This window comes from Zootoca vivipara, chromosome 5 (genome assembly GCF_965207765.1).
Source record: "Zootoca vivipara chromosome 5, rZooViv2.hap1.1, whole genome shotgun sequence".
Lineage (NCBI taxonomy): Eukaryota > Metazoa > Chordata > Lepidosauria > Squamata > Lacertidae > Zootoca > Zootoca vivipara.
Window position 1 is genome coordinate 92,101,100 of NC_142588.1, and position 287,584 is coordinate 92,388,683.

Genomic DNA, 287,584 nt, shown 5'->3' on the forward strand with positions numbered 1-287,584 from the left:
CCCCAGCTCCGAGGGCCTTCTGGCGGTTCCCTTGTTGCGAGAAGCCAAGTTGCAGGGAACTAGGCAGAGGGCCTTCTCGGTGGTGGCGCCTGCCCTGTGGAACGTGCTCCCATCAGATGTCAAAAAGGAAAACAGCTACCAGATTTTTAGAAGACATTTGAAGGCAGCCCTGTTTAGGGAGGCTTTTAATGTTTAAGAAATTAGTGTATTTTAATGTTTCTGTTGGAAGCCGCCCAGAGTGGCTGGGGAAACCAGATGGGCGGGGTATAAATAATAAATTATTATTATTATTATTATTATTATTATTATTTTGTAACCCAAGTACGAATCTGACAGTAAACTAGTTTGTTTTATTATAACACAGATTCATGTGTATTGTTTTTAAGAGGGATAAAAGCGGTTCGCAGCTAAGAAAGACTCTAACGAAATCAGCAAGCCGTTTTGCTGCTGTGCAGACCTCAGTAAGGAAACGTTTGACTCTGCAACTAAACTAAAGTATATTATAAACGTTCCTACAAATCCAAACAAGTCCAAAGTGCAGGGCAGAATGTAGCTCGGTGAAATGCACATGGCTGGCATGCACAGGGTCTGATTCTTGCCATCTCCTGAGGAGCAGGAAAGAGTCTGGGACCCTGGGGGGGGGGGCTCTGCCTGCCAGAGTGCACCAGCCTCCCCCTATCTGGTGCCTGCCAGATGCTTCAGACTACGATTCCCACCAGCATCATCTAGCAGAGCTATGCTGGCCGGAGCTCATGGGAGTTGTAGTTGACAGCAGCTGGTGGGGGACAGCAGCCGCCTCGGAAAGTAGCTAGTCCAGGGCTTGAGAGGCTGACATTTGAAGGGCACCCAGGTTGGCAGATTTAGCCTGACAGAAATGTAGAGCAAAGCCTCCTCCACCATCTCAATCAGGCATCACCTACCTGCTGGCCTCCCATCCAGATGTTATGGACTACAACTCCCGTCAGCTGTTCCAGCCAAAACATCTGGAGGCAGCCAGTTTGGGGGAAGGTCTGGAAACCAAGAACAGATGAGGGAGTTAAAGGGGCAGTAAGATGCAGCACACCAAAGGCAGCCAAAGTGGAGCCCGGCAGTTGTTTTGGACTACAACTCCCATCCCTGACAATTGGCTTGGGTTGATGGGAGCTGTAGTTCACACGGTGCATAGTGAATCTGTGGAACTCTCTCCCACAGGAAGCCGCGTTGGACTGGCTTTAAGAGAGGAGGCTTCATGGAGGAGGAGGCTACCAATGACTTCTAGCCATGAGGGCTGAGCTTTGCCTCCATAGTTGAAGGCAACAATGCTTCTGAATCCCGGTTCCTGCAAACCGCAGGAGGGGAGAGGACTCTCGCAGACATCTGGTTGGCCACTGTGAGAACAGGATGCTGGACTGGGTGGGCTATTGGCCCAATCCAGCAGGCTCACAATTATCTGGATGGGACTTTCCTTGGGTTGTACTTTGAGGAAGGAAGCAAGAAGCAATGGCAGCTCCCCAGAGAAGGTCATCGTGGCAAGTTCCTGCACAAATTTGATGGCAGCTTATTTCAATCTTTCTGCTGTTGCAAACAATGCTCTCCTCGGTGCAGGGTGTGGTCCGAATGCACCTCATGTAGCCATCTTGCTGAAACAAAGCAAGTATGTGCCCGGGCAGTGCCAACTGCGAACATCACAGCATGTCAATAAAAACAAACAGCCTCTAGGTTGCATATTTCTTTGTGACAGCTAGGAAGCAGGAAAGCTTACAGTCTGCAAATCCTGCAATGCTACTAATGAGGCCTGACAGGGAGCTGTCTCAGGGCGCCTTATGTAGAGAGGACAGAGGAGAATAAAATGAGCAATATTCCCAGGTGTGTAGGGCTGGAGCTCCACCACTTCTTAATAACAGGAACAACATCATCATCTCCTGGGGTGCTATTTTCTAGCTGAACAAGTTTTTCTCAGAGAGAAGGTAATCAGGGGAAGAGGAAGATGCAGGGCAGTCTCGAGCAGGTCGGGCGCCCTGGTGCTGAGGGGTAGAGATTGCTCTGGTGCCCCTGCCCTCGCAGGGCGCAGCATGGCTTCCGCGCGGCCCGGCGCCCTAGCACTCCGCGCCACCGGGACTCTACCTAGAGCCGGCCCTGGGAAGATGGTATCAGCATGCAAGGTGGAGCGTTGAACTGCCACTTTTATCCTGAAAACCAGGAAAATGTTACAAAATAGGGAGCGAGCTTTTGAGTCCAGCACAATTCTTCATTTGGCTGAATGTTAAAGCCACTAAAGCGGAGGGAGGGGGAATTGAGAAGGGGACAAACTGGCTTGGTTTTGAAACCATGATGTCTCTCTTGGCCCAAAAGGCAAGTGGAGACGTGACTGTAGAAGGAGGGTTGAGCACCAGCTAATACACAGTTCAATCCAGTTTGCTGGACTAATGACCCTCGTGGTCCCTTCCAGCTCTACAGTTCTATGGTTCTGTGATCCCAGAGGGTTCTCCTCCTACAATGAGTTCTACTTTCATCCAAATGTAAGAACTGTTTTCTCCATTTGCTGACTTTCCTCTTCCTTCCCCAACCCCCTCCCCTCAATTTTTGTATACCTATTGTAGTGTTAAGACACCACAAATGGCTCAGGGTACATTGGCAGAAAGGGTCCAAGATAAGCAAGCAGGAGATATGGCCGGCAGATTCCAACTCTTCATAAAGGCTTCGCAGTCCTTTCTGAATAAAGGAGGACCATGTGTTAAGTGTGCTTCTCTCTATTTATTTATTTGTAGCATTTATATCCCACCTTCTCAAAGTATCAGACATAGTTCTCCCACTTCTCATTTAATCTGCACAAAAACAACCCAGCGAGGTAGGCCAGGCCGAGGGGCTGCGATTGGCCCTCATACCGGTAGTCGCTTCTCAACAAACTGGGGCTTTTGAGGCCATCTGCTCATGTAAATATCAAACAGCAGAAGCTGCCCAAAGGCACCTCTGTTTAACTCTGCTTATTATTTCATTGGACTTGTTGGATAAGCGCCCAGATGTTAAGTGGCGAGGATCCAAAGCAGGGCTCAGCGTTTCTGAAATGCAACCGGATCTCACGAGTGGAAAATGAAAACTAATCATAATGATTTTAAAAAAAGGAAATGGAGAAATTTGGAGAAGCAGAATTGGGAAGAGAGGAAAAGGAGAAGTCTTGCTTCTCTCCCCGCTCCAGCCAAAGTGGATAAAGTCTTTTCCTCCTTCTCTCCTAACTGGCCTAGAACTTGTGGACATTCAGTGAAGATAACAGAAAGTCCTTCTTCATGCAGAGCGTAGAGAAACTGGAACTCACTCCCACAGGAGGGAGTGATGCCCACCAACCTGATCCACCAAGCTCTTCTTATGTTTTGACAGGGGCCGCTTAACTCAGTGGCTCTCGTTCCCACCCACCCCTACAGAATTCCCAGCTCCTCCAATGCTTCCATTCAAGAGGCAGCTTCCCAGGGCAGCCCCATCAGCAAGCAGAGGGAGAGCAGGCAGGACGAACTGCCAGGAAGAATGGGTGCAAGTTGCCCAAGAAAGAAGCTGGCGGAGTTTTCACCCGGCCCCTTGGTCTGGAGCTGCTTAGAATCATAGAGTTGGAAGAGACCACAAGGGCCATCCAGTCCAACCCCCTGCCAAGCAGGAAACACCATCAAAGCATTCTTGACATATGCCTGTCAAGCCTCTGCTGAAAGACCTCCAAAGAAGGAGACTCCACCACACTCCTTGGCAGCAAATTCCACTGCTGAACAGCTCTTACTGTCAGGAAGTTCTTCCTAATGTTTAGGTGGAATCTTCTTTCTTGCAACTTGAATCCATTGCTCTGGGTCCGCTTCTCTGCAGCAGCAGCAGAAAACAACCTTTCTCCCTCCTCTATATGACATCCTTTTATATATTTGAACATGGCTATCATATCACCCCTTAACCTGCTTGCTTGGCTCCTGTATGGAACTACAACCAACAACCCCTTCTGCCGGTCTCAAAAGTGCCCTAGCAATTTATTCCCACCTCCTAGCAGGTTTTCTTCGCTGGGCAGCAGTGGTGGGAGAGGGAGTTCCGCCCCGCTTCCAAAATTCCCAGTCTTCTTTTAGTCCTTCCACACTCACCAGCCCTGATTCAACCGGCTAAAACACACAGAACCAGATTGATTGTTTGTCACCTTCGTTTCTCTCCCAAGCGACGGTGCTGGTTTTTTTGCAGAGGATGGAGATGGGTGTGTGGAAATTGAAAGAGGAAGATAACAACAACACTACTGCTGCTGCTTCACAACCGTTTCGGAACTTCCTCTCCTGTTGAAATGTCAAAGGAGAAGATGCCAGGAGGAGAACGGAAACCTACACACACACACACACACACTGTTGTTGGCCAAGGTTTTTTTTATTACGCCCGCACGGCCACAGCCACGAACACAGAAGCAAGGAATGCCTTAAGGCACAGGAATCCCACCACGGGCTGCTCTCAGCTCCTCTGTGTCCTTTGTAAAGGGCTCGTTTAAGAAAAAGGAGGGTCTAAAAAGCCAGGAGCCGAGGAGAAGTTCAGGTCCCTGTAGCAGCTGGGGATGCCTTGAGGGCTGCCGTCCCCGTTGCTGCTGGCTTGGGTTAAAATCCAGACATAAAACAAAACCCGTTCGCAAAAATGGATAATGAGAGGCCCACAGCCTGACTTTCGCCAGGAGAGAGAGAGAGAGTCACTGTAGGATGAGGCCCTTTGGGATGTTGCTTTGGCAGTGTCAGCTGGGCACAATCCATCTCCGGACGTGGGAGCCGGTCACTCCTCACCGCCAGGCCTCTTCAGCACCGCACTGTACTTCAAGGGGACGTTGTCGGACCTCAGGACGACCTCCACCAAGGTGAAAACAGTAATGACCTTGAGCGACAAGGAAGAAGAAGAAGAAGAAGAAGGGCAGCAGGTTAGCTGGCTGGCAAGTGATTGATTTGAAAAGGCTGAGATGTCCCTGAAAGCCAGTCTAGGAAAGCAGGAAATTCACAGAAGGTGATCTGAAGGTATTTGGTAGCTAAACAGAACCTCCCTGCACAGAGGCAGTCTATCTTAGAATACCTGATGCTGGGGACAAGCACTACCCAGGCAGGAATGTGCAAAAAGGCCAGTGCCAATGATTAGAGTGCTAAGCCCCATTTAGTTTGTGTGGATGGCAAAGTTCAATGAGGGGTGCAAGGGTATAACTTCGCCAGTATGTATAAGGCAGCTTCCTATGTCCCTGTGGATTCTTCAGGGAAGGACCACAGCTCAGTGCATGCAGAAGTTCTCGGGGGGGGGGGAGCAGGGTCTTCCTTTCTCTGTAGCTGATGGCACTGTGGGCCGTGTGAAATGCAACTGTGGGCCACAGGCAGCATGTGAGCTGAAGGTCCCGGGAATTTTCTCCTACAGCAAGAGGCAGTCCTATTGCTCCACACTTTGGTTCTGCTTTACTTTGCACTCAGGGCTCGCTGCATCTCCTCGGAAGGATTAGGGAGCTCTCTGCATGTGCATTATTAGTCCCTTTGCCAGACACCCAGCGCCCCTCGTTCCCAACCAGGTGGCGGCACCAGGGGGCCCTTGCCAAGGACTGCAAAACAATTAGCCAGGGCGCTGCAGGGAGGGCTGCCAACTTGCGCTTGGCACCAGAGCAGAGCTTAATCAAGCCCAACAAATGCCTCCCTGCGGCTGAGTTACTGATTTAATGGATGTGAGGGACAAGCACAAGAGAGAGGGAGAGAGATGGAGAGAGGTTATATTAAAGCATCTGACACCATGTTTGGGGAAAATCTGTTTTAGGAGCGGGGAGTGGCACACAAGGGTTCATGGATCTGAGCACTGCCGTGGGGATTGGAAGCCGAGAAGCATACATGCTAGGACAGCACAGTGGGAAGGGTGGGGGTCGTGGCCTCCCCAGGAGGAGAGATGAGGCAAGAACAAGAAGAGCGACAGCCTGGAAGGGGAAGGAGCAAACGGTGTGTCAATTACGTTTTTGGAAGAGGGCTTAACCAGGAAGGCATTGCAAAGAAGTCAGACAATACAGCTGCCAAGTGATGCGAATGAGCCTAAATTCCATCATTTTTATTCATTAATTTTACATTCTGTCCTCTTTCTGAAGATCACAGGGCGGTTTGCCACATAAACAGCCCTGATCACAGAAAGCTGCCTTCCGCAAAGTTGGACCATTGGCCCATCTAGTTCAGTACTGTCTACACTGACTGGCAGCAGCTCCACAGGTTTCAGAGAGGAGTCTTCTCCCAGACCTACCTGAGATGCCACCAGGGATTAAACCAGGTACCACCTGTAGGTGAAGCATGTTATTATAGGAAAGACATACAGTTAAACCTTGGTTGTCGAATGTAATCCATTCCGGAAGCCCATCTGGCTTCTGAAATGTTTGATAAGAAGCTTGTGATTGGCTGCAAGAGCTTCCTGCACTCAAGCAGAAGGTGCGTTGGAAGTTCGGCTTCCAAAAAACGTTCGTAAACTGGAACACTTATTTCCTGGTTTTCGGCATTTGGAAGCCAAAACGTTCCAAAACGGAGGTTTTTGGGAACCGAGGTTTGACTGCACTTGGACAGAAAAGTTCCTAGTTCTACCTGGTCTAAGCAGTCTGCAGCAGAACAAGGCAGCCACACTGGCTACTTGCTCTCTCAGAGGATAGCTGCAGCCTGAGCTCTGATCTTTAGGATGGAGAGAAGAAGAAGGAAGAAGCTGTAAGCGTGATGCAACCTGAGAGGCGCCAGTCTAAACACCAAAGAGGTGGAGAGGTCACCTCAGGAGGTTAAAGCGCAAGGATAGTTTGGGAATCTGGGGGCCGCTAAGTCCGTTTGTCTTAACTCATCCAAGAGCCCTCTTCTGTGCAAGCTCAGTTGCACCCTAACGTACAACAGAGAGAGTGAGCGAGGGTGCAAGCAAGCAAGGCAGCAGGAGGGGATGCAAGTGCAGTGGTAGGACACCTGCCTTGCATGTAGAAGGTCTCTGGTTCACTTCCCTGATGGCACCCCCAGTTAAAAGGATCAGGGAGGAAGCAATAGGAAAGGCACGAGGCAACTTCCTGCATTCACCCACAGCCATGCCCCACACTCTTGGGGAAGGGAAGGACTGGGGCAGGCAGGGGGCTTTACCTGTTGCACAGCATCCTGCTCCAAGCTCCCCGGCTCCCACATCAGAGTCAGCTGTGGCTTCTTGCCCAGCTTCTGGAACTGGAAGCCCACCAGTGGCAGGGCCTGCAAGAGGAAGAAGAGGCCAGGTGCTCTTACGGAAATTAGCAGAACGGTGCACGGGGTCGTGTCCTGGTGCTGCCACTGTTACGGCGGCCATTTATTGCGTTTATATTATTCACGTTTATTAGATTTCTATTCCGTCCTTCCTCCCCAAGGGCAGGAAGCACACAAAACATTGCCAGCCAATGAGGGGGATTTAAAGTGGGCGTTCTGGCTGTTGCATGATGGGACTTGTGCTCCTATACTTCTGGAAGGAACGTGATTGGTGAAGGCTGGGCTAGGCACATCCCTGGGATCTCAGGGAGCAGAGGGGCCCGGAATGGGCCAGGTGTATCTTCCTCAAGTGTTGTCCTGATTTCACCCACCACCAACCACCTTGGTTCTGAGACAGCTCCTGCCAAAGCTCAGCATAGGTGGAGAACAACCAGAGAAAGGCTGGCTGCTGGTTTCAAAGGGATGGAACCAGGAGTAATTTACCCCGGGATTCAGGGGATACCCCTCACCTTCACTCCATTTCTGATGACTGCTGGTGCTAACGTTGCCAAAAGTGCACCAAAAGTTTGTTGTGGGGAGAAAGGGAAAGGAGAATGTTAGCCGCTTTGAGACTCCTTAGGGTAGTGATAAAGCGGGATATCAAATCCAAACTCTTCTTCTTCTTCACCGCCCACACAGGGGAGGAAGGTGTCAGCAAGCTGGAAAAATGGGGGGGGGCATCTCAAAATAGCCCAAAGAGGACTGACAGTTTGCAGAAACTGCCCCGCACAAAAGCCCAGGAAACCGAACAAAACAGAGGAAATGTAATGGAGTACCCAGGAATAGGGAATGGTCGACTGACTGAGACACTGAAAGGGAGCCTTTTTTGCACTGCAACAATTTGCTGCAGGAACCCCTTGCTTAAAATGTAATTGAAAGGGGATGCCTGAAAGTCTGCCTTGATCGGACAGGCTGTCCCCAAAGTGGGCGACGGCTTATGAGGCCGGAGAGTCTGCCTGTGTGCTTACAGATTCCATTTGCAATTAAAAAATAAATAAATCTTTCCCTTAAGTCCAGAGAGCTCTCTGTGCAAAGCACAGGAAGCCCTCCCCCCTCCCCCGGCTCCCGCCCCCATGTCGCATAACCTTGTAGCTGGCAGAAGCTGCCACCTCTCACAATGGCCAGGGAACAGCGGACCGAGCGCCCAGTGCCCCTGAGCTCCTGTTTCCGAAGCTGAAATTAAAACCAATGTCTCCCCGTTCCCTCGTTTGAAGAGGCAAAAGCCCCCGCCGCGCTGCTGCTCCTCGGTTTTATGGCTGCTGCGAAGGGATAACGGCCCCCCTTGGAAGGGTCTGATCGAGGGGCAGATGGCGGGCGGAGGAGTCGGAGGCACCCCCTCAAGGCAGCTGCGCTAAGGATGGTTCATTATCGCCGAATGTCAAGGCACAAGAGCCCCCCAAACAGCAATTAGAGAAGGCAAACGAGCCGGGATGGCGGCAAAGAGGACTTACAGGGGATGGGGAAGGGAAGCTGCCTGGAGAAGACGGCTGCTGCGTCTCCAAGAATTGGAGAGCTCCAGGATTCCCCCAAAACCCCTCAGACCCAGCGCTTGCCAGGAATGGCAACCTAGCCCTGGCCGTGTTCGACTAAGAGGCATGCCTCTCTCCCGAGTGCGTTTTATCCACCAGCCCTGCCTCACTCCCATTTCACAGACGGAGGAGCAGAGGCTGAGAAAACAGGCCTTAAAGAGAGCTAAGGGGAGGAAAAAATGCAGCCCTTGAAGCACGGTGGTGCAAGACAGACTGCAGAAGCAGCTCCAGGAACCCCCCCCCACTCTTTTTCCCCTCGAAATCATTTTTATTTGATTTTTATTTGATTTTACAAATATAAATTTAAACAATACCAAATATATATCCATATAAAGAGATTTATCTGAATCTCGAGACCCCCCCCCCATCCCCTCCACGGGTCCTATTGCCAACATTTTCTACTGCGTATTATTTCGTAATCTCTATTTTCTATCTATCCATATTGTCCACAGTAATTGTAACATTACAAGTGAGCTTCCCCCACCCCTCGTAAGGCTATGGGACACCATCTGACAGGAACATCTTTTGCATGAGGTCCTTGGAAGAAGCTACGAGCCAAGAGGGCATCAAGATGGGGAGGGGGAGGTGGTTCTCAGTGCTAACAACTCAAAAAATGATTTTTCCTTGGCGTTCCAAATTCTGTAGCTGGGGGTGGGGGAAAACATCCTGAATTCCTCAACCTTTATGTGGGAAATGATACTTACTCAAATAATTACTTGTGTTATATTATTATTATTATTATTATTATTATTATTATTATTACAGAAATTAATGCACCACCTGATTGCGTCCTCCAGGGATAAAAAGGGGTTCCTGGGCTCTGCAAGGCACAGACCTGGCGGGGGAATTTGCTTATAAACTGTCTCTCTGCCCAAGGAGCCCAAAGATGTACGATGCTGGGAGATGATAAGCAATCAAGCAGCACAGCGCAGTTAAATAAAAAAAATCTATACAGAGTTAAAAACATCCAAGCCAATGTCATGATTGGAAATCTTGGGCGCCTGCACGGCTGGGAGGGGGGGGACACTTACGTTACAGTAGATTCGCTTCTGGACGCCAAACCTCAGAACCAGGACGTCGAAGGCTTCGTTGAGGACGCCCATCACCATGGCTTCCGACTCCAGGGGGCCACACTCCTGGGAGGGGCGACAGGGAGGGTGCGCTAAGCAGAGCAAGACCCACCTTCCTAGCGGACCCTGGGATATTATTGCCCAGCCACATCCCCAGGCAACAGAGGCGTGCTGTGCAAAAGACCCAAGAAAAAGCCCCCTGCCACACCCCCAAGGGCTGCCTCTCCTCACCTTGACAAAGATGGCAAAGAAGAGATCGGCGCTGAGCTCCTGCACCCGTTTGGAAGCCATTTTCCTGTCGTTGCAGTGCTCAGCCTGCTTCTGGATATCGGCCTCCTCCATCCTTGGGGCAGGGCCATCGCCTGGAAAAGGGGGTGGTGGGTCATCAGAAGAGGCAGAGGGAGCAGAGGCCTGCTATCCCCCTTTGGAGCCGCAGGGACTGGGCTGCATCTGAGGCCAAACCAGGAGGGGGGGGGGCGCTGCGGCTTGGATCCCAACTTGCTTTTCCATTAACCACAAGGGCTTGTGATTTCTGCCAAACACCTCCCCCGTAAGAACATAAGCAGAGCCCTGCAGGATCAGGCCAAAGACTCATTTAGTCCAGCATCCTGTTCTCACAGCGGCTGAACAGATGCCTATTACGGGAAACCCACAAGCAGGACTGGAGCACAGGAGTCCCTTACCCTCTTGCGGCTTCCAGAAACTGGAAGGGACCTAGGCCCCTCATACTTATGGAACTGCCTCTTCTGATATGTCCCGCAGAGGACCCTAAGGTCCATGAATAATGATAGCTTAAAGGTCCCAGGCCCTAAAGAAGGCAGATTATCCTCCACCAGGGCCAGGGCCTTTTCAGTGATGGCTCCGACCTGGTGGAATGCTCCGTCCCACGAGACTAGGGCCCTGCAGGACTTGATCTCCTTCCGCAGGAGCTATTCCACCTTGCCTTCAATGTATGTTTAAATATATAAAAGGATGTCATACAGAAGAGGGTGAAATGTTGTTTTCTGCTGCTCCAGAGAAGCGGACACGGAGCAATGGATTCAAGCTACAAGAAAGAAGACTCCACCTAAACATTAGGAAGAACTCCCTGACAGTAAGAGCCGTTCGACAGTGGAATTTGCTGCCAAGGAGTGTGGTGGAGTCTACTTCTTTGGAGGTCTTTAAGTGGAGGCTTGACAGCCATCTGCCAGGAATGCTTTGATGGTGTTTCCTGCTTGGCAGGGGGTTGGACTGGATGGCCCTTGTGGTCTCTTCCAATTCTATGATTCTATGATTCTATAGTTTGAATTAGCCTGATCCTCTATTCCCTTTTCCCCTTTCGTCTTCTATGAAGAAACCCTTTCTGGGACCCTACATTTAAATTCTTCCCTGGTCTCCTTGCTGGCCCTAGTAGGACCAACTTGGCCAGTTAGCCCTGGCAATCACTTGATGTCTACTGACTAGCCCCCCCCTTTCCCCCCCAAAATGACCCCATGATTTTTGAATTTTATTGATATTGACGCTGCATTTTATGTTGTATTTTATGCTGTTTTTAAGTCACATTTGAATCAATGTTTTATATTTGCTGTTAGCTGCCCTGAGCCCGGTTTTTAAACCAGGAAGGGCGGGGTATAAATAAAATTTTATTATTATTTATTATTCAGAAGCATTGCTGCCTCCAACTGCAGAGGCAAACAGAGCCATCCTGGCTAGTAGCTGGAACATGAGGGGATGCAAATGTTGGATTTTTTTTTGAATAGTCAAATTACTTTAGAGCCGGTCTAATGTAAATACTGTCTGTTTAAGAGAAACAGGTGTCGGTGTTTCTGTTAATTGCCCACAGGCCCAAAGCCTTCTGCATCTCTTAGTTAGATCTTTCAGTTTGATTCATCTCTAAGTAGATCACTCTCTCAGTTGTTCTCAGTTTAAGAGATTTCCAGTTGAATCTTAGCATGAGAGTTGCTTAGTTATAAAGCTAGTTTGCTGTTAATTCTCGGGTAGTTTAATGGGAGGTTTGGAAAGTGGGTAGATAACATTGCTAAGAGAGAAAGCATTTATCTTTAGTTTAAAGTCTCTTTAGAGTCAGTTTGTTTTTCAGTTAAAGAAACCCAACCGTTTGTATTTTCATCTGCATACTTTTACAAGTGTGCAGCTAGTAAGGGGTTTCATATAAGGGAGATAATTCCCTACGCTCTTGGTGGTGTTTTCTTAGCCAGGTCAACTTCTGACTGCGTATACTCTGCGTGAAGCGTACTTTAAAGGGCCGCTGTAAAACTGGGATATATGATTTAGGTTAAGCAAGTTTCAATACCCAGTTTTCTCCTATATTATTCTTATCATACATATATTATTTCTCAATAGCAAAGGGGTTGTCACCCTAATTCCCCCTCCGCAGCCCCCAAATCATCTTCCCGGCTGAGTTCAACAAGAGCAACCCTAAGATGCAGGAGGAGGAAACCAATAGGCAGCACCACCAATAGGCAGGATGCCACACTCATTCGTCTTGACACAGCATGGTGGGTCTTGCAGTTGCCAACCCCCTCTCCCTTCTCCTGAGCAGCCCAGCCTGACCCCAGGGAAACCCACCCAGGGCAGCAGAGAGCAGTCGGTGCACCATGATGTCCGGGTAGCGGCGGATGGGCGACGTGAAGTGGGTGTAGAGGGGCACATTGAGGGCGTAGTGGCGGAAGAGGGTCTCGTCCTCCAGGGTCCCGGCGCAGAAATACACAGCCATCTGCAAGGAGAGAAAGGAGGCGGGTCAGAGCTCTTGCAAGTGCAGGGGCCCCAAAGGCAGAACAAGGCCCAAAGGGGGGCACTGCTGACCCCCGTGGGGCAGAGGACACGGCCACACAAGTGGCTCCCTATGGCAGAGCTTTGGAATCCATGTGGTAGCAGTGGTGGAAATGTCTCCATTTCCTAAGGTCAAGGAGCGAGCCGGCAGTACATCACACCGTTCAAAGTTGGAGTTCACTCGTTATTAGCAAAAGCACGATATCCACAGACTTGGCTGGGTGGCAAGCCTAATGAGGACAGCAACTCATCCCCGTGAATCTGTTGAATGGTTCAAATATTAAGGTTCATTATTGTTCCACAAGATGTGTATTTCTTTAAAGGCCAGAGTAAATATCATGACCTAGTTTTACAGCTGTGAAGCAGGTGCTGTTAAGTTGTGTTAATTAAGCTGTGTCAGCAATTGGGTATAGTATATAAAGAGTAGTGTGTACCTCTTTCAGTACCCGGGTGAATGGGTCATACTTCTAGGGCTTTTTTCCAAGCAATTGGAGACTGCGCCTGCATGAAGCCTGCTGCTGCCCTGCCCTTTTCATGCCTCTTCTGGTTCTGGGAGACCAAGTGGGGAGGAGAGCTTGTTGCGGCAGGAGGGGAAGACACCTGTGACTCTTCACCAGCTGGACTCATCTCTGCCTCTTGGCCTCACCCGTTCCCCTTGCCTGCTTCAGTTTCTCCTTCCGAGTCTGGACTTCTCTTTGCCACAGACTCTCACTCAACCCTGTTGCCTCTTTAGCTTCCAACACCTCCTCTTCCAAGTCTTCTCCCTCTGACTACTCACTGCCACTCCCTGGGCTCTGAGCCTTCTTCACTTGGGGGTTCCCCAGCTGGTGCCTCTCACCAGGAGTGCCAGCTTGGCCCCGTGACCAAGGGTGCCTGGGGCCAGGGCCGGTGCACCCATTAAGGCAAACTAGGCCACTGCCTAGAGCGCCAGAATGGAGGGGGCGCTGAACAGCTCGACCCCCGCCTGCCAGCTCGCCCCCCCGCCGCCCGGTGCTGCCTGGGGCCGCCTCCCGGAGGTGCGCAGGGAGTGCGAGCCTGGGGCTACCTCGCCACGCCTCTCCTCTCAGCTATTCAGCGGAGGCGAGCGAGCGGCGGCGGTAGTGGCGGCAAGCGCCCGCAGCCGAAGCCTTCAGCTATGGGCGCTGCCGCCGCCGCCCGCTCACTCGCTCGCTGAGGAGCGCACAGCGTCCCCCCCCCTAGGCGGGAGGAGCACGAGCCAAAAGGAGAGCTCAGCGCCCTCCCGCCTATGGAGGGGACGCCGAGAGCCCCCCAGCGGTTGCTGCAGTGAGCGAGCAGTGGCGGTAGCGGCGGCAAGCGCCCGCAGCTGAAGCCTTCAGCTATGGGCGCTACCACCACCGCCCGCTCGCTTGCTGAGGAGCGCACAGTGTTTCCCCCCCCCCATAGGCAGGAGGAGTGCGAGCCAAAAGGAGAGCTCAGCGCCCTCCCGCCCATGGAGGGGATGCTGTGAGCTCCCGAGCGGCTGCAGCGAGCAAGCGGCGGCAGTGCCCACAGCTGAAGCCTTCAGCTATGGGCGCTGCTGCTGCCGCCGGTCATTCGCTGCAGCTGCCGCTGAGGAGCTCAAAGCATCCCCTCCACAGGCGGGAGGGCGCCGAGCTCCCCCCTTGGCCCACGCTCCTCCCGCCAATGGAGGGGACGCAGGGGCATCAGCGGTGTTACACATGCATCATGACGCATGCGCCCAGGGGGCACCAGAAGCTGTTTTTGCCTAGGGCGCAAAAAGCCATAGCACCGGCCCTGCCTGGGGCTGTGGGTGCCACGCCTCCCACCATTTCTCTGTGACCAACCAGTCTGTGACACCTAATAGATTGGGAGCTGTGGTCCAAAATCATTGGGCAGCACCACATTGGAGAAGGCTGGATTAGTGCCTGGAACAGGATTCTCCCCACCCCACTCTGCCCCCAGCAGAAAAGGCCTTGAACACCCCATCTCTTTTCTGACATCTTTTCCTCCTCCGCCGTCTTGCCCTGCTGACAACTGATTGACAACTGCCCATCAAGCATTTAATGAAGCAGAACAGCTACCACCTCTTGCTTCCTCCTTCTCTTAGACACGCCTGCTTTTGGAGAGCAGAAGCTCAAGGCAAGGAGGCGGCTGGATATTGTTAAGCACTTGCTAGCTGCAATTGCTGCATTAATGTTAGGAAAGGGAAGGGAAAAAAAGAAAGCAGCACTTTGGGTTCTCATCCGTGGGATTAGCAGTGGAAATGTTAACTGAGTGTAACCTCCTCTGGCCGAGAGGCTGAGTTGGGGACTCACTTCTTCATCAGCTTTGTCTTCCTTACAACCCTCCTGCAAGGTAGGCCCAGGTAGGTTCATAAGGCTGTTAATGGCTGCTAGCCGTGATGGCTCTGATCTGCTTCATGAATGCTGGAAGATTCAGGAGAGACAAAAGAGAATACAGTGGTACCTCGGGTTATGAACTTAATTTGTTTCGGAGGTCCGGTCTTAACCCCAAACCGTTCTTAACCTGAGGCGCGCTTTCGCTAATGGGGTGTCCCGCTGCCGCTGCGCCGCCAGCGCCCATTCTCATCCTGGGGCAAAGTTCGCAACCTGAGGTGTTAGCGGAGTTTGTAACCTGAAGGTGTTTGTAACCCGAAGCATTTGTAACCCGAGGTACCACTGCACTTCTTCACAAAGCACATCGTGAAACTGCGGAACTCGCTCCCACAAGAGGCAATGATCACCACCAACCTAGATGACTTTAAAAAGAGAACTGGATAGATTCGTGGAGCAGGAGACTATTGAGGGAGGTACCAGCTACAATGGCTCTGCTCTGCTGCCACAATTGGAGGCTGCAATGCGTCTGCATGCCAGTTGCTGGAAATCACAGGAGGGGAGAGGGCTCGGATCCTGCTTCTGAGTTACTTACGGAAACTCCCTCAGGAAGTTGTGGACTCTCCTTCCTTGGAGGTTTTTAAGCAGAGGTTGGGTGGCCACCCTCCATGGATAATTCAGCAGAGATTCCTGCATTGCAGGGGGTTGGGCTAGGGGACGCTTTGAGTCTCTTCCAACTATCTGATATGATGTTCTGGGTAGCCACTGTGAGAGCAGGATACTGGACTACATGGGTCACTGGCCTGTGGGGTTATTCTTATGTTCTTAGCCCTGCCTCCGTATCACAGAAGGAGCAGCTGAGAAAAGAAGCCCCTGTTCTCTTCACCCCTCCTTCTGAAATGGGGGTCGGCGAGTGGAGAGTAATAATGCAAGCGCGATCTACCTGACAGAAGAGCTGTTTGAGTGACAGGGCTAACATATAAATGGGGGGGGGGAAGCAGCAGCAGCAGCAAGTATTATTAGGATTAAGGAAACAGAGAACGTCAAATTGGGGTCGTCTTTCTCCAGAATTTTAGGCAGGCTCTGCTCCATCCCTCGCGTTGCCAAACTCAGGAGTGTGGCCTCCTTTTCTTCAGCCAGATTTGTCCGAGGCAAGAAGGCTGGAAAAAAGAAAAGCAGGAGGGATGGCTGGGCCTGCGAAGGGGCGGGGCAAGCCCAGGTGATGGATGGGGCAGGGGGAGCAGGGGAACGGTTGAACAGATGGGCTCGCACGTCACGGAAGGATTTCCGCTGGGGCTGCCACTGGCCTCGGAGCGAGGGAGTCAGAGCCAGGGGATTGGCTTTTTCCGGCACCCCAAATCCACCTCGGAGCGGTCCAAGGTTCCCTTGACCTTGTTTGCAGAGCACGGCTTCCCGTCGGCAGGGTTCCCACGCAGCCACACATGCACAGGCACACACCTGACTCTCTCGCCGTTGGCAACGGGAGTCATCCTTCATCTCCTGATGCAATCACTCATGGAGACCGAGGGAAGGACTGGGGACTTGGCACCGTGCGCTTCCCCCTCCCGACGGCTTTCAATCTAAAGATCGGCCCCGTAATAAATCAAGGCCCACTCAGCGCAGACCGCCTTCCTCTGTGGAAAGGCGCAATCTCCTCAAGACGGCTGCCTAAACCGCAGCAGGTCAGGCTGCTTTGCTCTGGGGCTTTGGATAAACACGGCAAAACACCGGCCATGGGGAGGCTTGAGCAGGAGGGGGCAGTTTCCAAATGCTGATATTCACATGAGGAAGTGGGATGCAGCCACATGCCAGGAGCCAGGATCTAGGCTGACGCCATTTGTGCTTCGGTTCCTGAGTTTCTCATGCTGGGCAGAGTCCCTTCTCAACTTCTATCAGCTCAGGCTCTTCCCCATGGTTTTCCCCCCTACTCCACACCCAGCTCCATTGGAGGGGAGGCTGGCACCCACAAGGAAGGTGCCCTAGACTGAGACCCCAGCGAGCTGCTGCCAGTCAGTGCTGGCAATGCTGAGCTAGATCGACCAAATGTCTATCTCAGTGTAAGGCGGCTTCCTAGGCTGTGGCTACCGCCACTCCTTGTAGCAGTGAGTGCCATAAGTTAATCAGCAGAAAAGCAGCCCAATTAGTCTCCACCAAGCTTATAGAGGTGTGCGATTTCATGGGTTGCTGAAAAATGAACCCACACACATTGTGGGCTTGATTAAAGGTAAAGGGACCCCTGACCATTAGGTCCAGTCGCAGATGACTCTGGGGTTGCGGTGCTCATCTCGCTTTATTGGCCAAGGGAGCCGGCATACAGCTTCCAGGTCATGTGGCCAGCATGACTAAGCCGCTTCTGGTGAAACAGAGCAGCACATGGAAATGCCGTTTACATTCCTGCCAGAGCAGTACCTATTTATCTACTTGCACTTTGACGTGCTTTCGAACTGCTAGGTTGGCAGGAGCTGGGACCGAGCAACGGGAGCTCACCCCGCCGCGGGGATCTGAACCGCCGACATTCTGATTGGCAAGCCCTAGGCTCAGTGGTTTAGACCACAGCACCACCCAAGAAATTGTGCATGGGGAGGCAGAAGGGAGAGGGAGAAGACTGGGAAGAGGAGGCATCGGAAGTTGAAGGGGCTACAAGGCAACTGATTTCAGGGAGCAAAACCCACCGGGGATGAGCTGCTGTGCTCATTGGGCCTAACACTCAGCCAAATCTGTGACGATCGTGTTTCTGCTTTAAAAAAGAGGCATTAACTCCAGCTCTGAACTGTGCGAGATTTACTTTTGCTCCATGACATGAGTGCAGGTGGCAGTGACTGCAGGGCTCCCACTTACTTGCATGGGGCGGGAGAACATGTTGGTGAGCACCTCCTTTCTGGCTTCGGCATATTTGTCAGCTCCAAAGGTTTCGTTCAGGCTTTCCTGGCAAGAAGAGAAAAGAAAAAGGTCTCTGGCAGCTGATGTAGCATAATGTCTAAGTCTAAGCCTAAACTCCAGAAGTTGCCCGGCTTCTCCTATCCTTCCTGACCCCTGGTGATGCCAGCTGCTGGAGCGCAACAACATCTGGAGGGCGTCAGGTTGGGGAAGGCTGGTCTAAGAGAATGAGCCTGGCCTCTATTATGAACTCAAAAGGCAGCCTCTTATTAGACTCTTAATGGGAATCACCTTCCCGCCACCTTGGGCATTAATAATACTAATATTAATTACACAGCGATCATCATTGCAAGCACAATGATAGGTGCACCGCTTGCTCTCGCCTCTCTTGCAAAATGCACTGCCGGCAGCTATTTCTCCAAGTGTCAGGACATTCTAAAAAGCAGCCCAGCACAGGGAGATTATTAGCCACTGAAAAACCCATACAAGATTCATTGCTACTATTATTATCAATTTATGTAGTGCTTCGAGCCAAATGTAGTTCGCAAGCACGAAAACCAACCACGCACACATTAAAATATAGGTATCCATGATTAAAACACACAAGAAAACAATCCATTTTTAAAAAAAGGAAAAAAAGTTTTCAAGTCTAGTGAGAGGCAGCCGCATTCACACACACACACACACACACACACACACACACACACACACACACACACCGAATCCGCAGAGGCCCTGGCTCTCAGCATGCCCCATGGGCAGACTCACATGCAAGGCCTTGGCAGAGCTGCAGTCTATCTCCAGGCCCATCTGGCTGCAAAAATCCATGAGGTCTTTGAGCATCTTGCTCTGGGGCGGAGGATGGCGGCGCAGCAAGGCCTTGGACGGGAAGGAGCGGTGCATCCGGTGGGCAACGGCCATGTTTGCCAGCAGCATAAACTCTTCCACCAGCCTGGAGTGGAGGAAGGAACCGTTAGGACAATGGCTCTCAAAGGGGGGGAGAGGGTGGCAGGAGGGGATGGCAAGGGCGGCAGGAAGATTCAAGGGCAATCAAAGAAACAGGTAAGCATTCCACTGTAGTAAAGCACAGCACAGCATACTATAGAAATAATCTTTATTTTTAGTTGTTTTCTATGTTATAAATCAAGCACTGCTGCTGCTTTTTTGTTACCCAATGTATTTCTTATCGGTAAAAAAAATTGGTGTGTCACAAGTACATATTTATTCTGAAAGTGTGGCCCAGGAGGGTGGTGGGGACTGAGAACCACTGCAGCGCTCCTCCTAATGCATATCTTGAGAACAATTTGAGAATTGCCAAAGATACTGGATGGGCACCTGTCAGCGATGCTCCACTTGAGATTCCTGCATTGCAGGGGGTTGGGCTAGATGACTCTCGGGGTCCCTTCCAGCTCTACGCCTCTCTTGATCCCAGAGCCCTCTCCTTCTCCTTGCTTTTCTACCTCCCTCGAACTGTCACAGTCAAAGGCGCTTGAGCACCCATAACCTTGGTACATCTCAAAACAGAGTTGCTTTTCGCGACGGCTGCCAAGAGGAGGCCCAGGGGCTGTCTCCACGTTGGAAGACGGGCCTTGGAGCAGAGGCTTTGGCTTGAGGAGTCGGATCCATTGCCACTCTTGCCGTTCTAGCAGCACCCCAAATCTACCCCACCCCCACCTCTTATAACCTGTTCATTTACTGGGGCTTTTCCTCCAGAGCAACACCAACATTGCCAGTGATGTGGTGCAGAGATATTTTGCCTGTGCAAACAAATCCTCGCCAGGTGGCAGTGTTGCTTCCTTTATGGACGCAAGAAAATCCCCAGCGGGATCTGAGCAGCCCCTCTTCCGAGGAGTACGAAGGAAAGAAAAGACATATAAAAAGCAGGCAGGAGGACCTGCTCAGAATTCCACCTGCGGCACAGGAGAGAAGCACACAAAGAGTGCCTGCAAGCTCCTTGGGGCAAGGACCTGTCCTTGTGGTTTAACGCTTCTCTGCAAAATCCTGTCCACATTCAGCTCTGCGTTTGCCCAGTCATAGCAGGGGAAAGGATGCAGCCCAGATGCAGTCTGAGGGGGAAAGTTTGGGGTCTGCCCTCCCCTGCAATGTTAATAACAATTAATTAAACGAACAGTTCACACACCAGGTTCCCAATTGCACTTGGAGTGACCAAATGTCCACACGACTGTGGAAGCCAAGCTGCTTGGGTGTAAAATTTAACACTCACCAAAGCCTAGCACTGCCCATTGATTCCTTTTGCCTAAGCCCATGTGTGGTTTATAGCAGAATGGCAGGCAGAAATGCAACAAAGACACCCCCGTTTATGGCACTCCTGGCCCAGCCCCCTCCTGCTGCCCCCTTTCCCACTCTAGCCTAGTTTATCCTTTTCAAGGTACTTGACAGTCACTTGAATTGAAGTTAGGGATGGAGGAAGATTATGCTTGCTCTGCTTTTTGCAGCCGGCTGACCCAACCTGGGGGTCCCAAAGTTGCTCCCTGCCCTGATCAGATTACGGACATTCCCAGAGTTTGCAGTGCAGTTTGGGTGCACAAAAAGTGTGCAAAGTAATCCATATATTTACATTTATACAGAATGCACGTTTGACAGAGATGCACATGGAAAGATACGTATTTGGGGAGGGGTGGGGCATGTGTACGAAAAAGTGCACAATTTGAACGGGAGCCTTTCCACGCATTCTTTCATAAAGCCCACAGAAAATGGATCGGAAGAGATCTGTGACTGAGCGTGAGTGGAAACAAGATGAGGCAGACTAAAGCTGATCTCTTCATCCCTACTTGAGGTCACCGTTGTCCCTGTTTCATAGAGGAAAAATCTGAGGTCAAAATGGCAGCAGCTTGTCCCTAGGTGAGGTGAGAGAGCCAAACACAGCTGCTGTGGAGTCTGCTACTTCTTCCTTCCCCTTCCAGGGGCCAGAGGTGAACAGGGTTCAAGGAAGAAAAGACGTGTGAGGCTGAGCTACGTCTTCCCAAGGTGACCCCTCCACCCTTTAAACAACACCAAGCAGCACGGATCCAGCAGACCTTTCCTGCCCTGGCCTGATCTCTGGTTATCCTCCTGTTCTTATCAGGGATTTGTGTCTGCCAGACCACCTCCCCAACAATCCCTTTGGTGCAAAAGCATGTCAGGATATGAGCAAAACTTTGCCGATTAGGAAGAAAGCGGCCCTATCCACTCGCTGGGCCTGGCGCCCTCATGGAAGTGCTAGCTGGGACCAACAGACATTCCTTCCCTGTTTGAACTCTGAGAAAGGGACACTGAAAAGCAGTATGCCCACCTCAGAAGAGCTCTCCCACTCACCCTTTGTTCCTGTGGGGACACTGTGAACATGGGAAAACAAGAAGAGCCTGCTAGATCAGGCCAATGGCCCTCCAATGGCCAGCATCCTGTTCTCCCACTGGGCACAGCTTAGGCTACCCAGTTTGTGCCCCTCTGCAGACTCGCCCTCCATGCTGGGCAAACAGCACTTCAAAGCTCACTTCTGCTAGGGGGCTTTTCCTTTCCAAGGGCTGAGCAAGCTTGGACCTTACTTGCTCCCTCAACCCTGCAGGGGTTTGCTGCCAGAAGAAAAGGTAAGCGCTCTGAAACGCCCTTCTTTGTAAAGAACCACCTGCCCTCTTCCACAAAGACCTGGCACAGCTTTTATTGCCATGTTGGGGGCTGCCACCGCAGTCTTCCTACTAGACAATCAAGGAGTGCATCTGGCAGGCTGATTCCTACCCATGAGGAGCTCGCAGTGGCACAGCCCTTCAAATGCAAAAGACTTAATATGGGGGCGAGTGTAGAGGGAGAATGTACCACTACACTGGTTGGGAGGGGGAGCTAATTTATTTATATTTACTATTGCAGTAATAGGGACCCAGGTGGCGCCGTGGGTTAAACCACAGAGTCTAGGGCTTGCTGATCAGAAGGTTGGCGGTTCGAATCCCTGCAACGGGGTGAGCTCCCGTTGCTCGGTCCCAGCTCCTGCCCACCTAGCAGTTCGAAAGCACATCAAAGTGTTGTTGTTTAATCGTTTAGTCGTGTCCGACTCTTCATGACCCCATGGACTTAGGCACTCCTGTCTTCTACTGCCTCCCGCAGTTTGGTCAAACTCATGTTCGTAGCTTCAAGAACACTGTCCAACCATCTCGTCCTCTGTCGTCCCCTTCTCCTAGTGCCCTCAATCTTTCCCAACATCAGGGTTTTTTCCAGGGAGTCTTCTCTTCTCATGAGGTGGCCAAAGTATTGGAGCCTCAGGTCCTTCCAGTGAGCACCCAGGGCTGATTTCCTTGAGAATGGATTGGTTTGATCTTCTTGCAGTCCATGGGACTCTCAAGAGTCTCCTCCAGCACCATAATTCAAAAGCATCAATTCTTCGGTGATCAGCCTTCTTTATGGTCCAGCTCTCACTTCCATACATCACTACTGGGAAAACCGTACCTTTAACTATACGGACCCTTGTAGGCAAGGTGATGTCTCTGCTTTTTAAGATGCTGTCTAGGTTTGTCATTGCTTTTCTCCCAAGAAGCAGGCGTCTTTTAATTTCGTGACTGCTGTCACCATCTGCAATGATCAAGGAGCCCAAGAAAGTAAAATCTCTCACTGCCTCCATTTCTTCCCCTTCTATTTGCCAGGAGGTGATGGGACCAGTGGCCATGATCTTGGTTTTTTTGACGTTCAGCTTCAGACCATATTTTGCGCTCTCCTCTTTCACCCTCATTAAAAGGTTATTGCACATCAAAGTGCAAGTAGACAAATAGGGACCGCTCCGGCAGGAAGGTAAACGGCGTTTCCGTCCGCTGCTCTGGTTCACCAGAAGCAGCTTTGTCATGCTGGCCACATGACCCGGAAGCTGTCTGCGGACAAATGCCGGCTCCCTCGGCCTATAGAGCGAGATGAGTGCCGCAACCCGACTGGACCTGACACGACTGGACCTGATGGTCAGGGGCCCCTTTACCTTTACCTTTATTGCAGTAATATGCCACCTTTTCCTCCAAGCAGCTCATGGTAGCATACGTGGTTCGCCTACCCCACCCCCCCCATCATATTTTCTCACCGCAACCCTATGAGGTAGGGTAGGCTGAGAGGCAGTGACCGGACCCCAAGGTCACTCAGCGAGCTTCATGGCCAAGTGGGGATTCAAACCCTGATCTCCCAGGTCTTAGTCCGACACTCTAACCGCTATGCCACACCGGCTTAAGTGTGCCGGCTTAAGAGAGACCAGGAAGAACATGCAGCAGTCAGAATCTAGAGCAGAGCTTCTACTGGGCAATGGGCATGCAGAGCTCTACAGATCTGGAAATACAGAGAAATAAGACACTGGTTTCCAGCTGCCCGGGGTTTCCGAGGAAGGACGGGGTGGGAGGGAGCTGGTGCTTCTGAGCTTCTCTCAGCGTTTGGTGGGCTCCAGAAGCAGCCCTGATAAGCAGGAACATTTGAGGCACATGGAGGGGCGCTGGGAATTTTGCAACTCCCTTAGCAGCAGCAGCAGCAGAAAGAGAGATTAAGTCAGGAAATGCTGCTTTGTGGTTCGGAAAAAGAAATGGATCATAAGGCAAAGCTGGAGCTGGAGCCCGGCTGGCAGCGAGGGGAGGCCGAGCCGGATCCTGGCTCAGCCGTTAACAGGAGCAGAGGGCCGGAGCACTCCTGCCTGCCTGCCTGCCTGCCTTCCACTCCAAAGGCAGGAGGGTTTTCTCTCTCTCCTCTTTTCTTTTCCTGAACACAGCTGGGCTTGGCCTGAGGACGCCTGGCAGGCCGAAGTGAGAAGAAAAATATTTCATGGCACAGGGAAGCAAGAAAACAAAACAAAACCCCAAAAGACAGAGACAGAGAGACTAGGACTCTTTGAAATCGCACTGAATGAATCCCATGTGAGAGGCACACTCCCAGGCCATCGCTCAGGTTTCCTCCGGGGCGTCTGAGCCAGCCTTGGCTCCCGGCTCTGTGGCAGATCCCACAAAGTGGTGAGACCTGAACTTTTGCCCTTTGGGGCATCCAGGCAAAGTTTCCATCGCAGCTACCCAGAGGTGCCCATCAAACAGGTGCTCCGTTTTGCCCCAAGGGGACAGAGAGAGCTGCCCTCCCACCCCCGCCCTCCACCCGACCGAAGGACAAAGGCGTCCAGGAGACTCTCACAATGTGGTGTCCCCCCCAGTGAAGATAGGTTGACATTTTACAGGTTATTTCTGGCTTTTCAGCTGGTTGACATAGGACTATATTTTCCTTGGTTCGGGGGGCTGCTTCATTGCCTTAGAGGAAGCTCGGAGCTCTGGTGGGCGAGAACACAACATTTCAAATAAATAAAATAAACAGGGCAGCAGCAGCAGCCTTCGGTCCCAGTTGTTTTCCACATTCACAAAAATGGGGGTTAATTAATTAATCCAGAAGAAGGACCGCGTCTCCAGGCTGAGCATGCTCAGTTATTAACACGAGGAAATGACTTCATCCGCGGGCATGCGCCAGGGGGGAAGGAAATACATTCATTCTTTTCTACCATGGAGGAAGGGAGGCTAAAGAGTGCTTTGGGTGGAACTTGCCCAAGATTGGCTCCCAGACCAGCATCCCCAAGTAACTTTGCCCAGACACGCTCAGGCACAGAGACGGCCAAATTCTGTACTCTTGGAAGCCGCTCTATGCTCCAGGCAGTGGCTCAGTAGCCAGAAAGTGCGTTTGGCCATACAAAGAGACCCCCTCGGGAGAGGTCAAGCCCCTTCATAAAGCCAAGGCCATGCGGCAGGGAGCACTTTTCACAAATATGGAGCGCAGGGGCTCAGTCAGAACACCACACACTCCTATGCCAGTGCCACATAACGTTCATTCCACACTTGCAAGGAATCCATCTTTGGATCCTTGGATGTTCCTGCCCATTAAGATGAGGCAAGCTGAACCTTCGCTGGTCTGCTTCTTACGCCTGCTATAAACCTTTTCTGTTTAGGCTAAGTCTACCCAGCCATGTAATTTTATTACGTGTATTTGTTTTTAAAACTGTTTGATTTTATACATATTTTGATAAGTTTCTTAAGTCTAATGTTATTTTAAAAAATCTGTTTTTAGCGCATTTTTTTAAAAAATAAACATTTTATACTATTTTACGTAAGTGGCATGTGTGTATGTATGTATGTATGTATGTGTGTGCACAGTATACAAAGCTTGGTTATTAAATAAAAAAGCACAGAGATATATTTCTTATCTTACATTCTGAAGTTATGGGAAATCAGACAACCAAAGAAAAAACCCCATACAGAATTTCAAACTTTTAAAACCGAAAGTGAGAAGCTCCTGAGCGTCACTTCTGCTGCTTCTCCATTCCAGACAGAAATGCCCAACCCCTGTCTTCCTTTTACTACCGTAAGTTCGGGGCTATGCAAGGCAAGAATATGTTCCACCTGCTGGGCATGGGAGGGGCTCCTATTAGGGCCTCACAACACACCCAGGTATGTGGCTGAGGCAGTTTGGCTCTCTGGCACATTTACCTCTACAATGCAGGCATTCGCCTCACTCATCTCATTTAAGTGTGATGTGTGGATCAGCTTGTAGATGCCAAGGTTTGAGGCCATGATACCTGAAGAAGCACTTCCTTCTTCCATAGAATCATAGAGTTGGAAGAGACCACAAGGGCCATCCAGTCCAACCCCCTGCCAAGCAGGAAACACTATCAAAGCATTCCTGACATATGGCTGTCAAGCCTCTGCTTAAAGACCTCCAAAGGAGACTCCACCACACTCTGACCAGAGCAGAATACAGTGGTACTATTACTTCCCTTGATCTAGACGCTATACTTCTATTGATGCAGCCCAGAATTGCATTGGCTTTTTAAGCTGCTGCATCACACTGTTGACTCATGTCAAGTTTGTGGTCTATGAGAACTCCTAGATCCTTTTCACATGTACTGCTCTCAAGCCAAGTGTCACCCATCCTGTATTTGTGCCTTTCATTATTATTATTTTTCCCAAGTGTAGTACTTTACATTTCTCCCTGTTAAAATTCATCTTGTTTGCTTTGGCCCAGTTGTCTAATCTGTTAAGGTCATTCTGAAGTGTGATCCTGTCCTCTGGGGTGTTAGCCACCCCTCCCAATTTGGTGTCATCTGCAAACTTGATCAGGATGCCCTCAAGCCCATCATCCAAGTCATTGATGAAGATGTTGAATTAGACTGGGCCCAAGACAGAACCCTGTGGCACCCCACTAGTCACTTCTCTCCAGGATGAAGAGGAGCCATTAATGAGCACCCTTTGGGTTCAGTCAGTCAGCCAGTTACGAATCCGCTGAATGGTAGCATTGTCTAGCCCGCATTTTACCAGCTTCTTTACAAGAATCTCATGGGGCACCTTGTCAAAGGCCTTGCTGAAATCAAGATAGGCTATATCCATGATATTCCAGGTGTTCCCACCTGCTCGCTGTGTTCAGAGTCTCAGAGGCACCTGCTTGGGTCCCACCACTTTCAGAAGCAAAGCCGGCTGGGATGCCAGGCAGGGCCTTTTCCATTGTAGCACCCAATAATGTGAGTCCTTTCTTTTAAGCTTCCAGGGCACTGCTAAGAGGCTTCTATTTCAATGGGTGGTTTTGGCACAGGAACTGCTTTGGTCGTCCTGTATGATGACGTCTGTCAGGAGAGAGACAGGGGAAATGTGCTCCTGTTCCCAGAGCGTGATGCTTGGGGAGTGGCTTTTGGCCCCAAGGAGCTTTCAATGTGGGGTTCCTCAGGGTTCAATTTTATCCCCTATGCCAGAGGTTTTCAAGAGTCCACGGCTCCTTTAACCAACTACATTCTTTCTGCGGCTCCTCCGTGGGGCTCAGAAGCCCAGTTATGTCAACCCCTTGCCTGCAGAGCCGGTAGCTCCTCAACCCTTTCTCAAACACCCTCCCTTGTGGAGTGTTCCCTCGGCCTCCTCTCTCCTTGGGAGTCCTCCGGGCAGCTCCTGCTTCCATCCCTGGTCTCCGAGCTGCCCCCCCCAAAAAGAGGCACCCCTGGGAGGCACCATTTGCTTGCAGAGCTTATAGCCAGAGCTGCTGCAATAAACAGAAGTGCAAGCCTTTGGGAGGCAGAGATGCAAGAGGGCATCAGAGGAGGGAGGGAAGGAAAGAGGGACAGAGGCCAGGGTTGCCGCCGGCACCCCTGATCATCCTTCAAGGCACCCCAGGGTGCCATGGCACACTGGTTGAAAACCACTGCCCTATGTTATTTAACATCTACATGAAACAGCTGAGTGGGGTCATCCAGAGTTTTTGGAGTGTGATGTCAGCAATATGCCAATGACACTCAGACCTGCAGGTGAGACAGTGGATGTGCTGGACCGCTGTCTTGCCTCGGTAATGGACTGGATGAGAGCCAACAAACTGAAGCTCAATCCGGATAAGACAGAAGCAATGTTAGTGGACGGTTCCCTAGAACCAGGCAGTAGCCTTCATTATGCACCTTTAGGCGCCAGGCGAGAATGTTCCTCTTTAACCAGGCCTTTGGCTGATTGACATTTGATGCCCTTCCAAATGTGTTGTGGAAGGGGGGGGTTATTGGGTTGTCTTTGTTCCTTTTTATAATGTATTTTGTGGGTTTTTTTATATTGTAATTTGATGTTGTGAACCGCCCTGAGATCTACAGGTATACAAATTTAATAAACAATATTTAGCTTTAGTATTTTTGTAAGCCGCTTTTAATTTATTGATAAAGTGGGGTAGGAATAAACAAAGCCTTGCTGCAGGCGTAGGATGCCTCTCACTGCCAGATCTGGGCGATGATGAAAATTTGTATACCGCTTTAAACCTGCAGGTCTCAGGGTGGTTATGGGCAGACCCAAAATGGGGGAGGAGTGCCAGGATTTGCTTAGCAACAAGCCTGCTTGTATCCTCGGCTCAACAATCTGGCTTTTGAAAAACAAAAGGACCTCAAAATCACACCCGGCTTTGCTGCGTCGCCAGCACCTTTCCATTAAAACGCCCCTGCAGCACGGTCCATGTCTGCCTGGTCCAGCCCTGCTGCCAAAAGGCCATTTGTCTCTTTGCACAGCCAGGGATGAACATAGTAGTGGAGCTGGAGAAGGGAGGACAGGAAGGGAGCCACTTTCCCAAGATTGCTCCATTAGCTCTCACCAGGCATTTTGGGATGAGCGCTGATGGTTTCCCTTGGTAATGAACTCCGACGCAGGAGCGTGATGCCCTCCTCAATGTCAGCGGGAGCCGCTTCCCAGCAAAGGATGCCTAGAGCAAGCAAGACTCGGGTGACAGAGCTGCTCCCTCCCACTCCGGGAAGAAAGCAAAGGCAGATGCAGAAAAATCCAGACAGGGCTATGCAAAAACCAGTGGGTGTCATTGGGAGCACCACAGACCTAATCCTAGACAGCTAAATATCCTGTCTGGGCCAAAATGTTCGCCGCTCGTTACCCTCAAAATGGCACGGAGCACACAAGAGTTACTTAGCGGAGCACAGCCTCTGCTTTTGCTGACATGGCACACTTTTCACGCAGAGGGTCCAACTCGGCCCCTCAGTGCAGGAATGAGGCACAAGAATCTCCCCGCCTCCTTCTGTTGCCACAGGAACGCAAACCCAACCAGCGTACTATTATGAATTATTCAAATCCTTTATTAGCCAGTGCCTTTCTGGTGCCCAAAGGGCCATCCAATGAAGAAAAAAAGCAGAAAACAAAACGGAATGGCTTGCAAAACCAGAAAAATAGTCCCCGTTTGCTTCTGTTTTGAAAAGACCAGATGGAAAGGGTGTGTTTTGCAATCTTTCCTGTGTCAACCAGGGAAGGGCCGTAAGGAGGGTGGGATCACAGATCCTCATAGGAAGCTACCTTATATCCTGTGCCAATCTAGCTCAGGGATGCTGGGGCTCTTGTCGGACTCCAGCTACCACCGCCCCTGACCATCGGCTATGCTGGTTGAGGCTGGTGGGAGTTGGAGCCCAACTGCCTTGGGGGGGGGGGGACAAGGTTGGGGAATGCTGCTTTACACTCACTGGTAGCAGTTCCCTTGGGCTTTGGGGAGGAGCTTATCCCAGCCTGACCTGGAGATGCCGGGGCTGGAGACCTTCTGTGCGCAAGGGGCATGTGCCCTTCCACTGAGCCATGATTCTGGTGCAGCCATAAGAAATGGATGGAAAAGGCTGGTTCTGTGCCACGACAGTCCTCACTTTGGGCAGACGGAGCTCTGAACCATGTTTGAGACAAAGATCAGGGCTGGGGTGGCAGGACAGTGTCAGAGAGAGGCGCTCTCCAGGGTATGCGGTACCCAGGTTGTGATAAGGGTTTTGTGTAGGTTGGTTGGCAACCGTCTGTCTTTGGAGTGTGCCTTTGGGAGTGAAGGCAAGCTGTTGGGAGGTTACAGCGCCTGCTGTGGCTGTAGAGGCTGATACAGGAGAGACATGTTTTGTTGCAGCTGGGGCAGATGAAGGCATCTGGTTGTGCTGCTGCAGATGCACCAGGGTGTTTCTTTTCTCTGTGCTCCTCGCAGCGAATTAGCATACCGTGCAGCTGGAATAAAACTGCCTGAATAGCACTGTGCTGCCCCATATCCACAAAAGGAGCCACAGCTCTTTCCTGGAACAGGGAAGGGTCACAAGAGCACTAGGAACAAAAGGCACCACAGACCTCTGGTTGGAGGGGTTAAAGATCAGAAGAGGGTTCCTGCGGCCCAGTTGCCAGCAACTGAGTGCAAATTCTCCTTTGAAGTTCGATAGCCACAGGAGATCTAATGCAAGGGACTTGGGGCCGTATCCAATGTAGCGCTATGGGAACATTTGGTCAACACAAGGTTTTCTGCTTACGCAATGGAACGTCCTCCTCCCCATTTGTTTTAGTGGTTCTTGAGACCCTCTAGAGCAGATCTGGGGATGGCACAAGGCGCGAGGGCAGTCCTGTTGCAAACTGACATCCTTGCACCGACAGGATGCATTAGCCAAATACAACCCATAACAATCAGCAGGTGGTGGTGGTGGTGAAGAAGAGGCAAAATATGGAAAGCGAAGGCTGCTGGCAGGCTGCAGTGCACAGCCCAGCGAAGCGCTGAGACCCATTAGGCGAAAGCACAGAGTCGGAAAGGTTAACAACACCATTTGATCTTTATGATAGCGGCTCCATTAAGGCACACTTCCTTAAACACATTTGGTGTTAAAGGCACCCGTGGGGAGGGTGTGGGAGGGGAGACACCTACTCGGAGAGCTACTTCTACATTTCAATTAACTTGACTGCTGCATGAGCTGTGGGCAAGCATCCTCATTACAATTTCAACAGAGCCTTTGGCCAGCCTCTTTTAACATCTTCCCGCACTTTCTTTTCCCTCTGAACACCCCTCTTTCGGCCACCAGCTTTCCTCCTTCCCTACTCGCAGGTCTCTCTGCATCTCCATCGGTTAGCCTTCCCTCTCTGTGCCCCCAAACAGGCATACTCTTCTCCTGCAACCATAATCCCTACTGCGTTCCCCTTCAGCTCCCCTTTTCTGTCTTCTCTTCTGCAGCCCGTTCCCCCCTTTCCCTCCTTCAGTCTCTGCCTCAACTCCTACTTGCTGAATTTGGAGGCAAAAAGCACACAAGGATTCCCCTCTCCCAGCAATTCAGGCACAGAGGGAATTTCAGGCACCGAAGGGACAGACAGCATGGCCGGATGGCTGGCTGGCAAAATTGGTGCCGAGTCTATCAAAAACATCTAAATCCAGGGAAAGGAGAAGCAATGCAGAGATGGTGCCCTAGACAACCTCTCACTGTCACGTTTGCTATATGCAGGTATTAGAATTCCACCAGGGGCTGCAAATTTTATGTTTCTATATGGTTGCAAGCAGATGTGATATATTTTTACGACACAGCAGTATATAAATATAAATAAATAGCCAGACACCAGGAGATGGGGCAAAATAGGCCTTAGGAGCTCCTTTATTTTGCACCAGAGCTTTCTCCACGGAAACTTACTCTTTAAAGCTTCCTTCGGGGAAACAGCAATCTGCTGGAAACTCGAATTGAAGTTTGCTGACTGAGCGCTAAAGAGTGAGTTTTTGCAGGGAAAGCTTGGGCGCAAGGAAACCCACCGACAACACCACTCAGCCAGAGAGCTTTTAAGAGTGGACCTGTGCCTGGAAGAAGCAGGGCAAAAGTAAGTGTGGAAAGGGCTCAAATGTACGTTAGAGGAGCAGGTGTAAAAATAGCCCTGGGTTTGCCTCGCAACCTTTGGCATTGCAGCTGCTTTCATGTGACAAGTTGTTGCTTGAGCCATTTGGGAGACTCTCGTTTCCCTTTGTACAATCGTCACTGGCCCATCTTTTTCCACCCAGTCTCTTCTCCCATACACACATGGGCTTTGTCAGTGCAACACTGAGCAGATAATGTTATCAGCAATGCAGGCAACACATTAATATCAACACAACACCCAGAAAATGCAAGCGGAGAATCCATTAGGGCCGGTGGCTGGAATATCTCGTCCCCAGCCCCATTTGGAACCTCTCTGCTGGAATGCCATGGCACTTGGGAGACGCCTGGAGCCGATTCCCAAAAGACTGAGAGCAGCTACTGAGCCAAGGTTTGCTTGAGATGCAAAATGGCTTGCTGGAAAGCTGTGCTGTGATCCCAAAAGATTAAAAGGGATTGTCAGGGGGAAGGAACTGTTGACAGAGGCACAAAATTAGGGAGAAGAAGAAGAAGAAGAAGAAGAAGAAGAAGAAGAAGAAGAAGAAGAAGAAGAAGAAGAAGAAGAAGAAGAAGAGGAGGAGCTTGAAACAGTGTCCAGGGCCCTTTGAGAACACAAACTCGGGATTAGGCCTTAATCTGATACGGATTAGTGCCCTCAGTGCCCTCGGAGAGAAAGACATGCAAAACAGCTGGTTCAAAATGGGCAGGCAAGAGGCAGGGGGAGGCGCTGGAAGCTAGCTGTGTACATACTGTGTCTGCACTAGCAGGGCCCAGCCAACTTCAGCAAGAGAAACTGTTTTGCATCTTGCTGTCAACTCTTGCATGTCGAAAGCCTGGCTCCGAGAAGTCCTTGCTTAGCCAGCGGGCTAAGCCGCTCCAAAACTGTGAACAAGCGGCGAAGGGGACGGTACCAAATCTCAAGTGCAACCTGCCAACAGAACCTGCGGTGTGAGTGTGAGAGAGCTCTGCATAAAAACCAGAGCGAGGGGTAGGGGCAATTGCACATGCACACCCCAGCCGCCATCGCCACATCTCCCAGGCCCTCCTGAAGGAGCCAGGAGGGTCACTGTGCATGTGGCCCCCACCCCAGCATAGCAGCCCCTCTCGTCACAAGCTTCAGCGGCTGCCATAGGATACTGTGGATATAGTGGCTGTGCCAAATTCTCACTTCACTGCCGAGGAAATGGGGCACGTGGATTATTTGTGCCGAAGCACCCTGGCTCCCTTGATACATTTCCCCTTTCCAAAGATGTTCAGAGTGCACTCTTTACAACCCTGCAAAAACCAGCTGCTTCATGTTTCAAGCTCATGCCGTTTTGATAGGGGAGGGGATGCTTTTTTGGTACAAGGCAGCAGATTTACTGAGGAAAGTGAATGAGTGCAATGGTGCCATGTGATCTAAGAAAAAATCATTTAAAATATGGGGTGGGTAGGTCGACGAAGGGCAAATGCAGGTGGAGAGGGACATCCTAGCATTATAGAGCACCTTGTGTGTGTTCAGGTTATTTCAGTCGGCCCTGCAACCCCTCTGCATGGGAGGCCAGGACTGTAACCATACCGCAGATGGGCCACTGAAGCTAAGAGCTTGTGCCTTAATGGGAGAGGCGAGATATGTTGGAGACTGATGGATGGCAGGAAACAAAAGGGTCCGAAAACAGCCTTAGGCATACAAGGAGCTGGAATCAGGCATCCTGGGGAAAGTGCGGGAAGTGTTGGTGGAACACCACTGGCTGGCAATAGGCAGGCTTTTCCTTCCATATCTTTAAGGAGGAATCAAAGTTGGAAGTGATCTTGGGAGCCTCATCTAGTTCACAGCCTTGCCAAGCACAGGATCTGCAATGCAGGTTGAAACAACAGCATCCGTGACAGGTGGCCTCACAGCCTCAGAAGAGCAGCCATCACCTGCCAAGGGAGTGTATTCCTCTGCTAGAGAGATGCTCCTAACATTTAGCTGAAATCTGCTTCCCCACAAATTCCACCTGTTGGGTGCTCTTCAAGCAATGGAATTCCCCCTCCCATGCACCCCCTAAATCTGTCCTGGGTTTTCCTCAACTTTCTGCTACAGATTTGAGGAGGGAGCAGGGTGCTGGGGGAGGGGGGAATTCCGACAGATTAGAGCCCATTTCTACACTCCTATTCGAAAATATTGTATTTCTACACTCCTATTCGAAACCATTTTGTGTTTACAATCTGAACTTCTCTTCTCCTTCTGCCTTCCACCATGCCAGACCTTTCCTCCATCTAGCTCAGTATTGTCTACCCTGACCACCAGCAGCTCTCCAGAGCTCCAGGTTTCTCAATCCAACCTTGAAACCAGGTTTCTCCTTGAAACCAACCTTTTCCATGAAAACTATGTGCTTTTCCACTGAGCTACAGGCCTTCCTGTCTGTATCACCCCTCCTTACGTTCAATATTTCCTCTGGGTTGCGTTCCCTCCAGAGTCGCAGTGTTTTGCATGCTTCAGACTGCAGTTGTCAACTGGAGTCTGAAGGGGGCAGTGTGAGCGGGCTGGTTAGGCGAACAAGTAGCATGCAGTTCCCCTGGCTCTTGGTTTGCTGATTCCGGGAGGGAGGAATGAAAAAAGGTTGATTATGAATTGCTGGTTTTTTTATTGTGAAATCACTTTGATGTATTTTATGGGAAGTGACTCATAAATGGAAATAAATGAATTCTGAAGCCCAACCTCTAGAATAGCAAGAATGTAGAATCACCTATGGGGGGACGGGACGGAGAAGATCACAGGAGACGAGAAGGGGTTAAGAGAGGAGGAGGGCCATTTGGCAAGGGTGAAGGGGGTGGAAGTGGATTTGGTTTATTTGTACAGTGACTGCGCAGGATTTCTGGACAAACTCGACTTTACGGGGCATGCAGAAAAGAGGCCAGGCTTTCATCAGGTCCGAAGATGCCAAAGGGCTGCATGCTCAGCCCGGCCAACCTTTTGAGTAAATGCTGAAGAAGGAACCTCCCCTTCTTCTTCTTCTTCAAGGATTCAAGTCCTCCCCTTAAGGCAAGCTGAGAGGCTGCCAATATGGTTTGTTTGTTGAGCGTGCAATCCATCAGAAATCTCTTGCTAACTCAACACACACGGCGTCAAATCAGCAAAGAAGCAATACTGCAGTTGAACTTGCAGAGAGTTCACACAAGGCTTGTAAGATGAGTGAAATCTTAAGAGGATTTTCGTATCTCAGCGACAGCTCTAGGGCTGAACAACTCGGCTTATTTACCTGACTAGGGTTTGCAGGCCACACAATAAGGTGAGGGTGGCACTTAGCTGCACAAGAACCTGAAGTTTAACCATTAGCTGTCCCCAGGGCCAAAACCCAAGGCCTCCTGAACCCAGTAGGCTGTGCAAGCAGCTGTCAGCTGCAGAATTCCAGGGCGGCCAGGCTAATTTGAAATATCTTCTAAGGAAAATAGAAACCAATCCTTTGTAGCCCCAAGTTTTCCAAATGGCAGCCTTTCACCTCCCCTCAAATGGGACAAAGGTTTTCTTGCACTTGTATGAAGCAGGGAAAAGGTATGTGTCATTGGGGAAACCACTGTTTACGTTGCCTATCATAAGTCACCTCGAGACCCTTGGTGTAAGGCAATGAAGAGATTGCAACGATTGCCGGAAGCCTGGCTGCAACTCAGCTTGCTGAGAGGGGTTTGCTTGGGATTAAAAGCAGACAGGCTCATCACCGCTCAGCCAGCTCAAGCCAGAGAGGCAGGGCTTGCTTGTGCTGTCTAAAACAAGGCCCTGCCACCCAAGCCCTGCTCTCCAATTTGTTCCCGGAACTTCAGGGCTGCGCATGGGCTGCTGTAGCCCCTACAGAGCGAGGTGCAGCTTCCAGGGAACGCTCCTTCCCTTGGCCTTATTAAGAAAAATAGCAGCTCCCCTCATCGGAAGCAGTGCAAAGTGTCAGCCTTTGCAGTAAAAATTTAATAACCGCCCAGCATAATCAGTTTTGCTGATCTTGCCTTTTCACAGTCAAAACTTGACACTCGGAGCTTGGAAGGCTTTGAGTGTCTTTGGTTTGGCTGCTTCTCTTCCAACGTCTGCAGCGTGGGGCGGGAGGTGGGGGGAGCCGCTACCCAAGGCTGGTTCCACTAAGGTCAGTGGGTCAGGTGCTATCAGTATGGGGCACCAGGGCTCCACAGAAGGATGCTTCTCTTGCCAGGTGGGTTGGGAGCCGGTCTTTTGCACAGCAGCTGCATATACTGGCTCAGTATTTAAACCAAAGTGCCCATCGCAGACCCAAAGATAGCTCCCTGGTGGTCAGTCGCTGCCGACTTGGATCCCATCAGTGTGCATGTGAAATTGGGGGGCACTGTACCCCTGAATCCAAGTCCTGGGGCCAAACAACAGTCAAGATCTACTGTCTCCACGCCTTGCTTGTGGGCTTCCTAGAAGCATCTGCCTGGAAATAAGACACTAGACCTTAATCTAACCCAACAGAGTGCTTCTCATTTTCTTAGAAAGCAGAGGCTCTCGCCAGCGTTTAATCACCAGCTTCTAATACTTTGAATCCTCAGGTAATGGGGTGGCCTGTCCTGTCTCTTGCAGGCTCTTTTGCTTCAGGCTGCATGCTGTTTCCATGTTGGGGGTCATTGGGGAAAGGGATCGAAAACAGAACTGCCAATATACAAATCGATTGCGTGGCTGCACTTGGAATACCATGCGCCATTGTGCTCACCACTCATTCTCATACACACACAGTATTTTTATGCACTTTTTGGTTCCTTTTTAATTTTTTCACTGTATTTAATACAGTGGAACCTCTGTTTATGAACATCTCGGTTTACGAATTTTCGGTTTACGAACGCCGCGGACCCATCTGGAACGGATTGATTCACTTTCCATTACTTTCAATGGGAAAGTTCGCTTCAGTTTATGAACGCTTCAGTTTATGAACAGACTTCTGGAACCAATTACACCCATGCTTCGGGTTAAGTACGCTTCAGGTTGAGTACTCCGCGGACCTGTCTGGAACAGATTCATCCACTTTCCATTACTTTCAATGGGAAAGTTCGCTTCAGTTTATGAACACTTCAGTTTATGAACAGACTTCCGGAATCAATTGTGTTCATAAACCGAGGTACCACTGTAATTTATTTTTAAAATGATACTGTAGTGCAGTAAAAAGGTTCAGAAAATGGTAACCAAATGACCAGGGGGATGTAGCAACTCCCCAATAAAGAAAGGTTGTAGCATTTAAAGTTTTTTAGCTTAGAAATGGGGTGGGTTGGGGCATGAGAGAGATGTGGGACAGACAGAGGTTTTTCTCTATCTCACTCACAAAATCTAGAGCCTGGGACCACACTCATCTTGCAGAAGAAGGGTTTGCATGGGGTTAAGACACATAGAATTAGGGACCTCCAGATTCCCAGACTATCCCTGTACCTTTAACCCAGGTGGGACCCAGGTGGCGCTGTGGTTAAACCACTGAGCCTAGGGCTTGCTGATCAGAAGGTCGGCGGTTCGAATCCCTGTGACGGGGTGAGCTCCCGTTGCTCGGTCCCAGCTCCTGCCAACCTAGCAGTTCGAAAGCACGTCAAAATGCAAGTAGATAAATAGGAACCGCTACAGCGGGAAGGTAAACGGCGTTTCCATGTGCTGCTCTGGTTTGCCAGAAGCGGCTTTGTCATGCTGGCCACATGACCTGGAAGCTATACGCCGGCTCCCTCGGCCAATAATGCGAGATGAGCGCGCAACCCCAGAGTCAGTCACGACTGGACCTAATGGTCAGGGGTCCCTTTACCTTTACCTTTACCTTTAAGACACATAGAATTAGGGACCTCCAGATTCCCAGACTATCCCTGTACCTTTAACCGCTCAGCTGACTTCCCTATCTGCAAATGCTATATTCTAGGCTCCACTCTCCAATCGTCTCTGCCCCAAATACCTCTTTTTTCTGAACTAAAAAGCCATATAGCTAGCATTCCAAATATACCTGCTGTCTCACTGCATCACTCAGACTTAGTGCTTTGGAAACACGTTGGGATTATTCCTACGAGAAACGACTTTGCTGTGTTCCGATGCAGCAGAGGCTTTCTCTAGGTTTGATGTCCTGCCCCACCTGCCTCTGAGCACTCGGGCAATCTTTGACGGGAGCGTAAGCCCCCCTGCCTCAAACCAACAGCAAAGCTTGAACTGGAGGGGATGAGCCCCCTCTCTTGCAAAGCAATCCAGGTCTACTCAATTAGCAGAATTCATAGGGGCTGTAGAATTATGAGCTTTCTGGAAATTGAAAGCAACAGAAGCACCACCTCCCACAGACAAAGCACAAAATTCAAGCACTAAGGAAACGGCTGGAAGTGCTGACATGAAACTCAGGTTGCACTGAAGCCTGGAGGGTTTGCATGGAGAGAAAGGAGGGAGGGAGGAACCTCCGCGCTTCCTAGACTTTCTCTGTGTCCACTCTGTGTCCACTGTGTGGACCTTTTCTCAGATGCTAGACTGACACCCTTGACCTCGCTTCCTACTTTCCCCTCCTTCTTTGCTCCACCTTGCAGAGGTATTTCCTTTGTGTCTCTCCTGCAAAAGTCAAAGAGCAAGCACGGCTGTTTGCACATCCACCTTAGCTAGCTAGAGGTAGCATCTTTCCTATCGAACGTGTATTTCCTATAATAAGTTTGGCTTTTTTATTTTCCAGACTCAAAAGCCTCAGTGTGATTACATCAAGGGTAGAGTGCTCTAATCCAAGCTATTCATTTAAACTCCAAGGTATTCATTTAAACTCCAAGGGCCATCAGAAACACCAACCCTAATAATGGATTTCTAAATCTCTGACAAGGCTGTACAGTACAATAAAAAGTTTTGGGCATCATTAGTAGTCTGGAAACCAAGCCTTAAGAGGAGGGAGTTGGGTTGAGGGAGTTGCGTATCTTTAGCCTGGATAAGAGGAGACTGAGAGGAGATATGATAGCTATCTTCAAATACCTGAATGGCTGTCACATGGAAGGTGGAGCAAACTTGTTTTCTGCTACTCCAGAGGGTAGGAACCGGACCAATGGATTCAAATGACAAGAAAAGGGAGTCCCAGAGGGTTGGACCCGAACATTAGGAAGAAGTTTCTGATGGCAAGAGCTGTTCAAATCTGGAACAGGCTCCCTTGGAAGGTGATGGACTCTCCATCACTGGAGGTTTTTGAACAGAGGATGGGTGGCCATCTGCCATGTCCAATCTAGTTGAGATTCCTGCATTGCAGGGGGTTGGACTAGATGACTCACTGGGTTCCTTCCAAGGCTACAATTCTACGATTCATCAAAGCATAAACCTGGGCCTGGAGCATCAGAGTTCAGAGAAGGCTGGAGGAAACAGGGCCATATGCGTCTTGCAACTCGCAAAACCCAGCACGTGCCGGAAACGCAGGCACAAACAAAGCCGCAACCTGCAAAGGCTGAGCCTGCTGTTCCTCCAGAGCACATTTTCAAAACGACACTCCATCATAATGCTGAACCCACTTTGCTCGTTGCACACCCAGATGCCAGATGCCTAATGAATACAGGCCGCAGCGTGTGGCTCTCAGCGTGCCACTTCCTTGACCCCCTTCTGCAGCACAAGGCCCCGTTCGGTTGCCTGCGAAGCTGCTCCTCCTCTGAGCGAGCGGCGGGAGCGGGAGATGAGTAATTACGATCTGCAGTTATTAAATGTTTCCTCGCTGGCCAATTTAGCAGCTAATCTTTGTGAAATGTGGGGCCGGTCCCTCAGCAGCGGCATTTGCATGGCACAGCCGAGCCCGGCTATTAAATCAGGATCTGCAACAATGGCGATACTGCCGTGCCCCATTTGCAGCCTCTCCCCTGGTGCTGCTATAATGAGGCCTACATCTACGCGCGCGCACACACACACAGAGATATTGGGGGGGGGCACAGCAGCACCCTACCCACAACAGCAAACTTGGGGCAGGGAAGCCTCACCCATATTGCATCTCTGGCCAGGTCCCTGTTCTGCCCGTGTGCAACAGAAAGACATCTCAGAAGGCGCTGAAGTTGTGTGGCCTTGAACCAGAAATTGTGGCAGCCAGTGCACCATCACTGCTCAGCCAGGCACGGCCTTTGGGTGCAACCACTAAGAAGGCACTGCAGCTCATCAGGTGGCACAAAGGCTCAGTAGGGTTTTGCCTGGTCCTTAAAGGTAGGGCTGGGAAACTGGGTCCCTCTCGCTGTTGGCTTGTGGCTTCCATCAGTCCCAATCAACATGGTGGCCCATGGCCAGGGATGATGGGACCTGTAGCTCAACCACCTTAGGATGGCCAAAGGTTCTCCATTCTCAGTCTATAGGGACCAACAGTGTCAGTCCTTAAGCTGTCCTGTGCTGGGAAACTCCTGGATTTTTCTGGGAGGGCCACTGATCCTCCCATTCCTGCTCTTGCTGACTCTGGCAAGGATCCTCGATGTCAGCAACTCAGTTTCTTGAGTGAATGGACAAGCTACAGACTCCTGGGAAGCGGCTAGTTTGCTCACCTTCCAGGCTTCCTTGTCCCCACCCCAAGCTCACCTCTTCTGTATTATATATGTATTTATTATTCCCATTTATAGACCGCTTGAGGTGGTTTATATACAGTACACAATAAGTACAATAAAATGGCATCAAATGATTCACATAATATAAAATTTCAAACAACGCAGCATACATACACCCAATTCATTCAATCTCACTCTCTATCCATTTGATATAAAGGTTCACTACTTCAAACATGACATCTATCAAATACTCATACATAAACCACTCACACTCAATAATATTACAACCCAAGCAGACAGAAATAAGATACCACTCCTAATATCCAAAGGAGTAATGGACTCATGGCCCCAGACTGGGGTGTCTAATGCTCCTCATCCATCTCTCATCTGAAAGGGGCCCAGACCATAGCAGAGCAGGATCTCACCCTGGAGGGTACAGAACCCCTTCCGCCCACTGCAGCATCATAACAAACCTGGTACTGCACAACCTCAACACCTGATAAAGGAAAAAGCAGACACAAATGCCAACCTCACACTCAAGGTGGCTGTAAAGAGCACGGTAAATTCCAGTCGTTGCAGCCAACCAGATGCGAGGCTCTCCTTTTCCACCCATGATTCGGCCTGCTCATGCTCCAATTGTTTTCATTAAAGATTTTCTTCTCAACTCTACCCCACCGGGGTCTCCAGATGACCCCCACCAAACAACCCTCTCCCTCTTTTTCTGCCTACTGTGGCCGAGTTTAGCCAGAGTCCGGGGGGGGGCACTCCAATGTGCCAGTTGCCACTAGGCTCCCCCTGCCCCAAGGCAGAAGCTGATCGGCAACACTTGGAGAAGCGCTGGAAGTGGCACACCATTGGCATGGCCAGAAGGTGGCAATTCCCATTTCACCCCAGGTGGCGGAATGGGACGGGCCGCCCCTGTCGGCACCCAATGCATACAGACTTACACAGCAGCACATAACATCGGAGGCTGCCTTATACAGAGTCAAACTATCTTGTTCAGTATTGCCTGCACTGACTGGCTGAGGCCCTCCAGGATGTCAGGCAGGCGTCTCTCCCAATGTTACCTGGAGATGCCACTGGGAATTGAACCTGGGACCTCCTGCTTGTAAGGCAGACACTCGGCCAGCCAGCTATGGCCCTTACAAAAGAGGAGAGTTGAGAAAAGGCCAGCTTTCTTCTCAGCCTTTAGAGGACTTGCACTTAGTTCCATCCGTGTTTTGGCAGCTCCCTCACCTGTTTGCACCATTCCGTAAGTTATTGATGCCTGCTCTCTCTTCCTTTTTCTTCCCCACCCTGCCACCCAAGATGATTAACTGGTGCATCTGAGCAGGCGAGGAACCATCTGGGCTGTTGGAGGGGAGGCAGGAGCAGAACAAACACCAGTATTTTTATTTATTTTTTGTAATAAACACTACAAACAGGTGAGGGAGTTGCCAGAACACTGACGGAGCTCGATCTAAGGAGAGGAGCTGCAAGAAGCAAATCCTGCAAAGAGCCCAAAGCTTTCTTTCTCTCCGCAGCTGGGCTTCTTGTGCCCCCAGGCAATCCTGGCGCAAAGGGATGGCTGAGTGGAGTTCATCTGTCATCTCAGCAACAAAGCCCCTTGTTCTCTCCGGCCAGGCAAAAAGGGCCACGGTCCAGAGGTGTGTGTTATGTCAAAGTCTAAGTTGTTCCTTTACAGTCATGGGGGGGAGCCAAAAGGAGCCTGGCTCCCAGCTGGCTCTCAGGGGAGGCTTCCCCCATTGTCTGAAAGGTGAAGTGGACCATTCTGCAGAGGGGGCTGCCAGCTCATTTCAAGCGGTGCAGAGCATACGCAAAGAGCCAAGTCACATCATGAGAACATCACAGGAGCCTGGCATACTGGATCAGGCCACCGGCTCACAGTGACCAACCAAATGCCTATGGAAGCCTGTAAGAACAGCCAATATTCCTTGAAGGGGACCTGCACAGGACTGCCCAAACCAAGTTCCTGTGTGGCCCGTTGGCAAATCCAGAGGCCAGTTGGAAACCTTCATTCACTATCAGTTTTAAAGAGTGAATTTCTAGTTCTCATGGCTTCGGAAGGAAGCTAGAGAAACACTGTGCTGTGTTTTCTCTGCAGAATCACAAACAGGTCCCCAGTACTTTGTGCCATCTGCTCCGATCTTGTGTTCCAAGGCAGGTTCCCACATATCAGACCTGGGAAGTGGGAACCCTGTAGGCTTCCAGATGTTGCTGGACTACAACTTCCATCATTTGGCTGGAGCTGATGGGAGCTGGAGTCCAGCAATACCTGGAGGGTCACATCAGGCTCACCATCTTTGCTCTTAGGAAAGTGACTTTCGCTTCAATACTGCTGCCCATTCCCACATCTTAAACACAAGCCCACCAGAAAGATCTGCTGGGAACTCGTTAAAAACACTGCCCTCGGTTTCAGAGCTAAAAACAGGCTGGTCTTTACTTATTTAAAAATATACATATGGTAGCTCTGGTATTATTGAATTATGGTGCTGGAGGAGACTCTTGAGAGTCCCATGGACTGCAAGAAGATCAAACCTATCCATTCTGAAGGAAATCAGCCCTGAGCGCTCACTGGAAGGACAGATCGTGAAGCTGAGGCTCCAGTACTTTGGCCACCTCATGAGAAGAAAAGACTCCCTGGAAAAGACCCTGATGTTGGGAAAGATTGAGGGCACTAGGAGAAGGGGAAAACAGAGGACGAGATGATTGGACAGTGTTCTCGAAGCTACAAACATGAGTTTGACCAAATAGCGGAAGGCAGTGGAAGACAGGAGTGCCTGGTGTGCTATGGTCCATGGGGTCACGAAGAGTCGGACACGACTAAACGACAAAACAACAAAGCTCTGGTACTGGGGGGGGGGGCAGAGGGAGCACAAACTAAGGAGAGTTGCAGTGCTCCAACTCTTCCTGACCTCCTACCAGGTTAGGTTGCTGGGTTGACCCCCTCCAGAAGCTCAGAGCAGGCACAGATTTGTTATAGGCAGCCAGACAACCTCCCCCTCCCTCTCTTTCTCTCTCTAATCCTTTTAACGCCCAGCATGTTCCCTGTGATGGCAGCTGTAATTTTTCCTGGATGTTGCCTGCATTTATGTCTTCAGGGAGCCTCATTCACCTCTCAGCCAGAACTTCAAGGAACAGGCCTGGCTTTGTCTTAAAGGAAGTTAATTAGCAAGATGCCAATGTCTGCTGGGCTGTTGTTAATGAGACACTTCTCTTTCCAAACATCCTGGGGCCAATACTCATCAGAAATGTCAACGTTTCAAATGCCTTTCCTCTCCTAGTCCGCAATGTGTTTTTGTGTGTATGTGCAAAGCACAGCATCAGCCTGGCCTGTTGGTACCCAAAACCTACGCAATATCTAAGTTCACAACAGGGGCAGAAGGGAAGAATGCGTGCCCTGCTTTGGGTCAGGGGCCAGAGCAGCACAGAATTGGAGAGAACTGGAGACATGCAGCTGCCCTGCCCCGGAAGATGCTCAGTACCAATTATCACACAGCTCAGGCACTCCATCAGCCAATGGAGGCTGCTCCATTCGGACAAATGGGAGGCTGTCTCACGAACCTCAGTCTGCTCCCAGCCGGGCCTCAGCTGCCCACCTGTCCAGGGGGTGGCACTGCCTGTGGCATCTTCCTCCTCCTCCTCTTTAGTCTCAGCATTGCCCTTGTTGAAACTCAGCAGAGTTGGCTGTGTCTGTCAATGGCTCTGTCTCTACCCGCTGTTTAGCCAGTGTGGTGTAGTGGTTAAGAGCGGTAGACTCGTAATCTAGGGAACTGGGTTCGCATCTCCGCTCCTCCACATGCAGCTGCTGAGTGACCTTGGGCTAGTCACACTTCTCTGAAGTCTCTCAGGAGGAAGGGAAAGGAGAATGTTAGCCGCTTTGAGTCTCCTTCGGGTAGTGATAAAGCGGGATATCAAATCCAAACTCTTCTTCTTCCTCTTAGGCTCCCCACCTTCTGTGCTGGCCTCTCCAGTGGGCACCAGCCCCTAACTCAGGCTGAATCTATGGAGCTGTTCGGTTTCTGATAATTGGTTCTCATGGGAAACTTACAGATTCTTGCTTCACACAATTAACTCAAGGCAGTGTCAATTTACTCTTGGCAGAAAGCCAAGGTCTGCCTGGCCTGGCAACAACCCTCTCATTGGTTAATGACCAGCACTGAACTCTGTTATCTAGGAATGCTAGCACAGTTGTTTCTTGTGGGTGTTAGGAGTAGGAGTGCTGCGTATGGTTGGAGAGAGAGAGAGTGAGTAAGGATTTATTTTGCTTTGCTTTGTATGCAGAAACTCTGCTGGTTTTATTTTCTTTTAATAAATCCTGTAAATAGTTATTCTGCGTCTAGCCAACTAGTCATTTCCACCTCAACTAGCTTCTGCACTGTGCAGGAAAACTCTGCTACGTTTGGGCTAAAACCACTAGAGCTATGCCTGACACTTCAAAAGACTGCAGCGAATCTTAGGGCCACATCTCAGGCAGGAAGAACCCCATTTCTGGACCATCCCACCGGCTGGGTATGCGTGCCTGTACAAAAACAATTCCTGGCACATAGAAAACCAGCTTTCAAGGAGAAGCTCCAAGCCAAACCTCCTGCCTGAGATGTTGGTTTCCTATGCATCAGTGTCTTGCTGTGAAAGCCAGGGCTTTGGGGGGAGTGGGTGGTTTACTCTAAAGCCAAGTTGAGATTTCTTTGTCCCCTGAGCTTTTGGCCTGTACTGGGTGGGGATTTGCAGCTCGAAATGTGTTTGAAATCACTCTCCTCGTTTTGACTTCCTTTGCCACTGCCACTTGTATTGCGTGATGGCGGCAAGGGCAGGTATGCTCCCCAAAGCAACTGCTATTCCTTCCCACCTCAGTCCCGTGACAAATGCCCCCTACCATGAGATGTTTGCCAACTTCTCTCCCATCCCAAAACTATCCCCCTCCCAAGCCAATCCTCAGAAAGTTGCAGCATGTCCCTCAATGGGCCTGGGCATTTTGACTCAGAACTAAATTCCTGTCGTGGAAGCAATGGAGCCTTGATTCAGATTTACCACTTGACTGCGGCTCTGGTCCTCACCACCTGTATTTTAAACATCTCCTTTGCAGCCTTAAGACGATGTCCACAGCACAAACGGAAGCCAAGTTTCAGATTGGTCCATGAGCCGCAGGGCAAGGGACCCTGGCACTGCACAGAGGTTTGTGTTCTCTTGCAAGGAATCACCGCTAGTCTCCAGAAACTACAATTCCCAAGGTGCTTAGGGGAGGGGGGAGAGCCCAGGAAATGAAACAGGTTTACATTTGTAGTATTTGAATCCCATTCTTTAAGCCAACAAAGTTACAGGTGGGGAACTGAGGGTTAGAGACCGCACCTTGACCCAAGTTCGCTGTCAGAGCAGTGATCAGGCCAACCTCCTCCAAAAAGGCCACAGTGGACGTTGCAGCCTCCTTGCTATGCCTGCCCCACTGGATTTCTAGTGGATTCAGTACAAACATCACTTGCCATGAATATGGGAAAGACCACAAAATGCATTGCCAGCAGCACCACCGTAAAACTCAGAGCCAGACCTACTTAGAACTCAGCCGGCATTCTGGCAAAGGAGCCCCCCTGTTTGCAAGGAAGGCCACTGAATTGGAGGCTGGGAAGGGAGCCCAGGGGCCATGCCCTGACCCCAAGGCAGGATGCTCCTCACTTTAACTCTGACACCCTTAACCAGCAAAATCGAGGGCTGGCTCACAACGAGCCAAAGCAAAGGGCAAGTAGCTCCGCACGACTCGAGCAATAGAGCCAAGCCACGTTCTAAAGGAGAAGGGGGGAAGAAAACACACAGCCTTACGGGAAAATGCCTTCCCAACCCCAAATCTGCTGGATCCTGAGTCTGAAGCAAGTCTGCAGTTTACCGAGTCAAAATCTTTGAAATAAGCATAGGGGACCTGTCTTCCTTTGCTTCCAAGGGAGAATGCAGGTGTTCACTGCACAGATTTGGTCCGGGAAAGTCTTCTGCAACTATAAAAAGTGGGCAGCAGCAATCCCTCACGAGACTGTGACTGTGCACGCACGCACACACACACACACACACACACACACACACACACACACACACATTTACTCTGCATGCAGCACTCCCCCAACTCTGCTTTGTGAAGCCATCTACACACAATGTTAGTCACCACCCACGTCCATCCCATAGTTTCTCAAGAAAGGCTGCAGGGTCGTTTCCCCCCCCCCCATGCATTTCACCCCAAACCAGCTTTGATGGAAAATGTGAACCATGGGAAGACACCCATGCCCTCTCTCTGACCACCGGTGAGCATGGATGGTACACAACTTGGAAAAGTATCCAGCTGTACTGATGTGTGCAGCATAGCTGCCAAGTTTTCCCTTTTCTCGCGAGGAAGCCTATTCAGCATAAAAGAAAATCCCTTTAAAAAGGGATAACTTGGCAGCTATGGTGTGCAGCGACATGCAAATGTGTTTTGGAACGCAGTCCTGTTGCCTTTTATGCCGGTGTTGAGCGCACAGCCTAAGCACATAAGTGGAGCTGGCTGGATCAGGCCAATGGCCCATTCAGTCCAGCATCCTGTTCTCCCATTGGCCAACCAGGTGCCTGTGGGAAACCAACAAGCAGGATCTGAGCACTAGAGCCCTCTCCCCTCCCTTATTTCCAGCAACTAGTACTCAGAAACTTTACGGCCTCCAACCATGAACATGGAGGACAGACGTCATGGCTAGTTCCTTCTTCTCCTTCTGTCTGTCTCTCCCCTCTGCCTGTCTCTGAGAGAAGGAAGGTCTGGATCTCACCCACTTTAAGGGTGCATTCACATTATTTAGAAAACACCTAAAGGCAGCCCTGTTAAGGGAAGTTTTTAACGTGTGATATTTGAATGTATTTTTATATTTGTTGGAAGCCACCCAGAGTGGCCGGGGAAACCCAGCCAGATGGGCGGGGTATAAATAATAAAAAAATATTATTATTATTATTATTGCCTGAGAGCCGGTGATGTTGTTCCCTGCTTGCCCTCTGGTGTGTTTCCACAGGGCTTCCCCGCCTAGCTGTTCACATCAGCACAGCTTCCTTAGTGTCTGATTCATTTCGGTTTGTGTTCACACCAGGGGTCATTGACAGTGTGTGGGGTCTTTACCCCATGCATGCTCAATGTTGTCACCAGTGCATGCTCACAGGAGTTGAGGTCAGCTGAGGTACAGGAGGGCAGGAGGCTGTGGTTTCAAATGGGGCGAGCGGGGACGGGGGTGGCAGGAGGCTCTGGGCAGAAGTCAAAAGGCAAGAGCTACTGAAAAAACATCCCAGGATCTAAGACACAAATGAAGCAGGTTTAAGGTGATCTTTGTGGCTCAAAAAGCAGGTAATTTAGCAGGGGCTTAAGTCAATCAATCTCAGAAAACATTACAGAAGATGACTCAAATGCAAGCTGAGCAGCTGGGGGACTCAAATGGATAGGAGCCCCCCCCCCCCACTCAAATGGTGTCAGGTAGTAAATCACCAAAAGGAATTAATCCAGTGCCATGAATTACTGACAGAAGTTGATTTAATAACAGGCAACTGCTGTTGGAAATGAATTCATCTGAGCAATCAAAGACCAATCCCCAGTAAACAGACAACAGAAGCAGGCAGAGTTATCTGAGCTGTGGGCTCAAGGAAACAAGCCCCAGGAGGGGAAGAAACACAAGACAGCTAGCTTTAAGGAAATGCTAATGCGTTCGCACCTCATGTGAGCACAGACTAAAAACCCAGCACTGGAAAGGCAGCAAGTGCACAGTAAATGGGAGTGTGAACACAGCCTAAGCGTATTTCAACAGCTAATTTGGTGCAGTGTTGGGTGGAATCTGAGAAGAGGTGCTGCATCAAGCTATGGGAACATCCATCTAAAAAAGAGACTGTCCTTCAGAATCCTATGGCATTATGTCCTCCCAGTTGCCAGGGCAACTTTGACCTGAGCAGTCAGCAGAACTAGAAGCAACATGATAAAAAAACCTAATAATAATAATAATAAAGCCATCCTACCGATACATGGTGACAATATTAAAAGGTAAAGGGACCCCTGACCATTAGGTCCAGTCGTGACCGACTCTGGGGTTGCGCGCTCATCTCGCATTATTGGCCGAGGGAGCCGGCGTACAGCTTCCAGGTCATGTGGCCAGCATGACAAAGCCGCTTCTGGCGAACCAGAGCAGCACATGGAAACGCCGTTTACCTTCCCGCTGTAGCGATCCCTATTTATCTACTTGCACTTTGAGGTGCTTTCGAACTGCTAGGTGGGCGGGAGCTGGGACCGAGCAACAGGAGCTCACCCCATCGCAGGGATTCGAACCGCCGACCTTCTGATCAGCAAGCCCTAGGCTCTGTGGTTTAACCCACAGCACCACCTGCGTCCCTGGTGACAATATTACAAGTCAATCAATACACAAGCATATCAAGGCAATGTACAGGCCAGGGATGAGAGATAAGAGGCCACCTAAAGCCACCCACATTGGAGAAGGCGTTTGAACTGGGGCCTCCTACAGACATGCACAATTCCTGAATAAACTACAGGAATACATGTGTCTACACGTATGAACACAAAAACCTAGACACAGAGTTCAATTCTGGTGGATGCTGTGTTTTCACGTCACACAGCAATGCTATCAGCGATGCGCCCACAGTGGCCCAAACAGTGATGGACGCATTTCATTAAAAGTTCGATTAATTGCTGCTTGCTCGGTTTCCATTACAGCCAACAACTGCTGCGCTTGGCGTGGCATGCACAAGCTGCGTAATTTGGAACAGACTTGCTTTAAGCCACCTTAGAAATCCATGTTGAGACTGCAGATTACAATAAGCTGCAATTAACCAATTTGATAGGAATGCCAAAAGGCCGCAGTGGTTGAAGTTTTCCATCAATGGACTCCAGAGTATTTCGGGGGGTGGGGGAAAGGAACAGATTTTCAATGGCAAAAATACCCAAGTTTTGTTGAGTATGTAAGTTGCACAAGTAAGGAAGGTGCACTGAAAGCCGATCTGTTTAGAAGATGAAGTTCAAAGCATCTGGGTGTGTTATCTGGCTAAAGTGCTTTCCAGACCCACTGATTTGGAAGAGTTAAGCCAGGTTAGGAACATAGAAAGATGCCTTACATTGAGTCCTACAGGTCAGCTATGCTGACTGGTAGGTGTTCTCCAGGGTTCCAGACAGGGAATTTCTCCCCATCCTGCCTGGAGATGCCAGGGATGTTAAGAGGCTCAGGTGCTAAGGTGAAACCTTAACTTCTTGCTCTGTGAATGAACCTGCTTTGTGAATGCACAAGCTTGGGACTGCAAGCTCCCCGCTCCCCAATCCCTTTCTCTTTCACAGGCATGTGGAGGAAATTCACCTGCTTTCAAACAAGCCACGGTTCCTCATTATGCCTAAATTCAGGAGCTGTAGCTTAATTAAACTTTAGCAAGTGAACAAGCCCAGATCAAAAACCATGTCTGATCCTAACCAAAGTTAAAACAAACCACAGTTCCCTGATTTCAGATGCAATGACGAATTAGGCTAATTCAAAAGCAGAAGTGGTTGCTCCAACTTCCTTGCAGCTGAAAAAACCCCAAACAAACAGGGAGGAAGAGTATGTTTCTTTTCTACACTGTATGAAAAAGTACTTTCTGTGTGTGTCTAGTGGGGAGCAGACGTACAACCGGCAAATGTTTTCTAGATGCCAAATTCCTTCTCCTTATAACACACAATGTTACTTCACCTGTTGTCTATGGCTAAACTGGCTCACTCTTTCCAGTGATGTGCTGCACATTCCCAGTTCTTGCTTTGTGCTTGTGACCCAGACATTGTGTTGGGTGTGGAGCACATTCCCTTTTGGAGGGTGCACCAAAAGTGGGCATGATCTGGCAGAGACCATACTTCATCCTGCACGCATGCATTCAAGAGTTTCAAGGTCACACGACAGGCACGCAGAATCTCTAGAGAAAGGCAGGGGGCAGGGCCAGAGAAGGGTGTGGCATGGAAAGGGGTGGCCAAGTCAAGAGTCCTGAGGGCCAGGCAGAGAGGGCCACGCTCACTGCCTGGGCCTGACGTTTCCCACCCTATCCTGGCCTGGTCTGGGTGGTAGAATGTTTGCAAACACAGGCAATAGCTGTGCACCTTGAATGTGCAGAATGTTTCCTCTGCTGTATATCCCACTGTGCTCCTGTACCTGGGCTGGGTTGGCAGTGCCTATCTATAACTCTCCTCTGCCCCCTCGTCTGCAAGCTTCCACCCCTCCACTCCCAAATCCCACACCCACCAGAATTCTGTCTTTCAAGAGCAGCTAAGGATGCATCTACTGCAGCCTACCTGCAAGGAAACTGACAACCTTCAATGTGTTCAGACCTGGGATTCACCTTTCACCCAAGTGTGCAGTTGGGGATCCATTTAAACAAAACAAAACAAAACAAAACAAAAATGTCTATGGTGGGAGTGCTGCTGTGGCCACCCATCTTAGATCCCGACCCACCAATAGTTTGCCGAACCCCTGGTAGGGATGCCACATTTGTTTGCCTTGGAGGGCATGCCTGGGCTGAGCTGCAAATGCAGTCGTTCCGAGGTTGCGATGCATGCTTAACCACGTGGCTCGTGGGGAGGCAAACAGTCGCTGCCCTAGCCTACCTTACAAGGCTGTAGCTGCAAGGATTAACTGCCACCCTGAGTTTCCAAGAGGAAGGGTGGGATGCAAAGAAGCAGAAGGAAGTCCAAAAGCCACTGTGCCCCTTACATGTCCAAGCAGTTCTGATTCCCCGGTGCCAGCGAGGATGGAGAAGGGGTCAGGCATCTGCCTTGCACTCCCCTTCCTCTTACACACTTACACACACTAGTTGTGTAGGGCTTTTGCAGGCCTTACTTGTTGCTGTCCCGGTACTGATAGATGTAACATCCTTGTGGCATCCCGCTCTCCTTGTCCAAAGTAAACGAGAGTTTCAGCTGCAGAAAGGAGGAGAACGAAAGAAAGGAAGGAAGGAAGGAGGGAGGGAGGGAGGGAAAAAAGAGAAAGATTTTTTTAAAACAACAACAACAACAACCACATTTAGGCGATGTTCTCAGCCGCGGCAGCAACCCCATGAAAGGCTGAGGGGAGAGACCAACCTCACCAAGGCTGACACTCAACCGCTGAGGCCTGGAACATAGAGCAGGGCTCCAAACCTCAGGGAAGACAGAGTCACATGCCTTGCAGAAAAAGCACTGGCTTTTTCCACTCCTTTGTTGCTATAAAGTGTTTGCGGTTCTCCCGAAATGGCGTGGGTCATGACAGCTCCCTCCCCCGCCACCTTCGAACACACTCCAAATCCACCACCCACACACATCCATGGCCCTGCAAGCAGCAGCAGCAGCAACAGCAGCGAAGGGGCTCTCCGCCTCCTCTGGGGTAGAGGATTCTCCACCAGCGGCTGGACTTCCCACGAGCCTCTTTCTCTGAAAGTTTCTGCCCTGCGGCCCTCCAAGCACATTTGGGAGGGAGAGAGAAAGAGAGAGGAGGAAAACCACAAAGGGAAAGGTGACAAATTCTTCCTTTGGCACAGGGTTAATCCAAAAGCCAGTTGGAAGAGCTTGCAGTTTGGCCCCGTGTCCAGCAGGGGGCTGCACACAGGGTGACCTGGAAAAAAACATGGGGAGCCCAGGAGGGGCTGGGAGAGATTATTTGCTGGAAATCCAAGAAAGGGTTTTGGAATAGTGGGTCAAGTCCCGTGTTATCTAAGGCCAGTTCATTTAAGGCAGGGGAAAACTAATTTGGCGAAGAAGAAGAAGAAGAAGAAGAAGAAGAAGAAGAAGAAGAAGAAGAAGAAGAAGAAGAAGAAGAAGAAGAAGAAGAAGAAGAAGAAGAAATGGAATTCAATACAGATCTGCACAGATTTTGTTGAAGGATGATGGAGTTTCTGAACAAGCAGCTTGCTAAGAAACACACATTGGGGCTTACTTAGAGCCCCCCCCCAAACAGCTGAAATGGATTTGAAAGGGACATGGTAGCCATCCAAACCAAGCGTGGTCTAAGGCGAGAATGAGCCACCCACTGTTCCTATACTTATCGCCCTAAGCCAGGGGCTTAGGAACATGCTGATATGTGGATGTCGTGGGACTACATTTCCCATCATCCTGGGTCATGCTGGCTGCTGGGAGATGGAATCCAGCAACAACTCGAGGGCCACAATTCCTCAAACAGATGAATCGAGCAATTGTGCCAAGCCACAAAGGGAGAAGAGTGTCAGGAAGGGGGGGAAATGCGGGTGTGTGCAGGAGAGAGAGAGGGAGAGAGAGAGAGAGAGAGAGAGAGAGAGAGAGAGAGAGAGAGAGAGAGAGAGAGAGAGAGAGAGAGAGAGAGAGACCAGATTCTCAGGCCCATTCAATCTAAGCAAAAAGTCTTTCTCCATCCCAAGTATGAGGCTTCGGCAGTCCCTGAGAGCAGCACTGGGCTGGTCAATTTTAGGCATGGTGGAAGCTGCCTTCTACTGTTCCACTGAACTCAATATTGTTGACTGCGACTGATGGTGGTTTTCCATGCCCACAGGCAGGGAGGGGGCCTCTTCCTACCCTACTTGGAGATCCTGGGGATCGAACCTGAGACTTTCTGCATGCAAACTCCACCACTGAGCTGTGGCCCTTCCTAGAGGAGGAGGAAGAGTATTGTTTGCACACGCGCACACATGCCATGTTTTTGAATGCTTCACCACATTAAAATAAAAACAACTTTTGGCATGCAGTAATCTAGCATATCAGGGTTGAAGATAGAGTGTAGCCCTTTCCCTCATCCACTAGTTTATTAAATGCAGGGAGGTTTTTAATAAAAGGGTGTGAGAGAGCACCCTCTGCGCTGTCTGCAGTCCAGAATCCACCTTGGCCAAAGGTGCTCACCGAGGGTTCCCTACAGATCAGGATTCACGTCGGCAAATGAATGCTTTGTCAAACTAGGGGTGGCACACATTGCCAGCAAGATAGCTCAGTTGATAAGAGTGTGGACTCTTAATCTCAGGGTTGTGGGTTCGAGCCCCACGTTGGGCAAAAAGATTCCTACATGGCAGGGGGTTAGACTAGATGACCCTCGTGGTCCCTCCCAACTCTACAATTCTATGATGTGCCCATTTTGCATGTGTTCAATTACCAGCCCATTCTGTCATGCTTTCCAAACTTAGCAAAGGGGACTTGAAAACACACATTTTAAATTGTACACATTCCCCCACCCCAAACACATATTTTCAGCATTTTTAGCCGAGAACAGAAACACAAAATTCAGAGCACAATCAAAAGGATAAGCGCCTCCCAATCTGCGCATTAGTCTCGGAAGCAAACACGGGAGAGGACAACTTTGCTTAAAAGTGAAACCAAGTGAAATTCTCAAATAAGCCTACTTCAAACAAAAAGCTTTCCTGCACACACAAAAACTGGTATGTCAAGGAGCACGTTCCTCATTTATCTTCTCCCTGACACATTGGTCTTGTGTGAGTGGGAATCTCCCCCCCCCCAATTCAATTATAGGAGTCCTGTTCCCCCACCAAACACTCATGGCCTCCAGGGAGACTAGCTACTCTTAGAGAAGAAGCTCTTTAGGACTGGATAACCTCTTGGCAGTCTGCCTTGCGTGAAGAGGGAGTTATTCTGATCTAGGCTGATGAGGTGTGGCAGAGATGCTAAGGAAACAGTTTTCACAAGGAGGACTCCTGGAGCAAGCTGGAGGTTGCACTCAACGCTTCTGGACATTTTGGAGAATGGACGGCAGACCTGGCCTTTGCAAACGAAGCAAACACCACAGAGAGACTGGCTTTATTTGCAGACAGTTCCTGGACCCGAGGAAAACCCGAGAAGTAAAATTAACAGCCTCTGAAAGAGCAAAGGCTTTATTAAGTCGCCCTTCCACCAGTGGGCTCTTTGCGCAGCCGGCATGCCGGCTCATTAGATGCTGAGCCAATTCGCACTCCCCTGCAAGGCAGCGAGTGGAAATCGAAGCAGTCGAGCTCCCCTGACCCTAATTAAGACTGCCCAAGGTGCAGCTGCTGCAGAGTCCAGACATCTCTGCACATGTGCAAACATGCAATTTTACTCAAACCCGGCTATTTGTGTACCAAAGCCCAATACACCCACAATCTGGGTTCTCCAGTTTGTTCCGATGCCTCAGTCTCATCTGGCGCAGGTTGACCAGCCGCAACGTGATGTCGCTCCGCTGGGACGCGTCGGCAACTCTCATGGGACATCCAGGCAGATTTTGCATCGGGAGCAGCCTTGGGAGGGGGCCCTGTGGCGAGCTGGGCATTTGGCTCCCTGCCACCCTGGAAAGCTAGACCAGTTCTCATGGAGTAATGTAAGCCACACCATAGGGCAGGGGGAGGAGAGGCTCACACCCTCCAGTCATTCTCCAAACAAAAAATAAATATAAAATTCAATTTAAATATGGGGGAGGTCTGTCGCGGAGAGCAGACATGCCGGGGCTTGCGAGGTCTGACAAAGAAGGAGGAAATTTCTAAATGTTGCAATGCTAAACTCGCAGGTTGCAGACCATAAGGAGTGGTAGCAATTGGTCCAGCTGACCAACACCCCACCCCATATTTGTTGGGGTCCAGGTCCAAGTGAGCTCTGACAAAAGCCTCCGAGGAGGCCCTTCTGTTCACAAAGGCAAAGTTCACTGCTGCTTCCGTGCTTAGGGACCGCGGGAGCACCCCACAGAAAGGACGGCGAGCCGAGGCCCTGCTGGATCCCGTCACGGCAAGCCGTTTCTGGGATATATGCCTGCCGTCATTTTGTTCCATCAACTTGCCACCAGGTTCAACTTGCAGCGGGGTAGAGAGACACGGAGCTCATCCATCACCCAGCCGCATTCTTCGGAGGAGAGCGCTGCGGCGCAGCAGTCTCCATGCCCTTTCCAGCTCATTGGCACTGGGCACAAAAGGGCCGTTCTTCATGCCGGGGGGCGGGGGGGGGGGTTCAGTGGGAACGGGGGCGATTGGGAAGGCTGAGAACAACAAAGGCTCACCTACCCAAGGAGTCTCACTGATAAATTAAGATGTCATAGGCCCTTGAATAAGAGCTGCCAAGAAGACTAGTTGGGATTTCTTGAGGGTGGCAAACGCCTTCAGCACCACATGAGCAGAAAAATGCCCGAGGTGGCATTGGGGGAGGGCAGCTTTGCTTGGCAGGAACATAACCAACGGTGGTTAAAGTTAGTCAAACGTAAGTTTCTACGTCTCTGTTTTTAAACGCTCTCCTGTCCACTGGCCTGTAACCTTCAGCACATTCTCAGAAATAAAAGGAAGCCGGATGTTCTTCCAATTTGCATCGTCTCTGTCTGGCTGCCTGGAAGAAATTCCCAGCCCACCCCTGGTGAGCAGACTGAATGCCTACTAACAAACCTAGGCTCGATTCCCATGCGTTCTTACCCCAAAGTTGTCTGGTGTCACATGCTGAAGATCAGGCCCTTTAACAGGGTGCATTTCTTCCTCTCAACTTATCCCCACCTCCTAGTTTTGTGGTCCTGTGCAACAGACCAGGCTTGGGGTCCTCATTTCACCTACAAGCAAGTACTGAGGTGGTGGGAGAAATCTAAGAGTATCGCTGCCCTGACTGAGAATTCAACAGGGCCATTAAAAGGTGTGATGTGTTGTGAGGGGTACTTATCCTGTCCAGCAACACCTGCAGGGGCAAAGGTTAACTGCCTTTGCAAGAGAAATACCTGACATACAGCCTGTATCTCAACAGTGGAGTCAGAAGAGGCAACGGGTGGAGAAAAAAAGGGGTCAGCCAGGCTGCCAAGATCGTTACGCATTTTGAAAGAATTTGTTCTGATTTTAAGGTACTATAGGTTTTGCCAGCTCCTGCAGAAGTTTTGAGAAAGGGGGCATGGCTTCTCTTGTGCAAAGCTCCGTGCGCACAGGTGCCACCCTAAGGGCCCTTGCCAAGACTCTGGAGAGCCACTTCCAGGCAGAATGGGCAGCTAAAGCAGCTTCACATGCTCATGGGGGCAGGGGCCACAGCTCAGTGGCAGCGCATGCGCTCTGCACGCAGAAGGTCCTGGGTCCATTCACTAGAAGCATGTAGGCGCTGAGCTAGGCCTGATCTGGTAGGAGGCAGCTTCCGACTGTCCCTGGCACCTCTAGTCACAAAAAGATCTTGAGCAGGACGGCCTCTTTCCACTCGAGATTGTGAGAGCTGCTTCTAGCCACAGCAAGCAAAACTGTTCTGCTGTGCAGCAGCTTCACCCACCCCTATCTGGATGACGATCTCCTTTGCTCCGCTGGCCAGCCTGCCTTCAGTAAAGAATGTACGAACTTTCCCCTAAGAGAAGGGGTTCTGTCACAGTAACCTTCCCTCTGCCTGCGCCCAGGGCAACCTTCTGCACTTGACAGAAATAGAAGTGTGTCTTTCCTAAAGGCACGCCAGTGTGGACACAGCGGAGCATCTTTCCCTGCATGAATGGAAAGCGAGAACGTGGCCGAGTTACAGCCCCGGGGTGGGGGTGGGGGCAAAACCCATCCTTTTGAAAAAGGGAAGTGTTGATGGGGAAACATACAGGTGCCACACATCGGACAGGGCTGTGTGTGAGCCCTGGGGTTCTGTGAGCAACACCACCAAAGCCGATACAGAGTATAAAATTCAACACCTCTACCTCAATAATTTTTTGAAAGCAGAGTTCCTAGTCCCTACGGCTGTGAAACCAAACTTAAAATAGTGGGGGTGGGGGGATGGTATGATGAAAGTTGTAGGAAACTTGAATGCTTCGATGCCTCTTTTGTCTTGTTCTGTGCTGGGCTTGAGAGTGGATTTAAATGCAATTCATTTGCATAATCAATTTGGGGCCCCCAAATTCAGCTTTTCATCGGATGGAATTTGGGTTCCCCTGCAGCAGATTTTAAAAACTCACTTAAGCTCAGAGTACAAAGAGCCCCATTTATAACCTTCTCTTTTTGAATGTGCTGATTCGCTGGAGATTCAACATGGTTCTCCTCCCCCCTGCCCCCCCGCCCCCCGTTCAGCGGCTGTGGTCACGGTTCACAGGCAGGATCGCAATTTTTTTGCCAAACATTTTCTTTTCCATATATATAGATATACGCGCATGCCTCCAATATAAACGGTGCTTTTAGAGCCACTTGCAAATCTAGGAACTTTGACGTCACTCTTCCTTCCACCTACTCAATCTTGACCACAACAAAGAAGAGTGGTGGGAAAGTTCAGATGGAAAACCGGCAGCCGCGCGCCAAGCCTCAGCCAGAGGAGAGGATATTTATTAGGCGATCCAGCGCAGGGCAGCAGCTTGCCCATCAGGCCGACAGAGCCCTGGGTTCAAACTCCAGCCAAAGCTTCTTTCCGGCTGTTGTGCCTGCTTTGCATAATCAGAGAGAGGCGTTTGAGGGAAGAATCCAGAGGCACTGCACAGAAATCTAGGAGAACTCTCCTCCCTGGGCTCCGCTGGGGCTCCCCAAAACATGGCTGCTTCAAGCAATCTCTGCAAAGCACCATGTTCACTGGAAAGTGCAAGGCAACTCGCTACATCTCTAGCCTCGACAATCCTACCTGTGAACCGGGAATGTTGGTGGCCCTCCTCTCAGGGTCGTTGTGAGAACTGACAGTGCAAAGGCGGCAGGCAAAGCACATTAAGCATGCATGAGGTTCAAATGGTCAACAGGAACCCCAAACCCTGTTATGGAGCAGAAGAAGACAAAGGCAAACCTAGAAGCTGGGTCAGGTGTTAAGACAGGGAGATGCTTCCCTGGGTGAACTCTAAAAATACTCCTCGCTGTGGTGGCAGTGGGGAGGGAGAGAGGATTCTTTGAAGGAGCTCAGCCTTGCACTCTCTCGCTATTCCCAAGCATCCCACGCCTTTCTGCTGGCTGGTTTCACACATCTGGGGAACTTGGTAGGGTAAAGTCAGCCTGCAATTTGGCCACGTTCCTTTTCAGAAGTAGGTTTTAAGGAGCAGAAACTAATACCACATTTAATGGACACTCGAGCTCTCAAAACGAATTATTTATCCAAAAAGTTTATTTTATTCTATTCTAATTTTTTTCTTTTTTTTTAAGGAGGAGATGAATGGCTCTCGTAGCAAATTTTCCATCCGTGGTGTTTTCTTTTAAGTCTTCAACCCCAATCCCGGCTCTTGCCCTGGAAAAGCATTCAAGGAGAAATTCACAGGGCGAGGAGGAGAAGCAGGATAATTCAGCATTAGCAGGGGCGGGGGGGCGGACGCCTTCCGTTAATTAGGCCCTATTGCTCCTGTGAGCGCTCCAGTGGGAGAACAGCCTTTACTGAAGATGTCATGGACTTTGAAGAAGCTCAAACTCAGGACAAAAGGGAGAAATGTGCTAAGGGGAAGGCACGCTTGGCAAACGCTCACCAGGATCAACTCCTGCCCGGAAACCTATGTGCCCACTGTTGAAGGATGTGTGGATCCAGAATTGGCCTCCACACTCACCTACGGACTCACTGTTTTAAGACCGTGTTCATGGAAGACAACCTTACTCGGCTACGAGGGATCGCCAAAGCAGCACCAGCACAGCTCCTGCAAACCCTTCTCTCTGCTTTTCTCAAAATAGCCGGAATCGGTTTCCCCCGGGGATTCAGGGCCCTCTGGGAGAGGAACAGAGGACCAAAGTGGGTGATTAAATTAGGGGACGCATGACTGCACCCCAATGTGGATTGTCACTCAAGCACCGGACAAAAACTGCGGCAACAATGCAAGTCCCAGCCCCGGAGGTCACCTCTAACAAGATTAGCTATGCATGCTGGGAGACGAGACTAACAAAACTCCCAACGTGTTTGAAACCTTCATTATTCAAGGGAGGGGGGGGGCCTCTTTGAGCTGCTGGCAGACCGCAAATCCTCTATTAAGTGATGTGCCCAAGGCCACTGACAAACAGAACAAAAAAAAAAGCAAGGGGGGGGGGGTTGAAGAAAAAAAGTGGGCATTCAGTGAGCCTCAATATACCCCAGGGAATTGTTCCCACTTTTCCGTAGCACCAGTAGGGGTAGCCTCCCAGGGTGCCCCGATTTGAGAGCCCGGGCACACCATGAATCCTCCCCACCCCACCCCCCAGCTCCAAGTTGACTTTTCAACTCCATTCCGCATTAGAGGCTTTGTGACTTTGAAACCACAGAAAGCTGCCTCCCCATCCATCACTGACACAGAGCCCTCTAAAGTCTTGCGGGCATTTCTCTCCTTTTGCAGTGGGAAAGGCTGTGGGCACATGGAAGGAGACACAAGAGGAGGAGAGCCCAGAGGTTCTCTCCACTGCCAGGAGCTGGGCCTGAGAGGCTGCTGCCTCTGGACCAGACTAGCTTGTGGCAAAGAGGACGGAGGCGAGGGTGAGGGGCTGGCCATCTGCACCAGGGGGCAGGCAGGGCAGGAGTGCCCTCGCTATGCTGAATGAAGCAACAGAGCAGGCACACAAAACGGGCACTACAGGACAGGAACGCTCAGCTATTACAGCAACACTGAACCCACCAAATGTTTCCTTTTTGGTTTGAAGTGCCGAGGTATGTTTTCAATGTACCCGCCATCCGCTTGCTGGTTGGCCTGGCAAGGGGTGAGGGCTGGGTCAGAGCAGCACCGCTGCAGGAGCTGTGCACCTGAGGCCTAACACAGTTTAACACATTCAGCCACTGAACATAGCTGGTGGGAGAAGGGAAGGGGGGGTGACACAAGGCCTGTTGGTGCGGAAGATTGTGTGTGTGTATGTTTCTGCAAGAGAGCCCAGGAGGACTACGCTTCTTGCATATTATTGTAAACGCAGTGGAGAAGCAGAAACCTGGAGCTTCAGTAGCAGAAACCATAAAAGGGTCCAGGTTAGATTTCATTCTCTCAAAAGTTTATCAGTGATCTCAGCAGCTATCAATATTGATATCTATAGTTATATATCTGGACGGGGTTCAACTAATGAGCCCCAGTAGCAGACAACTGCACAGGGTCTTCCTCTCATGCAACATAGCTTTCCTTCTCCCCGCTATGCCCCCTGAAACTTGCTCTGGGGAGGGTGTCAGAGTGATACGGAAAACTGGGTTTTTCCCTAACAAGAGGAACCCACAGAACAGCCTGCAGGGGCAGAAGAGGTGGGATTTTCCCATCTGGCAAGCTGAAAGATCACCTTACCATAATGCCGAATTCCTTCCTCCGTTCTATATTTTTAGCTTCTTTTGACTACTGAGCGGAAGTGAACTGAGATGCAACTGCTGGTCTTTAGGTGCACAGGAAGCTGCTTTTATGCAGGAGTCCAAACCACCGGTCCTCCTACACTGACGGGCAGCGCCTCTCCAGGATTTCAAGTGGGGACTCTCCTCCAGCTCTATCTGGACAGGCCAGCGACTGAACCCGGGACCGTCTGCAAGCAAGGCAGATGCTCTGTCACTGAGTTACGGAGCCTCCAAAGGGTGAGAATTACCCACCTGTGTCTTCACTGGTTTCTGCAAGTCTCCTTCCTGGTTAGACAGGAGGCCGGTTTGGGAAACCCTGCTTTAGTGAATTGTGGTGCGAGCAGAGAAACCTAATTAATAATAATACTCATGTTGTTTTTTTAAAGTAGATATATAGCCTGCTTAATTTGCAATGATATATAGCCTGCTTAATTTGCAATGATGCTCAACGCGGCTTACAATCCACGACACGAAAACAGCAATAATGCTATCACTGCTGAACTAACCAATATGAAGGAAGCCACAGCAAAGCCAAGTCCCCATAACAAAATCCAAAACAGCTCTTGAAGTGAAGATGCCAAAAGATGCAAACAACATGCAGCAATGCAGTGCCTGAAGTTGTGGAAGTGAAATGGACTTTTGCTCAAAAAGGAAGGCCTTCTCTCTTTGAAAGCGTGCCTCTGAGCAAACCCGCAGCCATTGAGAAAGGCTCCTGCGCACGGCCACCAACATGTGCCCCTTTCGCAAGGCAGCGTGTGCTGCCCACCCACCAGAGGGGAAGAGGAACAAGTTCTCTGGCTCAACGGGAGAGCGAAGCAGCAGTGCCACCAGGCAGTCACTAGGGGGGGCCCTCATGCCCCAAGATCTCTCCCTCTTGCGTGGAGATGCACTTTTGCTCTGTGACTCAAGCCCCACATTACTCGGGGCAATGACCAATTAAGCGATCTTCACTGGTGATAATTTAAAACACACACACACACACACGTGTCAAGGCTGAAGGTGGCACTGTGAGTTGTTCAGCAGGTGGACCACAGGTTGGCTGAAACTTTGCCCTAGTTTGCCTCGCAAAGGCTAAACAAAGATGAAGGCCCATTTCTTATGAACAGCACATTCTCTGCTGCATGGTCTGCCTTGGAATGCAGGAGAGGGACCTACACGATTGTAAAAAGAGTCACTTTATTCAGAAAGCTAGCAAGACAGGGAGGGGAGGCCACAACCCTTCCCCTGGCACGCTTGTTTTCTGTGTGCAGGGATGCATATTTATTGTTCAATGCAGAGAAGCACTCCAACCTATAAAACATCCCTGCCCCACTTGCAGTCTGATGTGGCAAAATCCACAAACAGGGTTTATCACCTGTTTGTGACGACAGGGCACAAGTAAGAAGGTACAGTCCAAAGCTATTTGGTAGAATCAAGCCTGTATAAGCCTACCCCAAGCTCTGTTCATGCTAGAGGGTAGGACTGTGGTGACAAACTTGGAGGGCCAGTTCAGATGCCATAAATTTTACAGATAGGTTGAACTGAGGCAGATGGAGATTTATTGATTCAAGCCCAAAGTGATGGTCAAGGCTGAACCCACATCTCTTCCCTATGTCCCAAGACATATAAACTATGTTTTTTCCCCCATTCCCTTCGTCTCCTGCACCTTTCTGTCTTTCTTCAGGGTCAACTATAAACTGGAAGCTCCTTAGGACAAGGTTCTCTTGCTTTTTCATTCTCTTAAAGCGCCGTGCAGACTTCACCGTTGTCACTGAGGTGATAACGGAGATTGAGAGCCAAGCATCGGCATTTCTGGGCGTGCAGGAAGAAAGGTTTCTTAAATCCTTGCCTCCTTTTCCCCAGGCCACATGTCTCCTTACAATTCTATGAACTTTCACCCAGACATTTGCTGGCAGGTGAAACAATGCAGACTTTTGACACCCTGGCGTGGTCACGTTGCCACTTAACTCGGCCTCTGCTCACATCACTCGACACGCTGTGACTCAGGGTGACAGAAAAGAAAACACCGGCCACGTCGGCAGCTGTAATTAATACTTGGAAGAAAATTACAAGAGCCTCCTCGAGGCCTGGCCCAGATCCACGGGAAACCGAAAGGATGGAAGGCTTTCGGACACCTTCTGGAGGGTGCAAGTTTAATCAGATTTCTTCCCTGGAAATGAGGACTTCCGGTTTGCCGCAGCCATCGTTAAGAAGCGCTTTAAATGCCACTTTTAAGAGGGGGGTGGGTGGAGAGAGATGTTTTAGAAATGCTTACACTGAGAAAAATATAGATATGCATTCTTTTTGTACAGTTTGTTTCTTTAAGAAAAACTGCACACTGATGAGGAAGTAGGGTGGAATGGGCTTATGAATGAACTTGCTGAAACCTGGAAGAGCTGGAAAACGGCTGGTCTCCAACTTCCACCTGAAGCATCTTCAAAGGCTGGAACTGCCATGTTTTATTCTCCACCTCTTATTTGAAAACATGACACTGCACATTCCACTCACCCCCCCTGGCATCTCTAGCCAGAAGGATCCTAGTTAGGGGTCTTGGAATGACCCTGAGGAACTGCTGCAGCCAGAGCACAAAAATTTGGCGGCTCAAGCAGGTATGAGTCACCTTTACAGGTGAGCTGGTAGGCAGGAATGAGCCGGTGGACAGAGCTGCAAGTTTTCACATCAGATATGTTTTCAGCTGGTTAAACTGGATTTTCATAGCATTTTAAACCAATATTGTCATATTTGCTTTTTAAAATGTACTGCTCCACTGGGACAGCACAGGCTATCCTTTCAGAAAACACACCCATACATACATATAATGACCACTAATTGCATTTTAAAGAGAAGGCAAAAGTAACTGAATGGGTATGGGGTAGGGGGAATATTGCTTCCTTGAAGACCCCCCCCCTTTCCTTTCACACACCAGAAAACTAGGCCACCCATCAAATGAATGCAGTTCCAGTGTTTGAAATCATCAAGGGGAGCAGGAGGCCAGATTGCCTGTAGAGCAAACACCACTTTGCCTCCTCATTTTAATGAAATTACTGCACAGCCCCATTTCCCACTCATCTTTCCGCCACGGCTCATTTCGAAATGCTCTGCTGGCTTCCCAGTCCCCGGAGGCCGGTGTGCGGCTTCACTCAGCTGCTGCTGCTGCGAATGTTAAAAAGCCGAGCTCGAGAGGACAGGGCATCCCATAATCTCAGAGCACTTGTGCACTTTTTGATCACCCTCAAACATTTGGCAATGGGGCGGGAAGGATCATCGGGAGATCTGAGCAGCTGGATCAGACGACAAGGCCTCTCTCTAGCCCCTCGGTTCTGTTTCCCAGCATGGTGCAGGTGCCTCTGGGAAGTTCGTAGGCAAGAGAGGCAGGCAAGAGCCATGGGGGAGCCTGGAAAAAAACCCCTTCCAAATCCCTGTACAGTTCAAGAGCAGTGCAGCTGAGCTGCAGGACGGCCCTGTTTGGTCTCCAAGGGGAACCCAGCACTTCTGAGAACTCTCAGGAATGGCTCTTGGGCCATCACTCTTTCTCCTCCCAGTGGGTGCTCTTTGCTCTCCAGAGTAGGAACTTGGTCAGCTCCCAACAGCAAAAAAAGGGTTCTCCGTTAAATCAATCTTGTGTGGACAGGTCGGCTGCAAGTGCCTTTCAGACGCTTCAGTGCCATAGCTAATGGGAAACAATGAAAAGCCCAGAGACTCAGCCACAGCAGAGGCAACAGCACTGGGAAGAGAAACCATGGGGGGGGGGAGGAATGGACAGAGAAGCAGTCTCTCCACATGCATCCAGAATACCACCTTGTCTCTTGCATCTTTATGTGTTCCACGGTGTGGGGAAAGGCAGCTTCCCACGCCACCCGTGCACCAAGACTGGCCTCTGACGTTACAGGCAGCGCCACTAGCCAGACCTGTGAGTGTCACCTGCAACCGAAGCATTCAAACCCTGCCTTTGTGCCCTAGCAATAGGACCTGAATATCTTCTATATGGCCTGAACTTTAGTCTCGCCCCCTCCCATTCCTCCCTTTGCAAGCTCGTTTTCTGATGGCTGACTGGAAATGCCATTAACAAAATAAATATCCAGGAGATGTGCTGGCCTCATGGACAATGAGCGGTTTCCTGCCATCCAGGTTCCCACTGCATCACTACCCCTGCTTATCTGGAAAATTACGAAACCATTGCCCTTATTAGAAAAGCGACTGGGCGATGCAGTTATCTCAAGCCACAGAATGAGCTGCAAGTTCGACATGCTGAAGACAGCAGCAAAAGGCCCAGTTTTGCTTTGGTTTTGCAGAGTGCTACTCGGATAATTTGCTTGTGCCACCACTTACATGGGCATCTCCTCTCTGCCCATGGCACCGGGAAGTCTGGAGAGCAAACAATGTGTCCATGGTGCCCTCGTCATCAGTTCCGATAAGCAGGCAGCAAGTCTATGCAGCACACCAACGACAATTTCTCCCCGTGCGCGTCACTCACCTAAATGGTCTTTTTCCATTATTATTAGTAGTAGTAGTATTATTACTTATTGAATTTATATACTGCCCCATACCCGGAGGTCTCAGGGCAGTTCAAAATAAAATCACAATCTCTAAAATTAAATTAAAAACAATAACCCAATAACACACACTCCCAAAAAGGAGCCACATTTTAAAAGGGCATAGGATGTCGATCAGGTCAACCAAAGGCCTGTTGGGAGCTGACCAAGAGGAGTGTTTTTGCCTAGCGCCTAAATGTGTATAATGAAGGTGCCAAGTGAATTTCCCTGGGGAGAGAATTCCACAGATAGGGAGCCACTGCAGATAAGGCCCCGTTCTTGTGTTGCCACCCTCCGGACCTCTTGGGGAGGAGGCACATGAAGGAGGGCCTCAAGAAGATGATCTCAGGGTCTGGCTAGGTTCATATGAGCGGCGGTCCTCTCAATGTGAGGGATAACCTTTGCACACTTAGCAATCATAGTCAGCATGTATACAGTGCTTTAGACACTGACCAGTGGCTGTGCTCACTGAGGCTGATGGGAGCTGGAATTCAACCATTTACGGAGGGCAGCACACCTGGCACATTCAGCACTGGTAGCATTTGCTCAGACCTGCCTTCCTTCCGAGGGCTTTCCTGCAGGTTCTGTTGTTAATACAGTTTGCGTGAGCTTGCTATTGCTTAATCATCCTCGCAATAAAGTAGGGACGGGACTGACCTGGTCTAAGCGAAGAGCCCCGTCCACGAACCGCTGCTCACGCAGCTTCTTGGCGATCTGGTGGAGGTTGAGGACGGCCTGGCGAACTTCATCTACCGAATGCTGGGGGGAGATAGCGGGGATTTCCTCTGCCGCAAACACCTTCTCGGGGTTCTCAATCATGCTCTGGGCATGGTCGTAGCTGAGCTTTGCGCAGGAGCAGATCACAGTCCGCCCAAACCACTCGTCAATAATCTGCAACGACAAGACGGCGAACGAGGAAAAGTGAGTTGGTTAGGGCTCTTTTTCATGTAGAAGAGATGCTCCAGGAAAATTCATTGGAGGAACGTGTCTAGAAAAATTTGAAGGGTGCGGTTCTTACCTTGCCTTACAGACATGGCCGTATGAGAGTCAGTGTGTTTCACATAACCAAAGAATCCACACTGTCCAAATAAGTGCCTGCAACTTTACAAAGGATGTAAGGATGACACCCCAGGGTCCATCCTTCTCAGTACTAGCAGTGTCTTCTCGTGATCTCAAGCAGAAACTGACCATGAGGTCTTGTATACATTCCAAAAGGAACAGGCTAAAGGTCCCTCCCACCAATAAATAGTAAACCCAGAGGATGAGATACTAAGAAATTGAAGGGAAAAGTGGGCAGGCAGGGGGAAAAGAGAGGCAAAAAGCAGCTCACACTCTAGTGGAAATTTTCTGCTGTCCCACTAAACATCAGGCCATCAGCAGGGAAAAAGAAGAAGAAGCCAAGCCAGTGGGAGACAAATAATTAGCTAGCTAATGAGGAATACACAGTTCCTATCTTTTGCTCCGCGTAGCACGGCAAGGCACTTTTCTTCCCAGGCCCCCTCCTGCAAGCTGCTGCGGAGGAAAAATGAAGAATTGTGTTGCTGGAGACAAGCCCTAATTGCCTGCAACCATATGAACTCTCCATGAAGAGAGGCATGTGCCCTCTTAGCGCGACACATTAAACGGCTCTTAAGCCATTCCCTCCATCTTCTGCTCACCCTTCTTAATCCCTGGCTGTCAGGAACAGCTGCATTAAGCCAAGGTCCTCATTAATCTCGACCCGCGCCGTTACAGCTCAATGCAAGACATCTCAGAGCTATTGAAAGCATTAACATTGCCGATCTGTACATGAGCTAATTCCATAAATCCAGGCAAATCTGCCTTAAAGGTGTTACTGCCTGGGCATGGGCATAGGCAGAGATTTCCCGTCAAGTGCAGCTCTCCAGAGTCAAGGGCAACCAGAGCACAGCCTCTGGGCAAGATGCAATAAATTTAAAAAGGAGGAGGGAGGATGAAAGCGGCTTCCAGCCCAATGCAAAAGCTGCAGAGATCTGAATGCAGGCCAGGTGAACTGGTTGGGATGTAGAGGAACCCTTTGGCTGTTCAGTTTGGGGCTGATGGGAGCTGTGGTTCAAAGAACATTGAGATGGCAGTGGTTTGTGGAAGGCTGATTCACAGGGATTGGAAGCAATGGAGATGCAGGCAACAGTTGTGGTATGAAGGGGTGGAGAACAACATTAATTCATGGAAGAAAGAGATCTGTCTATAGCTATTAACCAGGGTGGCTGAATAAAGTCTCTGCCAGGGCCGTCTTAAGCACCTTTGGCGCCCTGGATCCCCCTGCTGCCCCGTTTTCCAGTGCGGCGGGCGGGCAGGCGGGCTCAGGGCTCAGCGCGTAGCACGGTCGCCGAGGGCGCTGCTGCGCAACGGGCGGGCTTGCTGCGCAGTGCAGCAGAGCGGGCGGCGGGTGGGCAGGCGTGGCTGCGTGGCACCCCCTCTGGCGGGCCAGCGCCGTGGCGCACTGCGCCACCCAGCCTGGCCGTAGAGCCGGCCCTGGTCTCTGCATTCAGAGGCAATGTAACCGGGGTGGGAAATAACTCCAGGCTTTTCTACCCTGCTGTGCACCCCAAGTGTTTTTTCCTGGCTTAAATGTGTCCTTGAACTCTGACTTTTGACTTTGGCCCTGCCCACCGCTGGGCAGGAGCCCCCTGGAAGATAGAGAGGAATGTGGCCCTAAGGCCTAGATGTATCTTTGAACCCTGCAATGATTCTTTGAATACCATTTGCAGGGGTGGTGTGTGAGCTTATGGGCTTCTTGGAGACAGCTGGTTAAACCAATTGGAACCAAGGTGCTTGACAAGATGGACTTTTTGACCGAGCCAATATGGAAATTCTTAAGTTTTATGTTCCACCCAGAAATGAACCTAACTCGACCAATTTCCACACAACAGCTCTTGTGCTTCCTAACTAGCAGGAAGCCTCCGATTCAAGTCTTCCCCCTTGTGTCGTCAGCGCTGCCAACTCATGCCTGCACATCTGATGTTGTGTTTTTTGAGCTTATCTGGTCAATCAATGGGACAATTCAAGGGGCAATGCTGAATGATTTCTACCTAGTCCTGCAAAGCTGCTCGGGCTTACCTTGCCTTGAGGAGATAGCTTCCATATGACGGAGAAGGTGAGTCTGTCTGTCATAGGATTGAGACTGCACAGCTGCTCACAGAGGAGCTTGGGGAGCATTGGGATCACCTGGGAAACAAAAGGATTGCATGTGAAAATGAATTCAGTTTCCCTGAAAACAGTATTTTAGTTTTCCACTGACACCAGTGCAAAGATTTCTGCTTGTACAAAGAGACTTTCCTCCCTCTGTTCACCACCCCCATCTGCTCCAGAGAGTTGGAAGAAGCCCCAAGGGCAGAGTTAGCAGCAGGCAGGGGGAGGGGGAGGAGAATGCTTGGTCGCACAAGCAAATAAAGTCCTTGCGCCGATGGAACAATTGCCTTAGCGCTACATTGGATTCCACCCATAAGCAATAATGTTGTGCTTCTACTACTCTACTCTGCCATGCTATGTACATCGATTTTTTTTTCTTACTGTCTGCACCATCTGTATGGCAAATTTGGACAGTGACAGTCAAGAATTGGGCTTTTCCAACAACGTCCTACTCTCGTGTGGAATCTCCTTCTCCCAAAGGTGAGGAAAGGTGCAGTTCTTTGATGGCTTTTCGGAAAAGATGGGACACACACACACCTCCTTTATCAGCCTTCTAGTTGACAACATTGAGCTGCTTCACACAACACACTAAGCCAAACATTGGCTTTGGGAGACCACGCAAATGAGAAGAGCCTAGAGCCAATTTGTGTCGCCGCCGCCCCATCCTTTGTGCTGCCTTGGCTTAGCACCGTGTCTGAGCTAGGACTTGTGGTTAAGCTCCCCCCCTGCTAAGCTCAAGCTGTACCTAAGGTTTGGTTTCAGGTACCACATGAAAAAGGCCATTGTTCTCAGCAGTTTTTCTACAGTTGCCTTTCTGTGGTGTTGATATTGCATTGTTAGTGTTTAAACTGCTATTTTTGATGTGATATTTTTTACCAGTTAGGGGTTCTCTGGGTAAGCACAGGCAACAGCTGCATTTCCCGCCAACAGGGCTCCCCATACCATTCTGGGTCACTGACTGCATTTACACCAAGTGATGCAAAAACCTGCCGATAACGTCACCACTATTGCTAAACGAAGTGAGCGCGCAGGTTACAAAGAAAAAAGAAAAAAAAACAGTCCCGCCAAAAAAAGTGGGATGGAGGATGAAAAAATCCCAGGACCCTGTGTAAGTTTCAGAATGCAAACATTTTCTATCTACATGCCAAGCCTTCACGGGAAAGCTCTTAAAATATTTAATCACGTTTGTGGCTTGGCACCCAATCCCTGCTCATAAATCCACTCTAATTGCCTGGCAGAGTTTGGGATAGCAGGCCTGGCTGTTGAGTCTCCAGCCAGCCGGGAAAGAAATCACTTTTCCACATGAATCAGCAGGGCAGGCTGAACTGGAAGGTCAGGAGGGCAACAGGGTCCGATAAGCTGTTCCTCTAGACACAAAAGGCCGCCAGCTGTGTTATTCCAACGGCAAGGGAGCACGTTGACAATAGGAGCCGGCCCATAACTCACAGATGTCCTACGTGAGGCCGGCCATGCATTGGCCTGCTTAATGGGAGGTTATCCGCTTGAGAAGGGGCAGAGCCCTTCAAGGGATGCCAGAAAAGCCCACCGCCAATCAAAGATGGGAGCGCTAGCTGCAAGGTATTGCAATCTCAGATAACAACAGGGAGCAAGCAGCAGAAAGAGATTAGCAAAAAGCCCAGCTGGAGCCAAGGATGCAGCTGGAGAGCGACTCTTGGTGACCAAGAGTCACCTACTAAGACTCTCTACTGGTAAAAAGAAGGGCATTTTGCTACTGATCCCTCATCTAAAGTGCCCCCGATAAGGGCCAGAGCTGGGTGGTAGAACTTCTGTTTTGGATTCAGAAGGCCTCAGGTTTAATCCCGAGCATCTCTAGGTCAGGCTAGGAAACCTTGCCTGAAACCCTGCAGAGCTGTTGCCAAGTAGAGTAGACACTACCAAATTAGATGGACCAGTGGTCTGGCTCAGTATGGTCCAATATTCCTCCGTTCATCTACCTTCAGAGGTGAGGTAGGTGGAGACTGGGGAGAGGGCATCATTCGTGGTGGCAGCACCTATTTGGGGAGAACTCTCCCACAGGTTTGCCTGATGCTGAAAGCAAGGTCTTTCTGAACGGCTTTTTCGCCAAGGCTTTTTAATCTCTCTGCTTAGATCCATTAAATGCTGCTGAGATAATGTTAGGCTGCCCCGCTGTTTCGACTACTATTTTGAAAGTTCCCTCTTTGCATATTTGGGCTACAGATTGTAAACCTGGAAACTCTGATTGAAACTGAAGAAGGGCAGGCCATCAGATATTGTTAAATACACAAATAAATGAAGTTATTTGGCGACCTGCAGTGTGCCACTGAACATCCGAGCCTCTCCTTAAGGTAAGAGCACAACCTGTATAGGTCAGGCTGCACACAGTGGCAGCAATCCGACAACAATTTGTGTAAACTGAAAGAGAGCACACCCACAATTGTCATTCCTATCGCTGGTGTTGCATTTTTAGATTTACATTACAAGAAGCCGGCTTCCTCATCAGTAATGTTTTTCCATGTTACTTTATAAGACTTCTTACCCATCCTTCACCGTAAGATCCCAGCAATATAATATAATTAAAAAGAAGTAAAACGTGTAACAGTTTATATACAATTTTATATAGATATAGATGTATATATATACACACACACACACAAAATTCCAAGCAAAAGCAGCACAAGATTAAACAAAATAGGAGAGATGGGTCCCACCTTGTTTCTTGAAATAATTATACAGCACCAGCCATCAGCCACAAAATTTCCTGGATGGTTTTTAATAATAACAGCAACAATAATTTAAAAATGCAGCATCACCAAACAATAACAGAACAGAGAATTCTAGTAGCATTTAAACAATGGAATATTTTAAAGGACAGAATAGAAAGGTGTTCACCTGTCCCCCAAAATAAAACAAGGTAGGCATCAGGCAAGCCTCCGTGGGGAGAGAACTCTAAAGGTGGAGTTCTATCACAGAGAAAGCTGTCTCTCCTTCCTCCCATGCCTGGAACAGGATGGGTGGGTGAGGGAGTAAGAATTTTTTTTTTTTTGCATTAGACATCAGTGCACAAAGAGGATAACATGGCTTTTGAACTGTACAATGGAGCAACCCAATGAAATCATATCTTTGCCATTCCGACAGGGCAGGAAGCAGATCCGGGATAGAAGACATGGTGTGATGGCATTTCTGAGATTCCCAAAAAGCCAAACAAAAGAGGGCTCTGCAACTATGCAGCAATGGCAGAATAAGCTCTGGGCTCTTTGAGGATCGCAGACAGTTCTGCCAGCCTTCAGAGCTGCTGAAAAGGAAGGCCCTGCCAGCTTTCAGGTGACTCTGGTCCTTTGCTAAGTCACCACCTTTCATAGCTCAGCCAGAAGAATCCATTGGGAGCTGGCCAGGGTCCTGATCTGCCTTGCCTTGCCTGGACTTACTGGAAGAGGATCTGGCAACTGTTATCACCTCCCCTGTAAGCCCCATGAGAACAGGATACTCGTGGGGTAGGCTACACCAAGATACAGGCCCACCCAGGTTTGGACTGAGCGAGATGAGCGGGTGTCTGAGCTCCACCCTCCTCTGCCCAAACCCACCAACTGCACCATACCAGCCTTGGCCTCCAGTTTCCCCAAACATCCCTCTCTCCTGATTTTGCCTTGAGCAGTTATGCTTCCAGACTTTGGGCTAGCCCTGGGATAGGAGGGCTCACGGTGTGCGTTGTAATTGAGCTCCAGTAGGATTCGGGGGGCCACCAAGTTCAAATGCAGGCCAGCCAGCGAAGGTCCATTCCCAGCAGGAATCGCGACGGGGAAGCCTGGAGTAAATCAGCACGGCCAAAGGACAAAACCCCTTTTCATGGAAAGTAAAATGGAGCGCTTCCACCAAGTCCCACTGACAATCTTGTTCCCACCGCTCAACCTGGCTGCCTGCCCACACCCACTCGGTTTGAGGGCTCGCTCAGGCTTCCCAGAACAGGCCCTCCACCAGTGGCCTTTGAATCAGGTGGAGTCATGCTTACAGCCTGATGGCTTCCATGGCTCTGAGCCAGTGGTTTAGGGAGGGGACTCAGAGACTTAATCATGGGGTGGCCTCATGCACTGAAAGACACTCAAAGGAAACAGGCAATTTGTTTATGAGCCAAGAGTTTCTGCTCAAGAGTTTCCTTTCTTTCCCTCTTACTTTCTGTATCAACACTTCCATGAATTCAAACTTCGATCACCTCTTTTGTTATTCCGCTTGACGCTATCAAAATATCAACACCCCGACAACCTGCTGGTGTCAGAAGTGAAAGTCTTAAGGCCCTTGGACTCGACATGAAGACCGGCTTCCAGTTCCGATCTTTGATCTCCATTATAAAAGAGGACCAGTAAAATATTGTAGGGATTTATGGCTGACCTTCCCCACTCAAACTACTTCACACCTAAAACAACACACAGGGACGTGCCAGAAGGGAGAAAACTGATACACTCATCACTAAGCCTTGCACTTTCTCAAAACAAACCATTAGCCTTTTGCACAACTACTCCTTCTCTCCCAGACAGGCAAGTTCAAGTGAATTAGTTATGCAGATCTATTTGATTTCCTTGCAAGGTCGGTCCCCCACCACCACCACAATATTCAACTGGAGCTGCAACACTACCCACGTCAAGCCTGATTTTCTCCAAGGCTGCTTTCCCATGATATTTCTACCATACTGACATTTAGCACTCAGAACAAAAAAGATTTGCATGGAAAAATACACATTTCCCTGTTTGTTTGTTTTTTACAAAACCTATTGCCTACTGAATAAAGAGTATTTCTTATTTTCAGCTTCTGCCTCTTGGGGGGTAAGCACTCTGCTTGGGTGCCCTTTCCCTAACAAAGAACCATGAACAATAATCAGCAACACACAAGCAGCTAATGGAGTTCTAAACTGAAATATTCCATTTTATTGTCCCTCCTCCTTTGTCTCTCCCTAGTCCGAATGCAAGCTATAAGCTCCAGGCAGGTTTTATGTTATTCTATAAAGAGTCAAATACAGCAGCAGCACAATTAATACTAAGAACAAAGGAATAAATCAGCAATTAGCAAAACATGCCTATTCAGAAGTCTCACAGTGTTGCATTGCAGCAACATAGGCGCCTGAAAGGCGAAGATTGCTTTACACAATGAACACAATTAACGTATGGACTTCACTATCAATTCTGCACCAATTGCACTGGCTACCAGTGTGTTCTGGGCCCAGTTGAAAGTGCTGGTAGTAACCACTCAGGCCTTAAAGGGTTTGGGACCGAGTTACCTAAAGGACCACTGGTACTCATACACAGTGGTACCTCTGCTTACGAATGACCCTACTTACGAAATATTCTACTTACGAGTAAAAAAAATTGGGGCCCACTTACGAATTTCTTCGCGATCCGAAGGGCCCTCTCCGCCGCCGCCAGCGCTCCCGCCACCCCTGCTGGGCTGAATCGGGCCCTCGTCGCCGCTGCGCTTAGCCGGCACCCGCCGGATCCGGCCCTCGCAGCCGCCAGGGCTACCGCCACCCCTGCTGAGCCGAATCGCGCCTCGCCGACGCTGCGCACAGCAGGCTCCCTTGCCACTGCCAGCGCTCCCACCACCCCTGCTGGGCCGAATCGGGCCCTCATCGCCGCTGCGCTCAGCCGGCTCCCGCCGGATCTGGCCCTTGCAGCCACCAGTGCTCCCGCCACCCCTGCTGAGCCGAATCGCGCCTCGCCACCACTGCACACAGCCTGCTCCCTTGCCGCCGCCAGCGCTCCCGCCACCCCTGCTGGGCTGAATCGGGCCCTCGTCGCTGCTGCGCTCAGCCGGCTCCCGCCAGATCCGGCCCTTGTCGCCCCCAGCGCTCTTGCCACCCCTGCTGGGCCTAATCGGGCCCTCGCCGTCCCCATGCTCAGCCGGTTCCCGCCGGATCTGGCCCTTGCCACCACCGCCTGCACTCCCTGCACTGAAAGGTAATGTTGCTGTGCAGTTAAAGTGCACTTTAAAGTCTTTTTTCTAGGCTCCAGAATGAATTAATCCGTTTCCAATGCATTCCTATGGGAAATCGTGATTTGACTTACGAATTTTTCTACATACAAATGTGCATTCGGAACGGATTAAAATCGTAAATAGAGGTACCACTGTAACTTGCCTGTAATCTTAGATCTGTGTCTGGGGTCCCAGTTGCATGGGTGCCATGCAGTTAATGCTTGGCTTGGCATTCCAGAAGGTCTTAAAAATCGAACTTGCTGTTATGGCCTTGAGCAGGCTCCGGTGAGCGAATTCAGCTCCCGTCGCTGCATCCAGTGAATGTTTCCTAGTCTGCCTGCATGTTCTGTTGCTTTTATTTCTCACTGGACACCACCTTGTGGAGGGGTGGCCTCTGAAAAGCAACTGCTAAATAACTCATATAATTAAAGAGCCTGGAGGATACAAACCTGTCAATAGCTATTAACCGTGACAGTTCCATGGAATTTCCCGTTTGGGAGCAGTAGCCGTGCCCCCTGCCAGCTTTCTTAGAAGGACGATAATAAAGCACAGGAGTCACACATGTCTCATTTCCACCCAGTTTCTTGGCAGAAAACCATTATCTGTTTGGACTTGTGGCCAGCATCCAGAAGAACATTATCTGCCTGTGTTTCGCTCTGGGGCACTGATGTGAATCTCACCTTCTGCACGAGGTAGACACTTGTTGCCCTCTTGCTCGCAATTTCATCCAGAGCCGTGTCCTCCGTCACAAAGTAGCTCACATCTGCAATGTGGACGCCCACTTCAAAGTTACCTGAAACGGCAGAGGGAAGGTGAGATGTCAGGTGAGAAAAGGAAGCTGCGGGAAATAAAACAAATGCACAGCAATTCTATTCTGCAGCTTTGAGATTCTTCAAAATGCAGGAGGACCAGGTCATAGAATCATAGAATCATAGAGTTGGAAGAGACCACAAGGGCCATCCAGTCCAACCCCCTGCCAAGCAGGAAACACCATCAAAGCATTCCTGACATATGCCTGTCAAGCCTCTGCTTAAAGACCTCCAAAGAAGGAGACTCCACCACACTCCTTGGTAGCAAATTCCACTGCCAAACAGCTCTTACTGTCAGGAAGTTCTTCCTAATGTTGAGGTGGTCTTCTATGGGACAAAGCTCAGGCACCGGACATTCACTACGTGACCTCTTCCAGGGGAAAATGAATTTCCCTGAATTGACTGGCTGTTGGTGGTTCATTCCAGACATGTACTCTAAGACTCCTGTTACATTTGCACTGGGGGAGCGGGTAGAGGAAGGAATAGAATTGACTCAAATTAGGGTTACCAGCCAATTTGGAGGAGGGACTGAGGGGAGCAAAGTGGACTTCCTTTCAACCAAGTTGCCAGAAGAGGAGGATTTTCTGATTGCAAATTCTCATGCCTCAATGTGTACAGCCTTGACACCTTGGACAAGCATCCCCCCTCTGGTCTGGAGGTGGAGCCTACTTCCGACTTCCAGGAGGCAAGGTGGCCGGATGCCCTACTTTTACAGAGAAGCAACAAACTAAACTCACAGGGATCCCACAAAACAAGGACAATTATACAACTGCCCTCATATATCAATACCACATATTTCATCCAACAGGTAGAGGGATTAAGTATTGATAATCATGAATATTTTACTACATTGGATGCCAACTCCATATATACTTCCATAACCTATGAGGGAGCAAGGTCCATAATTGAATGCATTTTGATTTCTCGTTCCTCAGCTGATGAATCTACTCTTTTTTTAAAAAAAAATGGATTTGATGGACATCGTTTTAGAAAAGAACTATTTCTGATTCGACATTCAGTTTTCTTTTCAAATAAAAGAGGTCGCTATGGCTAGTCTGGTAGTGCCATGTATTTCCAATCTGTAAATGGCTGAGCTTGAGAATGCTAGTACAGTGATACTTAATTGGTTCCGGAAGTCTGTACTTAACCTGAAGTGAACTTATACTGAAGCGAACTTTCCCATTGAAAGTAATGGAAAGTGGATTAATCTGTTCCAGACGATGAAAAACACCCCCTAAAACAGCAATTTAACATTATTATTTTATTAACGAGACCATTGATCCATAAAATGAAGGCAATAATCAATGTACTGTACTATAAAATAAATATGACAGTATTTTAGATGAAAAAAATTAACATTTACAGTATACAGTGGTACCTCGGGTCAAGTATTTAATTGGTTCCGGGGTGCCATTCACACCCCGAAAAGTACTCAATCTGAGCACCGGACAATTGGGAGGGGTGGCTAACACCCCAGAGGACAGGATCACACTTCAGAATGACCTTAACAGATTAGACAACTGGCCCAAAGCAAACAAGATGAATTTTAACAAGGAGAAATGTAAAGTACTACACTTGGACAAAAAAAATGAAAGGCACAAATACAGGATGGGAGACACCTGGCTTGAGAGCAGTACATGTGAAAAGGATCTAGGAGTCTTGGTAGACCACAAACTTGACATGAGTCAGCAGTGTGATGCAGCAGCTAAAAAAGCCAATGCAATTCTGGGCTGCATCAATAGGAGTATAGCATCTAGATCAAGGGAAGTAATAGTACCACTGTATTCTGCTCTGGTCCGACCTCACCTGGAGTACTGTGTCCAGTTCTGGGCACCACAGTTCAAGAAGGATACTGACAAGCTGGAACGTGTCCAGAAGAGGGCAACCAAAATGGTCAAAGGCCTGGAAACGATGCCTTATGAGGAACGGCTTAGGGAGCTGGGTATGTTTAGCCTGGAGAAGAGAAGGTTAAGGGGTGATATGATAACCATGTTCAAATATATAAAAGGATGTCATATAGAGGAGGGAGAAAGGTTGTTTTCTGCTGCTCCAGAGAAGCGGACACGGAGCAATGGATTCAAACTACAAGAAAGAAAATTCCACCTAAACATTAGGAAGAACTTCCTGACAGTAAGAGCTGTTCGGCAGTGGAATTTGCTGCCAAGGAGTGTGGTGGAGTCTCCTTCTTTGGAGGTCTTTAAGCAGAGGCTTGACAGCCATCTGTCAGGAATGCTTTGATGGTGTTTCCTGCTTGGCAGGGGGTTGGACTGGATGGCCCTTGTGGTCTCTTCCAACTCTATGATTCTATGATTCTATGATTCTATGAGCGCCGATAGTGCACTTCTGCGCATGCACGAAGCACACAGATCGCTTTTGCGCATGCGCACGCGGCGGAACCTGAAAGTAAACACTTCCAGGTCCGTGGAGTACTTAATCCGAAAGCACTCAAAACTGAAGCATACTTAAACCGAGGTATGACTGTATTTTAAACTCTGTGCATGGTCCCCCTAAGAAACATATCAGATGTTATGGATGCCACATAGAATATATTTTCATTTTATTCTCCAAGTTATCTGAGGCGGGTGAGTTTTTTGGCTGGATCCATTCCGTTAATGATAATGTCAAATTCACTCGCCAAATGGACCAAATAAATATTTTGTTTTTGGATGTGTTGCTGCCACAACAACATCCTTTGTATGGCAGTGGATACTAAACCCCGTAGACAGAAGTTTACATCAGGCTTCTTAAGAAGAATTGATTGTATGGACACTTTTTTTTACATTTAACAAGAGACTGCACATTTGATCAAGTTTAGGAATCTCACGCCGATCAATTTTATATAGCAGGAGTTTCCCAAAACAGATGGCTTTTGAGTCCAAGTTAAGAGCAGATAGGATCAGCACACGGTCACTCAATCCAACACTTTAAAAAGTGGGTTATTTTGGTCCTTGGACTTCAACCATGTAGCCCATAATATCAAACATATTGTATAGAAACCCTGGCATATTGCTCAAGGTTTGCTAGGGTGCCAAGGAGTTCCTTTTGTGGGATTCTGCAGAACTATCAGTTTGGCAGATAAATTAGCCAGTTCAGACATTATGCACATGGAATCTCTTGGAAATGATCCAATCAGTCACGGTAAGTATGGTCACTGTACACAATGTCCACAAAGTTTGGAAACGAAATAGTTTTTATCTTGTTCATATTAAAAAAGTTATGTTTTGAAAGCTTTTTCTAATTGCAATTCATGTTGTATTATGTGACTATGTTCAAAATTATATGTTGGTCAGATCATTAGACCTCTTAAGCTGAGGTTAACTGAACACAAGCCCAACATTCGTACTAGAAACCCCATTAACCATGCATTTTCTGGAATGCCATCACAGGACTTCTGGTTATTATTATTTTTTGCTCTAGAAAGAATTCATCCTAGTCCATAAAAAAGATTATCTTTGGACTTGCTACTTTCCCAATGAGAAGTATTTTGGATACACAAGTTAATTCCAGGTCCTCTGGTGGTTTAAATGACAAAATGGATTTAAGTGTATTTCTATGATTATTTAATAAATGATTTCTTTTTAAAATAGTAGCTCTACTCATAAAGTAATTGTTCCACTCAAGTGTGATGGCCATTTTTGAGATTCACATCTGTAGGTGGTACATGGATTGGCAGCTGATTATAAGACCTCAGTTGTATTCTATTTTGCGCACAGAAGCAAGTTTTCTTTTTAAAGCAGTAACACAGCCACCTCTTTTTTATATCATACAAACTTTGTATGCTAGAAAGATTCACAAAAGCTATGCAACCTTTATGGTACAGTCTCTGGGTGTTATTGCATTATATTTTTTTACCTAGCGCAGGGACTAGTGTTGATGTAAGAAGATTTTCACACCTCCACACACCCACACCATCACCCCCAAGTCTACTATGCAGGGTCGGGGGAGACCCAGAGCAGATTTAGGGGATGCACAAGGGGGGGAGCGGGAGACGGCTGCATTATACCCTGTGCTGATGCATATCTTGCCTCAATGGCTCTTCCAACATCTTCTCTCTTGGGGGACGCTGCCTATAGGAAACGAGGCACATTTCTGTTTGCCTCAGAGTCCGAGTCCTGGTCAGGTAGAATTTTAGTGCCCTCTTAAATAAGTGTCTGTCTGTAACCTGTGTTCCAGATTCTGGCAAAAAGCAGCACAAACTAATCTCGACGGCCCAGAGCAACAAGGAATCTTCCTAAGGCAAGACCAAAAGAGCTGACCTTAGCACCACCTTATCCTTAGGAAACTGAACAGGGGTGGAAGCCAGGTCACCAATAACTCACACAGTGCCGGTGAAATAAACCCTTTATTCAGAGAAACAAACAGGCCTAGAGGGCACGGCAACTGTTCCGGGTAGATCTTGCCGCAATGAGAGAGTCGCAAGGACAGGAGGTCCCTGCCTTTCTGCAGCTCTCTAACTCTCCTCCTTCCCCAGTTCCTTCCCAAGCCATCAGCGGTGAGAAGGACAAAAGACCCACCCTCATTCTCATTAGAATGGCCTGCTGAGAGAATAATTAAAAATGTGCAAGGGAAAAGAAGGAACCACCACCCCACAGCAAGGGATGCATACCACAACTCTTCAGAAGCACTAGGGAGGAAACGTTGCAGCTTGAAGATCAAACAGCCCACCTCCCAAGAGCACCTACGGCCTCCCCCCCAGTGTTATCACAGGCTCTCAAAGCTCTTCCACCCGGAGGCTGGCGGGTCAAGCCTAAAACTACTTAGATGCTAAGCCTTAGACTAACAACGAGAATATTGCAAGCGACAGGAGCCAAACAGTTGCAGGAGGCAAGGAAAAAAGACACCCCTTTTGAAGTCTATATTCTAATACACCGACCCTACAGGACAAATATTGATGGAAGGAAAAGGAGGGAGTCATTACATCATGGTGTTAATCGCAGCCTAATCCGATATCCAGGCTCTTGAAGATATGAACTCTCTGCCCCAAGCCGAATGTTGACAAACCGAGAGGGATCCCGTTGTTCGTTTCGCCCTCGGGGTTCCCATCCCAGGTTCTTAAAGCGAGGGGGCAGCCTAACGCCTCCTGATTCCCACCCCACCCTTCACACTTGACCTCGAAGTGGCGGATCATCTGCCTTGCATTAAGAGGGTCCTGGCTGCAATCCCCAGAACTCTCCAGGTAGGGCTGGGAGAGATTTCTGTCTGAAATCCCACAGAACTGCTTCTGGCCACTGTAGACAAGAACTTTCCAAACTCTGTGCCGCAACATGTTAGTGTGAACACTTCCCGTGCTCCTCTCGGAGCAGGAAAGGGGTTAGTTTAAAAAACTGAATTAAAACTAGATAAAAAGAGTGTCATTGACATGAAAAGTTTGGAAAGCTCTGCTGTAGACAATACTGATCAAGACGGGCCAGTGGTCCAACTCAATATAAGGCAGGCTTCCTAAGTGTCTATGTTTGCAATAATAATTCCATTATTATTATTATTAGTAGTAGTAGTAGTAGTAGTAGTAGCAGCAGTAGTAGTAGTACCCCGCCCATCCGACTGCGTTGCTCCAGCCTCTCTGGGCAGCTTCCAGCATACAGAAAAACATACTAAAACATTAAACCTTAAAAGCTTCCCTATACAGGGCTGCCTTCAGATGTTTCTTAAATGTTATATAATTACTCATCTCCTTAACATCTGATGGGAGGGCGTTCCACATGGAGGGTGCCACTACCGAGAAGGCCCTCTGCCTGGTTCCCTGTAGTTTCACTTCTTGCAGTGTGGGAACTGCCAGAAAGCTCTTGGTGCTGCATCTCAGTGTCCGGGCTGAACGACCAATCACATCAATACAGTAAATCTGACCCAACTATCACAATGAATACCACATACCTCTTGAGAATACCATATCTGATCCCACTCCCACTTCAGCAGTTACTACTGCTGTCATTTGCCTAATTTTTGAAACAACTTTTTACGGGGTTTTATAATCGAGGATCATTATATCGAGGATTTGCATAATAAATGATGCAAATAAACAAACCATCTCATTTGCCTGATTAGCCCCAAAGGCAATCCCCAACCAATCATGAATCACATAACAAATGGAATGCCATTATGACTCTACTAAATCCACTGAATTTGGTCACACGATGACATCACACAGAAGAAAAATCAGCTGAGAGCGAGAGCAATGCCTCCTGGATTATTCACATGGGTAATCTCAACCAATCAAAGACCACAGAATGAACAAGGTGGCATCCTTAAGGGAAAACAAACTCTGCTGAGAGAGAGCAAAAGGAGGCAATGGAAATGAATAGGCCAAACCTCTTCACGGTCACTGCTGAAAATGTTTTCACGTTCCTTCAACACTGCCAAAAACATGCCCCCAAAACAGTAAGCAGTTTTGGCTTAGCCCTAATCAACTCCGGTGTCATATGTAAACTCACAATGATTGAAGTTAAAAATGGCAGCCACCCATTGGAACAGTTTCTTCCCATGTTACACATGGTTATACAAAGGGCTTGTTGAGATCTGAAAAAAGAATCTAATGGGTTTGAACCCATTCCAGGATGCTGTGCGTAACCCCAACCCTATGTGGCAACTGAACGAGGAATGATTTATACAACACACCTATGAGAAGAGTTTAAAGCAAGCTGGGATTTCAACTTCTCCACTGATGACCTCACCTCCCCGAACAAAAACAGCCCAGAGAACTCAATTTTCCTTTATTACCAAAGAAATAATAATAATAAAACAGGATGAAGAAAGAGAGAGGAAGGGTCTGTAAGTACTCAGTAAAAGCTGCCAACGCAGCAATTTGAATCAAGTGTTCACTCTTTGAATGGGGAAATTGGAGTTTAAGTTTGTGTGAACAGCAGGAGCAGGAAGAGCAGGAGAGAGACCCTGGTGGTAAATTCACATTCACTTTCCCAAGCAACTTTTTCACCATCCAGATTAAAACAGGGAAAGAGAAAATTAGCCAGTTCTGTGAGAGCAGATACTGGCACTGGGAGGTATTACGTCAAGCAGGACTACAAGATGCTGTGCTCTGAAAGCAGCTTGAAAGATGATCACCACTGCAGAGTTCGTAAGATAATTTAACACGCCCCATCTCAAGATCTGAGCCATGCTAACAGGCATGAAACAGGGATGCCACCAAGACAACAACTTGGTTTTCCAAGGCTAACTTTAACCTCTGTTGACAAGGAATGGCTGTGGCTCAACAGTAAAGCAAGAATTCTCCTGAAAGCATTCAAGCATACCTCAACTTTTCTCATATGGAGTTGGGGCCAATTCATCCTCAAAGCTAGCTATGTTTATTTATCGCTTCTATAGCTGCTGAAGGCATTCACCGAGGTAACCAGGGTTTGCCAGTGGGAGGCCATGGGCCCCTGAAATCAGCTGGCGTTTTGAAGGCCGGCAGCCCGGTCGGTCCCTCTTCACTCCAAAAACCATGCCAATTCATTGTCCAGGGCTTTATTTGGCTTACATAAACCTTCCTTGCCTGGCCTGGGGGCATTCTGGTTTTCGCAAAGTGCCAAGGAGCTGAACGTGAATTGGCGGCTTTGTTTACCAGACCACGGTAAAACTGAATGTCATAGTAGGCAGATTCAGCCAAGGGACATGGAAGGAGGCAGGCCCAATTCCATCCACTCAGTGTTTCCCCCCTCAAACTGAACTCAACAGTGACCAACTTTCCCCGCCCCTCACTCCTTTTGACATGAAACACTGAAGAAAAACACAGCAAGAAAAAAACACCCAAAGAGAACCCAATGTTCTCGGAGATTCAGAACCTCCCGGGTGAGCCTCCAAAACAAAGAACTGGGGGCGGGGGGGGGGGGGGTTAGAAGAGGTCAGTCTCCCCAGGGCTTCCCACCCACCTAACCATCAAAAACGCACTTCCTCAAATCATCTCAAGGACAGGTTCCAATATATTTTGCTTGGTGCAGAAGACCAAATGGCACCTTCTCCATTTCACATGCAGAAACGGATCAGAGCCGCAGCTGAATCTCACTTCCACACCGTGGGTGGAATAGCATCCTCCAGCACACCTGAGGACCACAGAGTTCTATCCTCCAACGCCCCTGAATCTAATGTCCCAGACAGCTCTCTACCCGATGGTTGGGCCGGCCTTGCTCCAAGTGGATGGGAAAACGAAAGTCTCTTTTTTTTTCACCCAAAGAGGACTTCACTGGGAAAACATGCTCAGAGGAGGCTCCAGGAGCTTCCTCTCCTTGCTCCAGTAAATGTATACACACACATACACCCTCAAGCAGTCCACTGAAAGCTTGTGGAGGTGGCCACAGAATTCCCAAGCCTAACCACACATACAGTACTGGACCATGTGCGGAGTTCCTTATCAACGAAGCCTCTCGGTAACAGATCTCAGTTTGCAGATACCAGGAAACACCTTCCTCTGAGTGATTCCTGGTCAAATCAGACAATGCGTACCAGGGTGGGCAAACAGCCTTATAGCAGGTTAGCTTCTTTTGTTCTTTTGATGAAGGGCAGATAAATAATGTTCATAACTAACAGAGGTATAGGTGGGTAAGTCACTCTGGAGTTTTGCTGTGAAGCAGAGTAGATTTTTTTTATTTATTTAGAAGTTTGCACACTAGTATGTGCAAGCATCTGCACAACTCCACCTCAAAAAGCAGAGTGCAAAAGAGGATGCAATCTGAAATACCCCATCTCCTCACACTTCGGCCTGGATTAAAACAAAACTGGGCTTCACAGGAATCACTTTTGCATGCTCACACACAGGCATGTCACCAATTTTTCTATACACACACACTGAATGATGACCCTGGGTCAACATGGCTTCTGACTGTCACCTGATCCCCAGAGAGGCTATGAGGAACTAGATCCGGTGTGTGTGTGTGCGTGCGTGCGCGTGCAGTAGGGGTGGGATCAGCCACACACACTGTGAGTGAGCGCAAAGGCTTCCTCCTTGTCCACTCAGCTCTGCATAGCCCATCTGATGATCAGCAGCAGCAGACCAAATGGAAAGTCACCAAATAGCAGAAATGAAAGTGGAGCTGAGGACCGTGCCTTCGAAAGACGCATTTTCAAAGTTTTCCATGAGGCACTGGAAGCCTCTGAAGTGGGAGTTGTACTGGGGGGGGAGGGGGAGCCCCAACGCCGTGCATTACAAAATTAAAAGCCCGATAGGGTTACGTGCGTGTTTTGTCTGCAGCAGCTAATAAATCATGCATCCAGACTCCTAAATCCCATTATGAAGCAGCATTAAGAGATACACTCCACATTGCAAAATAAAAGGTGTATGGTTGCTCCAGCTCTATTCGCCAGCACCTTAAGCCTGACAAATAATTTATATGTGGGACAGGCCTGGCCTTTGAAGCCTCTGCGGAGAGCGATTTCCACATGCTCCTGCCAGCTCGAAAGCATGGGTGCCAAGTGGACATAGGTAAAGCATATGGCTGAGGAACAGACAGAATGCAAGGTGGTACCCTGCCGTGAGCACAGAAGTGAGGTGCACAGACTTGTCCTAAGGATGGGTGCTGAGCCTCCAGTTCCTGCCATTAGCCAGCCTGAAGGATGCTTTAGCCAGATTGCTGCTCTGTAAAATATGTCACAGGCTTACGAAGTTGTGGCACTCAGGACAGGCAGGCAAGTCAACAGGCGCAACTTCACTCTCCCACATTGGTACTAACTAGCCTCTCCTTTGTGAGATAGCCCCTGTATCCAGCGAGAAATCACTCAGACCATGAGCCCCTCTAGGACAAAACAATCCTGCTCCCTTTCCCTAAGAAGGGGCATATACTCAGCACATTCTTGGCTGCTACCGAGTCCGACACCTCCCATGCCCCACACCATGTTCAAATTGGCTGAAAAAAATAATATCCCAAGTTTTGACTATTCTGCGTGAAAACTCCCTCGTTTTCACATTTTTCCAGCAATCGGAGCATTCTTGAAATGTATGTGCTCTAAATTTCAATTTTCTGGATTAACCATTTTGTAGTACGCTTTGGGTCCCTGATTTTGAGGGAGGGGGAAACACAGCTACCCTATTTTTGAGATTTTTCTGGCAATTGGGCCATTCTGGGAACACAGAATGAGAACACAGGAAGTTGCCTGAGGCCCGTGGCTCATCTGTGCAGCACTGCTCATTCCTCCAAGCTTCTTTTAAAGACTAATCCACGTTCCCTCCATGGACCACAGGATGCTTGTTTCACTCCTCTCCCACCTGCACCTGTCCCACTTCAGCCCAGAACTCTCCCACCTGAAACTCCTGTTCTGTTCCTGCCCCCACCCTAAACTATTAAACTGGCTCATTCAGGCTTGCCCTCAATCTGTCCTCAGGCCTCTTTCCCAAGGCTTCAAAGTTCAAAATAAAAAAACCTCCCAGAAAATCAAGCAGCTAACAAAGCCATATCCAAGAGGCAACAGTGCTTCTGTTAAAATCAGATTTCTCTCTGTGTGTGAGAGAGAGGGGGGGGGAGAGAATATGAGAATATGACAGTTCTGACAATGGGAGAACTTTTTGAACTTGGCTGATGCTAGAAGCCCCCACTCAACATCAAGGCTCTCAGCCAAAGAGATGAAGAGATGAAGAGAGAAAGGACAATTTCTGGCAAATCACACCTCAAGCTGTTTTTATTACTATTCCATGCTCCATTCAAGAGGGCTAATTCTACCAGGAAATTAATACTCATTGAATTTACAGAGATGGGAAGCGGCACCCAACAGCCTTCGCAAATTAGAATCCTTCTGGGTGTAGAGGAAGTTAATCCTGTTCCTGGGAGGAAAGCCTTGGGGTCGGGAGGGCGCAGGTCCTCTTTGACGTATCTACATTGAACACTGCTAAGGCCGGGCATGTTGCTTGGTCTTTGGCCTCTGGAGACGTTCCAGGACGCAGAGCACCAGATGTGAAACGAGTTCTTAGCTCAAATAATATTTCAGTAAAAGAGGCTGGCAAGAAGGTCTCCTCGAAACTCCGAGAACATCCCTGGTAACTTTTGCTCTGATTTGGTTTCGCAGTCTCTGGAGGAGAAGACACATCAATGCCTCTTGTTCAACAAGGGTAAAGCGACTGGGTCCTGGCTCCCACCCTAGGACACAGTATTCAGACTTACGGCTCAAGGAAACCCAAAATCTTTACTCAAGAAATAAGCACACTGTTTCGGCATCAGTTCAGAATACCGGGTGCACCTCTCATTGGGGCAGTGGGGGAGCAGGGCGTTCAGAGTCCAGGGGTGGCAGCAGTGCCTACCCGGAGGATTCTCAAAGAGAGGAGGCTGAGGGCACACTCCACAAGGGAGGGTGTTCGAAAGAGGGCGAGAGGCTGCCAGCTCTGCAGGCAAGGGGTGCCACAGAAAGAAGATAGTTGGTCAAGGGAGCCGTGGACCCAAAAAGGTTGAAAACCTCTGATCTAAGTTGTCACAGATTCCAGTCCCAGCTTTTCCAGGTTTCAAGGATGGAAAGTGAAACCCAGTATTAACACTGGTAACCAGAACCGACACCAGTCCGGGGCTAAATGGTGAATTGGCCTTTCACAGCAGCCTCCTAAAACATTCCTCCAAAGGAATGAATGAATGACTGTCTAGCAACAGCATGAGGACATGTCTCCCTCAATTGAATTAAGCTCCCAGCCTGAGATTTTGCTCAGATACAACCTGATCACTTTGACAAGCTGGGTGCAATATGCAGAAATATGTGGGCAAGCAGCCTTTTAAATTAAACATGACAGAAATATCCACCAGTAGGAGCTACACAACGCAGCAAACATTATTCGGGAGAGGGCATGTGGCGAGCTGTCATTGAAGACCAATTCCTAACTACGCAGAGGCAGCGACCTGTTTCCAATCTCCGTAATGTACTGCCAGCACTCATTTTCTAACGACAAAACACAGGCCAAGGAAGCTGCCACTGCCCTGGCCATCTTGCAGCACTGAATCAACCATCCCAGGAATTCAGACGTCACTTGCGGTACCTTTGTGGGTTTCTCTCCCCTCCATATTCAATTCCATCCCCATCACGGCTGCATCCTGTTATCCATCCCCTTTGCCAAAAGGGCTGCGCCGGCTCCTGCGATGCTACCGGGCCAAGTTTGCCATTGGGATATTAAAGCTCAGAACAATTTCAGAGCAGGTTAGCCGTGGGTACACCTTGCCTTGCATTTCAGTCCTCAGTAGAGATGCTTGCTTATACTTGATTTATTTATTTAAATTTATACACTGCTTGATTGTAAAAACCACAACAACGACAACGGCGACCCTCAAAGCGGTTTACAAACATAAAGCAAGAAAATCAAGAAAAATTCACAACCCTACTTTAAAACATACAAAGGTTAATAAGGAATGGGGGAAGTTTATAATTTATCTTAAAAATCATTGTAAACATTTAAAATCATTAGCAGGATTGGAATAACACTTGTAGTTTAATGGATATAATGGAGATGCAAAAGATTTGGATTATCATAAAACATGCAGGAGGAAAGGACTAACAATAAAGGGGAGGAGGGAATTCCAGGAGACTCTTTGGAATCTTGTTTTTATTATGTATGTTGGATATGTGATCGTAGAACTTTAATTTGAAAAACCATATAAATAAATAAATTTATAAATAAAAAATAAAATACTAAAACAGATTAAAATTGCCTCAACTTTCTAAGCGTCTGAATTCTTACAAATGCAAAACGGGTACAGGACCCTCAACCACCCGAGCCAAGTTCACCATTAGATGGAAGAATACTAAAAAGTGGAATCAGGAGGTGCGCTTCCTATGCTATGCAAGGCTTTATTTCTGTGTCCTAAGATGAGTCTTCTGGAAGGAACTGCAAGGCCTGGAGAGCTGAGCATCTCAGAGACCCCACTGCCTCATCTCTTCCATTAACTCTCCTGTACACAGAAAGGCCTCGTTCCATCTGCCTCTGCAGCCACGGGCTTTATTTTATTTACTAAAATAAAAGGCCAGCAGCCTTCATTAAAGCTTTGTAACAATGCAGAGGTGGCGAGGCAAACATGACGGCTTCCCATTTTAGTTTATTGACAACATAGTCACTGCTTACCTCATTTCAAGAAGTTCCCATCACTGGAAAGTGACTCAGCCCAAGTGGAAAAGAAGGAGAGAGCTTTTCCAGCTTCTTCCCTGCCATTCCAGCAGCACCTACTTGAAATCAGGCTCCAGTTCACGGGCAGGTAACCTCACACCACGTCAAATCACTGGTCTGCTTGGCATTTTACTGTCTATAGCAGCCTTCCCCAACCCAATGCCCGCTCCAGATGTTTTGGGCTACAATTCCCATCACAAAGTTGCTGGTTTGGGTTGTGGACTGAAACATCTGGAGGGCAATGTGTTGGGGAACACCGGTCGACACAGAGTGGCAGCCAGCACCCAGGCTTTCCGGCAGGAGTCATTCCCCGTCCTCCTTAGGGACGCCAGAAATTGCATCAGGGAACCTTTTGCATACAAAGCACAAAGAGGAGATGGGAGACAATGAGCATATACAGGAAACTCCTAACGGACGTGCATCCAGTTGACACGCAATCGCACATGCACGCATCACTTCAAACCCAGAAGTGACTGTAAAAATGGCAAAAACAGCCCTAAAGAGAGAGCCCAGAAAGGCCAAATAGGCACGAAAACAGCACCTAGCAATCCCACAAGACTTTGCAAGGGCAATCCCAGGAGCAATTGCACTGACCATTGAGGCCTGTGGCAAGTTGGAATTTGGGCGATTGTGGTGGGGTTTGGCATCTGGTAGTCTCCTCCAGCACCATAATTGATGCTTTTGAAGTATGGTGCTGGAGGAGACTCTTGAGAGTCCCATGGACTGCAAGAAGATCAAACCTATCCATTCTGAAGGAAATCAGCCCTGAGTGCTCACTGGAAGGACAGATCCTGAAGCTGAGGCTCCAGTACTTTGCCACCTCATGAGAAGAGAAGACTCCCTGGAAAAGACCCTGATGTTGGGAAAGATGGAGGGCACAAGGAGAAGGGGACGAGATGGTTGGACAGTGTTCTCGAAGCTACCAACATGAGTCTGACCAAACTGCGGGAAGCAGTGGAAGGCAGGAGTGCCTGGTGTGCTCTGGTCCATGGGGTCATGAAGAGTCGGACACGACTAAACGACAGAAGAAGAAGAAGAAGAAGAAGAAGAAGAAGAAGAAGAAGAAGAAGAAGAAGAAGAAGAAGAAGAAGAAGAAGAAGAAGAAGAAGAAGTGCTGCTGGTTTTTTTCTAGAGTTGCCAGAGGTCAGAGGGTGTTTGCAGGCTTTTCCAATGGTGTTTCAAATATATGCAATTTCACGTAAACACATGGTGTCTTGGAGTGTAACCCCCATGTAAATTGAGAGTTGCCTGTACACCCAAGGCTTCCTAATAAGGAAGCAGCTCAATGGTCAAGCTAACCTTGGACCATCCACTCTGACCAGTAGCGGCTCTCACAAAGGTCTCTCAGCGGAGATTCTTTTCAGCAGGGCTGCTGGGGTGTGAACACGATTAACATCCACCCACAAAGAGCCCTGTTCAAGTTCTTAATGCCCCTAATGAGCTACGTGTTTGAAGACACAAAGCAGCTGCTGTAAATGGACATCCATCCACACAGACACTAAAGTGACGTAGGAAACGCATCTTACCATCCGGAAGCGGCTTGCAAGACAAAGCGTCGTCAAGGTCCCTGGCGGTTGACGGGTCAATGGTGAAGATGCATTCTTGCCTATCAAAAACAGAGAATAAACAAAGAAAACTCAGCACTGAAGGCAACAAGTTCATCTGTTTGAAAACCAGCTTCTGAAAGTGGCATGGATCTTACAGTAGGTGAACTTTTGGTCTGGTCCAGCAGGGAAATTCTTAGGTTCTTTGGGCTTTGTTCAGATCACGTGTCTCCTAATTGAGGGATAGTATATCACCAGGGCTGAGCTGTGAGCCAGCAAACTGCCAATTCAAATCTTGCCTCCTCTGCTATTTATTTAGAATCATAGAATTGTAGAGTTGGGAGGGACCCTGAGGGCCGTCTAGTCCAACCCCCAGCAATGCAGGAATCTCAACTGAAGCATCCATGATGATAAATAGGAGTAGGTGGGGAAGCTTAGTAGGTGGAGCATGAGACTCTTAATCTCATGGTGGTTGGTTCTAGCCCCACATTGGGCAAATGATTCCTGAAATGCAAGGGCCCCTTCCAACTCTACGATTCTATGACCTGCAGACCACTTAATAACAATAAAAAGATCACTAAGTGATTTACCTAAAGTAATATGAAATATTTATAAGAAAGTGTCTATGAAATCAACACTTTAAAACCAAGAAGACATTACAGTGGTACCTTGGTTCTCATACATAATCCAGAAGTCCGTTTGACTTCCAAAATGTTCAAAAACCAAGGTTCGGCTTCCAATTGGCGCAGGCACCCCGGAAACAATAGGCAACAGCCGCATCGGACGTTCGGCTTCCAAAAAAATGTTCGAAAACCGGAACACTTTCTTCCAGGTTTCCAGCATTGGGGAGCCAAAATGTTTGAGTACCAAGGCGTTCGAGAACCAAGCTTCCACTATATAAAAATTATCACAGCGCAGAACAAGCATGCATAATAAAATGGCATGCCGTGAACCAACTCCCTCCTCAGTCCCTCTGTCTGCAGGTTGGGGCAATAGCACTCGCCTGTCAAAAGCAGTGTATAAATACTACTGTACCTACAACACACACATTTATTTATTTATGTATTTAATATGAATGGCAGGTGGGGCTATTTTGCCAATTTTTATGTCTTCATGTTTGCCCTTCACATGGTGGTGGTGTTGTTGTTGTTAGATTTGCCTAACCTGCCTCGGGCTACAGCAGCTTTAGAGCTAGCGAGAGAATTCCTCTTTCATGTGCTCGGAGAACCGTTATCTGGTGACAAGCCGACTGCAGCTATAACCTGCTTCCACAGATACATATTCCTTCAATTAAAAACCCATTAATGAATGGAATTTCAAAAAAGCAGCCGCATTCCAAGATACACTGCTTACATAACGTCTCAATTTACAGTCTTCGGCAGAATCACGTCGGAACAGAAAGGGAACACCCCACTCATGCTCGGGGTCCCATGTGCCCTTATCAGGCCGCGTTAGAGCCTGGGTGCTTTGACTGTGACCCCGGACGCCAGCCCTCGGACACTTTGAGCTCGGCCGAGCAGAGGGCGTGCAGCGGTAGACAGCAGGGAGCTTAAAACAACTGCTCTCTTATGCTGACAGGTCTTAAGAGAAAGGATTAAGGGCTCCTCGAGAAACCAGAGGCCGCATGGGTTTTGTTTCAATGGAACAGGTCGCTTAGTCCAGCTGTTTGGTGCTGCAACCGCAAAACCCTGCCACCCATCGCGATCTGTAGCTGCAGGCAGTTTAGAAATTAATAGGCTGGCAGCAGCAAAGGGCCTGCGTTGGAAATGAACGGAACATAAATACGCCAGTGCCAGAACTCTCAAAGCACATCGAGGGAAATGTAGCAACAAGCAGGCGCTCCGCTTTGAGACGCTCGGCCAATTAAATCTATTAGCGAGGTCAACAATGGGGCCCTGGTTCACGAGAGTCCATGCCTGCAGGGAGTGCGGTGTGGAATCCCAGCTCTGGACCACTGAACGCCCAAAACACATCAGGCCCCCTTTTTCTCCTGTGCAAGCAGGGAGAGGCAGCATGCAACAGATCTGCTGACGGACTTGCAGGGCTGAGTTTATGGCAGCTTATTTAAAGCAGCCCTGGATGCAGCCTTCATGGGCTTGTTCGCAATTGTAGCCTACCCCATCCTGAAGCCTTATAAGGTGGCTTGAAGAAAAACTAAAACCCCAAGCTCACTCCTAATTAATGCAACTTATTCAGACTGTAATAACTGGTGGGTGGGTGGGAGCTAAAACTTCTGTCTATGCCTCTGGTGACTGATTGCAATGAGCAGATGATGTCCAACAGTCTTGTTCTCCCTGAGGCTTGTTGCTTCTTGCAAAATATTTATTCAAACAGAAGCCAAAGTGGCTTACAGCAGAAACAAAAGTTGTCAAACGGCCAGGCTGCTAAGTCATTTCAGGGGCAGCAGCTGAGAGCTCACATAGTTGAATACTCCTCTCCAAACACATACACACAAAATCCCTGCACATGGAAAAGCAGCACATCAGTGTCCTGGCCAGGGTGGATTTGATTTAAATCAAACTGATTTAAATCACGATTTAAATCACTAGTCAGTAAGGCTTGATTTAAATCATAGTTTTCTACATAAAGACTAATTCTTGCTGCTATAACTTAAATATGCAAGTAGATGAAGATTATTAGAATAACAACTTTTCATATTAGTTTTTTATCCCCAGTTTAATAGGTTAATCATTCATATTTGGACAACTTTACTGTTGTACTTAGGAAGGAGAAAAATAATCATTACCTTAATAATAACAATTTAAATAGATTTATTCAACTGAAACAATAACATAACAGCATATGTTATTTGCTTAAACAAACATCCATGTTTGTTAACTAATTTGGCTAAACAAAAACAAAATTTATATATTTTAAGAAACTTAAGACTGCCAGCCCAGCCTACACATGTTTCTATTCTATTCACTGAACTTCTTGAAACTTAGCACTGAAGGGGTTGTTTCTGTATTCATAGGTTTGTAGAACAATAGGATTAAGGTCTTTTTCTCAACTCTGTTCATGTTATAACATTTTTGCTGTGAAGAAGAGGCATGTGATCTCTGCTGAGTCAAATTCAGTTTTGAGAACTGCAAAACTCAACCAAGCATCTGTGATAATATCTTGTAGGCAGAGAAACTGCCCAATAATCTTACAAAAACCTCTGGAAGAGCATGACATTGTGAATGGATTAATGGAATTTATTTACCCCAAAAATTAAACATATACAACCTTATTCTACATAATTAAAAAACTAATCTTTATTTCATGATGGAATAACCTTTGGATGGTAATATATTTTCCTCAAAAAACATTTTATTTAAAAAAATCCAATTTTAAAAAATCGATTTAAATCAAAAAAATCCGATTTTTTGATTTTCTTTTTAAAAAATCATTGATTTTTATCCACCCTGGTCCTGGCTCCCACTCCAAAACACACAAGCAGAGGCTCTTACTTGCAAGTAAGAAAGATCTATTTAATCAGGCAAACAATAGTATAGGCTCAGTGACACTCTTAATTGAACCCCTGATCCTTTGGAAATGACCATGCACGGCCCAAAGCAGTATTTCAACTTGAAATGTAGAATGACATCCTGAACATGCACACTAGCTCCCATTCTGATCTCCTAGCACAGAATGGAGAGGCCATGCAGGCAAGCTGAACCAGAGGCCTCCCTTCACTCAGTCAACTTCACAAAGACAAAATGTAAAATATAAACACACTTCAGCAACAATCGTCATCCATGAGAGGTGAGAGCTCAGCTATTGCCTTTTGTTTACTACAGTTTGGATTTTGTGGGTCTCGTTTAAACTTTAACAAGGCACCGCCATGACATTTAACTGTAAAAGGTGACTGCATGTCTAGACAACTACATCTTGAAGCTGGTCTCACTTCTCTTCCCATTGTGAGCAGACACAAGGGAACGCTGACCTGAGAGGTATTCAGCCCGGCACCCAGACTTCTGCGCACTTGCTCTCTCGACTCAAGAGGACTGGCATTTCAAAACTGGGTGGGTGGGGTATTTTTAGATCCTTGAAAGTCTCAATCATTGTTTCTAGGACCTTGATGAGCTCCTTCTTGGAACGATGCATCTTAGGCCTGGAAAACAACCATTTTCACTCGGGAATAGGCGCCCCTCCTTGCTTCAAGTATGTTTTATGCATGAAACAGTATTTTATAGCAACTGCAGGAATACACCCCAATATGGTCAAAGCAAACACCCATCCCCAATCATTGGGTAAGTTAGACTCATACAATCATAGAATTGTAGAGTCAGAGGGGTCCCCAAAGCGTCATCTAGGCCAACCCCACTGCAAGGCAGGAATCTCAGCTAAAGCATCCATGACAGATGGCCATCCAACCTCTGCTTAAAAACCTCCACCACCTCTTGTGGGAGACCGTTCCACTGCCGAACAGCACTCACTGTCAGAAAGTTCTTCCTGACGTTTAGTCGGAATCTCCTTTCTTGTAACTTGAAGCCATTGGTTCAGATCCTCCCTTCTGAAGCAAGAGAAAACAAGCTTGTACCTCTTCCATATGACAGCCCCTGAGATATCTCATCATATCTCCTCTCAGTCTCCTTTTTCCTAGGCTAAATCTACCCAGCTCCTTCAACTGTTTATCATAAGGCTTGGTTTCCAGAACCTTAACCATCTTGCTTGCCCTCCTCTGCACACCTTCCAGCTTGTCAACATCCTTCTTAAATTGTGGTGCCCATAATTGGACACAGTACTCTAGGTGCAGTCTGATCAAGGCAGAATAAAGTGGTACTATTACTTCCCTTGATCTGGACACTATACAGTACTTCTGTTGATACAGCCTAGAATAGAATTAGCTTTTTTTTTGCTGCTGCTGCATTACACTGTTGCTCTTTAAAAAAGAAAAGAAAAGATCTTGCTATGCTAACCCCATCTATCATTTTTTACAGACACCAGGACTCCCATTCTGCCGAAAAATGTAACAGAAATCACAGCTATACAACAAATCATTCTGGTTGGAGTGAAAGCTAAACCTGTCTGTGACTGCAAGGTACACACATCCATAATAATCTAGCTATTGCAACCCGGGGAAACATAATATGTCCTCCTGCTAGATTTCTGGGGGTTGGAACTGGCACACCATCAAAGCACCAGTCTGCTCCATGAGCTGCAAGCCACCAGCACTACCGGTAGTCTACAGCTAAATTTTCTTACAGAGGCGAAGAGGATAGGGGAGAGACTAAGAAAGCTTCAAGAAGCAAAGTTTCAGCACCATCAATACTCCTCAAATGTCCACCTTGACGTAATAAAGGAAGCTGGCCCCGCTGTTTTTGCTGAGTAAATGAGACTTCTGGGCTCCTGTGATCCAGTTATGCTCCCACTTTCACTCCTACGCAGGAAACCCACTTGCATCATCATGCCAAACAACTTTTAATCAGGAGACACAGGCTCATCTAATCCCTCTGGGCTGAGAGAGGCTTTCTGTCACATGGTTTTGTGCATCTGAAAGTCTTCCGCCTTGTCTAGGCTGAGAAGCTGGTGAGGCAGGGCTTCAGGGCCGCCATTTTGCATTACAGCTCAGAAGTTAAGACCTGCTCAGGCTTGGTCCCAAGTTATCAAGAAGCTGTCATCAACTGCAGGAGATAGGGAGAAGAGTGGCTTGTTAAAACCCACAATTGCAGTCTCCTAGATTAGATGGAACTAATCTATTGAAATCACAGAAGGACAGGCCACTGAGACCATTTGGTATCGCCCTCAGACTTGTTAAATCCACTGCTCAGCCCTAACTCCACATCATTTATGAATAAGTTAACTTCCAAGTGCAGATTCTTGGGAGAATACATTTCTCTCCATTGCGAGAGCTGGCCGTTTACACCAACTCTCTTCTCCCTCTTCCTTTCCCAGTTGCCATTCCATTGGTTTTGCCAGAGTCTGTGCTCCTTTCTGTTCTTCTCATTTGGGAAAGCCTTGTTTCCTCAAAGAAGCCTTCTTTCCTTTCATAGCTTCCATCATGCGACAGAATGCTCCTCCGTAGAAAACAATATCCCCTTAAACAGAACACAACCACGTCAGGGAGAAGGGTCTGGCTCCCAACATGCTGGTTTTCGAAATGGAGCTTTTTATTCCAACCGGCTGACATTCAATTCTATCTGGCGATTCCCTTGTCTGTCATCTGAATTGGCACCGCCCCAACCCAGGTCAACCATCTCAGGAAGAGCTAGACACCCCAGCAAATTATATACATGGGGGTACTAAGCCCATGTAAATTGCTAGCATGAAGTGGCAGGCCTGAATAGCTCAGTTGGTTAAACCGTGGTGCTGAAGACACCAATGTTGCAGGTTCGATCCCCCTATGCTGCATATTCCTGCACTGCAGAGGGTTGGACCAGATTATCCTCAGGGTCCCTTCCAACTCGACAGTTTTATTATTCTTTAGCCCCCTTTCCATGCTATGAACCAACTTATATCCCACTGTTTCTAACACCACAATATCCCCTTTCCTGGACTCCAATTTAAAATGGCTTTTAATGCTCTTTTGATGCTGTTACCCACCCTGGGACCTTAAACAGTGAAGGGCAGGTAATAAATATAATAGCAGCAGCGATAAACTACTCGACTTGAATGAGACCCATTAATTTGTGGTTTGGTGCACCTCCGTTGGAGAACAGGTTCTGACAGACGGCTTAGCAACCTCCACACCACCAGTCGCCGTCCCCACAACTTATCAGTTCCCTGCACATTTCTACACATCCTGTTCCAGGAGCACAGGTTTTGCTGTTCCTAGAGTTATCACCAGCTTGTGGCATGGACAGTTTCCAGGCACTGAGCTATTTTATCAGATCTTCACCTTCCACCTGCTGAGGGGAACCCTCTGTCCCCAGGAGCCATGCTCCTTCTTCCCTTCCAGCTCCCTGAGCCAAATCTGTCCCCTCCACCTCTCGTTTTTTCAGCCGACAAGCCTCTAAATACTAGCATTGCTAATCCCAGCGGGCAGGCAGTGCTGCAATGCAGGGACCGCCCCGTTGCCTGGAGTTTCCAGCTAGAAACAGTGCTAAGAACAGCACCTCCATGCCTAGGACAGAACAAAAGCCAGGTGAGGAATCCTGTGGCACGCTTGTTCGACTGACGAACAAGGAAAACTTTAGTCCGCTCAGAAGACCCTGCTTGCCATTTTAAGTAACATCCAGAATCACCTGGTACCATATCTCTGAACCCGCAAAGATTTCAAGCGGATCACCTTGATCCATGTCAGGACACTGGGGAATGGTGGGTGGAAACTGATGAGTGGGGCAGCGGGAGAAGTAGGGTTGGAGACTGACTTGGAAAAAGGGGTCAGTGGATCAGCCGGGAGACGAGAGGCAGAGGCAGGAGAAGCTGCAGGATTGGAGAGGGAAGAACAAGTATAGGAGAAGGTCAGGCTGGTGGGGAGTCAAGTTTGTTTGTTTGTTTGATTGATTGATTGATTGATTTACTACCCTCCATCAAAATATCTCAGGGTGGTTCACCGCCTCCTCCTGCCTCGCTGTCTCCCAGGACCAGAAGAGGAAGGAGCAGAAACAGGGTGCACTCGGGCATAGTATGTGCCTGCGGTTTGGATTCTTCCCCTTTTTATCAATGCCTCTTTTTTTAAAAAAAAACCCAACAACTATAACCCTGACAACGACCCTGCAATGTTGGTCAGCCTTATTCACATGCTGCAGCCAAGCAGGCTAAAGCTCAGGAAAAGAGTAGTGCATTAGGCCAGCTTATGTATTTGGGACCATGGGCCAGACCTCACCTGTCTCACAGCTCATGCTCCTAACTAACCAGCAAACTAACTCAGACAAAAATCTTCTGCCTGTAAACATCTCTCATATGTGGGTGGGGGATCCCCCCCCCCAAGAACCACAGGGGGTCTTCCTTGGAGAGTCCCATCTATGAAAGCAACGTTTCATTAACTCCGCCTACAGGGATGCGGGAGGTTCATTAACGACTGCTGGTTTTAGCAGAGCTCCTCTTCTGGTCCTAGGTCTCTCAGGCAACAATGCTTGTTTGCTTGTCTGTTGTGTTCAAAGCCTGGCACCCCTAACGTCTGAGACAGGGTTTCAGGACGGCTTAGAACAAACTCCCCATTTCGGACGGCACCCCACCTCACGGATCCGTCTGATTTCCTTGCCGCAACACCCTTTTACTGCACTAGGTATTTTTAGTTCATTGTTTTCTATTTTGGCAGCTGAGAAAGTGCAGTGTGTAATTCTACCTCCAGTTTCATATTCCTTCTTAAAAGTGAATACAACATCCTGTTTATAATAATAAAATCACTGGTTGGCAGGATGACACTCGGTGGAAAAAAAGAGGGAGAGAGTGAAGAATAAAGAGAAAGAGAGAGAGAGAGAGAGAAAGCAACTGGAAAATTGAGAGCCAGCACATTTTGGTGCCAAGTTTCACATTTGCAACGGTCCAGAGGAGGTCACTGGTCTCGCTCACAACCGAAGGCGAGGAGTGAAGAATGATCCCCACAAACTCTCCCTTGTTAAGACCGTGTACGCCATCTCCTTTCGAGCAAGGGATTTGCCCTTTTCAGGAAAAGTGACGTGATGCTTTTCCCGCAGTCATCTAAACAACAGGAGACATGGAAAAGGCAGTGCGGCTCAGCCCAGAATGACCCTTCTCTCCCTCTCTCTCTCTCTCTCTCTCTCTCTCCAGGATTTGGGGTTTTCTTTCTTTTCCCACTCTGGGAGGACTTTCCTGGCTAGGTTGCTTGCCCCAGTTTAGCAGCAAGAGAAACAAAAAGATATGAATGAAATTAAAAACACTTGGAAGAAGCCACAGAAGCAGCTCTGGGGTTTCTCAGGTTCACGTAACATTTCCTTCCCCAGCGTTGCCCCTGCGCCCTGGGTGGAAAGTTGCACTTCAACGTTTCCTTTGACACATACCCCTTGCTTTTCTCCTGCACTCTGTGCCATAAAAACTGGCAAGGGGGGGAAGGAGGCAAGTAAAAAGACAGAAGAAGGTGGGAAGGAGGAAGAGGTCTTGGACCCCACAACTTTGGCCACTCCATACCTTCAGCCTTCTCAATGCCATTTGGAATTCCAAAAGAACACACTGCCGTCTCCACCAGGGTGGATAAAAATCTATCTATGGCCACTCCATACCTTCAGCCTTCTCAATGCCATTTGGAATTCCAAAAGAACACATTGCCGTCTCCACCAGGGTGGATAAAAATCTATGATTTTTTTATTTAAAAAAAATCGGATTTTTTTGATTTAAATTGGATTTTTTTGATTTAAATCGATTTTTTTATTGAAATCAGATTTTTTTTAAATAAAATGCTTTTTGAGGAAAATATATTACCATCCAAAGGTTATTCCATCATGAAATAAAGATTAGTTTTTTTAATTATGTAGAATAAGGTTGTATATGTTTAATTAATCCATTCACAATGTCAGGCTCTTCCAGAGGTTTTTGTAAGATTATTGGGCAGTTTCTCTGCCTACAAGATATTATCACAGATGCTTGGTTTACTTTTGCAGTTCTCAAAACTGAATTTGACTCAACAGAGATCACATGCCTCTTCTTCACAGCAAAAATGTTATAACATGAACAGAGTTGAGAAAAAGACCTTAATCCTATTGTTCTACAAACCTATGAATACAGAAACAACCCCTTCAGTGTTAAGTTTCAAGAAGTTCAGTGAATAGAATAGAAACAATATTTTTCTGATTGTTTGGAGTGGACAGTATTTAAGTTTTTCATGTGTAGGATGGACTGACAGTCTAAGTTTCTTAAAATAAATATATTTTGTTTTTGTTTAGCCAAATTAGTTAACAAACATGGATGTTTGTTTAAGCAAATAACATATGCTGTAATGTTATTGTTTCAGTTGAATAAATCTATTTAAATTGTTATTATTAAGGTAATGATTATTTTTCTCCTTCCTAAGTACAACAGTAAAGTTGTCCAAATATGAATGATTAACCTATTAAACTGGGGATAAAAAACTAATATGAAAAGTTGTTATTCTAATAATCTTAATAATAATCTTCATCTACTTGCATATTTAAGTTATACCAGCAAGAATTAGTCTTTATGTAGAAAACTATGATTTAAATCAAGCCTTACTGACTAGTGATTTAAATCGTGATTTAAATCAGTTTGATTTAAATAAAATCCACCCTGGTTTCCACCTTCGTATTTGCTTGCTTTGTTCGGCTTTGAAACATTGGCTCTAATCAATCCAGCCAGAAGAGCAAAAAATAAATGAAACTGTACCTCCCGCTTCCTTAAATGAAGACATATCGGACATGACAAAGGCAGAGATTTTATTTTTCACTGTTCTCAGAGAGGACAGGGCAGGAATGGATGGGCTCCCATTGCAGGTAAAGGTAAAAGGTAAAGGACCCCAGTCAGAGGCGAATATGGAGTTGCGGCGCTCATCTCGCTTTCAGGCCAAGGGAGCCGGCGTTTATCCACAGACAGCTTTTCCAGGTCGTGTGGCCAGCATGACTAAACCGCTTCTGGCGCAACAGAACACCATGACAGAAACCAGAGCGCAGTTTATCTTCCCGTCGCAGTGGTACCTATTTATCTACTTGCACTGCCGTGCTTTCAAACTACTAGGTTGGCAGGTAATGGGACAGAGCAACGGGAGCTCACCCCCGTTGCGGGGATTCAAACCGCTGACTTTAGCAGAGCCCAAGAAGCTCAGTGGTTTAAGTAGAACTTCCTACTAGCGAGCAAAGGAACAAGCTGTCTGCCTTCCTCCCTGGGGGTTTTCTCAAGAGAAGGTGAAGATGGTGGAGGCATTTTAAGGAAGTCTGTAATACAGGGTGGCTTACGTAGAGAGCAGGGGGCTGGGTCTCCTGGAAACTCAGCAACCTGGAACACACTGCCTGCAGTAGCAATGGGCTCTGAGGGTAGAAAGGACTTGGGCTACACCACTACAGACTGCAGGTGGGAGTTTCTGCTGTGTGCGCATACACAAAATCCCTGTACATATAAGATTACCGTAAGAAGGTAAGAGTCCTGCAGCTGGATCTAGAGGCCAGCGGCTGATCTAGTCAAGCATCCTGTTCTCACAGTGGCCAACCAGATGCCTATGCCCACAAGGGAGAAGAGTTTTAATCCTTTTCAAACCCTGTTCATCTCCTTGACATGCTGGTTTTCTATATGCCGGAAGGGGTCCTGCTTTGTTGCACGAAAGAGGATTCAATGATACAAGTCCCCGCCTGTAATGGGAAGCGAAACAGTCCAGAGACAGGGCTCTCGCCACAGTGAGAATTAGGCCTGAACTCCTGTGTGCACTGGCAGGTTCTGAGGCTCCTCCAACGCTGAAGCAGAAGGCCTAAGGAACAGGGGTGTATGACAAGCGGAACTGACACTCCAAGCAGTGCCGTTTGGAGGCGCTCCTGGACAAGAGCACCGAAGGAACATCCCCAGCAGAGGCCTCCCCCCATGCTTTGGGTGTCTGCTGCCCTGATCATCCTAATAGATGGACCAGGCACCCATCTGCCAGCTTGTCAAAGCAACTGTTCCTGGCGCTCTAGGAAAATGGGGCCCAGTCGCGCCCCAGCCCCAAAAGCTCACGCTGTGGTTTGGAAAAGAAGGCGTGCAAGAGCTCAAGCAGAAGAGCACTCTCCCCTTCTTGCCGTTTCCAGCAACTGGCATTCAGGTGGACTGCTACCTCTAGCTGTGGAAGGAGAGCATAGGCATTGTGGCTCGTAGCCCTCGATCCCAAACTCTTTTTGCATGCTGCTGAATTTGAGGAAGTGGAATACCACGGTTAGTGCAGATAACTGCAGCGTGATTGCCGACAGGAGTGAGACCTTGCCAGCATGTTATACTCCTGCTCAGATATCTGCACTGGCTGCTGATTCATTACTCTCTGGAACTCTCTGCTGTATTGTTTTTGGCAACTGCTAAAAAACCTTCATTTCAACAAAGCTACCCAGACACGTCAATTACTTATAGTTTTATTGTGTGCAATCGTTAAAATACTGCTTTTGTTTATCTTTTGTTAACATTTCGCGTCAACTTGTTTTTAAAGTTTTCTTTCGGCGGGTTTTTTTTAATGAATATTTTAAGTTGTTTTATGTAATCTGCTTAGAGGCTGTCTGGTAATCCAAGCCAAGATCTGTAGACTCAAGAGATGGGCCTTTGATGAGCGACGCAGCTTATGAAAAGAGAGGAAGCACAAGCTGATCTCAGAGCTTTCGTTGCAAAGAGCCACCAAAGCCCACAGGCAGGTCTGAAGATTTCCAACAATCCTCACCGCCTTTCCTACTTTCCATACGCTGGTCAACGGACACGACCCATAAAACGTGTTCTACAAAGTTGACAGTTTTACTATTAAAATGTGCCCGGCAAGAGGGATCCACGCTACTGAGAAAACTGCTACTGTCGCAGTCACAATTAGAACCATGAAAAAGAAAATGAAATTAAATGTACTGTCTGTACATTTTGCACCCCCACCATGCCAGAAGCTGTAATACTGGACCAAAAATAAATAAGTAAAGGTCCCAAAGTTCTCCAGTTTGAGTCTTTCATTCAAATATGCCCTCCTGTCCTCACAAGTCCTTTGAAGGCAAAACCTCCCAAACGCAAAAGCTGTCTGCATCCAGCCTAAACTCAAGACAACTTGGCCTATTTTCCATGTGAAAGAATCCCAGACCGCTAGAGCCCCCCCCCCAAGGCAACCTGCAAGCGGACAAGAGGCCTGAAAGAAAACGGCTGAGAGATTTTTTACCTTAAATCTCTCCTCTTGGCAAATTCTTCTGGTGGGATAACCCAGGGGAGGCTCTGGGGGAGGCACTGCAGGACATCGGGCTGGAAGTCCGAAAAATCTACACCGTATTCCGTGAGGATGCCTTCCGTCTCCGGCTCAATTTCACCAGCCTGCCCGAGACTTTGAGCCAACTGCCTATGAAAAGGAGACACAGAAGTCGAAGAAAAAGGGCATAATCATTTTGAGCAGGTTACAGGATACTTCAACAACCCCCAATGGAGCATGCAGGTAGGGCGGGGGGGGGGGGAGAAAGAGAAACAGTTGCTCCATCCTGATGCTGTCCGGACAACCACTGGCCACACAGGGTGATGGGAGTTCTATTCGAAAACATCTGGAAGGAACCAAAATGGGGGAAGGCTGGGGCACACTTTTTGCTGGATTACAATGTGCATGAAACCTTGCAGAGCGGCAGAAACCAACCTGCCTATATTCTACACTTAGGATGGGAGGCGCCACACAGTAGACAAGAAAGTAAGGTCTGAACACTAAAGACCCAGGCTCAAATTCTTCGCTCAGCTGGAGGGGGGGGGGAATCACTTGGGCTACTGCTTGATCACACGACTGCCTGCTAGCTTGTAAACTAATGGCAAATTCTGAAACACTTTCTGGGCATTGTGTTAGAAAGGGCTCCTTCTACTCTGCAGCAAAAGATTTGAAGGAGGGCAGAAGTTCTTCCTTAGGGATTGCCACATACATGCAAGGATTAGTTACCATATTGGCCTGAATATAAGCCTCACGTTTTCCCAAATTCCAACCGTGAAAAGTTAGAGTGCATCTTAATTTCATGACCTTACAAAAGCTGGCCCTTACGATATCGCTGCTGAAACAGACATACGGTAAAACGGAATGGGTGTGAGTGCCTGCAGAATTTTAAGGGAGCGGTTTATATTCAGGTATTGTCTTTTTTTCTTTTATCCCCTTGAATTTTAAAGGTGTGGCTTATATTCGGGTGTGGCTTATATTCGGGCCATGGCCAACAAAGTGGGTCTCTCCAGCTCAGGGAGAGACCAGTCACACACACACACCCCACTATAAACCTCCATTTGGCTTCCTCTGACTTAAAACACACCAGTTCAGACTTAAAGAAGGGGAAGGGAGATTAGTAGCAAGGTTCAAAGACTGATTCTTGGATAAATTCAGGATTAAGTTTCCCAAAATGGTGGGGGGGAGCAGCACATTGCTGCAGGTGCTTTTTATATCCAGCAAGAAAGGGCCACAAACAATGGGATTGTCCCCACGGGACAGGACAATACATTGTGCAGACCTGCTTCAGACAGAGCTAAGAGGCAGACATGACTGGTTCTTGGAGAAAATGGGATGCGTAGAGCTGTCTGGCCTGGCAATAATGATGAGTCATTTGAAAAAGAAAATTATTCTATCATTAAGTTTGTTGGGGAAATCTCTGAGACAAATGATGAAGTAGCAAGTTACAGGAAACAGGGAGGTTCCCCAGAGGCAACACTGAGGAGCCAAGCAGAGCCGTTCTGTGCAAAGTTGAATTGTTAGAGGCCGGCAAGCCATCTACCCTGTGCTGGAAATAAAGCTTTTCCTACACCTAGGGGAGACATGTGCCTTATTCCTTGACACACCCAAGCCCCTCCATGGTCATGCATCTTCATACACAAGTACTTTGGGGCAAGAAAGGAAAAGAGATGGGAAGCAAAGTTCCAACACCAAGGCCGGCCTGAGCCTTGATCAAGAGACTTTTTGCAATGAGCAACGACAAGTGTTAGAGACTCAGCAGAACTACTGGTAAAGTTCTTATCCGTTCCCTTTTTGTAATGCCAGTCTGGGCATTACAGCTCCCCAGGGAACTTCCTTAATACCCTTCTGCAGATCCCCAGACAACACTAATGTCCTGCTACAGAGAACAGCAAGAGGATATCTTAGGCAGTTGGAAAAGAAGACAATGGTAATGTTGTGCAGATGCATCCGTATTAATGGCAGATCTCAGCCAAAGGGCCTCAATAACGTCGAACAGCTAAGAGCTACTCCCAGTTTTTCGTAAGTGTTTCCAGTAATGCCAAAAAGCACTTTCCCTTTGGGTGATTTATCCACACCCCGTGCAAAAAAATTTGAATATTCACTTTTATAATGCCCTTCACTTGCCCTCACTGCCCAACTGCACTCAGTGACCTCATTTCGTAGCCATAGCCAACTAGGTAATTAGCACGGTGACCTCACTAAATTACCCAGGTAAGTAATTCAGGAAAGAAGGAGGAATGATGCCAAAATGCAGACAACAAAGGAAACAATGGCACCAGGCAAGATTTTTTTTATTAAAAAAAAAGAACAAAAAATTGTCGTAATATCTAAGTGGTTGCATTTTTTACATTTTCAGGAAAAATGCCTACGCCACTGAATTTGGTATTGCAAAATCGAAACTGGAAAACATTTGCATCAGCTCTTTCTCAGCTCAAACTCAAATCTCTATCAATCTCAGGCGCTTGCCCGCTGTTGAAGAGCAAATTTTGGTGGGTGGTAGGAGCCAATGCAGCTTGGGTGCTCAGCTCTGACTGATTTGCCAAGTGTGCCCTTGCTCTCAAAAGCCAAAGAGGCAACAGAGGTCAGGAGATGATAGTAAGATCAGCGCCAAGAGGCTCAGTAAGGCTTCCAGGTCTTGGGACACTTGCACCCAGCAACCCTTGGTGTATTCCAGTCAAGTGTCCCAAGTGATATCTCTAAATCCTGGCCCCTCCAGAGATGCAAAATGCTTAAACCTGAAACACCTGCAAACTTGCCTCTTATCCGCCTCCTGCAGTTGCTCTCTTGCGGGTGAAGCTATGAGCCAGCCAAGGCCAATGCAGGTACCACCCTAAGCCCTGTGGGGGGGATATGATGGGATTCTTCCACAGAGCCACACCTTCAGCTACACCCACACCTGCACATACCATTATCTTTCCTCTGCTGCTACTTTCCCCACGTAAAGCAAATTGGGGGGAAAGCACACCACTCTCCTCTGTTCACCTGTCAAAGCAGCCACCTTCCAAGAGGAAGGACCTTTCAATTGACCACCAGGTGGCACCCAAGAGTTGCGGAAGTAAACCCCCTCCCCTAAAAGCACACCACCAGGACACACAGTCCAGGTTTCACTCGCTCCTGATTGGATCCACTTCCAAGGGGGATTCTGAGGGCAGAACCTCAAAGGAAACCCCATTCCCTTTTCCACATTTCTTAGAGTAAGCGGCAGGGCAGGCAGAGAAGGTTCACACCACCCAAGACCAACGTTTTCCAGGTGGGGCCAGGGCAGTCCCTTATCTGAAACCCCGGCAAGCTGCAGACAGTGACACCTTTTGGGTGAGAGGGAGATGAAAGCAGGCCTTGTGGCACGCAGTGTGTTTGTGGCCTTATGCATCACCCTCGTCCCCACCAGCCACGTCTCTGTGCAGGGAGTGGAAAGGACTGTCAGACGAGACAAAGCAGGGAGGTCCAGGGCAGGAATGTCAGCACAGGCAAGGCAGAGTGAAGGGCAGAACTGGAAACAACCCTCAAGAACAACGCCATTGTGGATACAAAGTGGGAGGCGAGCAGAAGGCTCTGGGCTGGGAGGCAAGTTGAGCCACACAGAGGCTCTATAACAGTCTTTGCCAGCCAAATGTTTTGGAGATTTTTTTGCTCCAAAACATCTGTAGGGCACCAGGTTGGAAAAGGGTGCTCTACAACAGAGCTTTTTGACAATGGGCACCCACCCACCGTGAAAGCAACCTCCGTCCCTTTTTCTATTTTTCAGCAGCTACCAGAAAGCCCAGGCCAGGGAAACTAAATGAGCCCTGGTTTTGCCTTGTCGGCTGCAGTTGGTGAGAATGAATGGCCAGCCCCAACATACCTGTATACCTGAAGGAGCCTCTCCACCCCCATTGCTCAGCCTGGACACTGAGGTCCACCTTCGAGGGCCTTCTGGTGGCTCCCTCCCTGAGAGAAGTGAGCTTACAGGGAACCAGGCAGAGGGCCTTCTTGGTAGTGGCGCCCTCTCTGTGGAACGCCCTCCCATCAGATGTCAAAGAGATAAGTAACTGTAATGGTGCTGTTGCGGCTGCTCTTGAGTAAGACGCCCAAATCCGCTCTGTCTTTAAGAGTTTTATTGTGCATAGTATTTACAGTGCAGAGATAGCAGAAAACATGACCTCTCAGTCACTCGCAGAATCCGGGAGTGGACGTTTCCTGTTGCGTGACCAGCATAAGAGTTTGGGCACCCCAAAACGCCTCCTCCCAACCTTACGTTTGGTGGTGCGCCTTAATTCGGGCGTCGGAAGGGGCTGCCTGTTCCCCTCCACCTCTTGGTCAAGGGCTCTCCAACATCACTGAGCCCTGACACCTCCGTCCTGCTAACTTCCTGATTCCCCTCACCTGACCCGCTGCTGCTGCTGCTCTCACTGGGCAAAGTGCTGGTCAGCAGGAGGGGAGGAGGTTCCCTGTAGGAAGGTCCCCTGACAGTACCTATACAACATTTAGAAGACATCTGAAGACAGCCATGTATAGGGAGGTTTTTAATGATGTTTCATTGCATTTTTATAGTCTGTTAGAGGCAGCCCAGAGTGGCTGGAGACGCTCCTTCAGGTATACTGGACCAAGGCCGTTTAGAGTATAAAGGTCAGCACCAACACTTTGAATTGTGCTCAGAAACATACTGGGAGCCAATGTAGGTCTTTCAAGACTGGTGTTATGTGGTCTCGGCGGCTGCTCCCAGTCACCAGTCTAGCTGCCACATTCTGGATTAGTTGCAGTTTCCGAGTCACCTTCAAAGGTAGCCCCACGAAGAGCGCCTTGCAGTAGTCCAAGCGGGAGATAGAGCATGCACCACTCTCGCAAGACAGTCCGCGGGCATGTAGGGTCTCAGCCTGCGTACCAGATGGAGCTGATAAACAGCTGCCCTGGACACAGAATTGACCTATGCCTCCATGGACAGCTGTGAGTCCAAAATGACTCCCAGGCTGCGCACCTGGTCCTTCAGGGGCACAGTTACCCCATTCAGGACCAGGGAGTCCTCCACACCTGCCCACCTCCTGTCCCCCACGGACAGTACTTCTGTCTTGTTAGGATTCGACCTCAATCTGTTAGCCGCCATCCATCCTCCAACCGCCTCCAGGCACTCACACAGGACCTTCACCGCCTTCACTGGTACAGCAGAAAGGCTGTGTAGCCATGTTGAGCCACACACAAGTGAGATGCCAGGGACCTCCTGCAGGCTAAGCTTGTGGGCTTCTTCCTAGACCCCCTCATTTCACCCAATTTCAGTCCACAGCCACATGCTGGATTACCACAATGTGCTCCATGTGGAGCTTCCCTTGGCTTGGTCCAGAAGATGCAGCCAGTGCAGAATGCGGCACCAAGATTGCTAACTGGGATGTCCCATCAGCACCATGCTACGCTCCTGCTAAGGGAGCTGTACTGCTTGCCACTATGTTACCAGTGCAGTTCAAGATTTGACCCTTAGCCCTGAATAACCTGGGACCAGGTTACCTAAGGCACCATCTTGCCCAGTATATCGCTGCCTGGCAACAGCACTCCTCAAATGGTTCACTGGTGAGAATGATACATACCCCCAGCGGTGGACTTCATATGCACTAGGAACTGGGCTTTTAGTGTTGATGCACCAGCCCTCTGGAATCAGTTGCCTACGGCTGCCTTGGGCCCCTTCAGGAGGAAGGGCAGGATATAAATTAATCTACAAGTGCCCAGTGTTTTTGACATTAAGGCGTCTATTGAAGCATCTTTTGTTTGAGAAGGCTTCCCCCTTAAGTGTCACCCAGTCATTTTATAGTAGTATTAACTTCAGAATTGTAGGAATCGTTTTATTGCTCTTAGCATACTGAGTCTGTAACCTCTTGTGCTTTGATTTTATTCTTTTGACTGCCAAGGCGGCTTATGAAACCTGTGAATACATAAATAAAGACATATGTACAGTGCACACATACCCGAGGGCAAAGTTGCTGTCTTCCCTCCAGTCCACGATACGGCAGATGAACAGAGTGTTGGAATAGTCCTCAGGCCTGGTGATGAAGTCCGGCGGGCAGTCAGCCAAGGCCACGTACGCACGAGGCACTCTGTGGTCCACAGGTGAGAACATGGCGCACTTCTTGAAGAGCTCGCTGTTGCGGTCGGTCAGGAGGCGGATGAAGCCGGTCGCTGCCCTGGAATGCTTTTTCTCCAAGATGTAGACCACCTGCAGGAGCCACAGGGAATTGCCCACGGAAGCGCAGGAAAGGGACGCATTTAATTCCAAAAAAGAGAGCAAAGGAGCCAAGCCCGGAACAAACCCACGGCATATCGAAATGCTTTCACATGGGCCATGACTACTCCTCTTTTTAAAGAACACTCCCCAGAGGCGAGAAGCAGCTGGCCGGTCTTGTGCCTACAGGACAGCAACGGCCACATAAGAACAAGGAGGGGAGGCAGCCTGTTCTGGACTGGATATTGCACTCGCCTGGAAGGAGGAGCTCCAAATCTCTGGGGGAACTCCTGGATCCAATGCTCTCGTGGGAGGCGCAGGGGGTGACATCAGAGATTAGGAGTGCCTATTTCCACCCACAGCTGGTTTGGCAGCTACAGCCCCTTGACTTGGCCATGGCACTGTTTGCTGTGATAACCTCCAGACTGGACTACTACAATGTGCTTTGCATAGGCTGCCCTTAAAGACAACTTGGGAGCTTCAGCTGGTCCAAAATGCAGCAGCCAGATTACGTTTAGAACTCGCATAACCCGGTTTAAAATAGCAGCGCTGGCTGCCAGTTTGTTCACATGCCCTAAACAAATCAGGTCCCCCCAATATCAGATGTCCTTGAGCTGAAATAGGATTTTTTATTTATTGCACCGGCATCCTGCTTTTCCTGCAAGGAGCTCAAGGCTGAGTGCAAAGATCCCCACAGCACAGCCCTGTCTTATCACCCCAACAAGAACGGTGCAGTAAGTGAGGCTGAGAGAGAGCGACCAGCCCAAATGAACCAAGGGGGGAGGACTTCATGGCTGAGAGGGGATTTCTTACCATGACCCCACATGTCGCCCTGAGCATTTGTGGCACTCAAAGCTAAGCATCTCACAAACAGGCAGTGAGTGGGTGATTGGAGGAAGCAAAAGGCTTGGATGAGAGTCTTATGCCCAAGAAGCGACATTATACCAAGCCAGGTCACGGCATCCATTAGGCTTAATACTGACTACACTGGCTGTCAGCAGCTCTCCCATGATTTCAGGGTATGGGGCTCTCTCTCAGCCCTACCTAGAGATGCCTGGGACCTGGGTGGGACCTGGGACCCTATGCCTTGCTCTCAGGGGAGTGGAAATGAGCCCTCCTGACAGCACCCTGAGCTCAGTTCCAATGGGATGCTACCTTGGCAGTCTTCTGCAGGAACTGGTCCGGATCGTTTGGCTTGGAAGAGTCTTCCTGTTTCGCATGGCGGGGGCCGCAGGTCTCCAGGTCCCTGCCTACGGAACACACACATAAAAACGCACACATTACAATTGCTTCCTTCCCTTCCTTCAAGCCTTTTAATGTCCCTGTTTGGCAGTCCCCAGGGGCAGCTTGGAGCGCTGGCCCAGGCTGAAAGAAGCCAAAGGAAGAGGAAAGGGCATGTCAAAATTGCCTTGGAACAAATAGCGGCATTGCAATATCCCTCCAGGCTGCAATGGGAAACAGATATATGGTCAACTTCCATTGTGCACATCTGCTGAAATAAAAATAAACCCCAAAATTTACAAGTACATCTATACCAGCCATAATAAACAAAATGGTGGAAAACACGCTCTATTTATTAAATGCAAATAAAAAGTGTTAGAGTTTCCTGGCATTTCTCGCGTTGGGGTCACTTTAACTATTCGCATTACATAAATAGTCCCCTTTAAGTGATTGCGTTCATTAAAATATTTAATTTCCTTTAAAGAATGTTATGAAAGGTTATAAAATGCACATTTAGCCTAGAATTCAAAACCGCACCTTGCAAGGAGATAGTCTCCGGCGAAGGGCCAGCCGTAGTTATTCCATAAAGCTTAGGAAAAGTCCTGCATCAGTCGTCCAGGGCTGGGGGGGGGACGTGTGTCCCTCCACATGCCGCTAGGCTCCAACTCCCAGCAGCCCCAGCAGCCAGCATGGCCAATGGGATGGTCAGAGTTAAACAATTTCTAGAGAGCCGCAGGTTCCCCACCCTGCTCTAAGGGAGGGAGGAGGGAGAGAGAGAGGATGCCAGCAAGACGTAAACCGAGAGGCAACAGTTATCCATTTATTTGTTTATGGTGGGCTCCCAGAGTGGCTTACTGAACAAGGAATTAAAACGAGGCAGGCCCTGTAATCCTTTTCTTTCTTTCTTTTTAAAAAAAGCCACAACATGCAAAAAGTGAGGGACAGGGAGGGAAGAGGGGGGAAACCAAGTTCAGGCACTGATTCTTAGATCCAGTGTGGTACAATGGCTATAGAGTTTCGGAGCAGGACCTGGGAGAGTAAGTTAGAATCCCCACTCAGCTCCGCAGCAGCTCGCTGGGTGACCCTGGGCCAGTCACCATCTCTTGGCCGAACCTTCCTCAACAGGGTTGTTGTGAGGGTGAAATGGGGAGGAGGAGAACCGGGTATACCACCGTGAGATCCTTGGAAGTTAAAGGTGGCATATAAATGTAACAAATAAATAAAAATAAATAAACAAACTTTAATTCTCATAATGACCAGGCACCGTTGTTCTCTGCTCCACATGGGTGTGTGAGAAGAACCAAAAGAACCAGAGGAATGCCCAAAACTCAAGCTGCCACTGTTGAAGTTCAATATTGCTGCTGTGGTGCCCCTCCTCTTCCTCTCCCGTTCCCCACTGTTGAAGAACTTCCAAGGGTTCCTCTTTTCCAGGGATATTCCTGGATTTACAGAAGCCGTCCTGCTTTCTGATTTTATCCTGCAATGTCCCGCTTTTCCTTAGGGCATCCCTATTTTCATCAGAGAAATGTTGGAAGGTATGGAGTTATGCAGCCCGCAAACCAAGGAGATGAGTAACTATACAACCTCGAGGAGCCACCTGAAGGCTGCCCTGTTTAGGGAGGTTTTTTAATGTTTAATGTTTTGTTATATTTTTATATATGTTTGAAGCTGCCCAGAGTGGCTGGGGTAACACAATCAGATGTGTGGGGTATAAATAATAAAATGATTGTGGTTGTGATTATTTAGGGTGTCTCTATTTTCATTGGAGAAATTTTCATTGGAGAAATGAAAAGACCATTCCATCTGCAAAAGCACTCCTGCTTGCCCAATGGATTAATCATCCCCTCTGCTCCCCCTGCATGATGTTCTGGGAGGTTCCCCTGTTCTCCAGAGCAGATTTTGGGCAAGATGCCCAGGGGGCATGCGGAGAAAGGGGTGAAAGCATCCTTATAATAGCAAGAATCCTTTCACTAGCGAGTGGAGCGAGTTAGCTGAATCCGGCCCACACAGCCTACGACTGTGCAGGAGGAACTTGGCACCGTAGAAACTGGTGCTTGGCCGGGGGGGGGGCGCTCCAGCACAGCCTCCTTGGGTTTATCTAACATCCTTCAAAAGCCATCTAAATCTGGTGGCCGCCCCGACACCTTGTGTGTGTTTCATTTTGCTTTGCTTCTGTCTGTTCCGAATCCCTTTCCCATCCTTTCATCACTGGAACGTGCACCTTCACATTTCACAGCAAAGGAAGATCTGAGACACTGAGGAAGCAGCAATCATGCACGGGCATTTAACTGGGTGCTTCCAGGACCATCTTAGGAAGAGGGCTGCTCCCTCGCCAACCTTGCATGCCCACGCTGCTTATGAACAAAGGGCCAACGCTTGCACCCATTGCTCCAGCAGTCAATGAGTGGCCACGATCAGGCAGAGGCAGAGAAACTTAAAAAGCGGCACCAGCAGCCCATGACTTCTATTGGCCTCCAGTGGTGGGGAGTCACGTGGGTTACACGCCCAATCAGAACTGCTGTGCAGACGAGTTTGGATCAGCAAAGATGCAGGCGAGCACAGGGAGAATCAAGGAAACTGGGAGAAATCCCAGGCAGCTGAATGGAGAGGTAAAAGTGTGGGGATAAGGTGGGGAGGGGCAGAGAAAAGGAGGCGGCTGCCATTTGCCAAACCAGAAATAAACTATGCCGAACCTTTGCTGTCGTGGTTATCCGGTGACCATTCAATATTTCCACCCTGGGCAGCGCTGTGTTTGCAGTGGGAGATTTACTATGTTAGCTTGGGCAGGGCTTGCTAAGCTTATCTTACAGTGAAAACACCCGCCAGAAGCTCCAGCCCAGGGAAAAAAACGGTGCTTTAATCCCCTTGTTTTCCTTTTGGGTGATTACCTGACAAAACCCAAAATTGTTATAGCTTTGCTGAAAAGAAAATTAGGCACTAATGGCAAGAAACCTCTCCAATTAGTTCTGTTATTACCAGCAAATTAGAATTGCAGCGTTAGCACCCCTCCGAGACGGCAGCTTTTCAGAGGCCTGGTAAACTGCGCTTGAGCCACCAGCCCCTCCTCCTGGTCCAAGACAGAGAGAGATTATATTCATATATGTACATATTTAAACCTTTTCTTGAAAGTCTCTTGCACAAATTAGATTAACCAGGACAGCTGAAGTGGCCAAAACGAGCCCTTAAAGCCGTCAGATTAAAACACTTATTAACCATGACAGATCCAAAGTTATTTTTTCCAGGCTTGCTGCTGTGGAAATTTGTGATGCTCTCCAAGAGGAGCACAATTAATGTTAGCAATTCCCACTTCCAAATGAAAATATATTGTGTTTTCTGACTTTTTTAAAAAGAAAGAAAGAAAGAAAGAAAGAAAGATCCAGAAAACAGTGAGAAAATGCATCCTCCAGATTGGATGGAAAAGAAAGCAGTGAGGAGATGCTCACTATCCCAGTTATAAAAATTCTAGCAACAGTAATGATTGTGTTTGCTGCAGATCCAAGCTGATCCAAGCTGCCCCTTAGTTTTCTTGCCCAGGTGAGCAAGAAGTAAGGAGCAGGTGTGTGCTTGGCGCTACCCCAAGTGCACTAACATCAGGTAAAAGGAAAGGATAGCTCAGGACTTAGCATCCCTGTCCTTTCCTCCTCCACCTGCTGCATCCACACACCTGGGGCTTTAACAGCTACATCAGAGGTGGGGAACCTCACACCCATGGGCCAAATGAGATGCGCACACACACACACACACACACACACACACACACACACACACACACACACACAGCACCTCCATCTGACCCTTGTGACTCTCATGGTTGAGATACCTTGAGATACTTTGAGATAATGGTAAATTAAATAGCACTAGGAGAGAAAGACAGGCTTCAAGATTCCTTGCCGACCCATTTTTCCTTATTTCCGGAGGGTGGGGGGCAAAGCATGAAGTCTCCCAGTGTTCGTGGTGGGCAGGGAAAAGGCAAAGACGAAGGGCTTCATCAAGGAAGTGGAAACTGCAAACAGCACAGATAAGAAGTTGCATGCAGAGGTCAAGCCAGGACGAGACAAGGCACTGGTTAGCTGTGCACGGAACAGTTACATCTGCACTCAGCACTTTTTTAAAAGATGGGGAAATCGGAAGATGCCTTTATGCAAAGTGAGGCCATTGGCCCCCACTTAGCCCAGTACTATGACTGGCACTGGCTCTCCAGGTTTCGGGAGGGGTCTCTCACAGCCTTACATCCAAGATGCCCAGGATTGAACCTGGGCCCTTCTGCATGCAAAGCAGATGCTCTGCCACTCGGCTACAGCCCCTCCCTCAACACAGGTAAGTCTGTATGTTGTATGGCCTGAGATTCCCAAGCACAGTCTAGAAGACAGATCCCTTCTTTGTGTGCCTCCTCAATGAGAGGCCTGGAGAGTGGCAACATGAGAATGGGCCTTTCCTGCAGTGACATCCAATTTGTGACATGCTCTTCCCAGGGAGGTTCAGCTGGCATGTTCATTAAACACCTTTGGGCGCCAGGTGAAAACATTCCTCTTTAACCAGGCCTTTGGCTGATTTGACATCCTATACTTTTAAATGTGCTGCGGGGGTGCATGTGTGTGTTGTTTTTGCTCTTGTTTTTATTATGTATGGTATTTTGTGTTTTTATCTTGTATTTTTATGTTGTGAACTGCCCTGAGATCTATAGATGAAGGACAGAATATGTATTAAATATCAATCAATCAACCCCTGCAGGTCCTGTACACACAGCACCAGGTAGGGCCGAAACATTTAATTTCCAGTTGTTGGCCGCAAATGGGCATTCCCGGTGAGAGACCATGCCTTCCAAGAAATTTGTGAACTTCTACTTGTGATATGCTGCTGTTAGCCAGAAATGAGATATCTTTGCACCAAATTCCTGAACTACAACATCCAAGCTAGCCGATGAAGCCTAATTATTGGTCGTTTACACAAGCTCGTCCTGTTTTCAAGACCAAGCTCAGACTCCAAAGCTTCTCCTTAAGAAGTTCAGATTCCTTCATCAACGGTGAAATTCCGTGTCTTATAGATCCCACGGTGAGACTGGAATTTCCAGCTACGTAACAATAGGGCCAGGAGGCGAGAAGCAAACCTGGTGAGCAAAACATGGAATATCCCCTTTCCCAGAACCAGAAAGTGCCAGACCAACGTGTTTAACCACACGTCCTCTTACCTGGAAATGTTTCTCAATTAAAGGTTTAGCTCATCTTGCCTGAAATCGCCCGATCAGGCAATGTAAAATGCCGCCTACCTGCCATGTGTGTTTGGCAGGGGCGGGGGCGGGGGGGGGAGAAGAAAGGGAACACCAGCCAGGCCAGTCTATACAGTACATTCCCAAAGTGTTCAGGAAAGTTTCTCAAAAAACCCACCAAATGCAACTTCCCTGATGTTGTTTCCTTCCAACTATTTCTTTGGAAATCCCACCTTGCTACCATAGCTCCTCTTTCCCAGTTCCTGTATTTGCTGTGCCTATTTAGCTAAGAGAGTTTACACAATTGGGAGCACTGAGTGAAAATGCAAACAATGTGGATAAATGCAAGGTAGGCTGGAAGATCTGACAAATGAGCGCATCTCAGGGCTGGGACAAGCTCAGGTGCTAGGACCAGCCTTACTTACAAAGGGTATGTACAGAAAAGAGTGCTGTTTTCCTCCCATCTGCCTCTGTGTGTAGGTTGGGTGGTTTTTTTAAAGACTCCCATCATTCCCAGCCAGCACATCCATGCAAAGGCTGCTTTAGCTAGAAAGGCCAGAGAGCACTTCACAACCAAAAGCTCCCGGGTGTGTTGCTAAGAATGGCTTCAAAATCAGGGAAGATCGCGTGAAGTTTTGGCTGCATCTGAGTCCAGCTAGGCTTGCTGCATAATAGAGCCCTGGACGCAGCATTTCCGAGGCCTCCCCCGAGCTTGGGCAGATTGAAAATTTGAGGCTCACTGAACACTCTGCATGCAAGAGGAACCCACACAACTGCAGTATCTTCTCCTACCAACATCACAATTGCAAGTGGCAAGCACATCTGCATCAAAGTTCGGCTACCCAAGCAGTGTTAGTCATGCCTGGGAATGCTTCCAAGGATACCCTCGGAGCAATTTGCTTATGTTTCAAGGCTGCACAGAGCAGAGGGGATTTCTTTTTAAAACATGGTCAAAATTCCGCCGCCACCCCCCCCCCAGGTGTAGAATCAAGCCTGGGGAGGATTAACCATGTCTCCCTGAAAGCAGCATTTTGTAAAATAAACCACCAGCAGATTCCTGGCATCAACAGAAATGGTGAGCATCTCATTTTCACAGAAATGCTTTGTTAAATACTGTGCCAAATGAAAGGGAAAGGCACAACAGCATAAGAAAGGCTATTGCAGGACTAAAGGGCCTCGGAGGAAGGACCGCGAGTGAAGAAGTGCAAGGAAGCCTGCCACCCTCTGGATATTGCTAATGATTTAGCTGGTGCTTCTGAGCTTTTTCATTCAGACTTCATCACAACCCTGCGGGCTGTGGCTCTCTGCCTGTTCTACAAGGAGCTGCTCTTGAAGACTATTTCAGCACCATCTCTAAGCAAAACCAACCACAAAAGCAGAGACAGAATCACTGGCAGGCAAAAGATTCCAGGTGCTAAGACTGAGATTTACTCCAGGCACAATGCAGGGCCTTTGGGGGAGGGGGGGTGGACATTTTTTTGGAGGGGGGGAGACACACTAATCATATAGATAAATAGGAAATGAGGTAATAGGTACGAAATGTAATACATTGCAATACTCCCACACCCAATTAATGCCAACCTTCGTTCTGCAAAATAAAAATTACTGCAAGAATTTAAAATGTATAAACAGATGTATCGAGAAAACGTGCAGAACAAAAACAAAGTAAGCAACAGGACCCCAAAAACTTAAAACAACCTGTAGAAATTGAAAGCTACTCCAAAAGCCTGATTAGTAAGGCTCCAATCATAGCATAAAACTCTTCAAAATATATGCAAAGAGGCCTAAATAGTTGCATACACACATAAGAAAATTAAATAAAAATGTCTAGCTGCAATTCTCAAAAGGAAAGGACGCCAGAGAGACTCGTGTTGCAAGAGGTATCCAAAATTAAACCTTTTATTTCAACTGGAACCAACTGCCTATAATAGTCCAGTGCTATCAATGGAACGGAACTCTGCAGTTGATAACTTTTAACAGGTATAATGGAATCAAGGGAGGGCTTTTGACCCTGACTGGCAGAAAGCCAGAATAAATAGGTAACAGAGTGGAAAACTCGGAAAGTAGCAGAAAAACAGTGACAATGAAAGAGAGGGAAACATGCATGCGGATATTCCCAGCAAAGAGAGAAAATCCATTTCCTCACTGAAACCTTTCGGAGTTAAATTGCGTAGGGCAAAGATCTAATGCCGCTCTCTCCTTTATCAATGGCTTGGCATCCTGCTCACATGCCCTTTCAATGACCAGGTCAAACATCGGGTGATGAAGCTCTGCAGACATTTCTGATGCGTTTCATTGCATGTCTTTTCAAAGCTCTTGCAGCCTGCCCTGTTTAAATCTTTCCACGTGAGCATTTAAATGTCACAAACCGTATGGGTGCTTCTACATGCAGTAACTTTTATATAAATGCATCCTATTGGTGTGTCTGCAGTGAATAAAGACAACAGCAACAAGGGAATCAAAGGGATCCCAACGAAGTGGGCCCCTAAAGTTGGGGTCCTTTTGATATGCAGTTGTGGGTTACTTTCCCACAGACTGGTAGTGCCAATATTTGCTTAAACTGCATTGCAAGGGTTTGGTTATTAAATGTCAGGCTGCAGATGAGTCTATTCTGGGCCCCACAGAATCACTCCTGCCACACAAATGACTCTTTCATGGTGGCTCCCCATTGCAAAAATGCATTCAGTGGCTCCCCACTGCCTTTCAGACACAATACAAATGACCCAGGCCCAGCAGCCCTTCAGGTCCACTCAACATTGCTTTCCTTATATTTTTATTTATTTGTGGTTTTGTTTTCAGGTATGTCTATAGACATCTGTACCTCCCCGCCCCGCCCCCCCCCACCAAAAAAGGTGGGGGTTATAGACTGCACAACAGAACTAAAGCAATTTAAGCTCCTGAGTTGCTTTTAAAAGAAACAGAAGTGGAAAAGGGGGGAAAGAAAAGCTGGCTCAACCATTTGCAGCTGAACCCCCTCACCATTTTCTCCAGCCCCCAGGGACAGCTGCTTCTGATCCTTGATCTCCCTTGAGCCATCTTGCTTGCCCTCAACATCTTCGTCATCAAACTGAGCCTCTATAACAACGTCCGGGCTGTTAACATCGCCTTTTCCTGGATCGCAAAGCACACAAGCGCCCGGAGAACTCCCAGGAGGATCTGATCCTTGAGTTGTTTCTGTTGTTTCATTGTCACAACCATCCGGCTTGATTACCTGGAGTGTAAAGAGGGAGAAAAGTTGCATTCTGAACTGCATGATCCAGCATGGCTGAACTGCATGATCCAGCCATACACCGCATCGGACCCTGCTAAGTCTCCCCCTCTCCAAATCCTTCATCCCAGAGCCCATTCACATTGATATGGGAGAGGTGGCTGCCAGTGAAGAGCAGCAGCAGGATGGAACTGGCCTGGATGGCAACTCGTCCAGGTCAACTTCACCCAGAAAGCAATCCTGTACTAGCACACAAGAAAGAAACACACCATAAGTGAGATAAGTGCCACAACCCCAGAGTCGTTCACGACGGGACTTAACTGTCAGGGGTCCTTTACCTTTATATTATATGAAGCACTTCCTTTTATCTGTCCTGAAACCATTCTGCTTCACTGGACGGCTGTTGTTATTTGTATGATCGTCTGCAGGACAACTCGTGTCACTTCGCGTTTGTTAAACAAACCACAGTTTAGTGTTATGTGCAAACAATACCGATTTCAATCATAAAATGAGGCACCTACAACTCCAGCGCAGACTAGTTTTCATGGGAAACTGTTTGAATCCCCTATGGTCTTATCAGCCTGTGCTGGTCGAGAACCGTAACAATAAATTAACTAACTAACAATCTTATCAGCCACGAGGCTACTGATGCATCCTGATGGACAGAGAGTCTGCTGTGAGTTCAGAATGAGGAGCTCAGCAGGAAAATGGTGAATGCTTCTCAACTCACCCTGTTGAGCATCTTGAGATAAGCAACCCTGCAAACATGGATAGCGAAACTGATTTTGCCAAAATGGCAAAAATGACAGGGAAGATCACACACCAAGAAGATAAAAGATTTAAAAAAGAATGGACTAACTTTGTAGAATACCTGAAGGAGCACTGTAAACATTAGAATAGCACCAGTGATATAAGTAGGGTAAATTTTGAAACAAGGGAGATGAATTTTTTTTGATGAAGATATAAAGATGCAGAAAAGATAGTAGGTAACAATGGGAAACCGGGGAGGAGGGTGGGAGGAGTCTAGGGGTTGAGAACCCCCAAAAGATAAATGTTTTGTTGAGTTGATATGAATGTAAAAATGTAAGCAAAAAACCCTTAAAATAAAATATTTTTTAAAAAGCAAGCCTGCAAACAAGGAACAGGATTTCATCTGCCTCTGATGAGTGAGTATCAGGTTTCTAAAGATTGATAGGTAGACAGACACATGCACCCTCTTAAAAGTGTACTAAGAACCTGAAAACATCAGCTACAAAAAGGGGGGGGGAAGGAAATGGGATAAGGAAAAAAGGAAGTACACTAAGTAACTGTGAAAGGGGCAAAGCACACCTTGCGAACAAAACACCTTTTACAAATAGTTGGAAGGCACTTTCTATAATAAAGAAAGAGAACACTCAAGGAATGTTAAGAACTGCCTTGCTGGATCTCATGAGGGAGCCATCTAGTCTAGCATCCTGTTTTCCTCGGCACCTGGGCTCCCCCGTCCTCCTCACTGGTCCTTGGGGCAAGGAAACACAATGCTCCCTGGTGCAACATTATTCATCGCCCCACACTCACTGCAGCTGGCCATCTCTGCAGTGCTCAGGCAGAAGACAAAGCTCTCTGGAAGGAAAGGTAACCAACAGGTTATGTTGCCTGAAGAGCTGAGACAACTGGTTTGCTCAAGTGCTGCTCATGAAGAGGTGAGAGTTTGGGGGAGTCCAGGTGCAACCCTTCTCTGGAGGCACCGCTTAGCGTGATTTATTGTCTGATAAATACACCCTGTGGGGGAAGTCCAGTTCATGCTCCTAGATAGACCAACACCAAACAATTTATTGCAGGTCATTAAAAATGTAGACCAAATACAGTCGTGCCTCGCTTAACGAATGCCCTGCTTAACGAAATTTTCGCTTAGCGAAAGGTTTTTTCTAGTGGAGGCTGCCTCGCTAGACGAATTCGTTTTACGAAAAATTCATCTAGCGAATCGCGGTTTCCCATAGGAATGCATTGAAATTCAATTAATGCGTTCCTATGGGCAAAAAAAATTCAAAAACAATTCAATGCATTCCTATGGGATTCGCTAGACGAATTTTTCGTTATAAGAAAAGACCCGTGGAATGAATTAAATTCGTCTAGCGAGGCACCACTGTAGATCTTTTCCACCAAACCACACGTTGTGAAGAGTAGCAGAGTTCTACTATTGCTTTCTCCTTCACAAATGGCATTTTCCCCAACTAGAAATATGTGTATGTGGTTTGGAAAGAACCGTTCTCTTTACACTCCCCTCCAGCAGACACTGCCATGCTCCTCCCAGGAGGTTGCTCAGAAAGGAATGAGGCCCTTGAGCTGGAAAAGATTCCCACCCCCCAGGCCTAAAGGAAGCTTTGACCACGTCCCATTAGAAATCCAGTATTCCATCATCAAGTGTGGGCCAAAGACGATACATGCAAAATCAAGAGGGGCTCCTGAAACTGCTGGAAGGGGCCAGGTTAAAATCAAGGCAGGGGCCAGGGAGTGATCAAAAGGGTACAAATTGTCATCTCTCCCTCCCTTGCCAACTTCTGGACTAACATGGAAATTGGTACCTAATGAAAAGGGATTGCACAAGTAATCATGATGTCATGATGAATAGCTGTGGACTCAATGACAGGAAAAACTATGGTCTGCCCATGCTGGTAACTTTTTTTTTTTAAAGGTGACAAAATTTAACTTAATTTGTACCACAGCAAATTTAAAAATTTAAAAATCCTGAAGTCCTTAAAAAGAAAGGCAAAAAAAAGCCTTTCAGCAAAGTGACGATTGACAGGGTTGTTGGTCCTCCAAGATTGTGTAAGCGCTCGGCTCAAGAACTGAACATGGGGATTTAGAGAATAATTCAGCAATCCAAGAATTTGACTTTTTTAAAAAAAGAAAAGAAAAGAAACGCAAGCTTCTATCCCTGAACTTAAATGTATGCAAACAATGCCTAGTAAGATCTCACAGGCCAGAGGAATCAATAAGCAGGATTTTCAGCATCTATGGGGCAGGGGATGTTCCTGCCAACCCCCAGGTTGAACAAAACCAGAATAAATTACAAAAAGTAAAAGGTACAGTTGATGTCAGTCTTCATGAAATATACCAGTCGCAGAATTTAGCTTTCTGTGCCACGGAAAATGGATTGCCTTGGTGCATAATTTTCTTCCTTCCTTTTTGGCTCTATTCTATTCTGCTGCTTTAGGGGAGGATAATACACTCCTGACCTTTAAAGAAAGAAAATTGCTGTGATGTAACATATTCAGAAGGATGGGGGCTGGGGGGGTGGGAAGCAAACTTAGTCTTGGACCATCGCAGGTCCGTAGTGCCAAATCAAGCTCATCCGGACAAGTTCCAAAGCTGAGCGGGCGAGCCTTGAACAGCCTTTCCCCAATTCCTCTGCCAAATTTGGGATTTTAGGGAGCTGGTGCATCAAAGCAGCAAAGGCAAGAAACAGGCACAGCGGTTCAGCTCGGTGCAAAAGCCAGCCCTGCAGGAGCTGTCCTCCTGCTCACAGGTGGTAGACTCTGCAGCAATTAGCAGAATTTCACTGGAACAGCATTGCAGATTCCGGTTGTTATAAATACGATGCCTCCAGGGATGTCACGCATTTATGAAACCCAAATTTAATTACACTTCATGTTTCTATTACTGCAGCTCGTACATGCAGCAATAAAACGCAAGGCAACTATAATTATTAGGGAGATACCATTTCGGGCTGCTAGCTCAGGCAATTTGCAGCCCTAACTCCGCAGAGCGAGCGCTCAGCCCCTGCCCATTATTAGGCTCTGCCTGCGTCAATAGTTTTCTATAAAGCAATTTTGCACTTGCTCTTAGCAGCTTTCCAGCGGACGGCTGGAAGTGCTCAGCAAGAAAACAGCCCCTGAGTGAGCCATCCGTCAGCTGCGGTGTTGTTCTTCCTCTTCCCGGTTGCGGGCTATGGCCCTTCAGCGGACACTTGCCTGGCCTAGTTTCTGTGCCTCACTGCAGCCCCTCAAAGCGCATTCAAGGAGGAGGCAAGTTTAGTTAACAACCCGGTGGATTTAATCAGGAAATCTGGAACTTAACCCAAAAGTAGGGTAAGGGCGGAGAGCAGTTTTACAGCCCAGGGAACGCTCTTTAAGGTCTGTGGTGTGGCTCTGCTACCGAACCTAAGCGGCTCCCCTCCTACAAGCAGCCTGGGCAGGAGATTAGCCTTGGGAACGGCACGTAAACTGCCTGGAGAAGAAAGGTACTGATAAAATAAACAGCATGCAAGAACAGCTTGCTCTGCTGTGAGAGATCTTGAGATAATTGACTTGGGGGGCTTGCCAGAATTCCTAAATCCCCAAGGCCAACAGGTACCATTCTGCCTTTTGGCCCCCAGTTTCGCTCACAAGGCATGTGAAGTTGCTCCTAAGGGGGCGTGAAAGGCACAGAGGACCATCAGCCTTGAATGTCACATCTTTTTCCAGGCATTCCAGGACCCATCGTCCTGGTGGGTTGACAGCTACTTGAAGAAGAAAGAAGACACCGATGCATCACGGGCAAATTTTATCACGCTGCTATCTCAGTGTGCTTCCCAGAAAGCCTAAGGAGCCACTGCCAATCCGTTTCTTGAGAGAAGGGGAGATTTGGATCAGGACATTCAATCCTCAGCCCCAACTGATAAGCCTCCTGCCACCTGCATGCATGTGTTCCATAGCTGTGAGGTCCTAACTCTTAGATGAGATTGACTTTATTATCAAAGTCTGGCCACCTATTGGAGGATCAGGTTGACCAGAAAAGTATATTTCCTTAGATGGCCACCAGGCCACTGTCCGGAGAATAGTCTGGACCCTGAGCATATGGAACATTGCTGTTTCAGGTACTGGGGCCAAATGTGCCTCCTTCCAATTTTAACAAGTTCTGCCCTCTTCCCAAGTTTCCAGCTCAGGGGGAACACTGTGAGCAGACTGCAAGCCTCTGAAAAGAAGGCCTGGAGCAGAGAGCCAGCAGCTCACAGCCATAATTAATGGCACGAAAGGGGAGCAGGGAGAAGCATCCCCACAGGAGCAAGAGAATACCCAAACCACACAGGGGATCTCTCTCCGAATTGTGCTCCAAGAGCACTCAGTTCTTTTTGAGAAGGAATTAGTTTTAGGCCAAGAACAAAGCTTTGCTATTCAGTTTATTCAGGCACAGTTAAGAAGCAGAAGGAATCCAGTCTCACCTCTGCTTTGGGGAGTACATGACTTTTCCAGGACAACTCCAAACAGTTAACTTGTAGTCCCTAAATCTTAAAACTGGAAATGGGGGGGGGGGAGAACACCAAATCGACACTTTTAATGTCACCAGGGTTGGAAGCTGGAGGCTTCCAAATTGCAACTGACACACTCCAGGTGCAAAGAAAAATAAGTGACTCTGTTCACTGGTTCCAAAACCCATCCTCAAGCCATGGTTCAGGGCGGCCTGCTCTAACCTACGTAATGCAATCTGGATTTTTCTGGACTAGAAACTTCTTCCCTAACCATCATCCATGTTGGCTGGGGCTGATAGGAGTTGCAGCCTAAACATCTGGAGGACTCAATGTGAGGATGTGCTAGTTTATAAACTGGAAACAAGCTACAGATTCTGTCCTCAGGTCTCTTGCCCTCTTATGCTCAGATGCCCTCCAACCCTTCCCTTGATTGCTCCAATCGTAGCCTGATGTTCCCTCCCAATCAGACATACAGTGGTACCTCGGTTTATGAACACAATTGGTTCCGGAAGTCTGTTCATCAACTGAAGCGTTCATCAACTGAAGCGAACTTTCCCATTGAAAGTAATGGAAAGTGGATTAATCCGTTCCAGACGGTCCGCGGAGTACTTAAACTGAAGCGTTCATAAACTGAAGCGAACTTTTCCATTGAAAGTAATGGAAAGTAAATTAATCCGTTCCAGATGGGTCCGCGGCGTTCATAAACCGAAAATTCGTAAACCGAGGTGTTCGTAAACCGAGGTTCCACTGTACTATGGTTACTGCTAACCAGAATTCCCTCCAAACCATTGTTTGCCCCACTTCAAACTATAGTTTAGAGGCAATCTCCAGTGTCAGACGCAGGGTGCCTGTGGGCTGCCTGTAGGCATCAGTCTGGCCACTGTGAGAGCAGGGTGCTGTGCCATGCTGATAACTTTGGCCTGATCCAGCCGCAGGGCTCTTCGTAGGTTACTATGCTGCTCTGGAAATGGCTCTCTAAAGGCAGGAAATTCAAAAACCTCCGCCAACATTGCCCACTGCTGCAGAGAACAATCCCCAAAAAGGCATTTTAATTCCTGCCCCAAAAACAAAAACAAAAATCTTTAGCTCACGTCTGGATCCAAACGCCTCATATACACCCCTGCAGCAGGCCAGCGTGTTAATAAAGCTAACACAAAAACCAGAAGAGCTGGACTTCAGAGGGGAAGAGACACTGGATCCAGCACGCCAACTTGACCACAAGGCTTTCTTTTGGGGGTGGGGAGGGGACACCGGATGCTCTTGGAGAAAACTGCTGCCTCAGCAGTCATCGCAGCGTTGCCACCACAACACACCACAAAAAACACAACACACCATTCCTGCCGAGCACCTGCATCCATCAGCCCATGAGGTTTTGCCATCTCGTCCTCCCCCACCGAGTTGGACACACATCCCAAATGCCCACTGAGTAGGGAAAGCGCAGCAGGGCCTGGCCAGGAGAGGAAGGCCAGAGTTTGTGTGTCTGCAAGCTCAAGCCAAGCAAGTTTAAAGATTAGCATCTTGGAAGGAAGGACCGCGGCTTTGCCGAAAGGAAAGGACACCGGCTCTTGTTTGTTCCCACCTGGCTAAATAGAGAGGGGCTGGTTCCAGTAAAGGGAAAACCACCTGTCCCCTGTCCCTGTACTGCCAGAGGGGATGGGCAGCACAGTACAAATGCTATAGGCATTTGTATGGGGGGAGGGCGTTAAGGCAGGCAATGGGGGAGGAGAGAAATATGCCAGTCAAACCCAGGTTCTCAAGTCTGCACTGCCAGAAGCGGGTGCTGAGAACTTCATTTTTGCTACAGTGCAGGATCACTACTGTCAATGCTGAGAAAGCACAGCTACTAGCTCAGCAAATGACAGGTGACAGGAGGGAGTTCCACCAGCTTCTCCTCAGATCCTCCTGTCTAAACAATATATTTTATGAGTAAAGGGAAGCTACTAGCATCAGGGTGGACCCCACTTGCCAGCCAACTACCTGTCATCCCAGTTATCTGTCTGACAGTATGCACCTGATTTTGCAGGGGGGGGGACAGGGGATGAGGAAATGCAAACCCTTAAGAGCCTGGTGGGGCATATGGGGTGTTAGGGGAGGGCTAGTATCTCTGGTGGGGGACACATCATGCTCCTTCTGAGGTGGTCTGTCCACCTTTGGTCCCCACCCTGCACTCAGCTCTCACCTGTTGCTGCTAGAAGCTGTCTGCATGTGACAATGGCCACATCCCCGGAAATGGATTCGACTGGCTGGCTAAACCAGGTGAGGGTCGCTGATGGGTTTCAAACCCTTGGTGAGTTAGGAATGTCTCCTGCATGCAAAGACAGGCTCTGGAGGATTGAGTGGATGAGACCAAGAGTGGGTCCAGCGGTCGATGGGGCTCCTCCACTTGGGAAGGGAGCCCATCTAGGAGAAGGAAAACTCTGATCCTAAACCTCTGCTACCTTACAGGATCTCTTTGGGAGAAAAGGGGTTCAGGAGTAAACCCTACACAAATCCAGAGTGGAGTCCCTGAGATGGTTGGATGGCGCTTTGTGTGCCTCCTTCTGGCGACTCCTGAAGCCAAGCTAGTGCCTAACATATTGCTCTGCTTTCCTTTGGACCACATCAGTGAGGCCAAGGGGTCTTGTCATCCGGGCAGCCCAGGACCTCCAGACACACTGCTCACGCTTACACCCCAGGGAGGTCACTTTGGTGCTGCTAATGAAACAGTTTGATTTCACTGCCTCCACTGTCTCTTGAAATAGGTAAAAGGTAAAGTACCTCGGACAGTTAAGTCCAGTCAAAGGCAACTATGGGATGCGTAACTCATCTCGCTTCAGCCCAAGGGAGCCGGCGTTTGTCTGCAGACAGCTTTCCAGGTCATGTGGCCAGCATGACTAAGCCGCTTCTGGCGCAACGGAACACCGTGATGGAAGCCAGAGCGCACAGAAACACCATTTACGTTCCTGCTGTAGCATAACTGCCAGGGTGCCAAACAGCACTCTCCCAGTGGTGCTCTCTGGACTCGGTAGGACCACTGTAACAGACTGCCCCAATTCCAATCCCACAGAGCCTCTCTAGGAGGAGACCATGGCTCCATAGTATCAAAAGCCACAGAGAGATCAAGGAGGAGGAGGAGCAAGGTTGTCCCGTTCTCAATAGAAGGTCATCCATCAGGTTGACCAAGGCCATACTGGTGTGCCTGATTGGCACACCAGTACCCAAATCTAATCAAGTCATGTTCAGACATCCCATTCAGGGTACTGCTGGATCTGTTGGTGTCCATGAAAAAAGGGCTTTTTCTGTGCTCTTGGAAACATGCTTTCCAAGGAAGCTTATCTTAGAGGGGGGTGGTCTTCCTTCTTAATACTATGCTCTGGGCCACTCAAGTGACTAAACCCTTACACTGCCATCTTCACCAATCCTTATAAAATGCTGAGCAAAAGCATGAGATGCGCTTACATAAACTCTGAGTGTTACATATTCCTGTGCGTTTTACAAGCCTGTTTATTTAGGAAAAGACATTCACCCCCACCCCACCCCCACCCCACCCCCAAAGATATTTGCTGGAGACTTATTTAACACTTATAAAAGGAGCAAGCCTGCACCAGCACGTGCCCGGAGGGAGAAAATAAACTGACAATGCTAACTGGGCCTAATGGCGGGGTTCCTCTCCAAAATGTTTGCATAAACCTGCCTCCTAAGGGCTAAAAGCACACAATGAAAAGATGTGTTCAGAATTGCTATGCTGCTCTTTGGAGTTAATACTATCACAAAAGGCTGCACACATGTTTGCCCACTGCACACACAAACACAGCGAACGTGAGCAAGATTTACGATGGGGCAGCTTACCACAGGGTACATGAAGCCACTTGGAAAGCTGTCTGTCTGTGTTGCCCTGAAAAGTACTGAGAAGAATCTTAAGAAGACTCTGAATTCCTGCTCGAGAACAGAACTGCATAGATTTTTGATTTAGCTGAGCTTTGCTGCTTGATTGCTGACCATCTCCCTGCATTGTACATCTTTGGGCTCCTTGGGCAGAGAGGCAGTACGGTATATAAGTAAGTCGTCCACCAGGTCTGTGCTGGGCAGCATCTGCAACTCCTTCCAGAGCCCAGGTACCCCGTTGACCCCTGGAGAACGCAGATAGTTGTATCAATTTATCCTGGCTCAGGGTGGGTGGGGGTTCTCAGTGCTAACAATTCAAAAACTAGTGTACCTTGGCATTCCAAATTCTGTAGCCAGGGGGAACACCCCTGAATTCTGCAACCTTTATAACTTAGAATCATAGAACTGTAGAACTGGAAGGGACCCCCCAGGGGTCACCTAGCCCCCAACCTCCTGCAATGCAGAAACCTCAGCTAGAGCATCCAAGACAGGTGGCCATCCAACCGCTGCTTAAAAACCTCCAAGGAAGGAGAGTCCACCACCTGCCACTCTCAAACAGCTCTTACCATCAGAATGTTCTTCCTAAAGTTTAGTCGGAATCTGCCTTCTTATAATTTGAATTTATCGGTTTGGGTCCTACCCTCCAGAGCAGCAGAAAACAGGCTTGTTCCACCTTCCATGTGGCAGCCCTCTAAAAGCGTGGCAAGACTCTCACTGGGGTGTGGCAGGGCAGTTCAGGTGTCCCCGTGACAAGCCACCACCTGGCAAATGTCAGCTGCTTCTGTGCGTGAGTGCACAGAAGCGCACCTCTGAGCTCAGGATCAAAGCACTTGTCCATGCTTTACTGCTGTGTCGGCACTTGGGCTTTTGATGGGGCTTTAAGTGCCAGTTCCCAGGGGTCCCCACTGCTGCACATGCCTTGACACACTTTCAAAGGCCAGAATGGCACACCTGGGACAAAGCACGCACTGCTCAGGAAGCAGGCTGTGGCCAAGGAAAGCAATAGAAATTTCCACAGTTAACTCGCGCCACTGGCTGCCAACAAGAAGGCTGCTGTGATTAATGAAAAAGAGAAAGAGAGAGTGAGAAGAGAAAGAGAGGAGGAGGGGCATAATTGAAATCTGACATATTTGGAAACTTCTCCAAAAAAGTGTGGAAGCATCAGTGGGAAATTTCCCCAATTGCTACTTGCCACCCAAGATATGCTTGTAGCAGAAGATTTTTTTGGGGGGGAGGGCAGGGACAGACAGACAGACAGACCAAGCTGAACCGTAGCATGAATTCCCCAAGCTTCTTCCACCCTATGAAATGCACCCAGTCAAAAGCCAGGCTGCGTGGTTATTTTAATCTGGAAAAATGCACATTGTTGTGATGGGTGTGTGTGCTTGTGGCAGAAGGGATTCTTAAATAAATAAATAAATCAGGGCTGCATATCACAAGAGTCGAGTTCTAAAATCTGGAGGGACACACACCATGGTGGGAGAGCACACAGAAGTCAAGGAACCATTAGGAAAACAAACGTTCACAAAATTGGCGAGTTCCTGCTGGCGCTTGCAACATGGGCGCTCTTGCATTTTTGTGGCACACCGGGAGGTTAAAACAAACAACGTGAAACTTTTCAAACGGCCACAGAAGTGGTGCGATAGAGGGAGGGAATCGTGTCCTCTGACAACAATGCACGTCCAACAGGTAGATTGTGATCTACCCGTAGATCACTGGACGTCTGCGGTAGATCACTGGCTCCCCCCAAAGAAAAGTGTCTCCCCTTAAAAAAAGCTTAACATTTTAGCCCTGCAGCCCATAAAAGGAAGCTCAACAACTTTGACCTGTACCCCTAAAGAACGAGCCTTCCTCTTCAGTAAAAAAAGCAAAAAAAACCTCAACAACTTTGACCTGAACCAAGAGATCACAGTCACTTGGGAGTTGGCCACCCCTGCCATAGGCAATTAGTTGGTCCAGGTGACTCCTGTCCAACCACATTCCATTAACTACAATGACTTCCATATTAGCCCATATGTTTGGGAGAGAGAGAGAGAGAGAGAGAGAGAGAGAGAGAGAGAGAGAGAGAGAGAGAGAGAGAGAGAGAGAGAGAGAGAGAGAGATCACAATTGTGACCAGTGTCAAAACAGTGGGTTTCCATTCCAGATGGAATCCAGAGTTTTCCCCACACAACTTAAGCAACAACTTAAGGACGAACTGAAATCTGGGTCCATCTGTTCTCAGCATCCTGGGCTCCAGCCCCCAAGTTCTGCCTTACACAGATTCCAAAACAAAAACAAAAAACAGTTGCAGACTTAAAACCATACAGATCAGAATGTTTGCATGGCAGAAAAGGCCAGCAAGGAAGGGCAACTGAAGCAGAACAAGAAGGTGAACTGCCTTCAGAGGTGCATTCTTGCTGCTAAGAGAGATGGCAGGAAGAAGTGTCCTGTTTGCTCAAGTCCAGCCTGATGCAATTCCTCTGGCTGCATGGTTTCTGAGGTCAGGGACATTCCTGCTTTCTAGGAACTCGATGCTCTTTCGTACTAGCAGGGACCGCTGCACAACTCCAGAGCCCATTTTGGTTTTTACAGCTGCAGGCTGGCGATATTTATAGTCTCTGCCCCAGCAAGACGTGGAGGTCGCTGTTTAGTTTGTTGACAACTGCTGGTTGAAATTAGCAATTTATGTGAAAAATGCACCAAGGCAAACAACAGTAGCATCAAACGGTGCAAGCTAAATATTTTGCAAGCTCTCCCAGATGTCAGGGAGGACAGGCCGTTTCCCGCTGTAGCATCCATGAGTTTCAAAAGAAAAATGAAGTGGGCAGATAGCAGACAGGGCATTATGTAAGAGGGGTTTAATGAAGCGCTGCAGACTGGAAAGAAGAATCAAGCATGAGTATAGGGTTGGAGAAGTGGGGAGAGATTAGCATAGCACTTCTATGAATGATTTAAGGCACAAGCTAAACTTCACTACTGTATAAACCTATACTGGTTTTATGCTAGTTTGACTAGCATGGCCCTTCCCACACCCAAAGAATTCAGGGACCTGTAAGAGCATAATAAGATATGTGCTGGATCAGGCCAATGGCCTATGTAGTCCAGCATCCTGTTCTCACAATGGCCAGCCAGGTGCTTGTGGGCAGGATCTGAGCAGAAGAAGAAGAAGAGTTTGGATTTGATATCCCACTTTATCACTACCCGAAGGAGTCTCAAAGTGGCTGACATTCTCCTTTCCCTTCCTCCCCCCACAACAAACACTCTGTGAAGTGAGTGGGGCTGAGAGACTTCAAAGAAGTGTGACTAGCCCAAGGTCACCCAGCAGCTGCATGTGGAGGAGCAGAGACGCGAACCCAGTTCACCAGATTACGAGTCTATTGCTCTTAGCCACTACACCACACTGGCTCTCAAGAGCCCTCTCCCCTCCTGTGGCTTCCAGCAATCAGTATTCACAATCATTGCTGCCTCCAACTGTAGAGGCAGAGCACAGCCATTTTGACTAGTAGTCAATGATAGTCTTCTTGTCCACGAATTTGTCTAATCCTCTTGTAAAGCCATCTCTCTAGGTTGATGGCCATCCTTGCTTCCTGTAGCTTGACTGGGTGCAGAGAAGTCTGTTAGAGATACCTAGCCCTCCCTAGCTATGGTTTTCCCAGGAGTGATGTATGGAAGTGAGAGCTGGACCATAAAGAAGGCCGAAGGATTGATGCTTTTGAATTATGGTGCTGGAGGGGACTCTTGAGAGTCCCATGGACTGCAAGAAGATCAAACCTATCCATTCTGAAGGAAATCAGCCCTGAGTGCTCACTGGAAGGACAGATCCTGAAGGTGAGGCTCCAATACTTTGGCCACCTCATGAGAAGAGAAGACTCCATGGAAAAGCCGCTGGTGCTGGGAAAGATTGAGGGCACAAGGAGAAGGGGACAACAGAGGACAAGATGGTTGGACAGTGTTCTCAAAGCTACCGGTACCAACATGAGTTTGACCAAACTGCAGGAGGCAGTGGAAGACAGGAGTGCCAGGCATGCTCTGGTCCATGGGGTCACGAAGAGTCGGACACGACTAAACGACTAAACAACAACAACAGCCCTAACCCACTAACAATTCCCAGTGTTCCCTTGGAAGCGAGGAAAGTTGTTAAATAGATTTTTAAACCAAATCTGGTTGTTAAACCAGATTTTTAGAAGACATCTGAAGGCAGCCCTGTTTAGGGAGGCTTTTAATGTTTAATTGATTATTTTATTTTATTTTTCTGTTAGAAGCCGCCCAGAGTGGCTGGGGAAACCCAGCCAGATGGGCAGGGTATAAATAATAAATATATTATTATTATTATTATTATTATTATTATTATTATTATTATTATTTAAGGCTGTAGGTGGACCACATGAATCACCACGGTTCTTAATGGCCAAAGCCCCGTTTCCAGCACCCCAGGCGGTGTTCTGTAACTGGAGTGGTAGAGGTCATGCTCTGCATGCAGAAGATCAAGTTCCAACCCTGGCACCTTCCTTTCCAAGGAACTCAAGAAAAAGGATGGAGAGAGAGCCTCTGCTGAGACCTTGGGCAGCCACAACAAGCCAGACTTGGGAGCCCTGGGCCAGCTGGGCCAGCAGTCTATCTAAATGCAACTTCAGAGGTTCATCAGCCACTGCTGGTCGCAATTAGCAGACCTATGGAGAAAGGCCAGCAGCACTGAGTTGGGTACCAGAGTTAGAGAAGGGTAGGCTGGAAAGATGCAGAGAAATAGGAGGCCGGTCAAGACCGCAGAAGACAAAGCAGACCTGGACTTTGTTTAGCCAAGACTGAAGGAGTAGTCTCGTTAGCCACCGCTGGGTTATTTTAAAGGTTTCTCAAAGAAACCAGCCTTTTCCTCAGAACCCTGGATAAGGCAAGAAGCATCGCAGGGATCCAAACGAAGAGCATTAAAACAGCAGAGGGTAAAGAAATTTAAGAGCACTTCTGCAATGGAAGAAGCTGCTCAGGGGTCGTGCAGAGTCTCCCTCCACAAAGGAAAAGAAAGTTGGGCAAGGACCAGAAATGCTTTTAGGTGCAGGATGTCCTTACCAATTGGAAACCAGAATTTGAAAAAGGGATTGAAAAGCACAAGGGGAAAAATGCCTGGATTCTGCATTCTGGTTTAGAAAGGCAATGATCATTCTTCCCACCAGGAACTTGGGAGCAGCAACCGTGGGTGGCCACCACCTCCACACCTTGGAATCAAGTTCATAGAATCAGAGAACTGCAGAGTTGGAAGGGACCCTGAGGGTCATCTAGCCCAACCCCCCACAATACAGAAATGCCTTGCTTCAAAGGCTTCTGGAGGCACTTGCCTGCCCATGGAAACAAACAGAATGCCCAGACTAACTGGGCTGTTGCCTGCGCAGGGCTTCTGTCCTTACAGACTAGAGCAGGGATGGATGGGTGACCTGCCCCTCTTGGCCCAATTTCATGCAAGCGGTGGAAGCCTAGAGGTGTGAGGAAGAGGAGGTCAGATATGGGGCCAAACCCAAAGAAGCAATGGGAAGAGGAGGAGCTGGGGAGGGAGGGGAAATCTTCTGCCAAGGGATCCTTCTGCATGCAGTCAGTGCTGGGTGCGGAAGAAGAGGGAGGGAGGGAGGGAGGGAGATCTGGGTGGCAGCAGCTGCCCTGTCTTGCCTGGCCTGGGCATTGTGGTCATCTCTGCTCCTCATCCTATGGGGGAGTGCATCCAAAAGGGACTGCTCTTTCTCAAGGGGCCAAGGCAGCCAGAATAGCCACTGACACATGCAAAGAGCTGGATGCTCTTCTAGGCAGCCAGAACCTGCACTGTTACATGTTCCACATAATACCTGCTCCTCTTTTGTAAGAGCTGTGTGGCAGCACCTACACTTCAGAACTCCTCGCCTATTGGTATCAGGCAAGCGCACTTGCTGTACTCTTTCCTTCACCTGCTGGAAACATTTTTTGTTTAGACAAGCCTGCTCACATATACAGGCAGTGGGTGGGTTCCATGATCACTGCAGATGGTGACAGCAGTCACGAAATTAAAAGATGCCTGCTTCTTGGGAGAAAAGCAATAACAAACCTAGACAGCATCTTAAAAAGCAGAGACATCACCCTGCCAACAAAGGTCCGTACTGTATAGTTAAAGCTATGGTTTTCCCAGTAGTGATGTATGGAAGTGAGAGCTGGATCATAAAGAAGGCTGATCGTCAAAGAATTGATGCTTTTGAATTATGGTGCTGGAGGAGACTCTTGAGAGTCCCATGGACTGCAAGAAGATCAAACCTATCCATTCTGAAGGAAATCAGCCCTGAGTGCTCACTGGAAGGAGAGATCGTGAAGCTGAGGCTCCAATACTTTGGCCACCACCTCATGAGAAGAGAAGAATCCTTGGAAAAGACCCTGATGTTGGGAAAGATGGAGGGCACAAGGAGAAGGGGACGACAGAGGACGAGGTGGTGGGGCAGTGTTCTCAAAGCTACGAACATGAGTTTGACCAAACTGCGGGAAGCAGTGGAAGACAGGAGTGCCTGGCGTGCTCTGGTCCATGGGGTCATGAAGAGTTGGACACGACTAAACAACAACAAATCCTTTTTGTAAACCGCTTTGAGGTTGCTGGGGTATTTTATTTTATTCATTACAATCAAGCGGTGCATAAATTTTATGAAATAAATTTAATAAATAAAAGCTGAAATATATACTTGGATTATATAAGAAATGTAACTTGAAGAACTTGTGCTTCAACTGGCTTTCCCCTCCTCCTTCCCATCCCTTTTAATTTGTGTGTCATTGTCTTGTTTAGATTGTGAGCCTGAGGGCAGGGATCGTCTTTGTGCTGGGGTTTTCCATACAGAACCTTTTTGGGGTGGAAAAATGCCACAAACAAACAAGACCCCCCCCTTTGCTGGCTTCAGCCACATCCACCAGCAGGATGCAGTCAGAGGCAGCAATGCCTCCGAATACCGGTTGCTCAAAATCGCAGGAGGGAAGAGGGCTCTTGTGCTCGGATCCTGCTGGTTTTTCAGGTTTTCGAGAGGCACCTGGCTGGCCACTGTGAGAACAGGATGCTGGACTAGAAGGGACACTGGTCGGATCCAGCAGCATCTTCCTATGTTCTTATTCCCCCAGCACATCACTTGAGGGTATGCAGGCTTTGACAGAAGAAAAAGCGCTCCCCAGCCCTGTACTAAGGCCCTTGGCTTTTTACCCCATTGAAGCAAAAATCTTTTGCACACGCATTAAAAGGGGGGAAATGCATGCAAAGACCCCTCCGCTGGCACTGGCATGGGGAGTGTTTTGAGCTTGTGCCTGAAGCTTCTCAGGGAACTGGAAACAAGACACTCTGCGACTCCATCAACAGCCCAAATTGTTTGCCCAATTCTTTATCCAGAAGCAGCAGCTTCCTCCCACCCTTCTGAGGTGGCACACACGTCACTTCGTGACCACTTGTATTGAGTGAAGAGTAAGTTACCTGGAAAAGGAACGTCACCTGCATTTACCAAGCAAGGTGTGGCCCAACCAGACTTCAAAGCAGGGCTTATAAGGAAGTGCATCAGCTTACCCCACCAGGCCTTCTGGGTTTCACTTCTTGATGTCACTATCCAAATTTGCTTAACTCAAAAGAAAATACACTTTTCATTCCACTTTAGTGGCCAACCAGCGGGAAAACGAAGCCCAGGAGCAGAGCCTGCCTCATATCAGCTCCCTCGAAAGAAAGGCCACAACCACAAATGGCATTTGAGGCTCACTTTTTTAAAAAAAGCCTAGATAATTGTCTATGCAGCTCAGGATTCTCACTGTGGAAAGCCAGCCAGGTGCCACCAAAAATTCAGCAGCCCCCGGGTAACTGAAACCATCTCAGGATAAGAAAAGCCCTGCGGGATTAGACCAACCCCCCCCCCCCAAAGTGCAGCATCTCCACGCTGGCCCCCGGAAGTTCATACAGAGGGAAGAAGAAAAGGCAACAAACTTCCCAGAGCATCTGCCCCAAGCCTCTGGTGCTCAGAGGGAAAGGGCCCCTGAAGCTGGAATGGCAAGGCTGATGCGTATTCTCACAACCAGAAGCAGCAGAATAAAATATGCTTGCATGTGCTTCCATGTATGTATTTGGCTTCCTTCGAACAGACTTTGGGTTACCGTGCAACAGACTTCTTAAGTTTTATTTTCTTTATGACAACATACAGATGACCATGCACATCCTCTGCATGAACCATGGTATCTTTTACATTTATGTATTTATGTAAATTTATCTATCACAATGTCCTGTGGCAAGGACGCTAAGAGGGTCACGATGCCCTGGGTGCACAAGTATGTTTGGGTTCTCTTAAAGGTAAAGGGACCCCTGACCATTAGGTCCAGTCGCAGACGACTCTGGGGTTGCAGCACTCATCTCGCTTTACTGGCCAAGGGAACCAGTGTACAGCTTTCGGGTCATGTGGCCAGCATGACTAAGCCGCTTCTGGCGAACCAGAGCAGTGCACAGAAACGCCATTTACCTTCCCACCACAGCGGTACCTATTTATCTACTTGCACTTCATGCTTTCAAACTGCTAGGTGGGCAGGAGCAGGGACCAAGCAACGGCAACTCACCCCGTCACGGGGATTTGAACCGCCGACCTTCTGATCGGCAAGCCCTAGGCTCAGTGGTTTAACCCACAGCACCACCCACGTCCCTGGGTTCTTTTACCTCCCAGTTATCAATTCCAGAAGATGCCATGAGTTTCACCCACTGAGAATGAAGGCACCAATATTCCCTCTCCACACTGCTTCTTCTCAGTTACCCACAGGAGATGGAGCTGGTTTAGCTGCCCTCTGCCAGGACCGTCCCCTATCCTCCCTCAACATCAAGCAGCACATATAGGGGGCATTATGCATGAGAGCTATCCCCTGAACTAGGCCAGTGTAACTTGCGGCCCACCAAGCCAAACCCAGCCAGCCATTCTGCCCTGCCAAGCTTTTGGTATCCTCCTTGCTTTTGCAATCCAAGGCAGTGAGCAAAACCAGGAGGCTTAAATGAAGATCCCCAATGAGCTGCCTACCGCACATTCAAAGCAGCATTAACGTCCCAGCAATATCTTGATTTTGCTAATGCAGCTGGCCAAGGGAAATGAACACATGAATTGATTTTGTGACACTGGATCAGGGCCTTCAAGCAGGGGATTCTCAGTGACACCAGCACAGTTTGGATATCCCAAAGGCCCAGATTCACGAGCTGGCTTCTTCCTTAGTAGAAAACCCACCAAACGAGGCTCTGGGGCTAGAAAACCCTGCAGCTCAAGGCTTCACAACTGAGTTCTAGCCTGCCACAAACACAAGCTCCGTTAGGTGCGCGGTCCAGAACTGCGCTCTCAATTTTGATTTGATTTTTTTTAAGCACGCCTGATTCAAATGGACCTTTTGTATATACCATTTCATCCAAGAACAAATTTTTACAGAGGACTTATAAATCCCCCTTAAAAAAAACAGCAGTTTATAATGGAAACAGTGACGGGGTGCTGAGCTATGCACACTTAAGACCCATTCATTATTGCAAGAGGGTTGCCTCCCTCGTCTAAAAGAACTGGGAGTCCCACATGGGAGCCTTGCAACTCAAAAACAACGTGACAGACCAGGAAGGGCAGGTGCAAGCAGAAAAGCTTATGGAACTTAAATATCAGGATACATGTGGATATTGCTAACTTCTTAGACTCAGGCTGAGTAAAGCAAAAGTGCTGTGAGACCGTTTCTCTAATTATTCCACTGCAAATGATCTTCCAGAGGAGAAAGTTGGGTGACGGCATACAGAACGGCGTATCTGCCCCAGTTGTTTACATTGCTTATTGAGTTGCATAAATGATTAACAGAGTACTCTATAATTACCCTGTCAATTTTATTTCATAACCTGCCCCCAGGAGCTCCACAGCTACTCTTAATATTTACAGATGGATTCCAGGTTAGAAAGGAATCATTCGGTTACCAAACAACACCTGTCACCTCAACAGGACTCCCGTGATCCAACCAGCCTTCCAGGATCCCATTGTCTATTGTATGCCCACAGTGGAAGATGAATCAATGGCTCGGACACTGGGCTTTCTCAGATCCTATTATTTGCTCTGGAAATGCCAGAATTGGATTTCTCAGCCATGAGAAGGTTTGCAGCATTGGGAAAGTCTGAAAGGTACGGACCCTCTATGTGGTGTTCTAAAGAAAGGTCTGAAAAACTGGTAGGACACAGGCTTTGAAGCACTTATGGCTAGAAAAACTGCTCTAATTCATAGGATACAGGTCATGGGCAGCCCAAGACATTCAGCTACCTGAGGCAAATGACAAGATGGCACACACACCCCTCCCATTTCACGTACAGAAGCTGACCAGAGTGGCAGCTGAATCTTGCCCCAAACCCAATGATGATGGGTCGGTACCTTCCACTGCAGCTGAAGATAGCAAGCTAGCTCAGAGGCCGCAAAGCACATACAGCTCAACCCTCCAGTGCCTTGCCTTCATTCCCCACCCACCTGTACCAGCCGCCCGAAGCAGCTGTCTCACTTTGCCTAACAGCCTTCTGGGCAAAAATGAGGAAATCGATTTAAATTCAAAGGTACCAGTGCTGGATTAAGGTGGCCAAGCACTTAGGATAATTTCCAGCAATTGTATCTTTTATTGCGGGGTGCAGTACTTGTGCATAATTCTAAGTATCGTAGATTTCAAGCCCTTATAGCCACTGAGGAAAATCTAGGAAGCTGCCTTATACCGTGGTATAGCTTGGGATTCTCCACACTACAGCGATGGGCAGTTGCTCTCCAGGCAGGAGTATCCCTAGCCCAACCTGAACCTTCTGTATGCAACGCAGAAGCTCTCCCCTTTCCCCTGCAGCGATATTGAAATTCCCTAAGCACCAGTATAGGATGGGGGTGAGCTGGCTTGGCAGTAATACATGTGGAAAAGATCGAGGTGCATTACTGGGTCACAAGCTCACCTCCCACTAGATGTATTAGTGGCCACCAACTTGGGTGGTTTTAAAAGAGGGTTAGGCAAATTTATGGATGATGGGGCTTTCAATGACTGCATTCTATCTCTTACTGCAGGAGGTAGCATGTCTCTGCCTTCCCATTCCAGAGAAAAGTGGTGTTTTAAATGTTGCAAGCCGCCTTGAAAGCCAGCAGAAAGCAAAGATATAAACACATGAAATCGCCCTCACGCATGGCCTTGGAGGACCATTGATTGAGTTGTAGACAGTACTGGGGAAGATGAACCAAGGACCCGAGTGCCAGAATACAGCATCTTGGCAGGTTCGTAAGACAGTCCCAACAAAAATTTAGGCAGCTAGCCGCTATGGTGCAGCAAAAACCTTCTCGCTGTCTTTCATCTGGCACCAGTCAGCAGTACCTTCCCACTCGTTGCAAATCTGCACTGAGAATCCAATCAAAGCCAGCAATCAGAACCAACACTAAAACACGGACTGCTGATTCAGCAGGAGTCACCAGAGGCTTTGAATACGAGCTCGTTCTCCCTTGGGCAACACACCCACCCCTTCCATACCACCCCTGGGTTGGAGGAGAGGCCTCACAAATGTAGTGTTCCTAATAAACCGCATGCCATTCCTTTAATTGCCTCTTACCGAAATGAATCCCCGGTTTTTATTTCACAGATGGTTGAAGAAGCTCTTTCAGGCTACCTGATCCAAAACAAATTGAAGTGGATCCCACACCTAAGGCACACATCCGGTAGCCGACACAGGCTGGCAGGGGAACAATTGAACGCCTGGCAGTGAGCAAAAGGTTATCAGCGACGGGAGCAGCTGGCTTTGTTTTCACTTCCGCTGCCCTATCAGAAAAGGGCACCTGTGCTACCACAGGGTGAGAAGAGCCACAGACAGCCCTCCACTTCCCATTAAGCTGCTACAACAAACAGCCGCACACCTGGACTGCAAATAAGGAAATGCTCACATGCTCTCTCGCACACGCACAACCATGCTTGGCAATGAACAACACCGGTGCCAGAGTGTGTGGCTGGAGGGACTTGGATTGGGGAAGAGCACTACATACATTAAAGACGGCAGAAGGGCTAGCAAACCAGAGAAGCACAAATTTAAAAATATATCATAAGAAAACTATGAAGAAATTTAGGCTGAAAAACCTAAAGGGGAAAGGGACACATTGGGAGGGGGAAAAATAACATTCAGAATTACAAAGCTGGGAACCGTGGTGTTTTGGGTTTTTGTTTAGTCTTGTTCTCAGCTATAGACTTGGACTGTTCTATAGCTACCTTATTTTGAATTTCTGAAACTCATTCCCGATCAATAAGACAGGTGCTATTATCTATTATCTTTTTGGTACCTGTTGAAAACCTTCATTTTCCAGCAAGCCTTTTAAAACAGAGGTCTTTGTCCCACCAGGTATCTTCATCATCAGGTCTGAAATTGTTTAAGTATGCCATTGATTTTTTTTCACTACATGCAAGTGTTTTAATTGTTGTTTTTAATTGTTAAAATGCACTGCGATGTTTCAAAGGAAGCACCTTAATAAATAAAAGGGAAATAGAACAAATAAAAAAAACCAAGATCATGGCCACTGGTCCCATCACCTCCTGGCAAATAGAAGGGGAAGAAATGGAGGCAGTGAGAGATTTTACTTTCTTGGGCTCCTTGATCACTGCAGATGGTGACAGCAGTCACAAAATTAAAAGATGCCTGCTACTTGGGAGAAAAGCAATGACAAACCTAGACAGCACTTTAAAAAGCAGAGACATCACCTTGCCGACAAAGGTCCGTATAGTTAAAGCTATGGTTTTCCCAGTACTGTAGTGATGTATGGAAGTGAGAGCTGGAACATAAAGAAGGCTGATCGTCAAAGAATTGATGCTTTTGAATTATGGTGCTGGAGGAGACTCTTGAGAGTCCCATGGACTGCAAGAAGATCAAACATATCCATTCTTAAGGAAATCAGCCCTGAGTGCTCACTGGAAGGACAGATCGTGAAGCTGAGGCTCCAATACTTTGGCCACCTCATGAGAAGAGAAGACTCCCTGGAAAAGACCCTGATGTTGGGAAAGATTGAGAGCACTAGGAGAAGGGGATGACAGAGGATGAGATGGTTGGACAGGGTTCTCGAAGCTACAAACACGAGTTTGACCAAACTGCGGGAGGCAGTGCAAGACAGGAGTGCCTGGCGTGCTCTGGTCCATGGGGTCACGAAGAGTCGGACACGACTAAACAACAACAACAACAGAACAAATAAAAACAGGGGGGAAGAATTATAAAGCTGGCGAAATGAGGTGTGAAGCTGAAGCTTAAACCAAAGAAAGGGTTTTTGTTTATGGATACACCCAGGGTGGATAAAAATCAATGATTTTTTTAAAAAAATCAAAAAAATCAGATTTTTTTTATTTAAATCGGATTTTTTTGATTTAAATCGATTTTTTGATTTAAATTGGATTTTTTTAAATAAAATGCTTTTTGAGGAAAACATATTACCATCCAAAGGTTATTCCATCATGAAATAAAGATTAGTTTTTTAATTATGTAGTATAAGGTTGTATATGTTTAATTTTTGGGGTAAATAAATTCCATTAATCCATTCACCTCTTCCAGAGGTTTTTGTAAGATTATTGGGCAGTTTCTCTGCCTACAAGATATTATCACAGGTGCTTGGTTTACTTTTGCAGTTCTCAAAACTGAATTTGACTCAACAGAGATCACATGCCTCTTCTTCACAGCAAAAATGTTATAACATGAACAGAGTTGAGAAAAAGACCTTAATCCTATTGTTCTACAAACCTATAAATACAGAAGCAACCCCTTCAGTGCTAAGTTTCAAGAAGTTCAGTGAATAGAATAGAAACAATATTTTTCTGATTGTTTGGAGTGGACAGTAAGTTTTTCATGTGTAGGCTGGGCTGACAGTCTAAGTTTCTTAAAATATATATATTTTGTTTTTGTTTAGCCAATTAGTTAACAAACATGGATGTTTGTTTAAGCAAATAACATTTGCTGAAATGTTATTGTTTCAGTTGAATAAATCTATTTAAATTGTTATTATTAAGGTAATGATTATTTTTCTCCTTCCTAAGTACAACAGTAAAGTTGTCCAAATATGAATGATTAACCTATTAAACTGGGGATAAAAAAACTAATATGAAAAGTTGTTATTCTAAAAATCTTCACCTACTTGCATAATAAAGTTATACCAGCAAGAATTAGTCTTTATGATTTAAATCAACTATGATTTAAATCAAGCCTTACTGACTAGTGATTTAAATCGTGATTTAAATCGTGATTTAAATCAGTTTGATTTAAATCAAATCCACCCTGGATACACCAAAACAAAAATGCACCAGTATAAGCTAAAGAAGTGCTGGGGAACTTGGGGGTCTCCAGGGGTTGTTGAACTACAATGCCCATCATCACTGGCCGTTGGCAGGGGCTGATGGGAGCTGGACCCCCCATCTAGAGGAATGACAGCTCAAGGAACAACACCGCTTTAGGAGGATTTGAGGGCACCTGTGTGCCATCATCATTATATGAGTATGATACAATTTCAGTGTGACGCTTTGTCAGCTGCAGAACCAAGAGCACAACACAACTGCCACTTTATGGAGTCACAAATATTTGGCATGCACGTTCAAGCTGCTTGGCAATGGCAATCATCCCATGACATTGTCCACAGGATATTGTCCACCCCATTACTGAGGGACCACTGTAAACCCTACAGAAATCCAGAGTGGAGTCCCTTAGGCAGTTGGATGGCGCCTTGTACGCCTCCTCCCAGCAACTCCGGCTTTCCTTTGGACCCGATCAGCAAGGCCGAAAGGGAGGTCTTGTCTCCTGGGCAGCCCAGGACCTCCAGACTGGGCAGCCCAGTTTGAGCGCCAGGGGGGATGCTTCAGTGCTGCTAACGCAGCGGTTTGACTTCACCCCCGAGGCGCACTCCATTGTCTCTCGAGACGGACGGATGCCAACAACAACTATTTGGCAGAGCTGCACATGGGGGATTCCCAATTCTTATACGTGCCAGCATCCAATTCTTGGGCCTCTAGGCAACTAGGATTTTTTCCAGCAGATGTCTGATCAGTCAGTTGGTGAAAATATATCAGGCACTATTATAGCTGCCCCACCACCTCCATCAAGGAGACTGATCTCCACATTGAAAAGCATGGAAGAGGCCAAGATGCTACCCACAATCCTCTCTCTTCCTATTTCAGAGAGTCAGCATACCTGCACATGCATTATCTTCTTGGAACTTGTAAAACAGCCCCCTAAAGTCTCATATGGATAAGGCTAGATTCTGATAAAGTGGAAGTGTTGTGGGTTGGTGGTTCCTGGGAATTGTGCAGAAGTCCTGCTCTGGGAGGGGTTGCACTCCCCCTGAAGGAATAGGGGATTCTGGGAGTACTTCCTGGATTCCAACTTCTCCATGCAGTCTCCAGTGGCTTCAGTGTGGCTGGAAGTGCTTATGCCCAAGCTTAGGCTTGTTCGCCAGCTACGGCTGTTCCGGGACCAGGATAGCCTGCCCTCAGTTGCCTAATCAAATCATAGAATTGTAGAGTTGGAAGGGACCACGAGGATCATCTAATCCAAACCTCTGCAATGCAGGAACCTTGCTCCGGTAACCTCCCATTAAGCTGCCCGTACTAGCATATAAAGTCTTAAATGACTTGGGGCCCAAGTACCTGAAAGAGCGCCTTCCTCAATATCAACCATCACAGCCCCTACGATTGGCAGGTGAGTCCCTGTTGGTGGTGCCACCATTGGGGGCTGCCTGGCTGGTTCCTACCCATGCCAGGGCCTTTTCAGTGGTGGCTCCCTGTGCGTGGAATGCCCTCCCTGGTGAGGCATGCCTGTCATCCTCATTTAAAATCATTTCAATTTACCCAGGCATCTGACAGCAGAAAGATACTGTTCCCCAAACCCCTTGCTTTCTGAATGTTGGGTGTCGCTTGTTTTTAATCCTTTATCATTGTTGTGTTTGCTGCCCTCAGCAACGTTTGGAAGAACAGCAGGTTAAAAATCGAATAAGGAACAAAGTAGGCCAGTATTATCATCTCCATATGGCAAATTTGGGTCTGACACTGAGAGTGCCTCACCCCACCCCAAGTCAGCCTACGAGTTTGTGGGAGCTGTATTAGTCAAACGAGTGACTTTTTGATTAGCATCTCTCTCTCTCTCTCTCTCTCTTTATCCCATTAAAAGCAAACAGATTTACACTCCGCAGGGACATGGGAGAAGAAGCTGGTCTGGTAACTTTCGGCTTCTACCCAGCTCCCTCCTGTTCCAGTGTGCTCCACTCTCTTATGGATCAGCACAATTTCCACCCAGTAAAACGCAACGAGATTCAAAGGGTGCCATTTCTAAGAATATCTGATGAACACTTGAAGCTACTCCACATGCTGGGTTTATTTTAACTCAGAAACCACTCAAACACATTTATCAAGTTCTGCCCATAAAAAAAGCTGGCTCCCAAGGCTGGTCACGGGTGCCAACTTTCTGCCCAGAACAACTTTTACAGTAGTTATACTCCATTTTCTCAGAAGATTGTAACACGGAAAGGCTGACTAACCTCGGCTATAACCATAATGTTTATGCAAGTATGCATGTACAATATTTCACAACAGAAGCAGAATTACCTTTAAATCCTCTCCGGAGGAAAAGCAGGAATGTGTTGGCCGCAAGAAATCGTGTGCTCACCTTCACACACTCTCAACTGTCATCTAATAATATTTGGCGTTTGTTCAACAGCAAAATGCCCCAAGAGCTCTTGAAATGCTCGGCCCCATTCTTTCTTCCTTGCAGGCTGGATTGGGGACTCCAAAAAAGTGTGGGGGGAAGCATAGAATTGGGAATGCATGCACAGGACCCCCAAATACAACCCCAGGCACCTCCAGTCATTTATCAGCCGTTCTGAAAAAGCACCCACAAAGTTTCTTACAGAATATTAAGACAAATTGATGGAGGGTCAGGCTACCAACAGCTACTAGCCCTGATGAATTGCTTTCTACCTCCACTGCCAGAGACAATACACCTCTGAATACCAGCTGGAGTGAGTGCTGTTATGTTCAGCTCCTCCTAGTTCGCCGCTGTGAGAAGAGGATTTTGGGCTATGATTGATGTTTGAATGATCTACCAGGCCCTTCTCACAATCTTAAAACTAAGGAAGGTCTCTCAGGTAGCAGATACGGAGAAGTCCTCAGTGACCCCAGCAATACTCAGGGCGTGTCCTGCACTAGAATTGTGGCTCAGATGACTGGATGAGAGCCAGACCACATTCCCCTACCTACAAGCACCCGTGTGGGGAAGATCACTGTATCCCGGCTCTCAAAATGCAAATTTGAATTGCTGGCGGAAAACACCCTTCCCTCCACATCTCCCGAGCAGAGAAGCCTATTTGGGATGCACGTATACCACGGCTACCAGTTATACAGGTGCCTGTGACATCGCCTATTACCTGCCAACTCACTCCTGCATGCCCCACCTATAAGGACTCAATTCCCAAGGCGTGCAATCAGCCCCTGCACTATTGGAGAATGTGCACATCACTTATTCTTCTTTTTATGTGGCCAGCTGGCAATCTTGCAGCTCAACTGCACCCACAAGCCACCCATCCCTCCACCCCCAGCTTCCACCTCGTTTACCCCTGGGTCCAGACAAGCACCATTCCAGCAGCGACAGAAACATTTGCTATTTGTAGACATCTGGATATGCCTTCAAATAAGTATCCTCACATCTCGGTAGGCTATCCTTCAGTTATCCAACTAGCATATTTTTGTCCATAGCTCATAAGCACATTTTTATATATATATAAAAGTGGGAAGACTGTGTGTGCTCTTTTCTGATGCGCATTATGCTTTCTCAAGTCCAAATAAAGACAGCACCATTTTTTAAAAAAATGTTAATGCAGAGCCCTACAAGTTCTGATCATACCACTGGGGTTGTGGGGGGGGGGCAGGGAGAGAGAGAGAGAGAGAGAGAGAGAGAGAGAGAGAGAGAGAGAGAGAGAGAGAGAGAGAGACTCATTTCCAGGAATTGTTCTGGTGTTTAACTACTGATATATAAAATAAAATTACCTCTTTTAATAATAATAATAATAATAATAATAATAATAATAATAATCTGATAACCGACTGACCCATTAAAAAGGAATGGCTGGGGGAACCCATCCAGATGGGAGGGGTATAAATAATAAAATTATTATAATAATAATAACTAATCTAACTGACCAACTGAACACCGAAGCCTGGTTTTTCAAGGGCTCAGTCCGTAGTCGGTAGAGCATGAGACTCTTAATCTCATGGCCGTGGGTTCGAGCACCACGATGAGCAAAAGATTCCTGCATTGAAAGGGTTTGGACGAGATGACCCTCATGGTCGCTTCCATCTGTACAATTCTATAATTCTAAAAAGCAGGTTCTGTTTCCATTCTGCCCTCTCCAAACCTGGGGAAGGCTCCAAGATTCTGTGGGCCTAAAGGGCAAGAGAACATCCTCTCTCCTCCCCACCCCCACCCCAAAACAGTGTCAAGGGCATGGAACCCACTCATTTCCAAAATCCTACATCCATTCTGCCAATCCCCTCTCCCACATGTCAGGAGTGCAGCTTAGAGTGAAGATCCGACAGAGCCCTGCGTTCACCTCAATACGTCCTTCAACTCATCAGGGTCCCTGGGAAGTCGCCCAACCTGGTTTGATGCTGATGCCAAACCCCTTGAATAGTGAATTAATTACTTTGTGCTCCACCATTGTGCCACATCTGCCCAAAAGGCTGCTATAGCCACCCAAGCTGGATCACCAGCAGAGAGGTTGCGCCAGTGAATGCCCACACAGCACTCCTTGGCCCCGCTCCTAGCTTCTCTCATGCTAGCGTGGTGCGACTCGTGAGATTACACCATGGAACAAATCCCCGGAAAGGTATATCATGGAGGTTACGTCAATCCGTGACGCCTCTGAGTCCCAGTTGCTGGGGAGCAACAACAGGAGAGGGCCAAGTTGACTTCTCGTGCTGCTTCCGGCTTTCCGGAAGCACGTGGAGGGAGACCGGGCACTGGAGGAGACACATCCTTGGTCCAATCCGGCAGGTCTTTGCTTACTATGCCCCGCCACCGTTGACAGGTCGAAGAAGCCAGGCTTGAAGAATTCACAAGGAAACCACTTCAGCAACTGCCGGCGGCTGTTTGCTTACCTGGAAAGCATTTAAATTGCAAGTGACGCAATGCAAGTCACAGCACTTGGTTCCCGGCATCGCAGAGAAAAGAAACCATTGCATCACCCAAGGCTGCCATCGTGTACATCTGCTTATTTTAGCAGGCAGCCAAAGAGAGCATTCCAAAAGACAAAGGTGGGGGCCTGTTTGGGGGGGGGGAGAATGTGTTCCCTTGGCAAAGGACTTCCCACCACAGGGAGGGAAGAGGAAGAATCAACTCTGGAGGACCCACAACTCACTGAAAAAGCATGTGCCCTGCAGGCTGAAGACCCCGGGTTCGATTTCAGGCAGCAGCACTGAAAATAAAGAGCCTGGGGGTGGCTGCCAGTCAAAGAAGGCAGTTCTAGGTTAGATGGAACAAATGCCCAACACAATATAATGAGATTTTGGATCTCTTCAATCAATTTCAATCAATTTCAATTTTCAATTTTTTATTTATACCCCGCCCATCTGGCCGGGTTCCCCCAGCCACTCTGGGCGGCTTCCAAAAAAACAGAAATTCTAAAATACAGAAATCCATCAAACATTAAAAGCTTCCCTAAACAGGGCTGCCTTGAGATGCCTTCTAAAGGTCTGGTAATTGTTCTCTTTGACCTCTAGTGGGAGGGCATTCCACAGGGTGGGTGCCACTACCGAGAAGGCCCTCTGCCTGGTTCCCTGTAACTTGGCTTCTCGTAATGAGGGAACCGCCAGAAGGCCCTCGGAGCTGGACCTCAGTGTCCGGGCAGAACGATGGGGGTGGAGACGCTCCTTCAGGTATACCGGACCGAGGCTGTTTTTATATCGCATTTTGAATTATGTGGGAATTGTTCGTCTTGGTTGTTTATTTCTTGATGTGTTTTATTGTTTATTACTACTTCGATTATGTTTGCAATAATGCAAATATTTTCATGTTGCAAGCCGTTGTGAGCATGGCTTTAACTATGAAAAGGTGTCACACAAATAAAATGATGATGATGATGATGATGATGATGATGATAGTTTAAGCAACGGTTCATGTGTTCATCTCTACTCCATGCCCTTCAAAAAGATGTCCAGATAAATTAACTGCAAGAAACGCAAAGCAAATATTCGGCCTTTGTTTTAATTTGCCCACCATGAGATGTCATTGCCATTTTACAGATGGGGGAAACCGAGGCTGAATGACAGCCACTTACTCAGGGCTACCAAATGAAATTACGGCAGTGGTGGGACCTAAACCGCATGCCTGAATCTCTTCTTATATCTGCAGCAACCCAGTCCTCCAATGCCCCAATATCTCAGTGGCCTTGAGGCGGGGAGCCCCTGCCTCAAACACTCCTCAATTCTGCAACCCTGAAATGTGCTTCTGGGTTCAACCAGCAGAGAGGCTGCTCCATCTCCCTCATCAGATCACCTGCCACCAAAAGCTCCCCACTCCCCTGTAAGACACACACATACCAACAACAACAGAAGGCGATTTGCATTCAGAGGGACCTGAACTCCCAAGTGAAGACTCTGTTCCCTTTAAGAACCTTCCACTTCATAGCTGGAGGTGGGGAGGCTTAGGCATCAATCAACCCCCTCCCTCTGCTATTTAAGAGCCAAGTCTCATCAGCCAAGCAATCCTCAGAGCAACGTCTGTCCTCCATGGGAGCTGTCCAATGTCCTGCATCTAACATCCTGCTATTTCCACTACCAGCCACTGTCTTCCTATTATTCAGCACTCCCAGTTCAACGTTTTGGGTCTCTCCCAGAATCTGGGATCTTTCTAAGCTCACTTTGGCCTAACTAGCCACATTCGCATCCATTTTGCATAATGAGAAACTGGCACGAACAATAATGTCAGCCAACATTAACAATAAAACTATACCATCAGTCCTAAATTAAGCTGCCAGGAGTCTCTGTCATTTGACTAAGGTTGCTCAGTGAGGAAGCATCACTGCTTTGTCATCTAGCTTTTGAGCAAGACGGGCAGCGTACATATTTACCCAAACTGAAAAATATCACATGTGGCTTCTCCAATTTGGCTTTGTTTTTGTAAAATAAATCATGACACGGTGTAATATTTCATATGCTGTTGTTCATCTGAGGTTGTATTTACCTAATTTTAAGACCTGCTAAGGAACAGATGGTTGTTATTATGTCCTGAGATGTAAAATTACAGAATTCAAAGAGGGAGTACTTTCTTTTTCCCATGACTGTATATTCCTGCTGTATGGGGATGAACAGCAGGACAACAAAAATGGACTTTGCAAACCCTCGTGGTTGCTAAATGACTTATACTTCAACCCTGGAATGAATCATACCCATCGTTCACTGCAAAGGTCACTCCCCTGGCTACATTTGAACATATTTCATATAGACGTCAAATTTGCACAAATACCTACCTGGACATTTGGAGAGCTCATATTAACTTACAAGGTTTAATCTGAGCTGCATGTACTGATGGTTATTTCATTCAGATTGTGAAATGGTTTTTTGTTATTAATTATACACTACCTTTTCTTTTAATTATTGTCTTCCATTTTTAATTTTTGGTAAAATTGCAAATGAAAGAATTATGTTTTAAAAAAAGGATTTGTAGCTGGCAGAGTTTGGCCAGGCCATTATGGTCTTCAGAAATTCTTATTGGGCCTTAGAAGTTGAAAAATGGGGAAGAAAGAAAGAAAGAAAGAAAGAAAGAAAGAAAGAAAGAAAGAAAGAAAGAAAGAAAGAAAGAAAGAAAGAAAGAAAGAAAGAAAGAAAGTTAGTTTACGGTACAGAGTGACTCAGGATTTTCTACCTGGGCACGCCCATAGTCCATTAGGCCCTCCACACTGATTGATACATTGATAGCTGTGGGAAGCGCCAGTTCAGCCAGATGCTAAAGCTGACTCCAAGATTAAGTGGTTCAACTGAAAGGCTTGCAGTTGGCCAATCAAGGCCACTTCAGAGATAAGGAGGAAACAATAAGAAATGAGAAATGCCTTTTGAAAGCAGGGTTTGCCCAAGCCCCAAAAAGCTCAGAGGAAATTACTGTAAAGAAAAGCATGACCCAGCCCTGACAAGGCCAGCTTCCGCTCTCCCTGCCTTTCCTTTACTTAAGTTACAATTGAAGCCACACCTAGGCTGGACCTCTGCCATATCTCAAGAACTGCTGGGATGCAACCCATGGGAAGGGATGACCTCAGAAACTAGCTAGAGCTTTGCTTCGCCCCCCCCCCTCTCCCACATCTGGGCTTTACAAAATCTTTGAACAGCTCAGAGGTCGACCATCTGCTTCTGTGCTGTTTGGGAAGCTCAGCTGCTAGCATGGCAGCTCCCAGCAGAAGTGCTGTTGGTCTGGGGATGGCGCAAAAAGACAGGGCCTATTTATAAGCCGAGCAAGGGGCAAATTCGCACCACTGTATTTATGTAGCGTCAATGGTAGATTAAGACAAGCAGACACTCCCTATCTCTCTCCAGTAGGTGAGAATAAAGGGTGACCAGATCTCCTACGGTAGAAAGAGGCCTCCGCTACCAGGTGATGGCCAGATGTTTTGGATTATGATTCTCAACAGCCCCAGCCAGCACAACTGATGGCTGAGGCTGATGAGAGCTGTAGTCCCAAACATCTGGAGGGCACCTGATTGGGGAAGGCTGGTCTGAAACGACCTGATAAGCAACCAGTGGCCAAAAGACTGGCTTGTCCAGCTAGCAGACATGGGTGGGCCCCTTTTCAGACATCATCCCTCAGTGTCTACAAGAGAAGGAAAAGTCTCCTTAGAGAAAGAGAGAAAGAGTTCCATTCAATATCACTGTAAGTGGATGTTTTCTTTTTCCAGCAAATCTTTTCTTTCTCCAACAAATACAGCCATCGTGACCCACCATGTCCCAGTTTTCCCAAGGCAAAAAAGTGGGATACATTTCCTAGGGAAATGATATATAAGAAAATGAAAAGGATGTTTAAAATAACCTTTGTAAAAAAAAACCCAGAAGTTTTTCTTTTGGGAATTTTAGGGACAGAACTACCTAAAATGTATACAGTAGAAACTTATTCATGTATGCTACTACAGCGGCAGGAATGTCATTCGACCCAAAATGGAAAGAAGCAGAAGTCACAGCAAAGGAAGAATGAATACAAAACTTATGGAATATGCAGAAACGGAGAAACTTACCAGAAGAATAAGAAATCAAGAAAACAATTTTTTTAGATAAAAGAATGGAAATGGTTTATTGAATATTTACAGATAAATTGTAAACAGATAAGAACATTGGCAGGATTCTTGTAATAACCTGCAGTTTCATAAAAGTATATATTTAAAGAAGATGAATAAATGAGCAAATTAAGTTAATTCGGATATGCAGAAGATAGTAAAAATAAATTTAAGGAACCGCAGAAAGATGGGGAAGGAAGTCAAGTTTTGAAATGTCAAAATGAATGTAAAATTAGTGAAATGTATAATTAGTAAAATGTATAAACTCGAAAAGTATAAATAATTTTTTTAAAAAAGTGGGATACAATCTTGATGCATCATTTGCAGGCCAGTTCATCACCCCCAAATAAACCAGCTTACTTCACTTGCTTAGACGTAACTATGCTGAATAATCAGGGTTGTTGCCAGGGAGGGGGAACTATAACATTCAAAGGGCTGGCACTGAAAAGAGCAGTTCTGGGTCATGTTTCCCCCCCCCCTCCTGTGATGGAACATGAGTGCTTACTCCACGACATTGTGAGAATGAGCATTTCCCCACCAGTGGCAGCCATTAAATCAAAGAGGGCACATGGAGCTGTGAAGCATGATGGTGTCAGGGCATAGTAAGTTTTATCGCATTATAATAATCATTTTTATCATTTTTAAAAAGAGGGAAATATGGCTTAGGGTTTCCATGCATGTTTACAATAGTGCATAGTGCCAGCTTTGTGCCGAAAGCTTCTGAGATGCTTCCGATGCAACTTTTTATCCGACACAAGAAATAAAAACTGCATTGAGGTGTGGAAAATGTGGCTCTTTATTAATTAATTAGTTAATTAACTAGCTCAATTTATATACCTTTTGTTTGCAAGAAACCTGTATAAAAATCTAAAGTAAAGCATTAAAATTATCAATAAAAACAGTTAGTCAAAATATGACTAAAACCAGCAATAGCTTAAAAAGAAATACAGCACATGCAACTCCTATGTGTCTGGGTTGGTTTTTCTAAACAAAAACGTTTTAAGCAGGCACCAAAGAGTACAGCAAAGGCACCTGCCTGGCATCAACAGGCAGGGAGTTCCAAAGGTGCTGCCGCCCAAAGGGCTTTCTCAAAAACGCACGCAAATTTCCAAATGCAAACATATGCCTCTTCTCTGATCTATTCACTGCTGTGTAGCATTTGGAAGCATCTTCAAAGGCAGCCCTCTACAAAGGCAGCCACAGACAAAACACCCCAGTTTGATCCCTGGAATTGGCGTGATCTGATTAACCATGCCAACTCAGGTTATCTTTCTGTTGTTGTTGTTGTTGTTGTTGTTGTTGTTGTTGTTGTTTTAAAATTTATTTATACTTTTCAGTTCTATACATTTCACTGATTTTACAATCACTTTAACATTTCAAAACGTGACTTCTTTCCCCCTCTTTCTGCGGTTCCTTAAATTTATTTTTAATACCTTCTGCATATCCAAATTAACATCATGTTCTTATCTGTTTACAATTTATCTGTAAATATTCAATAAGCCATTTCCATTCTTTTATAAAAAGTTTGTTATCTTGATTTCTTATTCTTCTGGTAAGTTTCGCCATTTCTGCATATCCCATGTCTTTCTGTTAACCTCCAGGTTATCTTCCTGTTAACCTCCACGCGGTGGGGCATCCCCTCCCATTAACCTCCAATGCAGATGGCGACCCAGCCCACTTCCCAGCTAATAAAATGACGGAAAGGAAGTGAGAGTGTTCACTTGGAAGGACCACACCCTTTGCCCTGGGAAAGGCCTTGACTTCTGCTGCACCTTCCAAAGGAATTGCAGGCCAGGAGCTGGGCTGACAACTGGTGCTTGGAAGTAGCTGTCTACATCCGCACAGGCCTTTCCAAAGGGACACCAGAAGAAGTCTTCAACGGCAACCAGCTGCAAAGCAAAGAGCACTGCATTCTCAACCAGCAGATCACAACAGGCCTCCAAAACCCAGATTCTGGAGAGCAGCCCCCAAACTGCACAATCCAAGGGGTGAGAAAGATTTGCAGGAAGAGGGACAAGCAGGTTATCTTGAGCAGGAGGAACTCCACAAACAGGGAGTGGAGAAAGGCCCACTCGGTTCCTTTGCGCCATTGCCTAGAGCTGCTGAAAAGGCCATAGCTCTGTAGAAGGGCATCTACTTTGCATGCAGAAGGTACCAGGTTCAATCCCTGCAATCTCCTGGTAGGGTTTAAAAAGACACTCTGGCTGCAACCCTAGAGTAGCTCCTGCCAGTAGACCAGTAGACTGAGCTGGATGGACCAAGGGCACGACTTGATGGAAGCCTGTGTTCATTCCTCATCCACCCTACCAGAACTTCCAAACAAGTGGTCTCCATGCCAATGCCAGCCAGATTCGTCATCTTATTCATTTGTTTACTTCTTCTCCATTCTTTTAGGACACCTCTCAAGTCTACCACTCTGAAGGGGGCACACAAAATTAGAACCCTTCAACTGTCACGACATAATAAAACTGTAACAACATAATGTCTTTATGCCTGCTGTCAATTTTATGCCAACTCCCTTTTTATACTGTGGTGGTGTTTGTTGTTTGCATCTTCTTAGCATCATTTTGCATGTAGTGATTCTGTAAAATCTTTCATCATATATCACTTCCATTTTAAAAATATATATAGGAAGCATTTAATACATTCTTCAAATAAATAAAAAGAAATATAGCAGCAGCAAATAGAACAGTATCAGCTAAACCAGGGGTCAGCAAACTTTTTCAGCAGGGAGCTGGTCTACTGTCCCTCAGACCTTGTGGGGCGCTGGACTATATTTGGGGGGGGGGGGGTGAACGAATTCCTATGCTCCATAAATAACCCAGAGATGCATTTTAAATAAAAGGACACATTCTACTCATGTAAAAACATGCTGAGTCCCAGACCGTCCGCGGGCCGGATTGAGAAGGCTATTGGGCCGCATCCGGCCTCCAAGCCTTAGTTTCGGGACCCTGAGCTAAATAGACACACTCTCTCACCCACTCTCTCTCTCTCTCTCTCTCTCTCTCTCTCTCTCTCTCTCTCTCTCTGTGTGTGTGTGTGTGTGTGTGTGTATGCATGCAATAAAATCCCAGCATAAACATCATATGAAAGCAGTTTGGAATGAAAAGGTCTGGAAGCCTAGGCAGAAGCTGCGTGAAGCAATAGCCGCTAAGATCAAGCAGAATTTGCTGGAACCAGGAAGAAGCCGACATTCACCTCTCAGTGCTTTTACTGGTGCTCACGGATCTTGGACCTCGATTTTAAGAGTGCTGGACGCTGTTTCTCAGGATATTGTATGAAGAGAAGGATATTGTATTGTCAGAAATCCTACTACCGTTAGAGATTCCAAGGCAATGCTTAGGACTTTTAACAGCCCATAGAAGTAGGAAGAGCTGCAAAATAAGACTCACTGGGGGTGGGGAGTCCTACCAAGGCAGACCAAAGCGTGTTAGCCTGTTCAACTCTGTTCACAGAGTCAGCCCAAAACTCATTCCTAATCTGCTAACTATTAGAGAAATTTACAAGGGGGTACTTTAAAATAATTGCCTTCCCTCCCTCCCCGCTTAAACTGCACAAAGTGGCAAGAGATTCAACAATTTTAAATCTAAAGAAATGCTCATTATAGATTTTGTATGTAGCAAGATTTCCATTAATTGGGCTGAATGGAGCACTCTCCCTATTCCGTTCATCTCAAAGATCCCGAGCACCCAAGTTGCTGCCTTGCAAGAAACATTTATAAACAACCATTAGGGGTTTAAGCTTTCTGCAGAGATACAACTTTTTCATCAAACAATATAGGAACTGGCAGGCTGTAAAGAGGCACCCAAAGGTGCTATAGCTGAGGAAATTGCCATTCAACACAAGCAGGTAAAGGGTATCTCAACGGCAAAAATGAAAATGACAAAAGAATTGCCATCTGATTCGATCTAATGTATAAATATAATGATCAGCCACGAAAAGGACTGCCTCTCTATTTCCAAAGGAAATAAATGATCTGTGGCAAAATATTAATCTTGAGTGTATTAACTTTATCCCTAATTCTAAGTAATCACCATCTTTCTAAATCATGAGTTATTTCTGTCATCTACTTCCAGCTCTACAATATTCTATTCTATGACTTTACTTAAATTCAATTTAATAATTTGAGAAATATGTCTAGGATCCAAAACATGCCTCCAGGCACCAAAAAAATTGTCAATTAGTGCATAAACTGGACAACTTAATTTCGATTTTAACCAATTAACTGTATAGCAAGAAATTGCATCAAAATAATGGATAAATTCTGTTAGCTCAGATGTGGATGATTCAGGCCTACTAAATAAATAATAATAATAAATCATCTGCATACACAGCTATTTTAAACCCCATTTGTTCATGCACAAAACCAACAACCTCTAGTCTGCCTAACTGCATATGCCACCACCTTCAAATATAAATCAAATATTGAAGGAGAAAGAGAGTAGTTCTGCCTTGTATCTCTCTCTAAACCAAACACGCTTGAAAGAATTCCATGTATTCTCACCTGTGACTGAGGAGGCAGGTATGAGAGTCTAATCCAATTCATAAATTCCTGAAGAACCCCAGTTCCCCCACCCGCCAAAGTAACAGAAATAAACTGCCAATATATTTTGTTGAACTCTTTTTCAGCATCAAGAAAAAGAACAGCCGTCACATCAGTTATCTTACCATATGAAGCAACAAAATTTGCTACCAACCTTACAGTCTCTGCTCTCTACCTTTGACAAATAAAGCTCACCTAGTTAATCTGTGTGTATTAAAGTTGCTACCGCAGCCCAAAGTCTGCTAGCAAGTATTGCTGATAATATATGCACAACTAGCAAGTTCTTTTACCAGGCTTGGGAATAATAGAGATACGAGTATCGCACAGTGACGAGAGAAGGGTACCTTGACCAAGAGCCTTAATAATAATAATAATAATAATAATAATAATAATAATAATAATAATAATTTATTCTTTATACCCCGCCCATCTGGCCGGGTTCCCCCAGCCACTCTGGGCGGCTTCCAACAAAACAGAAATTCTAAAATACAGAAATCCATCAAACATTAAAATACAGAAATCCATCACACATTAAAAGCTCCCCTAAACAGGGCTGCCTTGAGATGCCTTCTAAAGGTCTGGTAATTGTTGTTCTCTTTGACCTCTAGTGGGAGGGCATTCCACAGGGTGGGTGCCACTACCGAGAAGGCCCTCTGCCTGGTTCCCTGTAACTTGGCTTCTCGTAGTGAGGGAACCGCCAGAAGGCCCTTGGTGCTGGACCTCAGTGTCCGGGCAGAACGATGGGGGTGGAGACGCTCCTTCAGGTATACCGGACCGAGGCCGTTTAGGGCTTTATATAAAGCCAAAACAAATAGTGACTTAAAAATCTGAATATACCTCCTACCATCCTATAGAAAAACCATATGGCCCCAGAACTGTCCTAGCCTTCATACTATTAATGGAATTCTTGATTTCATCCCTCTGCAAAGTCTCCGAAAGAAATTCCCTTTGCTGCAAATCTAACTGTGGAAGGACTGACATTTCACATTCCATAGTCTCAATATCCTTCCTATAGAGTAGTACTTTTGAAATCTAAATTTATATCCTTTGGCGTTGAGTACACATTATTGCATACACCCAGAATCATAATTCTGAGTTCTTCCAAATGGGAAGCCAAAATCTCACCCAACGTCTTTCAGTTTCCTGATACTTCTGGCACAAACACATCAATGCAAATTCAACCTGAGCTGGAACTAAATTATTCAGCTCATATTTAGCAAGTTGCAAGTTTTGATAAAGATCCGGGGAAAGGAGATGATGCAAACTGACTTAATAAAGACTTGTTCTACCCAAATTCTTCTCTTGCAAAGCCCTAAGCTGCTGTACATAAGAAGCACTTCCCATGATCTTTCCCCACTCAATTGTACAGGACAAAGTGGAACCTTCAACATTTACACAATGATGCAGAACACTGGAGGGACTCCTTCCAATCATGATCCCCCCCCAAAAAAAAAACATTTTTAGTAGAAATCAAAGTAAATATTGTTATCTTTTAATGCTGAAGAGGACATTGCTACATTGCCTTTTAATTTAAACAGTTCCTGGCTTTCTTGAAAACTAGTGGAGCACAGTTTTCAACAGGAAACAGAAACTTGTTTTCTGAACATGCAAATATAATGCAAACATCTCAGTCTTCAACATGTTTATTTTGTTTTGGTTTACTTTACATTTTCCTCTCATTTGGGGGAAAAAAGCATGAGCTTAAGCTACTATTTGAACTTGAAGCACAGAACTGTACCTTGAACATGTACGCTAAGTTTCCTTCAGATATCTCAGTGTGCAATGGAGTTATTGCATTTCAAGGAAACTTTTAAGCCAGAGAAGAAGAAGAAGAAGAAGAAGAAGAAGAAGAAGAAGAAGAAGAAGAAGAAGAAGAAGAAGAAGAAGAAGAAGAAGAAGAAGAGGAGGAGGAGGAGGAGGAGGAGGAGGAGGAGGAGGAGGAGGAGGAGGAGGAGGAGGAGGAGGAGGAGTAGTTTGGATTTGATATCCCGCTTTATCACTACCCTAAGGAGTCTCAAAGCGGCTAACAATCTCCTTTCCCTTCCTCCCCCACCACAAACACTCTGTGAGGTGGGTGGGGCTGAGAGACTTCAGAGAAGTGTGACTAGCCCAAGGTTACCCAGCAGCTGCATGTGGAGGAGCAGAGACGCGAACCCGGCTCCCCAGATTACGAGTCTACCACTCTTAATCACTACACCACACTGGCTCCCAGTGAAACGCCAAATAAGCAAGTTAAATAAATCTCTCATTTTGCTTGGATAAATAAGATCTACCCATAAATAAAAACCTATAAGCGAAACACTGTCCAAACTAGGAAGTTTTTGATCTCCTTCAGAATATGCTAAGGCACAGATTTTGAGCACTCTCAAGTGGAAGCGAGTTCCAGAGATGGGCAGCAACTCCCAGCAACCCATCTCTGCGTGAATCTCTGTAAGTACAGGGTGCAGCAGTTACAAAAAATGAGAATGGCATTCTAGGAACCACTCGGAAAGTGAATGAAAATAAAACTGCCAATTTCATAATGCTGTTCTACAAAACTACAGCGCAGCTGCATTTGGAATACATTTGGAAGCTACAGTATACAAGCCTGGTTGTCTTGCCTCAAAAAAAGAATATTATAGAATTGGAAGAGGTTTAGGGAAGAGTAACCAAAATTATCATGAGGATGGAATGAGTGCCCTGTGAGGAAAGGATGCAGACTCTTTAGAGAAAAGGCAAGAAAAAGGTGGCATGATAGATGGCTATGAAATTGTGTATTGCAGGGTACAAACCAAATAAAAAGAAGTTTTTCTTCCTCTCTTTCTCATAAGACTAGAACTCACGGACATCCAGGGAAGCTGAACGTTGGAAGAGTCAGGACAGGCAAAAGAAAAATGCTACTTCACAGTAAGAATAGTTAAAACTATGGAATTTGCTCCTGCAAGGGATGGCAGTGATGGTGGCCACCAATTTGGGTGGCTCTGAAAGAGGACTGAACAAAGGATGGGGCTGCCGATGGCTCCTAGCCACGTTGGCTGTGTTCTACCTCCTCTGTCAGAGACAAGGTGCCTCTGGAAACCAGTTGCTGGGAATCACAAGTTGAGAAAGCACTGGTGCTGAACCTAGGCGCGCCTTGGGCCTGATCCAGGATGGCTCCTCTTGTGTTCTTTTGCTATTTCAGCACAACGTGAACAAGACAGACATCAACATCTAAATTAATGTTGGACGTAGTGGTAAAACATTTGGAGGAGGGTCTCTTGGATACACCAGGTTCATGCTGTTTAGGATTAGCTAAACACCGCTAGAGCAGGCAGCCTGTTTTGGGAAAGGCGTTACGTGGATTATACGCTTCCCATTAAACTATTGTTCCTTGCTTCTCTTCCTTCAGCCATTTTATCATCAGACTAATTAGCTTCTCAAACAATTCCTCTTTGGCAGATCCAAAAAGGATCCAAGAACAAAGGAACATTGCAAATACAATCGGGGCGAATTTTTAATGCGGAACATTCGATTGGGAGCAACAGGTAAGCGGACTTTTCCAAAGCGTGGATTCCAAGACACCCATACAATTCAATTACATTGCAAATGAGTCCATGCTGGTAGAAGGAAAACAATTCTAAGAAAAATTAGTTCCATGAGAACCAAAGATGCAGATAGGCACAGAATGACAGCAGTTATATAAGAGATTGGATTAACCATAATCTAGCGTAATGTGTCCATGTTTAGAAAAAGGCTTGGAAGGGAAGGACTTAAATCAGTCGTTTCACAAAGAGCTGGATGTTAAAGGAAGCAAACAATCTGTTGTACTCAAGACATCATTCCTACAAGCGAAGGGGGGGTGGGGGGTGGATGAACAAACCATAACAGAAGATTAAGTATTGTGTTGGCTTGCCCCTTGTTTTCAGTTCAGTTACACCCATCTGCACTTCCCTTCGTCCTTCAAAATAGTAAAACCTTTAAGTCAAATTAATTCAATTCTAATAATATTCAACTCTGTCTGGGCAAACCCATCGCCGCAGGCTTGTCCCGCACTCTCTCACGATGGAATTAACACCTCAACACATGGGACTGCTTAGGGAAACGAATCCCATTTCCTCCTCGGATTTACAAATTACCTAATGTTTGGTTGCTAACCTCAGGGTGAGATCGAGATATTTACTGTACAAAGCACACGCAGGCACCCAAACAAGAGTCTCTAAGCAATTATGGTCTGGGAGACAAGACGGCAAGGGCGAGCGAGCAGACAAGCCAGAGTTCTCTCAAGGTAATCTTTAGGCCTGCTCAATGGCCAAGAACTCCTATCCAGCGCAGAGTAAAAAAATAAGGTTAAGGCGGTTTAAATGCACCAAAGCAAAACCAAGCATTCAAAGGCCAGTGCAGTAGGATAAGATCACAGAACGGACACAAACCAAAGTCCTCTGACCCCACCCACCCACCCAAAAAAAGCATTGTTATATTCTGAAGCGAAAAATAAATAGGGAAATAGAAAGCATTATCAGAACAAGAAGTTCCAGTTTTCTGAACATGCGGAGGGACCCAAATGAAGCTGCATAAAAAGCAAAGGTACACAGAAAAGAAAAATGACCACAAAGAGGTCAGAGCAACCATCACCACAAGGAAAACATTTAGAAGGTGATGGTTGGCTGAACTGGCATATAAATTTGATAACAGCACCGTTCACAATTGCGAGAAAGGGTCAGAGTCTTCTTTCCAAATAAATTCAACTGGTAAGGTTGAGCACTGACCTTCCACTGATCTTTTGGAAGCAGAGTCACCACCACGATGTCACCATTCAGAGCTCTGTTCCGAGCAACGACGCCATCAATGAAGATATCTCGGGTGCTGTCCTAGAAGAGACAAGGAAAGAAAGGGCTCTTACACAGAGGAAGAGGGTTTGGGAAAGCTACAAGCTGGTTTCAGAATGCATGATCACACCTCGAGGACAACAAACCAAGGAATGCCATGAGAGTCTTTTCAGAGCCTGCACCTGAGAAGAGGGGAAGTCAGGGATAGTCAGTCTCTACAGCCTCTTGCGGGTTCCCTTGGGGTGCATACAAGAATCAAAACCTCGAAACAAGATGACTGCCCTTTGAACTGCAAGGACACCCAAGGATTTTTGAAGGTAGAACATGGTCTACAGCTAGAGAGGAAGCAACCACGTATTTGCATTCTGAAGTGTGCTTCTACTGGCTGAGTACTGTTTGCACAGACACAGGTAAGACCCTCCTTTTGGCCTCAACTGTCTCTCAGAAGAACATCCTTTTCACACTGGACAACTAAAGCAGAGGTGGGGAGTCTGTGGCACTCCAGATGTTGCAGAACTATAAATCTCCATCATCCATGAAGACCTCCCTCATTTGTCCCCAGCAGAATATTATAATTATAATTATTCTATATACTGCCCTATACTGCAGGTCTCAGGGTGGTTCACAGGATAAAATCACAATATAAAAACAAAAAATACATCATTAAAATAAAAACAATAGCCCCTTGTTGACTCCCCTTGGAGAAGCTCCGTAGCTCAGCGATGAAGCATCTGCTTTTGTTTGCAGAAGGACCCAGCTTCAATCTCCAATGGTAGCTTCAGGTAGGGCTCAAAACTGTCCCCTGCCTGAGACCTTCAAGAGCTTCTGCCAGTCAATATACCTAGTGGCCCCATAGGTCTGGCTCAGTGTAAGGCAAGGGCCCCCCCTTCTCCCCTGGCCCCAAGCCCTTCCCGAGCAGAAGCGTGTTCACCAAAACAGCCCCGGAGAGCAGGCTTCTCAGCTTTGCAGTTCTGGAACGGAAGTGCCGTGCCATGCAGCCTCATGGGGCTGCCTGGTGGTAAAGCCAGAGGGAGTCCTCTGCTGCCAGGAATTCCCGGCCACTCCCAGGCATGAAATCTTGCAAGTGGTGTGAAATGGACAAGATAGCACAGTGCTCAGGGAAAAGGGCGACCATCGCAGAGAGAAATTGGATCCCGAGCGAAAGCTGTGCTGGACCAATCTCACCGAGGGGATGAAGGCACAGCCGACAGGTAAGTAGCTGGAAATGAGATGTGCTGGTGAAAATGTCTTCTGCCAAGGCAGAGAAACATTGGAACCTGTCCTCATTCATTTCACAGAGCCATGGGGGATCTTTTCAGCAAGGGTCTCCTCTGTTAAATCTCCATTTCAGCCATACCAAAAGTGGGGTGGGGACATAGAGAACCAATCCTAAACCGCAGCAGTCATTTGAGGAGGCAATGAAAGTGAGGTGTTCGGAGCAATTTCAGAAGCATGGGAGCAATTTCAGAATCGCACCTGCAAAGGAGACGCCAATGTACGGCGCCTGTCAGAATAACACAAATTTACGGTACGACCTACCAAAGCATCGCCAGCTACGACACCTCCATGATAAAGGAAGGAGATCTTTGGTATATGGATCTGTGCTGGGGGCTAGGTAGTAAGCCTCCATGGGGCAGAATGAGACCACCAGTTACCTCACTCGGTGCACTTTGCGCAAGGACCCCCATCATTTCTATATGCCATATGGCTCATAGATGTTTTCCTAGCACATCACAAGGCTGCCTGTCACATGCACCTGGAAGAAGAATCGACACCTTCATTAGGAGAGTTGACTCTAAAAGTTGCATGTTGAAGAGCCAGGTGGGCAGGGTGTTGCTGTTGTTGCTGTTGTTGTTGTTCCAGGATCAAAAGCAGTTTTGCCCCATGTAGACTCTCCCCAGTGAAACACCCAGGACTGTGACCCAGGCCAAGAAGTTTAATTCTTACATGGGTTTTTTGGGGGGGGGGGGAATCCAGCACATTAGCACATCTGGATCCCTGTCTGAAATTGCTTCCAATTCTCAGAGTTCTGCACATTTCAGTGTGCAATGTTGGGAGTGGGTGACAACACATTAAACCACTCAGAACCAAATAAAGCTTCCATCTTTTTCCAGGAGAGCATGTAGTGATTTGGATAGTCTCCCGGGGGGGGGGGGGTTTACAAGTTGGTTCTCCCTTTTTATCCTGATGCGCATAATAAAGGCTTTGAGAAACAATGGGATTCATTGGCCTGATTCACAAGTCAAGCTCTCACCGAAGCCCGCAGAATTGCGCAGAATTGCACGTTCACTGTCTCCTCACCCTACCGGTAGTAGTGAAAGCCTGGAGCCACAATGGTCTGAAATGGGATGGCTTTTCGAGGGTACATGCAGGGGCATTGCTACCGGTAAGGAAGTTAAAGGCATGGGGCACATAAGCACAAGGACACAAATGTGCCTCTGGGGAAATTAAGGAGGCAGAAGGCTGTGGCCTCAACAGCCTGGACTATCCACCCAGCCACCCTGAAAGGAATGTTCTGTGTTTTGCTTTGTCTTAATGGCTTTTCAAAGGAGGGAGGGGCAAGAGATGCAGAGCCCAATCCAAAAGACTCAAGGATCAGGTCCAATAGGCCACTGCTGGACAATACCCCTCTGCATGCGTGTCCCCTGAGGGTAGCATGAAGCTCTCCAGCCCACCACAGCCCCTCTGTCTGTCTGTTGGGTGGGCAGAAGCAGCACAGAAGGCAGACAGACCCCGGGGAGGAGAAAGAGGACTGAAAAGGTAAGCCAAAGGCTTCAACGAAGAGGTGGGTTTTTGAGTTTGGATTTGGAATAATAATAATAATAATAATAATAATAATAATAATAATAATAATAATAATAATAATTTATTATTTATACCCCGCCCATCTGGCCGGGTTCCCCCAGCCTCTCTGGGCAGCTTCCAACAAAATATTAAAATACAGAAATCCATCAAACATTAAAAGCTTCCCTAAACAGGGCTGCCTTGAGATGCCTTCTAAAGGTCTGGTAGTTGTTGTTCTCTTTGACCTCTGGTGGGAGGGCATTCCACAGGGTGGGTGCCACTACCGAGAAGGCCCTCTGCCTGGTTCCCTGCAACTTGGCTTCTCGTAGCGAGGGAACTGCCAGAAGGCCCTCGGTGCTGGACCTCAGTGTCCGGGCAGAACGATGGGGGAGGAGACGCTCCTTCAGGTATACTGGACTGAGGCCATTTAGGGCTTTAAAGGTCAGCACCAACACTTTGAATTGTGCTCGGAAACGTACTGGGAGCCAATGTAGGTCTTTCAGGACCCGGGTTATGTGGTCAAATTTGGATTTGATATCCCGCTTTATCACTACCCAAAGGAGTATCAAAGCGGCTAACAATCTCCTCCCCCCCCCCCACAACAGACACTCTGTGAGGTGAGTGGGGCTGAGAGACTTCAGAGAAGTGTGACTAGTCCAAGGTCACCCAGCAGCTGCATGTGGAGGAGCAGAGACACAAGTTACTGATTTCCCACAACAATAAAAGCAAGAAGATTCAAATAATCGCACTCAGAAGCCTTCCAGATTCTGAAATGAGAAGCAATCCCATCAGTCTTTTGAACCACAGTAAGATGCCACCACTCAAATGACCAAAACCAGGAGTTTATCCATTAGCAAAACACTATTAGATGTTAGCAGTATGGAGTCTCTTATTTTTCTAAGGCAAGCTCAGAGGCTGCCTTAATTATCTGCTAATTATTGCTGCCAGCCAACAGAAGCACCACTTTCCCTTGCTGGCAATAAAAATCCTCTTTCCTTAAAATTGGTTCAACCCACATAGACTTGATTTAAGAAAGAAATTGCACTGTGAAAAAGAGGCCAGCATGTGAAGAGTGACAAGGCATCAAGGTAAGGAGCAAGTCAATGGACAACAGCAGAAGACATGCAGGTAGAAAGCTAACAGCTTAAGGTACAGAACGTCACATTTCTGACCATCTGCCTGCTGGATACAAGTTGTGGGTGTTTGCTTGCTGCAATGAGCTCCTGGCCTTCAGAGAACAGCTTCATTCCCTTGAGGCCAAGGTGGCTGACCTGGAGAAGCTGAGAGGGTAGATGCGGCTTTCAGGGATGCAAGAGTGGGATGCCACCTCCCAGGTTCCCCTCACCCCAACACTGTGGGATGGGGGAAGAAAGATGGAGTGTGCATTTTCTCATCAAGGTATCGCTGGGGCAAGTGTCCCGGGAGAAGAGGTCTTGCATCAGCACCACACCTGCAAGAACTGTGCATTTATTACGAAGGAGTAAATTATTGCCTAGGAAGGCCCAACTTCCACGTGGCTCCGAGGCTGGGATTCTTTGCTAAAGAGGCAGAAGGCCGCTGCCCTGATGTGAAACGGAGGCGACTCCAGAGCAAGACAAGCTACCCTCCGTAGCAGCAGCTCAACAGCTGTGCAAAGGCTGCCTCCCATGACAAGATGCAGAAAAATTGCAAAGCTTCTTGGACTAGCGTAATTCCGCCTGGAAGCTGTTCCTCTGACGAGTCCAGATTTTCTCTTTCCCCATCCCCCTCTCACCTCAACTCCCCAAGTAATCCCACCACGTCCTTAAAAAATGCTTTACATCATCATTCGGGAGAAGGGCCCTCTTATTTCAGTCATCACCCGCGTGCTGCAGCAACCCCTCCCCTTACAAAAGTTAGCCATGCCAGGAGGTGACAGGTGGCAGTTTCTTCAAAACCCACCCGCCCCCCAATCGCTTAGTTCTTTCTCAATAAGGGAAGACTTAAAAAGTGAGCTTGCCAGCTGCCAGCTGCAATGCCAGACAGGCCACCCCAGCCAGGGAGACTAGAAACGTCTCTCTCTTTGTTCTGTCGTTTATCATAAACAGGTTGTTTGCACAAAAGAACGGGACCTAAGAGGTTAAATCACACAGTCCCCATACGCCCCCAAGAGTGCATGGGATTTCCCAAATGGATTCCTCCTCAGCCCTCAGCAAAGCCTAAGGCTACAATCCTATGCACACCGAAACACAGCAGGAGCTGCTTCAAGGAAACTCAAATTAAATTTCAGTTTTGTTTTTTGTTTTTAATATATTTTTATTAAAGATTTCTTATGGTAGTTTATAATAATAATTATTATTATTTATTTATACCCCGCCCATCTGGCTGGGTTTCCCCAGCCACTCCGAGCGGCTTGCAACAGAGAAATGAAATAAAACAATTAAACATTAAAAGCCTCCCTAAACAGGGCTGCCTTCAGATGTCTTCTAAAAATCTGGTAGCTGTTTTTCTCTTTGACATCTGATGGGAGGGCGTTCCACAGGGCAGGCGCCACCACCGAGAAGGCCCTCTTCCTGGTTCCCTGCAACTTGGCTTCTCGCAACGAGGGAACCGTCAGAAGGCCCTCGCTACTGGACCTCAGTGTCCGGGCAGAACGATGGGGGTGGAGGCGCTCCTTCAGGTATACTGGACCGAGGCCATTTAGGGCTTTAAAGGTCAGCACCAACACTTTGAACTGTGCTCGGAAACGTACTGGGAGCCAATGTAGATCTTTCAAGACTGGTGTTATGTGGTCTCGGCGGCCGCTCCCAGCCACCAGTCTAGCTGCCGCATTTTGGATTAGCTGTAGTTTCCGGGTCACCTTCAAAGGTAGCCCCACGTAGAGCGCATTGCAGTAGTTCAAGTGGGAGATAACCAGAGCATGCACCACTCTGGCAAGACAGTCCGTGGGCAGGTAGGGACTCAGCCTGCGTACCAGATGGAGCTGATAGACAGCTGCCCTGGACACAGAATTGACCTGTGCCTCCATGGACAGCTGTGAGTCCAGAATGACTCCCAGCATGCGCACCTGGTCCTTCAGGGGCACAGTTACCCCATTCAGGACCAGGGAGTCCTCCACACCTGCCCGCCTCCTGTCCCCCATGAACAGTACTTCTGTCTTGTCAGGATTCAACCTCAATCTGTTAGCCGCCATCCATCCGCATTGTGCATGCAATGTCTCTTTTTTCAAGCTGGGTTTTCATTTGCTGTGAAGAAAAGGGGGAAAGAGGTGGAGGGGGGAATGGTGAGTGGGGTGGGATCGGGGGGCAATGCTTCTATTCTACCTAGCGTATGTGTGGGGTTTTGTGTCAGCGTCAATGAAATTTCAGTTTTGAAAAACATTATTTCATTCTTTGCAGATCTAGGGCCTCATTTTATCCTGGTGCCACTTTAACATTTGCCCGCCGGACTGTTGATGACTAAAAATTATGAATGAGCCTAGGATTGGGTCTTAAGGAGAATGGCTGGCTTTTCTGGAGATGTCAGCTGACACAACCTTTGACCCCTTGGAAGCGCCTGCAAGCACTGGGATGCTGCCCACCCTGTGGTAAAAAGCAAAGCAGAGGATCGCAGCGAGTGACCCAAGGCCCCTGCACATATCCATGCATCTGTGCTGTATAAAACTGGAAAAATAAGCTCTTAAAAATAAGCTCACAGCTAATGAGCAACAGGAATTATCTACAGGGCTGTTTTGTCTGTTTGATAATGAATATACAGTCCCCTCAAAATGCAAATACCGGTAGGTGTCTTTTTATGCACCAGCACAACTGCATATTCAAAACAGCATGCATTTCAATATACCGGATTTACTTGAATCTAATGCCATTTTTTTGCCAAATTATGTTGCAAAAATTAAGGTGTGCATTAGATTTGATGGCACGTTTACATTCGCCAGCAAATACTTTTTTTCAGTTTCAAGGTTCTGAAAACGGAGGTGCGCATTAGATTCAATAGCACATCAGTAAATGTGATCGGTCTACCGCCTAGTTCATGCATCCCTGGGCAAGTGACAAGGAATATGTGAACTAGCGCTAAGAAGAACCCACTCAGCTGCCCTCTTCCACACACATTTTTAAAGGGGGAAGAACCGTGCAATGTGGGCCTCTGCCAAACTGAGCGCCTGCATGGGTTGCCCTTGCTCACATGCAGTGACTTAAGGGTGCTCAGGTTGTCCCTCGATGAGGCAAACCTTGTTGTGCCCATCTAGAAGTGGGCAGGCTTAACGCTAACTAATCATTGAATCCCTGCATCACCCCAGTCATGGGCTGACACTATCCTGAAGTAGATGCCTTACAACCTCTCATGAACGACTTCTAGCAATAGGGTTGAGAGCTTAGAATGCAGGAAGGGACCACAATGGTCATCTAGCCCAACCCCCTGCAGTGTAGGAATCTTTACATCCAATGTGGGGCCTGAACCCGCAACCCTGAGATTAAGAGTCTCTTGCTCTACCGACTAAGCTATTCCTCTCCCCCCCCCCCGGGCCAGGCAAAAAGCCCCACTCTGCTATAAAGCTTGCTTGATCTCTCAGACAAACCTACCTTGCAGGACTGTTGTTGGCCGGCCTAAAAGATGTATACCACACTGAAGTCCTTTGAGAAAGGACAGGATTATAAGCAAACAAAGCATCCAAAGGTTTGTTGGAGGGGGGAACGGGGATTATTGTTTTGTTTCTGTTCCTATTTCTATTGCATATTTTGTGTTTTTATCTTGTCTTTTTATGCTGTGAACTGCCCTGAGATCTTCAGATGAAGGGGTGGGCAGTAATACAAATTTAATAAATTAATAAAGAAAACAAAAGCAGGCTCATAGCCACCCATGAGAAAATAAGAAGAGCCTGCTGGATCAGGCCTGCTGGATCCAGTCCAGCATCCTGTTCTCACAGAGGCCAACTAGATGCCTATGGGAAACCAGCTAGAAGGATTCCAACAGGACAGCACTCTCTCCCGCCTGTGGTTTCCAGAAACTGCTATTCAAAAGCATTGCTGACTCCGATTGTAGAGGCAGAGCAAAGCCATCCTGGCTAGTAGCCCTTGATAGCCCTCTCCTCTTCTACGAATTTGTCTAATCCTCTTTTAAAGCCACCCAACTCAGTGGCCCTCACTGCCTCCTAGGGCAGTGAGTTCCATAGATTAGCTACGCACTACGTAAAGAAGTGCTTCCTTGTATGTGTCCTGAATTCTCAACATTCAGCTTCAATGGATGAATAAGTTGGTTCCTACTAGTGTAGCAACGCGCGAGCACACCCTGCATTCACAAGGCACCCTACAGCCGAAACCCCAGCACCCCTAATTTCTCTTAACCAATGGCCCCACAAAAAAAGAAAAAAAGAAAGTGGAGGCATGCACAGTCTGTGATTGAAAGAGGTTTCACAAACCGCACGTGGTTTGGCATTCAGACACAAGAACGTTAAAATGCAGCATGCACATTACTTTGATATCAAGTTCGCAAATTAGCTCATGCTGCAAACCAGCAGCAGAGAAGCACATTTGTTTGGGGGAGCTTAACTTAAAGTCAGGGGAAAATCTGTAAGCCATCTGTAAGCGTAATCATAAACCCTTGGGTTTAGAGCTAGCTGGTGGTCTCCAACCTGGGCTCAGCTGGCTTCGCCAAGCTCAGAACGAACATCACCTCTAGCACTAAAAGTTCGGATCGTCGTGTACCAGAACACCAATCTCCCCTCCTGTTATACTGGCGTTCGTTTCAGCGAGATTTGCCCAGATCAGAGGCAGGGTAGCAGCAATGCTTCGTGGATTGCGCCCAAAGGTTTTACATGCTCTGTGCATGTCTTGGGACTTAATTCCTTGGTGCTCCAGCCGTTCACCTTCTGCACATTTGCTGATTACTGTGTTACACATTACTTACTGGAGATGGAATGAAGGCCTCGTGGTATTTCTTGGGGTTTATTCTCAGGGGTCCCTTTAAAAAAAGAGAGAGAGAGAGAAAAGAACAGAAATTAGATCAGGGGAGAAACGAGTTGTTTTAATGCAATACCAATAAGACTACCAGAGCCAATTTGCTGCTTTTTGTTTATTGTGATGATGCCACCTTAACCCTCCCTTCCATGTTATAGTCCTGGAAAAAGACTGAATAATAATTGCATTGGTGTCAGCAACAAGGGCTTTCATCAGGAGTAACACCAGCAAGGAGTGGGAAAAGGTGAAGGGCAGGGGAATTTTTCCCCACATGGGCACACCAACAGTGTGCATTCAAGCCATGCAAAACGAGCCACTCCTATCTATCCTCCAGCCAGACAAGCAAAAGGCACCATCAGAGTTCAAGGACACGTTCTAGCTCGGGACAAAAGGATTTGGGGAGGCCACAGTGGAGGTCCTGGAAGTGTCCCGGACTGGGAAGAGGGACATGGAATGGGGAACACCCCAAGGGCAGTTACAGAGGCATAGGTGGCTGGATTCAACCTGCAGGTCAGAGGTGCCCCCATGCAGGGTCTGGACATTCTGGCAGCAAACAATGCAAACAGCATGGAGCTCAGTGGAGCTGGGTGTAAGTCCAGCTCTTCCAGCAGAGATGGGAGACTTGCTCCTGGCAACACCGGCAGCCCTCAAATGGCTTCACTGGAAGAGAGTCAGGAGGAGCTCCAGATGAGGAAGTTGGGAGGTCAGCGCTACAGCCACATCAAGGCCGTAAAAGGCCGGTTAAGCACACAGAGGAACCTAAGCCAGGCGAGGTCACCTTTTCCTGTTTTGCCTCTGCCCAAAATGTGAATCGCTTGCTCCCCAGAAAGTCAAAGGACTGGGCCATGCCACCAACCATGCATCTTTCACAGTGGCCTGAAGTGAGGGTCAAACCTGGCCACAGGAAGGGCATTTCTGTCCAAGGTTCAGAGCTTGAAGTAAGGAAGCGGATGTTCTGACCTCTGCCCCCAGCCACAGTAGTGCTGTGCAACTCTGACCTGCAGGCCTAACTAGGCTCACCAGGCACCTCCATTTGGTCTGCAAGGCTGTGTCAGCCAAGCCATGCCTAGGGCAAGTAATGGCTTGATTCCAAACCAGGGTGCAGGGGGATGAGTCACCTATCAAGCTTGGCCTGCAGCGGGTGGCCAGATCTAGCTCCCCACCCCCAATCTAGAGGACCAGGGGCCACCAGGAATCTCCACCCTCCTTCTCCCAGCAAGAATCCCACAACCTCAGCCATTAGCCAGAGGAGGGGGAGGCAGAAATCTTGCTTCAACCTCCCCTGCCAGAATGTGCCCTGCATTGACCACCAACCGCCCTAAGACTGCAGAAGTAAAGGAAGGGCACCAGCCTGGGGATCAGAGATTAGGGGTGCGTGCTAAGTCCAGGGGACCCAGGTGGCGCTGTGGGTTAAACCACTGAGCCTAGGGCTTGCTGATCAGAAGGTCAGCGGTTCGAATCCCTGTGACGGGGTGAGCTCCCATTGCTCGGTCCCAGCTCCTGCCAACCTAGCAGTTCGAAAGCACGTCAAAATGCTTTCCTTATTTTTGCATTTAATGAGATAAAATAGCCGCGTATCACAGCGGGAACAAAGAAAAGAAAAACTCCTACAGCGGGAAGGTAAACGGCGTTTCCGTGTGCTGCTCTGGTTCGCCAGAAGTGGCTTTGTCATGCTGGCCACATGACCTGGAAGCTATACGCCGGCTCCCTTGGCCAATAATGCGAGATGAGCGCGCAACCCCAGAGTCGGTCACGACTGGACCTAATGGTCAGGGGTCCCTTTACCTTTACCTTTTACTAAGTCCATACCTGTATTCATTGTATACATATGATTGCATTTCATCTGACCCATCTACTGCAATTATTAAGTTTGCTGATGACAGCACCATAATGGGTTTAATTACAGGCGGAGACAAATCTGCGTACTGGGGGGAGGGTTTCAAAAGGTATCCACATGGTGCTCAGAGAACAATCTGCACCTAAACATTGGCAAGACAAAGGAGATGGTGTTGGTGCCAGACTAGATCATAGAGTCGGAAAGGACCCTGAGGATCATCTAGTCCAACCCCCTGCAGTGCAGAAATATGCAGCTGTCCTATACGGGGATCAAACCTGCAACTTTGCTGTTATCAGCACCATGCTCTAACAACCAGGAACCAAGCTGCTTGACAGTGGAACTGTCTCCCTCGGGAGGTTATGGACCCTCCTTCCTTGGAGGCTTCTAAGCAGAGGTTGGATGGCCATCTGTCATGGGTGCTGTAGTCCTGCATTGCAGGAAGATTGGATTAGACTTGAGGAGTCCCTTCCAACTCTACGATTCTATGATTTAAACTGAACTATCCAGGGTGATCTTTATGGCTGAGTAAGGATTTTGTCTCAGCAGTCCAAATGCTTTTATTTTTTTAAATAAATAAATGCCCATCTTTCTTGTCCAGAGGTGGTAGCTACTGCAAGCATCTTAGATTGGTATGCATCCACTAAACTATAAAACTATTTGGTATGTATCTGCAAAACTATAGGACTTTTCTTGCATTCAAGCTGAAATCAAGGAGTTGAAGTGAAGCAAGCATGTCAAGTTATTATTTATATGAATCTATAATGAAATAAAATGAGTGGAATCCCAATGCTCTGGAGAAATCCTGGGGAGGGTATGGGGCGCGTGTCAGGGGGAGTCCCACTGAACAACCAGAAATCCTTGTGCTAGCAGGATGCATTAGCAGAATAGCACCTAATCTCTCATCTTCCTTGGATTCGGTCATACTCATTGCTTTACTTGAGGAACCTTATTTTATTATGGGTACTTTTTAGAAGTAAACTCATAAAGCATTCTGGGAAACATAGCAAGTGCCTTCAGTTAAAAACTGCATATAAGTTTACATAAAGCATTCATGTCAGCATTTGAAATTGCAGCCAAACTTTAATTAGAGGCATTTAAGTAGTCTTTAAAGTGGAAGTTTTCATAATTATCCCATTTACAATTGATAACAATCATGGAACGAAAATGTTTTATTCCCCCATATAAATTCACTGTAATGGGTTGGGGGAGGGTGGCATTTTGGAAGGACTTGGAATGTAGGTGACCATACATGAAAAATATGCTGATTTATGGGGGGGGGGGGGAAGCAGCCAGTTCTGAGATTTTTTTCCCCCTCGCACAAGGGACCCACCACTTGAAAAAGGACACATTACTCATCCTCCAGACTATACTTCTACAGAAAGATTCCTTTGTTTTGCACGGCTAAAAGTCACTTAGCAGGCACATTCCAAACCATTTGAGGAACAAAGGTATTGCGCTGTATAGCCTGGCATTAGACCCTTTAACGTTCTTTGCTCACATGTGGAAAACGGAGCGGGAGTTTTGAGTCATGTATGCAAGGAACTGTGCCGCAACACACACACACACACACACACACACACACACACAGAGAGAGAGAGAGAGAGAGAGAGAGAGAGAGAGAGAGAGAGAGAAAGTGATTTTAATGCTGAGAGCACAAAGCATTGGGAATTCCTGCTGGGCAAGCCCTGCTGGAACTAGGAGTAGCATAAGAATGGATAAGTGCAATTCTATTTCATTCCAATGGACCTATCAGGACTTGAGCCACTGCCCCAAGGGAGTAATGTAAGGTGAGCAGCCAGCCTGTGGCCACCCCACCAGAATGCCCTCTGAATACCAGGAGGTGGGGATCACAAATGGGGAGAGCTTTTGTTGCTCCTGGGTCCTGCTTGCAGGCTTCCCCGAAGCACCTTGTTGACCAAGGTGAGAACAGCATGCTGGATGATGGGACACTGGCCTGATCCCAGATGGCTCTGCTTACGTTCTCAACCAAGGAAGCCTCCTGATACCAACAGGCCAGGAGAGAGTATGTTTAACTCCCAGGCACTTCTGAATCAGGCTGCTCAGAGGCCTGTCCTTGCTGGCTACAGGCCACCTTTGCCTTCCTCCGCTTTAACTGCGCAGGAACCAGATCTGGCAGAGGCTGGTGCAAGAGAGGTTCTGAGCAAACCAACCACCAGAGGTAACAAGAAGCCTTGGACAGAGAGAGAACATCTGAAAGGAACTCTTCTTTCAACCCATCATTCAATTCTAGTTCTTGACATGTAAGAAGCTTGCCCTACCAGTGGAGTTGTAGGGGGGGCCACCAGGGCAGTTGCCTCAGGTGCAAAATTGTTAGGGGCACAACATTTCAATTACTGGTGCTGCCTCAATACAGCTACTCTCTTCCGTCACTGGGCTCAGTTGAAAACGGCTTCTCCTTGCGAACCAGGAGACAATGGAACAACTCTTCTTTTCTCTGTGGCTGCGATCTCCCGGGTGACGCGGATGTCATTAGGCAGTTGAATGTGCATGCGTACTCCGTCCCGTTTCCCTCCCAGCCTCTCCATGTGGCCCCGGGCGCTGGCAACTCAAGCTATGCCACTGCAGCCGTATGACTGCAGCCCATCTGTGCAGCAATAGCAAGCATGATGCATACGTGGCAGGCGCATACCTAACATGATCCACCACGTGTGTTACCACCCAAACGTCAACAAACCAAAATAGAAAGGGCTTCTATACTCCGCCCCACTCCAAAGCAAAGACAGTCAGCCTCGCAACACACGCATATGCACCTCACTTTCCCCCCCAGTGCTTTTCTTCTGGAAAAAGGGAGGAACTCCCCACGTTCCTCCTCGAAAGCAGATGGGCCTTATTATCTGTGCCTATGAAAATCCTATTTACAATGTTGTGCATTTCACGCTGTGATATCATATCTGGAACCAGCCGCTCTCCCCATCTGCAAAGAACAACTGTTCTCACATGTGTGTCAGGGGCCGAGGCTCTGGCTGCAGAATCTCATGATGTCATCCTTAACCCGCATTACTTTGCAATCACTCACAAACAATAGCTGCTATATTTATCGGTGGAGGTTTTTGCGTTTTCCTCCCCCAATTGTGCAGGAAGAGGCAGGCATTCAAGAGGGGGAAACGCACACAACTAATGTCCTTTTGACTCTTCAGGGCAGGTTACCTCCACACCTGCCAGAGGGTGTCAGTACTCTCAAGACTTTTTTTGTAGGGCCTCAGTCACAATATTCTGACTTTCTCCTTCAAAAACCATGACCATGACCACAGAGCTGGACAGGATCCACTAGGTCATTTAAGCCAACCCCCTGAGAGTGGATAATCTACGCCTCAAACATCCCCTGACAGATGCCTCTTTGGGAAAATCTCAGAGGAAAGAGATCCCAAGCCTCCTCAATAGCACTGTATTCTGCTGCTGATCTGCTAGACCAGAAACAGAGAACTTAGAGGAGCTGGAAAGCTAATTTATTCCACCAGCAATATCAACCCTGCATGAATTCACCACCACTTCTGCTCTGATTAGCCCCATCTCAGCCTCTCATCTTTCATACCTGGCTTCCTATTCAGGCAGAAGAAAGGGGAGCACACAGCACTGGTTCCTAGCCTTCAAAATGGCTTAAGAAGTTATGTGGAGTCGGGGAAAGGGGTGACGCAGTGGGGACTCGAGGAGGGCCTAACGTTTGAAGCCCACTAACTTGGGAGATTCAGGTTCAAGGTTAGGCAAGAACATCCCACCTTCCTACACTATAAAACCATTTGTTTTATAAGTAAATATAAGTAAAAGGTTTCCCCTCTTCTGCCTGAAATAGTTATAAATACCTGAAAAGCTGTTATCTGTTCCACTGATTAACATGCCCATCTACCAATTCAGCCCATTGATGCCTGCAGTCCCACCTGAGAGCTACACAGGTAAACAAGCACTGGGGGGGGGGGGTAATACAGAAGGACTGCCTCCATCGTAGCAGCCCCAAATGCAAATCCACAGCAACAAACAGCTTGCTGCTTTTGCGGTCGTTCCAAGTTCAAAGTACCTGGATAAGTGTTTTCCTTTTCAGTCCTGCTGAGACATCCTCCCTTGACATGTAGGCTTCAAATACTTTCTTCCTCCCCCGAGTTGGCTTGCTCCGATTCTTTCTGTCGCCAGGGGCCAAGCAGGTGGTGTAGGGGCCGCCTGGAAGAAGAAAAGGGCCAGAATCACTGCCCCACCATATATATAACAAAGCTGTTTGTTTTTACAGAGACCAATGGCTCAGTTCAGACAGGCAAAAACCATGGCTAAGGAAACTTAATTTTCCAGCAACCCAGAATGATCATTTAAGGGAGCCGTTTCTTCACACTAGCCACCCACCCTTTGCACCAGCCACCAAACAAACCGGGAAGCCTTCAATTAATGATTTACCTGTTCAAAGAAAACAGGAAATGGTTGTCAACAGAAGACATCCTGGCTAGTTCCCTAGTTCACCCAAAGGGTGGATCTCGCAGTTGTCATGGAAAGCTCAGAGAAGATGCTGGCCTGGTGCACGGCTATTGTGAAGAAACAAAATTCCATGCTCGAGATCATTAGGAAAGGGGTTGAAAATAAAACGGCCAGTATCATAAATGCTGTTTTAAGAACCTAGGGTGCTTCCGCACTGTGTCCAGTTTTGGTTGCCTTCTCAAAAAGGACATCATAGAGCTGGGGAAGGTTCAAAAAGGCCAACCAAAATGATCAAGTGGTTGGAGCATCTCTGTATAAGGAAAGGTTGTGGTATTTGGCGGGAGGGTAATGAGTAAGTGGGGACGTGACAGACAGTTATTGATGCTGTGGAGAAACTGACCAGGAAAAAAGTTGTTCTTCCTGGGTCCTGGGTCATCCAGTAAAACTGAATGGCAGAAGGTCAGGGACAAACAAATTGGAGAACTTCTCCACATTTAAGGCATAGTGAAAGCCAGTGCCTTTTTTTCTGGGAGCAACACAGGGGTACACATACCCCTAAATATTTTGTGAATCTAACGGAAGAAGAAACTAAAAAAATTTTTTAAAAATAGTTTGTTCTCTAGCACAGTGAATCGTCAGTTCCATTGCTACCCACAATGGCAGCCACATTTCCTGTCACGGTGTTTCCTGAGTCTCAGGCAGAAGCAAGCATTTAATGTGTGAAGTAGGAGTTGGAATCTAGGACGGTGACTGGTCAGTTTCGGGAAGGTGTTAGTGCACACAACTTCATGCCAATATGGAAGTTTCTGTGAGCTGTGTAATATGAGGTAATGAACGTTTTTTGTACTTTTGTCCATTTACTGTATTTATTTTTCCCGATTTGAACAATAAAATGGTGGCTTTCTTGAGTCAAAAAGAGAGTACCCCTGAACATTTTTTTTTGGGGGGGGGAGAAGCACTGGTTAAAACTATGGCATTCTTTACCACAAGTTGGGGCAACAACCTCCACTTTAGGTGGTTTTCTGAAGAGATCAAACAACTTAATGGAGGACCAAGGTTATCAATGGCTGCTGGTCATGACAACAATATGTTTACTCCAAAAGCAGCATGCTCTGAGGGCAGAACTTCCAAAGCCTCTCTAGGAAAGAGGGTGCTGGACTTGATGGGCCTTCGAGCAGCAGGGCTGAGGGCACAGAAATGAGTTTGTTCATATCTTGGCTGATTAAGCTCAGATATAATGGCCGTGTTTGAACGATTGTAACTCCTTGATATTTACTCCTTGCTGTTTATCTCTATTCCATAATTGCACCAAATGATTTTTAAAAAACCAAACTGCAGGTATACTGTACTTTGCAACAGTCAGTAACCTGGACATTTTAGCAAGAGAGATAGGAAGTATGGGGAGACATGGAAATTAGAAGGGAAGAGGAGAAGAGAATGGGAATCTACAGGACAGGTGTTCTGCTTCATCTACAACAGGTTTCCTCAAACTTGGCCCTTCAGATCTTTTTGGCCTACAACTCCCATGATCCCTAGCTAGCAGGACCAGTGTCAGAGATGATGGGAATTGTAGTCTCAAAACATCTGGAGGGCCGAGTTTGAGGAAGCCTGATCTATAACCATGAGCACCAAAAATTTATTGGCTGCCTGAAGAGAATAAAGGACCCAAGGTTTGCATGAGGTCTGATTCTGGATTCCTGCAGATGCACAGGGCTGGCTGTGAGGGCGGGGGCACCAGAGCGATCTCCGCACCTCAGCGCCAGGGCGCCCGACCTGCTCGAGACTGCCCTGCAGATGCACAGTGACTTGTAAAGCTGATCTGTGACACCTGAATGAGAATTCAGAATCACAACATCATGGTTTAAAAGAGCACACAGCCGGTCATCCAACGTGACCCCCATTTCTGAGCAGACTTCCATGCAGCTCATCTTTTATGGGCATAGAGAGCATGGATGCAGAAAGCAAGCTTCACTTTTCAACTGCGGAACCTCCCTATTCATACCTCTGGGGGCCCCCAGCTGCCGCTGGCCCATTCTGCAGTCAGAGTTGCTCATTGTGTCTGTGTGTGATTCAGACAGCTGCCGCCTCCTCTCTACATTTGGGGGGGCTCTGGCCGATTCAGAGTGGTTTCTGGTCCTCGCCAAGCCTTGCTTGTGTGCACCTAGAAGAATCAAAGCCCAGGGTGAAATATAGGCAAAAGAGTCTCAGAGCAAGGCCTCTTGCTGGCTATAATCCTGCCCCTCCTCATTAGAGCCTCTCACTGTACAGTGGTACCTCGGTTTAAGTACACAATTGGTTCCGGAAGTCTGTACTTAACTGGAAGCGTACTTAACCTGAAGCAAACTTTCCCATTGAAAGTAATGGAAAGTGCATTAATCCGTTCCAGACGGGTCAGCGGAGTACTCAACCTGAAGCGTACTTAACCCGAAGTATGAGTGTAATTGGTTCTGGAAGTCCGTACTTAACCTGAAGCGTACTTAACCGGAAGCGAACTTTCCCATTGAAAGTAATGGAAAGTGGATTGATCCGTTCCAGACGGGTCCGCGGAGTACTTAAACTGAAAGTACTCAAACCGAAGCATACTTAAACCGAGGTATGACTGTATTGATTTTACAATGCTCCCACAAAAACTAATGATGGCCACCAACTTGGAATGGCTTTGAAAAAGGATGAGACAATTTCATGGAGGATAAGGCTTTCAATGGCCATGGAGGATAAGGCTTTCAATGGCCATGTTGTCCCTGCCCTCTTGGAAGCAATATGACACCAAATTCTAGTTTCTGGAAATTGCCGGTGAGAAAGGGCTCTTGTGCTCAGATCCCGCTTGTGGGCTTTCCACCGTGGCATCTGTTTGGCCACTGCGAGAACAGGATGCTGGGCCTAAATGGATCTTTGGCCTGATTATCCAAGCGGATTGCTCAGTAGGTTAGAGTGTGGTGCCAATAATGCCAAGGGTGGGAGAGCTACATATTCCTGCATTGCAGGGGGGTGGACTGGAAGATCCTCAGGGTTCCTTCCAACTCTACAATCTATGAACTTAAGTTGAGTTTTGCACCTTTGCACTTGGGGGGCTCAATCATCAAATTTCACACCAAAACCTGGCTCCTTTACTATTCATTTATTTTGCACAACAACCCCACCCCCAGTCAGCACTTTAACACATTGCTGCACTATAGAGGCATCGATTCCTGTCTTCATACATCCCCCACCAACAGTGCTGCCTGAAGCAGATAAAACTTCTTCCTGCAGAAAAGCAGAGCCAACCCACCCACTCACCCACTTTCCTGTGTCTCAAAAATGATGGGCGAAATCTCTCTTGGAAAGGAGGAAGAGAGCACACATGCGGAAGCTGTGCGCCTGAGTGTGTCCCACCTGTGTGCGCGCACACGAGGGGTGGCTGAACCTCTTTGCCCTAGCTCTGCTGTGCCAGTTCAGTTAAGCAGGGATGCCACGGATTCAGCCCGGGGTGTTTGACATTCAAAGCACATGCTCTGCCCCAGAACAACAGCTCCTGTACTGCATGGCACACTGAGAAAGGAAGGCAACCCAAAGGACAGAAGGCCAGTGGGTTCCTAGAAAACCTTTTCACCCAGCAAACAGCTTCAGTCATGAGAGACAACAAACCAACTGAAGTCAGAGAAAAGAGAGGAGGAGACAGAGGTTCTCTGCCCATACACAATCTTGCAACTCAAGCGCTGGGCGTTTTCGCCTGCCGATGAACTCTCAGCTTTGTTTACATTGCAGTTATTTATGTCTTTAACCCAGATCTCCCAGGGCGAGAGGAACCAGGCGAGAGCACTGTTAAAGGCTTGTACGGTTCCCAGGTGACTCCCTACCAAGCGGAGCAATGGATTCCGACCGTCAGCTCACAGCACTAAATTGTTCCTTTTGATTTTTAAACACAATTTGGCGTAGAAGTGTTTGAAATGGGGGGAGGGCAGGGGAGAATGGACAAAGTCTCCCATTGTTCGGTAACTTTCCCCACTAAAACGCTTCCATCTGCAACCTTCTGAGGCTAGTCCATAACTAGGTGTCAGACCCTTTCGGTTTCTTCCACTTGCATTCAAGTAGCGTCTCATTGTTCTCAGTGTTAGATCATAATCTAATTATAGGCAAAGTGAACCTAATATCACACACAGAGAGAGGGGGGGATTTTATATATATATATATATATATATATATATATATATATATATATATATATATGAAAAGAAAAACTTCCACATTTGCTAGCAGCAACATGGGAGGAAACAGGATCAAAGCCAAAGTACTGATGAAACTAATTAGAAGAATTTGCTTTCAGGTAACAAGATGGTTTTGATACATTGTCCCTAGATAGGAAGGCTCTGCACTGTTTCCATGTATTTCCTGCAGATATGAGGAGTTCAAAGGAGCCAAGCCAATCCCTTTGGCTTTAATTCACAGCTGTCCAAGAATATGTAGGAGTTGGGGAGGGGAGTCCCCTGGGTTTCATAGCTGCCAAGTTTTCCCTTTTCTCGCGAGGAAGCCTATTCAGCATAAGGGAAAATCCCTTAAAAAAAAGGGATAACTTGGCAGCTATGGGGTTTTGCAACAAAGGGGTAGGGGTGGGATGAGGGGTGCCAAGCCCTCCCACGGCTCCTTAAGAGCCTTGCCCTGAGGCCTAGAAGTGAATGGCAGCCCTCAAACGCGGCCCGCCTGACTCTGCCAAGCCATGCCCTCTCACAAGGCCACAACCCTTACAAGTGCGCTCTTGAACCATGATGCATGCTGGGATGAGGGAGGAAGGGGTGAGGGTCCGTGGACTGTGAGCGCATAGAGACCACTGGCTTTTGGGTGGCTGGAGTGCAACCTAGCACACCTAAAGGCAAGAGTTGCACCCGTTTTTCCTCCCACTTTTGCCCCCCACCCCACCCCACCCCCGACCTGTGCCCCTTGGAAGTCTGCCCCAGAGCAAAGGTGCTCCACCCTTCTGTTGCAGCAACCACGCCACAGCCAAATCCCTTTTCATGCCTTACTTCTGCCGTTGCTACAACATGACTCTTAACCTTACTGCGTGGGAATTTACTTATTTAAGCTTAAATAGAAATCTGCCACTCGGCCAGCAAGGCTCACAGAGTGGCATACATGAAACAGTTAAACCAGGCACATCCAACAGGTAGATTGTGATCTACTGGTAGATCACTGGACATCTCTGGTAGATCACTGGTTCCACCCAAAGAAGCTTAACAACTTTGGCCCCCCTAAAAAAAGCTCATGATTTTAGCCCTGCATTCCTCCTCCCTAAAAAAGCTCAACAACTGTGACCTGTATCCCCAAAAACAGGGCCTTCCTTCCTTAAAAAAAACTCAGCAACTTTGACCTGAACCCCCCAAAAAGGGGGTAGATCACTGCCAGTTTTTAACTATGAGTAGATCGCAGTCTCCTGGGAATTGGCCACCCCTGAAATAAACGAACAAAGCCGTAAACAAAAGGAAATACCTCCAACAAAAAAAACAGCACTTATACAGCCGAGATCGCTAAACGGATTTCAAAACCCAGCATTAGAAGGCCTGGGCAAATAAACTATTCAACTGGTGCTGAACATAAAAACAGAGACAACACCAGGAGAGCCTCTCAGGGAAGGAGGGTCCATAAATGGGGTGCTACAACTGTAAAGGCCCTGTGGCCAGTCTCCATGGGCCTTACTTTAGCTGGTGGAGGAGCAGAGATACAGGGCAGGAGGTTTGCAGCTGATCTTAAAAACTGGGCAAATCCACATGCATGAAGTTTAGGTCTTTAGGTGCCATGGTCCTAAGCCATTTAGAGCTTTATGAAGTTCAGAGTCCAGAAATGTTGGCTTGCTTACTAGCCAGACATAATTTGTGGCTGCCACAAGTCCTCTGCACATGCCAGGGAACTGCAGGGTGTGATAATGGTGGTGGGGCTTGCCTTCACATAATGATGAACGTGGGAGGTGGCAAAAGCAGAGCAAGAATCTGTCTGTTGCAAATCCCAGAGCAACACGCAAGACCCGTCCTACCTTCTGCAGAGCTGAACACGAGCTTGCACCAGACAATTGGAGCAGGGAGCAGTTTTGTGGAGATTTGCTTGAGGATACTGGAAGGGAAAAGCCCCATGCAATGTGGGGGGGGGGGGCGATAATAAACTATCCAAAAAGGGAGATGCCACAAGGATGCAAACAGGGCACGGGCAATGCAACATGTAGCCTGGTCCTCAGTTCTTAAAGCAATTCCTGGGTGAGCACCCACTGCACTTCAAGAATGCCTTCTTGTCGGTGTGGCAAATATGCGTGCAAGCACAAAGCCCCAAAATACTTTGAAAAATCTCACAGCCCAGAGGTAGGAATGACACTTTGCTTATAGGAGCTTCTTGATTCTAGAACGCCCCCCCCCCCACGCCATCCATAGCAAGACCTCTGCCAGAGACCTTGGAGGCAGTCTTCGAAATTGTTGTTGTTTAGTCGTTTAGTCATGTCCGACTCTTCATGACCCCATGGACCATAGCACGCCACGCACTCCTGTCTTCCACTGCCTCCCGCAGTTTGGTCAAACTCATGTTCATAGCTTCGAGAACACTGTCCCACCATCTCGTCCTCTGTCGTCCCCTTCTCCTAGTGCCCTCAATCTTTCCCAACATCAGGGTCTTTTCCAGGGAGTCTTCTCTTCTCATGAGGTGGCCAAAGTATTGGAGCCTCAGCTTCACGATCTCTCCTTCCAGTGAGCACTCAGGGCTGATTTCCTTCAGAATGGATAGGTTTGATCTTCTTGCAGTCCATGGGACTCTCAAGAGTCTCCTCCAGCACCATAATTCAAAAGCATCAATTCTTCGGCGATCAGCCTTCTTTATGGTCCAGCTCTCACTTCCATACATCACTACTGGGAAAACCATAGCTAGGGAGGGCTAGGTATCTCTAACAGACTTCTCTGCACCCAGTCAAGCTACAGGAAGCAAGGATGGCCATCAACCTAGATAGAAAACCATAGCTTTAACTATACAGACCTTTGTAGGCAAGGTGATGTCTCTGCTTTTTAAGATGCTGTCTAGGTTTGTCATTGCTTTTCTCCCAAGAAGCAGGCGTCTTTTAATTTCGTGACTGCTGTCACCATCTGCAGTGATCAAGGAGCCCAAGAAGGTAAAATCTCTCACTGCCTCCATTTCCTCCCCTTCTATTTGCCAGGAGGTGATGGGACCAGTGGCCATGATCTTGGTTTTTTTGATGTTGAGCTTCAGACCATATTTTGCGCTCTCCCCTTTCACCCTCATTAAAAGGTTCTTTAATTCCTCCTTACTAATTCCTCTTCGAAATTAGCCAGGTGCATTTGGCATTTGCCATCTCCACCATCTTGGGGATCCTTGGATCTGGATTGTTTTCCCACACTAATATCACATCCTGTAGAATTCTATCAGTTATATTTTATATGCACAATCGAAACGAATTTCAGGAACCAAAATGCTTTTTTTGTGCAACTTCAGCAGGAGCAGTGAACAAGGTTACCGTTAATTGTTGTCGCTTGTCTTCACTTCCCCCACCGCACTGCCCTGCTCTCAGTTGCGAAGAGTATTCTTAGATTATGAATGGTCCATGTCACCCTTAAGAAAGAGGTAGGAATAGGCCAATAGATATGTGGGTTCTCCCTGGATCAAGGGACTTTTCTTCTTTAAGTTCTCAAAGTTCTTAACTGAACCCAAGGTTGTCATCTGAACTAGCCAGATGTTTAACTGATAATCAATCACAGTCAGTCCATCATTTGAAAAATAAGACTTTAGAGCAGCCTTGCCCCAAAATGGCAACTAAACGTTGTGTTTAAGCAACCTTGGTTTAAGAAGCCATTTGGCACCCAGTTTACCCTATATATCTGAGTTTCTAACACTGCTTGGAGGGCCACTCTAAGTAGTTTATACTGGGATCAATGGACAAAAGACAGCTTCCAACATGAAATTAAATACTCTGCAAGGAAGAAAGAACAGGTCTGGGGTGTTGCATTTCCTAACCTTCCACCCAGCTCACTGCTGCTCCAGCCGGTGCAGCATTACCTAAGGAGAAAAAGTTGCCAAATCAAAATTCCCACAATTACTCGTGTGCCTGGTATGAAGGAAGCCGGCGACGTCAAGCTGCGCAAACCAGGCAGAACAGCAAACACGGGTGCCATGGTCTTGAATGTGGATCGCAGCGGCACACACAGATTCTGTTTGACAGATCAAAAGTGACCCTCTTGTTTTATCAAAATAACTCGAGAGATCAAATGTCCTGCCTGAAAAACCCCGTCAAACACAGTTTTTTGTAAGAAAACAGAGGCAGCTGTTGGTTGTGCTGTTTTGATGGGAAGCAGTCACAGAGCCAAGGCAAAGGTTACCCAGGCTTAACCAAACTCACACACACAGATGCAGCGTTCTTGACAAATTCCACACCTCCCCTCCAGCTCATGTGGTGATGGCCTCTGGCTCAAGTGGCTTTGAAAGGGGATTAGATAAGTTAATAGAGGAGCAGCGTGTGTCCCAATGGCTATTGGTAAAGATGGCAGTGTGGAGCACCCATGTTCAGAGGCAGTATATCTCTGAATACTTGGTGTGGGGATAAACAGTGAGGGGAGGGGCTTTCCAGTAGTCCCTGGTGGAAACAGGGTTCTGGACTGGACAGACTATTGATCTGATCCAGCATAGTTTGTATATGCTTAAGCTGCTTTCACAGTTGCATTGCAGTCTGGCTCAGATATGCATCCCTATCAGTGTCAGAAACTCAGATACAGTGGTACCTCTACTTAAGAATAACTCTACTTACGAATGTTTCTACTTACGAATGGAGCTCCGTCCGCCATCTTGGATGCGGTTTAGATAGGATTTTTTCTACTTACGGATTTTTAGATAGGGTTGCCTCGACTTATGAATTTTTTCTCCCAATGCATTCCTATGGGATTCGACTTACAAATTTTTTCGACTTACAAATGTGCGTTCGGAACGCATTAAATTCGTAAGTAGAGGTACCACTGTATATAAGCCGGGCGTCAAATGGCTCCTTTAACCAAGGTTACAGTCACCAGAACAGAATGTCTAGTTGCCATTTTTGAGCAAGACAGCTCTAAAGTCTTATTTTTCAAATGATGGACCAACTGTGATTGATTACCAGTTAAAGATCTGGCTAGTTCAGATGACAGCCTTGGGCTACGTTAAGAACTTTGAGAACTTAAAGAGGAAGAATGTGGCTGCCAGACTAGTGACTGGGAGAGGCCACCGAGACCATTTAACGTTGGTCTTAAAGGATCTACGTTGGCTTCCAGTACGTTTCCAAGCACAATTCAAAGTGTTGGTGCTGACTTTAAAGCCCTAAACAGCCTCAGCTCAGTACACCTGAAGGAGCGTACCCACCCCCATTGTTCTGCCCGGACACTGAGGTCCACCTCCGAGGGCCTTCTGGCGGTTCCTTCACTGCGAGGTTACAGGGAACCAGGCAGAGGGCCTTCTCTGTAGTGGTGCCTGTCCTATGGAACATCCTCCCATCAGATGTCAAACAGATAAACAACTATTTGATTTTTAGAAGACCTCTGAAGGCCTTCAGGGAAGTTTTTAATGGTTGGTGTTCTATTGAGTTTTTAATATTTTGTTGGGAGCCGCCCAGGGCGGTGGCAGGGGCGACCTGTCAGGTGGGTGGCATATAAATATTATTATCATTATCATTTTAATTATATTAGGAAAGGAGAATAGAATCATGTGCCACTAACCATTAATGAGAGAGAGAGAGAGAGAGAGAGAGAGAGAGAGAGAGAGAGAGAGAGAGAGAGAGAATTGTCCTCCATAGCCATGTGGAAGTGTACGGCTAGTAGCCCCTGTGCTTCAGGAGGACACGGGCAACCTTAGCAAATACAGAACAGAATACCGTAAAGAGCTCAGACTAGCCCAGCGCAAGGAAGTTATGCAAGACCCACAGATACACCATCCTGGCGGGCTCGGCTGAGGCTTGGCCCCAGAGCCATTTAGTAGCAGGGGGCCGAAAGTTTATCAAAACAGTTCCCGCGCTCCAGCTGAGCGCAAGGCAACATCTGCTTTGTCAGGGAGGGGCTGCGGCACGCCAATGGTTTTTCAGGACTCTCCGTGAACCTGCTCCACCCTGCTCGTGACCCCCTGGCCACCTCCTCTGCCTGCTAGCTGCTCTCCGTCTGTCCGTCAGTACTGGGCTCCAGACGCTGTCATGGGTCTCTCCTTCCAGCTGCTGCACAGGCTCCACCCCTACCACCCACCCATCTGCCCCGAGACACCAGCTGAAATTTCCCCTTTTACTCTTTGGCCAAGGGCAGGCCCACTGCACTATAAAAAGCCTCGGAGATGGTTCACAATGCAAGCAAAGGAAAACATGGCCAAGGATACTTCTCTGCTTTCTTTGGACCGAGAAAGAAAGAAATATAAAAAGCCTACAGGAAACTCTTAAAAGAAGGCAGAGAAAGAAGGCAAAAGGGAGCTTAAATATTCCAGAGCACAGTGAAATGTGCAATTGTACCGTGAGAATGGCCTGGCCATCTATGGTGATAAACCTGTGAAAGGGGCTTGTAGGCTGCAAGCGGTTGGGGGGGGGGCCTAAAACATCATGCTCTGAAGACACATGAAGAAGCAGCTGTCTTGCTGAAAACCAAGCAGGCCTGGATCTGGTCACTAAGAGACAGCGTGGGAAACCCACATTTGCTGCCTTAAGAGCAGAAAGGTAGAATAAAAATAAAAACAAGTTAAATTTTGGTGGCATGTTCCAATGTTTAAAACAAACAAGCCTCTCTTTGCATGCAGAAACATAGCAGGGCAGGGAGAAGAGTAGGCAGGAACCTTTCTCCCAAATAGCTTTCTATACTCAAGAAGGTTTTATTTTTATTTTTAGGGAAACTGTCAGCAACATTCAGTGGAGATGACAGAGGGACCAGGCAAGGCTAGTTGAAGGTCCCAACTGCTGGGAGAGGAGACAACAAGTGCCAAGAGCACTTAGATTCACCCAGAAGCCTGCAAAGCGATAGCAAGGAGGTATGAAGGGGCAAAGCTAGCAGAAAGACAGGTGACATCTAAGTCTGAGAAGCCAGTGTAAGAAACTCAAGATATATGAAGCCAGGAGACAAATGGCTCCTTAAACCTAGGCTGCAGTCGCCAAAACGGGGCATCTAGTTGCCATTTGGGGGCAACTAAAGTCTTATTTTTCAAATTATGGACTGACAGTGATTGATTATTTGTCAAACATCTGGCAAGTTCAGATGACAACCTCGAGCTTGGTTAAGAACTTAAAGAAGAAAAGTTACTTGAGCCAGGGACAGTCCATTTGCAGTATGCATTTGCCTATTCCTACCTCTTTTTCTTAATAGTGACAGCTTCTGCTCAGGATGCACAGAAAAAGCATTTTGATTCCTGAAATTCGTTCCAATTGCGCAGATAAAATATAACAGATAGAATTCTACAGGATGTGGTATTAGCGTGTGAAGACAGTCAAGATCCAAGGATCCCCAGGTGGCGGAGATGCCAGGCGCCATCCTGGCACCTAGGCATCTTCACTTGGTCACAAGTGGACGAAAGCCAGGTCCAAAATGCACCTGGCGCCTGGCTAAACTTGAACACTGCTAGAAACCAACAGTTGGGGATGATGGTGGAGACAGAGGAGGAGGAGGAGGAGGAAGAGCAGAGAGGATAAACAAGAACCATCAGGTGTTTGACATACTTCCTGACAACCCCAGCAAACAAGGCCGTGATGGCTGGGGCTGATGGAAGCTGTAGTCACAAAGATATGGAGGGCACATATCTTTGGGAACACTGACACACGCTCCTCTCCTTTTTTGATAATTTCACAGGGGCTCCGATTGCTGACACTGTGTTTTGAATATGTGGTTTTAAGAACGGTAGCCCTGCACAAGAGCATGATAATAAGCTCCCAAGAGAAGATCTATCCACTGTTGTACTAACACTGTTCTTGGTGCAAGCCAAAAAAACATCACATCGCAACAGCACAAAGTTTAGGAATGCATCCATCCCTTCCCTACCAAGAAATCAGGAGAGAAATTTGCAAAGACATTTTGAAACAATTGGAGAGTCAGTGCCATCCATAAATCCAGACTCCCTTCTTTTCTGTATCCTATTACTCTGATTAACGTCATTTACAGATAGTAAACTGGATTTAAGGGGGGGGGGAATTGTTTGGCGCTTGAAGGTTTCCACACCAACTGGTGCTCTGGCCTTCCAATAAATTGGAACCTCACAGGTCTTGGCTAGATAGATGGTTGTAATCCCAGTGAAAAAGGCCCAGCGTCTCAACCTCCTGGGCCACCCCAGGCCTAGAGATGATATCAGGCTCAGTACCCTCAGCAGAGTCAGCATAAGATCCCACAGATCTCAGCAGAGATCAGTTTCATGCCCACCCACCAGCAATGGAACTGAATTAAATCATCTCACTTTCCTATACACTTCCATTCGATCAGGAACCTGGATTAAGATAAATCTGAACAGTCTCCAGAGAAGACCGGTCTAAACAAACACAGAACGGATTTTGGTCCCTTGCGCCAAAACGTTGCTCTGTAAATTACGACTCCTGGCACCTGCATGGGTTCGATAAAGCTGGGTCTGTTGAGCACATTTTGCGCAACCCCTGAATCAACACTTCAGAAAAACTCACATTTAGTAGCCGAGGACATAAGGTCCCCTGGCCCAGTTTCCACAGCAAAGATGGGCTCCATGTAATGTGGCATATGACTCACCCTAAATGGACCAGAGGGGTGCAATTTTGCAATATGAAATTGTGTCCAGGGTTTATTAGATTTCTGTCTTGCAAACTGTTACGGTAACAAGGAGCTCCATCACCCTGCCAGACTGAAAGTAACCCTGAATAGCCGGAGAAGCCTTCTTCAACCTACTGCCCTCGAGACCAGTCCTAGCTCCAAATATCTGGGAGGCACTGGGGGAGAGGCTGAGTCAAAAATTACAGCTGGTTAATATATAGCAGTGTATAAGCCACCTGCAGGAAACAAACCCCAAACATTAGTGGTGTTCAAAGTGTTGCTCACAGATGCCAAGTTCTCATCTTCCCAGGTGAACAAGCTATAGCTTGATTTAAAAGGGGTCAAGTTTAATCACTGGTTTAAACCAGCTTCCTAATTTGTATTCTTTATTGGGTACTGTGTGTACCAATACGTTGCTATACAAATATACCGTTTCCCTGAAAATAAGACATACCCATAAAATAAGCCATAGCAGGATTCCTAAGCATTTCCGCAATATAAGCCATACCCCGAAAATAAGACATAGACGCAGCGCCTCCCAGCAACGGCTCGCTGCCCTCAGCGCGGAGCCCTTTCCGCTGGAATAAGACACGCCCACCCCAAATAAGCCATAGTGTGTCTTCTTGAGGAAAAATAAATATAAGACAGGGTCTTATTTTCAGGAAAACACGGTATGTGTGTGTGTTTGCTATTAAATACAGTCTTCATTCAGCCCAGAAGCGTAACCCAAAACTTCTGGTCATAGAGTCCACAGACCTACTGCACTGCACAAGCCTTCCTCAACCAGGGGATGTCCAGATATTTTGGATTTCAACTTCTGCTTGGCCTAGCCAATGCAACTGTGCACTGCAAAAGGATATCCAAAGTGAGGAGACAGATTTCTCTATTGGTTCTCTATTTAAACAAGACCACTTGAAGATCAAGTGTCCAGAACAAAGACTGCTAGTTAACAGGGTTTTTCCAAGACACTGAAGCTAAATATTGAACATGGAAGTGAACCTTCTCATATATAAAGATGCTCATTGGAGGACCCAACCCATGCCCCTCCATCACCTTACAGTGGGTGGCCATGAGGGCAAAAGTCCTTTCAATAGTGGTACCAAAACTGCAGAACTCCCTTCCTAAGTAGATGTGTCACACTCCATCTTTTGGGCTTTTGAAACTCCAGGTAAAGATGAATCTTTGGGGGTTCACTGAGTTTGTGTGCTAATGCATTCTTACTACCAGAGCAGCAGTCAAGTTAGTTGCAGAAAACACAACCAAGTCCTACAGCACCTTAAAGACTGCCATCTTTAACTATCACTACTGCTTTGCTAAGAACATGAGATGAGCTTCGCCAATGAACCAGACCCAAAGCCTAGATTTTTGATAGACTAAAACAGGGTTTCCCAAATTTGGGTCTCTGGCTGTTTTTGGACTACAATTCCCATCATCCCTGACCACTGGTCCTGCCAACTAGGGATGATGGGAGCTGTAGTCCAAAAACAGCTGGAGACCCAAATTTGGGAAACCCCGGGCTAAAATATTGCCATGGTTAATTGCGCATGAGAATGCAATAAAAGTCCTGCTGGATCAGACCAAAGAACCACCTAGTCCAAGAATGTGTTCTCACAGCAGCCAACCTGATCACCATGGGAAACCAGCAAAAAGGATTCGAGCGCAACGGCGCTCTCCCGATTTGTGTTTCTCAGCAACTGGCATTCAGAGGCCATGTCTAACAGAACATTGCCATCTGGGCTAGTAGCCACTGACAGCTTTGCCCTCTTTAAATTTGTTTAAACTTGTTTTTAAGCCATTCAGTTTGCCAGCCATCTCCACCTTGTACCAGCAGAGTTTTAACTATGCTCTGTTTGCCCTGAAACTTCCAACGCCCAGCACCTTCATTGTTTTGGTGGCCCTTTTCTGCCACTTCCTTACTTCCATTTATTAGTTTTTGTTGCTGTGCTGTCCAGTCTTTATTTTGTTTTTTGTAAGGATTTCAAATACGCTGCCTTGTGGATCAAAAGGTGGCAGTATTACTATTGTAATGGGCTGGAATCAAATATATTACACAAGATTTCAAGACACTCAATTACTCAACCCTTCCCCGGCGTCATGAGAATTTCCACCTATCACCATCTTTCTGCCATTCACATCTTTTCATCTTCCTGGTTAGAACAACTGAGGACTCTCCCATGGCACTTTACTTGCCAGGAAGCTCATTTCATACCGTGAAATGGCCAACAGTTTGAAACCGTCTCTCAATATCTCATCTCCCTGTCCATCCCACAGCCAGCTCAACCTGTACAATCCACACCTCGCCGCGTCTTGTGCAGAAAGCAGGAGTAAACTAAGCGCCCCACCTACGCCAAGGTGCGCCTGTAGAACAGAAACTCCATGCGGCTTAAGCAAGCTTGACCTGACTGGCCGCCTGCTGCAATGGAAGGCAAAAGTCACCACCAAGCACAACTGCTGCGACGGAATCACTGCTAGCCAATCTGAGCTGTTGCTAAGGAAGGGTTCTACAAAACATCAACAGTCACTGGTCCTAGAGGTTTCTACAGCTCTTGTTCCTGGTAAGTAGCTCTCCCAATTTTGCCACCATTTTGGGCTGGTGCATTTTTTTATATTTAAAAAGTGGCTGGTGCAAGCTTCTCTTTCATCCTCACACACTCAGTTTATCCGCTTAGTTTAACTATCCACTTAGTTTAACTTGCTGCTGAATGAAAGCGAGTTCTTATTCTCTTACAAGGGCAATCACACCTTGACCGGAAAGGCTATTAAACACTTCCAAGGGTCTTTAAAAATGTAAAACCCCTTGAAGGCTAAAAAGCTTGGCATGTATTTGAAAAATAAAAATTAAGAAATACAGATGAGGAAAGAGAAGTGTTGCGGTCAGTTTACAAACTTGCCTGCTTCAGAAATCTGATCACACATCAAATAGATACAGCAGGCAGAGAGGAACTTACAGAAGAGCCAAAAACCTTAAGCAGGAGAGGCAATGATGCTTAGTGGCTAGAAACAAGCACAGGTGTGTGCCCCCATTTTACACGTAAAATAGCTGGAATGCTTCCCTCTCAAACACAGGCAGGTAGGGAATGTGCTTTAAATGTATGGGTGGGGGGCTGGTTTCAGCTAACTGGTCCTGCCAGCAAAAGCCAGCACAAAGCCTTTCACCAGTTCAAAGGGGCTTTCCCACATCCCCTCCCCCTGTGCCTCTCCCCAAATTGGCTTGGGAGAGGAGCCAGAGAACCACCAGAACAACACACAGTGGGATGAGAGGGGAGCTTCTTCCATCAGGAAAGTAGAAATGTTTGCGCTGATGGCATGATCTACCCTGAATTCCTTCCATGGTGTGCAGGCAGACACCCACCCACCCTTTGCAACCAGCTCAATAGGCTTGGACAATGCTTAAAAGAAGAGGAAGGGCTGGGAAGGAGAGGAAGGGAGACCCTCCCATCACCAGTGTGTGCCCTCTGCCCACTCCCGTCATCACGGGGAAGGGAAAAGAAAGACATAACAGATGCTAAGAATAATTATTGGCATCTGTGTAGCACTTCAGAATGCTCCAAGGGAGTAACACACAATATTTTGTTATGATCCTTACAAAAATACTGGGAGGTAGGCCAATATTATCCCAATACTGCAGATCTGCAGGTGCTGAGAGAGAGTGTGACTTGTCTGAGGCCCTCTAATGTGTTCATAGTTGGAGCAAGACCTGAGCTTCCCAATTTAGCTCAGTCTCAAGGCTACTATGCTACGCCGCAACATGCCTCATTTGTGGTACCCTACGCCCAGAAATGAGCTCCTAGATTGGCCTCAAACTTGACAGCAGCAGGATATCATATTGGGGTGCTGCAGCAGTAAGATTACACAGGCAAGAGTAACAGGACCCCCTATATACAGAGCCCCAGCATCCCCTACAAAGCTGGCAACTGCTGGGACAGGCATGTAGGCCTGATGAGACCAGGGTGTGCCCCTGTTTACAAAGAGGCGCTCTGTGCGCCCTGTAATAACAAGCAGGCACAAACAAGCTCACTGCCTTGATGGCAAGCCCAAGCAAGGAATCACTGGAGCTATATGGGATCTTGCTGATGGGTAAAGCTAGCAGTACAGACCACATGGCACATGGACGAATGGCGAGAGAGAGAAACAGGGCTGAAAAATATTCCAGACACCCAAACATCTGAGGCCAATGCCTAACAATTCGGTTAGAGGTGGCTTCTAAGCAACCCAAATCTATATATAACCTATTTGTTCCTTGCTGAGGATGCCAGCAGGTTAAAGCAGCTGCAAGCCTTCAGCTGCTCTTATCACCATCATCCTCAACAAAATGCGAGCCCGGGTAACACCAGCGATTAACACAGCACTCAAGCTGTAACAATCTCAGGTTGCACAGATAAGCCACACGCTGCTATTCGCATCAACAACTGCAACCATTTAAGACACTCGGTAGCTCACCATGCATTTGGCTGGAGAAGGGACTGGCCTTCCTGGAATTCACTGCGGGCAAATCCACGCCAAACTGTCCAGCAGATACGGATCTGTCTGCTCTCTCCGAGGCAGCAGGACCGTCACTGCCGCTGCACTTGCTCCTCCAATACTCCTCTCTGCCCCTCTCTCCAGAGCTGGGGGTTTTCGGCAGAAAAGAGGCCATTGTGGACAACGTCCTGTTGCCTCCCAACGCCTGCCCTGCCCTTGCAGAGGCAGCTGCATCACCGTGGCGGTTGGGAGAGACGTCATCATCCTCTTCCTCCACGGCATCCTCCTCGTAATCACCTTTGCCAGCCTCGCTTCGACGGCTCTGCCTCTTGATCAAACCTTCCTCATTCAGGCGTTCAGACTTTTCCAGCTGGCCTGGATGCAGGGCTCTGGCCAGCAAAGTCCCGGGCGCTTTCACCCCGTTTTTCGACAGGGCCTCCCTCACCAGGCCTCTTTTCAAGGATGGCTCTGCATCCGAACCAGAGTCGTTGAGGGTCCCCTCTTCCAGCTGCAGCTTCTGAGCGATGTGGTTCAGGTAGGAACGGAACCTCCCGCTGTGGTGCTTTTGCACGAGCCTCGCGTATGCGTTTTTCTGAGGGATGGCGGACTTGCTGGGTCCATCCCTCGGAGCGTGGCTGGGAGCGCCTCGTGCACATCCTTGCGGTTCCATATCCCGGGAGTGTCACCTGCCATCAAAGGAGCGTAAACATGAGGTCGGCGTTGAGCAGATGAGCAGTTTTACGTACTAGCGTCAGAACAACTACGCGACAGGACTGCACGAGCAAATCAGACACAAAGAAGACAGGCAAGAAGGAAGATGTGAACGCCACGAGGACAGAGATTTGGCTCCGTTGTTTTAAATGGCCCTTCCCCACATCCTTTCCCACCAAGGCCACACAGCCGCTCCTGTCTCTGGGTCAGCCTGGTGCCCCCAGAGATCACTTGGACTACAACTCCCATCAGCTGTGCTAGCTGGGGTTGATGGGAGTTGTAGTCCAAAGCTTCTGGAGGGCACCATGTTGGGGAAAGGTTGCCCTAGGTCCTGTATGACAGTGTTTCCCAACCAGTGTGCCTCCAGATGTTTTGGGACTACAACTCCCACCATCCCTAGCTAGCAAGACCAGTGGTCAGGAATGATGGGAGTTGTAGTCCCAAAACATCTGGAGGCAGACTGGTTTGGAAACCCTGCTGTATGAGGCTCTCATCCCACCCTTCCCTTGGTTCCTTGGCTCTCAGTTCCCCCAAACTGCATGTCTCGCAGCCTAACCTACCTCACAGGGTTGTTGTGGGGATTAAATGAGGACAGGGAGAACCATGTATGCCACCCTGAGCTCCCTGGACAAAAAGGCAGGATATAAACGCAATAAATAAATTCATGACAAAGATTATCAACGGTCTGGAATCTAAGCCTGTTGAGAAAGGGTTGAGGGAGTTAGGTATGTTTAGCCAAGAAAAGGGAAGACTGAGAGGAAATGGAATAAATATCTGAAGTGCTGTCACATGGAAGATGGAAGAAGCTTGTTTTCTGCTGCTCTGGAGGGTAGGACCTGAACCAATGGGTTGGAGTTATAAGAAAGGAGAGTCTGACAGGACATCTCCTTCCTTGGCGGTTTTTAAGGAGAGTTTGGATGGCCATATATCATGGATGCTTTAGCTGAGACTCCTGCACTGGGGGTTGGACTGGATGACCCTTGAGGTCCCTAGCAACTTTCTATGATTCTATGGTTCTAAAAATAAATATGTAAAGCTCCAATAATTGTTACAAGTGCCTTCTTCTTGGGGATAGGAATATTTGCAAAGCAATTTAGCTCAAGACTTGGAAGAATGGTTTGCGTACTGGTGAAAGCCCATTTAAAGAGATGCACACGCAGAGCCTTAAACAGAGTGCAAGTGGAGATCCTTATCTGGAACGCTGGGCTGGGGATTCTCCACTGCCAAACATGCTTTCTACTACAGAGCTACTAAACCTTCCCTTTAGTCTTTCTCTCTTTTTCATTTGTGAGGGGAGTGGAGAGCGAGAGATGTAGAACGTGGTAGCAGCACTTCTGTAGTTCTGTAGTTTTATTACATCAGAAGACTCGCAATATTTAACTGGGGCAGGAGTGACCAGTTTATGACCCGAGCAGTGCATGTGGCGGTATTCCAGAGAGGGAGAGAGAAGCATCTGAGCCAAATATTTCCATCCTAGCCGTCCACAAATCATTTCAACCCACTCTGCTCCTAAGAAGAAAATGTGGCCAAGCTAAAGGAGCAGTCATCATACAAAAACAAAAACCCGATCATGGCTCTCCAAAAATAACCATGTTTCTTTTCTCTCTCTCTCTCTTTCTGAAACTCTTACGATGGTTTCAACAGGAAGGGTGGAGATTCCCTCGTAAGTGGTGGAGATAGATAGAAACTTTATTTGCATTAGCTGCTAGCCATAGCAATAAGATAAAATATACTGGGGATAGAGCTAAATAGTTAGCTATACCAAAGAAGTTCTAGAGGTTTACATCAATACCGTGTTTCTCATATTATAAGACACGTCTTATATTTATTTTTTCCTCAAAAAAAACACACTATGGCTTATTTTCAAGGGATGTCTTATTTTTTTCCTCCTCCTCCTGCCGCGGCCGGCATTGCTGCTGCTCCTATCACTATGTCTTATTTTCGGGGTATGGCTTATATTCCTTGAATGCTTAAAAATCCTGCTATGGCTTATTTTATGGGGATGCCTTAAAATATGAGAAACAGGGTACAAACCTCGTAAGTGGTAAACTCCGGCAACTGAGGACAGCACAGTTCCTCAGTCCCGTATGAAGGACCACCCTGATCATTTAATTGCACAGCAGTATCGACCAGTGTACAGGGCACAGGGCAGAGTAGGACAAGCAGAAGATAGTTCTCTGTCCCAAGGAACTTCCAGCCAACTTTAGATTCAGGGGTGGAAGTAGGACTGACAGGCAAGAGGGTTCGGCCAAGTTATTATAACCTTAAAACAGTAGAAATCCTAAAGGGAGCTCAGCGCAAAAGCACTAAAAATGTAATTATTCATCAGCAGTTAAAACCAATACACACACAGGACAGGAGGAAGAGGCTCCAGATCTTTGCAACAGAGTCACACCAGCTAGCTATCTTCCTTCCCTCTATCAGGAATGGGCAATCTGTGCCACTTTAGATATTCTTGGACCAAAGATGCCATCATCTCTGACTGCGGGCCTGCTAGCTGGGGCAGGTGGGACAACATCTGGAAAGCCACAGATACCCCTTCTCTGGTATATATGAAGTAAAACTAAAAGGAAGTGGAATGAGCTATAAAGTGAGCATCAAACTGCACACAAAACACCAGGGATGGGTGATGTATCAATACACAGTCCAAAATCAGTTGAAGTCCACATCGTGATAACAGTTTCATAATATTTGACATGGCGATAAATCATGGGCCACGATGTGTGCCTGTGCTATGTAAAAATTGTGATATGGGGAAAAACGTGAAGCTAGTCATCACTTCTCTCATGATTCCTGCTGCCTCTGTTGTTCTGTATTATTTTTATAAAAAAATGGTTGTAACAATTGGTTAAAGGCAAGTAAAAATGTGTCAGCTTTAGACCCTTAAGTCTACGGAAATTACACATCTTTATTTCAGACGTCGTGATATATCGGCATATCACGATGTTTAGCGGATGATTTATCATGATGTTGAAAAGGAGGTATCACACAGCCCTGACACACATCTGCTCCAGTCACATATAAAGTGGGGGGCGGCACCTGAGAGAAAAGAGCTGAACCTTCCCCTTCATTCCCAGCAATCTCTCACCTAAACACTCCTTTCTCCTTCAGGCACCCCATCTTGTGTTGCCAGGGTCAGACCCACTCATCCCCATGTGGGACTTCATGGTGTCAACATATTTCAGAGATGTATGACGTTCAGAAGGAAAGCTTGTCACAGTGGCAGATATTTCCCAGTGACCTACACCTCTGAGCTCAACCAGCGACCACTCTTTTACTTGCACACACACCTGCATGTGGGTAGATATTTACAATTCCAGGAAAAAGCAATAGGGATCCACAGCCACACAGCCCAACACACCTGCCCCCACCAACCAAACACAGGTCCATTGGCTCACCAGAACATGCAGACCAGAGAGTTTCACAAGCAGAGTGAAAGTACAAAGGAAAAGGCAGCACCTTGCAGAGGAAACGGTTCTGCGTGTCTCACAAAGGAGTATCCAACTGCATACAAGCCATCAAGCTCCCACACACAAACACACCCCAGAGTCTCTATCCCATTTGACTGGGGGTGGGGGCAAGGGGGAGGGATTCCTTCAAACCTTTAATATCGGCCTCAAGGAAGCTCAGAGTAAAAATAGAAAAGGTTATTAAGTATGCTCAGTGCTATAATCACACCCAGATACTTAATAATAGTATTCCCAAAACAAAATTATACGGAGGATGTAGTGTTGCCCCACCCAACTTCATGCTTTTATGTTGTGGCAGTCCAGGATGACCCAACGAATGGGTGGAATGAACACCCTCATTTGTGATGCAAAGGAGATCAAACTTCTTCCTAACACAGCAAGCCACAATAAATGACTAGACACTGGAAGATAGCTCCCTTTTTGTTGTTTCAAACTCAGTGAGTTTATTTACATCCCACAAATGAAACGCCTATGTACAGTGTACCTCTGAATACCAGATCATAAAACACTAGAAAATGGGGTTTGGCCTGATCTACATTTTCAGTTCTTTGGGGATATCCCAATCACAGGGGCACACAGGCTGCCCTGATTAGGAGAAAGTTGCTCTCACTCACCCTTTAGACCCAAGAAAGAAAGAAAGAAAGAAAGAAAGAAAGAAAGAAAGAAAGAAAGAAAGAAGACAGTCTAGCAAGAAAAAAACACACATTTCCCTGGGCAACAACGCCCTCTTTTCTAGGAAACTCATCTAAACACACTATAACCCCTTGCAATGAGAAATACTGGGTGTCACCAAGGCAGCAGATCAAAGCTGCATTAGGCCCTAGTTGCAGCCTTTGCTGTATGTCGTAACGAGAAAATATAATGCACAAGTCCCTGCCCTTCAGAGTTTGCAATCACAGGGGAGGCAAGAGACGAAGGGGAAGAAAATGGAGGCAGGGATAAACAGAGGAAGAATACCGTATGTATTTATTTCAGTTACAATATACCTAGGTCTTAGCTACGGTATACCACTTTTATAGTAGGGTAAGTCCCATGCCTTGCTAGAAGTATAACAAGTGGAAGCAGGCAACCACAGAAAACAATGCAAGGGGAGGGGGGAAGAGTTTCAGCACATTGCTGTGGCTTGTGAGGAATCCACTGAAGGACTACCAACAATTCTGCCCAAACTATATAATGTTTTAACCCCTTTGGAGTACATGAAATAATCACAAATAGAATTACTGGTAGATAGACCCTTACATATTTCTCATACCGTGGGGGTCAGTCATAGCTTTGTGGCAGAGGATCTGCTTCGCACGCAAACATCCCGAGTTCAATTCCTAGCAGCTTCTCCAGGTAGAACCTCTAGGGACTCTTGTCTAAAACCCTAGAGAGGCACTTGCTATGTCAGTGTAGACCAGGAATCCCCAAACTTCGGCCCTCCAGATGTTTTGGACTACAATTCCCATCATCCCTGACCACTGGTCCTGTTAGCTAGGGATCATGGGAGTTGTAGGCCAAAACACCTGGAGGGCCGCAGTTTGGGGATGCCTGGTGTAAACAATACTGAGCTATATGGCCCAGCAATACAAGGTGGTTTCCAATGTTCACACCAAGAATTCCCTATGCCAGATGCCTGGGAGGTTGCCTGCTCCTGAGGGGGTTACTCTCCCTCTAAAGGAGCATGTAGGCAGTTTGGAGGTACTTCTGTATCCATTGCTGTCGCTTGAGGCTCAGGTGGCCTCAGTGGCCTGGAGTGCCTTCCATTGACTTTGGCTGATGGCCCAGCTGTTCCCTTATCTGGACAGGGATAGCCTAACTCCTGTCCTCTATGCTCTGGTAACCACTAGGGTAGCTTACTGCAACACATTATATGTGGGGCTGCCTCTGAAGATGGTTTGGAAATTACAGCTGGTGAAGAATTTGGCAACCAGATTGCTCACCGGGACAAGACAGTTTGAGCATATTACACCAATCCTGGTCCGACTGCACTGGCTGCCAATGCGTTTTTGGACCCCATTCAGGCATACAAGACAAACAGGCAAAGGCAAAGAAAAACACACTCTGAAGTGAACAGGGGCAAACAGGTAGGCAAGACAGATATCATGCATGCATAAGGCAATACAGCACACCTAACAGTGGCAGGATAAGAATATGCAAATCCCTTTTTAAAATAGAAAGAAAAAGAAAAAAGGTGGAGGGGCAAGTGATTCGGGACCCAGGGCTACGGAAGGCTCTGAGAAAGCGCATAGCTCATGCATGCAGAAGGCCCTAAGTTCACCCCCTGCTCAGCATCTCCAGGTAGTACCGGGAGAGACAGACACACGCCCCCACCTGAAACCCTGGAGTGCAGCTGCCAGCCAGTGCAGGCAATGCTACGCTAGATGGGACGGTGGCCTGGCTCGGTGTGAGGCAGCTTCCCGGGGGCAACTGGGGGTGAGGGGGGTCGAAGCCCACCGGGTCATTTCCCCCCCCCCCACACACACACACACAAGTGACTCAGCCCCAGCCCTGGAGCCAGGCGGGGAAGGCGATGCGGGGAAAGACCAGCCCCATGGCCATAAGCGGCGGCGGCCCCAACCCGCAAACGGGCAATGAGCCCCCCCACACACACACACACACCCTGCCCCTCACTCACCTGCCCCAAACTCCCCACTCGCATCACTGAGGAGCCTTCAAAGGTTTCCCCACTTCCTGCCTTCCCTCTACTTCCGGGTCAGGTGTGGCTCTACGGGCAGCGGCAGGGCCCAAAACCCCGCGTGGCGCGAAGCTGCACCTCGCCGCGCGAAGGTTCGAGGAGAGCGCGCAAGCGCGAAGCCCCGCTGGCCTGGGGTGGCCTCGGGGGGCCGGTTGCCCCTTGCAAGCCGGCATTACCGTATTCCGTCGAAAGCAGGGGCTGCCCAGCTCGCTTCGTTTGCACGTGCGTGTTTGTATTTATTTATTTACTTAGCTTCTGTCGGTGTATTTGTGCGTTTACGTTTATTTCGTTAGCTTCTAGTTATATATGTGTATGTTTATTATTTATTGATTGTCTATACGTGTTCGGGTGTCTGTGTTTCTATTAATATATATAGTTAGCTTCGGTTAGTTATTGGTTGGTTGGTTGGTTATATATTTATTTACAGCCCGCCTTTTTTTCCTCCCTGACAGGGACTCGAGGCCGCTTACAGATTGCAAACAAGAACCGCTAAAAACAAAGGAAAAACCATCGTTAAAAAAGCAAACGTTTGTTTGTTTACATTAAATGCATTTTTGAACTGCTTAATATTTATTTTTATTTAATTTTATTTTTAAAGGAAAAGGGCCAAGCAGTTTGCAAAAACAAGTTATGGAGGGCCTAAGTAACAGAAATAACCAGATACATTTTCCAGGAATAAGTCCCTTTAGATCCCCCAATATGTTTGCTGAGCATACTTGTTTATTGTTTATGGAATACAAGTGTGTCTTGTTGATGACTGCAAGGAGTGTGTTTGCTACAGCATGGAAGAATGTACAGAAACAAAAATAAATTAGACACCAGTAGGAAAACGTGGGAGTAGCTGAATGTGGTTAAACTAACAATGTTGAAGGATAAGAAAGAACAGGTGGAGGTGTTGAATCAATGGAATCCGATGAGTGTGCATGTGAAAGAAAACGGAATATCCAGCAGTGGAGCAGAATATTTGTTACTACAACTGATGACTGAAGATCTATGAATGTAGCACCCTGACAAATTCTTTTTTAGGGTGTAAAACACATGAGCAAAGTACTGTACATGACTTTAGATAACAATTATGTGAAGAAAAACATGTTGAATGTTGTGTGGCTCTGATCACATTTTGACAAATTATTTTCATTATTATTACATATTAAATCTGTATACTGTCCTTCAGGGCAGTTCGCAACATAAAATCACGATAGAAAAATCACAAAATACATAATGAAAATGAAATCAAAGGCAGACCCAACAATTTCCACTTCCACAACACATTTAAAGGGGCATTGAATGACAATCAACTGAAGGCCTGGTTAAAGAGGAACGTTTTTGCCTGGCACCTAAAGGTGTATAATGAAGGCGTCGGTCAAGCATCCCTGGGGAGAACATTCCACAAACGGAGCCACTGCAGAAAAGGCCCTGTTCTCGTGTTGCCACCCTCTGGACCTCTTGTGGAGGAGGGAGGCATATGAAGAATGGCCTCCGATGATGATCAGAGGGTCTGGGTCAGTTCCTATGGGGAGAGGTGGTCCTTGAGGCATTGCACTCCTGGGCCATTTAAGGCTTTATAAGTCAAAACCTGCACTGTGAATTGGGCACAGAAACTAATTGGCAGCTGGCGGAGTCGGACCAGGATCAGTGTAATATGCTCAAACCGTCTTGTCCCGGTGAGCAACCAGGCCATTGAATTCTGTACCAGCTGAAGTTTCTGAACCGTCTTCAGAGGCAGTCCTACATATAACACATTGCAGTAATCTAACCTAGAGGTTACTAGAGCATAGACAGTAGTTAGGCTATGCCTGTCCAGATAGGGGCATAGCTGGGTCACCAGCTGAAGCTGATGGAAGGCACTCAAGGCCACCTGAGCCTTGAGCGACAGCAAATGATCCAGGAGTAGCCCCAAGCTGTGTACCCGATCCTTCAGAGGGAGAGTAACCCCCTCAAGAGCAGGCAACCTCCCCCACGTCCAGTCTAGGGAACTGCCTGCTAACAGTGCCTCCGTCTAATCTGGATTGAGCTTCAGTTTGCTAACTCTCATTCAGTCCATTAGTGAGTCCAGCACTTCCACTGCCTCACCCGCCAATGTAAAGGAGAAGTAGAGCTGTGTGTGTCATCAGCATATTGCTGACAACAAACTCCAGAATGTCAGATAACCCCACTCAACGGTTTCATGTATATTTTAAGTAGCGTAGGGGATAAAAACGAACATGAGGAACCACACACTGGAGGCTCCATGGAGCCGAAGAGCATTTCCCAAGCATCACCCTCTGGAAATAACCATCCAGCTGAGCCTATCTAGCAATACAACTCTCTGGTCTTTATCCTCTTCACGTGCTAACTAGCAGCCATGCATGTTTGACTGCCATCTCCTACAGCAGGGGTGCCCCAACTTTTTTTCAAAGAGGGCCAGATTTGATGAAGTGAACATATGTGAGGGCCAACCAAAGTTGTTGAGCATGTTTTAGGATTGAAGTTGTTGAGCTTTTTTTTTTAGTATTTTAGCCCAGGACATATAATGCCACAGGGGCCAGATTAAATCGACCGGTGGGCCGAATTAGGCCCCCGAAATGGATTTTGGACATGCCTGTTGTTGTGTAGTGGGTCTTCAGTGATTTCAGCAGTTCCCGAATTAAATGGCTCAATGATTTTACTTCCTGCCATGGTGTACTCAGGAGCGTCTATGACTTCTTCCTCCTCTTCTTCTGATTCCGGATGCCGACCTCTGACATCCATTCAGGGCAAGCCGGATCCCACCTTCGTCGCCAGCATGTTGTGTAGTGGGTCTTCAGTGATTTCAGCTCAGTGCAAATAAGAAGCAGGAGGCGAGGATCTGGTACAACATCTCTTTACTTCAAAGAACAAGTAAGAGCCAGAACACAGGGAATGGGGAAAACTGGGACTTATATAGTAACAGAGAACTAGCAGGGAAAAGATACATTTTGGCGGGAACCAATGGCAAGGATTCCCTCCAGCGTAAACCAATCCAGCAGCGGATCCAAATCCTGCACTCTGAACCAGCAAATGATATACGTTCCCGCTGGAACTTATGCATTCAAATAAACTCTATATATTATATTACAATACATACTTGGCTGTGCTATTACTTTAATACACAACACCTGTCCTACAGTGACACTGTCGTGCTTTAAACATATGGTACAGATGTGGCCACAGTCTTTGGAAGAGCCAGACTCTGCCTCCCATTCCACAAAGTGCTCAATTGCGTGGGGAAAGTTCTTTTGTGGCCTCACTCAGCTTCAGCCTGAATATGATGGCTCAGGGAGATCAAGGTCCCTAGCTGGCCACAGGCTCCTCCCCACACACCTGGAAAGCCAACTTGGATGGCTAGCTGGCTTCCATACAGTAAAACAAACAGAGCCTGCCAACAATTCAGATTAGGACACTTGCCTCTGGCCAGGGAGCATCGCATATGAGAAGCTTCTTTCCTGGCAAAGATAAGTAAAGTAGAAGTGGTGTCGGCTGGGTCTTAATCATCTGTGGCTGAAGCATATCCACCATGGTGATGCTCCCTTCCATGTGTGCTTCATAAATGCAATGGTGTAAAGGTGGTGTAGTGGTTAAGAGCGGTAGACTCGTAATCTGGGGAACCGGGTTCGATCCCCCGCTCCTCCACATGCAGCTGCTGGGTGACCTTGGGCTAGACACACTTCTCTGAAGTCTCTCAGCCCCACTCACCTCACAGAGTGTTTGTTGTGGGGGAGGAAGGGAAAGGAGAATGTTAGCTGCTTTGAGACTCCTTCGGGTAGTGATAAAGCGGGGTATCAAATCTGAACTCCTCTTCTACTAGTGCAAAACAATGTAACCTGCTCATCCGAGTATCTGTGGGATCAATTGCACTCTGCAAAGCAGCTGTTCTTGGAAACATTTTCAAGAAAACTACAAATCGTGTCATTTTAAGTGTGTGACACAATACACTATATTTCTATCCCTTTTTAAGTAAAAGAGAGAAACCATTTGGATTGAAATGTTTTGTTTTGTTTTGTTTTGTTTTGTTTTGAGCTACTGTCAAACCAGCCAGTTAATTACAACTGCTATTGCAAGTAACCATTAGAACATTGATTGTAGCTTGTATTCATGCTGCTCTGTCACCCCACCCAAACTATTTCCTTTAAATGAACAGGGCCTTTATATTGTTTTATGTATGGAATCATAGAACTGTAGAGTTGGAAGGGACAACGAGGGTGGTCTAGTCCAACCTCCAGCAATGCAGGGATTGTTTACCCAACATAGGGCTCAAACCCACCATCCTGACAATAAAAGTCTCATGCCCTACGGACTGAGCTATCCTAGCTTTTAGAGCCTCCTGGATCAGGCCAGTGGCCCACCTAGTTCTCAGCATCCTGCTCTCCACAGTGGTCTGTGGGCAGTGCTTTTTTCTGGGGGGTACGCAAGGGCAAGCATACCCCCTAAACAAATTAGTCAAAATGAGAGTACCCCTAAACATTTCCTTGAGTCAAAATGAGAGTACCCCTAAACATTTTTTAAGAAAAAAACACTGCCTGTGGGAAACCAGCAAGCAGGATTTGAACACAAGAGCACTCTCTTCCCTCCTGTGGTTTCCAGCAATTGGTGTTTGGAAGCATCTCTCCTCCAACTGTGGAGGCAGAATAAAGCCATTATCCAATGATAGTATTACCCTTTTGGAATTTGTCCAATCCTCATTTAAAGCCATCTGGGGTGGCGGCCATTACTGCCTCCTGTGGCAGTGAGTTCCATAGTCCGTCCATGTGTTGCGTGAAGAAGGAGACTTTTTTTTATCTGTCCTGAGCCTTCCAATGGTCAGCTTCATTGGATGTCCACCGCTTCTAGCATTATGAGAGAAGGAGAAAAACTTTGCCTGCTTCCTCCATGCCTAGCACAAAGTTACTCACCTTTTCTCATAGGGGGAATCACCCCCATTCCCCTTGACCATTTTGCTTCTTGATCATACTTCAGGGGGTGACACACACACATACACCCCAGAATGGTAATGGGATATCTCCATCGGTAGAGCATGAGACTCTTAATCTCAGGGTTGTGGGTTCGAGCCCCACACTGGGCAAAAGATTGCTGGATTGCAGGGGGTTGGACTAGATGACTTTTCGTGGTCCCTCCCAACTCTACAATTCTATTATTTTATGTTGCCAGACTCCAACTCCCAGCAGCTCCAGCAGCCAGCATGACCACTGGTCAGGGATGTCAGGAGCTGGAGTCCAGTACCAGCTAGTGAACCACAGGTGGTGGGTTTTTTTAATGCTTGGTGGGTTCTCTCCTACGTGAGACACGCCACCATTGCTTCTGACTCACAGCTGTGAGGGGTGACCCCCCCAGGCCACACCGAGTGCTTTCCAGGAGGCGAGAACCGCCACCCCTACTTATCAGTATTAGTTCATGCACTAGCTTTCTCAGAAAAGCACAGCCCATTCTTCTCCCTCCCATTGTTGTGCTGTCTGGCTGCAAAAAGGGAGGTCGGTGGCACGGCACGTCCGAGGACCAGGCTGCCGAGAGGCGGGGGTTGGGGCCTGTCCCACCACACCGTCCCCTCGAAGGATGGGAAGCCCGGCAGCTCCACTTCCCAGCCATGTCTGAAGCTCTGAGGACCCTCACTGATCTGGAGCGAAATTCTCACACAGTAGCTGCATCCAGAGCTCATAAATCTCTTTCGGTCTCGGCTCCTGCACCTTCCCAACAACCCCACCAATTTTGGTCCCCTCAACTACTGGCCAGGCTCTGCAATGAGAAGAGGGCTTCTGCACCTTCTAGAGGTGTAAAAAAGAGAGAACCTTTGTGGGGAATGCTAAGCTTCCTCCACCACCACTCTTGCACAACAAGCTGCACTGGCTGAAATGCCCTCTGCAACAAAGCTTTTAACTAAAGGTACAGGGGAGGCCTGACCTCCATTCCTCTGGTCTACGGTCTACCTGCTACCAGTTCATTCTTTTTTTGTGGCTGGTGGATTGCACCACCAATCTGAATGACAAATCTATGGTTCTAGTCACCTTACCTCAAAGAGGATATTGTAGAGTTGGAAAAGGTTCGGGAAAGGGCCACCAGCCAAATGTTCACAGGGAGGGAGTGACTCACCTATGAAGAGTGGTTGCAGCGTTTGGGACTGTCTAGGTTAGAGAGAAGGCAAGGAAGAGGCGACCTTGAAGAAGTTTACAAAATTAGGCATGGCTTGGGTAAAGTGTATGGAGAAAAGTTTCCCTCCCTGTCTCCTAACTCTAGAACTTGTGGACATCCAGTTAGGCCAAATGCTGGAAGATTTAGGACAGATAGGATTTGAAAGTCGTTCTTCGTGCTATGCCTAGTTAACAATGGAACTCATTGCCGCAGGCGCCAGTGATGGCCACCAACCTAGACGGACCCAGTCCTCTATCTTCACAAAATGCCTTATGAAGGGGAAAAACCCCTTTTTCAACTGACTCTTAAAGGTACAACACACACCCACTTCCTTCCAGCCACTCTGTCATCATTCACAATGATTAAGATTTCCCAGTCTTCCTGGGCCGCTGGCCATCTTGCAGCTACTAAGGTCTGCTCAGTGCATCCCTGTATCACTATCCTGTGTGATAGTGGCACAGAGGAACACCTGGGCTGTGCAGGATGATGGAAATGGTTTGAGGCGAACGAATGGAGGGTGCTGGGCCCCAGGCAAGAGTTAGACTTGCTCAACCCATTCATCCTCTGAAGGTTAAAGGTAAAAGTAAAGGGACCCCTGACCATTAGGTCCAGTCGCAGACAACTCTGGGGTTGCAGCGCTCATCTCGCTTTATTGGCCGAGGGAGTCAGTGTACAGCTTCTGGATCATGTGGCCAGCATGACTAAGCCACTTCTGGCAAACCAGAGCAGTGCATGGAAACGCTGTTTACCTTCCCACCGGAACGGTACCTATTTATCTACTTGCACATGACGTGCTTTCGAACTGCTAGGTTGGCAGGAGCTGAGACTGAGCAACGGGATCTCACCCCATTGCAGGGATTTGAACCGCTGACCTTCTGATCAGCAAGCCCTAGGCTCTGTGGTTTAACCCACAGCACCACCTGCGTCTTCATTAACCTCTGAAGGTTAATGGCATATAAATTCTATGAACCCTCCATCTTACGCTCATGATATGTATGTATGTATGTATGTATGTATGTATATGTATGTATGTATGTATGTATGTATGTATGTATGTATGTGTAAATAAAACCATATACAAGACACCACAGTCACTATTGACCTTCATTCCAAGGAAACCAAACCCTGGCTGGGAAAGTTCAGGAACCACAGGAGTCTCCCGCCGCTCAAACATTGGGGTGGCATCATAGCTGCCAAGTATCCCGTATCTGCCGGGAAAACCCCTTTTTTCTTACCGTTTCCCGGCGGTCTCCCGTTTAAGTTAAAATCCCGGTATTGTCCCTTAAATCAGCTTTGGCCCGGCGGCCATTTTTCTGGTGCCGCTTCGCCCTTCTATGGGCACCAGAAAATGGCTGCGCCGACGCCAGAAGTCGCTTCCGTGCATGACCGGAAGTTGCGTGACGCGACTTCCGGTTGCGTTTTGCCCTTCTATGGGCATCAGAAAATGGCGGCGCCGGCGCCGGAAGTCGCTTTTACGTGTTTCCGGTCATGCGCGGAAACGTCTTCCGGCGCTGGCACCGCCATTTTCTGGTGCCCATAGAAGGGCGAAGCGCCACCGGAAGTTGCGTCACGCAACTTCCGGTCATGCGCGCGCTGCCGATCCCGGATCTTTACGTCCGGAACTTGGCAGGTATGGGTGGCGTGCATCAACAGACCCTCCAAATGTCCCTGTTTCCCAGAGACAATCATTTACAGAAGCTGTCCCAGTATTTGATTTGATCCCGGAATGTCCCACTTTTCCTTAGGATGTTTTCATCAGAGAAAGGTTGGAGGGTATGGAGTTATGTGACCCCCCCACCGAGCCAAGGAGATAAGTAACTATGCAACCTCGAGAAGACATCTGAAGGCAGCCCTGTATAGGGAAGTTTTTTAATGTTTCATGTTTTATTATGTTTTTATATATATTGAAAGCCTCCCAGAGTGGCTGGGGTAACCAGGTCAGATGGGTGGGATATTATTATTATTATTATTATTATTATTATTATTATTATTATTATTAAATAATAGGACATCCCTATTTTCACCGGAGAAATGTTGAAGGGTATGCAACATTACCGGGCCAGGTGGGCCAGTGCTTTGCCTTGGTTATAAACCAGCTTTCTCTGTTTCTGCATTTGCATCTTGGGCAACTTGCCTGCCTCTCTGCCTTTTGTGAAATGGATTATCGCAGGGAATTCCCAGCAGCCAGGTTGACCACAGGGTAATTAGAGATGACGAAAGAGTGCGGGCATTTGTTTTGGCTCCTTCGTGGCCTGTATGCATCCCTTCTTATCTACTCAAACGGATCTGGGATGGGCACCCAGAAAAACCAATGGCCTCAGGCACGTGCTTGAGGCTGGTTGGTTGACGGAAGGAGCCCAGGAGAACATAAAAACATAAGAGTCATGCTGGCCCATCTTGACCAGCATCGTGTCTTCACAGTGGGAGATGCCTGTGGGAATCCTTTAGGCTGAGCAAAAAAACGACCTTGCCTTCTGCAGCTTCCGGCAACTGGCCTCCGGCTGCAGAGTCAGAACATAGCTCAACTGGTCTGCTCTCTTTTAGAGGATGCTGCTGGGTTGACTGACTGCATTTATATCTCCCCCTTTTCTCCAGATCTCAGGGTGGCGAACGTGGTTGTGCACCTCTTCGCTTCATCCCCACAACAACCCTGTGAGGTGGGTTAGGCTGAGAACCCAAAGTCGCCCAGGGAGCTTCATGGCTGAGTGGGGATTTGAGCCTGGGTCTCTCGCAAGTCCTGGTCCGACAACACTCAAACCATCACACCACTCTTGCTCTTTAATTAAATTGGCAGCAGGACGCTCGACACCAGCCACACATGCTGGCACGTCCCACAAGGACTTTCATCTCAAAGTTGCACAGGAAGATATCTCAGGACGCACCTCTTTATGGGGGACCGCTCAGTGCCTCCCGTCCACAAGACCCGCTGGAGCACTCTTCCAGTCAGAGATTGCCAACAAGACACTGTTGCTTTATACAGTCATATCTCAGGTTGCGATCGCTGTGGGTTGGGTGTTTTCGAGTTACGGACACACCGAACCCGGAAGTACCAGAATGGTACTTCCGGCTTTTGGCACTCGCACATGCGCAGAAGCGCTACATCACGCTTTGCGCATGCGCAGAAGCGCCAAATCGCGTCACACACATGCGCAGACATGGCACTGTGGGTTGCGAATGTGCCTCCCGCACGGATCATGTTTGCAACCTGAGGCTCCGTCAGGATGGGATGATACCCCACTTCCCCCTCCAAATGGAGATGCCCAAAATGGCTAAGAGTACTCAGCCATCTCCCTATTCTTGGGGAACCTAGCAGTTCGAAAGCACGTCAAAGTGGAAGTAGATGAATAGGCGGGAAGGTAAACAGCGTTTCTGTGTGCTGCTCTGGTTTGGCCATAAGCGGTTAGTCATGCTGGCCACATGACCCGGAAAAACTGTCTGTGGACAAACGTCGGCTCCCTTGGCCACTAAAGCAAGATGAGCGCTGGAACCCCAAAATCGTCCGTGACTGGACTTAACTGTCAGGGGTCCTTTACCTTTTTTTACTCAGCCATCTCCCTATTCTTGGAGGGTCTCAGACACACACAAACCCGTCAGGGACGCTTGCCCCTTCCAAAAAGAAGTTGTTTTCTTTGGTTGTTTGGTTTGGGGAGGGCTTCCTGTTGTTTGATCGGTCATATCTGTGTGTTGTTTGTTGTGGGGAGGGGAAAGTGTTTCTCCTGGATTTTTTGCCTGACGTTTTCCTTCCATGACGTGGGTATTTTGTGAGGGCCATGGTGGTTTCTTAGATCTTCAAATGTGCCCGCAGGACAAAAAAAAAAGTTTGGGAGCTCCTGCTGCATTCTCTCTCTCTCTCTCTCTCTCTCTCACACACACACACACACACACACACACACAGAGAGAGAGAGAGAGAGAGAGAGAGAGTGTCAAAATAAACACTGTAAGCAAATTGGGGAAGTGAACTATGGAGGATTTGGGACAGGCAAAAGGCATGACTTCTTCGTGCAGCACATATGGAACTCACTGCCACAAGAGGCAGTGATGACCACCAAACTTTGAGGATTAGACAAATCTATCAGCTCCATCTGGTACGCAGGCTGAGACCCTACCTGCCTGCGGACTGTCTCCCCAGAGTGGCGCATGCTCTAGTTATCTCCCGCTTGGACTACTGCAATGCGCTCTACGTGGGGCTACCTTTGAAGGTGACCCGGAAACTACAACTAATCCAGAATGCGGCAGCTAGACTGGTGACTGAGAGCGGCCGCCGAGACCACATAACACCGGTCTTGAAGGACCTGCATTGGCTCCCAGTACGTTTCCAAGCACAATTCAAAGTGTTGGTGCTGACCTTTAAAGCCCTAAATGGCCTCGGTCCAGTATACCTGAAAGAGTGTCTCCACCCCCATCGTTCTGCCCGGACACTGAGGTCCAGCGCCGAGGGCCTTCTGGCGGTTCCCTCGTTGCGAGAAGCCAAGTTACAGGGAACCAGGCAGAGGGCCTTCTCGGTAGTGGCACCCGCCCTGTAGAATGCCCTCCCATCAGATGTCAAAGAGAAAAACGGCTACCAGATTTTTAGAAGACATCTGAAGGCAGCCCTGTTTAGGTTTTTTTTTAATGTTTAATAGATTTTTTTATTTCATTTTTCTGTTGGAAGCCGCCCAGAGTGGCTGGGGAAACCCAGCCAGATGGGTGGGGTATAAATAAATTATTATTATTATTATTATTATTATTATTATTATTATTATTATTAAATCTATGGAGGGGAGGGCTATTGGTGGCTACTAGCTTCACAGTAACTTCCAACTTCACAGAACTGCCAACCTAGCAGTTCGAAAGCACGTCAAAGTGCAAGTAGATAAAGGTAAACAGCATTTCCGTGTGCTGCTCTGGTTCGCCAGAAGCGGTTTTGTCATGCTGGCCACATGACCTGGAAGCTGTACACCGGTTCCCTCGGCCAGTAAAGCGAGATGAGCACCACAACCCCAGAGTCGGTCACGACTGGACCTAATGGTCAGGGGTCCCTTTACCTTTACCTAGCTTCACAGTCAGAGGCAGCAATGCTTTTGAATCCCAGTTGCTGGGAATCGCAGGTGGGGAGCGTTGCTCTCGTTCTTTTTTAAAAAATAAATAAATAAATATTTATTTGATTTTTCGAATTACAATTTTACAGGGATATATCAAACATAAATCATAAAAAGAAGATTCCAAGGAATCTCCTGGACTTCCATCCTCCTCTTTGTGGGTCCTATTATTAATCATTTTCTCCAGCATCTTTTTTGATGATCCAAATCTTTTACATCTCCATTGTACAGTATCTAGAATTCACCCTTAAACTACAAATGATATTCCAATCCTACTAACGATTTTAACTGCTTACAATGGTCTTTAAGATAAGTTATAAATTTCCCCCATTCCTTATTAAAATTTTGGTCTTCTTTATTTGTGACTCTTCTGGTCATTTTAGCCATTTCAGCCTAGTCCATCAACTTCATCTGTCGTTCTTCTCTGGTAGAAGGACTTTATCTTCTTTCCATCTCTGGACCAGTAACATGTATGCAGCCGTGGACACATACATAAATAGTCTTTCTTTCATGCTCCCTTGGGATTTCAGCACCTAGAATTCCTAAAAGGACAGCTTCAGGTATTTTTTTAAGCAAAGGTTATTTTAAACATTTTTTTTCAACTCGTTAGATATCATTTCCCCAAATCCTTTTACTACCTAACAGTTCCACCACATATGATAAAAGGTGTTTTCTTTTTCCTTATATTTCCAGCATACATTTGAGCATGTTTTATAGATTTTTGCTAATTTGTTGTTGTTGTTTAGTCGTTTAGTTGTGTCCGACTCTTCGTGACTCCATGGACCATAGCACGCTAGGCACTCCTGTCTTCCACTGCCTCCCGCAGTTTGGTCAGACTCATGCTCGTAGCTTCGAGAACACTGTCCAACCATCTCGTCCTCTGTTGTCCCCTTCTCCTAGTGCCCTCAATCTTTCCCAACATCAGGGTCTTTTCCAGGGAGTCTTCTCTTCTCATGAGGTGGCCAAAGTCTTGGAGCCTCAGCTTCAGGATCTGTCCTTCCAGTGAGCACTCGGGGCTGATTTCCTTCAGAATGGATAGGTTTGATCTTTTTGCAGTCCATGGGACTCTCAAGAGTCTCCTCCAGCACCATAATTCAAAAGCATCAATTCTTCGGCGATCAGCCTTCTTGATGGTCCAGCTCTCACTTCCATACATCACTACTGGGAAAACCATAGCTTTAACTATACGGACCTTTGTAGGCAAGGTGATGTCTCTGCTTTTTAAGATGCTGTCTAGGTTTGTCATTGCTTTTCTCCCAAGAAGCAGGCGTCTTTTAATTTCGTGACTGCTGTCACCATCTGCAGTGATCAAGGAGCCCAAGAAAGTAAAATCTCTCACTGCCTCCATTTCTTCCCCTTCTATTTGCCAGGAGGTGATGGGACCAGTGGCCATGATCTTGGTTTTGCTAATTTGCTAGGAGTTAAATACCATCGGTACATCAAATCTCAGCATTGCTTTTCTTCTCGGGTCCCACTCGTGGGCTTCGTTTTGGGGCATCTGATTGGCTGCTCTGAGAGCAGGATACTGGTCCAGGTGGATCCCCTTTGACCTGATTCTGTTCTTGCCTCCTCACATCATTGCACAGGCAGCCCTTTAAAGCGCCACATGGCATATAGCTAGATAACAATATAGACATTATTATCAATCACAGAATCATAGTAAAAGCAAAGCTTCTATTTATAAATATAAGTGACAACGTCTGCTTGAGAGTGGACTTTGCATCTCAGGTGATAAACCATAAAAGCAGACACCAGCAGTGAGTGTACACCTCGGCTTAAGGAGGGGGGGAGAATAACAGCAACAAAAACTCAGAAACAATTTGCAGTGCAAACAGCTCCAATCTAAAAAAAAAGCAAATTTGAAAAGCAAAAGGCAAAAAGTTTGGCACAATAGCAGGAGCAGGGCAGGGGGACCAAAGCAAAAAAGGGCATCAGAACAAATAAAATAAGTAGTTGAACCAAATTGCTGGAGGTAAAGTGTTTTTTCCCTGTCTAAAAAAAAGAAGAGAGATGGCGGCTGCAGAAACTCCAGGGGGGTGGCATTCAAAAGAAGGGGGCCACGAAGAAAAAGTCCCTGCTCCTTCTTGAGGACAACCTAGAAGTTGAAACTAATAGTACCCAGAACAAGACTTCATTGGCAGATCTTAACACTGTGCTGCTGGTGTAGAGTGATATGAGAGAGGTTGAGATACTCGGGACCCTTATTGTTTAGGGCAGCCTTCGCCAACGTGGTGCCCTCCGGTTAGTGTGCTGGCTGAGACTTATGGGAGTTGTACTCCAAAACTGCTCATTTGGAAGAGCATGAGACTCTGCAAGAAGTGAGGTTACAGGAATATTGATTGATTGAGTGATTGATTGATTGATACCCCGCCCATCTGGCTGAGTTTTTCCAGCCACTCTAGCAGGCTCCCAATCGAGTGTTAAAAACAATATAGCAGGAAACCAGGCAGGGCCTTCTCTGTAGTGGCGCCCACCCTGTGGAACGCCCTCCCATCAGATGTCAAGGAAATAAACAACTATCTGGCTTTTAGAAGACATCTGAAGGCAGCCCTGTTCAGGAAAGTTTTTAATGTTTGATGTTTTATCGTGTTTTTAATATTCTGTTGGGAGCTGCCCAGAGTGACCAGGGCAACCCAGTCAGATGAGTGGCATACAAATATTATTATTATTATTATTATTATTATTATTATTATTATTATGCTCTAGTATCAACCACAGCAAGACCAAGACCTGGAATATAAAAGCATTACTGTGCTGTAATATAGATAGATATAGATTAAGCAGCATCAGTTATGATGCAATGAAACCAAACCAAATAATATTACTGTAATCAGAAGATGGAACACAGAGAACAGATTCACACGCCTTGTTTCAAAGGGAAAGATCCACATCTAGTATCATGCAGCTGTGAGGCTTGCTGGATTTTCACTTTAAACTCTGGAAATGCTAATGTGTCCAATGTTAACTTTGATTTATCCTCCTATTTGCAACATCTGTTTGTAATCTTTCACATGGGAAAGATTGCAAATGGTGTCTCTTGGAAACCTGAGCTGATTCTCTTTTTCCCCGAGGAGCACATGCATATTGTTTGGGCAAAGCATTTATAGTTATCCAACCTGGGCAAGCGCAACAATTGCATATTATTTATATGTTTTTGGCATTATTGCGCTAGATATTTAGTAGTCAGATGTGCTTACGGCTGAGACTTTATCAATGGAAAAACAGCTGGATTGAAAAGACTGAGCAGTCAAACAGATTTTTCAACCAGTGTCCCATCTTCTGATTAATATCACTTGGTTTTATTAAGATAAGATAAGCTATCTTTATTGTCATTGTCCCCTTGCGGGAACAACGAAATTACTCGGTTGCTACATCCACTCAGATAAAGCATTCCGCATAATCCAAAATTGTTGTTGTTGTTTAGTCGTTTAGTCGTGTCCGACTCTTCGTGACCCCATGGACCATAGCACGCCAGGCACTCCTGTCTTGCACTGCCTCCCGCAGTTTGGTCAAACTCATGTTCGTAGCTTCGAGAACACTGTCCAACCATCTTGTCCTCTGTCGTCCCCTTCTCCTAGTGCCCTCAATCTTTCCCAACATCAGGGTCTTTTCCAAGGATTCTTCTCTTCTCATGAGGTGGCCAAAGTATTGGAGCCTCAGCTTCACGATCTGTCCTTCCAGGGAGCACTCAGGGCTGATTTCCTTCAGAATGGATAGGTTTGATCTTCTTGCAGTCCATGGGACTCTCAAGAGTCTCCTCCAGCACCATAATTCAAAAGCATCAATTCTTCGGCGATCAGCCTTCCTTATGGTCCAGCTCTCACTTCCATACATCACTACTGGGAAAACCATAGCTTTAACTATACGGACCTTTGTCGGCAAGGTGATGTCTCTGCTTTTTAAGATGCTGTCTAGGTTTGTCATTGCTTTTCTCCCAAGAAGCAGGCGTCTTTTAATTTCGTGACTGCTGTCACCATCTGCAGTGATCAAGGAGCCCAAGAAAGTAAAATCTCTCACTGCCTCCATTTCTTCCCCTTCTATTTGCCAGGAGGTGATGGGACCAGTGGCCATGATCTTGGTTTTTTTGATGTTGAGCTTCAGACCATATTTTGCGCTCTCCTCTTTCACCCTCATTAAAAGGTTCTTTAATTCCTCCTCGCTTTCTGCCATCAAGGTTGTGTCATCTGCATATCTGAGGTTGTTGATATTTCTTCCGGCAATCTTAATTCCGGCTTGGGATTCATCTAGTCCAGCCTTTCGCATGATGAATTCTGCATATAAGTTAAATAAGCAGGGAGACAATATACAACCTTGTCGTACTCCTTTCCCAATTTTGAACCAATCAGTTGTTCCATATCCAGTCCTAACTGTAGCTTCTTGTCCCACATAGAGATTTCTCAGGAGACAGATGAGGTGATCAGGCACTCCCATTTCTTTAAGAACTTGCCATAGTTTGCTGTGGTCGACACAGTCAAAGGCTTTTGCATAGTCAATGAAGCAGAGGTAGATGTTTTTCTGGAACTCTCTAGCTTTCTCCATAATCCAGCGCATGTTTGCTATTTGGTCTCTGGTTCCTCTGCCCTTTCGAAATCCAGCTTGCACTTCTGGGAGTTCTCGGTCCACATACTGCCTAAGCCTGCCTTGTAGAATTTTAAGCATAACCTTGCTAGCGTGTGAAATGAGCGCAATTGTGCGGTAGTTGGAGCATTCTTTGGCACTGCCCTTCTTTGGAATTGGGATGTAGACTGATCTTCTCCAATCCTCTGGCCATTGCTGAGTTTTCCAAACTTGCTGGCATAAATCCAAAATTACAAAACCTAATTAAAAACAGTAAATATAATACAAATAACAAGTAAAATAAGATGACTTCAAAGTCCAGGCTTTCCATTTAAGGCCAAAATCGCTCTAGAGAAGAAACTGTTCCTGAGACGGCTCGTTCTTGCCTGCATAGTTCTATATTTCTATGGTTTCTATAGTTCTATGGCAGGAGCTGAAAGAAATGGTGACCAGGGTGCGTTGGATCTCTTGATATGTCTAGTGCTTTTCTATGGCACCTGGTGATATAGATTTGTTCTAAGGTGGAGAGTGAGCAGCCAATAATGCTCTCTGTTGTTTTAATAATTCTACACAGCCCTGCTCTGTCCCGAGAAGTACAGCTTCCGTACCACAGGTTATTTCGTTATATCTCAGTTTATGTAGCGCATGATATAGAGAGATAGAGATGGTACAATATAGGTTTTGTTGCTGTTGCTTTTATTTCTGTTTCTGTTTCTACCCTGCCTTTTTCCCCAGACCAGGACTCAAGGCGGCTTACACAAATTTGCCTGGATAAAATAAGGAAAGCAAAAAATATATACATAAAGGATATTTGTTAAAAAGCAAGCTTAAATATAATCAAAATATTTTTTTAAAAAAACAGATCTATTAAAATACAGATAATGCAGGTTGTAGTTCCGCTTCTAGGGCCTCTTGCTACTTTATGTTCTGCTCTGCCATGATCCTTATAACACAGCCAGTTCTGTTCAGCTCTTCCACAGCCTGCAATGAAGTTATTAGGTGGGGGTTGTGCAAATTTGTATGGTGGGCCTGAGCACCAAATCCTCTAAGCACTGTCTTAGCAACATCCTTCTCCCTCCGCTTGATGGTAGCTAGCTGCACTGGCTTCACAGCCCATCTCCAGACAGGGGGTCTACTCCGAGGAAGACTATCCTTGGACACAACCCTTTCCTTGCACATGCAAATTTGGCGGCAGGGAGGAGCTCATCTGGGTGACTTAATATGTCTGCCTGAGTCGTAATCAGAATTAATAAAATGGCTATTAAAAAAACCCCAGGCTGTCGTTTTGATTTTAAGAGCTGTCTGTTGACTTGCTTGGGTGTTTTGGCTCGCCGAAAGGTTAGCAATCTGTTCTGCTTACCAGAATCTGCAAGTGATGTCAAAAATGGTTACAAAATAGGCTTGGTGATGTCATTTATCGGACACCAATGGAAAATATTCTGTGAAACCTCAACTTTAACCTGCTTTGCATGTCTCAATTCTACATCTTTCTTTCTTTCTCCAAGGCAAAGAAATCGACATTTCAGTCAGCTGGCTGGATTTATCCCCTTTTAATACATTCTTATAAATGCCAGCGAAAAAGGTCTGCATGGTTTTACATTTACAGTAAATATGAGGTCAGGAAATGAATTTGTTCTGTCTGACGTTTCTCCTTCCAGCCCCCAATGGAGATCTGAGACAGATAGTCTCTGCTGGACAGTTCCTGGAGTAAAACAATCATAGAAGCATCAAAAGCTGCCTTATACTTAGTCGTCAGACTATTTCTCCATCTCTAGCCCCAAGACTGAGAAAAAGTTAATGTTCCCTCAAGTCTTCATAAAGCTCAATTTGACTTCAATTCCAGGGAAGATACAAGAACGGATTGTAAAGGAGTGGCTTTGGAGGAAGCAGTTTTATAACGACACAATGATTAATAGAAACTAGCATGGGTTAGTTGATTGTGAATCCTACCAAACTTGTCTTATCTCGGTTTTTGTGGGGTTGCTAGCATAGCATAACTAGGTTTTGTTGGGTTGCTAGCATAACATAACTAGGTTTCAGCAAACCATTTCACAACATCACAACATCACAACATTTTTCAGTTAGTAAAACAGGTTCAATGTGGGGTAGATAATTTAAAAAATCTATAGGATGCAGCAGGGCCGTCTTAAGCATAAGATCCCTCCGGGCCCTCCCCCCTTTCCCAGAGTTGCCGACCCTTTTTAGGGAGGACAGCGCTGCTGGCGATGCAGCCAGCTTTGCGGGGCTGGAGGAGGCAGGCAGTGGCTGGAGGACAGCTCTTCCGGCGGGGAAGAGGCGGAGGCCGGATGCGGCGGCTCCCGGCTCAGTTGGCCACTTCATGGCGTGGAGGCCACGGCAGACGGAGGCTCCGGGTGCAGCGCCGCTTCAGCGCGGCATGGCGGAGGCGGGTGAGGGCAGTGAGCTGATGCCGGGAGCCGCTACGTCCAGCCTCTGCCCTGGCGCCCTCCAGAACTTGGTGCTCTGGCGCCCTGCACCACTAGCCTCTATGGGTAAGACATCCCTGAGATGCAGATTGGTTGGAAAACTGAACAAAGAATGTGACATGATGCGACATCATTTTAAAGATACATGGCATGGCATTCTGGATCAAATGCTTCTATTGCCCCACTCTCGCTATTACTTAAGCCCCCTGTCTCGGTCTGCTGGTAGGATCAGCTTTCCGGAGGCACTTTTGGCACCGCCAGACTGTCACTGTCTTTGGGTGAGATTCAGTCACATACCAGGAAATTCAGGTTGTGCAATTAAGAGTACATTGCGTCTTGCGCAACAAACCTGCTTCCAAATAAGATTGGGATTTTTTTTTTAGCAATAAGGAAAGTGAGGGTGAAACACACTGGGAAGTGTGAAGCAACACTTGCTTTGACACAGCATCACCCAACCTCCCAGCTAGCGAATCAGAGTGAATGCTCATTCAATCGCTGGCATGTTCTAAGCTTCCTGCAGACAAATCTGAATGAATGTTCAGTGAGCAGGTCATCTGCAAGTGCCCTTTGCCTGATTGTTGATGACGGCCGAGGCGGTTGCAACCTTGGAAAGGGGCCTTCCAGAAAACTTTCTTATCTTTTCTTTATAATTTTAAAATTTGATTTTTAGAAAGAAAAAAGAAAAAGAAACAAGAAGAAATACGGTTAAGGTTAAATCCAAATATCTTACACATTCACATATCGAGATTACTCTGAATCTCCTGACTTCCCCCCATCCCATCCATAAAGGTAAAGGTAAAGGGACCCCTGACAGTTAAGTCCAGTTGTGAACGACTCTGGGGTTGCGGCGCTCATCTCGCTTTACAGGCCGAGGGAGCCAAAGTTTGTCCGCAGACAGTTTTTCTGGGTCATGTGGCCAGCAGGACTAAGCAGCCTCTGGCGAAACCAGAGCAGCGCACGGAAACGCCGTTTACCTTCCCGCCAGAGCGGTACCTATTAATCTACTTCCGCTTTTTGCTGTTTTCATCTGCATATCAATACTTCTCCAAAATTTTCATCTTCCTAAGTTATATCTGTAGTTTCTATTACATTACAAGTGCATTTGAAAGCCTGCTAATGTTTTAACCTGTTTGCAATGATTTTGTATATACATTATAAACATTTCCCATTCTTTTTTTAAAATTTCTTGTCTTCTTGGTTCCTGAGCTTCCCAATTAATTTTACCATTTCGGCAGAGTCCATCAGCTTGATCTGCCCTTCTTCTCTAGTCGGGGCTGTCTCTTCCTGCCATCTCTGGGCTAGCAGCATCCAGAGGGCCTTTGTAACATACATAAAGAGTTTATTCTGAACTTTTGGGATCTCGGTACCTATAATCCCTAATAAGAAAGCTTCTGGTTTTGCACAACTAGGTTTAAAATCCCTGGCAGCCGCAGCCGAGAGAGATATGAAAAGCAGCAAATCTGTGGAAGACCCTCTGCTGGAGACCTTTGGGAGTCGTCGACAGTCAGGGGGAACAATCTGAAGAAGTGTGCATGCACACGAAAGCTCATACCAATGACAAACTTAGTTAGTCTCTAAGGTGCTACTGGAAGGAATTTTTTTATTTTGTTATTTTGTTTCGACTACGTCAGACCAACACAGCTACCTACCTGTAACTAGGGGGAACAATAGGCAGCCCAGGAGTAGAGACAGTGGTACAGGAATGAAGTGCTGCAGTCAAAGGTTTAACCTCCTGGGACAGTTTCTACCAGTTCTCTGTGTGCCAAATGCACAATTTGAGAGAAAGCGCACTAAATAATCTAAACGGAGAAAGAGCTAACACATGGTTAAGGCTTCAACTCCAACTTTTGTATTGAAAAAAAATCCCAGAGTCCCTTACCAACTCAAATGTCACAAAACAGAGAGCAAGCCTTTGATTCCAGAAAACTTATTCATCAGTATAGTAGAAGTGGTGCGGGGCTGAGAGGCGTGGGGGATTGGCCTTGGTATTGATTTCATAGAATCATAGAATTATACAGTTGGAAGGTACCCCAAGGGTCATCTAGTCCAACCCCCTGCAATGCAAGAATCTTTCACCCAATGTGGGGCTCGAACACGCAACCCTGAGAATAAGAGTCTCATGCTTTACCAATTTGAAGTCAGAATGTCTGCATTGGGCAAAAATGCAAAGCAGTCATCTTTATTTATTTTATTTGTTTATAAAAATAATTATATACTGCTGTGTCATAAAAATACATCACAGTGGTTTACTTAACAAAAGTAAAACATAATACTAGACAGTAAAATCAAAAAGTTAAAAGCAATAATAAATAAATACATCAGTAGACCATAGTGGGTGATGTACTCTTAATTACCTGTATAGGTCTGGCAGAATAGAAAAGTTTTCAGTGTGTGTTTAAAAGTTGCCACAGAATCTCTAGTGGCAGAGAATTCCACAGGACTCTAGAGACTTGGTTTAGTGTTGTTGTTAAACGAGCCTCACCAACTCAGAAGCACTCCTACAGAAGATCTCGGTGATCGAGCTGGGATACAAGAGGTATGTCTGTCATAAAAATAAAAACACCTGCAGGTGAGGATTTACCATTGCAACACTGAGGCCTAGTGGGCGGAGGAAGCTCTGTCTCCAGAGCAGGGGGTTGGACTAGATGACCCTTGTGGTCCTTCCTAGTCCACAATTCTATGACTCTAGGAAAGCAACGTCTTATGTTCATGGTTTCATGTGCTTGTTTTTTTCTCTTTTAATATGAAAATGTCTCATTTTTCTTTCTCTCCACGTTGTCCTGCAAGCACCTCCACTTCTTTGGGGTTCACTTCTTGCTCCAACTTTCTGAAGAGTATTCAAAGTGACTCAGGCTATGTGCCGTCCAAACTTCAGTTTTGTACTGAATGTCAGAGCAGCGCAAACATTTCCCTTTGAGCCCCACTGTTGAGAGAGAAAGAGAGAGAGAGACCTTTCAAAATGCATACCTAAACTCTGCTTTCTGGCTAATATAACCATTTGGGGTACATCTGGAGTTCCCTGGTTTTTTGGAGAGAAAGTGTACAGAAGTTGTCCGTTTCCCTACCTAATCATCATAACTCTTCATCTTTCAGTAGGGTGGGGCAGGATCTGTCCTTTTTATTCCCATTCTTGGATGAAGACCTTTTTGTTCTAATCGGGCTTTATTCCGTGAATTTGGTTTTGAATGACGTCTTTTATATATTTGCAAGCTGCTTTATTTTTATTTTTAAAGAAAGTAATGAATAAATGCAAATAGTAATGATTGTGGTGGTGGCTTTGTACCAAATTCAAGGGTTCTGGTTCTGAATGAACCTAACATTTTGGTTCCCCTAACATTGACACCCATCTGTCTCATAAGACAATTGAAGAATGTGCCTCTGGAGGCAAAATCAAACTGTTTGAGAGTTACATCGCCTGCTGTGGCCATAGACATGCGGGAGAGACATGTTTTGTTGCAGCTGGGGCAGTTGAAGGCGTCCAGTTGTGCTGCTGCAGACGCACCGTGGCGTTTATTCTCTCTGTGATTCCTCCCAGCAGCCATTCCTCCTCTGGTCACTGCTATAGATGCACAACTGTCTGTCTCTTGGCACTGTGGACACCTGCAAGTTTGCAGACGCCTCGCGTTGGCAGACATCGTTGTACTGCAGAGTTGGTCTGCCAGTGGGCCTGATTGTCACACACCAGGCATAGGCAAACTCAACCTTCCAGATGTTTTGGGACTACAGCTCCCATCATCCCTGACCACTGGTCCTGTTAGCGAGGGGTGATGGGAGTTGTAGTCCCAAAACATCTGGAGGGCCGAGTTTGCCTATGCCTGTTATACACCCTAAAAGACACACAGAGAGACTCTGCAGTCTTGTTTTGTCAGATAAAGCGGACTCCAAAGCCACAAGGTTAGGCAGAATAAAGGGTGGGGAAATCAGGTATCATTCGGTGAAGAGGTGGGGGAAGATGCCAAAGCAGTGGGTGATTAAATTGATTAGCAAATGAAATGACAACATTGGTTGCTTGTTTTCCTCTGCCCTCCCCACCCCGTTTTCCTCTAATATTGTAAATCCACTTTGATTCTGCTGCCCATTTTAGGTGACGGCTAAAGTCTCAAACCAGCTTATAACGGAACCTTTTAAGTGTGTGTTAATTCTGATGGGGAGAGGCCGTGTCTCTATGTGAGGGCCAGGAAGAGGTCCTGCCGGGAGAGCAAAGTGGGGAGTGGAAATCAAGCAGCAGCGACTGATCCTCCCCATAGCAGTCGTGAAATGGGACAATTTGGATCAGGGCCAGAAGAGACCCAGGGGAAGGAGTTAGATTCCCCCACCCCCTGCAGCCCTAACCAAAATCTGGGGGGAGAGCAGCAAGAAGAAAATGACAAGGGGAGAGTGAATCCCAGGCATGTAGTTATGCTCTTGTATCCGTGGAGAAGGGAGATATCCTCTCTCACACCATTGGGTATGGACACACACACACAGAAATGCCACAAGACCCTCATACCTCACTCCCCTAAATATAGGGGAGATGATAGATAAATAGATTATAGATAGTCAAAATAAAAATTAAAAAAATCCTTCCAGTAGCACCTTAGAGACCATCTAAGTTTGTCATAGGTATGAGCTTTCGTGTGCAAGCACACTTCTTCAGATATCTGAAGAATTTTTATTTTGACTGCGTCAGACCAATTTTTATTTTGACTGCGTCAGACCAGCACGGCTACCTACCTGTAACTAGATGATGATAGATAGATAGATAGATAGATAGATAGATAGATAGATAGATAGATAGATAGATAGATAGATAGATAGATATGCCAAGCCATACACGCGTGTGCATGTGTGTATGTACACAATCAGGCGTGGTTATCCAACACCAGCTCCCCAAGCATTGGTACGTGGGCTTGGTTGTTAGATACATACACACGGCTGCTGTTTGTTTGTTTGTTTGTTTGTTTGCTTGCTTGCTTGCATACCTTACTTTGCATTCTGAGTTTCGGCTGCTAGGTCTTCAAGAACCTGCCTCTCTCACGCGTCTCTCGCGCGGGAGGCTTTTCACGGGTGAAGTCCCACCATCGGCCGCTCTTTCTCGGTTAGGTGCGGAGCGGAGGGGGATCTCACCGCCTTCTCTCCCGGATCCCCGAGGGGGGAACCCAAGCTGCCGCCTTCGGAGCTAAAGCGTCCCAAAGCTACAGGTCTAGCTGACAAATTATGCCGCCGCCACCCCCAAGACTCCGTTTCAAAACGGCTCACCCGTGGGTTTTCAGACGAAAGTCTGAAGAGAAGAACTTTGTGTACGCTTCAATCTGATGTGTGTGTGTCCCATCCTCCTAAACCTAAAAAAACAAACAACCCTCCCCCACGCACTTAAATCAACCACCACCAACGTGCTCTCCGGAGGTAGGAAGCAGCAGCGTTATTTCGGGAGAGACACGTGTGCGTGTGTGATTTCATTATGACACGTGTCTGTGAGAGAGATTACAAGTTTGCAATAGTCTATGCAGGGTCTTCGGTGCTGACTTCCCACGCGTTGCAAGCCTACAGGTCGGGGGGGGGGGGGAGATAAGGCATCTCTGCAGAGCGCCCCCACCACCGCCACCACGACGCGCCTGCCTGCTCCCTAAAGTCTCCCGCAAGCGCGGCCGTTTCACCTCCACGAATCGTATTCCAGACATGCACACAAACACCCGTCCATTCTATTCACACGCTGCAGGTTACTAACCCAAAGGCTCTCCCTCCAGTGAGAATCCCCGTGCGCCCCGTCGAGTGAGAAGCGCGAAGTCCCCCTCCGGGATCGCGGCTTCTCTTTCACCTCCCCACCCCCCACCCCGCGCGCGCGCGCGTGCGAGTGAGGCAGAGGATGACATCACCCCGCAGGTTGGTTATAAAGGGCCGAGGGCCATCCCGGCGCTACAATCGGTTCTGGCCGTCGAAGGAGAGCGAGAGGTTAGTCTGCAGACGCGCCGCCCTCAGACACAGACTGCAGCCTGCCCTGCGCGCCTCGCCGACCGTCGATCCTCCGCAGCTGCGCTCACTCGCCTTGCCGTCAAGGGGACTCCTGTCCGGCCGCCCTCGCCCGCCGCCTCCCGAGTCTTCTGCTCCTTTCTCTTCTTTCCTTCTCTTCTCCTGACGCCCGGTCCAGGATGTACATCTCTCACGTCGTTGCTTGCGGACTCTTCCTCGCCCTGCTCGCCCTGGCGCTGGAGGCGAAGCCGGCTCCTCAGAACCTGCAGAAGGTAAGGCGGCGCGGGGAGATTCGACGGGAAAGCTCCTGGTCTGCCTCTCTGTCGAGGGCGATCTCTGGAAGCTTCGGGAATAGGAGGGAAAGGATAGATGGACGGGCAGATTCGGGATGAGGTGAGGAGAGATGGCTGCACAGGGGCAGAAGCGAGGTCTGCCGGAGTCCTCACAATAACGTTAATTCGGATTAAGTTGCCCCGCTTTATAGGGTGGTTGGCTGAAAGAGTGGCTGTCGTCTCCTGCCTTAAAGCCGGTTGACGGGTAGAGCTGACGTCCGGATAACTTTCTGGAGTCAGCGGGCGCGATCTTGCCTGGGTCCCCGGTTGTAGAAGAAGGATCCCTCTCGCCCGCGTACCCCTGCCTCTTGCATCTCCGACGGGGCGGTCCAGCCCGGGGTGGCTTCTGCTGCGAGTGGGGCAGGAAGGGCTGGGTGAGAGGGACGCCCCTCACTCTCTCCGCCGTCCTCCTTTCAGGCCGGGTAGGTGGGTCGGCGACTCCAGCTGCCGCCGGCTGCTCTCCATCGCCCCGTGGTGCTGAGAGGGAGAGGGGAGGGCGTCCAGGCAAGCGGCGACGGGGCGCCTTCCGAGCTCCGTGCCCGCGGAGAGGAGCCTCTCCTTGGGGTGAGGCGCTAGGGAAATGGAGCGGGGGATTCGATCCCCCTAGATTTTAGAAGGAGAAGCAGACGGGGCGGGAAGCTGGGGGACCCACCGGGAGCCCCCGCGCCTTCCGAGGGGCAGCGCTGAAGGGGGACCAGAAGGTGGGTGTTCCTCTGGAGATCTATGGGGTGACAGTGGAAATGGTGAGGACATCCTTGTCCCAGGCGGAGCCTGGAAGCGGAGGAACTTTCCTGGAGGAGACCCCCAGTTCTCTTCATCTGCCAAGCAGGCGCTGAGATTCCTGCATTGCGGGGGGTGGACTGGATGACCCTCAGGGTCCCTTCCAACTCTACGATTCTATGAACGGTTCCCCCAAGTGAAACTCGAGATCTAGGCTGCTTTGTATCGGGTAGGGGAGGTCTTCTATACAGGTCTGATCTGGGGAGAAGATAAATCCCGAAGAAAAACCTCTTCCTACGTTCAAGCGGGATTTCCTCCAGCCCCCTCTCACTCCGCGTTGTCATTTCTCTTCCTTCTCTCCGAATAAACCTGTGGCCCGGACAGTTCTCTTGGCCTGAGGCTGAGGCGGCGAGGTGGGTTTGACAAATGGGAAGGATGCCGCCCGCCCAATTCGCGCCCCCCGCCCTCCCGCCAGTCCTCCCAGTCCCCAGGACGGGGGATATTCCTCGGGGGGGGGGGAAGCCCTGGCGTGGCAGGGAGCGCACGAGGAATCTCCACGTGTTGGGGTGCGCGAATACGTCCTGATGCGTCCTATTCTCACCTGCACTGACCCGGCCCTCCTTCCCCTGCCATCGCTCTCCCCGCAGCCCTGGGCAATCCGAGGTTCCTCGAGGTGCTGTGATTCCTGCGATGCAGAGGGTTGGACTGGATGACCCTCGGGGTCCCATTCCAACTCTCAGATTCTATGAACCGTTCCCCCAAGTGAAACTCGAGATCTCGGCTTTGGAGAAACCATCTGGGCTGTTATTTCCTGCGGCTGCTGCAGTGGGGCAGCCCTGCCCCTCATTCCCTCCACTTGCACCCCATCCAGCACCCCGCTAACCCCTCTATCTCGCTTCCTCCGCGCAGGGTCCGTCGGGCAGCTTGGCGGCGCTGGGGCGCGAACTGGCGGAGCTGCTGGAGGCGTCGTCGGGGCCCGCAGCCGGCGGTGCGCGGAGCGGCGGCGGAGGAGGAAAGCAGGGCTCTTCGTCGCAGCAGAAGGGCAAAGGCTCGTCGTCGTCGTCGAGGCTCATGCGGGACCTGCGCACCGACACCAAGCAGTCGCGGGCCACCTGGGCGCGGGGGGCGCACCCGGAGCACCACGCCGGCGGAGGAGGAGGCGGCGGTGGCGGAGGGTCGCGGCGCTTCAAAAGCCCCTCCAAGAAGGGCTCCTCCAAGAGCTGCTTCGGCCTCAAGTTGGACCGCATCGGCACCATTAGCGGCCTGGGCTGCTGAGCCGTCGAGGGCGGCCGGCGGGCGACACCTCGCGGCGGTGAGTAGACAGAGCGTGCTGCCGTCCATCCCGAACCCAGACGGCGCTCGTTTTAACGCTTGCGCAAAAAGTGAGCTCTAACCTTCAGCGCCTCAAAACCACCACCCCCTCTCTGTGTGTGTTGCACTTGTACCCCACCTTTTCCTCCCAGGAGCTCGACGGGGTGCAAGTGGTTCTCTCCTTCCTTCTTCACGCAGCAGGGACCAGGTAGTTAAGCTACGGAACTCCTTCCCGCAGGAGGCAGTGATATCAGAGGAGGATTTAGGAGAGCGTTCCCAGCTCTGCCGCACTGAGCACGGAGCATGGGAGCCAACTCCCTGGTGAGAAGGGGTCTTCGTCAATCCCTAAAACATTTGAGTGGGCCGGGCTGCCCCAAAGTTAAAGGGCATCGCCATTCAAATGATGTGTGCGCACTGAGTCATGTGATCAATTATGCGCAGCAGGGCTTACCTGCCCCTTCCCCCAATATTTTATTCAAGTTGGCATGGAACTTCAGGCGCAGCAATGCACAGGGCGCCACTGAAATTTCAGAGGTCGGCCATTGGCAATGTCCACCAACTGGCCACCAGACCCTTTGGTCATCTTTCCTAATATAGCACCCTGTACAAGGCCAACATTTGGCACCCCCCAAATGGACCTTCTCAGTTAGGGATCTTCTCAATTGGCCGCTCCCTTGTCTCAGTGCCCTGTGCAGCAGAACTGCCCACACAGCCCTAAATCTGGCGCTGGCACCAACCTAAATGTAAGAGAGCGTTGGACAATTTCGTGGAAAGAGAGGGCTATCAAGGGCTACTAGCCACAATGGCTATGCTCTGCCTCCAAGATCACAGGTAGAGATGCTCCTGAATCCCGGTTGCTGGAAACCACAGGAAGGGAGAGTTGCCCTTGTGCTTGAATCCAGACAAACTATTCTTTGAAAGCACCGCTGCCTGAAGCTGTGGAGGCAGAGCTGGAAATAATGCCGATCTATTTCATATCTGGCAACCAACGTACCGCTTTCAGATGGGTAGACCAGTCCAAAAAGCCTGGGACACAAATTTTCACAGCTGTCTAGCAGCTATGGTAGTTCATTGACTGGAAGTAATACAGGTAAAGGTAAAGGGACCCCTGACCATTAGGTCCAGTCATGACCAACTCTGGGGTTGTAGCACTCATCTCGCGTTATTGGCTGAGGGAGCCGGCGTACAGCTTCCAGGTCATGTGGAATGACAAGGCCGCTTCTGGCGAACCAGAGCAGCACACGGAAACGCCGTTTACCTTCCCGCTGTAGAGGTACCTATTTATCTACTTGCACTTTAAGGTGCTTTCGAACTGCTAGGTTGGCTGGAGCTGGGACCGAGCAACAGGAGCTCACCCCGTCGCGGGGATTCGAACCGCCGACCTTCTGATTGGCAAGCCTTAGGCTCTGTGGTTTAACCCACAGCGCCACCCGTGTAATATATTTAAGTAATATATTTAACATTAATTCTGGAAGTGTATACTCGATTCTGACCAAACTAAGCCTCCTTGGGTGCCAGATGTGATCCTCTTCCTCCCCCCAGCTCTCCTACCCCCCCCCCCAGTCTCTTGCATAAATTTGCCATGAATCAAACATGTAAGTATGTGGCACTTTCGAGTTCTCAAAGCACTTTTCATGTCCGGATAATATTGACAACCAGCCTTTAAGTTAGGTCAGTGTTATTGTTCCCACCTTGGAGGCAGGACTGATGCCGAAAGATAAAGGCTCAGCTAAGGCCACATAGCAGGTTCTTCTTGGTAAATGTGAGATTTGAACGGGGGACTTTTCCTCTTTCTTTTTTTTTTTTTAAATCCACCCCTCTGATGTGTGTATAAGAATTTGGGGCATTTTAGGAGAACATCTGAGCAAATTATTCTTTAAAGGCAAGTGCATAAATTATCCGCAGGGGTCCGAGAGGCAGACCACAAAATAACTAAATATTTTGCTCAGAGGCCGAAACAGTGAGGGTTTGGGGTGTGGAGCAGTGACAAATGCCTCAGATCCAAAACTGGCCTGCCCCCCCCCCACATGTGCGGAGCAGGGAGCTGTTTTTCCTGAAGACAGCCCTCAGATTTGGCTCACACCTGCTTCCTCTCAAATTAGGCGCTGCGAATTTATTCCTATAGTTAGGCTTTCAAACAATCCAAAGGGTATTTTTTGGGGGGGGGGCTCCTTATTTATTTATACATCTCCCATGCTGCCTTGCAGAGAGCCTCCTTCCTTTCGCCTGCACAGCAAAGATGGCTAAGGCACCTGCTGAGAGCCGGAAACTAAAATAGGAGGCTGGAGAGGCCCAGTTCTAGACAGCGTACGGGTCTGTGTCAAGGTTGTCATACACAGTGGTGGCTGGTGCCCATTGCGACTGGTAGGGCAGAAGGCAGGGAGGCCGCCAGTAGGTGGCGGCAGAGCCAACTCAGTCTGGTTGTAAGAAGGAAGATGGGCAGGTAAGGGCTGTCTGAGGGCAGGGCCCCACTTTCCCCAATGTACCAGCCTCCCCGTGTCAAACAGCCCCTTCCCCAGTGAAGATCCAGCTGGGCAGAGGTTTGGAAAGGTGTCTGATGTGTGCCCATAGCTTCCCTTCAATCCAGCTGCCCATTTTAGATTGCTCTCATTGAAATTAATCATAGAGTTGGAAGGAACCACGAGGGTCGTCTGGTCCAACTCCTTGAAAGGAATATTTTGCCCAGCATGGGGCTCAAACCCACAACCCTGAGATTGAGCAACTCATGCCCAACCAACTGAGCTAAACTCCGTGTAGAAACTGCTCGCCCTCTCACCCTCTTTTAAAACTATCTGGGTCAGTGGCCTCCACTGCCTCCAGTGGGAGGGAGTTCCATCATTTAACTATGCACTCAGAATGTTTGTTTGCAGCCAGGATGCTAGAACTCCCTCTGAACTTCCCGCACAGGCTATTTGTGTGGCCTCGTGAATGCTGTTCACGGGCGATAAGAAGCGAAGTGGAGCTGAGCTGTTTTAAACCGGGGTGTCCATTGTTAGCGGACAGAGCTCTGAAGCCATGTGAGGTGGGGGTCTCTGAAGAGTGGCAGGGGGGGGGAACCAACTGTAGCGGGGGGGGTGCACTACAATTCACTGCAAAGTTCTGTGCAGACCCCTTTGAAATGAGCTGGAGCTGATCTGCAAGAGAGACTAGCAGGTAGTGGAGGACATGTCCAAGTGTCTCTTGAGGTTGCCAGCTGGCCACAGGAAAGTGCCAGGTTTGGGCAGACACTCTCCCCGAAACGCTTGCAGCATCCAATCCCTGTGAATGGGAGGGTTGCAGAAGGGCAAGGCAATAGCAGCAGTGGCATCTGTGGTGCAGAAAATGAGGGGAATCCAGGGCCACAGTCACCACATCTGAGAGTGGGGCTGGCGAGGCCAGGGAGCTGGCTAGTGGGGAATCACAGAATCACAGCAAGTGGCCCAGAGAGGCAGCCAAACAGCCCCACTTGGCTGAAAGGGTGCCACAGGCCTTGCTTTGGAGGAGCTGCTTGACCAGCCAGACCCACTGCCTGGTCAAGACTCCCTTTCATTTCCCCTTTAGTTGGCAGCCTTGGTGGCGCAGTGGAGGGACAGGAGGAGGAAGGCAGTGCTCGTCCTGCCCAGATTCCTGGTTTCAGCAGCCTGGTATCTGGTAGCCTGGCAGGACCTCAGCAACTTCAACGCCAGGGTTAAAGGCCACAGGGATGCCCACCACAAAGGTGGGATCATAGCCCAAGCCAGAGGTTCCCTCTGGCGCAGGAACTGCACAGCTGGGACTACAGGCATCCCAGCCAGCTCCTGGAGCAACTGGTTTGATAGCAGGGTTATGTAGTAATGGACAGGAGGAGCTCCCCTGTCCATCAGCGCTGCCTCCCAGCTCATTTAAAGTCTGGTGTCTTTTGCCACAGCCATTGACACCTTTGGGAAAACTGATTTTCCAGCGGTGGGGTTCTCTCCTCTTGTTACCCCAAGGAGCCTGCAGACCCAACCAGTGCCAAAGGCGTCTCCTCAGGGCTTGGGGAAAACTCAGGTTCCTGGGGGAACCTACTAGGGATGGATCACGGGGCGTGGATCCACCTCCTCTTCAGAGCTGCGGAGGATTCTGAGCATAAATGGCAAGACATCCATGCAATGGGATCTGTCATGTACAAAGTTATCAAGCCACAGCTGCCACGAAGCCAAGAACCCCCCTATCTGTGCTGCTGCAAGCAACAGGTTCCTTTCCAGCTAGGGCTGTTCGCACGACCCCTTTGAACCCAGGGCCAGGGGCAAATTCCCCTGCTCCTGCTGAGCACTGGCTGCAAACAACACCACATTGATGGTTTTCACAGAGCTGCCCTTCTCTCCGCCAGGAGCTCAGCCTCCCTCCTCCAGCCCTCTTGCGCGGATATGCATTCCCAGGCGTTGGCAGCAGGTTTACTAGGAAACCGTGAAAAGCGCCCAGGCAAGGGGCTCATTATGAGAGTTGGGATGGATGGGCAAGTGGCTCTAACTTGCTCATTTCGAGAAGACAAGCACAGCTGAGGTTGCAGATCGCCCCATGCTGTTTCGGCTGCTCCAAGTCTCTTCCTTTGCTGTATTTTTCTTATGTAGAGACAGACACTTTGAGGGGGGGGGCGCCAGTGCATTGGCAGAGGGCACATAGCTTCGGGATGTGTGCCTATGCTGATTTATATGCTTAGGTGCCAACAGAGAAACAGTTGCCACAGTTGCCGCAAGAGCCAGATTCGTCTAGTGGTTAGAGTAAAACAGGCAGTGCAGCATAGTGGTTAGAGTGTTGGACCGAGACCTGGGAGAGACCGGGGTTCAAACCCCCTCTTGGTCACAAGGGTGACCTTGGGTGCCACAGGCTTGTTGTGGGGAGAAAATATGGGAGAAGGTGGGGAGAATCAGGCACACCACTTTGAGCACTCAGGCAAAAGGCTGTGACATAAATGTAACAGACCGAGAGACAGATATACTTCTCAGCATAGTTGGGAAGACTGAGCAGATCGTCCGGCTCAGCCTGTAGCTTCTCCAGCCGGTGACTGCTCTCCCTTCGCAGGCTTCTTTGAATTTAACCTGGGCTTGGACTGGCCAGCCCTTCCCCAGAGAGGAAGCTTCAAATAAGAGCAGCAAAGTAGCCTGCTGCTTTCCTGTGGCTCAAAGGCAGATGATTAATCAACTTAAAGGAACATCTCTTGCGGGGCAATCCTACGGCAAGATCTGCTGGGTTAAGCAGTTTAAGATGACTGAGCTAAGTCCCCAACCATGACTCAGCCAAAGATAAACCAGCATAATTTGCTCATCCTGGCTCAGCTGGCTGAGATGAGACTGGTGTTGAGTCCCCCAAAAGTGGGATGGGACCAGTGAGGGGGAACTTAAACTGGATCCTAAGCCTGCTCACTTAGCCCCACAACTTGGCAACCCAACGAAGAACCCTCTGTTTGGATGGTCAAACGCCTTTGCTGTGTCTTTTCTTTGCTAAGTGTCTCAACTACTGCGATAGATATGAGTTGGTGTAATTATTCTGCTTTTTATATGCAGCTGTGGGCATGTGCATGCATGGGATCATTGTCTGTTCAATTTCTAGCCCCCAAACATGTGAGACGCCGCCTTGGTAATGGCAAGTTTTAATTCTTTAGCTTGAAGGGACTTTCTTTCATTCTTATCCTTCTAATATTGTTATGTCGTGGCCTTGTACTGCTTTGATGAATGATCTTTTGGGCTGATTCCAATGTTCTCTGCCTGCTAGAATTATAATAATATTGCGCTTCAAAGGAGTCCCAACGCAACAGCTGTGCTAGTGGAAACTTCTTGTGCAACAGGTTAACACAATCTATTGTGCAGCAACGTTGCCAGCAGCCTGCTGAATGCATTCTCTTGCACTGCGATGTTCTGCTGGTGATAAACATTTCACCGGTAGAACAAGCACACCGCTAGATAGAGTTAACTTAGCGCTACCTTGGATACAAGCTCTTGTATTATTATCCTGCGACTTTTGTTGATTAATACTCCATGTCCCATTTATAGTTATATATAGATACAAAACCAGATACCATATCTTCCTGTATACAGAGAAATGTAAGGCTGTCGTCACGCAGCCCCCACTGGAAGATGTGTAGTGCTGCATCAGAAAAGCTGGATTTGCTTTTAGTCAGGGCGGGGGAAGGAAGCCAAAGAGGAGGCAGGTGGGTGCCATTCCCATTCTAAGAGAACAGGGTAGAAGTTCATGGTGAGCTCCGGCACCTCTTTTTCTAGGAAAACAGCATTGTCTATATATATATACCGGATGTATAACTCACATCTTAACCTATCTACCTAGAGATGACCTGGGAAGTTCCTAATCCATCACCTCTCTTTTCTCATTCCAGGTCTTTGAACTGACAAGGGTTATTCTGCATTCCATCACCCCATCCCAAGGACATTTCTTGGCCATCTCCTCACCGTCTTGCAGGGTCAATGTTGATGGCATCCCGGAAAAGGCCTGGCTGGGCTTATCCTATTGGTACGAGGACTTGTAGCAGAACCAGCAATTTTTTGGGGGGGGGGGGTTGTGGTGAGGGTGGGGTGTCCGGGGTGGGTTTGTTTTTGAAATCCAAAAGCTCTTTTCCTATCATACCCAATATATACACACACACATATATGTATCCTACACACCAACAACCCCACCCACGACAAAGGACCGCTCCACGCCCAGAGACTGAGGAAGCTGTTTGTACATTCATGTCACGCATAAATGTATTTATGTTGTAAAGCTATTTATATATTGTTTATAAAGAGATATTTATAAAAATTTTATTTATGTAACTAAATGAAAAGGAGTCTAGCATTGTAACTTCTTTTCCCCGTCCTAAATAGTTGGAAAATGTTGAAGAAGAAAAAAAAACACCATTCCATGTACCATTTGTAACCTGTCTTTCTTTTTACTCCTCTAAGAGTTGTTGGTTGCTCAGAGATCAGCTGCTGTAAATATATTGGAATTGGTAGCTGGTAACTAAGTAAGATCTCCAGTTTTCTCAGAAGTGGTGTTGATGGGAAGGGCTTTCGGTCATGAATGATTTGGGGTACTCATTTTGCTTTGGGCCTCGTCCCCATCTACAATTTCTATGGGCATGCCGAACATAAATGGGCCTCCAGAGGTGGTTGTAGTACTCCAGCTCCCATCATGCTGGCTGGAGCTGACGTGAGTTGCAGTCCAACAGCAGTGAGAGAGCCACACGTCCGCCATGCCAGCTGCAGTGGGAGATGCCAGGGGTAGGCCCTGGGACCTCCTGTGCGCAAGGCAGGAAGCAACTTCAGCCATACATGTGGCAGGCAGGAGGGCATGTTGTTTTTCTCTTAGACATCTGATGGGAGGGCGTTCCACAGGGCGGGTGCCACCACTGAGAAGGCCCTCTGCCTGGTTCCCTGTAACTAGGCTTCTTGCAGCGAGGGAACTGCCAGAAGGCCCTCGGCACTGGACCTCAGTGTTTGGGCAGAACGATGGGGGTGGAGACACTCCTTCAGGTATACTGGACCGAGGCCGTTTAGGGCTTTAAAGGTCAGAACCAACACTTGAGCCCTGGGACCTCCTGTGCGCAAGGCAGGAAGCAACCTCAGCCATACATGTGGCAGACAGGAGGGCATGCTGTTGCCTCTCCCGGGGACCACACGCAGGTGAGGAAACGAAAGTGGCTCTCAATCCATCAATAAACAATACTGTATTTGAGAGCTGAAAATTGCCCAAGGAGGTGCCGTTGCCCATAGTGCTATCTGCTAGGACAGGGGTAGTCAACCTTTTTATACCTACCACCCACTAATGCATCTCTCTTGATGGCAAAAGTTCCTTACCGCCCACCAGTGCTCGATGGAAGGAGAATTCAGCTTGTGCCATAGAACCCCCTACTGCCCACCTAGAATCCTGAAATGCCCACTAGTGAGCGGTAGGGACCAGGTTGACAACCCCTGTGCTAGGAGGTTATTGTAGCACTTCAAAATCCTGTGCTGCATGTTTTATGGTGGAACAAAAAGAAAGGAGGTGAGCAGTTTACAGGCTTGTCAAATCTGTTTGTCAAATCCCAGAACTCCAGGATCTCCTGACCAGGGTGCTAAGAACAGATGTAACAGAATTAGCTTTAATTGCGCTCACAGTCCAGCCATACACAAAAATGTATGCTCTGCTTTTTTCCCCATTTCACCAGTTGGAGGGGGAAGCCAATTTGTGGGTTTTGCTGTTGTTAAAACAATTCAGTCCGAAACTCTTGCCAATCTCCTGCAAATCACTCAGAGATCTCATGGGAGACTAACCTGTCAGTGACCCAATGGGGTGGAGGAGCTGATAATTTGTCTTCTGGATGTAAAACCTGCAGGAGGTCCTGACCAGCACATGGCATAACTACCGTCTCCCGTTGTCCAACTTGTTCCGTACAGCTCTGCCTGGGCAGATAAGGTTGCCTAGAGGGTTCTTCCTTCTCCACTGTACGAGATCTGTGGTGTTGAGAGCACAGGAGAGGGCCTTTTCAGTGGTGGCTCCCTGTATGTGGAACTCCCTCCCTCCCTCCCTCCACTGAGGTGCTTCTGGCACTACCTCTTCATAACTTTAAGTGGCTGTTAAGACACATCTTTTTTCAGCAGGCATTGGGAGTAGAGACCTGGTTGCTGCTGTTAGCAATTTGTTGTGCCTTTTTAATGGAGTATTTAAAATCTTTTTGCCTGCTGCAAACTGCTCTGTGGCTTAAGCAAAGGTGGCATATAAATTATCTAAATAAAACTTGGGTGGCTAGGTGAACAGAGGGGACAAGGGCTCCTGCACCTTTAATAGTTTAATAATAATAATAATAATAATAATAATAATAATAATAATTATTATTCCCCAGCCACTCTGGGTGGCTTCCAACACAATATTAAAATACAAAAATCTATTAAACATTAAAAGCTTCCCTAAATAGGGCTGCCTTCAGATGTCTTCTAAAAGTCTGGTAGTTGTTTTTCTCTTTGACATCTGGTGGGAGGGCGTTCCACAGGGAGGGTGCCACTACCTTGAAGGTCCTCTGCCTGGTTCCCTGTAACTTGGCTTCTCACAGCGAGAGAACCGCCAGAAGGCCCTCGGCACTGGACCTCAGTGTCCGGGCAGAGCGATGGAAGTGGAGACGCTCCTTCAGGTATACTGGACCGAGGCCGTTTAGGGCTTTAAAGGTCAGAACCAATGCTTTGAATTGTGCTCGGAAATGTACTGGGAGCCAATGTAGGTCTTTCAATGTGGTCTCAGCGGCCGCTCCCAGTCACCAGTCTAGCTACCACATTCTGGGTTTCCGGGTCACCTTCAAAGGTAGCCCCATGTAGAGCGCATTGTAGTAGGCCAAGCAAGAGATAAAAGATAAAAGAGGGAATTTCCAAAAGGTGCATAAGCTCCCTCCTGCTTTGCCCGAGCTGCCAGACACTTTTCATCTGCTGGAAGAATCTCACCTGTTTCCAGGACTGGGCTCTGCAACAGGTGATCCAGCTCTGCCCATGTGATCCGGCTGGGCTGGGGAAGAGGGCAGAAAACGAGCTGTGAGGCGATGCTGCTGGCATGTCCCTCTGTGAACATGCTGGGCGGTGAGGCTCAAAGCGGAGAAGGGGCAACGAACCAGAGCGCGCCTGGCTCCTTAGCACAGCTGGGCTCTGTCACAAGGCACCAATTAGGCCACTGGCAGGAGTGTGGCAGAGCAGACAGCCAGTTAATGGCAGCCGGCTGGCCCTCGATCCTGCCTTCACCAGGATTTCTGATGCAGTGCCTGGCTGCCTGCACAGGATGAGGTGCAGCAGGTGCCCGCCCGGGATCAAATTGCTGCCCGCTCGTCTCACAGAGATCCAGACACCCTGGTCTACTACTAGAGGGTGCAGAGTGTGGCTTACAGAGATTGGGAGCCTGTGGCTCTCCAGATGTGGGACTCCAATTCCCATCAGCCCCAGCCAGCATGAGCGGCTGCCAGGGATGATGGGAGCCGTAGTGCAGCCCACACCTGGAGGACCATAGCTTTCCTGTCCCGGTTTTAAGGGGTGTGCAAAAGGCAGATGTTCAAGAGGTATGGATTGTCCTCTCACGTGTCAGAAGGCTCAGTGGCAAGGAAGGCTCTGCCCTGTGGAGCAACAAATGTCAACTTGGCCTTTGGACAGGAGGTTGGTTCCTCGGTTTCCTCCGTCTGGACAAGCGAGAGACATTGGCATGGCTCAAGGCACCTTCCAACCAGGCAAAAATACAGGGTGGGGTGGCTACAGGCTAGGGAGAGGTGCAACCTAGACAGCTCAGAGGACCAGGTGGAGAGATTTGGAGAGCCACGTTTGCTTCCTGGTCATGAGGCACAAGGACGGAGAACCGGTGTCCCTTCTAATGTTGTTGGACTCCCAACTCTGATCGGCTCCAGCATCCTCGGGGGGGGGGCACAAGCTCCCCACCCCCACCATAGTATGGGTGGGATGGGATCAAAGCTGAACCAGGTATTTCATATTTAGGAGGGAGTTATTTATTGGATAATTGCATCATCGGATTCCTTAGTGGTTAAGGTAGGCAGGAAATATTGTATAGAAGCAGAGAGCTGGAAGGAACCCCGGAGATCATCCAGTCCAACCCCCTGCAATGCAGGAATACACAGCTGTCCCTTACGGGGATCGAACCTGCAAGCTTGGCGTTACCAGCACCATGCTCTAACCAACCGAGCTCTCAGGTTTCCTTCGCTGCTGATGGGCCCAGGTAGTGAAGGAGAGAGGCCACTTGCACGTGGGAAATGTGACCTCTCCTTTCCTACCCCCCTGGCAATTTAGCTAGCCAACTCCCCATAAGGCACTGGGATCAGGTGGTTTCAAAGCCCGGTACGCTGCTGGCACCGAGAGAGGTCAACACCACATGGAAAGCGCCGGTGGTGGAGCTCATTATCGTCTGTGGAGCCCAGATTTCTACTACCCAAGGCACTCAACACATCATCCTTGCCGGCTCCACTGTTGAAATCCCCTGCTCCAGCTCAGGAAGCCTGAGGCTCACAGATCTCAAAGCCCACCTGGACCCATTTCTCTGTATTGCCTAAGAGAGCTTGAAAGTGGTTCTTTCATGCGCACAGCCAGCCAGTGTTCTGCCTCCCCATACGACGTGCAGCAGGTGGGATGTCATTTTTAACAATAAATAAAATTAAAAAAACGTGTGATTGTATGCAAACTGCACTGCCATGAACCCCCGTGTGTTTTAGGGGAGGTGCTTCTGGCCCCCTCTTGCTGCTATTGCCACCCACAGGGCCCTGCTGCCCTCTGGTGGTTGTCTGCATGACCACAGCTGCCCCAGCCTTCCCTGGCCCTAAATATACTGCACCTGCAGTTTGACCTCTTTTGGATCCCCAAAGGATGGTGCGGCTGCCTCACACGAGCTTGGAGCTCTGTATCCAACTCTGTGCATTGGGAATCTCGGAGTCGCTCCATCCCCTTGATCGCTTGCTCTCTTCTGAACTTTTTCTACAATGTCCTTTTTTGAGGGGAGGCGACCAGAAGTATACACATGTGGTTGTGCCGTAGATTTGTACCCCCCCCCCCGCTGCCCTTGAGTGCCTTGCTCTACCCGCCAGAGCTCTCTGAAGTCTAAAACCAACTTAATGACAAAACACTGAGCCTCCAGCCAGGGTATGAATTTCAACGCTGACTTTTTTTTTTAATAGAAAAAGAAAACAATCCTTCTGACAAAGTCACTTTCAATTAAGTTTGTAACAAATATCAAATAAAATACAAAAGGCTGTAAATTCTCAAGCCTCCCAACAAATGTACAAAAACGGGGGCGGCGGAGGGGGGGGGGGGAGGTTGGGTCCACGGGGTTCAAATACAACCAGAAAGCAGCTCAAGTTCTGTTAAGTCTGGCAGAGGCCTGCAGGGGTGACCCCCTCCTGCTTGGTGCTGCCTCGGCTTGAGTGTCCCCAGGCAGGGCTGGGAGACCAAGAGGGGAACCTCTTCTCCCAGTGCTCGCTTTTGCCCAGGGAGATTCTAATGCAACACACTTCAGAAGGCTTCGGGAGGAGGGGAACTATGACCGTGGAACACACACTGAGAGTGCACAACTTCGGCAACAACCCCGTCCCTTGCGAGGATGGTCAGGAAAGGGAGGAGGAGGAGGCAGCAGCAGCAGCAGGAGGCGGCAGCGGCTGGAAAAAGCAGCTTTCCCCCCTCGGGTCCACTCTTCCCACCCCAACTTCCTCCCCTTCAGAGCTGAAGGACTTTAAAAAGCCGGCAGGAGAGGGAAGGGGTTTTTACCTGGGCTGAGGAGGTCAGCAGAGCAGGTGGCAAGTAAACACAGCCCGACCCCCCTGCAGCGTGAGGTAGAGAGTTGCACCCTAAGATAAAACACCGTTGTAAAGGAGCAGGGGAAGAAAGAAGGTAGCAACAAGAACCAGTGCCTGGGCCAGGGGCACGGCGTCACCTTTGGTATGTGGCAGAGATGGGGGTTAAAGGAAGAGCTCCCTCCCTCCCTCTCTCCTGCCACCTCTCCCGGCCTGAAGGCGAATCTCACTGCCTGGGGACCTCTGCTGCTAAGGAATGTGGCGCGGGGCAACCTGGGGAGGACTGCAGGAGCCCCATGGGAACTGCGCCCTGCTTCTGCCTCCTGTCCCCAAATCAGAGAGCAAATGGTGCCCTTGTGTTCCTCAAAAATAAAAAGGAGAAAAAGAAGCAGCTACGGTGCTGAAGGGCTGCCCTGAGTGACTGCGAGCTTGGCAGTGTCCCATGCTGGTTCAAATATGGACCCACCTGGGCCGCCCGCCCCCCCAGCCTGAAAGAACCCAGGTTGGCCCCCAAGCTGCTGCTGGAAAGAGGAGCAAGAGTCGCTCAGGGGCCCTGGAACGCGCTGCTGCTGCCGTGCAGGCATCAGTGGCGGCTGGAGACCAGCCCTTTGACCTTGGACATCTTCTTGGTTGGCGGCCTCTGCTCTGTGTGCGGGGGGCACTCCCGTTCTGCCAGCTGCTGCTCCATCTCCTGGGCTGAGGAGGAGGCAGTGGCTTTCAGCGTCTTCTTTATGTTTGTGACCTGCAGGGAAGGAGAGAGGCAGAGATAAGGTTTCTTTGCAAGCATGAAAAAGCGGGGCACCCGCATTCCTCTGAAGTGCTAGTGGAGGGCAGAAGTTTTCTTTCCCAAGACGAGGCATAGGAGGGGGCACATCTACCCTGGTGTCAAGGAGTGGCTGGATGAAGAAGAGTGGTGGGAGGCACCAGCCGGGGAACCCCAACCAATATCAGGGAAGTTGAAGTCCCCCATGATTACTATTTCTTTCCTTTTTGAATGTTTGGCTATCTGCTCTAGGAAGGCATCATCCAAGTCTTCAGTTTGCCTTGGCGGTCTATAGCAGACACCCAAAGCAAGGTCACTCCTGTTTCTCTCTCCTACAATTTTTACCCATATACAGGTACTCTCAATCTGCTTTTCATGTTCCAGGTCATGGATTTCTTCACAAGTGTACACATCCTTTTTGCTACTCCTCCTCCCTTCCCGTTTGGTCTATTCCTTTTGAAGAGATTATACCCCTCAATTCCTACATTCCAGTCATGAGTCTCATCTCAGCAGGTTTCATTAATGCCTACCAGGTCATATTTGCTGTCCTGTATTAAAAGCTCCCCCCTTCATGGATCAATGCCTTGTCGTGGCGAAGGGGCTTGAATAACTCGGAGAAGCTATGAGCTATGCCATGCAGGGCCACCCAAGATGGACAGGTCATAGTGGAGAGTTTTGACTAAACGTGATCCACCTGGAGAAGGAACTGGCAAGCCACTCCAGTATCCCTGCCAAGAAAACTCCATGGACAAAGACAACAGGCATATAAAAGTTATGACGCTGGAAGATGAGCCCCTCAGGTCGGAAGGCGTCCAACATGCTACTGAGGAAGAGCGGAGGACAAGTACAAGTAGATTCAGAGCTGATGAAGCGGCTGGGCCAAAGCCGAAAGGATGCTCAGTTGCGGATATGCCTGGAAGCGAAAGGAAAGTCCGATGCTGTAAAGAAAAATATTGCATAGGAACCTGGAATGTAAGAACCATGAGTGGAGGTAAGCTGGATGTGGTCAAAAATGAGATGACAAGAATAAATATTGACATCCTGGGCATCAGTGAACTAAAATGGAAGGGAATGGGCGAATTCAGTTCGGGTGACTATCATATCTACTACTGTGGGCAAGAATCCTGTAGCAGAAATGGAGTGGCCCTCATAGTCAACAAAAGAGTGGCAAAAGCTGTAATGGGATGCAATCTCAAAAATGACAGAATGATCTCGATACGAATCCAAGGCAGACCTTTTAACATCACAGTAATCCAAGTTTATGCACCAACTACCGGTGCTGAAGAAAGTGAAATTGACCAATTCTATGAAGACCTACAACAACTTCTAGAAATGACACCAAAGAAGGATGTTCTTCTCATTACAGGGGATTGGAATGCTAAAGTAGGGAATCAAGAGATAAAAGGAACAACTGGCAAGTTTGGCCTTGGAGTTCAAAATGAAGCAGGGCAAAGGCTAATAGAGTTCTGTCAAGAGAACAAGCTGGTCATCACAAACACTCTCTTCCAACAACACAAGAGACGACTCTACACATGGATATCACCAAATGGGCAGCATCGAAATCAGATTGATTATATTCTCTGCAGCCAAAGATGGAGAAGCTCTATACAGTCAGCAAAAACAAGACCTGGAGCTGACTGTAACTCAGATCATCAGCTTCTTATAGCAAAATTCCAGCTTAAACTGAAGAAAGTAGGAAAAAGCACTGGGCCAGTAAGATACAATCTGAATCAAATCCCTTATGAATACACAGTGGAAGTGAGGAACAGGTTTAAGGATTTAGATTTGGTGGACAGAGTGCCTGAAGAACTATGGATGGAGGCTCGTAACATTATACAGGAGGCAGCAACGAAAACCATCCCAAGGAAAAGGAAATGCAAGAAAGCAAAATGGCTATCCAACGAGGCCTTACAAATAGCGGAGGAGAGGAGGCAAGCAAAATGCAAGGGAGATAGGGAAAGATACAGGAAACTGAATGCAGATTTCCAAAAAACAGCAAGGAGAGACAAGAGGGTCTTCTTAAATGAGCAATGCAAAGAAATAGAGGAAAACAATAGAATGGGGAAAACCAGAGATCTGTTCAAGAAAATTGGAGATATGAAAGGAACATTTTGTACAAAGATTACCATAATCAAGGACAAAAGTGGTAAGGACCTAACAGAAGCAGAAGACATCAAGAAGAGGTGGCAGGAATACACAGAGGAATTATACCAGAAAGATATGGAGGTCTCGTACACCCCAGGTAGTGTGGTTGCTGACCTTGAGCCAGACATCTTGGAGAGTGAAGTCAAATGGGCCTTAGAAAGCACTGCTAATAACAAGGCCAGTGGAAGTGATGATATTCCAGCTGAACTATTTAAAATTTTAAAAGATGATGCTGTTAAGGTGCTACACCCAATATGCCAGCAAGTTTGGAAAACTCAGCAATGGCCAGAGGATTGGAGAAGATCAGTCTACATCCCAATTCCAAAGAAGGGCAGTGCCAAAGAATGCTGCAACTACCGCACAATTGCGCTCATTTCACACGCTAGCAAGGTTATGCTTAAAATTCTACAAGGCAGGCTTAGGCAGTATGTGGACCGAGAACTCCCAGAAGTGCAAGCTGGATTTCGAAAGGGCAGAGGAACCAGAGACCAAATAGCAAACATGCGCTGGATTATGGAGAAAGCTAGAGAGTTCCAGAAAAACGTCTACTTCTGCTTCATTGACTATGCAAAAGCCTTTGACTGTGTCGACCACAGCAAACTATGGCAAGTTCTTAAAGAAATGGGAGTGCCTGATCACCTCATCTGTCTCCTGAGAAATCTCTATGTGGGACAAGAAGCTACAGTTAGAACTGGATATGGAACAACTGAGTGGTTCAAAATTGGGAAAGGAGTACGACAAGGTTGTATATTGTCTCCCTGCTTATTTAACTTATATGCAGAATTCATCATGCGAAAGGCTGGACTAGATGAATCCCAAGCCGGAATTAAGATTGCCGGAAGAAATATCAACAACCTCAGATATGCAGATGACACAACCTTGATGGCAGAAAGCGAGGAGGAATTAAAGAACCTTTTAATGAGGGTGAAAGAGGAGAGCGCAAAATATGGTCTGAAGCTCAACATCAAAAAAACCAAGATCATGGCCACTGGTCCCATCACCTCCTGGCAAATAGAAGGGGAAGAAATGGAGGCAGTGAGAGATTTTACTTTCTTGGGCTCCTTGATCACTGCAGATGGTGACAGCAGTCACGAAATTAAAAGACGCCTGCTTCTTGGGAGAAAAGCAATGACAAACCTAGACAGCATCTTAAAAAGCAGAGACATCACTTTGCCGACAAAGGTCCGTATAGTTAAAGCTATGGTTTTCCCAGTAGTGATGTATGGAAGTGAGAGCTGGACCATAAAGAAGGCTGATCGTCGAAGAATTGATGCTTTTGAATTATGGTGCTGGAGGAGACTCTTGAGAGTCCCATGGACTGCTAGAAGATCAAACCTATCCATTCTTAAGGAAATCAGCCCTGAGTGCTCCCTGGAAGGACAGATCGTGAAGCTGAGGCTCCAATACTTTGGCCACCTCATGAGAAGAGAAGAATCCTTGGAAAAGACCCTGATGTTGGGAAAGATTGAGGGCACTAGGAGAAGGGGACGACAGAGGACGAGATGGTTGGACAGTGTTCTCGAAGCTACGAACATGAGTTTGACCAAACTGCGGGAGGCAGTGCAAGACAGGAGTGCCTGGCGTGCTATGGTCCATGGGGTCACGAAGAGTCGGACACGACTAAACGACTAAACAACAACAACAATTAAAAGCTCCAGTTCATCTTGTTTGTTTCCCATACTCTGTGCATTTGTGTAGAGACAACTGAAACCACGTGTAGAGACAACTGTTCCCTGCAGCCGCTTCCTTCCTGTAGTTTCTTGCCTTTTAGCAGGTTTCTGGAACACCAGCTCAGTTTCCTGTGCATCAATGAAGCTATTACCCCCCAGTGCCAGGTGCTTGTTCCCCCCCCCAAAAAAGATCTAGTTTAAAGCTCTCCTGATCAGATTCTCAAGACTCTTGGCAAACACATTATTGCCAATTGCTGTGAGGTGCGGCCCATCTCTCGCCAGAAGTCCTACATCAAGGAAGCGGAGACCATGATCCAAGAAGCCAAATCCTTCCTGACGACACCACCTGTACAGCCAGTGGTTTACCTCAAGCATTTTCCTCTCTCTTCTTGGGCCACGACCTTCAACAGGAAGGAGTGATGTCTCTTCAGCTCCCTGCCCAGCGTCTCATAATCCCTTGCTATGTGTTGCAGGCTGTGTGTGGCAGTATTATTTGTACCCACATGAATCAGAAAGAAGGGGTAGTAGTCAGTGGGCTTTAGAAGACTTGGCAACTTCTCCGTCACATCATGAATCTTTGCACCTGGAAGACAGCACACCTCCTGTGACATCCCGTTTCCTCCACACACTACTGCCTCTGTTCCCCTCGGTAGTATCATCCTGACTCGTCTCCTCCTCCTCTGGGGAGTAGCAGGAATCATTCTATGGGCTGTGCCTTCCAAAGGCTGCTTGGAGTGTTCTGAGGTCTGCTTCTGTTGTTCTCGAAGTCTTCCCCTCTTGTTTATTGGAGCTTATTTTGAAATTGTTGGGACAAGTTACAAAGCCTGGAAACTTATGGTTTGAGTACTTCCTACTCCTTCCTCCCAGCTCTCTGGGCTGCAATTCCCTATCTCTGGTGTCGTCTCCACAGAAGGTAGCAAGTATGTTATCAGCATACTCATCCAAGGTCAGTAGCCTTAGATCTGATGGGGTTAGATCAAGAACGGAAAAAGGCTCCTCCAAATCCATCTACCCCCGTCTTTCTCCTCGGGGTGGTGGTGGCAATAATCGTTCTGTGCACTGTACCTTTCACAGCCACCTTCTGAGTGTCTTCTGAGGTTGGCAACTGCTCTCCTAGCTCCTCTGTCCCAGAAACGGTGTCCAAGGTGAGAGTACAGAAGCGATTTTGCAACTCTAATGACAAAGTGTGGTTTGTGACTGTCCTACTTCTGTGTGTCGCATTCCTCCAAGGGTTAGACCAGGCATCCCCAAACTCGGCCCTCCAGATGTTTTTGGACTACAATTCCCACTGGTCCTGTTAGCTAGAGATCATGGGAGTTGTAGCCCCAAAACATCTAGAGAGCAGAGTTTGGGGGATGCCTGGGTTAGACCCTTGCTATGGGCAATCTTTCTCCACCCTGGGGGCACCCCATCTATCTTGGTGCAAACAGACTTGGTACACTCTGACCTGTGAATCTTTGCTGACGAAGAATTGTCGAAACAGGGCCTTGTCGTGATTTTTTACTGGAATTTATTTTTATTTGCCTACTATACTGGGATTGATTCCTATTTGAACTCTTCATCTCACAAATAAAACCTTGTGAAGATATATTTGAAATCCATTTTTCTTCTGGCCTGAGTTCTTGCAATTTACTGCTTATTTCTGAACTTTACCAAGAACTCCAATTTCTACTACACCTTCTCTTCCAGCAAGACAACCAGCTTGCACTTGCTACAAGTGTGCTGTTGCTTGTTCTCTGGCAGAATGACAAACATGGCACAGGTGTTACAGGTCACTGCAGCAGCTCCCTCACTCTCCAAGTCTCTGGTCCTACGCACACCACGAGACAGAACTCTTGGCCTCCCCTTTAAACTCCCCCGCTAAACGCCCTTGCAAATGCCCCTGTTTGCGAGCTCTGGTCACGAGCTCCCAGGATCTGCACTGAGCTAAGTTTATCAGGCGATATAGATGGACTGAATGACCAAATAATGTGAAAAATAAAGTGCTGAGAAAGGTTTGAGAGGAAGAACCTAAGAGGAGTGATTACGAATTGTTCCTTTTTAGGCAGTAGCATGCTGCCCTCTAGAGGCCAGAAGACTCACAGGAGCCATCCTGAGAAGAACTGACAAACTTCAGTATTGATTTTGAGCATTAGTTCCCACAAAGCTAAAGTACGGACATCCTCCAGGAGAAGATTCCACAGGAATAGTGAACGTTGCAGAGGAAAAGTCTCAACGTTCTTGCATTTACTCCAGCACGGTTAGAAACGAGGGCTGCTGCTTGCTGCTTGTCCTAGAGAATGGAGAAATTAATGGGGGGGGGCCATTACCTACCTCTGTCTCTACCTGCTGCTGGGTTCGGTTGTGGTTCTCTTTGTACTGGTTGGCTCTAAGCACCTGCTGCTCAATTCCTAACAGAACTGCTTCGCACCCATCACACCTGTAAACACAATACTTGCGCAGTCAATGTCAGAAAGATGGCAGGAGGTGGGGCTCTGCCTAAACCGAAGAAAGAGTGGGAAAGTTGGGAAACCCTGCTGGGGGCAGCTTACCATTCATGGAGTGTTTTGATGATGTTGCTGATGTCCTTCCTCTGGATGTCCCTGCCAATGCAGAAGTCCACTTCCAGCATCTGGTTGCGCTGGTCCAGCTTCCCCTGGATGATGTCGGTGTAAACGGCCTCGATGATCAGGTCTTCCAGCTCCCGCAGGTTCCGCATCTCCAGGTCATTCAGCAACACCGAGTAAGGAATACACTGGGGGAGAGAAGGGAGCCCAGGTGAGAAGCTGCCACTTGGGGGCACAGACCAGCAGGAACACCCTGGAGCCTAGACCAAAACATGCTTTTGTTTATAGGTGCTCACTGTTTTATAGGATATCTGCCAACTTCACACTTAGAATAATAGAAATGTAGAGTTGGAATGTAGAAATCTCAAGTAAAGCATCCATAACAGATGGCCATCCAACGTCTAGCAGCTGAGATTATTAGAACTTAAGTTTCTTTTTTTAAAATTTTTAATTTTTTTTAGAACTTAAGTTTCTCAAATAACTTTAGCATGTCAAGGAGAGTTGTTGCGTGCATGGAGCAAGGTCTGCTTGTGTAATGGAACTACACCCCCCCCAAAAAAAATCTGTTCTGGAGGGTTAGGGAAAACCCCAAAGCAGGTTTAGGGGGTGAAGGGGAGAAATCTTGTTGCGTGAGCAGGCATCATTCCCCACATACACACCCCCATGCAGAGGTATGTTGAATTCACCCAGAGTATCTGAAGGACAGGGACGAAGGTCAAAAATGCTGGTACTGAGCCATCAGTGGCTAGCATGCAGGGGGGGGTTCCCCCAAAGGCAGAGGACATTTAAGAGGAAGGCCCAAGTTGAAAAGGTTTGAGAGAAACGGAACTAAAAGAACATGGCAGATGTTAGATATAACACAGCAAGGGCACATCATGCTTTACTGGGGAGCACCAGGGATTCAGAGGCAGTTTCCATTTTTACTCATGCGTTGCCAATCGGAAGACAAGCCCCATCCATGAAATGCATGAAGGGTGCGCTCTAATAGCAGTACTTGTGACACTACAGCCAGGCTTAGCCTGTTATTACTTGTTGTAACCTATCTGCCGAAGTCAATGGAAAAACTGCTCCAGTTCTTGCTATTTTCCAGAAATACCGAATGGGATACAGGGCTACTATTAAGAACTAAAGTTGACACAGATACCTAGCCATCCATGAGTTACGCCAGGGAGTTATGATTTGGGAGAGATGGCAAAGGATAAACGATCAAGCCATGTGATAAGTGATCAAAAGAAGCCAAAGTGATTCAGGCATAAATGTTTCAATTCAGCAGCTGCTCTCTCTACTTCCCCCAAAGCCTCCTGAAAGCACCAGGGATTCATGTCCCACAAGTCTATTCTATACCCTTTGCTTCTCAAGATCAACAGATGTCAAAAGTTCCCAAAAGGTTTGCCTTCAAATTGGCTGGTCTTAGGGCCAATACTTTACCTTCATTCTGGAAGCTAAGCTGACAATAGTTAAGTGCTTTAACTTGTTCTTCTGAGCCCCGGTTAGCTCTGGCAGGTTAGTCTTGTTTGCTGTCCAAGAAATCAAATTAAAGAAAAACTTCAGGTTATGTGCTTCAATTGAATTACTCAACCCTGCTGACTCCATTCACACAATTCTGAGCCACATTCTCTGCCACACCAAAGAATGCTCCCACTTCCCTATAGGCACTGGCAAATGGAGAAGCAGGGGGCAGTTATCAGAATACGAATCTCTGTAAAGCAGAGTCTGCATTTCCCAACCTGATAACCATCCTAAATGTTTATAATTGTAACTCCCATCAACTCAAACCAGAATGGCCAATGGTCAATGGAGTCCAAACCATCTAAAGGGGATCAAGTTGAGAAAGGCTGACATGGACTGTCATTTCACTGTATCTATAACCAAAAAGAGAAAACCAGAGCAATGTGGCTTTAACTCTCCTTAAATTGCAAGCAAGTGAAAACCTGCACAAGACAGAACTTTGTTCCAGCATCCACACATTTCTTTCATTTTTCAAAAAAACAAAGTGGTGGAACAAGCAGTAGGACATTGGGTATGAATTGCTTACCAGAATCCATGAATTTTGCACTGATATTACACAAGGTTTCTGAAGTTTCTAATCCCTCCATTGTGCTTCACCAATAAATCCATTTTAGATCACCATTCACGGTATTCCAGTGTTTAAATTACAAAATACCATGAGTAGGATATCCACCCTCACACAACCAATTGCCATAAGTTGGTTTGAGCATGTGAGAAGTGCGCAAGTATTGTGTGTTTTGCAAAGATTATCCCTTTAAACGATCTGATGTAGAATGTATGGCAACTTTAGAAGACTCAGGTGGTAAATTTTCGATGAGAACCAAGTTTAGGCACAACTTATTGACAAGGCAGATTTGGTAACAGGAAAGTTTCAAATCTCATTATTCTTACAATGTCCTTGAAATCTGCAAAGCGGGGGAGCTGGGAGACTTTTGGATAGAGAAGCAATGTGGCACTGGGAACCAGTGCAAGTCACAGCAAATCATTTCAGCTGGACTGATAAAGTAACTTCCTAGTTAACATTTGGAGCCACCCAAGTTCACATGCTCTGCTGGAGGAACTGGACACGGAGGAATGGGTTAATTTCTTTCAGGGGCAGAAATCACTCCAGGTATGAGATAAGTTAACCGGTGCAAGGTCAAGCAAGCCAGTTGTTATGGCAATGGCTCATTAGACAGTGAGCCTTGAGAAGTGAGTCTGTGTTATGTCTTGAATTGCTGGATCATCAGAAATACTTTGTATTTGTATGCATATATCTGCCGAAGTCAAAAACCAACAAGCTGTACGTATATATCAACATCCACTTTTTGGATCTTAAACTGCCTCCATGTGGTGACTGGAACTGGGGGCAACTTCTGCTACGTGGGTATCTCACCTCAGATTCCAAACATGCTCTGCATGCAGAAGATCTGAGGTTCAATTCCTGGCACACCCAGTTAGAAAGATCTCAGACAACAAGGCTTAGAAAGACCTCTGAGGACTTGCTGAACCCATAGTATGATGCATTAATGCAGCTTCACATGTTGCTATGTTTTTAGTGAAGAGCAGAATAAATTAATACTATTTATAAAGTGCCTGAAATGTTACATGCTGTACAATGGAATACTTCAGGGTCAACAGTGAAACTGGAAGGAAGGGTAAAATTAGTAGGAAGGGAAGGTGCAGGGCTCAGAAGAGATCACGAGGGAAGAGCAGAAAGAAGACAGAAAGGGGAGCAGAAATGGATGTGAAGGAAGAGGAAGGAATTGTGATAGAAACTGAACAGGACAACCTGAAGCACAGCTGCTGCTCTGCTCTTGGGCAATTAAAAGATCTGCAGTGCAGAGTAAGGAGTGCACACAATAAATGGTTTTAGAGATGAGCTCCATCTGAAAAGGACAGAAATTTTGTTGGAAGGAACTAAGGCAGACAGATCTGGCAGATTTTGAGATTTTCCATGAACTTGGCCAAGGAAGAAACTGGCGATGCCAGAAGCCAAGGAAGACACAATAGTGTTAAAATGCATTCTAGAATTGCAGCTGCCTCTTACCTATATAGTCCGGGTATGTTCCATAGGCAAAGAGATTCAACAGCTGAAAATAAGCAGCGTTGGGACCTTCAGCAAGCTGCATATGAAGAAAAAAGAAAGGAAGAGACCCATTACAGTAGAGTGCTATTGATCCCATGGCTAGTCAAGTATTAAGACTATTCCAAGGGTTATCAAATTACACTATTGCAAGCTTGCTTAAATCAAGGAGACAGCACTGGTCAAGGCCAGTTGTTTCAGCAATGGAGCTTCCTGTTTTCCAGGTTCAACCTTACATGTGGAAAATGGTACTGCTAAAGCAGCGTTCAGCAAAGTGGGTGCCCTCTAGAGGTTTGGACCACAACTCCCATCATCCCTGACCATTGGCCATGCTGGCTGGAACTGATGAATGATGTAGTCTGTGCTGCTGAAGACCGCCCTAAATAGAACAGATTCCATATTCATTGTTTCACAGAATCTTCTGGCACACAGACTGTGTCAACTTTGCAGGCTGTTGCATGTAAGCCAATATATGACCCAAGTACTTTGGCCAGGAACCCACAGCACCTTCCAATATACCACTTCTTGCCATTTTGTCAGGACCAAGAAACTATGGTTGATGGCTTCAGTACAAGTTAAGATGTTAAGCCATGGTTTGAAGTTGGGTTAATGCCCTGGCTTGTTCTGAAGCCGTAAACCATACAGCAGGCTTACATGTAATGTTAAACCATGATTTAGAACAGGCATCCCCAAACTTCGGCCATCCAGATGTTTTGGACTACAATTCCCATCTTCCCCAACCACTGGTCCTGTTAGCTAGGGATCATGGGAGTTGTAGGCCAAAAATCTGGAGGGTCGAGTTTGGGGATGCCTGATTTAGAACAATGAGCATGAGTTATATTGAGCACAAGAGAAGGCTTGAGCTCCCACACTCCACTCACCCACCTACCCAGTACAACCTGGAAAATTACCTGAGCAGTTTGCTTTCACTTTCCACAAAACTTGGTTTGTCATGACTTACAAACTAGAAATGGCAATTTAATTAAGCAAGCCAGCAGCATAATTTATGGTTTGAAACTCACCAGTCTCCAGGAAATCGGTCACACTCACCTCTTGCACATTTGTTAATTCCAGCAGCTCACCAAAGACATAAACCCCAGGGGCCTCAAGCACTTGGCTGATGAGGGCAGTCAGAGCTGTTCCACTGGTGCCTTTGGCTAATAAAATAAACTGCTCAAGGAGATTACAGGACGGTTTCTGTTCCCCTGCCATTCTAGATGGTTTTACCTTTCAAAGAGAAAAAGGGGATAAATCACTACTCAAGCACTGCTAAGAAATAATATGAGTGTGGCCAAGGTGGCAAATGTGTCTCAGTTTTGCTTCCTGCTAAAAAAAAAAGGTAATCCAACGGAAGTGAGAAGTTTACTAATGCACAAAGCAGCAGCACCTTAACCCCAAACACAACTGCGTACACGCTTGTGGAAGGTTGAGAAACAGTAGCTGAAGAGCATTGCTTTTTAAGGACACAACCTACATTACTCCAGTAGGAGAGTGGGTGAACCCTTGGGAAATATACCTCTAAGTCCAGAGAGCCGTGGAAACAATGCCAGAATTGTCATCAACATAAATGATTTCAGAATTGCTTCCAAATCCTGTTTCTGCATTTCAACTTTTAAAGTACGGCTGTGAACTTTCCCCTTGATTTTACTGTTCCATCTTTCTTTCATATGCTTTGTTTTTTGTTTTGTTTTTACAATCGAAGGGTATGAATTTCATTAAAACAAACAAACAAACAAATATTCGTATGCCCTCAGGGGAAGAGGTGAAAATTCCCTTTTGGGAGCATACAATGCTATCTTGGTTTTCAAATATAATCTGTTCTGGAAGTCCATTTGAGTTCCGAAAACTAGAGGCATTCTAAAACTGAGGTACCACTGTACGTACCGGTATTATAAATATGTGTGTGCATTACATATATGCAACACACACACACATTGTTTTTATTATATACTTTGTGGTTTTATTCTGTGAACCACCCTGAGATCTTTGGATGAAAGGCGAAATACACACTTAATAAACAACAACAATGCATACGCCCCCGCCCACTGCATATATATATATATATATATATATATATATATATATATATATTATGAAAGGCGGAATACGTGATAAATAACAATAACAATAATGTTGCATACGCCCCCTCCCACTGCATATATATTATAGGTCACACACAGGGGAGGGAAAATGGGAGAAAGGCGTTATTGCTATGCGCTTAACGGGACAGGGCGCTGCAGGGCGTTCTCCGGCAACGAATGACGGGAGGAGGGCCGGTGTGCCTGGGGGGCTCCCTCTCCCCCCGCACCTCCCCCCGCCCGGTGAGGGAGGCCGCCATCGCCTCTGCCGAGGGGGAAACCGGCCCCCCACCCCCACCGACCCAGCGGGGGCCACCCTCCTCCCCACGACCAGCCCCACAATCGCCGCCGCCGCCGCCCTGGCCACGGGGCCGTCTCCCCTGCCGCAGCCCCTACCTGGCAGCCTCCTCCTCGCTCGCTTCCTCCGCCCGTGCCGCACCTCAGGCCGCCATGACAGCGGCAGCGGCGGCGGCGGAGGAGTAGAAGGAGGCGGAGAGGGACCGGCAAGAGCGTCGCGCGCGTGCGCCGCCGCCTCCGCTCCGGCGGGGAACTGCCTCCCCCGCGAACGAAGGTTCCGCCTGGGGAGACTCAGCGCCGCCTCACATTAATAATAATAATAATAATAATAATAATAATAATAATAATAATAATAATAATAATAATAATAATAATAATAATTTTCAGTGTCAAAGCAACAAAAAATACAGAACAAGCGCACGAAACAAACCTCCCCCCACTATATATATATGTGTGTGTATGTATGTATATATGTATATGTATATATGTATACTGTATATGTAAAACTATAGTTATACCCAGCCCCTCTGGGCTGCTTCCATAATATTCATTATGATTATACATATTACTAGCACAGCCATCCCTGCCCGGGCCTCCTACCTTAACACTCTGCCGGAGTTTGCACCTCTTAAGACTGTATTTCAATAAGTAATATTAATGTGGTTTTAATAATAATAATAATAACAATACAGTAATTGGTATATTTATCATGCCACCACCAACCCTCATAAAAAAAAAACAGGCACCAGAGCAGTTCGCAGAAATCTGAAACAACATGCAACAATATATTAAGGAACCCTTCCCATATTACTTTTTAAAGGCTTTTGCACACGATAAAAGCACCTGTGACATAGCACAGATAAACCCAACGGAAGCAAAAATAAGGGGCGCTCAGCATTTGGTGGGGCTTATTCACTGGATAAATAGGTATAGGGTCGCGGCCTAGCAGCGCCATCCCTAACCATGAGTCCTGTTGAATTTCGTGGGGTTTGTTTCCAAATTAAGTGGGGCAAAGCACAGTCCTGTGGGAGGAGGGCATGTTGAAGCCAATAGTAAACTTCCAAGGAAAGGCATGCAACGAATCTTGCTGTGCAAATGCTCTTGGGAGACCCAGCGTGAGGCCTAAGCCCATTCACACCAGTGGATTTAGGAGCATGTTTTAGGGTATGGTTGTTGTTAGAAGAAAACCTTGAGTTACCAGGTTAGAAGCAGCTCCAAATTTCCTGATATTCAAAGACGGGCAGCATCCCATTCTCCCCCTTAACCCCTGTGGCTCAAATCACGGTCTGGTGATGTCCACAATGTTGCCAGCCTTAAAAGGCAGAGGACAGGGCACAACTAGCAGTGGGAAGGTCGAAAAAGAAGCTAAAATGTTGGTTTCAATGTATGGGGGGGGGAAGGGGGAAAACCGCTTCCACTTGTTGCAATGGTTCCTTAGAAATTTGCATTATAGCAATGATGTGCAGCAGGCGTTTCCCCCACTTTGGCTCACGTACAACCGCGTATAGGTGAAGCACCGGGAAATATATCTATTTAAACTGCAAAGCAGCCCCAAAAGAGCAGGAGAACTGCAAAAATGGTGCAAAAAGAGCGGGAAAGCAGCTAGCAATCTCAGGAGCCTTTGCACAGAACTTTCAGAGTGAGAAAGGAGGGTTGGAAGGAGCGATTGTGGAGGTAGTTGGCTGATTTTTGTGGATATTTGGTGGTGACTGGGAGTGGCTGCCGGGACCATATAACACATATAACGTGGGGGCCTTCTCGGTAGTGGCACCCACCCTGTGGAATGCCCTCCCACTAGAGGTCAAAGAGAACAATTACCAGACCTTTAGAAGGCATCTCAAGGCAGCCCTGTTTAGGGAAGCTTTTAATGTTTGATGGATTTCTGTATTTTAGAATTTCTGTTTTTTTGGAAGCCGCCCAGAGTGGCTGGGGGAACCCGGCCAGATGGGCGGGGTATAAATAATAAATTATTATTATTATTATTATAACACTGGTCCTGAAAGATCTACATTGACTCCCAGTATGTTTCCGAGCACAATTCAGAATGTTGGTGCTGACTTTTAAAGCCCTAAATGGTCTCGGCCCAGTATACCTAGAGGAGTGTCTCCACCACCATCATTCAGCCCGGACACTGAGGTCCAGCTCCAAGGGCCTTCTGGTGGTTCCCTCTCAGACCCTCCAAGTGTCCCTATTTTCCAGGGACAGTCCTAGATTTACAGAAGCTGTCCCAATTTCTGATTTGATCCCAGAATGTCCTGTTTTGCTTAGCACAGGGGTCGGCAATGTGCAGCCCACAAAGACCATTTCACCGGCCCACGAGCCGCCCCCGAACCGAGCCGCCCGCCCGGCAAGTCCCCCCTGCGCTGCGCTAAACCGACGCAGCACAGCGCGGGGCTTACCGAGCGGCGCTGAAAATCGTGTCTGCACATGCGCAGATACCGGAAATCGTGTCTCTGCATGCCCAGACACCGAAAATCGCTTCTGCGCAGGTGCAATTTTCATCACCTGGGCATGTGCAGAAGCCATTTCCGGAGCTGTGGACATGCGCAGACGCGATTTCCAGCGTCGTTCTGAGCTGGTCCGGCCCACAGACAATCTCTGTGGGAGTGATCCTATAGGGTGGCAATGACCAGGGCCAGAATAATCCTGGTCAGGCCACGCAGGCCCTAAGTAACCAGAGGGAATCCATTTTATGCAGCCAGTAGAATTCTATCTCTGTTTCAGCACAAGAGCAACATTTTGCACAAAGAGGCATCTAACCACACACAGCACTTCTAAGAAATTCTAGCTAAACCACACTTTGTTCCATCCTGTCTAGCATAAACCACAAGAGCACATCCTGTAGAAGCTTTGTAACTTACATTCTGAGGGGATGGGTGTGGGGAAGTTTTGTTATAAAAGCACTCTGTGTATGCCCATGGGTCGGGCAGAATGAGAAACTCATTCTCACTGCCACAATTTATTGCAATTGTCTGACAATTCTAATAAATGTTTTAATAAATCTGTTTTATAATATGTACAACTGCCTGAGATTTCGTCTGGTCAATTTGGGAAGCCAATCATCCGTATTACATTTCTGGTGTCCTTACAATCCAGCCCATGGCCGGTAAGCCTTGCCAACCCCTGGTTTAGGACATCCCTATTTTCGTCAGAGAAATGTTGGAGAATATGGAATTATCTGATCCCTGAGCCATCTGAAGGCAGCCCTGTATTTTTTAAATTGTTCAATATTTTGTTATATTTTTATATATGTTGGAAACCACCCAGAGTGGCTGGGGCAACCCAGTTAGATGGGTGGGGTATAAATAGTAAAATTATTTATTATAGAATAGGACATTCCTATTTTCATCAGAGAAATGTTGGAGGGTATGCCCTCAGAGCGAGAGGTGAGGTTACAGGGAACCAGGCAGAGGGCCTTCTCAGTAGTGGCGCCCGCACTGTGGCACACCCTCCCAGCAGATGTCAAGGAGATAAACAGCTGTGTGATTTTTAAAAGGCATCTGAAGGCAGCCCTGTTTAGGGAAGTTTTGACTATTTTTCGTTTGGAGCCGCCCAGAGTTGCTGGGGCAACCCAGTCAAATGTGCAGCATATAAATGTTGTTGTTGTTGTTGTTGTTGTTGTTGTTGTTGTTGTTGTTGTTGTTGTTGTTGTTCATAGAATCATAGAGTTGGAAGAGACCACAAGGGCCATCCAGTCCAACCCCCTACCAAGCAGGAAACACCATCAAAGCATTCTTGACATATGCCTGTCAAGCCTCTGCTGAAAGACCTCCAAAGAAGGAGACTCCACCACACTCCTTGGTAGCAAATTCCACTGCCGAACAGCTCTTACTGTCAGGAAGTTCTTCCTAATGTTTAGGTGGAATCTTCTTTCTTGTAGTTTGAATCCATTGCTCCGTGTCCGCTTCTCTGGAGCAGCAGAAAACAACCTTTCTCCCTCCTCTATATGACATCCTTTTATATATTTGAACATGGCTATCATATCACCCCTTAACCTTCTCTTCTCCAGGCTAAACATGCCCAGCTCCCTGAGCCGTTCCAGGCCTTTGACCATTTTGGTTGCCCTCTTCTGGACACGTTCCAGCTTGTCAGTATCCTTCTTGAACTGCAGTGCCCAGAACTGGACACAGTACTCCAGGTGAGGTCTGACCAGAGCAGAATATAGTGGTACTATTACTTCCCTTGATCTAGATCAGGGGTCCCCAAACTACGGCCCCCGGGCCGGATGCGGCCCAATCGGCCTTCCAATCCGGCCCGCGACGACCCCCGCCGCCCGCTGCCGCCGCCCGCTCTCACAGCGCGCGGCGCAGCGACGATCTAAAAAATCGCCGAAAATCCTTTGTGCGCATGCGTATGGGCCTCTCCTGACCCGGAAGAGGTCATTTCTGGTGCACTTCCGGGTCAGGGGAGGCCCATACGCATGCGCACAAGCGATTTTCTCCCCGCACGGGCGCGTGTGCGCATGCGCACGGGCGCGCACTCCCCTGCCCTCCGGCCCACCGCGCGGTCGGCGCGGCGGGCACCGGCCCGCCGCACGGTAAGTCTGGGGACCCCTGATCTAGATGCTATACTTCTATTGATGCAGCCCAGAATTGCATTGGCTTTTTTAGCTGCTGCATCACACTGTTGACTCATGTCAAGTTTGTGGTCTTCCAAGACTCCTAGATCCTTTTCACATGTACTGCTCTCAAGCCAGGTGTCTCCCATCCTGTATTTGTGCCTTTCATTATTATTTTTTTGCCCAAGTGTAGTACTTTACATTTCTCCTTGTTAAAATTCATCTTGTTTGCTTTGGCCCAGTTGTCTAATCTGTTAAGGTCATTTTGAAGTGTGATCCTGTCCTCTGGGGTATTAGCCACCCCTCCCAATTTGGTGTCATCTGCAAACTTGCTCAGGATGCCCTCAAGCCCATCATCGTTGTTGTTGCTGTTGCTGTTGTTGTTGTTGTTGTTGTTGTTGTGCAGCAACCAAAAAGAGCAGTATCAAACTCTTAAGGGCGACTCCTGTCCTATGTTCAGGGAAGATTGATTGCAGAGCCAACAGGGGGTCTGGTGGTGCAGGACAGTATCCCAGCAGGAAAGAAGATTAAGCTCTCCCTTAGTTCATCCTGCACATGGGATTAGGCAGGAGAGAGGGGACCACCTTGTCCTTTTAACTCGGGCAGCAAAGTGTCTTGGCCTGGGCCCTGCCCTGCCTTGATCCCTTTAATTTCAGAGAACAGCTTCTGTCCTATCCTACAGATAAGCACCCTCTGAGGAGTTCCAGGGCTTCTAAGGTTACCTCGCTCAGTAAAAAGATGGATGCTCATCGACCAGCAGTTGCAAGACAAAAACAAGCATTGATAGTCTCTCAGAGATGATATTGAAGTATCTCTGCTTTGTTACAGCTCCCTCAGCTCTTGAAGACTGTCTGCTTTTAATGACCTGCTAACAGGGTAAATGGGTAAAAACATCAGGGGGCCAACAAGCCTGTTTTCTATGTGAGAAATGGAATTCTGGCTTGCTTGAAGGGCAAAAACTCAATATCCTTCAATTTGAATTGTGCCAGGACTTTTTTTTGGTTAAAAAAATAGGTATATTATCATTTTTTATATAAATAAATCAAGTACAAGTGTTGATTGTACAATTCTATAATTCTGTGAAAGAACAAATCAAACGGGGTGTGAGGTACGGCTTGATTCCATGTATATTAGGAGAAATTCACCAATGAATTTTCAGAGAATCATAGAATTGTAGGGTTGGAAGGCACACCAAGGGGCATCTAGTCCAACTCCCTGCAATGCAGGGGGGGAATAAAAGATTAGTTGTGTTGAACTTGTGGAAATGTGAAGAGCTGAAACTTCAGATTGGAAAAAAGAGAAACTGAGAGAAACCCGTGTATGGATTCTCCCATTCCTAAATTGGGTATAGAGGAGAAAACTGTAAGATTAGACCTGAACGCTTATGAGAAGCAAAAAGCACAGCCTGTGATGGTTTCATCGGAACCCGGCTGTATGGCAACAATTTCTGGTGATCATTTCACTCCGGGTTACTACCGTAAGATGGCTTGTATTAACACAAATAAGGTAAGAAAGCACTTCTCCATTTTGCCCCAAAGGAATCTTATTGAACTTCTCAATTTGCTGGTTGACATTTAGCTGCTTTGTCCAAGAGTCTCACTGAACTCACTTCTAAGGAAGGGAGCTTTAGTCCACTGAAGCCTCTTCTATACTGTACAGTACTGTATATAAAACATAAATTTGCTAGCCTGTTCCGATGCCACAGGACTGCTCTTTTTGCTGTCATTGGACACCGCAACCCACAATAAGGTTTCCTTCGGCAAGCCACTCACTACAGTCGCCTCATCTGCAATATGGGGACAATACTGGCAGCCTACTATACAGAACCTTTTAATGAGGGTGAAAGAGGAGAGCGCAAAATATGGTCTGAAGCTCAACATCAAAAAAAAAAACAAGATCATGGCCACTGGTCCCATCACCTCCTGGCAAATAGAAGGGGAAGAAATGAAGGCAGTGAGAGATTTTACTTTCTTAGGCTCCTTGATCACTGCAGATGGTGACAGCAGTCACGAAATTAAAAGACGCCTGCTTCTTCGGAGAAAAGCAATGACAAACCTAGATAGCATCTTAAAAAGCAGAGACATCACCTTGCCTACAAAGGTCCGTATAGTTAAAGCTATGGTTTTCCCAGTAGTGATGTATGGAAGTGAGAGCTGGACCATAAAGAAGGCTGATCGCCAAAGAATTGATGCTTTTGAATTATGGTGCTGGAGGAGACTCTTGAGAGTCCCATGGACTGCAAGAAGATAAAACCTATCCATTCTGAAGGAGATCAGCCCCCAGTGCTCACTGGAAGGACAGATCCTGAAGCTGAGGCTCCAATACTTTGGCCACCTCATGAGAAGAGAAGACTCCCTGGAAAAGACCCTGATGTTGGGAAAGATTGAGGGCACTAGGAGAAGGGGACGACAGAGGACAAGATGGTTGGACAGTGTTCTTGAAGCTACGAACATGAGTTTGACCAAACTGCAGGAGGCAGTGCCAGACAGGAGTGCCTGGCGTGCTCTGGTCCAAGGGGTCACAAAGAGTCGGACACGACTAAACGACTAAACAACACTATACAGGGTTGTTGTTGTAAAGATTCCATCAAAATATATTGGAAAGTGCCTCACTTCAGAAACATTATATAAATGCCAAGTATTATTATACCTGAGTCTTGCGTACAGCCTGATATTTCATCAAAAGCTACCTTACGAAACGGCAGTGATTGCCTGAATGTTTATTCCCATTGCCATTACCTGTTTAAAACAGCAGTTCTCAAAGGGTTTGGTGTGCCAGCCTGCTGTGTCAGGAGAGGATGGCAAGTGCGGAGGGAAAGATTCAAGGACAATCAAAGAAGCATCTAAACATTTAAGAGTGGTATAGTCAAATAAAATGTTTTTTATTTGCAAAATATGTATAGATATTTTTTTCAAAATGAGAGCAAGAGAGCATGAAGCCGTGATATTGAGGACAATCCTAGTTTTGATCCGGAATCACCGTTCGAACAAAGTGCTGGAGAAAACTTGTTCATACCGGTAATTATATTTTGGTAATGATTCATGTTATGATGTAGCTGCATTGCTTTGTATTTTCTGGATTTCCCACGATCATATTAAAAAGCAGTTGTGTTCTATGTTATAAATCAACGACAGACACACACACACACACACACACACACACACACATATATATATATATATATATATATATATATATATATATGTATATATATATATATGTATATACACACACACACACACACACACACACACACACACACACACACACACACACACTATATATATGTATATAGTGGCAGGAGTAAATTTTTATTCTGAAAAGCATGGCCCAGGGAAAAAGTGTGGGAACCCCTGATTTGAAAGAAAAGGAACCCACACAGGACTGGATCAACACTCTCTCACAACTACCGTAAAGCCACCCCGTGCGTCAGGCGATGAGCGCGTAACGTGTGAAGGATCCCCGCACGTCTAGCGCGACCCGCATCTTCGGAGACGCAGGTCTAGCCGCCAGGGGGTGCTCTTCACCCAAAGGCGGCCACTTTCCCCGCGGGAGGGACGGCGCGCCCGCCTTCCGGCTAAGATTGTCCTGCGGCGACACCCGTCTTCTCCCGCCGCCAGGGGGGCAGTCAGTCAGTCAGGCGTCCCTGCCTTAGCGACCAGCGGCGAGGGAGGCGGGGGCACCGCCGCCGCTAAGCCCGCGGATTGGTCGCCGGCGTTGCCAGCCGCGCGGGAGGGCGGGGGACGAGAGCCGGCGGGCGGCGATTGGCTGGCTGGGCCGGGCCAGCCGGGACCAAACCGGGTTGGTTGGTTGATTGGTCTGTCTGGGTTTAGCGGCGGGCGCAGCGGGGTCCGGGCCGGCGCGCTCTCGCCTCCTTCCGACGCCCCCGCCCAGGTCCGTGAGGGAGCGAGAGCGGGAGCTCAAGGCCGGGCCGGGGGGCGCCCAGCCCAGCCGCGAGGAGCGGGACCATGTCGGGCCAGGAGGAGGAGCGGGCCAAGGAAATCCTGAGGGGGTTCAAGCTGTATCCGGCCTGGCTTGTCGGCGCCCTTGAGGGGCGGGGGACGGGGACGGGGAAGGAGGGTAATTACGGTAGAGAGATTGCGGGGCGCGCGCCAGACGGGCACATACGGTAATGGCTAAATATTATAGGCGATTTTAGCGCGGGGAGGCGAAAAGCAATGCATCCATTAGGACGTGATATTCGGACGGAGCGTCAAGAGTTGTAACTACGGTGTGTGCAGATTCTTGCGTTGGAGGGGGTTGGACTAGATGACCGCTGGGGTCCCAGTCAATTCTGCAGCCCTGTGTCTGGTACGACAAACTGGTGGAGAATGATACCCATAGATGGGGTGGTGTGCTTGCACCTCTAGGCACGGGATGTGCACTTGCAGGATTTATTTGGCTGGGGTGGGGGGAGCGGGATGTGTAAGTGTTCCCTTGTGGGCAAGTATTGGGATGAATGTGCCTTGCCTGTTGGAGGTGTTCAGTGAGTCAGTGGAATACACTTGGGTGTGATTTCAGGCGTTTCTGGCATGGGGAGAGCGCCAGTAGCCGGTTTTGTGTCTTTGGGGGTGTTTGGGAAGGGTCTTGTGTCTGCAGCAAGCCTTCCTCCTTATGTACTCTTTATGGGAAATGTGAAATAGGGACTTTCCTTCTGTTACAGATGATCCTCGGTTTTAGTCTGCTGGAAAGGGGTCTGCGGTAAGTTTCAGAAGCACATTGACATGTCTGTTTGTGGCTTGGCGCCAGCGGGCCCTGGAGCTTGGCAAGTTTGCAAGGCTTCCATATAGGAGAAGAACTGGAGAGCTGGAAAGAGCCAGAAGCTGTGGCTCCGGCCCTATCCCCCTCCATTGCAAGATTTTATAGATGGGAGCCTCTGCGGGATTAACCCACATAATCCAGATCATAGTGTGCCAAGAGCAGGAATGGGTGCATTGCAGGAAAGGGCTTCCAGAGCACTTGAGCAAATGGGCCCAACTCAGCCTGATCTGAGAGGTGGTAATTAGATTACCCAGCAATTTGTCGCTTCAAATGACAGCTGTCTTGGGCTGCGGTTCTAGGTATGATTACTTAAGAGTAAGCTCCATCAAACTCACAGGAATGGACTTCTGAGTAAGTGTGCCTAGGTATGACCTATTAGTAGCTATGGCCACTTCTCTCCCTGCCCTCTGTTTCTTTACCATCCTATACCTATGAGAGAGAGAAATGCAGAAAGCATGCCTACAACATTCTGCATGACCATCAGCTTACTGCCAGAGTTTGCAAAGTGCTGTGCACTTCGTCGCAGGCACACCTTTATCTGCCTCCCACCTAGCACCATATATATATATATAATATGTTCTTATTAAAAGATTTTTCTTGGGCAACAATAGACCATGCACCGTCTCTCTTTTCAAGTCATAGAATCATTCAAGCAGATCAGTCATTTTCAGAGTGAGAGGCTAATGCTACAGGCAGCATGGGTCTGAGGGGAAGAAAGAGGGAAAATTCATTCTTTTACATGGTATATGAACAAAACTTTTGTGTCAGCGTCGCATACACAGGTACCTTATTTTTGCTGGCGATGCGAAAATCCGGAGGGCCCAGAAGAAGGTTATACCCAGTCCTTTTTTCTGGCTGTACAGTGGTACCTCTACTTACGAATTTAATGCATTCTGAACGCACATTCATAAGTCGAAAAAAATTGTAAGTCGAATTCCTTAGGAATGCATTGGGAGAAAAAAATCGTAAGTCGAAGCAACCCTATCTAAAAATTCGTAAGTAGAAAAAATCCTATCCAAACAGCATCCAAGATGGCGGACGGAGCTCCATTCGTAAGTAGAAACATTCGTAAGTTGAGTCATTCGTAAGTAGAGGTACCACTGTACTAGCACCTTCCCCCCCCCATAAAATGTTAAAACTCTTACGCTTACTGTAACAACTTCATGATAAGAGCCAACACCTCCCCCCACCCCCCGAAAAACGGGAGCACTGGTTACGGCTAGCGCCAAGTGTGATATTGGGTATCAAGTAGGTGGGTGCAGCCAAAAGGAGAGAACTGGTGGGCCTGGTTAGGCCTGCAGGCAAAAGCTTCTCCCTTCCTGCTGTCTTTGGTGCCACTTGTTTTGAATGGTGGTGGTATAAAGCAATAAAACTTTCAGCTCAAGGAGGTGCCATGCATTAGAACTGAGTGTCTGTAGTTTGTAGAAGGAGGCATTTGTGGGGATCAGTCCTTCGTCTTCCAATGGGAACTCTGGCCAGTAAGGTTTGTGTTGCCAAGAATGCAAACCTTTTTGGTTTGCTTTTGAGTATGAACACTGCACATTTGGGCAGCCTGGGGACTGTTATCACACACAACGTGGGCTCAAATGATCTTACTAAACTGCAGGAAGTTTCAAACACAGGCTTCCTGGCTGAAGCAGAGCCTCCTCTGAGGACTCCTGTACTTGATGGTATGCTTTGCACAACCTGTGTTCTAGCCCAATTGTGTTTGTGGCGGTCTGTTTTTGTTTGTTGTTCACAATTGGAAAAAGGACAGGTGGAGGAGTGGAATGGTTCTTCTCTAGGGCAGAGGTCAGTATCCATAGGGAGTGACTTAGTAACGCTGGGTAAATAACTTTCATGAGAAACTCTTGCAGCCTTTCTCTAATGTCTCTAAGAGCTTTCATGCACTCCCAGCTGGCAAAGGCACATTTCATTGCAACTGCTCTTGAAATTACCCTGACTTTTCAATAGTTATTTCACTTTGCAGTATATATGGGGTTATTGGTTTTTTTTTCTTTTTTAGGAACTTGGTTGGATGCATGGTCAGCTAGGCTTCTAAATAGCCGTCTACCTGGTCACCTATGATGAGTTAGAATTTCTTCCAGGTGACCAAGAAGTAAAACTCTGCAAAAGATCTTCAGTTGATGGACCAGTATACTGGCCAGTTGATGGACTTGTATAATGTCAGGGCAATTTAGTAACTCTGTGAAATTCACCTGCAAGGCCAGACCTCAGTTTTTAGCAGAAGTGGCTCATTATTTTTCTTCTGGTTATGAGAACTAGCTTGTAGAGGAAAAAGCTGCAACTTGCCATGTAGGCCCCAGGATACTACATGAGAGTCTGCATCATAGTTACCAATTTCTTGAGCCCTTGTTTCCTGATGTTTTTCAGAGCTAGGGAGGTATGGGCAAGATAGAGAAGATTCATAGTCAGCAAGAACTGAAGGCTTGATGAAAGTTTAAAGACCACATTTTGAGTTCCTTGCCAGCAAGGTGTCCTTTGAAAATAGTGCCAGGAAACCTTCTTTATCTGGGCACTGAGAGAAGTTTCTCACATCCATCACACACCCTCCTAACAGTGAGAGCTTGCTAACGTTAAAGCCTTACTTTGTAAGTTTCCTGATGTGATTCCTCCTCTGTAATTTTTGTATTTGTGCTGTGGCTTTTCCATGTCAGGATTGGTGTCCTTGCAATGTGCTCACCTTGGTCCTTTTGGCTTCGATGGAGCTGTCCAACAAAGCTGTTTCTGATAGGAAGCCTCTGAATCTGACGCTGTCCTCTTGGAAAACAAGCCATGCCCTGAGAGAAGAGATAACGCTAAGGCTGTTCACCGAGCTTTCACATTCTCCCTTGCCTTAGATCAGCGGTGGGCACTTGTGTCCCCTCTGCAGTTGCTGGACATCAACTCCCATCCCCCCCTCACCCTTGGCCATGCTAGCTGGGCCGGGAGTTGGTGCCCAGCAACTTTTGGAAGGCCATGGGTTGCTCACCTCTACCTTAAATCTTTGTGCTTGTCCATCCATCCTTTTCCATCCTTTCCCCCTTTTTGGTGCTAGAGCTCGTTGCTCTGAAATGTGAAATTGCAAGCAGGCAGAGTAGCACTAAACAGCAGCATGCCACACATCTGACATAAGAGCTTCCAGGTCACATGTCCAAGCAGACAAGTTCCAAGCAGTTATGAGCCTTGACAATTCTCTCTTCCTCTAGAAATTAAGTGGTGTCAGCCACCCTTGATTTTTTCCCCCTCTCTCACCCAATTTCTTTGGAAGCAAGTGATGTTAGCGAGGAAAGGATAAGCTTGAGAGGGGAAGAATTCTTTTCTTTTCCCCTCTGCCCCCAGTGGAGGCTTTTTCAAAGCAGGAGGTTTTGGGAATGTTGGGTGGGAGACTTCAAAGAGAGCCTATTATTATACTACCCTCCCAGCTCTGGGATTTCCAGAACTCCTCTTTGTGTAGTAGCTGATGCCACAGTTCTCTAAACTTTCTCGCAGTTGCTTCTATTTACTTCTGCATTGCTCAGGAAGTTTTCTTTCAAGACATGATGAATATAGACATAGCTGAGGGAATACACTCTGGCTCAGTCATGTTGGACAGTGATTTCCTTCCTGTAACGGTATTAATGCAGGGATGTTCTGTGGGAATAAACCTTGGGCCTGAATAGTTTGGTCCAGACTCCATGGATTTAAATATTCACTTAATGGGATTTGTGTATGTGGTGTTTTGGGGTCTGCTTGGAAGATGTGAGTTCAGAAGAGTTGAGGACAGTTTGGTCGTGTGCTTTTGTTCAGGATCCTGATCCTGAGTATGGGAGCCTTTCAGTGGGGTTGGAGATGGGGGCTAAAGGGTGGAGATAAAAATTATGTAAAATAATATAGTTGTGTGGTCATTTGCTTGTTCACCAGCCTGTGGGCAACTCTTCTGAACTCATGTTGTCCCACTGCCACATGCACAACTTAACCCACAAAAGTGTGCCTGCTGAGAGTAGATCCATGCATGGGATGATGCCCTGGTGTGTGTTAGGTCCAAATAAACAGCTGCGTGTGAATCAGAATTTGCTCCTTTTTAAAAGGAAGCAAAGAACTTGCCAATAGGTCAGATTGTGGGTTGGTAGCTGTTCAAGTGAGGATTCCTACAGCCAGCTCATACTTGATTGCTATCTTACTTAGGGTTGCCATATTTCAAAAAGTGAAAGTCCGGGCACAAAGAATCTCAAAAAAAGAAAGCAAAGCAAAGCAAAATCTAGACTTCCAACATGGATATACGGCTGGATTTTCCCAGACATTTCAGTGATTTCAGCCTGGACGTTGCTTCCAACTATGTCTGTGCAAGCTAGGTGAGCAGGCTGCCCTAGGTCGAGTTCTCTCACCTTGTGGAAACTCAGTTCTCTGTATGGTTCTGCCAAGTGACCTGAAGAATCTGATTGTGCACCTGGTTGAGATTTCTGATAAAATGACTCTCTGTAGCCACCTTAAATTTCTTCCTGCTGACCAATCTCCCCTGCAAAATGTGGGTCAAATTGTCACTCCTACATACAGCTGGTGTTCTATGGATGGTGGTGCTTGGGATGCCTTCTGTAAGATACACAAGTTGCCCCTATAGCCACCTGGCCAATGCGTCATCCCCATATTTCTATTTTCTACTGTGTATACTAGCTTTAATATTGGGCTTTTGAGTGTTTCAAGTGCATCATGCAGACTATATTAGGTAAGCTTTACAACACGCCTATAAGGTAGGCTGATATTATCCCCATATTGCAATTAGATGGTGAGCCTGATCAATTGTGACTTGCTGATTTGTTAATGGTGGAGTCAAGATTCAAAGTACAGTTTCTGGATCCACAGGTCAGCCTCTTAAGGCCAAAATGGGAAGTGTTGGCAGCAGACTCATATAGCAGAATTTGGTTGCTGCTGAGAATCCCTACAAAGTGAAAAGTGGGGTTGAAAGTGCAGTGTGAGAAGCTGGGAAGATCAGTTCTGTGCCTTCCCCCTGAAGCTGCCTCTCCTCAGCCTCTTTCCCCCAATGCTGGAAGTAGCCCCCGCTGGAAGAAAACCAAAGTGGAAGAAGCCGTGCTGGGAGTAAAATAACATGATTGTGTTTTTCAGTTCCTCAAGCACAGTAGAAGGGAGACAGAGGCACCAGTGGGTATGTTCCCAATGCTTTCTGGGAGTGAGGGCAAGAGAGAGACATTTATCAAAGGACTTACATATGTGCTTCTTAGACTGCCGATGAGCTACAAGAGAAGTCGCCTCAATCCAAGCCGTCTTCCAAGGATTCCTTGATGAAGAGACTGAGATTCTCAAAATGCATTTGGGAACTTAACCACTCATACAGGTGTCATCTTTTTTAAAATATGGCTCTTTTCCACAGCTGTTTTTGATCTGCTTTTATCTCCTTTAACTCCATCACCACCACCATGGATGTTTGTGCACACATACCTGGAATTTTGGCACAATCGAAGTTGGATCATATGCTCACCAGCTCACATTGAATTCTGTGATAACATATATATGTGTGTGTGTGTGTGTGTGTGTGTGTGTGTGTGTGTGTGTGTGTGTATGTATATATATATATATATATATATATATATATATATATATATATATATATATGGCATGTGTTAGTGAGCGCTGATTATCATGTTTAGCTTGTCTGTCAACTTTCAGCAGTGTAGGTCTTGAATTTTTAGGCACAAAATTTGGGATTCACTATTCACCAAGACTATAACATCCTTATGGATGTAAGGAGCTGCCTGATATGGATCCAAGGTTTTAGGCAGAGGTCTTCAGACTAGTACTGAGACCGGGGGATTGAACCTTGAATCATCTGCCTGTGAAGTGTGTGCACCCTTTACTGAGCTATGGTCCTTCCTCATTTCATCTTCTGTGTCTGTACCCTGAACAAAAAGCTTCAGTCTTATACAGTCATACCTTGGTTCTCGAACTTAATCCGTTCTGGGAGTCCATTTGACTCCCGAAACCGTTCAAAAACCAAGGCACAGCTTCCGATTGATTGGCTGTAGGAACTTCCATTCAGCTCAAGCCATTTGACCTGTTTCTGAATATATGGGTTGTGTGATAAGTGAATGTTTGTTTGAATAGGGTGCTCTGGCTTGTGACTGCTGTATGCAATATGCCTGTGAGACAGCAAAAACTATTTGAAATTTTGGAAAGCTTTTAGGTAGAGCAGGCAGAACCTTGGCACATTGTGGGGAGTGCAGTGGAAAAGAATGGGAGTTGTATGGTTCACCACCACCACCCTGTGGAGGAGGGAGGGTTGAATCTGTGCAGGATTGGACTTTTTAAGTGAACAGTGCCCCCTCCTTTGAAAAGCAGAGGATTCAGCTATGGTTGAATTTCGAGGCAAGCCCTTGCCAAAGAGCAGCTCATAGGAAAGCTGAGCTTTTAATCTGACATAAGTCTTCCACTAAAGTGCCCGACGGAAATGCTTCTGATGATTGCTATGAGCATACGCTTGGTAAATAAAGCAGATAATGCCGTTTCCCAAAATATTAGCAAAAACTGGATTAAGCAGATTCTGCCGACTCCTCGCTCCCAAGGACACAGAGTTGCTCACTTGAGTCGCTTGAGGAGGTTTAAGGCCATGCAGGGAATGCCGAAGGCAGGCAAAGAAATGGCTGCATGACCAGTAGTTGCCAGCTTGGACCAGGGAGCTTTGAACTTTGTACAGTGGAACCTCGGTTTATGAACACCTCGGTTTATGAATTTTCGGTTTATGAACGCCGCGGACCCATCTGGAACGGATTAATTCACTTTCCATTACTTTTAATGGGAAAGTTCGCTTCAGTTTATGAACGCTTCAGTTTATGAACAGACTTCCGGAACCAATTACACCCATGTTTCAGTTTATGAACGCTTCAGTTTAAGTACTTCGCGGACCCGTCTAGAACGGATTAATCCACTTTCCATTACTTTCAATGGGAAAGTTCGCTTCAGTTTATGAACGGTTACTCCGCGGACCGTCTGGAACGGATTAATCCACTTTCCATTACTTTCAATGGGAAAGTTCGCTTCAGTTTATGAACGCTTCAGTTTATGAACAGACTTCCGGAACCAATTGTGTTCATAAACCGAGGTACCACTGTACTTTGGCAGCTGGGGTTGGATGCTGGAATGGCATTCCATTTCTACATGTGGCCCATGCAGCGTGGTTCTGTGGCCACCGAGACAGAGGTCCCCACTTTGTGTCTTTTAGCCCTTTCATGCTTCTCACCTGGCCACAGGAGAAATCCCCTTCCTAATGGTTCCAGGATCTTTTGACCTGCCTCTTCTACCCCACATACTGTTGTATTGGGTCCTACAATCACTTCTTTTGCCCCACCCCCCACCCCATTCCTGAAAATTAAGCTGTGCCCACAGTGGTTGGGGTATGAGACACATTTCCTGCTCTAGCTGGTGTGCTGCTTGGAGAGAGGGCAGCAGTGCAGGGGAGCGGACAACCCCCATGCACGAACTCTTTGCAAGGCTACGTTTGCTTCTTGATGTAGAGCAAAACCTCCGGTGCCCTGAGCAGACAGGCTGCTTCATCCTAAAGCCATCCCTGCGTCTGCTTGGGTGCGGGAGAGACGGATGCAGGCTAATACCTTTGAGGTGCTGCAAACCGCTTCAGACATGTGCACCATAATGTGTTGATATTGATCGCAGTTGTACTAGAAGGTGTAAATAATATTTTCCAAAGTGCACTTCAAAATGAGCATGTTTGCTGTTTGAATGACTACTAAATAGAATCTGTGTTGTCAGGGGAAAGGGGACATGAATAACTCTGAAGGTAAAGCTGAATAGCATTTGCTCGGTTGGAGTACTTTGCAATTCTCTGTGGAATGAAGGTGGACAGATGGCTTGTGTAAGGAGTGTAAGTGAGCTCTCCAATTACTCCCACCTGCAATTTTCAAGCTCTTTAAATTGATCTTCTGGGGGTGGGTGAGGGTAGAGTGACAGAGCACTCGGGTGGGGGGCTAAACGGTAATACAGGGATAGAGCACCTGTGGTCCAGCAACATCTACCAAACCTGACAATTCACCATGCTGGCTAGGGCTTATGCGAGTTGTAATAGAACAATATCTGGAGGGCCACAGGGCCCCCACCCTCATATTTCCATTTGTGGCTAGCATTTGCACACGGCAAGCCTTTTCCCTCTGTGGATGAGACTTGGAGCAAGCCAGGGAGAGCTGGGGCGTGAGATCTTGCCAGCGTCTTCGTCACTCCCCTCTGTGCTCCTTCTCCTGCAGAATGAGGCTTTTCTTCTCTAGCTCCTGGCTTCTCAAGGGGGCTGTTGGCAGAGGGGGACTCTCTGCGCTCTTGTTTCCTTCACAACTCTCAGTCTGTAGTATGTGGAACAAACGGCCATGCTGTTCAGGAATGTGTAAGGCAGCAGGCTTGGCACAGCACCAGAAACGGCTGATATGGGCTGGTTCATAAATAAGTACTACAGTGTGCAGTCGCTTTCTTGGGAGCAGTCTCGCACTTGACGTATTGTTTTGCCTCTCGCAGAAATGCTTAGCACCTGCAGCTTTAACCTTGCAAGTGCTGAATGTCTCTGTGTGTGTCGTTAGTTCTAAGGGCAGGATGAGCCTGCCTTGATTGTGAATGGCTTACTACAGCAATACCTGGGAGATGCCCCATTCCCCCTGGACATTGTAGAAACAGTGTCATCTTAGCTAAGGCTGACTACAGCGCAAGTGCCGTGTGCCATTTTGAAGGCAGAGCGGAGAAAACCTTCACTGTCTGTTTCTGAAGTGTCAGTTCTAACTTCTGAATGGCTCGTCCCACAAACAAAGGTTGGAGGAACGCACCTTGCTTTTGAGCCTTCGGTGACCAACAACATTCTGGCACCAGTTAGTTCCCAGCATGTCTTTCTCCCATTTGCTCTGTGCCTACTCTGCTCAGGGACCATTCTCTCAGTCTCTGACTTCCTGTCTCTTCCTCCCTTGCAGATGGCTGTTATCGCTCTGTGATCAGCAGAAACGATCAGCTTCTTAACTTTCAGAAGCCCCTTTCCAGTGTGTTGCAGATGGCAGGCTTAGACCTCAAGGTGTCATTCCAATCCATGGAATTTATTATTCCATCTAACAGAATATTGGCACCCGAGTCTCCTAGGGCTGCTGCTTTGGCCAATGACAAGGAGCAGCGTTAAAGAAAAAGGAACGTCCGCTTAAATGTTTCACTAGAGCACAGCTGCTAATGATAGAGGAAAGGATTGGTTAGGCCAGGCATCCCCAAACTTCGGCCCTCCAGATGTTTTGGACTACAATTCCCATCATCCCTGACCACTGGTCCTGTTAGCTAGGGATCATGGGAGTTGTAGGCCAAAACATCTGGAGGTCCGCAGTTTGGGGGTGCCTGGGTTAGGCCTTGCTTAACAAAGACTGAGGTGGTTGTGTTGATGAAAAGCATTTTAGTTTTCAGGTGGAAATGGAGCACATAGATTCAGCTCCTCCTCCACATGCATACCTCCAGTAGCTGCAAGCAAGACTCTAGTCCAGTGCCGAAGTGGTTGTTTTGGTGGGAGAGAAGGTGCCATACGGTGATGTCTGGCAGTGAAAGTTTAAATTGGGGGCAAAACACTGCCAAGGCTTCAGAAAATGAGCTTCAGGTTAGCTTGATATGAGGACTGATGCGGGGCATGTGCAGACAGCTGTTTAGTGTGGTTCGGTGTCTCTGGCACCCACAGTCCAGCTAGTCAGTTCTGGGATTCTACTGCCCACTGGAACAGGACAGCTTGTGCAGGTCTCTTCTGGGCAAATGCACTTTCCTCTCCCTGGACTGCTGCTTACGATTCCCTGTTTCTGAAATTTGATTCACATACTGCTATGCTGGGTGTTGGGTGTTGTGCTAGCCACCATTAGGACTTCCTGTTTGCCAGCAGTGTACTTTAGCATGCACAAATCTGGACTCCTTATCACTCCTAACTCATACCTAGGTATCTATAAACACAGAGTATTGATGAGTTAAATGGAAATAGCCTAGGTAAACAAGGCCTGAGACAGGGAAGGGTTTTTTTGGTGCAGTTCTGGGGGGCTATGCAGGCTTCCTTTAGTGCCACATGTATGCTTTTGAAGTTGTATGTAAAATTAAGAGTAGTATGCCCTAAGACAAGCATAAAGGTAAAGGGACCCCTGACCATTAGGTCCAGTCGTGACCGACTCTGGGGTTGCGCGCTCATCTCGCATTATTGGCCGAGGGAGCTGGCGTGCAGCTTCCAGGTCATGTGGCCAGCATGACTAAGCCGCTTCTGGCAAACCAGAGCAGCACATGGAAACGCTGTTTACCTTCCCGCTGTAGCGGTTCCTATTTATCTACTTGCATTTTGACGTGCTTTCGAACTGCTAGGTTGGCAGGAAGGACAAGCATAGAGCAGCTGTAATAGTGAGCCTTCATCCACCAAATATCCTGCCTTGCAGGAAGAGTTTTCTGATGCTTTCTCACAGAAGACTCAGATACCACTCAGATGATCTGTGCTTTCAAAGACCATGGGTTTTGGCCTAAGGGAGTGAGGGGTTAAATTTCACATAGAATTTACTTTCTAGTTCCCCCCTAACTCCTCAGGACTGACTAGACCAGGCACCGCCAAACTGCGGCCCTCCAGATGTTTTGGCCTACAACTCCCATGATTCCTAGCAAAGAGGACCAGTGTTCAGGGATGATGGGAATTGTAGTCCAAAACATCTGGAGGGCCAAAGTTTGGGGATGCCTGGACTAGACCCTCTGATACCAGAGCAGTTGAGTCAGTGGCAGCAGGTGGGCCTGCAACATCAGATGCAGAGCCCAGGAGTTGACGCCTTTGCGAGAAGAACTCAAGCTCACTGTCACACCACAACAGATCAGGCCATGGCACCAGGGCTTACAGAATGCATCTGCCACTGAACTACAGCCCATAAAAATAAATGAAGTAACTCGGTTACTTTCCCATAGTATTTTAATACTTTTAAGTGCAAAGCATGCACAGCCATGCTGTACGGACGGTCCAGGTTGATGTTCTTCCTTGGGAATGTTGGGCAGTAATGCTGAGAGAGGCAGCTTGCCGTGCCTTGCTGCTTCATCAGCAAATAGGGGCCCATTGCAGCATTGGCATAGGTTTCCCAGGGAGTGCTTGCCTCAGTCCTGATCAGAATTTTTATTTTGCTCATTAGATGCTGCAGCAGCCCAGGGCTCAGTGTGAGTCCACTGTGAAATTTCAATAAGTTTAAATGTGTACGGACAGGAGGCCCATCTGCATTCTCTGGGCTTGCCTGGTATCCAGATTTATTGTGAGTAATTGATCGAAGGTGCATGTTAAATGTGTGTACATTTCATCCTCTTGGAACGATCCTTTTAATACACTGCTTTAGCAGGATAAAGTGTCGAACTTCAACCACTCTGCATTGCTAAATGTGTTCATGTAAATGGCTAGTCTGTTTCTGGGAATGGGGTGTGAGGAGAGAGAGAGAGAGAGAGAGAGAGAGAGAGAGAGAGAGAGAGAGAGAGAGAGAGAGAGAGAGAGAGAGAGAGAGAACATCACAGCTGGGCGAAGGAAGTGTGCAACAGTTCAGATTCTGCTCAGTGTGCAAATGCCGACCCACACAGGCTTATTAGTATCCCTGCCGCAGTATTACCACTCCTTTTGACATGTTGCCAGAAGGGTATCCCTGCTTTTGTGGAGGGGAAAAGCAATTCCAGCTGTCAGGAGCTCACATTTTAAACTGCTTGCTTCAGCATTTGGCTGTGTAAGATAACACCCATTTCTGCCTAGTGATGCGGTGGCTCTCTGGCTCATGTTTACCCATATTATTTTTTATGATGCAGATCCTCCCTTCTCTGGCACCTATCGCCATGGTAGCAGTGTGCCACTTGGTAAGTGGCATGAGCAGCTCTCCCTGGTGAGACTGGCGTTCTGCCATGCTTTCTCTCCCAGGTGCCCTGAGGATGCCTGGCAGAGAGGGTGCCGATATCTTTGCTTTGCTGTTCAGGAGCAGGGGAGTCGATGCTTCTGGAGAGGAAGATCCTGCTGAGTGTCTGCCAGCAGATCCAAAGTTGTTCATGTGTGCCGTGCGATAAGAACAAAAGGATGAGGAATGGCACGTAATGGTCTGCCTCTTCTGGGGAAGATTGTGTTTTGATCCTGGATGTGGAACCTAGGAAGCTGCCTTGGGTTGAGTCAGACTATTGGTCCATCCAGCTCTGTTCTGTCCACACTGACTGGCAGCGGCTTTTCTGGGGTTTGGACAGGACGTCTCCTAGCCCTGCCTGCAGATGCTGGGGATTGAACTGCGATCCTTTTGCACCCAAAGCATGGGCTGCACTATTGAGTCACAACACTTCCTCGAAGGGCTCAGGACCAGCTTGTATTTTCCCTGTTGACATAGGGCCCAGTCCAGATAAGCGCTGCTACCAAACGGAAATCTCTTTGTGTTTTCTAAAAACAGCAAAGGGTCTTGTGGCGCTTCACGGACTGACAGGTTCATCGTGGCGTACATTTTTGTGGACTGGAGTCCACTTCATCAGGTGCACGAAGCATTCTCTGCAGTTGGCTGGCTAATACATCACACATGTGTAGAATGAGAAAAGAACCAGCAGCAGTGGCCTCCCTTTCGATGGCCTTTCCGGGAAAGATCGGAAGCTGCAGTCGCAGAGTGTACAAGATCAGAATACTGACCTCTTCACAACAGCAGTCATTGGTGATAATGCTATCGTTATAGCCATGCTTTTGATAATTTAAAAGCTGCAATGTGAAGGAAATGCCTCCTTCAATAAAGCCTGAACTGAATAAATCTGATTTTCCGATAATCATTAGCACGGACTAACGGGAAATAGAATATTTAAGTGTGTGAGAGAGTGTGCACGCACCGGCTGAGGACAGCGCTTCATGCATCTGGTGAAGTTTCTAGCCCACAGAAGCTTATGTGACACCAAATCTGTTAATATTGAAAAGTGCCACAACTCTGTTGCAGCAAGACCAACACAGAGTGCTGCGCAGTTGTCTTTCTGGAATCGGCCTCGTGTTTTCTAGCATCTTACGGGCTAGCATCAGCCACAACCTGGCAGGTCATATAAGCTGCATTTACCTTTAATAATGATGATAATTTTTATTATTTATACCCTGCCCATCTGACTGGGTTTCCCCAACCAGTCTGGGAGGCTTTGTGGTAAAAAATACTTTGTCCACAAGTCCCTTTGCTAGGAAAGGAAGGGAAATGCTCTTTAGTGGGAAGCAATGAAGATTTCCTCATTCAAAATTGTTTCCCCCTCCCCAATGGATTTGATATACTGTACTGTATAACCATACCCAAGAATACATGTTCTGTACCTTGAGGCTAGAAGGTGCCAGCTTCGTTATACAGTCTGCTTTCTGAAAAGTGATTGTATTGAGTGGGGAAAATCTATGCTACACCTGACTGGAGAATAGAGAGTTGAGAAGTTGCCTATGTTTCTTCAAGGCTTAGCTAGATAACTTGCTGTTTTGGCACAGTATTTCTGTCTGCGGCAAACTGCACAACACCATGTGTTTGACTGCATTATAAAATGTCCCTGCATGTGCACATACACATCATTGCTATCACTTTCTAATAGTTCTGTTGGAGCAAAAAGCCCTTCCTTCCATGTAAATGGCCCCTGAGAAAGAGCATAGTGTCTTTCATTCCTGACAAATGCTAAACACCCCACCCCTCTTTCTGGTCAGGCTGTAGCCTTTGAACCCCTCTGGAGGGAAGCGGGCAAATGAGCCAGCTAGGATAGCTGCAACTTTCTGGAGTAGCTCTCTTGGCTTCAGCTGGGTTCCTGGAGAAACTCCTCAGTGTCCTTGTTCTGCCAGAGTCTCTGATTTTTGTTCTCTGGTGCCAGGAACGTCGAGGTTTTGAAATGGATTGGAAGCAGCCTTGGAAAATCTCTGTGGCAATGCAGGGAGGAAATGCTGAGAAGCCAGGCCCAAGCAGCTCAGGGTTGGACCTTTGCCTTTGCCTCAAGAAGAGGACCAGGGTGAGGGTACAAAGCTGGGCATGCCGTTGAGTGCATGATGCAAGAAATGAGCAGGGGAAAACTGCAAGGAAGAGAGTAATGGTGAATTGAATGCATAGCTGAGGTTGGAAACCAGGCTCCTTGACGTTGGAGACTGCCACTAAGGAAATGGACTATATTACGCTCAAAATTCTGAGGCTGGTGTCTTAAGACTTTGAAGCAACTTTTTCCTACTCTTACGTCATCTTTCCACTTCACATATGCAAGGCTGGAAAAATCCCAGTCACCCAGTCACCTAGGCTTCTTGCAAACGTTTTTGATTCTCTCTCTCTCCCTCCCAGCTCTGCTACTTTGCATGTTGTGTTTTCCCAATATTCATCTAAGATGGGTTGTGCCAGGATTAACAGGGGCTGGCTGGGAAACTGTGGCTTCTATTTTGGCTGAGCGCTAAGAGTATGCAGCTTGACTCCGGCCAGGATACAGAGAACTGTGAATCTCCTCCTCTGAATCCTTTGAGAGGGTTTTAAGCTGCCTTCCTTTCTGACATGGAAGTCCTTTCAACGTGGAACTTGGACCCCAGAGGGCATGAAATTTGGCCAGTGGCTTTGGACCAGTCGCTGAGTGGGGAGCGCTCTCTTGAGCTCCTAGGAAGGAGGGCAGGTGTTGATGAAGAAGTGCAATGGGGAATTGCTTTAAAAGACAGGTGGTGAATCTAAAAACCCTACATTGCTTGCGTTGGGTGCCTGCTTCGGCTCTGTGAGTTCTCTGCTGAAATGAAATCATGGTCTTCAGTAAAGAGCATGAACACCAACAGCTATTTTGTGCTTAACATCCCTTTCCTCCCTCAATCATGATCATGACCCAGTCCAAAGCGTAGCACTGAGAGAGCGCTTTAGGTCTCCCTCTTTGTTACACCGTGGGGTCCTACAAGAAACTACTCTATCCACAATGCTATTTAATATCTACAGGAAGCCGCTGGGAGTGGCCATTAGGAATTTTGGGACGTGCTGCTGTCAGCTGGCTGATGACACACAGCTCTGCTTCAGCAACAGCAGCTTGATGGACCCTTTTTGGGACTCCTGGGCTTCCATAGACTCTGGAGACATCCTGAGTGCTGAGGTCTCATTCTGCCTGGGCCTGTTGCCCTTTTGTGACAATCATTCTGTCAATAATACATTCCTTTCCTTGGGTTTATCACTCAAGCTCTAGGGGTGTCTTTATGCAGAATTGGTGATGCTGCAGATATCTCAGGCTAAAGTGTCTGATGGGAGTTGCGCTCTTAGCTGAGCCCTCATTTCGCCCTAGAGTGGGAAATGGAAGAAAATAAGCAATTAAAGGACAATGGATGCGTCTAGAGCAGTTCCAATTCCCTCCTGAAATCCATCTGTTGCAGCATTCGCTGTTGCTCTCTGCTTGGCCTCCCGTTACAGTCTAATAAATGTTAGTGGTTTAATAGTGATGGCTGCAGAAATTGTTGTGCAGGGTAGGGGACTTGGTACAAATGCATTGCAAGCTCGAAGCATATTTTTTTCCTCCTCTTCCATCCAACTCCCTGGGCTGTCTGGGGGGGAAATATGTGACACTTCAGACTTAAATGCAAAAAGGGAGTGGCTGTTAATGTTTACAGGACTCGCGTGATATCTGCTTTTTCCAGCTAGTCTGTTAATCTGCCAGCACATTGGAGATGCAGTTGTGCTCTCTTGAGCCTAAGTAGACCAGTGTTTCCCAAACTTGGGACTCAGCTGTTTTCTCAATGCCTCCTCCCTGACCTGTGTTTTTTACTTCCCAGGCAGGGAGGAGAGATGGAGGGCCCTGTATCTGAAAAAGCACCTTGGAGAGGACGGTTTGGAGCTGGGAAAGGGTTAAGCAGTCTATCCCCACTTGCCATACTTGTGGTCAGACAAGGCCTGTCCATGCTGCTTCTGGGCTTAAATTAACACAGTGGAAAGAATTGTAGAGCGCTGCAGAATGTGACTTTGAGTCTTAGAAGAGCAGGGAAAGTTTCAAGTTGTTGGGGATGGGCTTTGAGTGATTGGCTTAGCTCCTTGTTCCTAACCTATGGAGTGTGGAGGGGGGAGGAGTCAGAATACGTTATGCAAAGCAGTGCCAAATTGCAGTAAATAAATAAGCATGCTTGCTCAGTTTGGATTGCAGAATTAAGCTCTTCTTACCTCAGAATTTGGCCTGTCTGGATGCAGAGCTGAATGTGGGTTGCAACAAAACCTTAGCTGTCCTGCGTTAAATGGAGACGTAGGAACGGAGGCTTCCTATCCCAGGAAAAAAAGGTTCTTTCACAAAGTAAGAGAAAGTTTGTACTTCTGAATCAATTTACTACACGTACAGAATAAAATATCTGAACATTTGAAAGGTACCTTACCCTAGCCTCCCTGCTGGTTAGCAGCGTCTTCCCAACAACTTTGGCAGGGGTGTTTCCTGCTGCTGGCTCCAGGGATCTCTAGAGATGCCTGGGATTGAATGTGGGACCTCCTGCAGGGCCCACGTCACATGCTGTGTCCCTGAGCTGTGTCCCCCTTGGCAAGTTTTCTGGTGTCGCTTCCAGATCCCCTTCGGCCAGAGAGAACATGGGCTTTGAACCCATGGCTGCAAACATCTTCCTTTTTGACGGTGAGGATGTTGCCAAAACTTAGGCCATCAGTGATCTTGTGTGGTGGCTGCGTTGGTGTTCTCTGCTTGCCTTTCGCTTTCCCACTGGGGTCCTGCGTGATGACTTTTAGGAACAATCAAAGAATCTGTTCATTTCTTTAGCTTTTAATGGGAATCCAGCGCTGCTGCAGAATGGTTTTGACTGTTTTCTTTGTTTAAACTTAGCTGTGTTTCATATTGATTTCATGCCTTTCTGCTGTTGGCTACCTTGGGAGTCCATGTGATTGAAAGGTGGGGGGGGCAGATTTTACAATAATAGGAGTGTGCACAAACCAAGTTAAATGTCAGCCCTGGAAGGGCCCTGCAATGAGCCATGGCTGATTTGGGAGGCAGGAGAATTCCCCTGCCTTATGCTGCTCATCGCAGTCTGTGCTTGAGGAATTGGAGGTTACTTGACCTTTGTCTGCAGCCAGACACCTTTTCTGGGTTGAATGTTGCATTTGCCCTGTGGTCTCTTCCTCCCCTGATGGCTCCAGTTCCCAGGTTTGTCTTCTTTCTCCACTCTCAGGTGCAAATTTCCTCCTCCTCCTCCAAACTCCTCTGACAGTCTTCCTTCAAATACCCATGCTAACATGGCCTCAGTGACTTAATGATACTTAATGCTCTCTGGATTCTGCCTGCAGGTCCTTGCTGCTCTTCTTGAGATAAGAATCTATTTTTAAAGACAGCCTTTCTCTAGCTCAGGTAGAAGACTGGCTAAACCAATTAAACACATTAGGAGATAACCATGCATGTGGCTCTGGTTCAAGATGTCTGATTTCTGCAGGACATGTTTCAGTTGCCGACCTTCTTCCTTGTTACTTAGGCAGCTAACTAGATCTGCTAGGTGTCACCTGCTCTGCTTGTCATTCCTCCTCACCTGCTTCTGACAATTTCCCCCTCCGCGTATTGTTCCTGGTCAGTTGTATGTACACAAGGCCCATTTTGCTCATGCTCTTCTCGACTGCTGTTTTCTTCTCTTCCTTTTTCTAAAAAAGAATTGCAGCCATTGAAAGACGTTTCTGCTGCCAAAGAGAGAAGCAGCCTGTATAACAAGCTCTGTGGTGTAAATCCTCTTCACCAAACTCTGGTGCTTCCCTAAACAGCAGCCTTCTGCTGAACCTTTGGGAGTAGGAACTGGGAGGTTGCAAGTTCGGTGCTGGAGCCCATGCCTCGTACATGGAAGATCCGAGGTCCGCTCTCTTGATACCTCCAGCTAAAAAGATTGCAGGTTTTGGAGAGTGGTTGCAGTCAGAGTTGAATTGTATTTGTCTTAAATAGTTGAACTTGGACCCAGGTGGCGCTGTGGGCTAAACCACTGAGCCTAGGGCTTGCTGATCAGAAGGTTGGCGGTTCGAATCCCTGTGACGGGGTGAGCTCCCGTTGTTTGGTCCCAGCTCCTGCCAACCTAGCAGTTCAAAAGCACATCAAAATGCAAGTAGATAAATAGGAACCGCTATAGCGGGAAGGTAAACGGCGTTTCCATGTGCTGCTCTGGTTTGCCAGAAGCGGCTTTGTCATGCTGCCCACATGACTTGGAAGCTATACGCCGGCTCCCTCGGCCAATAATGCGAGATGAGCGCGCAACCCCAGAGTCGGTCACGACTGGACCTAATGGTCAGGGGTCCCTTTACCTTTAGTATAAGGTGGCTTCATAGAAATACTTTAAAAAATAATTCAAAAAGCAGCTTGTAATTGGAGCAACAGGAATGCTGTTCGGTTTCCCTCAGCTGCTGTGAGAGAGCACTCTCAAAAAGTCAAAGCACCCATGATTTCTTGTGTAGAGAAGGACTGTTCTCAGAGTTAGAGCACATGGTTTGCATGCAGAAGGTCCCATATTCACTTCTGGCATCTCCAGTTTGAAAATAAGAACCGGGCAGCCAGCATGGGGCCGTTTTCTTCTCTGAACCCCATGCCAAAAAAGAAAATACTGGATTAGATGGATATGGGAGCCTGACATAAGGAAGTTTCCTTTGTTCATGGGAGCTGAATGTTGCTGTTCATTTTCAGTTTTGGTCTATTTGATTCTTGGTGCCACAGGAGGCCTTTGTCCCTAGAATAAGGGCGTGATCGGTATCGTTCCGAAATGCTGCTGCTTTTTCCCTTAATTGCCTTGCAAACAGAAATTGGATGAATCTCCGTGATGCAGAAACAGGGAAAATTCTCTGGCAAGGAACAGAAGACCTCTCCGTCCCTGGAGTAGAGCACGAAGGTACTGTTGAGCCTTGGTGTGTGACTGGACTTCCTGGTGGTTTGTGCATGAAGGATCCTGAAATACTGAGCAGATTCAGCACTGTTTGATGGGGTGCTGTCTAGCGCTGGGCGATATCTGGTTTTCAATATAAAGCTATATCACCAGCTAAATACCACAATCTCTTAATATATCGTGATATATATCTGCGGCGGAGGGCCTTAAAATATAAGGAAGTAGTAGATTTAATAAAAACATTAAATAAACTTCCATACACCATACTTTTCCGTGTATAAGACTAGGGTTTTTTAATTTAAAAATTATGTTCAAAATTGTGGGTCATCTTATACACGGATACAATTTAGATTGGCTTGCCATCTAAATTTTTGACTCCCAAAAGGTGAGGTACACTGTCATTCAGTAAGATATTTCCAGGATGATGCAGTTCTCGAGGAAGGTTGTACAGTATATCTAGGAACACACACCAACTTTGGCTTTAAGTGTGAAGCAATCCTAAGTGTTCGCTCTTGCTTTGTGAGCTTAGCCAGTGTTGGCGGACTCAGGAAATTCTAGCTGGTTAAAAAGGGAGGAAAAGGGTAGACCCTCCGCTGCTTGAGAAATCCCACCCCTGCCGCTACTTTGAAAGGGGGGGGATTGGCTCCTTCTGTTCTCTGGGGTCTTTTTGTCCCTTCCTACTGCACGAGCATTTTGTGCTTTGCTAAGGATATTTGTGGACATGTCTAGAAATGTGAGGCCAGATTTGGGGGGGGGGGCGGCAATGCACTGGCAAGCCATTAATCTGGCTTTTTACTCTCCCCCCCCCCCAAGATACACTTTAGCAGATCCCTTGGCCTTTTTATGCAGTGCTTTTTGCGGAAAATCACTGTTCCTAACCTTAATAACTTAAAAGCGGATCTGATACCTCCTGAATCATGCCTCAGTTGGAAAGGCTAAAAGAAGTCATTAACGCCTCCCCCCCCCCCCCCTGCCCCAGGGAATGGATTCAGCCACAAAGATAACTCAGTAATACCTTTTGCACATGCTGGCTTCTTGTCTTTGGAATCATGGGAATGCTCTCCCTTTTGGAACTTTGTAGTAACATTCCCCTCCCTCTTTACACTGTCAGAATCCCAGTTGGTGCAGTGTTCATCATTGAAACCCTCCTGACCCTCAATGGCCTGGGTCTGATTGGTGGCGTCACAAGGCTCTCCGAGTCACAAAGCTTTAAGCACACTTTGTGTGCTGATTCGCAAGGCTTGGGTCTGTTCTTTCAGCATGTGCCGAGTATGGAAAGCCTGGTTTGGGGTCCCAGACCCATGTACCCCGAAAAAGATGCAGGTTCAGTTGTTAAAAGACACAGGGACCTATAAGCAGCTTACTTCATGGAAGCGCTTTTTGTGGAGGGAATCCCTGCAACAAGGGCCCTGAAGTGACCCTTGGAACAGTGGTTGCACTCATATCTGCCCTCAGGGAACCCCTTCTGCATCCATTTCTCTGACATGACGCTGCCGCCTTTAAAGGAGGGGTCTAGAGAGTGTGCACTTTCGAGAGGTTCGCTGTGCAGGCCTTTGGGGGCTCCTGTTTCCCCATATGAGCCAAGAAAGGGCCCCTGGAACAGGCATGAGCAGCCTTCAGCCTTGCAGGTTCCAATTTGGGTTTTACTAGGCCCCTGAAGTCCACCGCCCATGTGCAAATCAGCCATGGAGAAAGGAAAAGGACTAGATGGAGACAAGGCTGGAACTATGGTACCCCTTAAGCAACTAGAAGTCAGAAATGAACGGCACCTATTTCAGAAGTCCACCTGCAGATGCCGATTTGCCTCCTGCCCTCTCCGTTTCCTGGGATACGCTCAGTATCTCCCCTGTGGCCACATGCTTCGGGGGGAGAGCCATGACAGGTCAGCTGCCGGTCAGAGAAGTCTGTGTCAGCAATGGGCTAATATCTCATTCATAAGTTTCCAAGGGGCCTTGAGGTTGCTGCAAACACCCTTTGAAAACCATGGTCTTAGGAGAAAATTATGTGGTGCAGCCAGGCCAAAAAGTGTCTAGTAGCGCCTGCCCTGTTTAGAGCTGGGCTATACGTTGGTAAAGTGTCTGAAACCAGTATGTATGGCGTTCAGGTCGCAATACCAGTATCAGACATTTTGAGCTGGCAACACATCATGGTGGCCAGGGAGCTTCCTGCCGCCCCAGCTGAGCAGTTTAAGGAAGCCTCGTGTAAGCCAGAGAGATATTAGGGCTTGCTCAGTAGGGCTGGGGGATGTTATCTCGGCTGCTTCTTCCTCCCCTAAGCGGCCAAGATACATTCCGGACATTGTAATATATCAGCATATTATGGTATTTAGCTGCTGACATATCACAATGTTGAAAACCAGATAACGCTCAGCCCTAGCCCTGATTCTCTCGTGTATGTAGTGTAAGCCCAGCCAGCTTGACCAACATACTGCATTTAGTCATTTATGACACATCAGTCATTTATGGCGTTTAGTCATTTATGGTTCCTTTCTTGGTCACTTTCCTGATGCAGAAGATCAGATGAGTGGTCTGTTCTGAAAGTGATTGAGGTTACAGCAGGGGTGGGTAGGCGCAAAAGAAGCCCAGGGCTCCTGTACCTTTAACTGCTTAAAAAAGAAGACAAAAAAAACCCTCTCCTTGCCTACACAACTATTAAAGGTGTAAAAGCCCAGGCCTTTTTTGCATCAGACTGCCCCAGTCACAACCCGTTGCATGTGTTTGCTTCACAAAAGTCGGACATGTATTTTTCCTCCTCTTTTTGGACCTCAGTGCCTTTGGCAACAGCAGGGTTTGTCCTACTACTCAGAATGATAATCTGATTCCCCCCTTTCTCTCTGCTAGCTCGAGTTCCTAAGAAAATTCTGAAATGCAAGGCTGTATCTCGGGAGCTAAACTTTTCCTCGACTGAGCAGATGGAGAAATTCCGACTGGAACAGAAAGTGTATTTCAAAGGACAGTGTCTAGAAGGTAATGTTCTGTTCTGTAGGTAGCTGTAGGTGATGTCTAACAATGTGGAGGGGAAAGCAGATCTTAGATTGGGTGAAATGGTTCTCTGAAACAGATAAAGCTTATGACCTGTAGGATAGAAGTCCAGATTTGCTTCCCAGTCTGTTGCTTAGGTGGGTGATAACTGGGGTGAGGGGAGGCAAGAGAGAGAGAGGGGGGGGGAATTAGAGCATCCATCTGAAATAACTGTCCCCTTCTTCCCTTTACAGAATGGTTCTTTGAGTTTGGCTTTGTGATTCCCAACTCAACAAACACTTGGCAGTCCTTGATAGAGGCCGCACCTGAGTCACAGATGATGACCGCTAATGTTCTATCGTGAGTTGTCACATATATCCAGTGCCATTTTTCTTGAAAAAGAGATGCCGGAACTCACCGTGAACACTTTCCTCCCTCTCTTAGAATGGCAGTGGCGCCCACCTGAGAGGTGCTGGCTGAGTTCCGGCGAGTTCCAGCTGGAACCCCCCCCCCCACATATAACACACACTGCAGAAATATAGATCCAAGGGCTGCCTGGAGTGTGGAGCGGGCTGGACTGACAAAGCATGTGCGATGTCAAATTCAGTGGTGCCAGTGTAAAGCTATTCTGCGGCCAAAGGGGTCAGAATTATGCTCCAGACAATTGACACCTCAGTGCCCTGTGCAGCAGAAGAATTGGCTTCTGCAGAGCCTTGGGAGAGATCTGTGCACCCTGAACCGCCCACTAGAACTCTCACTCATGTGGCGTCTTGAGAGTTCAGGCGTTGCTCTCGCACTTCCAATCATAGAGTTCTTTTGAGGCCTGCAAACCTGCTTCTTATTCAGTGAGCCTGGCTTGGTCTAAGATACCTTTGACACTTCCTGTGTTCTGCAGTGGGATGTGTGCACCTTCAGAAGGCTTCCACCTGCCCCAATTAGCCCTCCCTCGCCTGAAGGGCCCCAGAAGCAGGTGTTGCTTAGTCTCCAAAAATATTTCAAAGCATTTATCACCACATGCCATTTTTTCTTTTCTTTTCAACATACAAAACCTCTTCTTGACTTCCCACCCCTCCTTTCCCGATGTTTTACTCCTTTTTATTAGCTGTTTTATAGCACATAGATGGGACGCGGGTGGCGTTGTGATCTAAGCCACTGAGCCTCTTGGGCTTGCTGATCAGAAGGTCGGCGGTTCGAATCCCTGCAACGGGGTGAGCTCCTGTGGCTCCGTCCCAGCTTCTGCCAACCTAGCAGTTTGAAAGCACGCCAGTGCAAGTAGACAAATAGGTACTGCTGCGATGGGAAGGTAAACGGCATTTCCGTGCACTCTTGTTTCCATCATGGTGTTCAGTTGCGCCAGAAGTGGTTTAGTCCTGCTGGCCACATGACCCGGAAAGCTGTCTGTGGACAAACGGCGGCTCCCTCGGCCAGAAAAGTGAGATGAGCGCCGCAACCCCAGTCGCCTTTGACTGGACTTAACCGTCCAGGGGTCCTTTACCTTTATCTATAGCACACGTTTTTATTGTCTGAACCCCCACTGCATCAATAACCCACTGCTTATATTTCAAATCCTGCCTACGACTTCATATAAGGGTGACAATTTGATAGATAATCCATCATTGGTCTCCATTCTTCCTTAAACACTTCATCCTTATGTCCTCTTAATTTGGCAGTTCATTTCGCCATTTCAGCATAGTCCATCAGTTTCATAAGCCAATTCCTCTAGATTTCAGTTTTAAGAGCGGCCCTTTGGTTCTCCGCATCTTGTTCTCCCATGACCCCTCTCCCCCTTTCTCTCTTTGCAGTGGGAACGTTATCATAGAAACCAAGTTTTACGACGACGACCTCCTCGTCAGCACGTCAAGAGTAAGACTGTTCTACGTTTGAAAGAAGGCCCCGGCAGGGTTTAGTTCTCTCCCCTCTCACCTGGTTCCTGGTGCCGAATCCCCAGCCCACACCCAAAGAAGTGTCCCGTGGAAGAATCTCTGTGTGTGTGTGTCTCTCTTCCCGTAGGCGCTCAACCCGGGGACCAGCTCGGTGCAAGTTGCAACCTTGGCCCATTCTCTCTGCTCTTCTGCCTGGATGAGGCCGAGCCACAACACGGCATGTCACCATCTGCTCAGAATGGGGTGGGGGGTAGAGGAGGGATTGAGGACTCTGTTTCATTAGAGACCCAAATGGGCATGAAGGATCAAGACTGTAAATTATGTTTAGGTTTTTTAAAAATCCTTTGTACGTCTCTGTATCTTAGTACCCAAGCTTCCCCTCCTTGGCAGGCTGGAAAAACGCTTAGTTCTCCATTGTTCTGTTTGTCGGTTCGGTTTTAAGTTAACTCTCTCGCTCCTTCTCCCTTCGTATCTCTCTGTCTCTGTCTTCTTCTCTTTCTTAATTCATTCCATCTCTTTATTTCTACATAGGGGGGCCCAAACATCGTCACGACCCTCCCCCACCCTGTTGCTCCTTAAACTTGTAAAATAGACTGATATTATTACATAATGTAATTAAAATAAAACATTTCTGAATTAAAAAGCAAACATTCCTACCACTCAGAGGTCCAGGCGAGATTTTAATCCTCTCTGGCTCATCCCCTCCTTGACAAAAACTATTTGCAGGCCAGAGACTGGCATGGTGCAGGGTGTGAATGGAGGGGGTTTTTTCTCTGCTTAGATGAGCGGGGAGGCTTGCAAAGGAAGGATAACCGCTCCTTCATATACCAGAGAGGTTGAAGATGGGTTGCAGAGCACCTGCCTTGCATCCAGAAGCCCCCAGGTTCAATCCCTGGCTGCGTCTCCAAGTAGGGATGGGAAAAGACTCCCTGGATTGCTGCTGCCAGTCAGTGCCGAGGACATAGAACTAGTTACACCAGCGGCCTGGCTTCTGTTGGGTAGCTTGCTCTGTCAGCGGAAGGCTGGCCATCGCTTGACCTCAGTGCCTTGGAGAACTTTCCACCTGCGAAGGTGGGTGCATATTGGGACACATTGCCTAGAGCATAGAAAGAAACAGGACAGGTAGAGCAAACATATTAGGTCTGTCTTTGGCAGCCTGGGCCCTCCAGAGACTTATGGGCCACAATTCCCAACAGGAGTTGAGGGCCGCCAAGTGCTGTGGAGCAACAATTTGGTACAGCCCTTGAACTCAGGCTTCTCAGCTTGAAGTTAAGTGCTTTTGCTTTTCTATCCCAGCAGGAAGGCATCCAGGTAAGATGTAAGGTGGACCGTTGCTCCTTTCTGAAGGACAAGCCATGCTCAGGGCAGGAAGTTGGGAGCCCTAATGGCCACAGCTTGTTCTTCCTTTTCCTTTTGGAAATACCACTGCCTTGCCCACAGACCTCACCTCCCTTCGTGTTCTGTAGGCCCTAGGCAGCTTTCTAAAAGGGGCAAGAAGGGTGGCACGCTGGTATCAGTTGCGCTGGTAACTTAAGTACAAGCACATTTCTTTATCTGAAAACTTTCTATGACCCATTGGTAGAGCCATTTGTCTCTTGCATCTCTCATCTCTACGTAAACTTGGCGCATTGCCCTCTTTCCCGGAATCTCACCTGCTTCAGAGAGAATGTAGAATTCTTCGGCGCTGGGGAAGGCTGGCTAGAAAGGGGACGGATCAGAGCTTTGCCTTTTGCAGACACACTTGGACAGGCTGTGGAACGAGGGGCTGGTTGTTGGCGTGTGAACTCCCCAGGGCCATTAATTAACATTTTTGTGGCACACCAGAAGTTCAGCTACTGGCACACGCTTTAACCAGTTGTTACCCTGCTTCCCCCCCCCCCCTTTAGCATTAAACACTTTTTTTTAAAAAAAACCAGTCGAAACAATAAAATTGAAGTAGTAAGACAAACATGTTGCCAACTCTTAACTCCTCCAGCTGCCTTTCTCCCCCCCCCCCATCTCAGGTGGTGGAACAAGAAACAGGCTCAGCTGTGCTGTGCTGGGGGAAAGGCGTCTTACTCTAGAGGTGCTCCAAATAGCTTAAGTGCTCAAGTGGGTGGAGGGGGCAGGCGCAGCTGCGGCAGGAGCGCTGCCGCCAGGTCAGAGCGCCTAGGGAAAACATGCAGGGGAAGGTTATTCTTTTGAGACCTGCAAGAGCAGAATAGCCACCTGTCACAGTGGCCGAGAGAGGTACCCCAATGAGAAACCCAAAAAGTGCAACAGCCCTGTCCCCTGATAGCATCGAGCACTGAGACCATAAACACACTGAGACCCATTGCACAGAGCGTATCTCCAAGGGCCCCCGTTGCAGAAATGAAGGCAGGGGGGTCTTGCATAGCAGCGGTTGTGTCTTTGTGGTGCATTGTGTGCCCTCAGCCTTCTGAAGCCTGAGTATCCCACCACAGCGAGGCGGGCTCCTCTGTGGCTTTCTAGAGGTGGCTACGTAACTCTCCCCTGCTCTCGTCGGTTCCTATAGAAACTGCTTCCCCGGGCGACTTGCCTCCTTAGAGGGCTGCTGCCTTAGTTCCACGCTGTTGCCATGGCGCTGCCGTTGCAACAGTCCCATCGGAGATTCAGGCGGGAGCAGCTGTTTGTGGGCCTGGGTCACTGGGTGAGTTCCAGAAATAACACCCGTGTGCATGTACAGAGGGGGCAGCTAGGGCAGTTGCCTCCATTAAGCCCTCGTGAGTTACCTTCCCTGCGGCATCTAAGTGGCCAGTGTTGGAAAGACAGAGCTGGACCACGTGGTCTGGCTGATCCAGCAAAAGCAAGGAAGATAGACAGAAAAGCGATCAGGACGTTTGCGACCGGCCTTGCGTTCTTCCATTGAGAAATGGAATTTGGACCCCACCAGCTGCCACACCAAGCCCTACGTGGTCTATGCTCCAAATTTCAGAATTTTAGAGCAGTCTTAGTTAATCTGGAATGACTTCTACCCATTCACAGGCATCTTGACTTGCTAGGAGCAGAACCCACAAGAGTCATAAAGGCCGTTAAACCGCCTCTGGCTGTCCGGCACTTGCCTTCCTGAGCATCCTTGCCTCTTGCTGTCTCCTCGGCTCAGGCCACAGCAGGCGGAAATCTCCCAACCCAGCTGGCTGCCATTGGCTTAGCTGCTGTGATGTCACAGAAATGCTGTTCTGCCTTGGGTCAGGCAGCTTAGCAGGACTTGAGACAGAATTCCAAGTTGCCTCAACAAGTAGCACCATATGTTTTGGGTCAGATCAATCAAGGGGCAGGGCAGGGGGGTTGGAGCCATTATCTTCAATAACCACACTATTGTGATGTTTAAGGCAACTTTACTTGGTTATAGCAGGGGGGAAACTCACAAAAGTGGAGTTTCCAGGACTAAAAACTGCACAGGCTGATATAAAGGCAGTCCTTCACCTTAGCTTTATACCTGTGCTATCCATCAATGCACACATTACAATTTCCGCTACATGCCCTTTTGAATAAAACAGGATGCTTGCTGTTGATGGGTGAACGCGGCCTCAAATGTGGTGGCACCTGCTGAACTCCGAAGGTGAAATAAAAGCCCCCCAGCTTTTCTTTGATATAACTTGGAAGCCTAATAATACAGTTCTCTCTGGGTGAGGCGAATAGCCCAGGCAGGTAATGAGCTGGTGGAGCCACTTTTTCCCAGTCTGTGTCTGAGTGCCCGCCTCCTGTCCCCCACAAACAGTACTTCTGCCTTGTCAGGATTCAACCTCAGTCTGTTAGCCGCCATCCATCCTCCCACCGCCTCCAGGCACTCACACAGGACCTTCACCGCCTTCACTGGTTCTGATTTGAAAGAGAGGTAGACAGTTTAGTAGTAGTAGTACAACTCATGCAACACATTGGTCACCAACGTGTTGCATTTGTACTACTACTTTTGCTAGCAGCACAGGTTGCATTTTTCTAGTAACAGCAGTTTGGCTTCACCTGCAGAGGCACACTCCATTGTCTCAATCCACACCCCACAACAATTGGCTGAGAAAAGCCTTGTTGCACCATGTCACAGGGTCTGCTATAACACTCTCCTGGCTCCTCCCTCTAGATGATTCTGCAAAGTCCAGGCAGGGTATGCAAGGAAGGAAGAAAGAATCCCTCGCAGGTAGCTCAGTTGCACAGCATCTTTCTTGCAGAAGGTCCTTCTGACATTTCCAGGTTGGGCTGGGAGAAAACTGATGTCTGAAATTCCAAAGAGCCGCTGGGCTGTTGATCCTTCCTGTGCCGTTCCCTCTCCCAACGACTGGAATAGAGGCGTCTGTCTCTGAATACAGAGAGTCCATTTAGCTATCCTGGCCATTAGCCCCCAATAGTTTGTTTCTTTTACATACGTTTGTCTAATAAAAGGCATCCGCTGCTGCCACCTTTTGGACTCGGAGTAATTTTTAAAACCTAAATCCACTAAATGTGACTTTAGGAGGAAAAACACACAGCAAATCTGCTACAGCCTTTTTTTAAAAAGTCGAATAAGCCCACAACTATGAACGTTTGCGAGAGGCAGCAAACCTTTTACTAGGACACAGAAAGAAGTCAGAAAGCATCACAAACTGGGCAGCGCACAAGGTAATTGTCACCCAGGTTGATAATATCGATCTGCTTTGCAGGGTGGTTGCTAAGAGAGGACTAACCTGCCTTGAACCTCTTTATTTTAAACGAATGCCAGGCAGGGTCTGGTGGGAGCATGGCAGCCATGCAGGCTCAACCTCAGCCAGCGTCCCCTCTTGACCTGCTCTTTTAATCTCTCTGTTTCTCCACTCTGTGTGTACCTTCAACCCCTGAGAAGCATCTCGCTTCTCAGCCAAGCCAATGAAATTATTGCAGTTGGGGCGAAATGGGGTGGCCTTTTCCTCCTTTAAACTCCTTCACTGGGACTTTCAAGGCTGTCAGGAACAGTATCTTTCAGCCATCAAAAGCCTGATTGAACAGGATTTTTTTTAAATTAATCATAGAATCACAAGGTTTGAAAGGACCCAAAGGGCCATCTAGACCAACCCCCTGCAATGCAAGGATCGTTTCCTCTGGTTTATAATGAAGGAGGCAGACAACAAGGAAGGAAGGCCTCCAATAGGGAACCACCACCGAGAAGGTCTTGCAGTGAGTGAGCTCATCAAGTTGTCTTAAGTTTTCACAGCGTGATTTGCAAAGAGCAGCAAGGCAGGTAGGTAGGTGGTAAGGCTGCTGCCC

At 47.7% G+C, this 287,584-nt stretch overlaps 4 protein-coding genes and 1 long non-coding RNA gene across 6 annotated transcripts; 3 read left to right on the forward strand and 2 right to left on the reverse strand.

Moving 5' to 3' along the window:
* Positions 1-4,338: 4,338 nt before the first annotated feature.
* DIS3L2 (DIS3 like 3'-5' exoribonuclease 2) lies at positions 4,339-197,637 on the reverse strand. 2 transcript variants are annotated; one of them, XM_035132940.3, is made up of 22 exons: positions 197,558-197,637; positions 190,739-191,445; positions 175,588-175,746; positions 173,200-173,339; positions 167,280-167,333; positions 158,574-158,675; positions 116,739-116,970; positions 108,488-108,582; positions 107,079-107,326; positions 101,125-101,298; positions 88,407-88,486; positions 73,698-73,810; positions 67,006-67,113; positions 64,585-64,818; positions 50,157-50,236; positions 18,525-18,708; positions 17,718-17,804; positions 12,382-12,529; positions 10,048-10,178; positions 9,778-9,882; positions 7,086-7,187; positions 4,339-4,848 (listed from the first exon to the last, which is right to left on the reverse strand). In XM_035132940.3, the coding sequence occupies exons 2-22, from the start codon at positions 191,427-191,429 to the stop codon at positions 4,750-4,752; spliced, it is 3,366 nt and encodes a 1,121-aa protein (XP_034988831.2). In that variant the 5' UTR covers positions 191,430-191,445; positions 197,558-197,637; the 3' UTR covers positions 4,339-4,749. The 2 variants fall into 2 exon arrangements, with proteins under 2 accessions (XP_034988831.2, XP_034988832.2); XM_035132941.3 differs by lacking the exon at positions 197,558-197,637 and adding an exon at positions 194,559-194,760.
* Positions 197,265-198,184, forward strand: LOC148685788 (uncharacterized). Its single transcript, XR_015949925.1, has 2 exons — positions 197,265-197,839; positions 198,070-198,184. It is a non-coding gene; the product is annotated as an uncharacterized LOC148685788 (long non-coding RNA).
* A 23,529-nt stretch (positions 198,185-221,713) lies between these two features.
* Positions 221,714-230,986, forward strand: NPPC (natriuretic peptide C). The gene is made up of 3 exons (XM_035133821.3): positions 221,714-222,037; positions 223,727-224,129; positions 230,460-230,986. Exons 1-2 carry the CDS (start codon positions 221,945-221,947, stop codon positions 224,090-224,092), a joined length of 459 nt encoding a protein of 152 aa, XP_034989712.1. The 5' UTR covers positions 221,714-221,944; the 3' UTR covers positions 224,093-224,129; positions 230,460-230,986.
* A 4,730-nt stretch (positions 230,987-235,716) lies between these two features.
* On the reverse strand, positions 235,717-249,671 carry COPS7B (COP9 signalosome subunit 7B). Its single transcript, XM_035133885.3, has 7 exons — positions 249,533-249,671; positions 248,109-248,285; positions 247,023-247,098; positions 244,913-245,001; positions 243,470-243,672; positions 243,252-243,357; positions 235,717-237,102 (listed from the first exon to the last, which is right to left on the reverse strand). The coding sequence occupies exons 2-7, from the start codon at positions 248,268-248,270 to the stop codon at positions 236,944-236,946; spliced, it is 795 nt and encodes a 264-aa protein (XP_034989776.1). The 5' UTR covers positions 248,271-248,285; positions 249,533-249,671; the 3' UTR covers positions 235,717-236,943.
* An 8,157-nt stretch (positions 249,672-257,828) lies between these two features.
* Positions 257,829-283,029, forward strand: PDE6D (phosphodiesterase 6D). The gene is made up of 5 exons (XM_035133466.3): positions 257,829-258,012; positions 277,445-277,533; positions 280,368-280,493; positions 280,742-280,847; positions 282,290-283,029. The coding sequence occupies exons 1-5, from the start codon at positions 257,960-257,962 to the stop codon at positions 282,369-282,371; spliced, it is 456 nt and encodes a 151-aa protein (XP_034989357.1). The 5' UTR covers positions 257,829-257,959; the 3' UTR covers positions 282,372-283,029.
* The last annotated feature ends 4,555 nt before the right edge of the window (positions 283,030-287,584 follow it).

Coding starts and splice junctions, on each gene's coding strand:
- COPS7B (XM_035133885.3), bottom strand. CDS start 248,270: ATGGCAGGGGAACAGAAACCGTCCTGTAATCTCCTTGAGCAGTTTATT. Junction 247,099..248,108: donor AATTAACAAATGTGCAAGAG/GTGAGTGTGACC, acceptor CTTCATATGCAG/CTTGCTGAAGGTCCCAACGC. Junction 237,103..243,251: donor AGCAGCAGGTAGAGACAGAG/GTAGGTAATGGC, acceptor CCTTCCCTGCAG/GTCACAAACATAAAGAAGAC.
- PDE6D (XM_035133466.3), top strand. CDS start 257,960: ATGTCGGGCCAGGAGGAGGAGCGGGCCAAGGAAATCCTGAGGGGGTTC. Junction 277,534..280,367: donor CCCTGGAGTAGAGCACGAAG/GTACTGTTGAGC, acceptor TCTCTCTGCTAG/CTCGAGTTCCTAAGAAAATT. Junction 280,848..282,289: donor ATGACCGCTAATGTTCTATC/GTGAGTTGTCAC, acceptor CTCTCTTTGCAG/TGGGAACGTTATCATAGAAA.
- NPPC (XM_035133821.3), top strand. CDS start 221,945: ATGTACATCTCTCACGTCGTTGCTTGCGGACTCTTCCTCGCCCTGCTC. Junction 222,038..223,726: donor CTCCTCAGAACCTGCAGAAG/GTAAGGCGGCGC, acceptor TCCTCCGCGCAG/GGTCCGTCGGGCAGCTTGGC.
- DIS3L2 (XM_035132940.3), bottom strand. CDS start 191,429: ATGGAACCGCAAGGATGTGCACGAGGCGCTCCCAGCCACGCTCCGAGG. Junction 73,811..88,406: donor TTGCAAGCCGCTTCCGGATG/GTAAGATGCGTT, acceptor CTGCCGTTTCAG/GTAACTTTGAAGTGGGCGTC. Junction 17,805..18,524: donor GCTCTGCCAAGGCCTTGCAT/GTGAGTCTGCCC, acceptor TCTTCTTGCCAG/GAAAGCCTGAACGAAACCTT.